At 41.0% G+C, this 288,358-nt stretch overlaps 9 protein-coding genes across 18 annotated transcripts; 6 read left to right on the top strand and 3 right to left on the bottom strand.

The window, feature by feature from the left end:
- The first annotated feature begins 40,282 nt into the window (after positions 1 to 40,282).
- Positions 40,283 to 61,286, top strand: ZNF507 (zinc finger protein 507). 4 transcript variants are annotated; one of them, XM_059481276.1, is made up of 7 exons: positions 40,283 to 40,310; positions 42,942 to 45,073; positions 46,693 to 46,798; positions 51,619 to 51,733; positions 53,982 to 54,086; positions 57,034 to 57,168; positions 57,296 to 61,286. In XM_059481276.1, exons 2-7 carry the CDS (start codon positions 42,947 to 42,949, stop codon positions 57,657 to 57,659), a joined length of 2,952 nt encoding a protein of 983 aa, XP_059337259.1. In that variant the 5' UTR covers positions 40,283 to 40,310; positions 42,942 to 42,946; the 3' UTR covers positions 57,660 to 61,286. The 4 variants fall into 4 exon arrangements, with proteins under 4 accessions (XP_059337259.1, XP_059337258.1, XP_059337257.1 ...); XM_059481275.1 differs by lacking the exon at positions 40,283 to 40,310 and adding an exon at positions 40,956 to 41,194; XM_059481274.1 differs by lacking the exon at positions 40,283 to 40,310 and adding an exon at positions 41,093 to 41,194 and having other exon boundaries at positions 42,921 to 45,073.
- Positions 61,287 to 64,525: 3,239 nt separating this feature from the next.
- DPY19L3 (dpy-19 like C-mannosyltransferase 3) lies at positions 64,526 to 100,221 on the top strand. Of its 5 annotated transcripts, none has more exons than XM_059481488.1 (19): positions 64,526 to 64,598; positions 65,690 to 65,832; positions 67,181 to 67,305; positions 73,119 to 73,209; positions 74,076 to 74,197; positions 74,397 to 74,542; positions 76,239 to 76,362; positions 76,795 to 76,929; positions 78,600 to 78,731; positions 79,706 to 79,807; positions 80,262 to 80,335; positions 80,578 to 80,736; positions 82,309 to 82,431; positions 82,781 to 82,892; positions 83,412 to 83,468; positions 87,698 to 87,780; positions 94,284 to 94,416; positions 96,668 to 96,826; positions 97,411 to 100,221. In XM_059481488.1, the coding sequence occupies exons 2-19, from the start codon at positions 65,730 to 65,732 to the stop codon at positions 97,570 to 97,572; spliced, it is 2,142 nt and encodes a 713-aa protein (XP_059337471.1). In that variant the 5' UTR covers positions 64,526 to 64,598; positions 65,690 to 65,729; the 3' UTR covers positions 97,573 to 100,221. The 5 variants fall into 5 exon arrangements, with proteins under 5 accessions (XP_059337471.1, XP_059337472.1, XP_059337467.1 ...); XM_059481489.1 differs by having other exon boundaries at positions 67,172 to 67,305; positions 74,448 to 74,542; XM_059481484.1 differs by having other exon boundaries at positions 67,172 to 67,305.
- Positions 100,222 to 104,077: 3,856 nt separating this feature from the next.
- Positions 104,078 to 162,559, bottom strand: LOC132079127 (neural-cadherin-like). Its single transcript, XM_059481580.1, has 33 exons — positions 161,551 to 162,559; positions 147,690 to 147,887; positions 146,384 to 146,609; positions 143,727 to 143,931; positions 141,887 to 141,998; positions 140,462 to 140,711; positions 137,613 to 137,755; positions 135,124 to 135,296; positions 133,945 to 134,113; positions 133,010 to 133,180; positions 132,306 to 132,478; positions 131,128 to 131,295; positions 130,684 to 130,933; positions 130,459 to 130,586; positions 129,410 to 129,596; positions 128,533 to 128,676; positions 127,151 to 127,434; positions 125,029 to 126,643; positions 123,865 to 123,958; positions 122,537 to 122,721; positions 122,094 to 122,323; positions 118,969 to 119,240; positions 117,964 to 118,178; positions 116,831 to 116,958; positions 116,196 to 116,323; positions 114,773 to 114,896; positions 114,036 to 114,216; positions 112,993 to 113,159; positions 111,956 to 112,220; positions 110,166 to 110,346; positions 108,989 to 109,233; positions 107,335 to 107,489; positions 104,078 to 104,443 (listed from the first exon to the last, which is right to left on the bottom strand). The coding sequence occupies exons 1-33, from the start codon at positions 162,557 to 162,559 to the stop codon at positions 104,078 to 104,080; spliced, it is 8,541 nt and encodes a 2,846-aa protein (XP_059337563.1).
- A 12,965-nt stretch (positions 162,560 to 175,524) lies between these two features.
- On the top strand, positions 175,525 to 180,320 carry PDCD5 (programmed cell death 5). Its single transcript, XM_059481694.1, has 6 exons — positions 175,525 to 175,621; positions 177,109 to 177,149; positions 178,217 to 178,278; positions 178,715 to 178,806; positions 179,032 to 179,103; positions 179,386 to 180,320. The coding sequence occupies exons 1-6, from the start codon at positions 175,556 to 175,558 to the stop codon at positions 179,431 to 179,433; spliced, it is 381 nt and encodes a 126-aa protein (XP_059337677.1). The 5' UTR covers positions 175,525 to 175,555; the 3' UTR covers positions 179,434 to 180,320.
- A 712-nt stretch (positions 180,321 to 181,032) lies between these two features.
- ANKRD27 (ankyrin repeat domain 27) lies at positions 181,033 to 236,595 on the bottom strand. Of its 2 annotated transcripts, none has more exons than XM_059481168.1 (29): positions 236,296 to 236,595; positions 214,169 to 214,299; positions 213,091 to 213,201; positions 212,287 to 212,443; positions 210,619 to 210,773; positions 210,250 to 210,309; positions 210,103 to 210,156; positions 209,951 to 210,016; positions 209,796 to 209,872; positions 209,314 to 209,435; positions 208,331 to 208,409; positions 207,375 to 207,507; positions 202,712 to 202,804; positions 201,786 to 201,913; positions 201,254 to 201,336; positions 200,407 to 200,522; positions 199,581 to 199,673; positions 199,010 to 199,207; positions 198,640 to 198,699; positions 198,392 to 198,511; positions 194,793 to 194,837; positions 191,748 to 191,870; positions 189,735 to 189,932; positions 188,533 to 188,652; positions 187,904 to 188,065; positions 186,749 to 186,857; positions 185,231 to 185,312; positions 184,627 to 184,699; positions 181,033 to 182,874 (listed from the first exon to the last, which is right to left on the bottom strand). In XM_059481168.1, exons 2-29 carry the CDS (start codon positions 214,268 to 214,270, stop codon positions 182,431 to 182,433), a joined length of 3,363 nt encoding a protein of 1,120 aa, XP_059337151.1. In that variant the 5' UTR covers positions 214,271 to 214,299; positions 236,296 to 236,595; the 3' UTR covers positions 181,033 to 182,430. The 2 variants fall into 2 exon arrangements, with proteins under 2 accessions (XP_059337151.1, XP_059337150.1); XM_059481167.1 differs by lacking the exon at positions 236,296 to 236,595 and adding an exon at positions 215,007 to 215,101.
- RGS9BP (regulator of G protein signaling 9 binding protein) lies at positions 224,590 to 228,870 on the top strand. Its single transcript, XM_059481170.1, has one exon. It carries the CDS (start codon positions 224,920 to 224,922, stop codon positions 225,631 to 225,633), a length of 714 nt encoding a protein of 237 aa, XP_059337153.1. The 5' UTR covers positions 224,590 to 224,919; the 3' UTR covers positions 225,634 to 228,870.
- NUDT19 (nudix hydrolase 19) lies at positions 236,309 to 241,353 on the top strand. The gene is made up of 3 exons (XM_059481169.1): positions 236,309 to 237,144; positions 238,883 to 239,090; positions 240,142 to 241,353. Exons 1-3 carry the CDS (start codon positions 236,323 to 236,325, stop codon positions 240,366 to 240,368), a joined length of 1,257 nt encoding a protein of 418 aa, XP_059337152.1. The 5' UTR covers positions 236,309 to 236,322; the 3' UTR covers positions 240,369 to 241,353.
- A 1,804-nt stretch (positions 241,354 to 243,157) lies between these two features.
- On the top strand, positions 243,158 to 264,959 carry TDRD12 (tudor domain containing 12). Its single transcript, XM_059481512.1, has 32 exons — positions 243,158 to 243,277; positions 244,693 to 244,742; positions 245,589 to 245,747; positions 246,020 to 246,156; positions 247,296 to 247,415; positions 248,023 to 248,078; positions 248,840 to 248,925; positions 249,824 to 250,025; positions 250,205 to 250,281; positions 250,558 to 250,616; positions 251,314 to 251,374; positions 252,036 to 252,140; positions 252,529 to 252,711; positions 253,150 to 253,303; positions 254,259 to 254,386; positions 254,922 to 255,110; positions 255,830 to 255,958; positions 256,773 to 256,890; positions 257,652 to 257,785; positions 257,877 to 258,097; positions 258,300 to 258,399; positions 259,549 to 259,736; positions 260,051 to 260,258; positions 260,787 to 260,879; positions 261,739 to 261,908; positions 262,434 to 262,496; positions 262,582 to 262,691; positions 263,678 to 263,732; positions 263,906 to 264,019; positions 264,100 to 264,253; positions 264,347 to 264,413; positions 264,739 to 264,959. The coding sequence occupies exons 2-32, from the start codon at positions 244,722 to 244,724 to the stop codon at positions 264,822 to 264,824; spliced, it is 3,747 nt and encodes a 1,248-aa protein (XP_059337495.1). The 5' UTR covers positions 243,158 to 243,277; positions 244,693 to 244,721; the 3' UTR covers positions 264,825 to 264,959.
- An 8,790-nt stretch (positions 264,960 to 273,749) lies between these two features.
- CLEC3A (C-type lectin domain family 3 member A) lies at positions 273,750 to 279,739 on the bottom strand. Of its 2 annotated transcripts, XM_059481607.1 has the most exons (3): positions 279,559 to 279,739; positions 277,863 to 277,943; positions 273,750 to 275,213 (listed from the first exon to the last, which is right to left on the bottom strand). In XM_059481607.1, the coding sequence occupies exons 1-3, from the start codon at positions 279,671 to 279,673 to the stop codon at positions 274,822 to 274,824; spliced, it is 588 nt and encodes a 195-aa protein (XP_059337590.1). In that variant the 5' UTR covers positions 279,674 to 279,739; the 3' UTR covers positions 273,750 to 274,821. The 2 variants fall into 2 exon arrangements, with proteins under 2 accessions (XP_059337590.1, XP_059337591.1); XM_059481608.1 differs by lacking the exons at positions 277,863 to 277,943; positions 279,559 to 279,739 and adding an exon at positions 277,674 to 277,813.
- Between the last annotated feature and the right edge of the window lie 8,619 nt (positions 279,740 to 288,358).

The raw sequence follows: 288,358 nt of genomic DNA, 5'->3' as shown, positions 1-288,358 counted from the left end.
GGTTTTTTACATCAGATGAAAGGCATTTGTTAAACAAAGAGCCGAAGAAGTCTGCTATTCAAATGAAACACTGTACTACAAAAACACAGCGAGACAGGCATTATTAGAGGCTTCACAGCAGATGGAAAAGCTACTTCGTCGTAGCCTAAAGATGTAAAACGCAATCGCGGTCCCTAAGTGGCACTGGTACAACTGTGGAAATCATGGAGCCAGATGAAGCACATAAATTTCCCCCATGAACAATTGTTTTCATTTCCCTCCCGCGCCACCGGGCACCGCGGCCGTGCGCGCTCCCGCGGCCGGGCACGCGCGCGGGGCTGCGCGGGGCTCTGCTGCCACCGCCCGGCCGCGCCCGGTACTGCACCCGCGGCAAAACTCCATTTCCCGGGGTCGGCGGCGGCGTCGGAGCTGGAGACGGGCTCGGGGCACCTCAGCACCCCAAAAGGCGCCCGCCCACCCCCGGTACTGGCACCGGCACCTGCTCTGCTGAAGTTTGCTTCAGCAACAGCCGCAGGTGCTGCTCTCAACAAACCCGAACAGCAACTCTCTAAAATAACGCTCTTAAAACTAATAAATGTATTAAATAACTCTGTGCAATCCTAATCCAGTGTTGCCACATAAACAGAAAATGTTTTGGTGACCACAAATCTCTCTAAAGTAACATTCTTAAAACTAATAAATGTATTAAATAACTGTACAGTCCTCCAGTATAGCCATATAAACAGAAAAGTCCTCCAGTATTGCCATATAAACAGAAAAGGTTTTGGTGACCACAAACCCATACAGCAACTCTAAAGTAACATTCTTAAAACTCGTAAATAATTCCGTACAATCCTCATCCAGTATTGCCATGTAAACAGAAAATGTTTTGGTGACCACAAATCCGTACAGCAACTCTCTAAAGTAACATTCTTAAAACTAATAAATGTATTGAATAACTGTACAGTCCTCCAGTATTGCCATATAAACAGAAAAGGTTTTGGTGACCACAAACCCATACAGCAACTCTAAAGTAACTTTCTTAAAACTCGTAAATAATTCTGTACAATCCTCATCCACTATTGCCATATAAACAGAAAAGGTTTTGGTAAAGGTTTATCTCAGCAAGGTTTTGGTAAAGGTTTATCTCAGCAAGGTTTTGGTAAAGGTTTATCTCAGCAAGGTTTTAGGCACCTGCCCAAAATTTCTACTCCTATAACAAATTGCTCAATAGTTTTGTTAACTGTATTAGCAAAAGTGGCATTTGAAAAAAAAAAAAAAAAAAAAAAAGTGTTTTTTTACATCAGATAAAAGGGACTTTGTAAAAATACAGTAAAATTCTGCTATTCAAATGAAGGCCAATGTCATCTTTTGGACAATTAATTTCATGTCATAAATCTAATATTATTCATTTTACAGTAATGCAGTTATTAGTGTGAAACTCCATGAACACTATTTTTTTAATATAAAAAGTTACCCATTACAATTGTGTTTTTTAAGAGGAAAATGCTGTAATAAATTAAAAACCGTGTTGGGTGAAAACCAAAATATGAGCAGAATTTCAGAAATTTGAATATGTCTCCTGGAATGGTTTCATCCTTCCATTTTCTTGTTTAATAAAATACATTACAATTCTCATTCATGCCCAAACAAAACATACACCCTGGAAGTGGTCAAAGGCAGAAACCACAGTGAGGTCCCCTCAGGTAACTGAACAGGTCACAGATGTTTTATTTTCATTTATGCTCTTCATAAGAGCCCTTTTGCAGCTCTTTGTGAGTAGCAAGGCGATGCACTCATTTTTAGTTCATGTGGATGACAAACTCCTCAGCTTTGAATAACCCTTCCTGAGGCAGCAACAGCAATTTCCCTGTGTCTCCAAAATTACACAGGAAGATCATCCTAGACAGTTACAGGAACATAAATGGAGCACAAACACAGAGTGCCATTGTTATACTATTGGGCATTTTTATCTGCTTGGGCAGCTCATGGCACCATCTCTAGGACCTTCTCAAAATTTGCCAACTAGGTCTCAAAAAAACAAAAAACTGCAGATCATGTGTGTGTGTTTCAAAGTTCCCAGACCTGCTTGTATGCCACTTTTTAAAACTTCAGGCTCACAGGATACATTGGATATTTCTGTCAAGGTAGCCAACAAAAGATGGGAGCAATCTTATGCACTCAAAATTCAAACAGAAACAAGAAGAGGAAGGAGTACACAGATCCTTGAAAAGTGATAAAGATCTTCAATTAAGGTCGCATAGCATGAAAAGTGAACGACAACAGCTAAAGTTGTACCACAAAAACCTCAGTGCCCATAACAGCACTGACTGCCTGTGTCCAAATTGCTGCTGCTCCTGGGTTTGATGGACAAAAGCCGGAGCAGCTGTCAGAGCTGTGCTCCCCTCCTCAGAAAGGAACCCAGCAGAGGCAGGAATGGCCCTGCCCTGGCTCTGGGAGTTCTGTTCCACCCCACACAGTCCCTGCAGCCAAGGCTCTGCTCGGGCCTTGCTCCCACCTTCCCTGCTGAGAGAGTTGCATGTAACAGTTAAAGCAGAGAAAATCTAAATGTAAAATTCCAAGAGTTTCATTTTAGAAAAATAACCTAAAAATTACCTAGCTTATCGAAGAAGTAACTCATGTCAGGTCTCATGTTGCATGTTACATAGTGAAGCTGCTCCTTGGCCACGAGTTTTCATTTTGGAATGTGCTTCATCACCTGCACCTCCTTCTCTTCCTCATGACCCAACCTCTTTCCTGTTCCTCCCACAGCCTCCTTGTCTCCCATCCTTTGCTCCCCTGGCCCCACTGCCCAAGCTGGCAGTGCCAGCACAGAGCCCAGCCTGAAAATCCAGAAGCATTTTATCAATTTAGGCTTCAGGCCATACTTCAACATCCCTGGTGTAGCTGGGAACCAGCACCTACAGTCAAACTCCAAACTACAGTGTCAAACTCAAACATTTCAGAATTATAAAATGGATTGACAATTTCAAAGGTATTTATTCTGGAGGCAGGCAAAATTTGAGTGCCAATCTCTGTCCACATTGCTCTAAGACATCTAAGTTACAGAAGCTCCTATTCCCCTAGATCATAGTAATAAAAATGCTTTATTATCCTGCCCATGTTCAGGATGTTTCATCTTCCCACAGTGAGGGTTTCACACAGTTTAGTTCACCAACTCCCCAGCTATTTCAGGTCTACCTACAAAAGGATCTCTATACATGTGAAAAGCTTCACAATTTCACTGCACAGAAAAGCTCCCAGGGAAGCCTTGGTATTACACAAAGAAAGGAAATTTTTTGCAAGATTTTTTTTCTTTTAATGCTGTATGGACACAAATATTTTTTTCTAGACCATATGATAAAAATGGACCCCATGAATAACCAGATATTAAGCAGCATATTATAGATCAGTTTGTACTGGCAAACCTGATACTTATTTTACCAACATCATTTGCTCTTCATTAACACTTCTTTCTTAATTCTTAATATCATTTTGATATCATAAAAAAATCATCCCTACTGACTCTGCCCAAAAGAAATACTAAATACAATGCTAATATGATACAATGGAAAATTGCTAAACAATAACATGGATCTCTAAGAAAATTTGATATAGATTTCCTGTAGTTTCCCTGCACTATTTTCAACCCTTTTCACAAGGGATACAGCAAAATGGCAATGAAAAGTGAATTTCCTGCTGTTACAGCTACTTTGGATGCTCATGCTTCTGTTCCTGTGGAGCCAGCTTGGATCAATTTCAAGAAAATAGCCTTTATCTACACTTTTGCACAGAAAACACATTTCTGTTTTCAGGAGATGCAATATTTGTCTATGGCCAGTATTTCAATCTGCAGCATAACATTGTTGTCACTTGCATATAATTAAAGCATCCCATACTACCAGAGAAAGATTTACAAAGCAATTGAGGAAAATTATTTTTGCATTATATAAAACAGGTAGAGGAGTACCTAGTTCAGAAAATTTAATAAGATTTATGCACTGTACATAGACCTGTATGTACACATAGTATAGTTTTATCTGCTGAAGGAGAAACCGAAAGTTATCTGGAAATTAGTATTGCCACAACAGGGCCTGAAGATGCTTGCACTGATTTTTAGATCAGCCAAACCTCTGAGCTGGTCAGGATTTTGGAGCTGTTGCAGTTATTCCTGACCCAGCTGCCAGGTGTGACAATAGGAGGCTACAGCCCACCCCTTGTCAGCAAGAGGACAATGAAAGAAATCACTTCATTTGTTTTGGGACACAGACACTCAAGCAAATTAATGCCCAAAGCAGCAGCACACACATTTACTTACTCCTCCTTCACTGGAGAGTTGGTAATAACTGAGGGGCTGAAATCCAACAGCAAGAGTGTAAAGGCACATGTACACATTCACACCAGAGTGAATCTCATCACAGCTAGCATTTAAATATCCTTTATAAAAAATAAATAAAATCCCATAGACTTCAAGGGTGCAGGAGCAGACCCATTTCAGTTGGAAAAAACACCAGACAAGAGACCAATGAAATTGGAATCAGCCACCTTTCATCCTGTTCACAGGCAGCCAAATCATGCACCTTTTACTATTGCAGCTTTGTTAGATAAACATGGACAGGCATTCTATAAACTGCAGACTCTAAATAGACATATCTTGTCTATAACTAAACAAATCACTGCACCTCTGCAAGAAGAAATGCTGCACAAGAATCATTAAATCAGACTTTGAGCTCAGACTCTTACACGGCTGCAGTAGAAGCAAGAGTTGATGCAAACAGCCTGGCCAGGTCCTTGCTTCAGTGCAAACTGAAATCTGAGAGGCACCAGGACAGACAGACAAACCCCTCAATTAGAAGCCAGCATTTCCCATCTCTTGTGCTTGGATTCACTCTACCAGAAGCCTTGTTCCCATTTTGATGCCAACTCTCTGGAGCAGCAAAAGTGACTGCACAACGTGAGCACCGTGCTCAACTCCAGAGCTCAGAGTTGTAACACAGATACAGCAAAAAAACAACTGCTGCAACTCATCTTGTACAATTTCACACCAATTTCCAGATATTTAAAAGGAAAAATGGTAGAAAATGTTTGCTTTTATCATTTTTAGAAGGTAGATGTGCCTCTTAATAGGGACTTCAAGTAGCAAGTATAGCAGGTACAGCTTCCTCTCTATACACTCCATAAATCTGCTTCTTCAATATACAATTCAAAAAAGCCCCAAATTGCTATTGCTATCATGATAAACATTGGAAAGTTCTGCTTGACCTTTTATTAACATTTTTCTATACCAATATGGTTCTTGTGCTACAAGCACCCTAAGGAATTATGAAAAATACTTTTTTCTCTAGTTTAGCCCATGTGCACTTAATAGGCTCACAAATATAATACCATTATAAAAAAGAAAAACTGCCAACACTGCTAAAAAAATTGTCATAACACTAAATTATTATATAAATATAAAAGGAGTATGTCTGTAAAATATTCACTCAATGAACATCCCAAGGTGATGATTTTGCTATGTTGTTTTTATTCCTGGGAGATCCATAACACATTTGGATATGCCACATGTCACCACATGAATCAGGCAGTTAATGCATGTGCTTTTTAGAAGCAGAGATGTCTTCCCAATAGAATGTGCTATAAAAAAATGTTGAGATTCTGCTGCTTTGTCTGATAGGCATAATTTAATGTCTTGCTTATAATGCTGCATCTTAAGGAAAAATGTGCACTGTTCCATGTAGTTATTTACAATATATTACTAAATCTATGCAAATATATTTCCCTGAGCTTGGTATTATATAAGAAAGGTCAACAATGTTTGAAATATTTTTAAACACATTCCCAATATATTTTGTATATAGCACTAACGTCCAATATAAAAATATATATCTTAATATATTTTCAGATATTTCTATTCATTTTATCTTGCTGTAGAATTATTACAATAAATATGTGGGAGGTTTTGCCTTAAGACTATAGAAATTGGCCTATCAAGCTATGGCTTTTCATTAAGAGTGCTAATTTATACATTTGTTAAAAATGTAGCATTTAAGTTGCCATATGACTATTTAACAAAATAAATTTTAAAAGTCACTATTCAATACCATTCAATAATAAACAGATACTCATTTAAGAAAAATTAAGGGGAAAGTTTGAGATCTGTTTCCCATGCAAATTTTTTCACTGTTTCTTCCATTTTCCTGTTTTTCCACTCATATTAAACACAAGATCCTCAAATACTGTATTACCTGTCCCATTTGGGGATAAATACTTGTCCCAGGGGACAAGTGGCTTTTGTGAAAACTCTGGACATTTGATCCCATTTACATATCCTCTTGTCATTTCTACCTTTACATCCAGATTAACATTACCAGTTTTTTTTTCTACAAGTGAAACTGTAATGAGTGATGAGCAGGTTATAAAAACTTGTGCAGAAAGCAGGAGTAGGAAGTTAAAGGGAATATGATGATTGTTTTGTTTTTTCTCTCCAATGCACATTAGGGACAGCATGTATTTTATCTGTAGAAGTATGGGGGTTTTTTAAAAATTCAGGACTTACAAGTTGAAATATGAAGTATTGAAGTATTTCATGCAATATCACTGAAATACTGCACTATATTTATTTGCTCTAGCAAGTAAATGACATATTTCTATATTTTACATACTTGTGATTTCAAAATAAAGGTTCTGAAAATTCAACATAGTCAAGATGTATATATTAATGACATTTTTTACATCTTTAAGTGAATTCTGTACCATGTCACCTTAACAGAGAGCCAAATGAGTTCTGACACTCATTAGTGGTCTTGCAGACCACACATCTAAAGAAGCTCCATAGGTTTTCAAGGCCAAAAGGAACCTCCACTTCTACCTTTTCCAATTTACAAGTGCCACAACACTGCACCAAGCCGTTCCCAGGTCAGATGCAGCTGGCTGAGTCACTTCAAGCAGTGAATAAAGCCAGTTAAAATCAGCCATGAAATGCCTTGGCTCAGGAAGTGCCGCAATCAGCCAAAGCCAAGGAGGGAGCCAGGAGCATCCCCCAGCTGCTTGCACACTCGTATCCCATGGGCACATCCCAATCCCATCCCCAAAGAAGGGCCAGGTCAAGCTGAGCTCACAGGGTCAGACCTGTGGGTGGTTTAAATTTGTGTCCAACCCTGGGTGTGAGCCACAGGTAAGGACAGGGCCAGGATGAGAGACTTCCCTCCCACCTTCTCCCAGGTCAGAATTCCCTGGATATCTACATTTCTGCTGAAGCCCTCTACTGCCACTCTGTATCTTTCCCAAGTATTGCTAGGCATCTTATGAAATATTTAAGGCCTGTAATGTCATTACTCTGTTGATGTTTTCATTCTCTGTGTGCAGTGCTGGTTATTATCAGAATTAATATTTTAATTTCTAACATGTTTCAGTCATCTCTCATGGGTTTTTACTCAACTGGTTCACATCAGTTCTCACCTATTTCATTTATTTTAATACTAACCACATTAATATTTCTCCTTTTTGTATTTCAACTAGTGATAAATTCATTTCAAAAATTCATTATATAGTTGATGTTTAATTCTAATTCCACCAAAGTGTAAGAAATGTTATTCTGAAAGTCTATTTAGGGCCATATTTTCCACAGAAATGTCCCAGACTTTTGTAATGGTGACGCAGTTTGCATTTGCAAATCAAATAATACAGTGTGCACATAATTACTTAATCAAAACTACATACACAGCCACGGGGCCTGGTAATGTAATGGAGCTTAATCCTGTTTTCAGCATAGGTATTTCTCACATTGCCTTCCTGTTTTCCCCTTAACATGCTCATGAGTATTTTGTTTTTCCTTTTCCATCCTTAGCGTGGACTACACTGTGTGGATCTCCTACACTTTCATTCATCTGAATTAGACAGTGACACAATCCTTTGAATTGATAATTCACACATGAGGCTGTGCTTGGATCTAGGACAGTCTTGGTCAGAAATTCTGATTCAGTCCCTGCATGTTCAAACAGACCAAAACTGCACAAAACACTGATAGACAAAGTTGATGTTTAATACCATGACAGACACTGTAAATTCAGCAGACTGACAAAAGAAAGCTCTCAGAAGTTAAAACATAAAAAAACCCAAAAAACCAGAAACACTACAGTAGGAACAAGCTATGAATAATGCCTACAACTGGCAGATTTTTTTTTATGAAATTGTTTCTAGGAAAATATTTTGAATTGTGCCCATAATGTTTGCAAGTAAGAACAAGATCTTCATTCAAGACTGGAGTTACTTGCTCAGCATTATCCTTCCCTCACATGTACATCTATACACCACAACGCTCACTGTCTTTATTTATCAAAGGAATTTTGGAATTTTCTCTTGATGCCAGGAAGATCCTCTGCCAACATTGGATCTCTCCACACTGTTCACCCAGTTCCAAGCAACACTTCCAGCTCCTCTGGAACCTCACCATCCATCCCCCTGTCAATGCACACACAACACATGGGAGGGATGTTTGATCCACTGAGATCACCTTCCAGAAAGCACTTGGACCTCAGCTCCTGTACCCCCAGTAAAGCCCTTTTGCCTTGATTCTCCCTGATATTTCCTATTTCAGAAAGGCCACAAAGACACCCTGCTCCTGCCTCCTTCAGTACCAGACCTCCCCCACCTATTCTGACACGTTCACTCTTTCTGTCTGTAAACAATGCACAACATCTGCAAAGGTTCCAGAAGGTTCCCTTCCACAAAGATATTCACCAAACCTAAATTTAGGAATTTCTGCAGAGGGCTTTAGCCAACACCATCAAAAGCAACGCATTGCCTTCACATAGGAAAGTATAATTTTCATAATCTCAGAATATATCTGCCAAATATGAACTTTATGTTGCACCATTTCTTGGTGAAGGTATGGTGACCAGAATCTATTGGTGTATTTAAATAGCAAGTCATTTTGATATTATACTTCAAAAGTAAACTAATTTAGTCAACTAATCTTGTTTATTTCCTAAATATTGTTAGTTTCTATCAGCCCGATGATTTTTCCAGACACTTACATAACAAGCATTAAAAAGATACATTTAGCAGCTACAACTGTTAACATAACAAAGGCTACAGAATCCAGAGGTTATTGCATTCTCCCAAAAGTACTTAAATAATAGCCTAAAATCTGAAGAATTACTTTAATACTTCAATAAAAATAACCCAATTCAAAACATTTTCAAGGAAACATAGCTCCTTGCTCTAGGCTACCGAATAATGGCTGAAAGAAAGTATATAGCTTGTCACTTCTGATTAGAGAACTGTGCCTCTGTGCTTTGAATGAGAGGCATGTCTGGTAATAGGAAGTGCAGATATTAAATTTAATAAAATAACGTGGAATACGATATATATGAAACTTGACCAAGTATAGCACAAAATGTAACATACATTACCCTGCTCAGTCAACTACTGTGGCCTAGCATCTAATGACAGACTTAATTTCTATTTTCCAAGGAGAGTACTACAAAAATATAATTTTCAGATTATACAAATATTTTATCAGACTACACAAAAAATGTAACAAAAAATTGCCTTACATCTCTACATGAATACAGAACAGCAGCAGAAATTTGTTAGACTATGAAACACTCAGCCTAAAAATTCCACAGAAAGGAATTCCACATTAGGTCTAGTAAATAATTAGTTCCAAAGACCCTGATGATAATACATTACAGCATCATATGACCCACAGCATATTTCTTTCTTTCCAGGTTTAAGGATTCACTCAGTTTGGGGTTATTTGTTGGGTCGTCTTTGGTTGTTTTCTTAACACACAATCAGGATACAGCATTAACATACTGCCTAGGGAAAAGGAAAGGCCTTATCTCTGTTTTTGTCTTAATTCTGGCATTCCAATGCAAATCCTAACAGCTTTGCCTTTCAATACATTAACCCTCACCTTGTTTTTTTCACAATTAAATAAGCTCCACACAGTATTTTCCATTTCCTTTCTAAAGCAGAACTATGCTACCTGTGATATGACACATAAGGGATTTTAAAACATTTCCAAGAGCTAATCCCAGTAAACCTAGAATTAAAGTTCTTGTTTTCATATTTCACTTTCAAAATATTTAGAACTTTGACAGATATGACATTATGTTTTCATTAAAACAGTTGATTTCAAAATGCTGCACTGTGCAAAAACACCATAAACAGTTTATGATGAACTGCCACACTCTTAATTAAAACAATAAATCCAGTGCACAATATTTGTGCAGCCTCTGGTTTGACCTTTGCCTCTTGCTATCCACTACCAAAGCTGCTGCCTCATTCTGTGCACCAGATGTAGAAGGTTTTAAACCATGATCTGAAAGGCAGTAAAGATAAAATAAGAGAAAATGTGCCATTACTCTTTGCAGTTATGATTAATTCAGTTCATATTTTACAATCTGGTTATGGAGTAAAACTGCAGACTTTACATCAAGCATTTGCCATTCAATATACCAAATGTATAAAAATGCCTGATACTTTAGAAAATGGCACAAAGCTAATTCACAACCACCACATGAAGGACAGAAATAGGAATAATAAAAAAAGGACAGTAATTAGCTATCCATCTAAAATAATGAAGCTATTTCAGCCACTTGGTCAGTCTTGGCAAGAAATACATCTGTTACAACAAAACAAACTAATGCTCCCTTATCTCTCTTCTCCTTGATTTTAGATTAAAATATCCTTTAAAACAATCAGGTCTGCTCCACAAAGAGAAACCAAAGGTTATTAATTACTATGACATGCTGTAATGATCACAGATTTGTTGTGTTTTCCTGGAAACAAAGTCGAATACAGAAACAACTCCAAAACCCAAGGACAGGAAATGAGCTGGGATCCTGGAGTACAAGCTGGTGCAGGCAGAAATCTTGCAGACAAGAAGATAAATTGAAAAGTCCTCATTCTGAAAACACTTATAGATTTATCAGTTTGTTACTTTAATCCTCTGGCTTTGTGTACAGCAAAGCCTCCAGGAGCAAACATCTGGTTGGTAGAGTCAAACATGAGTATTCACTGCATCCTTAATATTTCCCTTTTCTGTCAAAAGAAATCAATTGACCAACTGAAGCCAATATAGCTCATTCTCTCATTAATGGGAAATTGGCACAAAACATATTTCTGCCTTAGGATGAAAGGGAAAAACACTGCATGTTGCCAAATTAAGAAATTCAGGATTCAAATGCAAGTCCATTCACAGCCTAAGTAATGAAGATTCCCTGTCATAGAATAATTCCCCAGATATCATTCCAGAGAAGGAGAACCTTTTCTTTGCTAGTTCTTTGGTTTGCCCACAGTCAGAAAGAAACCTCTCTGCCCATGGTTTTTTGCCAGAGACAGTCAGGCTGCAGTTAACAAGACACCAGGTGTTTGAGGCGGTAGGGCACTGCTCAGGAGTGCATTTTGAGTATTTCTCTTACACCCCAATTTCATTTACAAATCAAGGCGGAGAAAAAACATAGGAACACACAAAACTTTCTCCAGCCTTGTTTTCTTACACAACAGCCCTTATGCATTCAAAATCCAAGTGCATTGCTGTAGAAAACCATGTATCACTTTTCTGTATCATTCAAAAACAACACAAAAGCTCACATTCAATGCAGGAGTTCTGCAAGAACACAAGAGGAAACACATATATCTACTTTCCTGCCCACTGAGAAATTGGAAAATAAATTTTAAAAGGCAAAACTTATTTTGAAAGGTCCACTGCCTTAAAAACTCTAATATCCGTGTTAGTATTAGTAACTCTTGCTTGGATTAGCTTTTAAGGAGATACACAAAACAATTGCATAATAATCACTCTGAGCAAAAAAACAAACAAGCTCAACCTATTTTTAACTCCACAAACATAGCTTCCAAGCACCTTAGGAAAAGAAAACAAAAAAAAAACCCCATACAGTTAGCACAGATTTCAAAGTTTATGAAGAGGTGTTTTAGTGTGAGAGATTCACTTGTTTTATTTGTATTATCAGAAGTCCCACAGAAGTGAATCTAAAGCATTTGTAGAACCTTAATAACATGAAGAAAAGAGTTTTAACATTTAAAGATTATATCTTAAGTAAATTTTTCTTCTAGCAGCTCTTAGCTAATTTCTGCAAAGGAGAAAACTTTCTTAGAGACTGAGCACGCAACAGGAAAGTTTTAAAGACATCCCTTTGTGAAACACACACTATATGTACTTCTTAAAAATAGCAACCAGAAGGGAAGTGTTTGCACCCTTTTACATTTACCTGAATTCTCCTGCTTAAAATATGCAATCTATTTTAAAGGGCTGCAAATTTGAAAATTCAACTCCATTTTCTTTTGGTTGCTTTATCCAAATACATAACATGTTTTAACAAGGCCTTTCTAGCTAAAGAGCTAACATTTTTGCCAGCTTTTTCCTATAACAGTACTGCATTCTGAAAACAGATCACTCTGCCATAGCTTCCATAGAAGTTCTCAAAGACAACCAAAACCAAAAATATATCAGCAAACAAACACCATTGTATAAAACACTCCTCTCTAAACCTCTCTGCCATAGCTTTCAGATCACTCTGCCATAGCTTCCATAGAAATTTTCAAAGACAAGTAAAAGTCCAACTCATCTAACACACCAAAAAAAACCACCATTGTATAAAACACTCCTCTCTAAACCCGTCTCACAAAATGGATGATTTTTATATTGCCACACATATTCATGAGCTCCATGCACATACCTGTTCTATCAGGAAGGACTGGCTGTTCCCACAGACAGGTAGAGGGACAGGAGCACAAAGAGCTGCCCAGGGCTGAGCCACACCTTTATGAACCCCATCCCAGGTGCGTTGGGGATGGGCACCAGGTGCACCCACTCAGCCTAACGGGGCTCTGCTGCAGCTGTGGGACAGATGGACAGGGGAGAGGAGCTGGGAAGGGGGATTTGGAGTTTGGGAGTTCTTTCTCAGTGTTAAGGTTGCGTGAGGTTGCACCTGGGTTAATTGATTTCACCTGAACCCTTCCTGCTGTGCCCTGCCCCAGCTGGGTCCCATCAGCCAGACTGGCCCTGCAGGTGGAACCCATGGCAGAGCCCCGCAGCTCCTGCAGCCACAGGCAAAAAGGGACCTGGAGAAAACACTGCTGGGACAGCTTCCAAATTGCTAATTAATCCTTAATGCTCTCACAATACTGAACTTGTTCCTATCAGCCACAATGCTTCATGAACAAATATTAAAATTGCAGGAGAGCACTGTCAAGATGTAATTTCAATTTAATGTAGCATTTTCCAAAGCAGAAATCTTGACCCTGACAAACTCATCCCTTGAGTTAGAACTTTCTTATGAACACCTGTAAACATATCATAACGATGATTGGGGTTTTTTAATGTGGTCACCAAAATGCAAAACAAACAAATGTGCCCCTCCTGCTATAGATCTATAGCAAAGAAAGTCAAAGCTTCCAAAGAACAGCTGCAAGAATATTGAACATTAGCCAATAGCACATTTCCTCTAATCTAGTTCTCAAAAACACTTCAGGTAAAAACTAAAACATGTTAGTTGAAACAGTAATTTCATGAACTTTCAAGTTTTTGCCCATAAATATAAGTGATATTTGACAAATTTTCAAGACACTGAAAACCATTTTTTTAAATTGGAAAGGTTGGGCAAACTTAAATTAAGGGTGATGCATATGTTGCTCTAATAATAGTTGTTGCATGCCTACAGCACAGGAGTCCATCCTTTTAGAAGAAAACATTGCTCCACAGAGTACATTGCATAGGGCATAAAATTTAAATCAGCTTTAAATAGGAATTTTGCCTCAAGATCTACTCCACTCCAGCTTCTGGTAGATGTTTTTTTCTGAAGAATATGTTTTTTATTCTGTGCAACAATTAACCTGCTTTCCTTTTCCTTCCTGCAAGAAGGAGTTGGTCAATTGTGGTAAGATTTCTGGTGTGGGCACCTTCACATGAAATGGCTTTACCTTGCCAAATAAAGTTGTGGAGCTCTGATTTGGAGAGAGCACTGAATACACAACAGAAATTAATACTGGCACATCCACATACAGCACACCCATGAACACAGGGAAGTAAAAATCAGCAGCAAAACCCTCTCCATCCTTTTCAACCATGAAATATCTGCATTAGCTTTCTCCTGCTGGATCCCATTAACATCTGCAAAGAGAAATTGTGCCCAGAAGGAGAAAAGAACCAAGGCCAGGCATGAGCAGCCTGGTTTCATGGCAAATACAGAACCAACCATGATTAGTCCAAACTTCCAGCCCAACCACCTGAGGAGCTGAATGAAGTCAGAGGGAATGGAGTCACTACAGGGAATTTCCATCAGGTCAGCTGCCAGTCACCAGCTGCAAAGGATAATTCTTCATTCAGCATGATGCAAGGCCACATTCTTGCAACTCTTTTAATGATCCTGTATAAAGAATGATGAGAGAATGGAAAGAAAAATGCAAATTCGTCTTCTTGTTCAAAATACTCACTTTTCTCCTCAGTATTATCCTCCCTATAGCTCATCACTAACACTTTAATTAAGAGAAACTAAATTTCATTCTAAACCAAATTGTAAGGAATTCACATCCAGCAAAGGAATCAGCGAACTGCCCAAATATTTAAAGTTTCAAATTTTCATAACTGTCCATCTCTTTGGGATTTTACTTCAGTGGAGCTTGCAGATGCTCAGAACCTTAAAACAAACAGGCTCTTTTCTCCATGTTATACTGGAATTAGAGATGGAGACTGGGTTACACAGTGCCTGACTTAGCCTCTAAATCAAGAGACCTAAAATGTAATCACTCACACATCTCTAAATTTAGAATAGTCATGATCCCAGCTGGCTGAATAAAGCAGTTCACAAATGTTACTTCAGTCCATAGATCCTGAAAGATGGCATCTGCTGGTCTTCAGCACAGAAACATTCTGTGCTTTAAAAGGCCAATCTATAGAGTGCACTAATAACACTGACAGAAGCTAATCCATAACAGTAGGTCTAGGTTTTAAATTTCTCATGGAACTAAAAAGATCAGGAATTTTTCTTTAAAATAAAAATTAATTCCTGGGGGCGAGGAACGGACATATTACCATTTATGCAAAATTAATATACAAATATTAAATGTGCTCACTAGCACAACATTTCTGAGTTATGTATTTCCCAAGTTTTTCTATGAGCTGAACTTTCCTATTATCTTCTTTATCCTGACTTGAATAGCAAAGATCTAAAGAACTGGAGAAAAGTAGATTAAGAAAAATAAAATGCATGCTTGAGTCACAATATTCTTTAACCTTCAATCAGACACCTTGCAAGAAAACTGGGCATGTGAAGATCAGCATGTGAAAGATAGCATCCATTAAGGTTTATGCTGCAATGGCTTTAGGGTTCATGAATAACAAAAAATGAGCTCAGTCAGGAAAAGTGGTTGAATAAAACTGAGACTAAATACAGTATCCACACAAGGCCTACAAAATCCACCTTCCTGTGAACTCAGTTAATGCTGTTTTCCTATTACAAAAGTAAGGAATTATTATTTGTTCAATTTTAAAGCAGATAAGTGAGGAAAATCTACATTTTCCAGACTATTATAGTCAGGCAACAAGTATGTCCTTACTGGGAAATGTATTTCAAGCATAGAATGGAAAGAAATAGCAATTAAGCAGTACCTTCAGTGAATTCTAGCTCAGTACACACACAAGGATCTGTAGAGCCAAGAAATTCATATTGCAGCAAAGGAGCGGGGAAAAAAATTGAAAGTTTTACAGCTTATGTAACCAAGTATTTTTTTTTACATTCAGCAGATGAACCCCAACATTCAACGAATGTAAACAGGATAAATATTCTCCAAAGAGTTGGTAATCCAAAATGGCAGGCAGTGAATGAGCAGCATAACCCTCCGTGCCTCCCTGCTCAATTGTCAGCTCTAGGAACACGCTGGGATCAGCTGAAGGTGCTTCCTGAGCACATCTGCATGCCCAGGAAATGTCTGCAGTGCTCCCAAACACCAACCCACGGCACTTTGTCCATGATCACTTGGTAGATGTAGGTGACTGATTTAAAAACACAGCTCTGAGGAAAGTATCTGAATGAAAAATAACCTTGAATTACATCAGGTAACAGCCAAGAGTCTTTGTAAAAGGAAGATATGCTTTTCTGATAATGTCAGAATATAATCTCCCTTTTTAAGACTGCAGGAAAGGACTCCTGTTTGCTAAGACTAAACAAATAATGAATTATTTTCCAGCGCTTTCATACCTTTTGTTTGAAAATGCACACCAGGCACTGAAGCTCCAGCAGTTATAAATATGAAGACAAGAATCTTGCAATAGCCTTGTGACTAAAACTCTCCATGAATGAACAATCTATACCTTTAAAATGCTGACCCAAGAAATCCCAAAAACAACACCTGGAACTACAGAAACCCTTTAATAACTATATTATCTTTGTAGGTAAAAGGAAACATTTTATATAGCTCATGTGAAAGGGGTTGATCCCACTCAAAATTTACATGAGAAACAAATAAGTCATCATAGACAATCACAATGCAGTAAATAAACTCCACTCTGAATCTTTGTGTTTTCTTTTTTAACAGCTCGATTTTTTCAGTCAGATTTGATTTTTTTTTGTGTCAATGTGGAAATGCAGAGCTGCCACCCAAAAGAACTGTAGAGAAACTGTTTAAAACAAATGGGCCTAAGCACTCAATTTCTAAGACACTGAATTATTTGGATTGTGAACCTTAATTTGTACAGCACCACACATAAACACTGCCAAATGTGAACAATTCAAGTCACACTCAGTTTCTGAAAATCTTGAATTCTAGTTTGAATTCTGTGAGCATTATTTAAGAAAACATATCCATATTTCATGAGGAATTCTTCTTGATTTATCCCTGAAAAAAAAATTCTAATCTTGAAAAAAATTATCAGAGGCTTTAAGACACTTTTCCTAAACTAAGTTACCTGAAAAATCAGTGCTACTACACATGAATAAACATTGCTTTTAAAATTCATACAAAATTATCTGTATTTCATCTTTGTAAGTGTGTCTTACTAAGTTCTACCACTGGGACAGTAGAAAAAAATAATAGTGACACATCTCCATCTAGTTTTTTATGTCTTTCTCAGTGTTATTATAGGACTAACATATTCTCCCTCTCAACTTTTTTTTTTTTTTAATTGTGGTAGCACCACTGGGAGCAGGTGCCTTGAAGTGGGGGCACATACCAAGCCTGACCTCCCTATGAACACTCTAAATTCCCTGATCTTGTTATGAATATTTTTTTCTTCAAATGCAAAGCTGCAAAATGCATGAAGGCTAAAGTAATTCAATTAAGTATCTATTCTGAGCTGGAAAGGGCCGTTTTGTTAGAAGCAGTGGAGCACCAGTTTAACCCTGGTGCTCAGAATTCCCAAGCAAGTCAGCACATTAAGCCAGCTCTTCAACTTAAGAACAATTACTGTCATTTATCAGCCTGAATAGCAATAATGCACAAATCGACAGCTTTCAAGAGGCAAAGACCCAGCAGGTGTAATGATATGCAAAGCCACAGCACTCTGCATTTTGAACTGTCTTCAGCCCATCAATACATCTCCAAGCACCTACCATTTATCAATACAAATGTGGTACCCAATGAAGGCAGGACCAAAAAGATAAATATGAACAGGGTGGAATAAAAGGTTCAAGAATGTTTGAATTTTGTAATGATGAAGTGCAGATCACATTCTTACAGCATTTTACATGCAGTGACCTGATCACATCACATTTCCCTCAGTAAGAGGAAACCAGGATAAGAGATAATCTTTCCTTCAGGTAGTTGTAAGCAGCTGCTTTGCTATTTTGCCTTTTTATGTTGATGTTGTTGATGTCTCCTTTCTTTTCTATTCTTTCTTTTTTTCCACTGCCATTTCTATTTCAAATGTGCATCTATGCAGTACTTACACAGACATGGTTACTTCTATTGAAATATATAATTAACATATCATTATTTTATCTCAACAAAGCATAGCTCATACAGAAAGCATCATTTGTGTCTCATTACCTTATAAACTGATTTTAGTAGCAACTGAAGGACTAAAGGAATGGTTGAAATTGTCTAAGCATAGACAGCAAAGAGCATTCAGTGCATGAAAGTCTCAAGCCTATAGAACTGATTTCCTCTGTACCTGATCTAATTGTGTGGAGGTTTTGCTGTTGACTTTTTTGCCTTTTTTAGCATTAGAGCTCCTTTGTGAACAGAACCTTTCAGCAACCAGAGCTATTGCAGTGCTCAGGTATTCAGATTCCCTTTCTCATAGAGGCAGTTATAGGAATTTGGATTATCACATATACAGGGAATAAAAGGATTTCTATGTTTTACCATGACAAAAAAAAAATCAAGACTATAATTATTTCATCTGAAAGTCTGCAATTCTACCAGAAACACCTTGTTTTATAATATTTTTTCATTTTCTAGTCTTCACTTTCTATTACTATATCATGTAAACTGCCATGCATAATCCTACCTTTATTCAAGATATCAAGGTGTTTCCTTGAATTAAACATCTACTTTGGAATGTATTTTCCACAGGGGATATCACCATGCAAGATATTTTTTTCTACACCATTTTCCTCTTCCAAAACTTAATAATTTTATAGAAAGTATTAAGATGTCCAGATGGATAAAGTGAGAGATGAGCAGAACCAAAAGAGATTTTGCCAAAGAGAAAAGTCTTTTTGGTGAAGAACAGAGAGCAGGAGCTCTGGAGTTTATGCTACAAATTTCTCATAGATGAACACATCACAAAAACCTGTTCTTCCCCAGTTTCCCCACAGACAGCTCCTTTCTAACCACAGGTAAAGCCTCTTCAGGGGACGGGTGACATCCATGGAAAGCACAACACCCTGACCTATGGACATCTGTGTGGCTTTCCTGAGCAGAGGGCTGGAACAGCATTGTCTTCAGCCTTCATTAGACAGAATTCACTATATCATAGGGGGATATATAGCTCAAAGTTGAGAGGACTTAACAGGAGCCTTCACATTATTTAAAATACGATTTTAAAAATAAATACAATTTCCTCACAGTTTATTGTCTTTGTAGAACTCATTCATTTTCTGACATTTGTGGGGAGGAGGGTTTATGTTCAAATGCTTTGAGATTTTTTCAAAACCATTTTTTTCTCATAGCAGCTTCTTCCACAAACTTTTACCTTCTTACCAAGGGGGCTCATTCCATGTTCCTGAGCATATTTGTGTTTCAGGCAGCTGCTGCTGGAAGTGTGCAGAGAGGCAGATATCCAACACCTCAAAGTGTGAGATGAACTGAACTTAGGAGATCTTTCCACTGTGACCTTCATTCTACTGCTGATTACAACTGTTCTCCAGTTTGGTAGACTTAGCCATTAATTATATCAGTATTCCTTCAGAAGTAATTCACTGTCAAGAAGAAATAATATGTAGGGCCATCCCATTTCAAGGCAAAACAAAGAGAAACCTGCCACTGATTAAGACAGCACAGTTCAGAGAAGTTCAGAACTGCTGTGTTTGCTCCAGCATTCTGCTTTCAGCTCACTTAGCAATGCATATGGAAGAATCCACCATAATGGAAACATAATGGCATTATTTTCCAAGAAGGTGAATGGGAAACTAAGCAGAACACAATGAATGCTTATTTTGATTTATATCTCTCTCACTTGTTACTGCTTTGGCGACACTTATGATTTTTCACAAGTCTCCTGTTACTTGGTTTTTCTTCTCATCTAACCACTCCTGCAGCTGTATTATTATACTTTAAAAATCTAATTTTCTCTTTTTAAATTATGTTTCTAACATTCAGTAATTATGAGAACACACTGGAAGTTCCAAGCCAAAAGTTTCAGAATACAAAGGGAAACAAAAAGAACAAAAAGTGCATTGTTTTTTAAAAAATGCTTTAAACCAATATAATTTGTTTTTTTATCAGAAATGCAGTGGTCATTGTTCTGGAATATTCCTGTAAGTAGTGGCTGTAAAGCTACAGCCTCAACAGAACTTTCATCCCTTCTCTTTCTAACATGTTTGCTCCCAAACTCTCTACTGTTATCAAGCTCTATTACTCCTGTCTAATAGCAGCATCAAAAATGCAAATTTGCTATAAAAATCCAAGGCACAAACCATTACATTTATAAAAAATAAATAAATTGTTCATAAGAAGAGGAGAACACTCTCAAATATAAGTGTAACCTGAACAACCTGAATACATGTTATTGTGTCAAGTCCCTTTGTTCATTTCTTATGTCTAAACTGACTGAGAGTTTGATCTTCCTTCCTCTGAATTCAAAACAAAACGTCTATCCTTTCTTTGAGAAAGCACAGAAATATCTTCTGGAACAATGATATCTTCTGCTGAAAAAAAATCAGATTTATCTCTTCCTTGGCCCATGTAATAAGCAGAAACAAAATGGTAAGAAAAAAAATAAAATAGAGTTTCAATAACCAATTAACTTATAAACTGCGGCGTACAAACAATAAAATGGGAGTCAAACCCTCTGAAACTGAAGAAAAACTTCTTGATTCTTGTTACTCTTCAAAGTACCATGCAGTAATTTAGAAGACAGGGCAAACTCACAGACTGAAAAGAATAAAAGGCAAATCAGGGCTAATTCAGGGATTCAGGTCCAATGTTGATATATTTGCACATGCTACAACCCAAATAGGAGGGTTTTCTTCAATGTCATCTTATTACTCTGCAAGGGAGGAAAACAGACAGTTCAATCACAAAATCATAATGCTTAAGCAGCATGAAATCATAAAGCTAGCAACAAAACAGGTGAAGCATGCTACATTTATGATTCATATGCTTCCTTTCACCCTAGCACAGCACTGGTTTGCTCACAGCCCTAAATGGGCAGTCCCTGCTGCTCTCCCCAGCACAAGAGGAGTCCTTTTGGGTGCACTTACTGCACTGCACTCCATCAGGCAAAAATAATGCACATGAATACTTGAACTGTTTGGCCAACTGCACACACAGGTTACAAGACACTCGAAATAGGATTGTTGTTTAGACATGTACATGAAGCTGAATGCATACAAATAATCCTTACTGTCACATTTTAGATCCATTGAAATTGGTATACAGCTACAATGTAGTTTGGTAGGTTTAATTTCCTACAGACATTCAAATCTTCTTAAAAATTGATGGGAACCAATATAAAAAATTATTTGTAAAATCACATCTGTAAAAGAAAGTCTAAAAGAAAGTCTAAAGAAAGTCTTTCTTTTCTCATTTATTTTTCTCACAGTTTCTTCAAATATTTTGTGATTTTGAGATGATCAGTGTTGCTATTCTCAAGCACATGAAGGGCAAGTACAGCTTGAAAGAGGCATGTCCTTAAGATGTGTGTAAAAATCCACAGCAGAAACAATTTAGAGAAAACTCTCAACTCTATCTCATGCATCCACATGATGAAATAGGCATTTCCAGCTAAGATATTAAAATTAGAACATCACAAAATAAACTGGGACACATCCTCTCTGTGATAAGGCTGGACTGAACCCAGAGAGGAGGAGGAAAAGAAAGGACAGTTCAGAGCACCTCAGGTGGCCTGGAGGCTTCTTCCCTCTCTGCAGCAGCCCAGAGGGAGTGAGAAACTGACCTGCAGAATTCAATCCACCTTTTATTATCCCACATCTTCCTGACACAAGTCAATTCCTAACAAAGGGATAGCATTTCCTGGAGTGACTAAATAATCTAAAAGAAGGGAACTAGGCTCCCAACTGCCTTTTTATAAATTTCAGCCATGTCTCATACACTGGCATTTGCTCATTACAAGGTAAATACACCTGCTATACTGCCATCTGTTGTCAATCAATAATCCACAGCATCAACAAAATTTCTACATTGTTTTCAGGATAACATCGTTGCTCTCAAAAATTATTTGAACCAGCTTGTCATGTATAACGTGAATGTAATAAAAATGCCTTTTTCAAGATGTGTTAACAATATTCTTTAGCATATGAAACTTGTTGCAGTCAAAAAGAAAAGTTAATGATACAGGAACTAATGGAGTATTTATTTGCTACTGGGATCTGCATTTCATTTTCTGAATGCTAATTCTGAGACACTTTTTAGTATTTTCTACCTCAATCAAAAATTCTTCCATTTCTCATTTCAGCCAGAAGACAGAGTCACTGTGTCCTTATGAAGATCCTCCCCCTACACACTATCCTGCCTAGCTCCTAGAGCTATGGTAGCTTCCAACTAGCTAAATGTTAATAACCATGACAGAAATTGCAAATTATTCAGAATTTTGAGGCCCTGATTCTGCACAGGACCTCATCATTGTCTTAGGTGAAACTCCACTTCAGCAGCTTATGATAAATCTATCTAGAATACATCAGGGTGAGATGTTTATGAATTACTTCTGTCATCTTAGTTAGTGTCTTTCCAGTCACAGACTTCACCTCAGTGAAATTTCCACAAAAGTAGAGCAAACAGAGTTTTCCTTCACAAATAGAGTTTAATGGTCACTTCTGAGAGGAGATTTCACCTTTGTTCATCAGGGAGCTGGCAACTCTGGAATTAGAGCTTGCTTACTAATGCTGCATCTATTGCAAATTAATATCCAAGAGTACAGCACAAGGAAGCAGTGCTAAGAAAAGCAGATAACTCATGGCTACATGTTCTTCACAGACAGGTGACCCCAGGAAATGAACAGATTTCTCTTACACAGCTTCAAAATACAACTCAAGATCAACATGAGCTATAATTAACTCATCAGTTAACAACATACCACTGTACTTACTGAAATGGCTGCACAGGAGTAAAATCCTGGCTCATAAACTACAGATAGCACAAAGAGACAAGCAGAAAGCAAATGAAATAGAGATTACAGGCAAATGAAATACAGATTACAAGTAGCTGACACTCCTGGACTTCTGTGTGTACTCACCACAGTGAGCAAAACCTTCTCTTTTAAAATTCTTCACATGAAAAGCAATTTATCAGCCATCCCTCTAAATCTGACTTCCACAACACTGTAAGGAGATTACAGGTGGTCTAAAATTAATTTTAGTTACATATTTAACTTGCAATTACAGGTAAATGTTTCAGCAGTCACACATTGTGTGACTACACCTGCAGTGACATAACAGAATTCCGTGGCTATCCCCTGCTGGTTTGGGGCCCTGCCTAAAATAGAGAAATCTAAAAATTCAGGGTTATCCTTAACTTCTGGATTAGCTGCAAAGGTGCATTCTAGGGGGTTCTTCTTGATTTAAAGCAAAGAAAGCAAACCACCACCCAGAATTCAAACAAAAGAGTCAGTGAGCACTCGGGAATTCATCAACACGGACACCCAAGTTGTCTGTAAGAGGAAAATATTTTGCAGGTACTCTGTGAATTAGTCTGATCACTGGTAAATTCCAAAAGATAAATGCAAGGGGAATATTATTATATTTCATTTCCACTAAATTTTAATTTAGACAGGTTTGCAGAGCATTTTTGCATAATAAGACACAAATTCCTATAACTGAATAAATTCTGCTCTTTCCACTTTTTCTTAAAACAACAATACAATCTTATTTGTGTAAATACATACACAACAAAACGTATTTTCTCAGTAATCAGATATTTCTTTATAAATTTTTCACTGCTACCTAACAGGTACAAGTTTCATGCACAAAACCTCAATAGTTAACTTCTGAAACTTTGTGTTACTTCCCATGAAAGACATCCACCCACATTTAGGGTTCAAAAGGTTTAAAATGTTGCTGCAGCATTACCAAGGGTCATGATGGTAACAGCAGACAAGGTAGGGAGACTGCACTGCAATTAATTATTACTCACAGTACATAGTGTTAAATTAATTGATCAATAAAAGGTATTGCTATGATTTATCAGAGTATTAAAATCTCATTCACTGGATTTTTATTTTTTTTCCTACTGAACTACTGAATTCAGTATTATAATGCAAGGATTTTACCGTTTCAGTTTAATTAGGTGATCCAGTTTTGGAGCAAATTAAATGGAATTCTTCTGAATATTAGTAAGAAGAAAATAGAAGTTGTGTTATTAGGAAAACAACAATCTAGGGTAGATATATTTAAAATATATTCTTCATCTTAAATTTATACAACTGTAGAAGTGCCCAAAAAAAGAACAAAAAAGATTGTTTAGGAAGTCCAGCATTTGGGAAACTCAAAAAACTCCTGGACAAATGACAAAAAATGTGAAGTCCAGCTTTAACAAAAGGAAAACAACTGGTAACCAGTTGTTTCCCTTTTGTTAAAGTTGGACTTCATTATTTTTTATAGTTTATGAAGAAGTATTAACTGACAATCATCATTATTTTTTGTACTTTATGAAGAAGTATTAACTGACAATGATGTTGCATTTCCATGTCAAAAACCAAGCTTATTTCTGCTCCATCACCACTCTTTTAGAGATTTTTTCCATAAATAAGCCACCTCTATTAAAAAGGAAAAATGTAACTAATATCTGGCAAACCTTTAGACAGCAAAATTCTCAATATTTTTCTACAAAAAAAAATTCCTGAACTATTTTCAATTCCCTATCATTAATACTGGTTTTGGGACTGCTACTTTTGTGCTAAAACTGCAGAAGCAGCCAGTATGGTACTGAGATGTAAAGACCTGAATTACTGAGCTCAGCACTTTTGCCTGCATGTAGAATGCTCACAAATCCATTATGTGTAAGAAAAACAATGTATTATTGCATAACATTCTTAATTGCATCTCTCCCTGCAGGACTCCATCCAAACACGGCGTGTTGTGTCTCTGTAAAAATATTTTGTAGAAGGACTTTGGAAAAGCAGAGAGCTGGTAAACAGATAACCATTGCACATATAGTTACAATGCATAATGTATTTAATAACCTAAATTTTTCAGTTGACAGTGCAGATTTTTAGTGAACCTGAATGGACAGAAACTCCACATGCTTATATGTAGTGCTATCTTTACCTGCTCTTATAAAGATCAGCTGTTAGCACAAATGGCAGATACTATTTCCATGCTCACAAATACTGCCTAAGTATTTCTTCACTTAAAGACATATTTAGGGTTCATTGCTTTCCAGATTTGAATTTATATAAATGTTGGAGAAGAGGAAAGTTTTCTGAACTACATTTCCAGGGGAAGTGGGTGAGTTTGTTCTCCAAAAGCACATTATCAGCCTGGAGGAGAGAAACAAAGGAACATGGAATGTGAATTCCCAATACTGCTGTGGAACAGCACCTCTCATTCTGATAATTTGCTGACAGTTTTTGCTATATAGGTCTATGCTATTTAGAACATTTATAGGTGTGAAGAAAGAGGGAAAAAAAATCTGAATTTTACAGGTAAAGTAGATTCTTGGGACTTGTGTGCAAAATCAGAGAGACAAATTTTTCTATGTCCTAATATCTACCAGAAAAACTGTGAAGCTTTCCTTTAATTTCCATGACAGCAATTGGGAAATAGCCCTTGTTCAACACTACAGGGGGATCCCCTCTGTTTTCCTGTCATTGCTTTCTTCATCACTAGAACGAGGCAAGGACAATCCCAGTAGCACATCTGTGAATCTTTGACTGGTGTGAACAGTTCCTTCAAATGCCACATTATCAAATCCTGTTTAGGTTGGTTTCCCTTCAAAAACTCACGCTTGGGCAGAAGGAAAAGCAAAAGAGGCGGTGAAGAGGAGGCCAGAGATGAGATGCTGGTGGCTGGACTTGTTTTTGTCCTCTCAACATTCCTACTCAGTAGAAGCCTTTCTATGGTACTGTCTAATTATTAATCTGCTGTCTTTAATACAAGATACTATTGAAGCATTTCAGATGGAAAGAGAGGCTCGAAAAGCATCTGATGTTATTTCAAGTCACTGCAGCAAAGTCCTCACTCTCACACTGCTGATCTAGAACAAGGAATGTCAGTCTTGTTAAGAACCTTATAGAATCCTAAAAAAAGTCCCTGCATCCTTGTAGACAGAGCCCCAGCTCATTCATGTCAGCAGCAGTCCTACAGGAATAAAGAAATTAAGAGCTGATTAGTGTAAAGCTGATCAGTGCTCGGTGCCCAGGGGCTGGCACTGCCACCTCCACAGCTGCCCCAGCACAGGGCACAGCTGAGCCCTCAGCACCCCTGGGAACACATCTGGGAAAGGAAAAACTGCCTGGCATGAGGGGAGGGGTGAGGAAAAGCAGGATGGAAAGCAGGAGTGACAACAGAAGAGCAGCCCTGAGAGAGCTGAACCTGGAGGAGCCCCTGGCTGGGGCTGGGGTGGGCAGAGGAGTTTGGGAGGAAGGAAGCTGAGCCTAGGAAGGAGAGGAGGGGAGCAGAGGCAGGGGTTGTTTTTATTTTGTCTCTGTTTCTCACTGTTCAAATCTGTTTCAATTGACAATAAATTAAATTAAATTAATTTTCCCCAAGTCAGGTCTGATCTGGCCAGGACAGTTACAGGTAAGAGATCCCCCAGTCCTTGCTGTGACCCCCAAGGCTGGCTGCAAGGCAAGGTCAATCCCAGGCTGATGAACACCACCCCTGCCTGCCAGCTGAGGGGGAAATACAACAAAAAAAGTTGTTAAACACAAAGAAGAGGGAATACTAGATTTATTTGAACTCTTATCCCTACCTGGGCTATTCTTGACTCTAAGTTCTGCAGTCAGTCCCTGATATATTTGGATATTTTGATCACACATCCATTCTGCCAATATTTATTTCAGTGACACTTTTGGGCCTCTGTACTCACTCAGTTCTATTCTCAGCACACGACCAGAACCCTAAATATAGTCTCAGTCTGTCTGTGGGTATCATGCTGTGCAGCTACAACAAGCATGCTGTAGTGCAGTAACCCTTTCTTCTACCCTTGAATTGAGAAAGCATTTGGAAGGATCTGTATCTAAAAATGCTCCATTTCTTTTATTGTGTCAAATCCTATATCTATCTATTTGTAGGGAAAGATGTGAAAGTGTATGGCTATAAATAAAGAAACATACTTTCTAATAAACATTGTATTAGGGTTATAGGGTTTATATAAAAACAACAAAAAAAAAGAAACTAATAAAATACTTCAAAACCATATTTTCAGGAGATATGTGCTGAATAACCTTATGACACCTCCTGTCATAAGGTTATTCAGCAATAATTAGCCTCCATTCTCACTAAATTTTTTCCAGAATCACACAGGTGGATACAAACTCTGTAAATGCTACCTGCAATGCCAGGCCACCATCCTGCCCAACATATGGGAAAGTGATGGGGTTTTTTCTATTTTCCCTCTTCCCCATTGAGTTCACACTTTCACATCTCCTTTCCTTAGGTAACCACAAAATTCTACCAAGAATGTACAGTAGATTTTTGTCCATTAGCAATGAGACTGGAGCACCAGTCTGATTCTCACACCCTCAGTTTGTGTAGCAGTTGTGATATTGATCTAACAGTCCACAAAACACAGCTCTCAATGGGTACCATAATTGAGCAAAACACGTCCATTCTGAAATTATTAGTACTATCACAGGGAGATTAATTTCCTTTTGATGTTCTTCTATCAGGAACTCTACTTTGATTCATTGATGTCACAGAACAAATTAGTGCAGTGCATAGCCAAGAGTCTGATATTAAAATCGGACATTATTCCGCCGCTGATATCAAACAATAAAGTAGCAGATGGCTGGGTTTTTTTCAGAAATAGCTTTCATGTCAGAGTAAAGGGCTGCACAAACCAAAATTATTTCTTTTTCTGGAAGTTGTTCCTGTTGGTTGCATACCTGGATCAAAATCTTCAATGTCTGAAAGGACTACAATGCATGATCAAAGGTCTAACATTCAATGGTATGGAGAAGACGAGAGGTTTCATAAGCTTCTATAGTTTTTCTCTTTAGCTTCAAAGTGGCAACAGACCATAATATCTGGTGAAAAAACAAACACTGACCAAACTGTGTTTGCTTCTGGACAAAATATTTGCCAAACATTTTAATAACATTGTCTTTTAAATACAAGATTTACTTATATCACATGCTAAACTTGCCTGAAAGAAATTATTCCTTCATAATTAATTGAAAGCGGAGATATTTACTCCAGCATCAAAACTGGATTTGTAAGTGCAAGCACAATTATTCCAATGTTCTTCCTTTCTACACTCAAGCTGAACTTGCTTCTCCAGAGGATTAAAGACAAATGTTAGGACTTGTCATTTGTTTCAAAGGTGGTAAATGTGGTTCAGGGTCCTTCCTCAAGCACATCTTCCCACAATACTCTGGGTGCTGTAAGGACATCTGCACCTCTTTATCCAGCACAGCTGCTCATCAGAACTGAAGGATTTGCCCACCAGGCTTGGGGACAATCCCTGGCTGAGGAACAGCCGAGCTGTGGCTGACACACCTCCTCCTGCTGACTGCCAGAACACACAGGCACTGCCGGGAATCCTTGTCTGGGAGCACCTTCAAATGAATGAATGAAACAAAACATAAAGCACAAAAGTTTCTTTCACCTTGTGTTCAACCCTGAAAATGACAGGTAACAATGCAGGGTTTGTGCAGCTAATCGTGCTCACCAGCAGAAGGAAAGAACATCAGATACAGCAGAATCCTGGAGTTTGAACTGCACAGACAGAATATGTACCACATTTACTGTGTGCTGAGTGGTTACTTCAATAGCTTTGTACAGTACAGTTTCCAGGATCTTAGGAGAATGAACAAAATAGAGCCACTTACTTTGACCTCAGCCCATGGGTCTGGCAAAGAAAGAGCAGAGAAACATACTTACATATTTAGTAAAAACAGAAAAATCAAAATATAGACTCTAAATAAACCTATAGAATCTCTAAAATAGGAATAATACTTCACAACTTTCATTTCAGAACACCTCAACAGAGGAACATGTGTGCTGCTAAGTGGATTAGCAGCAATACAAGTCCTATGGAACAAAACAGGCCTTCTAACAACTTGTAATTTGCATTTCCCCATGGAAGACTGGTGATTAGTTTTACATTAATTGCAGCATCCTCTTAATACTATCCCAGCCAGGTTTCACTGGCAACCAGAAGCACTTTTTTCATTTCCAATTCTTATTAGCTGTTATATGTATCTAATGCTAACATATGAGTTCAGTTGAGTTTTTCCATTATTCCCATTAATATGGGATCTTTTGGAAGCTTGGACTACTCATGGAAGAGACTGGGGGTGGGGGCTGGAGAGGATTAGCCATGGTTTACATTATCTGTCCTAGAGAAAGTATTTGTGCTTGCCTTTTTAAAGTCATGTAAACTCTGGGCCATGATGTCAGCCTTTAATACTCCCACTTGTTAAAAGGTGGACACTTAAATTCATTTAGAAGAGCAAATAAATTACAAGTAAGTTGATAACACTAACCCAGGTATTTTTAGAAAGTTCTTTACAGCCAAGGATTTTCTTTCCTAAGCAAAATGTTTAACAAGTCCATAGCACTTTTCATATATCCATCTCCAATTTTAACAAAATCCTTTGAAAAACTAAATATCCAAACAGGTACAAACACAGGATAAGTGTTCAACTTATTTTTTCTGAGTTATTGTGCCTCTTTCTCTTCCACAGAACAAAACACCTCAAAAGTTGTAATCACCATCATTCACCATCATGTTTAGGCAATATCATGTTCTAAATGTTCAATATAGTGAAAGCTTCTATTAAACTAAATTAACAAATTCTCCAGCTTTCAGGGTTATCAAATTAAATCAAGGACAGAAGACAGTGGGCAGTGAAAATGCATTTTGTACTCACTGTAACTAACACCTGGCTCTGCAGCAGCAGACCAGGTACTGTGTTTTATGCAGAACACAACATGGTTTGCTCAGCTTGGAAACTGTGAAAAGAGCAGAAGCTTTCAAAACACGGAGAAGTAGAACTTAGTGCTCTTTCCCCATAAAGCTGCAGAATGCAGGTCCCTCTCAGCTGTTAAGATTGAAGAATGACTTGGAGTAGAACAATAATGTCAGAAGAACAGTGAAGTGCACACTAGACAGCCATAAGAACTTCATTTGACTTGTATTGGCAATTGATTTAAATGGAATTGCAACCACCCATCAAGGTCAAGAGTGCTTTCTTGACATTAGGGACCTCTGTGTCAACTGTAAATGTACAGTGGTCATCTATTTTTTACAAACATGTTCAAATCATTATAGATCATGTTTTAGAATGATTGTTTTAATGTTCTAGGTAATGGAATTTTGCTGAATGGTAGTATTGCTTGCTGAACAGTTTGCAATTTATTCTTTGCTATACAAATTACTCCACAAAATAATAAAATACCCTTTATCAGATATTGTACAGCTTAACCAAAGAGATGGATCACACCAGGTACCTTCCATTTTAGTTTAACAGTGGTACCATTAAGACAATGGTACAATCACAACAATATTGTGATTTCAGGACAACAAGATCTTGCTTAACATTAGTGCAGAGCATTAGGCAAATGTTACACTAATATTTGAATAAAACCTAAAATATTGGTCCCAGAATATCCCACCACATCTAGAGTAGATTGTTCTCCAACTGGAGTTGAGGGCAATCTGTTTATTTGGACTTTGTATATTTACAAAGAGACCCCACTGTCACAACTATTTTTATATTTCTCCAAGAAAATGTGTTTATATTGGTCTAAAGAAAAATAAAAAGCACATCTCCCTTTTGGGAGACTGATAATCAAGGTCCCTGCCCAACAGAGATAAGGGTTACCCTCTAAACATCCTTTCTATATGATTCTGTGAAATTACTCATTTAATTTATGCTTAACTATGTTAACTATGTTCAGCTCATACATATTTACTGCCTTACTTTTATTTCTGAGGTAAATATATTTTGATGATAAAGAGCCATAAGGTTAAAATCAGGAAGAAAGAAGAAATAGGCTCACAATGAATTCCATTCCTCCCAGGAGTACTGCTGTTATCTCAGTTATTTTGCTTTTTTGGCACTCACTGCATTCACATCTTTAGAAATTTTGAAAAACCAAAATCCCAGAATCGTCTGGGCTGGAAGGGACCTTAATGAAAATCCCATCCAGTGCCACCCCTGCCATGGCAGGGACACCTCCCACTGTCCCAGGTGCTCCAGCCCCAGTGTCCAGCCTGGCCTTGGGCACTGCCAGGGATCCAGGGGCAGCCCCAGCTGCTCTGGGCACCCTGTGCCAGGGCCTGCCCACCCTGCCAGGAACAATTCCTCATTGCCAAGGTCCCACCCAGCCCTGCCCTCTGGCAGTTTAAATCCACTCCCCCTTGTCCTATCACTACATGCCCTTGTAAAAAGTCTCTCTCCATCTTTTTCAGGCACTGGAACTGCAGAAGTTTGTTCAAGAAACAGCGAAGTGTGACAAAGAGAAGATGACAGCACAGAGCAGATCTGTGTTTTAGAGAAGTAACAGGATTTGTATTGGCTCCAGCAACCCTGGCACAGCCCAAGCAACATTTGTGTGTTGAAATCTCTGTTGCCTTGTGGTTTGTGATTCTCTGTTTTTTAAACTTAGTAAAACTCTATTGTAGAACTATAATTCAACTTACATTTTTGTTTACATACTTCTATACTTGTTTATATTTAATACTTTTATTTGCTTAGTTGAAGAAGTTGTCAACAAACAAAACAAGTGGAAAAAAATGAATATAAGGTTAAATAGGTTAAAAGGTCATATCTTAAAACTTCACTTTAATGAACAAGTTAATCTTATTTTTCATTGAATTACATGGAATTATTTTATGTATTACATAAGCAATCTTTAAGCAATTATTGTGACTCCTTTAGCATCTGTTACATAAAGGATTCCTTCACACCACATTTTAACTGATATAAACACACCACTATCATTATTTTTCTGCATTTGTTAGGGAAAAGACTTTTGAGTGTTGCTGCTTCCCCACCATTTCACTGGATAACAGAAATGTTATTTGGATTCTAATCCAGGTTTGGCCTGGTCTTGCAGAGCAGCAGCTCCTGAGCAGCAATGCCCCCACAGCATCCCAACACCCAACAGCTCAACACCCCAACATCTCAACTCCCCAACACCCTGACATCCCAACACCCCAGCTACCTTCCCAGCCCAAAGCTGGCTCACTAGTTTGTCAATTCCTTTTCTTCCAGTGCCTCCTATTTGACTAATTACCTAATCATAATTTGGTAACCTAACAGTAATTGACAGCATGGAAATGCAAAATAACCCTGGCCTGAAAGCTGCCATGAGCAGAGTTATATCACCCAGCACCCTGGCTTTCACACAACTATTTCATTACCTGTAAGCTTCTCAGTAATGAATATGCTATTAAAAGGGTTTTTTAATTTTCATGTTTCTCATGTTGTAATTCTCCAATAAATTTCCCTGACTTCCAACATAAATAAGTTTCATTATTCCTCATTATTAAAAGAAACAAACACATTCTCCTTCACTGAAAGGGTGTCATATAATTAGATGACCTTCCTACACAAACTCATGAATGAAAAAAGACCTGACAAGTTGCAGAAAAATATTTAATCAGACATTAGGACATTAAATATAGTTAGTCAAAACACAAGACATTATTGTACTAACAAATGCTTTCAGAAACAGTCTTTTACAATACAAGAGATCAAAACAGACTTTAGTTTTACTACATCATTAGACAAGTCCCAGATTTTCAACAATTTATCACCAATTTCTTCATTTGGTTGCTTTAAACATGCTTTTAAAACATACTTGATAACTAGTAAAAATTGTATACAATGCAAATGACATTTCAGATAAGTTTTATTGACTTAATGCTCTGGTAATAAAATTATAACAATCAGTATTATTTTGATTTATTGCAACTTTTACTTTCACCTTTAATGGACTTGGTGCATGGCAGAATTGAATGTAATGCTGCTGCCACCTCAAGGTCACTACAGAAAAGTGTGATGGTTCATTTTGGTCTCCTCCTATCTAATAAACAGCAGCAAGATTGAATAACTAAGAATGAACAGGCTCTTTTGTTTTCATAATGTTGTTTGATGCTCACTATGTGCAGACTCCATGTGAATATTTTTAATGAAAAACTGATTTTCTGCCTCTGTGTACATGGAAGTACAGACAGACACACAGACAGGACCTGCATGCATGCACAGCGCTGAGGGTTAAAGGAAAAAACAAACTTTGGATGCCAAGGAATGTTCATAAAGTGAGCCAAACCATGCAGTCCTAATTTTACACCTCAATGAGAATTTAAACTTAGCTAAATTGCAAAGGAATTTCAGTCCATTACCTTTTCAGGGTTTTTGTTTGTTTGTTTGTTTGTTTGTATGTTTGTTTGTTGCTTTTTAAGCTTTCAGATAAAAATCACAATAGGATGAATAACTCCAGTGTGCCACACTTATGTCAATAGCTTGACAGAGATTTTGAAGGGACAAGTGCACAGTAAGTTCTGTAGCCCAAATAGGAAACTTGTGCAAATTTTCCTTTTTAAGATTCTGTAACGCAAATGAATATTTCAATGAAGAACTATGTCTTTACTATAAAATATCTGCAGTACTCTGTGTTTCTATGGATGCTCAGAAATAATATGTTTGTACTCCTAAAAGTTCTACAGAAGCATAGCAAAAGCCTCACACCATCACCCACATGACAAATACGTGGTCAGTTATATAAATTTTGTAAAATTTATCGTGCTTAGGCTAATGGGACTGCTACCCTGAAGTTATCTGAAAAATGTCATACTCAAAAATTACAATCTACTGTTTAAAACCCATCTCAAGCAGCTCTGTGCTTGATTTAAAAACTCTATCTAATCCCATTTGGCAAAACACAGATTGCAATTCAAGTAAAAAAGTCTGCAGGAGATGAACCTGTGGAATTTAAGGAAAGTTGCCAGGACCACTCACTGAAGGACAGAGGACTGGTCCATGATTCCCTTTAATGATATGAGAAGTACCCAAAGGCACTTCTTATTTCTTGATTTAAAATATCTCATTTCCATGCTGAGCAGAAAGTTTTAATACTCTGATTCTGTCCAACATTGGTAATTAATACTGAAATTAAGTCATGGATATACCAGAGTTTCACTCTTGATTAGATTTCCAAATTTTTGGTGCAATTTTATCTTTTGGAAGCTAGCATGTAGTACATACTCTAGATTTCTTGCTTACACCAGAATTTCTTGCTTACACCAGAAATTAGGGTATTTTAGTCCACACTGAGCAATTTAACAAGGAGGGGAAAATAATGCCTTTTAACTACAACTGTAAAAAAAAATCACCAATTGAATCAATTATGGGGCTATAAGCTATATTAGAACTCCAGGGAGTCCAATTCTTTTTAGGGAATCTCCTTTCACAGGTGAAATATTAATTTATGTAATGCATGATCTGATTCCAGGCTCACTGCAGCTTATCACTCACAAATGAATCTCCTGGATGTGTAAATACACACTGAGCACAGCCACTGGGGCATTTCTGAATGGCAAATGTAACAACTGGGATCACTGTGTACCTGCTCTAATGCAACACTTCACATTCTGAGAATTTCTCTTAAAAATGCAAAAGGCACTTCTGTATTTTCTCTGACTATAACAAGACAAAAAGAGTGGTGCTTTGCTGTCATTGCTGTTGGAGTCTTTTGTGCATACGACTCCCCCTGCTCCAAGTGACAGTAATAAATCCCATTCTGCACTCCCTCAGTTGGATTACAGATGTAAAGTAGTGTTTGGAGTAAGAGCTGGCAAAAATATCAGTATCTATGCAAAGTGATATAAAGGGAAAAAATACTGGACATTACAATATCGTACATCATGTGACAAGCCTCTGTGGACTGCCTTGGTATTTTCTCTTTAGATAAATAATATTTGTCCCTATTCTAAGTGGAGTTTCCCCATGGCCAATTCAGCAGTAAAATCCCACACAGAATCTATGATTTTACTAATTTAAAACAGATCTCATACAGGTACACAGACCACACTTTATATTAACCCAGGTGTAAGGGAACTGCCTGTTCTGAGGGCTGTGAGAAGCCCTGAGAGGTGCAGACAGTGGCAAATCTGCAGGTTTATCATTTCCCCCTCCAAGAAGAAGAACAAGGTGGCAGTAAGGTGGAGCAAGGGCTCCCTCACACTCACTGCAGCCCAGGTTTATCCTGCTCTCCACTCAGTGCACACCTTCCAACAAGAGACAGATGTGCCACAGCAGTACTTTGACCAAGTCCATCAAAATCATCTCCCAACATCCTCAGAGCAGTTAGGAATGTGATTTTGGGTGACATTTTTATGTAAGATTGAACACAGAATGCAGTTCTAATTATGTTTTGCCAGCATCACTGGCAGAAATAAGCTTTCACTTCCTTCAGGGATGAAACCAAGAGATACAGAAACTGTGAAAAGCATTGCTGTGCTAGTGTAACTTCTATATAAATGACGAATTATATAAGTTGCTTTTGGTATAGCTGTATTTAAAAAAACTCCTTATTTACCGCAGAGAACATTTTAGTACCTTGCCTTGAGCCAATGTGAAGCTTTCCACAATGCCTCACTCTTTTCAGCTCATCTGGTTGCCTCTTCTGCTCAAGACCAATGAGAAGGGAATATGTTGAAGATAATAACAATATTCTACAAAATAGCATGAGGAGAATTTTGGGGGAAAAAATTACATTCTCTTATTCCTGTAAATATAAGTAAAGAAACAGATGAGAAAGAAATATAGAAATTTTTTTCTGTAAAAAGCAATTCCAAATAAGTGACTTATGGTCAAATAACTAAGATTCAAGGGAATGAGAGTAAGTTTGCAAATAACAGGACAGATGCTGTTAAATCATCTCTAAGTTGCAATTATGTATTTTACGTATACACTTACTCGCACACATAAAATTAGATTTACATAGAGCTTAGAGGTGGCCCTGAATCACAGGGTTTAAATCTGGACTCAATCCTATGTCTACACTCCCATAAAGCTGGGGAAGCAGGGGATTGAATACAGGGATTTTTAGTCTCATTTGCTGTACAAAATCAAGTAGATGTGATTCTAGGAGACAGAATAAGTCATGGAGGAAAGCAGAGGCAAAGTGTTTTCCCTTTAATTCACAGAAAAGTACACCTAAAGTACAGAGTGAAAACATCTCATCATTTGATAACGTGTCATGGAAAAATACAAGGTCTAAAGTAATGAGAGATTCACTGATTTGCAGTGGTAGCAGTACTAAAATAATTAAAAGACAGATCAAGGGGAAACAAAAGACAAAAAGATAAGAAGTTAAAAATGTCATGGTTATTCTCTGAATATATGACATATATCAGATTCACAGCTTTTTAGCAAATACTAATAATTTAGATTTAGTAAACATATTAGTAACCATCTTCTCAAAACTAGGAGATACTAATCTAAATTAAATTAATATAAATCAGCCCCTAGATGTCATTGTTGCAGCTGAAATATCACTTAACACAGAACTTTCCTAATTCACAGCAGAAAAGGCTGTGTAAAACAAAATAAACCATCTAAGTAATATAAATTCTGCTTAGCTTTAATGCCTCACTGCCAAGGCACAAAGAGCTCTGAGGCTGTAACAAAAAGATAACTAAGGCTAACTACACCAAAGAGCTGTGTGTGAGGTTTGGGCAGCAGAGCAGCACAACCAGCCCAAAGGAAATTGCACTCTAAACCTTAGAGCACAAAACATCACACACCTGTCCCAAGGGAAGATCCTTCCTAACTCCCATCAACGCTGGCCTCAATGCTAAAAATGTTATTTCATATAACAATCTAAATATATTGAATAGTACTGAAATGTTATTTCAATATTTACATCTCTGATTCTATCTGGAACACTTTTACGTGTTCTTTAATTATATACAAAAACTTGGTTTTAAATACTCATTTTAATTCTTGCAAAGTTTTGTTTTCCACCATCTATTGTAGCAATAGTTCCAGAGGGTGATTACACTTATACAAGAAAAAAAAGAAATCTAAAACTCCCTGTACCTGTTTTGAAAGTGCAACCATTATTCAACTCCCCTGAATAACTAATTAATCTAATGGCAGAAGAAGTGTATTTAAAGTGCAATTTATTTCCTTTATACTATTTATTATCCATCTATGTCTATCATGGTCTATTGTATTGTCTAAATGCAGAGACACAGTGCTCATTCTTCCCTGCATAATTTCTCTACACCTAACAATTCTCAATCCACCTGCAGGATTTTCTCTCAGAATACAATGTAGTCCTAGTTCTTAACAGCATCATTTTTTCTTATCAATTTTCTTACCACGCTTCTCTCACTCTCTGAATTTTCCTAGATTATGCATCACCTTTGCAAACTTCTGTATTTAAAGGGACAAAATGTCCCTAAGGCTCCATTTCACAATTAGGGTTCCCACAATGCTGGTCTGATAAATCAAAGTATCTGTACAATACTTGTACTCCTATGTGGAAATGTGCAAATTCTTCCAAATTTTCTGAGGAACCAAACATTTCATTTTTCATGTGATAGTGAGTTGTATTTTATGCGCACTAAACTTTTTTTTTTACCCAGAAACAAGACGGCTATGAGCAGACACAAACAATATGAAACACATTCTGTCTGCCAAAAAGAATTTTAAAAACTAAATCCAGGCTTCTGTGCTGTAGTTAGTTTATAAAGATAGCAGAACATTCCCTACTTGCCAATCATATTGTAATGCAATGGCAAATTGCATCTTTTTATGGTGGATCTACCTCACAATAAAGGTCAACTCCAGGCTACCAAGAACTGAAGTTTAGGTGAAATATTAAATTAGAATTCTCCTTCTCCTCATGCCACTCCAAGAGCTCACAGAGCACTCCTGGCAGTGTTCGCCCAGGAAGGGATGCACCAGCCAGAGCCTCCCTTCCCACCAGGGCTTCATGCAAGGTTCACTTCTCTTCTACACAAATCAGTTTATTTAATGCCCACTCAATACAGCCAGGGACTCCAGTTACATAATACATTATAATAATGTGAAAATTACAAAGCTTTTGGAATGGTTTGGGAACTGCCAGGCATGACAATGTGGAAAACTCATGGGCTAAAGTGGATTTTTCATTGACAATTATATAACTCATTGCTGGTACAAATCATTAATGAAAACAAGCCTAATTGTTCATTAGATGACTGAAAAGAGTTTCAAGACTGAGGCCACAAAGAATAAACAGGCCCCTTATAGGAAAGCTCCTACCTGTAGATTTCTGTTATTTTAAAAGTGCACACAAAACCCTGTGCACACTTTGCATGTTTTCACTTCCAGATTGCATCTTTGCTGATGTAGCTCGAAATTCACCTGGTGTTTCTAGGCTATGTGCTACTCTTTTAAATTAAGCTTGTAATGTTTACCATAAAACTCATGCCACCGACATTCTGTACATATTTACAGTACTTAGGAAGCAATTTGGTATAAACTTTTACAAAAACATCAACACTCTGAACATATTATCCTCAAAACAAGAGCTTCATCTCTGCTGCTCAGGGAGAGGTGCCTTATCCAGATTTCATTTGGTTTCATGTCTCCTTCAACTTGAAAGCAATGAAAATGAAAAACAGGAAAATAGCTTTGTGAGTTAAGAAGCCTTTCAAACTAATGTAAAAGTGTAAAATCTAAATCTGTCTTTTGGTACAATCATATCTGCACAGAGAATGAAATCTTTAACTTAGTCCAGGTTTAATTACAACAAAGAAGAATAACAGAGTCTATGGAGATGATTACTCATTACCAACCCAGCATTTTTAATTCAGATCTATCAGACCCTAGCATATTTTGGCTGAAAAAAGGAGAGTGAGAATCCTGTATGTACAAGAGTGATTCAATTCAGGTGACTGATTAATTAACCTGTAACATATACACATGTGGAAACAAAGCTTTTAAAGGAACAGAGTACACGAAAAATAATCATTTTCTATAAAAAGGCTCTACTTAATGTGGCAGAAAAAGCTGAAACAAGTAGCCATGATTATTGTTACTATCTTTGACACTGTGAATACTATACTGCCTAAAATTTTACCTTTATTTTTTAATTAAATGCATTTAATAGGTGTTAAGGAGATAGGTTGTACCCTTGCATTTTCCTGACAGCAATTTATTTTTTATAAACAAGTCTTATCAAAGGCTTACCATTTTTTTAACCAAGTCAGATATTGTAGGATATTAGTTGAATTGTCTTAAACATGATATAATTAAACAGAGCTTCATCATTCAAGGAGTTAAAGGGAAAAAGTAAAATTAGAGATACCTATTGAAAGGATAGTCAAATCCACCTCTTGAATGTCAAATGTCAAACCACCTCGGGTTTGACAGTATTTTTAAAAGATCATCTACTTCAAAAGACCAAATGTCTATGAAACAATATACAATCGTTAACAAAAAGTTCAATCATTGCAAAAAGTTCCTACAATTTTACCAGATCCCTCCAAATCCAAATCTCCACATCAATACACTTCAGTCTCTGTTATGGAAATGAAGATTGCATTTTACTTGCCATTACCCAGCCAGTTTTGAAGTCACTTTTGAAGCTCACCATTCCCCAACTTTTCAGTCTGTATGAAATATCTCACATGTACCATTGCTGGTACTTAGCTGCCAAGGTAGCCCCGACAAGCAGTGTTTATGTAAATCTCTCCATTTCTGCCCACTTCAAACTGCTAAACCTTCTTGACACCTTTATACCCAAAACCTGGAGGTTGTGGAGTTTTTAACTACAGGTGTTTACCATCGAAAACCGTGCTGGGAGAAAAACACCTTTTGTGAGATTCTCCGGGTTTTGGAGCGTGTGGCGCCGCCAGCGTGGCCCTGGTTGTGGGCATGTGGAGGGCGCTGGGCTGGAGCGGCCGGAGCCGTCCCGAGAGCTGCGGGGAGCGCCCGGAGCCCGAGAGAGCCCCAGGGAGCGCCCGGAGCCCGAGAGAGCCCCAGGGAGCGCCTGGAGCCCGAGAGAGCCCCAGGGAACGCCTGGAGCCCGACTGAGCCCTCAGGGAGCGCCCGAAGCCCGACTGAGCCTCAGGGAGCGCCCGGAGCCCTCAGGGAGCGCCCGGAGCCCGACTGAGCCCTCAGGGAGAGCCCGGAGCCCGACTGAGCCCTCAGGGAGCACCCGCAGCCCGAGCGAGCCTCAGCGGCACCGGCCAGCCCGGGGCTCGGGGACAGCAGGGCTGCGACCCTGCCCCGCCGGGACGGGACACACCGTCCTGGCTCACACTGCTGCCCGTGCACGGTGACACGGTCATATTCACACACACTGCTGCCCGTGCACGGTGACACGGTCATATTCACACACACTGTCCTGTCCCCTGTCCCGAGTCCCCCGGCTCTGTCCCTGTCCCACCCCGTCTCCATGGTAACGGGAGGCGGCGCTGACGCGGCGGCAGCGCCCCCCGCCGGTCACCTGACACGGGCCCGCGGGTCACGTGACAGAGGCTCCATCGTCGCCATCTTGAAGCGGCGGCCGCAGGTGAGGCTCCCGGGGCTTTCTCCGTTAGTGCCGGCGAGCGGTGGCGCGGCCCGGCCCGGGGCCCGCGGGCGGCAGCGGCGGTGGTGGGAGGGCAGCGGCGGGTGGCCGGGCGCAAGGCAGGGCGCCAGGCGTGGCGGCGGCGGGCCGGCCCCGGGGCGCCGCGCCGCAGCCCATGTGCAGAGCCGCGGGCGGCAGCGGCTCCCGGCGGAGCTTTCCCGGGCCCGGGGCTGCCTCCGTTCCCTCCTCTCCCGTCCCCTCCTTCCTTCACCCCTGCTGGCTGCCCCGGCGGACCGGCTCCTCGCTGCTCTGGGCCTCTGGGTCGCCGCTGCCCCGCGGCCGGAGCGCTGGCGGAGCGGCGCCTGCGGGCTCGGAGCGGGGCGGGCAGCGCGGCTCGGCCGTCCCGGGGAGGGTGGCGGCCGGCCGGGGACATTCCCTGCCCTCGGGGCCGCGATACCATCGCACCGCGCTCTGCCAGACGGGTTGGGCGAAGCGCGCTCGGCTCTTCCTGCCCTGGAGGCGTTCGCCCTGCTCGGCCCAGGGGTTGGGCTGGGCTGGAATGGGCAGCTCGCAGGCGTTTGCTCGGGGCTGCATCTTCCCTCCCGTCCTCTGGCATCCCCAGACATGGCTGTGTAATTACCGTGTGGGTGCTTGGACAGCGCCCTCGGGCACGTGTGACTCTTGGGGCTGGTGCTGTGCAGGGACAGGAGCTGGACTCGCTGATCCTTGTGGGTCCCTTCTAACTTTGTGATAATTTGTGTACAGCTCTTACCATCCCTCCAAAAACGGAAGTCTGCAACAGTAACAATCAAACTCTAAGCAAAGAGTGACATAACACGCATGTATCTGGGAACAGGGATCAGCTCCAGGCATCCCAGATAATACAGGTGAAAGTCCTCTCTCTGTTTGACTTTTTGATATAGCAACAGTACACGGCAGCATATTTCCTTTATGATCTTCTGTTAGTGATTTTTCACCTTAGTTGTTATGCTGCTTCCAGGTAGAGAAAATATTTGCCTATTTAGCATTACTTAAAAAGTTTTAAAATACCAAGGGTAATTTAAGGTAGCATCAATTTTCCTTAACTCATTTTCAATTTGAAAATATTTCGAGTAGACATTACTGCTTTGAGCATTCATTAAATCTGTGTTCAGGGGAAAAAGCAGGTTTGTTCACTTCTCACAATGGTTTCAAAACATGTTACAGGCAGTTTGAAACAAACACCAAAGTGTTTTCATAGAACTGAATTAGGGTTTTCAAATAATAGCTTTCAACTTGAAGTATTTAACATGAGGTGCAGATGATACTAAAAAATTAACATTGCTTATACTGATGATTACCTGAACTGTAAGCTGAATGGCAGATGAAGGTAATTTATTTAGTTCTGCCCAGAGATTTTCTGTAATAGGAAAGGGGCATCACAGACCCTTCTCTGTGCAATTTAATGCTCTACACTAAATCCACAAGTAGAAATTAGTGGATTTCATGGGTTTTTAGGACCAGTTCTGGAAATTCTTTTTTAGCCTCTGTATCTTTCTTGCAAAAAAAAACCAATCCATATGAATTTACTTGGCATAATTTTTCAAGGATGACTGATAAATATCCCTCATCTCTTTATGTTCTCTGTTTTATATGTAGTATATAAGAACTTTGTATAAAATATATGTGTGTGTGTATTTATAAGCACTTGAATAGGGTATTTCTAGACATTTTTAGAGAAGTAAATTTGAATGTAAGACCTTTTGTCCAGCTCCTTCACCCCTCACCCCACAGCTCTGCCCACATCACAAAGTATGTTTTCATGTACATTTTTGTATATTGGCTTCTAATTTGACCTCAAACACTGCACATTATTGCCTGTGGTTTATGGTTTGATATTTTTAAAGGAGGGGTAATTGGAAATAGTAACTGCCTGTAGCTTTCCCTCAAAACAGAAAAGAAGTGCTCTTTATAACTTCAGTACCATTTGATTTTCCCTGCAATTAAGAAATTGTTGCTGCAATTAGTAAGTTTTCTAGAAAATGACATTTATAATGAGAAGTATGATTTGACATTTGAATGATCTTTAAAATAGTCATAGTGAAATGACTAATGCAAGTAAATGGCAGAATTACCTTCTTTAACATTTCAAGGAAAAAAACTGCTTATTTTTGTAAATTATATTGCTGCAAATTGTCATTTGCTTTAGGAGCATTGATGCATCAAAGTACATTAGGAATATATTTTCATATTCTACTGTGCTTTTAAACATCAATATACCAGTTACTGTCAATTGATATTTTAATGTTTAGCATTCAAATGTGTAGTGCTTGTAAGGAAAAAGAGAATAGCTGTAACACTGTTCTTCAGCTTACACTTGAAAATACTTGTCCTACCCATGTACAACTTGGAGGCAGCCTGTTGGAGGCTCTTTTGGAATTATTCTCTGCAGCTGCATTGAAAAGCATCACTAAATGTCCCCAATATCTTTGGCTACTTCTGTAGCCATTCTGAAAATTTTGATTAGTTTAGTGGAATTGGGCTTCCCTGTTTGGTAGAGAGAGCAATGTAAATAGCACTGGGCTGTGTTTTCATTATTGTGCAGGTATAAATCTTTATTTTTGTAACCCCCAGGTATTTTTGTAACCCTCGTAGGTATTATGGAAGAAGGAAGCAGCATTGCAGTATTGATGCCAAATATTGGGGAGCAGGAGGCTGTGCTGATTTCTGAAACAGTCATTGGCCCAACACTGCAGAGCAGCGAAGAGCAGAGAAAATGTAAAACCGACCCCCTGATCCACGTGATCCAGAAGCTGAGCAAAATAGTTGAAAGTGAGAAGTCACAAAGGTGCCTTTTAATAGGGAAGAAACGTTCCCATGCCGACGCCTCTGTGCAGTCCTTGGACACAGCTGAGCTCTGTGAAATCCCAGCTAAAACCATCGAGCTCTCTGTGATTGCTACTAAAAAGACTGAAGAGTTACAAGCAGATTATATTGTGACTGAATGTCTTCCACCAAGCAAAAAAAAGGTGACATGCTATCAGTGTGGTCTCTGTAATTTTCTGTCACCTTCGCTTTTAACTCTGCAAGAACATATAAAACAACATGGGCAGAAAAATGAAGTGATATTAATGTGCTCAGAATGTCATTTTGCCTCCAAAAGCCAAGAAGAACTTGAATCCCACTTCCAAAATCACCACGAGAACGGTGGTATAAACAGCATCCAGACAAAAGTGCAGCAGTGTGTCAATGTCACCAGCTCATTTCTGCAAGGACCAGTGGAAGGAAATGTCAAATCAGGGACTGATCAGACAGGAAATGTGGAATGTAAGGATGCAGCTCAGTCTGCTCCTGTGCCTGAAATGGGCAGGAGGAAGTGGTACACCTACGAGCAGTATGGCATGTACAGGTGTTTAATCTGCAGGTACACCTGCGGGCAGCAGAGGATGTTGAAAACACACGCTTGGAAACACGCGGGGGAGGTTGATTGCTCCTACCCCATCTTTGAGGAAGAAAATGAAAACACCAGCTTGTCAGAGACAGTTGTAACTCATACACCTCAGAGTGTGGATACAGTTGTCCTCTCTTTGGAAAACAGTGAACTTGATATCCATAGTGAGCCTTCTCTTCAGCTTCAGATTTGCAATTCTGAGCAGCTGTCGTGTAAATCGCCCATAGGAACAAATGTAAAAGAGGAAGAGATATTAAGTGAGTCTATGGTGCATTCTCCTACTACAGAGGTTGTAGAGGAGACTGTATCAGATACAGAACCAGACAATATGATAACTGACAGCCTGCTTTCATCAGCACAGAAAATCATCAGTTGTAGTCCAAATAAAAAGGGTCACGTTAATGTTATAGTAGAGCGTTTGCCAAGTGCTGAAGAAAGTGTTTTACAAAAGCCATTCTTAATGAACACTGACATTGAAACAGAAAAAAAATTTATCTCAGAGGAGTCGTCTGTTACCTGTGAAGAACCTGCTGAAGTTTATCATTCAGATGCGATTCAGGAAGTAATAATAGAGTGGAATAACACTGAGAAGAAAGATAACGAATTAAGCGCTAATAAAAATGTAACAGCTGACGAAAATGTGCCTCCTGCACGAAGGAGGACAAATTCAGAATCTTTGAGACTGCACTCCTTAGCAGCAGAAGCTCTTGTTACAATGCCAATCAGAGCTGCAGAACTGACACGGTCCAGCCTCAGGGCTCTGACTGGAGAAGATGCTGTGGATGCAGGTGCAGGCCAGGGAGGAGCTGATGGCCCATGCGTGGCTCATTCCAAAGTGGTGTCCTCACTTAAGGATCCTTCAGAGGAGTTCAGTGGCTTAAACCAAAGTGAATGTGCAATAGTTGAGATAAAGAAAGACAGAGCAGAGTTGTCAGAAGCACCAATTAAAATGGGCATCAGCATGTCACTGCTCACCGTCATTGAAAAGCTGAAGGAGAGGACAGACCAGAACGCCTCCGACGACGACATCCTGAAGGAGCTGCAGGACAACGCGCAGTGCCAGGGCGGGGGGGCGGCGGCGGGGGCGGGGAGCAGCCTGGTGGAGTTCATCCCCAGCGCCGAGCGGCCGTACCGCTGCCGCCTGTGCCACTACAGCAGCGGCAACAAGGGCTACATCAAGCAGCACCTGCGCGTGCACCGCCAGCGCCAGCCCTACCAGTGCCCCATCTGCGAGCACATCGCCGGCGACAGCAAGGGCCTGGAGAGCCACATGATCAACCACTGCAAGGCCCGCATGTACCAGTGCAAGCAGTGCGACGAGTCCTTCCACTACAAGGTACAGCCTCTCTGCAATCCCTAAATACCCTCTTTCACTGCTTTCTCAATAACTGGTGATCCTTAATGCAACCTTTCTGGAGTTTGGGGTGTCCCCAGCAGGCTGCGCGGGGTCCAGATAGTGCAGTCCTGTTCAGGACAGACCAAGCTCCCAAGCAGTTCTTAGCCACAGGCAACCTCAGCAAGCTTAAGTGATATCAGCTCTTTAGTGATGATCAGCTCACTGTGATTTCAGCTCTTCAGCTTGCTAGGTGCTAGGCAGGCGCACCAGGGAGAGAGAGGAGAAGTCTGTGTGGGGTTCCACAGGAGCATCTTTATTGATTCTTCTGTGGAGGTTCCCAGTGACAGCTCTTCTGCCTGAGCTGGGCAAAAGCAGCTCTTTATATGAGGTACAGAAATTGTCCAGTAGCAAGGACAGTTTAAAGGAAAGTGACCTATAGATTACAGAGAGATAAGCAGGGGTCCAAAGGCAGAAGAGGGGCTCCTAGCCCATTCACCATGACTTGGCATTTCCCATCTTAGGCTTCTGACCACCAGGGAGCCCTTGCAGGCTCAGGGCCTGCTCCAATCCCTCTTTCTAACTTATCTCAGTCTGACATCCTGGCTTTGTTGTAATTACCAGTAGGGATTATTGCCAGCAGCACGTGCTGAATGTACAGTTCAACTGTAATTATTCTGCTTTATCCACTCAACCTTGCTTCTTCCTCACATAACTTTTTTCCTGACATCTGTATTACGGACATAATAATACTGTGTTGTTTTTCTGCCCACACATAGCAACTGCAGGAAGAAATGGAAACATCAAAGAACTTAATAGCTGAAATTTTAAAAGAATGCTCAAACATGCCTTCCTCTTGTGATTGTGGCACTTGGGGTTAACATTGAAGCAGAATTTTTTTTATTTTTTCTGTTTTGTTGCTCTGGATGTTCTGTAGAACTTAGATTTGAAAGATTACAACCAGAGCAGAATAATACATTTCTGCCCTTTTTCTAACTGCTATTTTAAGCATTAGTGAGTGAGTTCCTATGCACTCAGCTCAGTAGTCAGGAATACAGAACAGATTGCATCAGTACCCAGCTGTACAGCTGGACCTCTTGGAAGCACTGGTCATGCAAATTTTCCCATATTTATTGTCATTTAGTCCTAGTTTGAAAAAATACACAGGTAGGGTAGCAAAAGGCTCTCTTTTCTCCTCCTCAAGCAAGTAGAAACAGGACTGGTGTATTCTTAAGTCAGTCAGTAATATGAAAATTGAGGTAATTTTCACACAAGCCTCTAATCTCATACTGCTTTTGGGAGTACAGTAATTTTGGAGGAAGAACTGTGGCCACTTGTCTGTGGCAATGGGGAAAGAAGGAAATCTATTTTCTAAATAAACACAAATCATAGAATCCTCTCAATCACTCTCACCAGTCCTTTATATTACTAATCCATGATATTTAGTTGTTTGTAGTAAAATTACCTAAGGGATAATCTGTATATACATTAACATGCATTTCAGACCAGTTGTCATCAAAGCTTGAGTAACAATGTCACAGATGATTGCAATATCCCAAGTCTGTGTGTTTGTCACTGTATGTTTGTGGTATATTTTTTAACCTTAGGAACTGTTTTTTCAGAGCCAGCTGCGAAACCATGAAAGAGAACAACACAGTCTTCCTGATCTCTTCTCCACAGCCACAGCTAACAAACTCATAGTTTCCAATGAAGCAGATGATAGAGAAGGTACTGTTTATATTTACCCTTGAAATTACAAAAACTTACTCATAACATTACTTGTTTGCTGTATTTGTGTAACTGGTTTTAAGATCTCTTGTGCTGAAATGCTTCCATGCCTGTTCATAACCTTAAATGTGTGTTCTTTCCAGAGGGCAGAATTTACCATAGTCAGTCTTGAGGTGGCATTTATTGTTAGCTGATATATTTTTAGCTCCAGTAATTAAACCTTTCTTGTGACAAACAACTCATATGCAATATTATTCTGGATTTTTAAGAGGAAAATCTTTTTTTCCTTCAGTATTTTCCAAATGACCTAAACAAAAGAAAGGCTTTTTTTTTAATTCACCATGGTAATGTAGTTTACTGTCAGCATATGCATACAATGCCATCCCTTCTGAGTTCAGAAATTTCTGTTGATTATGGTAATGTCCAAAATGAGTCATTTATTTTAGCCCTAGTGAGGCAAATGTAAGACATTGTAAATATGCAACCTGTATCTGTAAGAGTTGCCTGGGTAACAGTAGGTATGCATTTTCATAGAGACATAGAATGGTTTGGGCTGGAAGGGACTTTAAAGCTCCTCTCTTTCCAAGCCCTGCCATGGGCAGGGACAGCTCCCACTAGACCTGGTTGCTTAGAGCCTCATGTTTGTTTAATTGTATATCTGCTTCTAATTTAATAGGGTTTGTTTGCAAAACAGAAACAGAAACCAAAGAACAAAACAAAAACAAGCCAAACAAACCCTTGATGCATTAAGGTAATCAAATAGGGGAAAAAAAATAACCAAATTCTGAAGTTCAGGAGAAAATGTGGCCTTAAAATCCCTTGTGTGTCCTGGAAAGCCACTGTCTATCAAAAATCCCTTGTGTGTCCTGGAAAGCCACTGTCTGTCACTGCAGTGTGAATGCATCCTCTTCTCTGGTGAGTTACAGCTACTGAAAATATTTACAGCATTTTTATTTTGAAGGCAACACTGTAATTATTAGCATTTTGTAATTTTAGAGCATTATGGATACTAGTAATTAGATAGTCTCTGAACAACTGTGAGATGAAGTAGTCCCATTTTGTGCACAAAGCTCTTTTCTGTCCTATCTGTGCTCTCTTGTTTGTTTAGACAGCAAAATGTGCACTCTAATAGTACTTAGGTTGCTGTGGTAATTTCTGGGTTCTACCCTTTCCTCTACAGCTGCTCAGTGAGTGCAAAAGTTGTTGAAATGGATGCAATTTCTTGTGAAAAAAGGCTCTGACCAGCAGGAGCCAGGGTGGATGGGCAATGGTTTGCCCAAAACAACCTGGTACGTGTCAGACCAGAATGATTTCCCAACTTTGCCTTCTGCTCTCTCAGCTCACACTGCCTCCTTTTCTGGCTTTCAGTGTATGAGTTAAAATTAATTACCTTTTCATCCTCAGGTAGAGTGACCCTTCCCAGCTCCTTTTTGCTCTCATCAATGCAGAAGGCATTTAAATTCAGGAAATTGATCTGTAGTGCTCAGTCCATCCCAGGACCTAAGCCTGAGAGAGCCATTGAGAGCCAGGGGGAGACAGGGAAATGGCCAGGGAGGCTCTGCTGGGAGTGGGAACATTTCCCATTTCATACTGGGGGATTTCTGCAAAAGCAGTAGCAGAAGTGTTTCATGACAGTGATAGGAAATAAAACATTGTTCCTTTAGTAAGGTACAAATATCTGCAAGCACAGCTTGGGCTGTTACTTGTGGCAGTGTTTTGTGTGCTGTAAACCAGTGTTCCTAAAGATGTCCTGATACAGGAATAACTACCTTACAATGCCTGAAACCTGTCAGGTTTGGAGAAGTACTGGACTTTTTGAGCTCAACTCCTGGTAATGTGCAAATCAATAGTCCTATCTGCTTTGGAAATTAGTATGTGTAATGAGGTTATTTTACAGTTTATATCCTGATTTTGTACTTTAGCTTCCATGAAAGGGAAGCCCCTGTTCAAGAAATCTGCCTGCTTTCAATTAATTTAGAAATGTTTTATAAATATTTTTTTCTTATTATTACCTTATACAAGTGTTCCAGCTAAGCACTTTAATTGTTTACCCCACATGAAATTTAGTAATGTGGCTTGAATGAAAACAGTTCTCCTTTTAAACTTTTATTAACTCATACTGTGGAATGCTTAAATTATTTCAGAACCAATTTATAATCAAATTGCAGCACCACTGCAGTACAGCAATCTCTTGTCAAACAGATGTCATCCCTATAAAGCCACACAAAACAAAGAAGTTTATGGCACAGCATCTGTTGATGTGAAAGATGCCTGAGCTGGAACAGTTTCATTTCTTGTTTATGAAATGGTTGGTCCTAAAAGTCTCTTTATTCATCACGGTTGTACAATAAATTAAAAGGAGCATTATGACACTGGGTATGATCAGACTGTAAATGTCTAATAATGAAGTAATAGGGTAATAAGCAGCATTAGAGGAGCACCTGTTACTGCTGCTGCAGCAAAGATCTGGCATTTCCATATTCACTTGTAGGAGACCTGATATTCTCCATCCAGAAAGCAAAACAGCCCCCAAACCCACAAGAAATAAGCCAGTTGAGGGATGAGGGACACAAATGCTATTTTGTAACAGCAAGAGAGTATGTGATGTATTATAATTTATGTGCATTTTCTGGAAGGAATAAATATAAAGTAGTGATTGGTATAAATAATTGCTCCTAAGTGTGTGCTGCTGGGTGTGAGCATCTTAGAACTATGCTGTGGCAAATATGTTTGCATAATGCTTTAAAAATCTCATTAGATACTGTTGGTTTTAAACTGCCTGCCCACTGAAGTACCAGATTTGTAACAGAAAATACATTTGGAAGCAGTTCATTCTAAAGCTGCAGAATTTAAGATGGAAAACCCCTTCAAGCAGAGCACAGCCCCTGCTCTCCCATGGATCTGCAGCCCAGTGAGTGTCCTTGATCCATTGAGGTCTTCTACATGAATGTGTTTTCAAAAAGAATAATACAGAAATATAAATTCCAAAGTCTTCAAGTAAATAATTAGGATTGTTCTGATAATTTTTACATTAAATGAAAAACAAATCTAATAAATTTTGAGCATTTTGTAGGAAAAATTCCAGTATATTTTGCTTTAAGGTTGACTTGCAAAGAGTGCCTGCTGTGTATTACTTCCATATTTTTTCTTATAAGAGTGCTAAAGAGTGAGAACTGTGTCATGTTTTAAAATTAAATATAGGAAATGTATTTGTGGTTATCTTGGTACACACAGAAATATCCCAATTTTATTTCCCTATCTTTGCATTCAGACTGCTATTTTATTTTATATGATATACTATATATTCTTCACAATAACCCTCTGGGGTTATCAGCCTTACCTAATTACTTTGCATCTTGAACCAAAAGTGCTAAATTTTGAAGTGAAAGTTTAATTAGTTGCAATTTTTCCTTATATTGAAGCTGTATGAGTGTATTCATCAGAATAATATATCTAGAACCCTTTTTGGCATAATTCAGTGCCTGCCTGTGGGAACAGAAATGTTTCTTTAAAAGAGTTTTACCATCATGACTCTTAATTGTTTTGATAATGAGAAAATTCAGCCTAAAAAATAAGTACATGAGGTACAGCAGGATAGGCTGGAATGGGAAAATTACCTGCATGAAAAATGCCATCCCTCTTCCCAAATGTTAATCTCTTAACCCAAATTCAGTGAGGGAACAGGGCTGTTAAAGTGTTCACACTTATGTCTCAAAAATGTCCCAACTGTGCACTGGTGGGCACACATTTCCCTGTGTAAGGAGTCATTAGCCTTTGTCTCTGCAGCCATTAATTTTTCAAGTCTTTTTCATTCTGGAAGGAAAAAATTACTTTTGTTACAATTGCTTTTTAGTAATTTGGAGAAGTTCCAAATTATTTATTAAGACATCTGGTCAATATCTATTTTTTTTATCATCTCATATCTTTCAGAAAGTGTGAGTTGTATGTTGGATGATAAAGAGGATTTAGAGGCTTTGGGAGGTCTTTTGCTTTTCTTTTCTGTGTTTGCCAGTTTGAAACTCATCTGTCACAGACATCTTTTCATAAAAATCCTTTCTTTAGGATTTTCCCTTCTGGGAAGCTGAGGCCCCAGAAAAAGAATGTAAACAATGGTTATCTGCTGCTGTGGAATGCAACAGGTGCACCTGTGATTGGCCCATCTTGGATGTTTACAATTAATGGCCAATCAAGGACTGAGCTCTCTGAGTCAGAGAGAGCTCCTTTGTTATTCATTCTTTTCTGTTCTTAGCTTAGCCAGCCTTCTGAGAACTTTCCTTCTATTTCCTTTTAGTATAGTCATAATGTAATATTGATATCATAAAATAATAAATCAAGCCTTCTGATCATGGAATCAACATTCTCATCTCTATCATCCTGAAAACCCTTGTGACCACGATCACACTCATCCATTCTCAGTCCCAGTCTTTTCCTTTGATTTGATGCATTCTGCAAATGCATTCTGAAGCTGCTGAGTTCAGCAGTCCCCACATATTATCACCTTTTGCTGTAACACAGGACTTCACCCAACTGCAGGGAGAGGGAAAATGTCCACATTGAGAAAAATAATGTTTTCCTAAAATTTGAATAATTCCTGTAAATGGCAGAACAGAATGGTAAAATGAACCATACCTTTATTACCTCGGTGTGTGCTGTCTTATTTAATACTTTAAAAGTATTAAATATTTCTTTATCGACATTCAAAACTGTTACTTTAAAATGTAAATTCCTGTTTCATAATTCAATTGTGATGAAGTTATAATCTGAGAGTTCCTTACAAGGCTGAGTGCAGCTCTCTAAAGTAATGGCTTTTGCTCCAACAGGAAGCAAGTGTTCCTCCCAGAAGCTGTTCAGGTGTGATGTGTGTGACTACACGAGCACCACGTACGTGGGAGTGCGCAACCACCGCCGCATCCACAGCTCGGACAAGCCGTACAGGTGAGTGCCAGCCTCAGCCTGCCAGGGCACTGCTGCCCTGCCCTGGCAAAGGAGCTGCAGTTACACTGTTGTACTGCAAATTACTGAGGGAGACACACTTGCTGCCTCACTCAAACTATGTAATTAAGATTTGCTAATTTTTCCAGAGTGCATCTTTTGCTGTGGCAGTCTTCTGCCTGTTTTCAGTTTGAAGCATTCACATGTGGAGAGGAAGATAATTCTGTTATAATACTGAACTTTGGCCAACAGTAATAATATATTTCTCAAAACCCTTGCACACCTAACTTAATTTTGGGTTTGCTTTATTGCAAAATGTTCTCTATTGTCATATTACTGCTTTATACATCAGCTGCTACAGAGTGTGGGGAAATCCTGCCCTTGTCACCAAGTGCCTCATCTTTATCACTGGTTTCTAACAATAGTAACATACTCACTTAGGATCATATTTTATAATTTTTCTACCAGGGTATCATATGGATTTATATGGGAACTTGGGTACCTAAAATCACATGTAATACTACTGCTGAGGTCCCCAGCAAAAAAATAAATCCTGCATTTTCCTATTGGTTGCTGTATAAATTTCCCCAGATTCAATCTGTGCTTATACAGTGTGGATCTCTGTCCCTCTCTAGTGGCTAGAAAGTAGATCTGAGTCAATAGATTTTTTGAGCTGATCTTTATGTAAACTCCTGTCTTTAGTGTAAATTCTGGGAACTCAACACCTTGAAAGGCTGAGCCAAGCCAGGAACTTTCTCTTTTAGATGAACAAACCCTTAAGATGTGTTGTATTTTGATTTGTGCATTATAATGATATCCTATAACACCAGCAAAAATTCACAAGATGTTTACTCAGACAGCAAGTGTGGAATACAAATAGATTGTTTTCTCCTCAGAACCTTCACTATTACCATTATTTATTACTTAGTGGGGTTGGAGCAGCAGATACTGTAGAGTGTCTTGTACGTGGTAGTTATCAAATTGGTGTTAGCAGCCTGTTTTGATTTAGGAACCCTTGGAAATTTTCCACTGGTGATACAGACTGCTGCATACTAAATACAAATCAACCCATCTGCCTTGCTTCTCTTATAATTTTTTCATAAACCCCTTAGACAAATCTGAAAACCTGGCAGGATACTTGAGCCACATCTGAACACCATAATGATCCAGTATTTATGGTATTTCTCCTTCTGAAACATGAATTCCTCAAGCCTTCCATAGTGTCAAACAGCAACCTACTGCATTTCTGCCTTTTTGAGAGCTGTAAACATACTTTAGATTTGTTTGACAAAACTTCCTGGAAACTAAGGTGCTGAGCCTTAAAGGATATGTTTCTGTAGATTTGATATGTTCTGGATTTTAATACTGCACAATTAAATCCTTTCAAAAATATAGTGAGTATTCTCAGGCTAAGTATGCAGCAGTCTCAAACTGTTTCACATTATAGAACAGACTTTCTAACTGGACATTTTACCATTTGAAAAAAAAAAAAAAGAAGGACCTAAAGTTCAAACAAATACATAAGAATTTTAGCTGAGCTTGATGGTTTCTGTTTTAATATGGTAGATACAGGAAGGTTGTGTGGCAGTACATTGATATTTATGAATAAGGAATTCGTGTAATACTTTGGGATCTAAATCCATGGATCTGAGTTTAGATCCAGACTGTTCTATGTATTGGTTTTATACAAAGTATAAAAGTAAAGAAGAAGTAAAAAGAAAAAAATTGAATGGCATGATGTGATATGCTTAGGGCACTTAAATTTGAATATGTTGATCTTGTCACTGACTTCTTTTTCAGCAATAAAGCCCTGAAACTTGGTGTTTTATTACTGGTTTGGCTTTTACAATGTCCTGAGAACATTGCTGGTGCATTAAGTAGGGCACACACTCTCCCCTCCAGCTCTGAGGGTCACATTATGCCTTTGGAAGGACTGCACCCAGCCACCTGCACCCTCACCTCCCTTGCTCTTAGTGCTGCTTACCCACATCAGGAGAGGGGCTCGAGGGAGATTTCAGGAAGAAGCACAATCTCTAAGCCTGGTGATGCCTGCTGAAAGGTGCAGGCTGTTTTGGGCTGCAGAAGATTCTCACTGCCCAACAGTGATTAATGTCATACCTTGGAGTTCTGCAAATATGGTTAGTCCTCAGCTGCAGCCTTTCCAGGCACCTTTGCAGTCTGGGAGCTGCTGGGGTTGGGAGCAGTGCCAGCAGGGAATGGTCAGAGCAGTCACTTGTTGTTGTCTCTTCAGATGTCGCGTGTGTGACTTCGCCACCACAAATATGAATAGCTTCAAGTGCCACATGAGGCAGCACCCCCAGGAGCATCAGGCAGTGCAGCTTTTGGAGCAGTTCAAGTATGTAATGGGGCTCTTAAAGCAGTGTTCAGATCCTGTTCCCTTCCCTCCTAGAGTCATTCTTCGGTCCACAGAGTTGTTTGGGGTTTTTTGATGGATTTGCCATGGCATTCCCAGGCTGATTAAACATGTCCATGACTTCCCTCTGGGACCTGTTCAGCTTTTGCTTTCCAGAATGTGGTGGTTGCACACACACTGCCTATTGCAAGTAGTTTCTGGGCCGTGTTAATTACCTGGAGTTGTTTAGGAGACTGTATGAGCCAAAACCATACCATGGCACCTCTAACATTTAACATTATAGATAGGTAAATTCCAGCATCCAGGAACATTCCCTGGCTTTCTTTAGTATCCCAGTCTAGGCACAGCCTTTGCATGTACATGTCAGTTGGAATCCAGGCTGGCATCACCTAGTTAAGATTTATTATGAATAGCCATTAAGGGATGAGTGTCCCTTATAGTCTGTCCATAGATATGGGTAATTTATACATATGTGAGAAAGTTGGTACAAATGTGTGTAATTGTCTACTACTAATTTGTAACAAAAGATAGAAGTTGGGAAGGGAAAGGAAAGAAAATTGGGAATATTCTGAATATTTCTCAGTGGAAGATTTTAAGGGCAATATGAAAAGTCTAAATAAAGCACACTCATATAGATGTTTCTTCTCAAGAAAAGCTGCTTCTACAATTTAAATATACTTCCACTTCATTTTTCTCAAATGTTCCTAGAAGCATTAAGTTGTATTTGCTCAGCTGTCATACTCCCACAGTATTGCTCCTGGTAATACCAGGGATTACTGGAAACCTCCACACTTTGGTCCCTGATCCCCAAGGAATTAGTCTAACCAAAACTGCAAGAGAATTGTTTCCTCAGTGTATCAATGCAGAATACTCCTGAACAGTGAAGTTTAATAATTCAGCATTAATCAAGCAGTAGGGCAGATCATGCTATGGAACTGAAAGGCTTCTACTACTAAACTCAGTGGTGAATAATTTTGTTTCTTTGAGAAAGTTGCATATACTGTAAGTATGTGATCATTAACTGTAGTGCAGCATACTAAAAGCTGTTGGATTTCTGTGTCTGATTTGAACTGTATGCTAAAATAGTCAACAGTATTTGGTTCAAAAGATACTGTTCTCAGCAAAGTAAATTGTATTAGTAAATCACCTGAGTAAATTAGTGAGCTTCAAAAAATGAGAGCATTTAAAAGGGACTAAAAATGGACACTGGGCTGTGGCTTCATTGATTGTGTTCCCAAATCACTGACCAAGCAGTGTTAGTGGCACAGAAAATCAAATGTATGGTGAGACTAGTGGCACATTAAATGAAATTAAGATTATTTGTTGATCTTTGGGTTTTACAAAAAAATATTTTGGCCTAATTTTATCTATAAATTAACTATAAGGTCTGCCTTTTATCTAATGATGTATTTTGTAACAGCCTCATTAGAGATATCAGGATTCCCAATCTGAGAATAGACTCACCTATCTTTGAAAGCATCCATTTTCTTTGTGAGGCACCAAATTAGAAGGAAAAGAGACAAATAGGATCCTAGGGAAGAGTGAGCTAGAAGGACACACCTGTTGTTCCCCAGCAGGACAGAATTACCTTGCTCCACAAGCAAGGTAATGTGCTGTGCTTTCACCTCATTTGGGAGAATTCTGCTGTTCTCTGCAATCTTCTGCTGAGCAGAGGTTGTTTTCTGTGTATGATTATTTGCAGGCCATTTAAGGACTATACTGTCATTAAGAAAAGTCATAAAGCCTTACTGAATTGTAGTGTATAATGTGGTTTTATGTAGGCCTTCTTGTGTTTTCCAGGTTACATTTCTGAAAGGGTCTTCAAAACTACAAAAACTGACTTGCATTGGGGTAATTTTAAGACTCATCATAGTAACACACTGGGATCACATTGCTTGAGCAGAGCTGCATTCCTGGTTATAATTTATTAGCACAAGGTCACCTTCAATTGATTCTGATCTTTTCCATGGGATTTGGGGAACTGAAGCCTTCCCAAGTAGCAGGTAGCTGAGGAAAAGAGCTTTTTTATCCAAAAGACAAAAAGACAGATCCTGCTCTGAAGTGATGTCATGCAGTATCACTCATCTCCTTCATGCTGAGGTGACTAATTTGTCATCTTAAAAAGCACATCAAGAACCTCCTCTGATGTATATTTGTGCATGAAAAGGGTTATACAGGATTTGATCAGCCTTGGGTTATTTCTGTCCATAAATATACACTGCATCTCCCTGTCAATAGGATTTATTCTTCAGGGTTTTGTTCTTTACTGCATAAGATGATGTTTTACAGAGAAATAGAAAATTTAGTCTTGTGGTACCAGAGCTGATGGAGAAAATGATCACGTGTGTGAATCCTGATCTGTGAATCTGTTCAGAATCTGGCACTGCCCTCAGCAGCCTGCTGATCCTGCCTGAGGGGCTGGATTGGACTGTGCACCCTCAAGAGGTTCCTTCCAACTTCAGGAACTCTGTGATCCATAATAAACTAATACCTGCTGTACCAGGAAAGACTTACTTCGTTCAATTGACATAATTAGTGCTAATTACACAGTTCCTGCTTGGTTCAGAGCAGGGGCAGAGAGAGCTCACCACCTCCCTGCCAGATGCCCTGTTTCTGCACTCAGCAGCGGTACTGCATTTCTGCAGTGTTTGAACAGTTTTGTCAGGCCAAACAGATAAGATTTCAATTCAGTTCTTTAGGAAATTTAAAAAAAAAAATTAGAATGTTCTCAGATCCTAAAAATAGTCTTATATTTCAGGATGAAACTTGGCAAACTAACATGACCCAGTTATGAAACTGAAAATGGGACCAAGAACATGGTTCACATGGATCTCTCTGCTTACTCATCCTTGTGGAAGAACTAAACCATTACTAAACTAATAAAATTGACTTTGAAATGTTTCTCTTTTCCTTCTCCATTTTTCCCCAGATGTTCTCTCTGTGGATATGTATGTAGCCATCCTCCATCCCTGAAGTCCCACATGTGGAAACATGCAAGTGACCAAAATTACAACTATGAACAAGTGAACAAAGCTATTAATGATGCAATTTCACAAAGCAGTAGGTATGTCTGATTTACTGTCACACCAATAATCTTTAAAAAAACCCAACCCTGATCCAAAATAAAGTTCCTATCTAAAAGGAACAGCTGTATATTGTAATATTTGTTTTGGTTTTTATTATTATTTCAGGTTTCAAGGACAACTCACTGACAAGACCTTGTTAGAAGGCACAGATGAAAGTACAGTACCTATACTAGGAAGTTCAGACAACCTGGTGTCTTTTACAGAGTCCATTAACCAGACTACAAATGAAACTTCAGGTTCTGATGAAAATGAAAAACCTACCTTGATGAATACCTCATGCAGTTTAGAAAAGAACTCCACTCTACCCCATCTTGGCACAGAATACTGTGTGCTTCTCTTCTGCTGCTGCATTTGTGGTTTTGAGTCTACCAACAAAGAAAATCTGCTGGATCATATGAAAGAACATGAGGGTGAAATCATAAACATCATTCTAAACAAGGACCACAGCACGACTCAGAATACAAACTAGGTGAAGCAGTAAGTTCAGAGAGGATTTCCTAGAGTGAATATTTTCTTTTTTTGCTAATTTTTGCCTGAGAAACTTGCTAAAGAGAAGAATTGCAAGCAAAACTTGATTTCCCATCCTGAGTTCTTGTTTCAGTAGGAGTACAGTGTTTGAACCAGGGACTGATGAATCATTTAGGAGATAAATACAAGGTGTGGAGAATAGAAGGATCCATTTTAACCTGTTACTTCTTTATATGGTGCCAAGAATGTAGGATTGTTGGTTTGTTTCATTTCCTGTCAGATACTAGTCAGTAATAATGCATTAGCACAGTAGTTTAAAACCCAAAGGTGTGAAAGCTTTGAATCACTTGAAAAGCTTTTTTCTTCCTCCCTCTTTGTTGTTTTCCATGTAATTCAGCAAAGAAGGTTTTTACCCTCTTTTTTGAAAGCTGATCTGGCAGCAGATCAGATAGAACTGTTACAGAGTGATCTGGTGAACCCCCCTGCCTGGGAGGTGGGGAGAGGGGAGGTGGCCAGGGCATGTGTGTGTTGTGTTCACACACAAGAGTTCCATTTTCCCCAGTCTATTTTTAAGGCTTTACAAACTCCCAAGTCATTTTCCAACAAATACTGCCATCCTTTCCATTGATTTACAGCAGCAGGAGGTGAAGGGCCTAGAAACATTCTGTTAATAACTATTTGTTTGATTGGATCCTAAGTACAAAACTCCTATCTTTTCAACTCATGGTATGTAACAGATTATTTTTATAACAATAACCTGTTGTTTTTTCTTGACACCATGAAGCTTATAAAAAAAGAAAAGCTTATAATGTCACTTTCCATTTTTGGTGATTGTTTTGCAGTATGGATGAGCAATGTTTTTGATGAGAACATGATATTAACAATAATTGCCACAAAGTGATGTAGATGAAATCTATGTAGATTCCAAAAGATGTAGGTGAGCACAAATTGGGATTTTCAGAAACGCCTACATGCTTTGGCATTCTTTGAAATGCCACTGGCTGGCCAAATTTCCCACTTGTCTGTCAGAGCTGCAACTGTGGAAATAATGAGCTGAACGATAATCTTCCTGTAGAAAATCATATTTAAAAAAAGAAATGGCAAACAATTTCTTAAGCCAAAACTGTATCCAGTCGCTTACTGAATAAATTTTACTAGTGCCTATAGTATGGATTGATAAAGGGAATTAGGGATTACTTTGTTGTCTAAGAAAACATAGAAATCTCACCCTTTCAAAACCTTCAGCTTCTAAAATTAGTGTGGAGTTTTTTTTGGTTTGTTATTTTTACAGTTCCAGCAGTTGGCAGTAGAAGATACTCATCTGTATATCAATGTGGAATAATATTACACTGGCTAGTTTCCTGGCAACTTTGTTGAGGTTATTGATTAATCTGGCTACTTAATTTCTTTGAAAGATTCATTAAGTGTAGTATCCCTTCCAAAGAAGCCCTTTGGCAGCCAGATTTACACTTCCTAGTTCAGGCATGTATTCCTGCTTCTAATGAATGGCAGATGCACAGCAGCTTGCCTGCTGCTGACATGGGCATGCAGTAACCTGATCTTTGGTAGCTCAGTATTTATAAAGTTCCTTACTCTTAGGAAAACAGTGGTTTCTTCCTTTATTTACACCCTTGAAGCAGCAGCAATCAGCTGCAGCTGTAAATGTGAGAGGCTGGCACATGGAGTGTCTGTATTGTGCTAGCACTGCCTGGAAGTGGCAACCAGGAAAATAAAACAGTAACAGAAGTCACAGCTTCATGAAGCAGCACAAAATGCAGAGGCCAGGGTAAAAGCACTAAGACTTCAAGTGTATTTGATACTTGTTTTCAAGAAATTTCCTCAATTTGACTTCTTCCTTTAGGTTAAATAAGTATTATTTTGTTTATGAATTAGATAGCAGAACATACACATTTGACTTGAAGAATTAGTGTGGATATAAGGTCAAAGCATTTTTGTGTTGAATTTTTGAGATACTTTAAATAATATTTGAAGTTAATTATACATTATTTTCAGTTAATAGTTATTTTTCATATTCCTGCAGTTGGATTTTACATTTGAAAAACACATTATTTATTTACATGATCCCAAATTCCAGAGGAGATAATGAACTTTAAATGGGGTATTCATATTGTCTTACTGACACTGCTATTATACCTTGAGTATAGAATTAATGTGAAAATACTACATCATCTGGATTATATCTCAGCTTTCTCACTCAGAAGTCCCATTTGTTTGAAAAATTAAAGGACAGTGAGATCCCTACTAATGCTGAACTACCAGTCAGTATTCACAGAAACAATATTTACCACACTGTTATTTTTGTGTAATTCTCTTAGAGTTGCTCAGCTAGTGAAAGATAAAAAAGGAAAAACTTGCATTCATAAGCTAAAAAGGAGATGGCAATGAACCAAAATTTCAGGAGGCAATAACCTGGAATGCAGAAGAGCAGCCGTGGTGTGTGGAAGGCACACGAGCAGCGTTGTGTGCAGTGCCCCAGGAGTCAGTGCCACACATCCCTCAGCAGGATGTGCCTGCTCACAGTTGTTCTTTGCCATCTCATTGCTCTTTTTGACCATGTGTTCCTGTAAAGCAGAAAGCTACTTGCCTCTATAAACCATTATCAGTCCTGACAAATGCCAACAAAGAATTCTTTCCCATATGCACAGAGATTTACTTTTTTTAGCTGTCTCCATGCTGCTTGCAATTAATTACCCACTCACAATTCAGGGACTTTGTCAGAAGTCCTGCATGTGAAATAATTATAGGCTTGGTTTTTCTGAAAGCAAATTGTTTCTCAGGTTATCTGCTTTCAAAAGTGTATGGCTGCCTGGTTGCATGTTTTGTAAGGGGTTTTAAGCACATTTCAGAGTCACTGACGCTGCAAATTTTCCCTTTCTTTAAGCTTTTAAACTATTTTTGTCTCTTCAGAGACAAAATCAGCTATTCACGTGCTGTTTGTTCAAATTAGATTTTAGTCTGTGATACAAACTGTACCTTGCAGCTTTGTTTGCAATGCCTGTACTTCCACTAAAGAGCAAACTTCATTCACATTTGGCTGTACTGAAAAATGGGTGCATATTTCATCTTCCTGATTTATGCTTGACCTGGAAGAATAGAGTGGGATTGAGTCAGAGTTCTTGTATTTTCCTCTTTCATAAGCACTTATTTAATCATTTGAAGAAATGTACAGTTGGTGCTCAAAGTAACATTTGTTAAGATATATTTAATAGAAATTTACATTTGCATTTGATATTCATGGACATGGGTACATGTATTTTTTTAAGAAAAGGTATTGTAACACTATGGCACTGCTTTTATAGCCAAAGTATAAAAAAATTTAGAAAACTGACATGTAAAGACTGCAGTTAATTCTGATACTGTATCTTATTAAATAGGATGAGTTTTGTTTTATAAAGTTATCCAGCACATTAAGCTGCATGCCTTAAGCTCTCTCTAGGATTGTGTTCCTGATAGGCAACTCTTTGGAAGGATGAAGCAAAGTCTGTAGTACCACTTTAACTACCTTCTGGAATACTGTACAATGGTAGAATAATTTATTTTGCTTTACAGGAGTTTGTCACGTATTGACTTTAATATTGTATTTTGGTAATAAACTTTTTTTGTTAAACTCTTTAGTCACTTTTATTTGGCCTCTATGAAATATGAATATAGAAAATCCAAACACTGAACCAGTGTTTAGAGAGAGGGAAATCTGTTGAGACAAAAAGTATTTGAAATACTTTACTGCCATTTCTTACTGTCGTATGAAATTATTAGTATTAGATGTTATTACTAGTTTAAGTACTGCTAATATAAGTTTTATCAAAGTAACTGTAATGAAGAAATATGAAACTATTAAGTCAAAATATTTGTAAGCCTGCATGCAGTTAGGGTGGCACCATGCTGAAGAACTGCAAATTCAAAATTCATAATGAAACTAGTAGGAATTTTTCCCCTAATTTAAATAAGAGTGAAAGCCTTAATCAGCTTTTTTTCAGGTGATTGACTTCTGCTTTTCCATCACATAAGCTAAAACATATCTTGAAACCTATTTTTAAATATACAGCATATTTCTTGGCCTTGCTGGAGCTTCTCTTCCCATCTTTTTCAGGAAAAAATAAAGTCAGATGGTGTTGCTGGGGAGAAAAGAGTGTGGCCAGGATACCCACCGCCGGTATCAGTTACATAAACAAGCAATCTTTTTCCATTTTCTCATTATTATTATTAAGGCCCTGGACCAAATATGTTGAAATAAAGGCTGGAACTACAAATGGCTTCAGATGCAACACTGCAGAATGCTGTGTTACGCAGCTTTTTCACATTTTCTCTAATGCAAAACCTGGGGGAAAAGCTTTTTGTAGTAGGATGTGCTGTCCAGGTATTATCCTGTTCACTGGGCTAAAACACCTTCCTGGTTCAGCTGAACAAAGCCCAGGAGCCTCCTCAGGAGCTTCTCCCCATAAATAACCTGGCCATGAGTGACCGCAGGTGGGACTGGGCACTGAGGGTCCTGTGAGGGTTGGAACACCCTGGGAACTGGGAGAAAAGGATCCAGAGCCCTGGCACACAGCACTGGGATTCAGCCACTGTCCCAGATCTCTGGCAAGTGTTCAGGGCTGCAATTGCTGCAGAGAGCTGATGCACCACAGGGAGCTTCTGTTCTGCATCCCTTTGAGGCAGGTTTGGAGAAGAGCTGTCACACAAAGGAAGGGACACACCATTAGACCTGACTTAAGATTAGCTGGCTAATGAAATCCACAATTGCTGAAGCCAAGATTTTTTTGCCCAAAAGTTTTAAAAGTTGAGAAAAGTGATAACCCAGAAATTTGGCATGTTTGCCACCTACCCCAAGGCTGCTGAACAGCACTCAAAACACTGCAGGTTTAGACTTAAAATTTACTGGGGCAGAATTTGAGTGCTCCTGCTTTTCCAGTTCATGGTAGCTCTTTCCAGAGTACAATCCAAGAGAAAACACAAATAAACTGAATTTAAAGTTTCTTCCAACCATTTCCTGTTTGTAGATGTTTGGCATTTGCTGGGATTATGGCTAAATTGGTGCCAACATGAACACTCCACTACTGTGATCTAGTTGGAAGAGAATGGGCAAACAGAATATTGTTAAATTTCCTTTTGTTACTTTGGCAAGTAAGAAGCCTGCATTGCAACAGTATTATAACAATACAGTTACGATCTAATCATCAGTATTACTGATTGCAAGCTACAATTTGGTGACTTTTAATTTACATTTTATAATACAAGTTTTAGATATTAATGATATCAATATCCATCTGGAAGCTCTTTAGTTCTTCTGGATTCTCATACTTGAAACATTACAAATCCATTACATCCATGCATGGGGTCATAAAACACAGGAGAATTAAGACGACTCCTCCCTTCTCTGGCATTTCTGAAGCTCTTCACTGATTATGTTTTCTAAACCATTTCAGTAACTGCTTGTTCTTGTAGAATTTACATTGCACTGGCCTCTTTACAAGTAGTGGAGAAGTAGAACTGTTATTCCAGGAAATATCTTCCACAGCATGCCCTTCGTAGAAATATAAGTACATTATCTGCCTTGCACAAAAACCTGCAGGCACTCAAGGTGTTTATCTACACTGTAAAATTTCTTGTACGTATACAATGTGTTCATTTCAACAAACACATGACACCTAGGATGTGGCAGTGACAAAAGGAAGGTAAATCTATTGCCCATGGTAAGGCACATATTTATTTAGATTTCATTCTTATTTTAAGCATTCCCACAAATGTATGACATGCCTTATTGCTCAAAAAAAACCAAAATAAGTATGGCTGTAAATTGACTTACAGTAGAAATGCGTAAATATTTGGAGGACTTGATCAGAGGAAGATAATTCTGTTGGTTCTAAAAAAAACTTACAAAACAAAATAAGCACGCAGAGCAGATACTGAAAAATTTCCTGATTTCTAGTGTCAATGCTTTCAAAGTTCAGAATGACCAGGATGATTACTACATCATTTTCTTGCTGTCTCTGAGCATGTGAATTTCTGTGAATTTCATGGCTCTTCCTGCTCGAAATACTAAGTTTTTCAATGAACCAAGGTTGTGGAATGAGAGAAAAAAAAAAAAAGTAGAAGTACTACTCTACTATAAAATTGTGATAGAAAATCAATAAATGTTGTCGTGAAGAAATGAACTCTCACAGACAATTCCACAGAATTTGTGTGGATTTTTGGGAAATCAGCCTCCTGTGATAGGACCTGGAGCTGGTTTGCTGGTTACAGCTTCATGGGGCATGGCTTTTTCTACAATTACTAAAGACAGTGCAAATAAAACTTACAATCAAGACTTACTGCAGGGGTAGGTTGTTCCCATTAAGTAGAACAAAGTCTGGCATTGCCGTTATCTTCCAGCTACAAAAGGTCTTTTCCCCCTCTAAACGTTTATGGTGCAGTTAAGCAAGAAATACAGGGGAGCGTATAATGCCTTGAACAGAACACTCAGCTCGAACTTCAATTTTAAAATCACACACATAGGGAACTATATCGGGGGGGAGAGGGGCGGTGAGAAACACATTTTAAAAAACGCTACAAATCAATTCTAGGGCGCTATTTGAGCAGAGCATCCTCCGACAGCGCGACGCTGGGGGAGCGGCCCCGCAGCCCCTTTCCCGTGGGGATGCGGCGCTCGGAGCGCGGGCCGTGCCCGCCCGTGCCGGATTTCCGCCGCAGCCCGCCCGGGCCCGTTCGAACGGCAATGGAGCGGCAGCCGGGGCGGGGGCCGGGCCTCTGACGGGCGCCTGTGCCCGCCCCGGCTCTCGGTCTCCGCCCGGCAGGGCCGAGCGCCCGGCGCCGCGCCCGCCCCTTCCCCTTTCCCTTCCCCTTTCCCTTCGCTTTCCCGTCCGTGCCCGCGGCGGGGCCCGGGCGGCTCCCGGAGCAGCGCCGGCAGCAGCGGCCGCAGGTACCGGGGCCGGGCAGCGGGCGGGGGGAGCCGGCGGGGCCGCGCAGGCCGCGGGAGCCCCGGGCCCGGCCCTGCCCTGCCCCGGGCCCGGCTCTCCGCGGCGGCGGGGCCGGCTGCGAGCTGCCCGCCCGGCCGAGCCGAGCCCTGCGGCAGCGGCGTGCGAGCGCGGCGGCACCGCGGGCGGGGCGGGGATGAGCACCTCGCCTTTGTTAATGAATTAATGAACGGTCAGGAGTGCCACAGAGCCGCTCCTCCAGAGCGGGAGCCCGCGCGGCTCCCCGCGTGTTCCCCAGGTGTGCGAGGGGCAGGCGAGGCTCCCCCGCTGCCAGAGCTGCACTCAAAGTTGCGCGGCTGAGGCGCCGCTGCCCTGCGGCGCTGCCCGCGGCGGCCGGCTCGGCTCCGGCACCGGGAGCAGCTGTTGCTGCCGGGATGGAGCGGGCGGTGCCTCGGGGAGGGATGGCGGGATGGCAGTGCCCGCCCGTGCCCGGTGACAGCGGCTCCGTGCAGGCACCGAGAGCCGAGAGCACCTGGCGCTGACAGGGCAGGGACTGCACGAGCTTTCGGGCTTGTGATGGTCTCAGTTCTGGTGTTCTTTTAATGCTGTTTCTAGTTTTTTATAACACAGGTGTTCTCTGGCATCATTTTTGCATCTTTTGACCCCCTTTTTTGGGTGTTTCCTGAAAGTCAAGATTTAAATACTGGCTTCATATTTTTGGCTGTAAAAACTAATTTTTCTTTTAAGGGATTAGGTTATTTAAAAAAGGGGAGCCTGGTGTGCGTTTTGAGTCAAGAGCTAAAAAAGTTAGGGCAGTCAAAATAACAATTCATTCTGAAAACCTATTCGAGAGTATGTAAAATGGTGAACATTAGTCTTTATAATTCTAAAGTAATGTTTTCTGTACTTTCATTTGCCGAGTGGTACAGCTTTAAAGAAAAACCTTGCATTTTGATAAGACAGCCTTTATGTACAGTAGAGTTCTAGAAGTCAAAGTCTGTGATGTCAGTAAATGTGGTTTTATTTTCACATATTTCATACAGTATCAAGTGACTGCTGGGGTAGGAAGATGCATTGCTTGTGTGTGTCCGTTTAGGAGTCAGGCTGAAGAATAATGAATTGAAGTGACTGACACCATGACAACCGTGAGACAGAGAAGGGTTGGAAGAGGCACAGAAGCAGCTGAGGATCAGCCTTCAGAGGAGACAAATGTGAAGCCTGATGGGAAAATTCTGCCTGGTGGGTAACGAAAAACAAAGTGACATTATGGCTTTATAGTGGTGTTTTGGTTTTGATCTGTCCTAAGCACAGCTCAGAGCTAGGCATGTGACAAATGCATTTCCATAATTGAATATCACCAAAACTAATTGCATGAGACAGAGGGTTTCATGCAGATTGCTGCATGTCAATCTTACCTCTGTTTTAAAATCTTAATTTAAATTGGTGAGAACAATTGTTTCAATTTATTTTTGGTGACACACTATCAGCTTGTATGGAGCCATCCAAGGTTCTTCAAAGAATCACAGTCCAAATCACTGGTAACATAAAAGGATTGAAGAGAACTGATGAAATGTACTTATAAATAGGCAGGTTGCATATAAAATTTGAATTTAACTGGTTAGGTAAATTTTTGTATGGAATTAGAGCTTTAGAGCTGACAAAGTTCCTTGTTTTTTTGGGGACATTTTCAGATTAATTTATTTTAAGGGATATTTGGATCTAAATTCTAAATGTTTCTCTGCATTTGGGCAGATGAAAGTTCTGTTGTTGTTTCTGCACAAACTCACTTAGGCTGTGTACAAAAAGAATAAGAGGTCATAGCTCTCCTGCAGCCCAGCCCTCAGTTCCAGGGAATTGCAGTTGGAACCCTTAAGCAGATGTCACACACAGTATGAAATAGCCATTTCAAATGTACAATTCCAGATCACAAATGCATATTAAACCTTACATTAACACTGAAAATACAAAAGCCCCAGGAATGCCAGTGCACAGGGAAGGCCTGGAGGGTCACACATCCTTTCTTTGCCATCACCCCATCCCTGCCCTTGCTCCAGGAGCCCATCTGCAATTCAGAGCATGGCAGCATCATCAAAGGCTGCTTTGGCTGCCCTTCAGTCTCTTTGTGGGTATTTACTGAGGCTTCTGAACCTTCACTGTTGTTTTTTACAAAAACTGATCAAACCGCCCAAAAAGGCAGCTATTTTTAGACCTTTCTTGTGAATTTCTTGCTTTGTCATCAGTCATGCTGTATTGCTTGAATTTAAAAAGTTCTGGAAGATATTTCAATTCAGATTTACAAATTAGTTATGGCATGGAGCTAAACTTGTATAGGATCATGGTGTCCTTAAATTTAAAGTATACCAATTAAGGCACACTTTATTTCACTTTGTATGTAAACAAAATACTCTGATTTTCTATTATGGGAAAATAAAAACAAAAGATGTGTTAAAACCAGGTGTCCTGTAACCTGCAGAATGTAAACTGTGCTAGCATAGGCAATGGATAAATGGCTTCCCAGAATCCCCATAGGTTCAGTAATATGTTTCACACTTACAGACTGAAATATTTTTCTTCCAAGATCCTCCAGGTGGAAAGCTGTGGAGCATACTCTCAGTAACTGTTGGTGGAATTGTTGCCATCTCTCTTGGACTCCTTACTTCTGTTTATGTAGCTACACTGCATGAAAATGACCTGTGGTTTTCCAATATCAAGGTAACAATCATTTTCCTAGTTTCATCCTAGTTTTCTGCAGCATTAATATGAGCATTATGAAATTTCTTTTTTTTGGGTACTTGTCTTGCAACCTGCTCAAGACCAGAATATTTCATTTTTTAAAATTCCATTTAAAAAAAGCTGTGCTTCCCTTCCCACCATACTTCATCAGTTCTATAAATACCTGTCCCCAATTTTTTTCTCTAAAAATACTGCTAGAGAGCTCCTGTTTGAGTTGTAGCTATGGTTCTTCCAAAAATTGATCTTTATCTACAATAGAATTTCAACATTTTGCTATATCTTTTTCTATTATCATCTTACTTTTATCCAAAGCAATCTAAAATTAAAATAAAAACCAGCAGTTAAAAGTATGCAAAATCTTGGCACACAGTTCCTGAATTGTATTTCCACTGTTGTAATATTATTTTGTAATACAGATTAGGGACAAAACTAATGTTATATAATGTCATTCTGAATGTGCAAACCTCAACACATATTTCTGCCATTCACTAATGTCAACCCCATCATTCCCAAGACCCAGGACTGACTAGTTCTTTCATAGAATCACTGCAGAGAAAATAATGCAGCTGTACCCACAGCTAAATTTAACCCGAGAAAAGAACAGGTGAGTCATTTCCCTTTCAAATGCCTAAAATCCATTCTGCCAGGTCTGTGTAGTGTATTGTTCGAAGAGTACATTTATTTAACTGGAATACTTGCCTTGCAATATGTCTTTTCTATGCTACACTTTTTGTGACCCAGAAATATTTATATTCCCCTAATGCAAATAATTTGCATTTCCTGCAACAATTGCTGTTGTATTATACCTATAACACTGTGCTGTGCCCACCCTTATCTTCCCTTGATTATGTAGAGAGGTTGTGCTCAATATATTGAAGGTACACCTTGGGTTTGCCTTTTCCTTCCAAAAGCAAGTAGTGAATAATTTCAAGGTGTTGAATATTTCAAAGTACAAGCAGGCATGGGCTTGTGGCAATGTATGAACATAATGGATGAATCTTTTTTATTCTGTCAGGCTGACCCAGAGGAGCACAGAGTTGACTGAAATAAGCAGCTCTGTAGTTATAATTAAGTTGTTCCCTCAATGTGTGAAACAGTTGTTTTATTTGATGATTACTGTTTTCATTTTAAGTACACTAGACTGCCACTAGATATCAGAACTGAAGTAAACCCCTCTAGTTTTTTGGAGTCTGGATTCTGTTGTCTTTGTAGCTGTTCTTTCACCCCATGGGGGTAGTGGATAGGTGATAACACTGCAACAAGAGCAATTTCAGCCAGTTTGATGGAAAGATAATAAAAGCATCAAGTTTATCTGGCAGCAGGGAAAAAGAGAAAGAGCTGCAGACACTCCCTGGTCTCACAGTGTCCCTTCTTCAGAGGGATGTGATCTCCACCAGAGCATGCATGTGGGGATTGCACAGTGCTCACTTCAAACAAAATTCTGCTTTAGGAGTGGCAGGGGAAGAGAAGAGGGCATAGGAAGAGTCTGAACTTTGCTGCAAAGCTGAGGCAGGAAGGCTCATCCGAATATCTGTAAAACAATTGGCTGTAAATGGGGCAAATTTGAGGATTTATGTTGTTGAAATCTGATACAAAAATTATGTAACATTTATTATTCCCCTGAACTTTGTTCCTTTCATCCAATAAGCTACAATCAGTCAGATGATAAGAATTCATGCCCAAAAGGATCTGTGTAGCAACTTAATTATTACAGAGATGTAATGGGAGACCTGTTTTGTCATCTTTTCTTTAATATGAAAGTTTTCTTCTATTTGAAGAAGATCTGCAGTGTTTTCCTGACACTTCTGCACCAGGCAGATATTTGTACCAACACCTTTTAGGTGCAAAAGGTGGAATTTTTGTTCTGAAGACCCCACTGATACATGAACACCACATCTGCATGTTTAAAAAGTAGGCAGTTGTATTCAACCCTAGAAATGGGAAGTAAAAAGAGTTTATTATGCAAAGTCATGATTCCTAACTCCTAAATAATTGGAGTCAGGACTGGCACACACACTTGCAGTGATTGCCTTTCTGTAATTTTAGTTGCAATTCATCAAAAGCCAGTTCAGATTTGGGTGTCTTCCAGCAATGGTTCACCCAAGTAGAAAAACTGTCTGGTTGTTGTTCAACTGTTGTGCTGTATTTTGAATATTGCTTTCAACAGTGCATTGATTTCAGCTGCTGCTCTGTGTGTGAGCCTTGTTCTTGTTTGCTGCTAAATGTGCCTGCTATTATCCATTAGCCATGGGCACAGGAGATAGATGTACCATTGTTTTCTTAGCAGAAAAACTGAAAAAGCACATCCTGAAGAGTGGTTTATGCAATGAAGGAAATACATAGTTGTTCCTTTTTTTTTAATTTCAAGACCTCCTGAAAGAATGACCAAAATAAAAGAAACAGAAAAGATTCAGCATATCATGATACCTAGTCAGGAGCTGTGTTTGTGTCCCCTTCCAGCAGGAATCACAGGTTACAATCACTTAAATTGATCAACTAATTTTTGAGAAAAAAATTTTGAATCTCTTTTCATATACATTAAACCAACAAACATTTCTGTTTGTGATGGTGGAAGTCAAAACAGATTTCTTATCCAAAAATCCTTTCTCAGTTTTCTGTAAATGTTCTGGCATAACACATCTGAAATGGCTTGTCTATTTTCAGTGATTTTCAGTAGCAGTTTAGTGGCTGCCCCTCCAGTGTAGCATCTTTTGGGAACAGAATCTGCTATGCAAATAGCAAAATGAGGGGCCATTTCTCCTGTCAGCCATTGCTTGTTCAACTGCAAATTCTGAAGACACTTTGAACAGGAATAAGCCAAGGCCATGTAGCAAATTAATAGTGTAAGAAAAACAGATAAACTTCAGAGCATTCATTTCTTCTTCATCCCTTCTGAGTAAGAGTTTAGACACTGATATTGATTTTTCCTTTAATAAAATTGCTGCTTGCAGGAAGTCAGGAATGAAAATGTAAGATTTTAAGTCTTTCAGGATAGGAATGCCAGGATTTAGTCTGTGAACTGCTCATATTTTCCCTTTCTACATTTTGAATGCAAACCAAAGATCATTGCCCAGAGAATCTGTGGCTGCCCCTGGATCCCTGGAAATGTCCAAGGCCAGGTTGGACATTGGGGCTTGGAGCACGTGGGATGGTGCAGGGGGTGGCACTGAATGGGCTTTCAGGTCCCTTCCAGCCCCAGACAAAATGACTGCATGAAGAAAAGCAGGGAAACAGGTGATGAGAACTGCACAAAGTGAGTGCTCAGGCATGAAGGGAAGGAGGGCATGCAGTTCTTTTGGGCAGTTTTTTTGCACAGAGGTGCCTGTCAAGGTGCTAGGGGTGCTTTTACTCTGGATCAGATCTGATCTGGAGCACACCACTCCAAGAGACAGGCTTTAGGTTACCATCCAGGAGGGCTTTCAAAGGATTAAATACATTTGCTGAAGGCTTGTTCTCAACTGGGAACATTGACAGCAGCTGTGTGTTGAGAAAATGTTCAAATCTCCCTGGTCTTAAATTGAAAAACTAATAAATAGTTTCAGTTACACAAATTTTGTTTTAGCAATCTCAAAAAAAGAAAAGTAATCTGAGCTTTATTTATACTCATTATTTTTAGAAAAACTCCATTCAGACTTTGGCTGCTTGCTCAGCATTCTGAAGGACTTGTTTAAGGAGTTTGAGAAATCATAAGCTCTGAAATTTTGCACTGCCCTTGAGAGAAAGTCCTTTGTATTTGGTTGTGAATGCTTAATATTATGAGGATGCAATTGCATAAATTGAAATAATAAGCAGCTCTCTGTGTGTCCCAGAGGAATGTGTTCTTTATTTTTCCCTTGGAACAGTGATAACTTCTTTGTTACCCCCTCACAAAGTGAAGATACAGACAGATAAGCATGTGCTCTCACAGTGTTTACCCATAAGTCTGTATGTTTTTATTGACATGGAAGGCTGGGAAAAGTATAAATTGCTGTAGAACTGGAAAAGTATTTTCAGTGAATCAAACAGATGTTATCTTAGCATGAAACAGATGTAAAACTCACTAGAGTTTGTCTCATAAAGTATAGCATTTGGTTGAATACAGCTGGTACCAGGATTACAAATTAATCATGTTTGAATGCATTTTTGCTAATTAGATCCCCTTCTGTGACTCCTTTCTCCCCCTTAATAAATTCCAAATGTTAGCATTCCCTTTTTTTTTACCTTTATGAGCATTTAAGAGTCAGCCACTTTTTGGTATTAGAAAACTTTCCAGTAGTGAAGAACTTGAAACTAGAGCTTGTTTAAAATCCAGCACTCTCAATTTGCTAAGTGTGGCTTTTGGTGTGATGATGATTTATATGTCACAGGGCAGCTGGAGAGTTTAATTGAGAACTTAGATTAAATCACTTGTGGTTTTATCTACTGACTTTTCTTAGACCAGAACTAATATTGCTTTGTCAACAACTGACTTCAATAAAACACATGCTTTGAGAGAAGGACCTGCACTGGGCAGCAGAGGAGAGAAGAACATGATTTTTTTTGTCAAGCTTTATGTTAGCTCTGAAATAGAATTGATTCTGCTCCAGCATAAGAGTTGGGATTGTATGAGAAAGTTGAAAGTCTTGGGGATCTGTGCAAGGTTGCATTAACAAGATTGGCATTCATAAAAGTCTCTGAAAAAGTAATGTTCTGTTATTTCAGTAACATTCTTTTGTACAGAAAGATGAATTCATGAAGTTATTTTTATAAATCAGACAAGTTTTTTAGTGACTTGCATATACCACATACAGGGATTTCACTGGATTTTCAAACCTCAGTTTAAACTTTTTCTAACTGGATGGAGACCTTTTCTAACTTATTGCTTAGGAGATATATTTGCTGGGATGTTATTATACAAACTACTGAAAAGATCACTAATAATAGAACAATTCTGTATAAGACAATTGTTAGTTCTCATCAGATTGGTTGTTCATGCCATCTTTGTTTTAATGTGGTTGCCCAAAGCTGTGGATTTGTTAAATTTCATTAGGTCTTCACAACTAATGAGGTAACAAAAGGAAATGCATTCCACAGCAAAGAGCTTTCAGATCTTACTAGACCCCATCTGCTGCAATATTGGCTAAGAAAAAGGCATAATTTGAAATGTACCTGCATTGAAGTGTACCTAATAATAATTTGAATGATTTGAACTTTTTAATTAGAAATAAGAATTTCACCTAGCCCTAAAGTAGAGTCCCTTTTCCTTTCAGCTGTAGGTTAGGAATGAGTGATGGCAGCTGGCTTCCTGCAAGAAGCAGTGTTGAACAAGTGGGCAGCAGCATCCCCTGCCAGCTGAAATATCCCTGCCACCTTGGTGCAGCCCTCAGAGCACTGAATTAATTGAGCCTTGAGCTGGCAAAGCCGTGGAGCACAGTGGGATTACTGCATCTGGGAGAAGAGGTTAAATGCTCAAAGCAGGGATGTGCAGCTTTACAGCACAGCTGTGGGCCAATGGGCCAATCTAAGTTTGTCATATTGCAAAAAAATAGTGAAATGCCCACAGTATTTCCAAGCAGCAGATCAGAATCACAAAGAGCTTGTACATTTCCCCAGTTGAAAGAGTCATTTACAGCCCAGCTGTTTGCCTCTCAGCCTAATTTGTCCATGTATGTTCACTTTTGGTTGAACCGAGTTGCTTAGGATGTGAAACCCAAGGACTGAAGCCTCTCTGGAGGTCACTTTCTGTGGTCCTGCAGGAATTGGAGTTGAAGGCAGCTTTGGATGATGGTGAAAAGCAAATGGAAAATTAATTTCCTGTTGAACTTCACTTGCAGGAGGTCGAAAGGGAAATTTCATTCAGAACCGAGTGTGGACTTTATTATTCCTACTACAAACAGATGATTCAGGCTGCTTCCATTCAGCAAGGTATTGTAAACTGTAAAGTAAGTTTTGCAGCTGACTATTTGTAGGTTTGGTTGGGTTTTTTTTTCCAAATATAATTGAGAACAAGGCACACCATAACTATGAAAGATAGTGTAACAATTGTACTGGAGACAGATTTATTCTGTTCCTATGCCAGGGAGCCACTAAGTTATGGACATAATAAATTTCACAGTGATGCATTGATTTCTGTGCCACACCTTCCCATGCTGATGAAGGCAATCACTTTGAGGGACAGCTTTCATATCTGCTCAGGTTTCAGCTTGCTGGTTTATTCAGTTTATACAGTTTATTACTTTCATTTTTATTCTTCTCTTGTTTAATTTGAGGTATGAGCTATTTCTGGGAAGGGGCAATGTTTTTTGCTGTATTTCTGGACAGTAAGTGACACAAGGAGCAGCTTCCAAGGAAATCATACACAGTGATGGGGCTTTCTCAGACAGTCTCATGTTTTCTAGACATTTAGCTGTTGCTCCTTAGCAATTTTGCTTATACTACACGTTTTTCAATAATGACTTCACCTGTGATTAAAGTAGTGCCAAGAACAGTTCTCAGGATCCAGAATGTACCACAGATTCTATGCTGGGGATGGAAGTGTAAAAATAAATGTTTTATACACTACTAAATATATAGTACTTGAATTAGCACTGTGAGTCACATTTGAAGCAGGGAAGCTGAAGACCTCAGAAGGTCATGTTGATTCAGAGGTAATATGTTCTGAATCATTGACTCAAAGTTTGCAGTTTCTGATGAGAGATCCTAAAATACCTTTGAAAAAGTTATTCACTGTTCAAATGAAGATGGAGGGGGAAAATGACAATCTCCTATTTCAATTTCTCTTTATCATTAAGGTTTACATGGTTTAGTATATGACAATAAAACTGAATCTGTGAGGACAATTAACATACTTGAAAGAATGAATGTTTACCAGGAGGTGTTTCTCAGCATTCTGTATAGGATTCTTCCAATTCAGGTAGGCATTTATTTCTGGCTTTAGATTGTAAGTGCATTATGAAGATTGCAGTGAATCCTAGCTCCCCTTTGTGGATATTTTCTAATTAGAAATATTCCTGATACCTTTTTAATTTGTAAAAGCAAAACCTAATTCATACTAAGTATAATCCCCCCCGTGAGTGTTTTAATGTCAACATCAGTATTCTTGTGTTTTACAGCAATACCTAGAGCCTGTTTATTTTTATATCTACACTTTGTTTGGACTTCAGGCAGTTTATGTCATTGCTCTGTATGTAACAAGCTGGCTTCTTAGTGGAACATGGCTTTCAGGGTTGTTGGCAGCTTGCTGGTATATTACAAACAGGTAAGTGAGATGAAACATTTAATCTTTCTAATATTTTACCTAGTTTCAAAGGTAAGGCATTAAAGCTTTAACTGCATGATTAATTGGACAAAACATGAAAGTAAAAGGCCTCTCTCCAGTTAGCCAGAAAATGGAAAGAATTTTTAAATAACAAAAAATAATTAGAAAATAATCAGAAATGAACTGACGTATCAGACTGGGTTTTTAAAGGTTCTGGAAGTTTGAGTAGAAAATTTTGTCTTAAAGTGATCTCTGAAAGTGGAGTACATCTTTCAGATGTGTCTGGAGCTCCAGGTGATGTACCCTGTCTTCTCCAGGCTAGGATCTCTCAGGTGTTAAAGACATCTGCAGGAAAGCCCTTCAGGTGTCTCCCCACTGCCCCACACCTGCCTCAGGGGTTCCTTGCACAGCCTCAGCTCAAGTTCAGCTTCTCTCTCCCCTTATTCCTGTAGCCACCTCCTGCACTAAGCCTCAGAGAAAACCCATGGTAATTGAGCTGTTCTGGTGCTTTATCACTTGAAGAGTTACCAGTTTGGAGATAAAACCTTAAGAACTGGCTTTATGCCAGAATCAAGCTGCTGGCACAAAGCTAAGACTGGTGACATTGGCTGTTACCTGTAAATTACTGAAGAAATTAAAAGTACAGTCTTGGTTCTACCAGAAATGTTTGATATGTTAATGAGCAGCTCTAAAGGAATTTATCTACAAGCACATTCGCTACAGAATAATTACAGGTGTATGGAGGCAGGGTGTTTCTTTCTCCAAATATAAAAGGAATTAAAAGCCACATGCAATGTACAGTATTTTACACATTTCTTTCATGAGGTCATCTCTTCCATTTACAGAATATCTGGAGCAAATTTGTCCATCTTTCTAATAATTGGTGAACAGTGAGAGCTTGTTTACTTTATGCAATATAATAAGTGCATAGAATGGATTTGGATAAAGACTTTCTGTCCAGATTAATTACATCTGAGGCTGCTGAGTAATTCCATTTAGACACGTTCTTCCTCCAGCTAAGCATGTTTCAGATTTGTTGCTTACTTGCTGCTTTAGCAAATATTTTCTCTACACTGGGAGAAAAGAGAATTATTGTTTTAGCAAATATTTTCTCTACACTGGGAAAAAGAGAATTATTCTTTGTTTTTAACTTTTAAATCAGGTTTTGCAAATGACCATTCTTTGGGGAATTCTTCCCTCACATACTTCTTATGTTCAAAAGCTTCAAAAAATGACCCAAAGCTCATAAGCAAACTGTCTTCATGCTCAAGTCATTGGGATCACAGTGAAAATTATATTCTGTTTATATTCTTCTATGAGCATTTGCAAACCAGAAAATGAAGTAACATGACCTGTGGTGTGGAAATCCACAAGCTGGATTTTGTTAGTGCTTTTAGTTTGGGGTGTATTTGTCATTTCTAAATTACCCATACATCAGTAAGATGTAATCCATAGTATATTTTTTTTAGTTAGTGAAGCTGAAGTCCATCATTTGACATGTAGAAACAATGGATAACTTGCAGAACCTTCACAGTGATTTATTTTCAGAGCCAGGTGTGTTAAAGGAACTGGAGTGTAGAGCCTCCATTTTTATAAAAAAGGAGTTAAAATAGCACAAAGATGCCTGAAATTGAAAGCTGTCTGTCACCAAGTATTTGCTTGATTTTAAATTTGTGAAACTGTCTGTTTTGTACAGAGTAGATACCACAAGGGTAGAATTCACCATTCCTTTAAGGGAGAACTGGGCACTGCCATTCTTTGCTGTTCAGATAGCAGCCATCACATACCTGCTGAGAGCTCATTTACAGCCTGCTCAAGAGGTGAGTACATCTGACAAGTGGGACACAGTAAACTCAGGAACAGAGAACTGTCCTCAGGCAAAGGGCTGATACAGTTTCTTTGACCAACAGTTCTTAAGTTACCATTCCTCATTTTGATCAACTAACTGCTATTTATACCATAGTAAAACAGGTATTGCATTTTAATCTGGGGGCTGAAACTATCCAAGATCTCCCTGGCATAAGTCAAGAATAACACAGGCATAAGTCAAGAATTTGTAACTCTAATAAAATATTTGTTATCCTCTAAGCTGTTATTGCAGTTAGAAAATTCAGTGTTTTAAAAGTGGTTTAAAATAAAAGCAGATTAAGATGGGCTTTGGTTTGGTTTGTTTGGGTTGGGGTTTTTTTGCTTGATTTTTTTGTGTTTTAACTAAGAAAACTATAAAATTAAACTTTGTTCCCTCCTTGCAGAGGCTCACACTCATGGCTGTATTCATAGCAACGTTTCTCTTTAGCCTGACTTGGCAATTTAACCAGTTCATGATGCTGATACAAGCATTGGCACTGTTCATACTGGACTGCTTGGACATGATTCCCACAGCAAAGGTAAATTTCTCTTTGGAAAGAACCTACTTTTGTTCCTTTGCCTTCACAAAGCCAACAGTTTTAAGGTGTTTTCCTAACCAGTGGCCTGGATGGCCAGAGTAATACAGATTGTGCTGGGTGCCTTGTGCTTTGAAGCAATCCCAGTGTATAAACCCTGCAAGTCTAACAGTGAATGATGAAAACAACACCATTTCTAGTTTTTGTTCACTTGAACCAGTTCATGTCTATTTAATTTTTCTCTGCTTTTGTTTAGACACTATTTGACACTTCCAAACACCATCCTAACAGTTGATCTGATACCACAGCTTTAGCATGGCCTCTCAAAGTTGCCAGAAGGAAAAAGTACCACAGGGAATCTTTGTGCAAGCTGCAGTCAAAGCAGTGTGTGAATTTTGCCTCAAGCATTGTGCATCCTCGTTTGGGACCAAGCTCTGCACAGGAGGAGGATGCAGAACACCAGCTTGCTGGGGAGAAGCAATTGTTGTCTTGCCTGCATTGACATTCACCACAAAATAACAGCATTGCCTCTGCTGTGTTGCTGAGCTGGATAAGCCAGAAAATAAAACAAGTCTTACTAAGAAGGTCAGGGATCACTGACAGTCAATCTCACAAAACAGAAATGTACTGTAGAAGATGAAAACACTGTCTTTGACATTAACGTAGCTGTGAAATTCTACCAAGATCGTTTTAGGCATGGTGAAAGCTTGCACTGGTTGAAAAAGATTCTAACTTTAGTTAAGGTTACAGGAGAATGAAGAGTAATTCATGTAAATTTATTTTAAATTTGAAGCAGACTTGAACTTTACTGATTGTATTAATTTAACAGAAAATGAGTATGGGGCCTGCATATCAAGATAAATGTGGCTTACTTAAGTTTCTTAACTCTTTATTATATGAGCAGCTGCAAGCTAAAGTCAACATTTAATGTGACTGGTCAGCTGCCTAAAAAGTCAGCAAATTCCCAGCTTCATGCTGAGTTATTCCAACACAGACTCACCACACCACTGTGTCTGTACTCATTTTCAAAAAATAACTACTTAGAACTGATGGAGTTTGTTGGGCTCTCTGATACTGATTTACACCACTGCTGTAACACAAGACTGAACTTGGGATCTTTATGTGAGGTAAAATGTCTGTTTTGGTACCACTGTAGAAAATCAGCTGGGCTTTAGTGCTTACATTGAGCTGAACTCTGATAAGAGTTTAGCATAACCCAAAAGGGATTATACTGAACCATTACTGGAAAGTTTGAGAAGGTAGGTGATTTTTGTTTGCTGAACTGCACTGAGCCATAACTCTTCAGTCATAAAGACATCACAGAGGCTACAGAAACACTTCTTGGACTACAGAAAATAAAACCATCTTCCAAATATTAAGTAATTAATATTTTCCTCACACTGCAATTATAATCATCTATAATCAGCAGTTAAACTGCTTGATTATAGGACCAGGCTTCCTTAAGTATAAAATGGGCATAAAATATTAACCTAAGTAGTTCAGGACATAAATATAAAAAGGATGCAGTAATGGCTTTAAATGTAATGATTCACTGCAAGATGATACATTATTTGCAAAATAATTGATGTTGAAATAAATTATAAAGCATATTGAAAGAAAAGCACCTATGACTGTAAAGTTTTGTAGGCATAAAAATCTCATTATTGTTACAGGTTACATGGCTCTATATCATTCAGATTTCTGGGTTACTGCTGGTCTGTGTCCTACAGTTCTTCAATTCTATGATTCTTGGATCATTACTTATAAGTTTTAATGTTTCTGTCTTAATAGCAAGGACAATCCAGGTAGGTACCAAAATATTTCTGTAGTACTAAATAAAGATTATTTTTATATGTGTGTGTGTGTGTGTGAACGAATAATTTAGATGCATTATAATTTTCATTTAGTAATAATAATTGAAAGGAATTACTATAGCATACAGCAACCCAAACATTGCCTGATCAAATAATGAATTCCATTACACTAACTGCAGCTTAACCAAGCACATCAGACATCATAATTCCATGATTGCTATTAACATTAATGATTGTGCAAGCAGCAGTTTGGATCCTGAAAAAAAATTGCATAAATGGACTTTACACCTGTTTCAGCAGGACTTGGCTTGAATTTATGGATCTGCCTCCAACAGAATAATCTGTAACAACTTGGACAGCTAGGCTCATGTCGAGTTCAGCTTCCTGAAATCCATTGTTTCTTTCAAAGATTAGGGTTTTTTTAATGTAGTTACAGTTCTTTTTTTTTCTGATTCTGGCATTGGTGACAGCCTCTGACTCCATTAAGACATTTACAGGGCCATTCCTGTTTTCTGCACCTATTCCCAGTTAACTGTGAGCAGCTTATCTGGATCTGGAGCTTGAAACTGGAGAATTGCTCAAAATGCTATCAAGTGACAGAGCCAGAAGATCCCTTTGCCATGTTTAGTGGTAATGAGTAGGTATTCAAAAGGCACACAAGATTGTGGAAATTAGGGAATGACTTCTGTAAGTACACCAGGGCTGCTGCCAAAGAAAGGCTGTTTGGCTGCTCCCAAAACTCTGCCACATCAAAGCTTTTATGGCATTATCCTTTCAGTTTTGTGCAAGTTTATCTTTATTCTGGGTACTTGGTTCTGTGTCTATTTTTGCCTAAATTACCCTAATGCAAAGTTGGTGCTGCTCAGGACTAGCAGAGGAGCTGTTGCAAATAGCCTGTGATGCTTTTGTTCCAAATACATTAAAATAAAAAAATGACTGAAATATTAATATTTTTTTCTTTGTAGAAAAACCTAAAAAAGGGTGGCTTGCTTAATAGGCTCGGGAAACTTATCCTCCATGTTCTACTAGTCTTGTGCTTGACTCTCCTAATAAATAAATTCATTAAGGTAAGCAAATAATTTTTAATATAAAAAATTACGCATTGTATTATGTTAAAAGCTATTTGTTAACCATCTTCAGGAATATCATTAAACAAAAACTGCAGTGAGATTTTTCTGCATCTCAGAAACTGCATTTTAGAAATTAAAGATAGTTTTGCTAATCTTTGATATATGAATTTGGAAACTTCATAAATTAACACCAAAAATTGGTGTTAACTTGCAGCTCACCTGTAATTTTATGTCAGCTGTAGATCTATACTGTTGAGCATTTGCAAAGTGTTTCACTGAATTTTCTTTTCAATGCATGCAGTTAAAACTGAATGCTTCTTTGATTGCAAAGCACCCATTTTAGTAAGCCTGTGTTGCTTCACAGTTGCATTTAAATGAAAAAAACTGCTGTTTACTGTGTGACATTTTTGATATTTAAAATATAATTTCCTTTCTCTTCCCCCCTTTGTAGAAAATTCTTAATCTTGAATCAGATGAGCATATATTCAAATTCCTGAAAGCAAAATTTGGATTTGGAGCAACAAGGTATGATTTAGCTGCAGTTTTGCTTTTTTGTTTGACTTCTTTAATTGAAGCCTTCAGGTTGTTCCTGTTTCAAATATGTGCAATAAATCACAGTTTTACCTCATGTTTATGTCATACTTGCTGTAAGAATAATCTGCACAAGTGTGACTTTATAATTTCTTGAGAAGAAAGGAAACTTTGATCCTTTTTGACATCAAGTTATGAAATGCATGATGGACAAAGGTGCTTATTTTTTTTTTTAGAGATTTTGATGCTAACCTGTATCTTTGTGAAGAAGCCTTTGGTTTATTACCTTTAAATACTTTCTCAAGACTCTCCAGTACCTTACTGTTTTACGTCTATGGATTTGTTCTCTTCCTTCTGACAGTAGCAGCTGTAATTGTTGCCTTTCGGAACCTCAGGTAAATACAGTTTTAAGAAAATTCACATTTTTATCAATTTTATTTTCTTCAGCTGGCTGAGGAACTGATAGGTGAACACAGCAGCAAATACAGGATGGCTTTGCACAGCTACTGAGGAGTGGGGTATAGGAGAGAGAAATCAGACAGAATAAGTAACTTCCTGTTGAGGCTAAAAATGTAACCAAAGGAACGTCCTTCCCTAGATTCACTCAAGCTTTTGCTGCTGAAGTTTTGCAGTATGTATAATGTTGGTTGGGTTTTTTGGGATGAGGAGAAGCAGGGGAAGGATGTTTTTATCTAAAACATTGTTAGTTTCTTTAGTTCTTCCCATTTTCTCTGTGCAAAGCACCCCAAATCACAGATTTCCCAGGTGTTGCCCTCAAAACAACCCAGATTTCCCTGGGTGTTACCTGCCCAGAAATGAGCTGGAATAGTCTGTGCTGAGCTCTGTGGTCTGTGAAGGGGCAGGAGCTGTAACTGTGTATACTGCTGGCAGTTCCCAGAGCTAATCTGTGGGATTCTGAGCTATCTACAGAACACAGAAGAAAATCAGACAGAAATGTTATTCAAAAAAAAAAAGGTTCATTATAGAGCTCTCAGTTTTACATGTACAACCTGGGCAAAAGTTAGAAGGGATCATACAAAACTTGATTAAGCAAAAATTCAAGGAGTGTCACGTGATTAGTGTCAGTATCAGAGATTTTAGGGAAGACTGGATAAATAGGAGAGAGCAAGAGAAAGGGAGAGTATCCAAGATGTTCCAAAACTATGGTATGACAATTACATATTACAATAGTAATTGTCCAGTGTCAGTCATCTGTAAATGCTACCAGAAAAGTGGATTTCTCTGTGGGACTTTTCTGCAAAGCTGAAAGAGTTGATGAGAAGCCTGAGGGAATCACAGAATTTTGGTACTATTCAACCAGCCTCCTTAAAAACTTACTGGATCTGTCATTTTTAAAAATAAAGATTCTGCAGCTCTTATTTTCTGCAACCCTAGATGTAATCCCAGACATGTCCCTAATTTTTAATGCATTTATCTCACTGCTCTGAAGAAAATAGGAAAACCCCACAAACTGAAGTAGCTCCATTTTTTGCTTTTTATTGGAAGGGCCCTCCACAAGGCTTGACACCTCAAGCAATAATCACTCCCTTCAGGGCTCATTTTCCCAAACTCTGCTTACAATCTATGGCTATGGTAACATCCAGACAGAGCAGCACAACCCCACAAATCACAGTTAAATTCTAAATTCTTCACTCATCAAAAGCCATCTGAACATGGCAGTAGCTGCTTCCAACAAGAAACTAAGTTTGCCATGCTGTAAAGAATTTTATCTCATTCTAATCCAGCTCATTTAAACCCATTGCATTTCCAGAAATCTGCACATGAAAAGAAATACCTGATGCTGCATCGAGTTGGTGGCATCAGGCTAGATTAGATCATAGAAGGTTGTGGGCTCATAGCAATGGTTGTTGTTTGTGGCCCCAGAAGGATTCTGTACTTTTTAAAATGCAGATAATTATATGAAATATGTTATAGAACTTAATATAACACTTTTTTTCTTCAATTAGTGGTTCAAATCAAGTCCATTTGAAGGACAAAATGGAAGAATACACAGTGACACTGAAGCCTGAGGCTGCCTACAGCTTGGTTCACACAGTTCTTTTTGGATGTCTGGCATTAAGCACAATGAGGTATTTTTTTTTTTATTTTAAGGGCTTGTTCAGATGATTGAGTATATTTTTATGAGAGTGTAAAATATGTTGACCACAAACTGATAGGATCATGAACATTATTTCTCTCCCTGGTGTATTTCTACTTGTAGACTGAGGCATTTCCCAAAATTCTGCCAGAAAGAATGGAAGTTTGGGAACAGAGATGTTCTCAGGAGAGCATAGCAAAGTGCAGTGTCAGTCCTGTACTCAGTTATTTCAGAGCCATGAAAGTCCCAGAAAACTGTTCAGAATTTCTCTAGACATGAACTGCTCTCACAAGCAGCTTTGCAGAGCTCCCAGTGATGATGAAAAGTTTGTGTTCTTCCAGGATGAAGTACCTCTGGACATCCCACATGTGTGTGTTTGCATCCTTTGGCCTGTGCAGTGCAGAGGTTTGGAAGCTCATCCTGAAGTGTCTCCATCTCTACACATCCCAGAGGGTGAGCACTGTACTCAGCCTTTCATCCACTGGGCTTTGGGCTGAACCAAGTCAAGGCTCAGGGCTGAGTATTGCTTGTAGTTCTGTCAAAGCAGGGATCTCTGCTGGATGTGTGTATAAATTTAGTGAGTAAAATGGATTTTCTGGTGGTTTCTATATTAAACAATTCCATTGGAACACACTAGATGGCAATATAGATGTGGCTATGAAAAACAGCCATAATTTTACTAAAAAAATCTCCATATTAAGAAATCATCAGCAGTCTGAGGAGACCTTTGCAGCCAATTATATTGAGTGACAGTGTTTTCCACCTTGTAGAATATAGATTTAAAGATATAAATCCATCTTTTGTGATGAGTCTGTAATTAGGGTTTTACTTGAAGATAAAATCAGAATATGGGCTTAAAATTCAATCTCTTAAATTCCACTACATGTGAAATATTTCAGATATCAATACATTAAAAATTAAGTCTATTAAATGTATCATCAAAATAACCAATTTTTTTTCAATTTCTCACAGACACAGGTGATTAAGTATTCTTTACCAATAATTACATTACTGTACATTTCATTTAAGGTAAGAAATTTTTTTCTCAATGTTTTGGCATATTTTAGTTGCATGAAATTTTTCCTTTCTCCTAGAAGAGTTGTCTTATTAGTAACTACATACAAAAATTGTAACTGAATTTTAAAAATGAGGATAGCTGTGCCTGTGGAATTGTCTGTGAAGGATCAGTTGGGTTAATTTGATCCAAAATAGTTGTTCATAGATACAAATGTTTATCTGATTGTATGTGTAAGTAGCAGGTGTTATTTAAAGGCATAATTTTATGGAGAGTTGTCTCTTTTGGTTTTAACTAAGTTGTGGATAAAATGCAGATTGTCACATTGTGTCATGATTTATTGTAGGAGCAGAAATAATAGTAATCTCTACTGCTGAGCCTCATCTCATTTGTTTTAAAGTACAGAATTATTAAATGGTCAAGTACCTGCTTTGTCTTCCGTCTGTTCCAGAAACAGAATATTATTATTGTCAAACACTTAAATGTAAATGCATCAAACATACCTAAATCAATAACATGTGCAAGATTATCAGTGTGTCATAGCAGTGAGATTTAGAACACTGATTTAATGGGCAAACCATTCTTTTCATCTGTAGTCACAAAGACAAAAAATTCAGAGTCTGCTTTGATGGAGAAGTTGTTTCTGCAATAACTAGTCTGAGATGAAAATACATCTGTTAAATAATTCCCTTCAGAAAAAGGCAAGATTCATTTCATTGTTGCAGTTCAAAAGGCAGTAGTGAGGCAGCTAAGAAAGCTGCTAATAGAGTTCACTCCAGTATTGTGTTCCCCCCTCTAAAACTGAAACAAAAAGTAAAAAAATGCTGATTTCCACTTAAATTGTCTTATTGTTCTGTTAGAGGACTCTTTTTGTCCACTCGTGATGGTTAGGAAGTCATTTGCTATTTTCATCATCTCTGAATATGACACAAAAAATGTCACTTCTTCTGACATGGAGGATACCAGGAGCATGACATTCTGATAGTCTAATGTGACAGATCACTAGGAATAATTTTCCTCCCACTCTTCATGAGCAGATGTAAAGTTCCTAAATTCTGTCAGATTCAATTCTGAAGTCAACAGAAAACACTGATTTCATGGGCTTTAGAGCAGTCATTAGTTGTGCTCAGTCTGCCTGAAAAGCATCATTTTCATGTTTCTTCTAAATAGAGGAAATAATTTTTATTGACATTAAAAATATTATTTTTCAAATTTCACAGTAGGAATGAGAAATTTGTAACCTCTCGGTTGTTTTTTGTCCTGAATCAGTTCTTGCAGTTGAGCTACCAGAGGAGTGGATCTCTCTGTGGGTCTTTTCTGCAAAGCTGAAAGAGTTGATAAGAAACCTGAGGGAATCACAGAATATTCTGAGCTGGAAGGGGCCCACAAGGCTCCTGTCCCAGGTGCCCTGGCGTGGTCAGACAAGAATTCTTACAGAGATCCAGGAAGGACCCATTGCTTCTGTGACAATGTGGTTTTATATTCTCTAACACCTTACAAACAGGCAGTGGAAGGAGATTTTTGGAACAGAGACTCACTTATCTTTCTCTTTTCCAGAGAAGAATTGCTCTGTTGAATCACAGACTGCTCAGATTGCAGGGGCAGTTTCTCTGTACACCACAAAGTTACCTGGCCATCAGGGCTGCTTCTCTTGAATTTGTAGGGAGGCAGTTTGGTGTTTCATTATCTATTACATTTGTCAGAACTGTTCTTCAGTGCAGTTCCTCAAAATAGGACTTTTATGGGATTATTAACCTAATCCTGAATAAGCCAATGAAAGCCTCTTTTGAGGCATGTGGTTACTACAGCATCACTTGAACAATAATTTATTGAGATGCAGATGCAGCTACAATGCTGGATGTCTTTCAGATTTCAGGCACAGGATGTTTTGAGACCTGTAAGACATCTGTATTCCTGTTTTCATGTGATTTTCATTATTACAGTGCAAACATCTTTTAAATAAAGTGAAATGCTGAAGTATTTCCATGCCTACTTTAGCTGTGCTGCAGATAACATAATACATGCATAAAGCAGTACCAAGTAGTATTTATGTTTCACTTTTTACACTTTTTAGGTAGGTTTCACCTTTATCTGTATTTTGTATTTTAACTTCATAATAATGCTCATCAATTTGTGCTTGCATGTCAGTAATTTTGCATAAATTGTTGGTACTTAAGGTGAGTTTCTGAGCTTGAGCATTCTAATTCCAAGGATCGCCAAATAATCTTGATTTCTCTCTAAGAGTAAACACTCTATTCCTGTTACTTCTGCAGCTGCATTTTTATCTTCATCATGGCCAAGTCCTTTTGCTCCAAACATGGACATTTATCACAGCACATACTGCAACAAATACCCATGACCTGAGCAGTCTTTGGTGTATGAACAGCTTCAGTTCAGGGCTAATTTAAGCCACTTGACAACTGGTTTCTTTTCCTGAAGACTTTGGCCCCAGAGACAAGCACTGTTACAAGTTGGAAACCTCTTTCACATTTCCCTCTCTCTTCTGAGCAGTTTGTTACATCCCCTATGTGCTCCATTTGTTCTTTTTATCCTCTCCTGGTGTAACCAGACTTTTTCTCAATCTGACATATACTTGATTTACAAGACAAAGTTCTGTCACTGCTATTGTAAGCATATTTTTATATGCTTTACTTTTTATTTGTCATTATCTTGTATTTGGAACTCCTGAAGTACCTTACTTTTCTCTTGGTTCTACCAATCAAATGTAACACTACCTGGAAATTTTTCAATTCAGTAAGAACAAGCCCCATGACCAAAATTTTCCTCCAGTGGAAACTGCTTGTACTCACTCAAAACTTGCAGTACTGTGAGTTAAAAAACCTTTACAGAGGGAATGCCATGGAACAGCCCCAGCAGTGAGCAGGGAGCTGTGGCACTGGTGGAACAGCCACTGGTTCCCCAGGAGGTTACAGGGCAGGGTGCACTGAAAAGCAAAGCAGGGCCCATTCCTTGTGTCTCCACCCTGAAGGACTCCAAGCTCTCAGAATGTGCAGCTCTCCAGGGCATTTCAGTAATGAAGAGAGGCAGTTTTGATTCATGATGAGACTCCACAATCTCCTTTCACAACAGCTGGAGTTACTAATCTCTGGGAGAGCTTCTGAAGAGCAGAAATGCATCTGTTGCACTGTTGTACTTCCCAGAGCTTCCCCACAGCTGTGATGCTGCCATGGCTCCCCCTGGGAGGTGCCAGGAGCACTTGAACAAGTGTTTTAAGCAAGCAGGTACACTGGTGAGACTCTTAATTGGCCCAGTTACACCTCCTGCCCCCAGGCCTGCCATGGAATTACAGTTTTAGTGAAGGAATGCCTGTGTTTGCTTAGGGGCTCAGCAGCACCACATTCAAATTGCTTCTGAACTCTTGGATGAGCATTAAAATGGGATGATTAATGGCTTTTTAGATAATCAGGTGGGTTTTCTTAGACTTTCTCCTGTAGCATTTCAATTTTCAAACCAGCAGTCCTTCTTATCTAAATAAGCAGGTTTGGAATAGGTTTTTGCATAGCATCCTCTGTAGTAAAGACTGATGCACAGCAGTCTGTCATTAGCATTGTCATTATCTTCCTTAATTGCTCCCTTCTGCCCTGAAATATTCACTGCCTTAAACAATAAACCCTTAAATAAATCATTGTTCCCTTAGCTTTTTGGACAGGAGGGTTAAGCTTTTCAGAATCAGTTTCCATCCTTTTTTCTCTCCTCTGGATTTGATTTATGTATTCTTTGTCTATAGTAAATTTTTAAATGCTTTCCCCTGATGGCCTATTTGTTGTTGTCATTCAGTCACAGTTTTATTTTTGCCTTCAGTAGTTCTCTTTTAATTCAAACTTCTGAAATACTATTAATAGCATCTGCAGCACATCTAATAGTCTTTACTTCTGATACAGATTTCCTACCTTTTAAAATTTAGTTTTATATTTCCTTTCTAAACTTAAGGTTAATTCCTGGGGCCTTTCCTTGTGTTGTCATTATTGATAATGGGAAGTTCTAGTCCTGTTGGTCATCTGGCAGGAGCTGCAGATCTCCAACTCTGAAACTGTGTGTTCATCCTGCAGTGACAGCCCCCTCTCCTTCCTAGGAAGGGCAGATAGATACTCTTGTGTCTTGGAATTTGCCCATGAGCTGGACAAGGTTGTTTGCCAGCTAAGAGGAAATGATACATTTCAGCATCCAAAACTTGTTTGGTTCATTCTGTCTTCATGGTTGTTCTGTTTTGTTTCCATTTTAGTTCTGGCCAGGAATAATGGATGAACTATCAGAGCTGAGAGAATTCTATGACCCAGACACTGTGGAGCTGATGAACTGGATTAAGTAAGAGGATTTTTTCTCTCTTTCAGTTAAATGCTATTTGTGTAGATCTAATGTTCTTAGTTATAGTGTTCTCCTTATTTGTCCCAGCTCAGCAGTGAACTCTGGTGACCCGTGAGGATAGTCAGGGTGAGTGGGTTATCAGGAGGTGAGCAGCTGTGGAGAGCAGCTCATGCTGGGGCTCAGTGTCACTGCTGTGTTCCGTGTGCAGCAGGGCACCAGCTGATCCCTTTGCTCCCATAAGGACACAGTTCTCCCAGCCAAAAGAGGTAAATTTGGAGGTGTCAGGCTTCTCTTATCATATTATAGCTACTTTACATGAATAGACCTCTGCAGTGCAATCATTTTATTCTCCAGCCCCCACCCAACCTGTCCTTCCCAACTCTGTAAATGTTAAAAAGCTTGGAAAATTCGTACTCTGCACTCTGTTTGTTGGACTTGAAAACAATCTAAGTTGTTTCTGCTTGTTAGAATTAATTCCCAGCACGTGTTCCAAAATCTTTTTAATTGAACTTGAACTTGTTACAGCTAAGCATAGGTGCAGTCTGTCAGGAGTGTGAGTTAATCATTCCAGCCCCACCTCATCAGTTCTGCTTTCTCACAGAGCATAGGAAGGTGATTTTTAGGTGGAAACAGTTTGGAATACTTCATGTAGGAGGTGCTGAGATAAAAGGCCAGATAGGATGTTCTCTGGAGGGCTGTGAACTGCAGGGATGTGTTCTCTATTAACATAGAGCAGCCACTAAAATCTTTCAGGTTAAGTTTCTGAACAGGGAGATTCCTGGGACTTGTATTTATTTGCAACTCCAGCAATGATTTTAAAAAAAGAAAATTGGTTTCATGTTATAGAGGAAAACATTTTGAAAGTAAATCTGAATATACAACATTAAATATTGAACTGTTTGAAGTACTTCCTTGGAGTATTTCCTTCATATGCAATGAACTTCAGTGAAACCAGTCACCCAGCCTGTTCTCCCCATAGCAACATATTTACACTCCATAATGTTGTATTTCTTTAATCCATAAACTAGAAGGAGTAATTTAGAAGTAAAATATATTACAAGCCTTCACTGACTTATTTTGAAAGCAGGCCATGATTTTTTCCATCATTTAGAATCTTTGCAGCCTTATTGACATGTTTTTGTGACTAATGTTTACCAGCCAGTTCCATTTAGCACTACTGTTTTATTAAAAGATGGTAAATGTCCGATAGTTCAGGTCTCCTGTGTGCAATACATAGAGTTATATATAGATTTATACATAAAATATGCATGTGGAGTTATTCCCAGCCATGAACTGGATTTGACTGGCTCCAATGAGAATAATTTTTCATGTGTTCTTAATGCTGAGAATGCTAAACTGGTCCTTGTCATCTCTTCATTCCAAGTCATGACAGACAATTACAGAGGGGCATTTTTTTACTTAGAATTTATTGTATTTAGAAATATTATTCCTGTGAAGAAGAGTTAATTATCTGTGCTTTAAATACCAGTCAACAAAATTTATGATAGGTTTCTCAAAGTGGGACAGATTTTGTTAAGTTTGATGTGTAAGAGAACACTTTTACTTTACTAACACTTGATGGTTGTGCTGTAGTTAATGACCTGTCAAGGCTGGTGTCAGGAACTAATCATTCATTATTAAAACTCAGTATGAAAAGCTCTAATTTGTCATGTATATAGCAGTGAATTAGGAATAACTCATCTGTCTTGCAATCTCTCCACAACAAGAAAACCCTTCTGTGTGCATAGTTCTAAATGCATATTAACTTGTCCAAATATACAGTCTGAATAATGGCCAGCTATTAGTCTGTCCCCTGTGAAGTGTCTGCAGATGCATTTCTTACTCTTCCCCTCACTAAAATTGCCATAGCATTTTCAGGAAGATCTACTGCTTTGTATCTGTACAATTGCAGAGAACAAGTTTTTCCATAATGATCTTGCATATCCCAGTCTTCTGCTTTTTTTCCTACCCACCATCTCATATTCTTAGCTTTTTTTCAACAAAAAAGTCAAGAATCCAGTGCTCCAGGGATAGTTCTGTTCCCAGCTGGGAGGTACATTAAGATTCTTAGTTTTGGTCTTTCTCCCTAAGACAACAGGAACAACATGCTCATTTGTGAGATGGGGAAGAATATCAGTAGAATGAGCAAATCAATAGCGTGAACTTCCCTCTCTGTTCACTCCTGGTAAGTGCTAAAGAAGCAATGACTTCTGCCTTTAAAGGGGAAATCTGTCTACAGTTGTGCAATATATCAGTAGCAGTTGCCAAAACTCACAGAAAAAGTTCTATAAAATCTTGGGCAACAGCCAAAACAATAGAAAAGTTAACTGAGACTGAGATTCAGCAGAGCATGGTTGGATGTCAAGCTGTACCTGAACCAGGTGTGGGGACAAGCAGGCAAATTTTTATATTAGTGGAAACCCCACAAATTTCCAAAGAATTCCTAAGGTTATGCAAATGAAACACCCATGTTTCAATGGTGGTTCTTTCTTAGTAATTGATACTAATTTATATTAATGGCTATATTTAATTTCAAGCCAGCTTTAAAGTTTAACTGTTACTTACATTCCTGATTTTCAAGGTAATCACACTTGTGTTCCAGACTTTAAAGGCAATATTACACTTTTTTTTTTTTTTAATTATTGTTCTTAAATTCTTGTGCTTTTGTTGGACAGACATGTGAGTAAATTCCAGGCATGAACCTGAGAGTGCTGAGAAGTAGGTTTATAGCAGCTGTGTAGGTGCTCTCCTTTATGTGAGCATAATCTGCATGCATAAAATTGAAGCTGGGATTCACATCTTGTTGCTCTTTCTTTGTGACTGTCGTGTTCCAATTTTGCAATTTTCAGTCTTTCCAAACCAGAGGGAAAAAAAAGAACCATGACAGTGTGCCTGAATATGCTCTGCTGCCTATCATCTGCAGCTAAATCTATGATGTTTTAATATTGCATTCTGCAAATAAAAAGATTTTCTTTTAAAGAAAAAGAAAAATCTATCATGGCATATTCTTCAGAATCTCCTTTTCTCAAATCCTTTCACTTTGTTGATTCATACCATACTCAGGCACTAGTAAAGGAATAATCTGTGATTTGTTAGATTTTTTGGCTTTGAAAGTCAAAGGGTTCAAGTCTGGAGGATTTCTACTAGGAATAGCCGTTTTATTTCTGATGATGCAACCTGTAATTGCAATGTTGGCCATTTCTTCCTTAGTGCTTCCTAAAACCACCTCACAATAATTCTTTAGTATTTTAAGAGAAAGAATTACTACCACTTTCAGAGTCTGTGCAAGTATTTCCTGTAAAACCCTTTTATTATTAATGAGTTATTCTTTTGTATTTATATAATTCTCTAAATTCTTAATTGTAAGGTAAAGAAAAGGCTCCTACACTATAATATAGTGCTTAGTTTACCCATTAGCTCAGCTGTAATTAACTTGTTGAAAGCTTAGAGCTTCAAAAATAAATGAGATTATTTGTTCAAAATGCCATCAGGTCTGCTTGGAATGGCATTTAAATTATATAATGTAAATCAGTTTGACCTGTAAGTCCTTGTCATTATTTAGTGACATTTCCTAGAGAATAAATTGTTTGCAGGTTGGGCAGTGTGGTATGGAGCTTGGCAGAGAGCTATAAAAACAAATTATCCTTTCATTTTATACATCATTTGCTGAGACGGTTGTAAAAATGGTTTGGTTTTAGAGTAATAGAGAAGTGTCATTCAGGGTTTGCAGCACAGGAGGTGCCCTGGCTGCAGAGCCCTGCAGGAGGCAGGAGCATCCCTGGCTTGCAGGAGCCATGCTGGCCCTGGGAGTGCTCCTCAGGCTCCTGTGTGCCCAGAACTCAGCAGGGGCACCCACAAGAGCTCCTGGGGAGGGAATTGGACAGGGCAGACACTGCCTGGGGCTCTGTGTCACCTCCCAGGGTCACCTCCCAGCTCTCTGCCCAGGGCACTGAAATCCAGCACTGGTGCTCCTGGCACTGCCGCTGCAGCACAGGGAAAGAGGGGTTCCAGTAGCTGATCTGGAACACCTGAGCTGCCCAGTAAAACAGGGACAGTGATGTGTCTGAAGGAGAATCATTTCCTAGGACTTCAAACCTGTAAATCTCAGGGAAACATCTGCCTTTACCTGGAACACCAGATTTTAAACTCCACCGCGACCAAAGCACTTAATGCAGTTGTTTGAAAAGCAAGAAAGGGTCACTTGACTGTCTTCAAGGGATAGGGAGAGCAAAAAGTGCTGGCAAAACTCTTTCTGTCTAGTAAAGATGCAGCTCAGCTGTATTTCACCCCTTCTGGGCAGCAGTGAATGCTCTTGGAAAGGGGAGGAATGGAGCCCTGAATCCTCTGCATGATCCATTTGCTGAGGGGAGATTCACTGGGGGCTGCAGCTCCAATCTCTGCTCCCTGTGACCAGAGCAGGCTCAGGCTGAGATCAGGGCAAGGCTCTGCTTCCCCAGAGGTGCTGGCACTGCCAGGGAATGGGCACAGCCCCGAGGCTGCCAGAGCTCCAGGAGGGTTTGGACACCAGGGATGGACAGGGGGCATTGCTGGGGGTCTGCAGGGACAGGGGTTGCACTGGATGAGCCCTGTGGGTCCCCTCCAACTCAGTGTGTTCTGTGGTTCTACATTTTTGACAAGCATTTTTACCAGTAGGTTATTAATAAAGGGCACTACACCCTTTAGCTTTTGTTTTAAAGAAAAGAGCCTTCTGGGTGGTTTGGCTTTTTTGTTTGATTTTTATCCTGTGGTTTTGCCTCTGGTCCTTGTTGGGAGGGGCTGTGTGAGTGGGTTTAAGAAAGTTTGAGTCTGCTACAGAGCCCATGATAATGCAAATCTGCAATCAGAAGAGCAGGGTTGCCCTGGTAAGGCTAGACAGATTTTAAAATTTGAATTAATCTTGAACAACCACAGAACCTACTTGTCACATTAGAAGTTGCCTGGCCCAGGCATAAACAGAGGAACATGTTGAAGCTGCTTTAAGCATCATCATTTTTATTTGGTGTCTGAGCTCTCCCAGTCCCTCTGTGAGTCCAGCCCGTGTCCTTTGCAGCTTAGTCCTGCACACTTGTGCTTTCCCACAGCTCCAGGGAAATCCTGCCTGACAGCCTGTCAGGGCCATCCCATTTGCATAGTACTAAATTCTAACAGGAATTAATTTATTTTAATGGAACATGTACTTTAGGACACTTGTGGCTTTGAATATTTTAAGTAATAAATAATTTCTTAAGAGATTAAATATTTTCAGACTTTAAAATGAAATTGGTTTTATAAAGTGCTGAAGGACTGGTCTATCAGGAAAGTTAAACTGACCTATTAAAATACTATCCCTGGCTTTTCTAGATGAGATTAATGTACCAGTGCAAGATTTTTTAGGAAGGGTTTGTAATTATTAATTCATTTGCTAAGCATAATCTCTTGAAAGGCGATAATAAAATTTAATCCTTGTCTCAACATTTTCAAGCTGATCATGGAGCTTAAAGCAGACTGAGTGTGTAGCTGCAGTTTCCAAGCTCCCTGAAGTGCACCCCAAAGTGTCAGAGTTACTGGAGTACTTCAGTGTGTGCATGGGGATGTTAGGCACCTATTCACATTCTAATTCCATTTGAGTTGATTAAATGTGTGCTGCTTTCTGTTGGTTTAGTCTTCCCGGACCCTTGCATGGTTATGTGCCTGCTAAGCACTAGAAGACACTTCAGCATACTCTGGCCAGTTCCAATTAGCCTGATTACAGGAGTGTCCATGGCCTGGCATTTTTACTCTTTCTTTTTGCTCTGCCCTTCTGTTGTGTCTTTGCAAATATTTTAGATTGTAAACTTGTTGGGAAGAAGGTAAGCAAAAATAATTATTTTCATTATTGGTACTTGAGTGATCTTGAGATACCAGGGCTGCTATTTGGAATTTCAAAGGTTACAGTAAAAACAGTGACAGCACTGTTCTGGCATCCTCTGCCCCAGCTTTTTGCAACTGGAATGTCCTTTTTCATAGTTTCTCTCCCACAGTTGTCAGAATAGGAAGAGTAATGTCTCATTGAACAAAGTTTTTGTTCTAAGTACATGGTGAATGCCAGGACAAGAACAGAAAGTTTACCATTGAGATAAAATAATTCATTTTATGTAAAGTACTTTATATTTATCAGACTGAAACTTAAGTCACAGTAAGTTTCTTGAAATATTAAAAGAATTAGAATATAGAAACCTACAAATATTCAGAGGCGTTATGAACCTGAGATAGATATGAAATACAGAAATAGTTTGAAATTTTCAGGATCATGTTTTCCTTAGATTTCCTCATAGTGCTTAGTAAATTTTTTATTTGCAGTTGAGTATTATCATAATCTATCCACTTGGCATTTGAAGAAAACACAGTTGCTTGAACAGTTTGCTCCCTGGATAGAGGAGAAGCAGAAAAATACTTTTGCAGTCTTTTTTTTCCTTCTGATCTGTCCCAAGCATTGCAAAAATGCCCCTGCAGAGACTTCCTCAGACTTATCAACATTTGTTTAGGTCAAACACTCCAAACACAGCAGTGTTTGCTGGGAGCATGCAGCTGTTGGCAGGAGTCAAACTGTGCACGGGACGGACCTTAACCAACCACCCCCACTATGAGGATAAGAATCTGAGAGAGAGAACAAAGCAGGTAAGAGATTTCTGATTTTTTATAGTAATCCTTGCCCATGTCACTGACTGCACTCCAGAACACAGTAATGTCCTCATGGCACACTGCAAAAGGCATTGTGTGCTTTACTCATGGATAACTCACTGTCAGGCACAGGCCCAGGATTTACCTGCTTTGGGATCTCCTGAGTCACTTCTGGCAGCTGCTGAGTGTCTGAGCAGCTCTGTGCCCAGCTAGCCCCAAGGGCACTGCTTTGGCTACTGTGGCATCTGTAGATCCTGGTGCCCACTTGGGCTGTTAAACCCACATGGAGCATTCCCTGATACTCCCTTCAGTTCCCAGAGCAGCACACAGCATTTGATACAGAAATCACCCTGAGAAACTGCACATGGAGATGGGAGACTGTTTTCACCTACCCTCTCTGGACTTGAGACATTCTCAAAGCCTGACAGCACCATCCTATGTTGTGTAGCCAGCAGCATCCTCACCATAACACACATCTCCACACGGGGATTTTACTGAATAAAGCATTCATAGGTTGTTTCTATAATATTTAATTCACATGGTTTCTTGTTGCAGACATCTTTTCATGAAAATCCTTTCTTAAGGATTTTTTCCTCCTGAGAAGCTGAGAAGCCTCAGGAACAAATGTAAACAATGGTTATCTGCTGCTGTGGAATGCAACAGGTGCATCTGTGATTGGTCTCATGTGGTTGTTTCTAATTAATGGCCAATCACAGTCAGCTGGCTCGGATAGAGAGTTTGAGACAGCTGCCTTTTTATCATTCTTTCTCTTTCTAAGCTTAGCTAGCCTTCTGAGATGAAACCTTTTCTCTATTCTTTTAGTATAGTTTTAGTGTTATATATATCATAAAATAATAAATCAAGCCTTCTGAAATATGGAGTCAAATCCTCATCTCTTCCCTCATCCTAAGACCCCTGTGACCACCATCACAGTTTGTCAGTGCCAGTTGTTTGTGTGGCTCAAGACAGAGCTCAGAGCAAACAGAGCAGCAGTGAGGGGTGCTGTGTTGTGTGTGCTGTGTTGTGTGTGCTGTGTTGTGTGTGCTGTGTTGTGTGTGCTGTGCTGTGTGTGCTGTGCTGTGTGTGCTGTGCTGTGTGTGCTGTGCTGTGTGTGCTGTGTGTGCTGTGTTGTGTGTGCTGTGCTGTGCTCTGTGTGCTGTGCTCTGTGTGCTGTGCTCTGTGTGCTGTGCTCTGTGTGCTGTGCTCTGTGTGCTGTGCTCTGTGTGCTGTCTGTGCTGTGCTCTGTGTGCTGTGCTCTGTGTGCTGTGCTGTGTGTGCTGTGCTGTGCGTGCTGTGCGTGCTGTGCGTGCTGTGCTGTGCGTGCTGTGCTGTGCTGTGTGTGCTGTGCTGTGTGTGCTGTGCTGTGTGTGCTGTGTGTGCTGTGTGTGCTGTGTGTGCTGTGTGTGCTGTGCTCTGTGTGCTGTGTGTGCTGTGCTCTGTGTGCTGTGTGTGCTGTGCTGTGTGTGCTGTGTGTGCTGTGCTGTGTGTGCTGTGCTGTGTGTGCTGTGCTGTGTGTGCTGTGTGTGCTGTGCTGTGTGTGCTGTGCTGTGTGTGCTGTGCTGTGTGTGCTGTGCTGTGTGTGCTGTGCTGTGTGTGCTGTGTGTGCTGTGCTGTGTGTGCTGTGCTGTGTGTGCTGTGTGTGCTGTGTGTGCTGTGCTGTGTGTGCTGTGTGTGCTGTGCTGTGTGTGCTGTGCTGTGTGTGCTGTGTGTGCTGTGTGTGCTGTGCTGTGTGTGCTGTGCTGTGTGTGCTGTGCTGTGTGTGCTGTGCTGTGCTGTGTGTGCTGTGCTCTGTGTGCTGTGTGTGCTGTGTGTGCTGTGCTGTGTGTGCTGTGCTGTGTGTGCTGTGTGTGCTGTGCTGTGTGTGCTGTGTGTGCTGTGCTGTGTGTGCTGTGCTGTGTGTGCTGTGCTGTGTGTGCTGTGCTGTGCTGTGTGTGCTGTGCTGTGTGTGCTGTGTGTGCTGTGCTGTGTGTGCTGTGCTGTGTGTGCTGTGCTGTGTGTGCTGTGTGTGCTGTGCTGTGTGTGCTGTGTGTGCTGTGCGTGCTGTGCTGTGCGTGCTGTGCTGTGTGTGCTGTGCTGTGTGTGCTGTGTGTGCTGTGCTGTGCGTGCTGTGCTGTGTGTGCTGTGCTGTGTGTGCTGTGTGTGCTGTGCTGTGTGTGCTGTGCTGTGTGTGCTGTGCTGTGTGTGCTGTGCTGTGTGTGCTCTGTGTGCTGTGCTCTGTGTGCTGGAGCTGGGTTCCCCTGTTGTGCAGATCTACCAGATCTATGCCAAGCGCTCTCCGGGGGAGGTGCACGGCATCCTGCGCTCCTTTGGCACGGACTACGTGATCCTGGAGGACAGCATCTGCTACGAGAGGCGCCACAGCCGCGGCTGCCGCCTGCGCGACCTGCTCGACGTCGCCAACGGCCACGTGAGTGTGACGCTCAGAGCGAGGGACACACCAGAGCTTGGCGTGGCTCTGAAACACAGCTCCTGAGAGTGTGCACTGTGGGAAGGAAAACCTGCTGAGGCCTTTAGACATTCTCAAAATGGTCAGATTAATACTGCTTGCTCTTAAGGGTACTTGGGAATAAAAGGGGGAATCTCAGCCTGGGCAGGGTAAGAAGTCACTTCCTGACGAGCTGCAGGTTAGGAGCACACAGCAGAGTAGGCTCCCTTCAGTAAATCACTTCAGAGCTTCAGTTCCCCGAGGTGTGGTTCTGTTACCACTCTGTGTCAGGGGAGTTCTCAGGCATTTCTGGGCTCAGCTGGAGCCAGAGCAGGCTGCACAAGCCCAAGCAGACCTGGACCTCTGACAAAGCAGCTTCATCCATTTAAAGACAATAAGTCTTACTGCTTTAAAGCTGTTTTCTTCCTCCCACTTGTTTCATACTGTGAACAAACCTGGCCAGCCTGACCCAGTGAATATATTGTGAAGGTTTTTATGAACTTGTTATTGCCTGGAACTGTGAGTTGGCTGAAGAAATTTCACCCATCTGTTCCATTTCATTGCAGATCATGGATGGCTTGGGGGAGAATGAACCTGATTTGAAACCTTCGTTGTATCCTCGCTTCTGTGAGGAAATTAGAAAAAACCTTCCTTCTTACACCATGCACTTCACCAGAGTGTTTCAGAACAAAACATTCCACGTCTACAAACTTGCCAAGCATAAATAACATTTCCAACCATGACTTCAAGTTCAGTATTTGACTGCTAGGACCACATTAGGAAATGCAGATGAAGTTTACAAACAGGTTACATTTGTAAGACATTTTTCACCAATGGTTTTTTGTTTAATTACTGTGATTCTTTTTTAAGACAGTTTAATTTTGATAACATTATTGATGTTGCAAACATTTTCATAAATAAATGCTAGCAGGGACCATTTTGATTTAAATTCTGACCCTCAGAATATTTAGGTTGTAACTGTTCCCCAGTTTAACTGATTGGAAGACAAGGGCAGCAGTAGGAGCACTGCTGAGTGCCAGCCTGTCAATCTGCTCAGCAGTTCAGATTTTCCTCTCAAATGGCAGAAATTCAGTGAAAGCAGCACATGCTGCTCCTGCCCTGAGTAAGCATTGCCTTTGTGAATCCTAAACATAGTCACAAAATGAAATTTTGTCTTACAGTCTGATCCTTTTTGACAGATCCCTGTGCTCTTTCAGTGCCTCTTTTTTGAATTCTTTGGGAATGTATGTGGATATGAATTTCCAATTTTGTGAGTGTGATTGCAGAATCAGTGAGTGTGGATTAAGGAAACAATTTTGAAGAAAAATAATCTTTGGTCCAGCATTTTTAGTGATCAGAAACAAACTGGTTTATAACATTAAGTGTTTAATGATGAGAGTGTTATGTATTTTTAGTGAGAAAAAAGGCTGGAGCATGCTTGATACATGTTGCATGTTTGTATCCTTGTAAAATACTCAGAACAAACAAAAATCCAAATTTCTCAGTTTGGATTCTCAGAACACTTTCCTGTATATACTTTCTGAGCTACAGGGGATCCTTTTTCTCCTTGTATGAATCCCACTAGGATAACAAAATTGGACAAAAGAAAAACTCATCTCTAAAGCAGCAGGAAACCAGTATTTCAAATACATTCAGATAGTAGAGCTTTGTTTTGTATTATTTCAGACACAAAGCTCTATATTTTAGCACAAAATCACTGTGTCCTTTTTCTTTAGCCTAAAACAGAGACTACCAGTATTTTAAAATTATGTGGGAGATTAAGTGAAGCCAAACCTCAATGCTGAGAATTTTGTGGTTTGTTTGTACTCTTTGTCTTTTTACCAGCCTGAACTTTGTGCTTTGTATCGGATTTCTAAATGTTCTGAAGGTACCATATAACTTTTGCTGTATTTTTAGCACTGCTTTGGTTTTAGATTGAAATCAAAAATCAAATTTGGAAGCCTCACAGTACTCTCCATCTTGAATTAGACATCCACTAGGCTCATTTGTTTGTTAAGAAAAACAGAATTGTAATAATGAAGTGCCTCTAGGCCCAGGTTGAATTAACATTTGAACACCTATAAGACTGTTTGTGGCCTGTGCAAATAACTCAGTTATAGTAATTACCACTGCAATTAATTTCTAATGATGGGAAACTTAAAGTGCTACAGATAGCACACTCCCCATTTAATCAAGATGTGTAATGAGATTAGCTGTCACAACTGAGCTGGGCTCCAATTCCAGATGATTTAAGTGTTTTCCCTTTCAGCTGTAGCAAGGTAAATTACCAAAGAGATGGAGATGCTTATGTCAGATGCTCAAACAATTTTATATTCAGTAAATACTCATTAAACAATGTTCAACATCCTTCTGCCTTTCTCTGTGGCACAGGAGGCTGTGTTAAATCACATGCTGACAGGAGCTGGGTTGTTACACTGAGCAGCTGAAACTCCTGACTAATTCCTAGCCTGTATCCTTTAATGAGGTTAGAGACCACTGCAGTTTAACATAATACAATAATAAAACATTTTAATCAGTATTAAAACTTTAATTAGGCCTGTAATGATGCATGGTTCTTGCTGCAAGCCTGCGTCAGTGAATCCCTCAGTGAGTGCCTTCAGTGACTGAAAACAAGCCCACAGAAGGTGAAGGATGTCTGGGCTGTAAGGCTTGTTCTGGAATGCAGTTGGATCTCTCTGCAGAGGTGCAGGGACTTCCCTTTGGTGGAGGGAGGGATTCCCAGGCCCAGGGATAGCCTGGTGTCTTCACAATGTACTTCTAGTAACAGCTGAGACTAAGAAATCCTGACTAGAACAGTCATTATTTTTAAACTATTTCAAAAATGCAGTTTCTAATATTGCCAAAGGAGAAATTTAACCTTTTCATGGACACTACCAAGTGCAATCTGGTTTGTTTGGGGTTTTTTATACAGAAAGATGCATTATGAGAGATAATCAGAAAGGTTTGACACTGAGGGTTACTCCAGGGACTGTGGTGCAGCATTCAGACAGTAAATCCAAGAGGGCAGGTCCCAGCTCCTCCCTGCCCTGTTTGAGCCAGGCCTGGGCAGAAGCTGCACCTCCATTCCTGAGGTTCCCCAGGCTGCTCCTGGCTGCTCCTTGGTGGCCACAAGGACTCTGTGCTGCGTGTGGTCAGTGCCATTGTGGTACCAATTACTGGTTTTAGATTGCAGAGACAAAATGCTATCAAGGAGCCAGGACTTTTTTAGGAGAGAAAAGCCTTTGAGATCCGGAAGTGTATTTTAATTTCTTGTTTCAGTGTTCTGCTGGTGGGATCTAACATAGTTATTTTATAATATGTTGTTGTAAAGAGATGTAATGATTATTGTATACTAAATAAAATTGTGTAATTTGAAAGTCACTTTTTTTGCTTGTTTATATGTTGGGATGGGCTGAGTAAGACCTGGTTTGGGAATCAGCTTTGTTTCAGTCCATATGGAGGAAAGCAAAATATTTTTCCCAAGCAAGTTTTGGTTTCTCAAGCTCATTATATTGTGTATAGCACTGACTTCTGGAATCACCTTTGCGTTTTAACAGCTTGCTGGGCTTCCTTTGTTAGAAGCTAAAGTACAGCCATGATTTTTATCAGTCATCACCCCATGCATGTCACCTCCAGTAAGGTCAGTAGACTGAGGCAGTATATCCATGTAAATAAATATTATTTCTTTCTTTATTATGTGTATTATATCACTATAAAATCATATATGAAATGCTTTGACCACCAGGGACCTGCTTGTTTGCACACTGTAGCTCAGGTTTAGTATTTTTAATGAGCAGAAAGGTGCATTCTTTGGGGGTGCAGAGCACATTTCAAGTTCTGTATGTGCAGGAGGATGTCCTGATGTGACTCTTGTGGCAGGAAATGCAGAGCTGGAGATAAAACTGCCCATGTACAGGACTGGTCTAAAGGGGGCTGGGGGAGTTTGTCACCAGCATTAATTAGAGATTAATGTAATTGATGGGATGTGAGTCACACAAGAGGGGATTCTGTGCTCCAGGGAACCTCCTCCTGTAAATCCCCAGGAGATGGCCATGGGTTTTAGCATTCTTGTAATTAAGAAAATGCTCAACTTTCTTCTGCCCACCTAATCCTGCTTCTTTACAGCCCTGTTTCCCTCCTAAACCTGCTGGTCAGTAGGTCAGACCTCAGGGCAATCAGCTTTCCTTGGTCCATGTTATGTACTTGGAATGTTATTTTAACAGGGGAAGAACACCAAGATTAATGTAGCTGACAGGCAGCCAGATTAAATACTAATATCCACATGATTATTTAAATTTCAGACCTTTACAAACATTTTATGCTAAATAAAATGTTCTTACTATATGTTTAAAGTCTGTAAAGAACATGGAAGAAGATTAATAAAAGTACTAGATTACTGCAAATCCCACTACCTAGGGACCCAATGGGGTTTTTTATTCAATATTTTTCCTTCCCCCCTGACCCAGAGCTTTCTGTGAAAGCCAGCTGCTCTCCCTGGGAGCCAGGGCAGTGCTGGGATAAGCCTTCCTGCAGAGGCACTGAAATATTTGTGTCTGCCTGTGCAAATGCAGAACAAACGAGGATATGATTTCAGCAATTGCACAGTAATTAAAAGAGCAGCATGCAAATTAAAACAGATAAATTAAGTGAACTAATTAGTTATCTCTGGAAAGAGGAAGAGTAGGCTTTAATAGGGCATGACAGCTGCAAATGAGTGTGTCCTATTACTGAGATTGCATCGACACGAGCTCCTGGAGGAGTTTGGAAATGTTTCCTGCCCTTTGTTTCAGTCTCTCATGTTCTGTGCAAGGTGGGGCTCACAGTGCACAGGCAGCTCCGGGGCTCTGGGGGTGTTTCCATGTTTGGTTACAGAGCAGGGCAGCAACATCTGGAACAGCACTGAGACACCTGAACATCTCTGTGCTCTGTGTGCCCCATGTTTGTCACCTTTAGGGTTCCTGGGCACCACTTGTGCTTGTTGTCACTCTCACCCAGGGATCAGTTCCTCAGGGGAGGAGGAAGAGCTTTGGTGAGGTCTCCTTCCCCTGGGGAAACCCAGAGTGGTTTTTGGGTGGGTAACTGCATCCTGAGCCCACCAGCAGAAGCTTTTCAGGCAGCACAGCACCCATGACTCACATCTGATCACAACTGAGAGAGAAATAATTCAGCAGAGTCCACCCTTCAGTGATCCTTAAACACAAACAAGGCTCAGACACCCAGGACAGAAGGCTGGTTTATTATTTATATGGTGCCTGAGAGAGGCAGGACACTCCACAGGCAAAGACAGTGTTGGCCCCAAGCAGCTTACAGGCTAAATTGAATTAAAACCAGCCAAAGCACCAGCATGTCCATAGGTATGGGAAGAACACAAGGTATGAAGACAAACTTATTGCTGCTTTAGGAAAGAACAGATTTTTGTGCATATTATATATATTTAGTTCATTTTGCATACCCTGTTTGTGACTGCTGAGATGATGGAATACAGGAGCTGGCAGACTGGCCTGGTGAACACTGCAAGATGTTTCAGCCAAGGTTTCCTCCCAGGTAAATAAATGTGTCAGTAAAACCACAAAATCACAGAGACTGTGCTGTCTGTGAACCAAAACCATTGGGTGTGAGTAAAAACTGGATTTAGGTTTTCCAGAGGACAATGCCCAGCACCTGCAGTGTGTAACAGTGCTTGATGGTGCACTCAGGCTTTTCCAGAGAGTGGCACAAGTGCACATGAGAACAAGGTACTGTGTGAACATTTCTCATTTGGGAAACATGCAAACTGAGCTGGCCTGCACACAGCATTCACCTACTTAGGGGTTTTAATAGATGTATAAAAATAAAAGCCAGACCTCCCAAAACAAGCTACTGAGCAAAGCAGTTTCAGTGTCTGTTACAGTACATTGTTTCATGCTTTGTTTTAATGAAACATTATTAGAAACTAGGATATATTCCTATTATTAGCTCATAATATATAATGTACATATTACATATAGTTTACATATTATAATAGATATAACACACATATGATACATAGAAGAAACAGCACAGCTTAAGATTTAGGGTTTGCTGCATTGTACTCCATTTATCTGTACAAGTGGTCTCAATTAAAAAAATAATAATCAAAATTAATTTAGTGGCACCTTTTCCAAATATTGTCAAGTTTAAGAAAAGTCAGGCATAGCAGCTGGACATTAAATGGTTTCCAAAAGGGACTGATTAATTTAGAGCATAAAATTCCACCCCCTGCTACTGCTGCTAGTTTTTCCCTGTGTTTCTCTGTCCCCAGATATGTCCTGCAATGATCCTATCAAAGGAAATTTAAGGAAACATGAGGGACACAGTTGTAGATGTAAATGGCACAGTTCAGGCTGGTTTAGGCTCAGTTTAGCAGCTCACTAGGAATGAGAGATTGTTATGTACTGTGGTGTTTGCTACTAAATTCCTGACCAGCCCGTTTGAGGCATGTAGCCAGCACACCTGGCCTTTTCCTTAGGAAAATTATGTAGTTGTAAGCAGCTGGGTTCATGTGTTATGCCTAAATCCAGTTTCTGCCTTTGTATGGCAGCATAAAGGGATTTCAGCACAGTATAATGAAGTTCCAGTTATCCTTCTGCTTCTTTCCCTTTCCTGTACCCCTGGACTGGCACCTGCACTGTGATCAGTGAGCAGGGCTGTCACTGGGCACTGTGGGAAACAAAGAGGGATATAATACACCATGGATTTCATTATATGAGAAAAAGACAAGGTGTTTGTTTCTTCAAATAACTTTCAAAGCACCAGAAGCAGCACATCCAGCATGCTTCCCTCAGCTCCAGCTCACCTCAGGCCGTGTGCACTGGATCCCTCAAGAGTCCTGCATTACTTCAGTGATAAAAAAAATCTGTACTTTTTAACCACAGTATGTGAATAACTGCATATCGTAGAGTCTCTCTTTATTCCTCCCAGTAGGCTTATACACCAAAATGCAGATGTCCAGCATGTGCCAAAGTGAGCTCCTGCCCACCTTTGCTGGCCAATGTGCCTCCTTAGTGGGAATCTGAATCCCTGTTGTAACAAGGAAAAAAGGCCAGGTGTGGGAAATACAGAGCAGGAGTATAAAAAAACCAATGTGCCTCCTCAGTGGGAATCTGAATCCGTTGTAACAAGTTAAAAAGGCGGTGTGGGGGTAATACAGAGCAGGAATATAGAAAACCGTGCCTCACCTGTGCCTCCAGACCTGCAAAGAGCAGCCTTGGGGAGCTACAGGTCTCCCGCCTCTCTGTGCGAGTACAGCTCCCTCAGTTTCTCGAACTTGGGTCCCCACTCGTGGATGTCCTCGCCGGCGCCGCCGCCCAGCCCCGCGGAGCTGAGGGAGCTGAGGGAGCTGAGGCTGCCGGCGCTGGAGCCGGCGCCCTCGGTGCAGAAGACGCGCAGGGAATCCTGCGGCGGGCCCGGGGCGCGGCTCTCGGCCTCCCTCAGCAGCGCGGGCAGCGCCCGGCCCAGCGCCGCGCCCCCCGCGGGCCCGCGCCGCGCCCTCACGGCGGCCGGCGGCTCCTTCCTCCTGTGCGCGGAGTACGCTGGGCTGCCTTGCATGGACACCTGCAGCTCTGCCATGTTGTAGGCGTCCTGCGGGGAGAGACGGGGCACAGCGAGTTAATACTATCTGTAGGTCCCACTGGTTCGTGTTCCGGTGGGAATAGAGAAGGAATGATGGCGACTCAGTCTGTCCGCTGTGAGCACCTGAAGGGCTGGGGGTTCTGCCAGCTCTGCCTCCTGCAGTGCACCTGAGGCAGCCTGAGGAACACCTGTGCACCCTGCACTGCTGCGGGCACGCTCAGAATCGAGTCTAATTTCATCCTAAAGCTAAATAAACGTGACAGAAACAACCCAGCTTTTGTTCTGAAATTCACATCCAAAGTGTCTAATCGTGACTGGACACTGATCCCACAAGCGTGGCAGAAGACATAAGAAACAGCATGTTATTCACAAACAGCATGTTGAAGAAATCTTTCTGCAGTAGTAGTTCAAAAATGTACTGTGATTTCTGATAAAATTTTACCAGTCTCTGGAATAATGCCTAATTATGTGGCATGACAGTGGCACAAGTGTGAAAGCCAAAAACTACTTACTCCCAAAAAAGTCACTAATTCCCTCCCAGCTCAGTGCAGTAAATGCTGTCTGGGAATTGTGCCACAGCCTCTGGCACAAAGCTGCCAATGCCAGCAGTTAATGGCATTCAGTGATCAGAATCTTTGTGCCACCTGCAATGAACAAGTCTTGTCCCCAGCATCCTTTGCCTCACTACAACCAAAGGTTGCATCCCTGGACTGATTTACAGGCCAAAGCAGAATGCAGACAGGTGGAGGGAGACAGAATTCATTAGAGCAAACAAAAAATTATTTCTGTTGCTAATACTGTTCATGGTAACAGGAGCCATCAGTGACAGAGGTGTGGAATCAGCACTTCCCCAAAGATTTCTTTAGCTGTCCAGCATGTGGCATTGTGCATAATCATGAGATTAACCGAGGTAATCTCAGTGAGCTTTGCTGAATTTCCCCTGGAGGCTGAGAACAACTTAAATTCCCCTCATCTGCAATCAAGAAGCTGCCTAAGTGGCAGGATGGGGTTTGGGACAGGAGCTGCTTGTTCCCATTCCTCCAGAGACTTAGGAGAGCTGGTGATGAACACCAAGACCTGCAGCCCAGATCCCTGCCTTAGGCATGTCCTTAGTGCAAGCCCCAGTCCAGCCCCACTCTGAGCAGGGGTACCAGGAGAACCCGTGACATGGAGCAGCTTTGCATCGTGCACAAGTAGGAGTTGTTCCAATACAGACTTGAGGATCCTCCCCTCACTGAACTGGGTGATAATAAAAGCATCCTTCACTGCTACTAATTGTTCATTAAAATGACACATTTCTTCTGATAATAAACCCTTCTTGGCTTACAAACCCAACTCAAGCCCTGTCTCTGGGTCCAGAGCTGGCTTTTAACAACATCTGGTGGTCAGCTGAGTTCAGTCTGTAATCAACAATGCACTGACCTCCTGCGATTTTTATGAGCTCCTAATTTCTCTGGGGGAAAACTTTATTTATTTCAGATGCAGAAACTCCTTCATATGACAACCCCTTGTCCTCATAGCCCTACCATCCACAAACATTACAAAAATGGAACTCTCTTATCCAAGCAGGATCCTTTTGTTGAGGTAGCATTAGAACACAACTAAGGTGGTGTAATTCTAGGTATTTTGGGGCTAGTTTGCTTGGGTTTTTTAAATCTAGACAAGCAACTAGGTTTTACCTTAAAAAGTTTCAGCTGCAGTCCCAGCAACTGTTAAATCTGAATAATTTAGGAAGAGTACACAGAACCCAGAGAGGCTTCACTCCAAGCACTGTTTCTTCATGCAGAGTAATAACCTCAGATGGAGATCATCAAGTCACTAATTTGGTTCCAATGCTTAAAATAAGAAGTGCATTTTAAGAACTCCCCAAAAGTAATTAAACATGTCATACAGTAACTGTAGATTTCCTCAAAGAGACCTTCTGGGTGTAAAATTGCAAAATATTGCAGAGGAAGTTAATCTGATTAAGGAAAACAGGCTTTAGAGCTGTCTATGTTATCACATGGGAAATGTCTGTGTTTATTACGTTCCCACTAATTCACCAGGAAAATAAGGATACTCTGCAAGTGAGAATATTTTTAAATCACTGACTTTTTTTGGCTTTCACACTGGTACCATGACTATTATTACCTCTGCAGATTCACACCACCCCCTGAATCCATGAAATGATCAGTTGGCAATGACATTTCCTACCTTTTATAAATATAGAACTCACCTATAGGTCAATAAATAATCTATTAAGAGTACTTGTTTATAATATTCACTGTTTTCCTTCCAAGCTCTGCCTTCACTGACACATGAAAACCTTAGAACAGCCAGCAGGAATGTTAATAATACCTGCTTTGGGCATAATCTGCTCTGCTCTAAGTATAAACAGCTTGTGTTCAGTGGTGTATTTATCTCAAAACACAAAAATGCAGAGAGGTTCTTCCACAACCACCACATGCTCCAGGGCCTCAGAGGAGCCAATGCAGCACCTCCCCTTCCCAACAAGGGAGGTGTGAACACCTGCTGTTGGGAGCAGGGTCTGGAAAAGCCTGGCCATGAGCAACACTGACAACAGGCTCTTCCAAGCCCTTGCAGCTCCAGCAGAAATGAGCCCTGAGAACTTCAGTGTCTCCTGAGCCCCAAAACCAAACCCAGCAGCTGTTCCCTGCTGCTAAACTCACCCTACAGGCTCCCATCAATGTGCACTCAGGATCACTGGCTCTAAGACAAATTAAAAATGGATAGGCACTTATCTCTGCTTAGGAAACATGCACCCTCATCCAAATAATTCATGTGCCCCTTGCAGGGCTGAATCAGCAGAACAAAGACTGAGGACAGAGCACAAAATGCATTTTCCTTAGCACAGTGAGCCACTGGTCCCCTCTTAATTGTAACATAACAGTGATCCTTACTTCATCTTGCTCCCCACCCCCTTCTTCGTTGTAGTTGAGGATGTTTTCCCTGATGTCCTCCAGATCCTCGGGATGAGCAGATCCGTGGTAAACGCCTCCGTGCAGAGCCTTGCGCGTCCTCCAGTGAGCCCAGAGGAAGGCAGCACTGAGCAGAGCTGTGGGGACACAGGAGCAGAGCACAGGTGATGCAGGCACCAGAACCCCCGTGCACAGCAGGGGCTTCCCACCAAATGCCTGGGCTTTGCACTGTCCTGTGTGGTGAATATCAAACACTGAAGGAGAAAAGCCTTTAAAGAGCATTTTGCAGCACCCTTTAAAGCCCAACTCGAAGTTGGTTAAAGACCAAGTGGTGTCTCTGACCTGTCTCTGTCCTGTGTGGAGTTGAACTCTGTCACAGAAAATGCATTACAGAGGGAGACAAACTAAAAATAACATGTTGACAGAAACAGACACAATTATACACAAATGAAACACAAGAAGACACAAGACAGAAGAGGAGATTACTTTTAGATGTTTTACTGGAAAACAAGAACCAGGCACATTTTGCCTTAGCATTCATTAATTTAAACATTTTCCTTAAATGCTGAAGTGCATTTACACAACTGACAAGATTCAACATCAGATACTGAACATTCTGTAAATAGAAATTGTGTATCACTGTGCTACCAACTCTGTAAAAATCAATAAAAGCTCAGAGTAAGACCTCAAAGCATTGAGTACCATAAATTAGCAGTGCAGTGAACTAAAGAAACTAGAATCTCTTATAGAATATCTACATGGCAGCAGTTCTGTGGAGCAGCATCTAAAAGACCTTGGGACTGAAACTGGGGTACACAGAGATCATGCCCTGCTCTCCTGTAAAATAGAGATTTATTATCAGCCTCAGCTATCTGGGATTCCAAGAGCTGCAATACCACTTAGCTTCCCACAAATTTGCTGCTCATGTTTGCATGGCAAACATAGTATCTAGCAGAGCTGGGGAAAACTATGGTATTTCCGTACTCTTACTACAACTTTTGAACAAAACTGCCTCAATGCTAACAGCCAGGAGAAAAATCCTCTGTCTTTACTCAGGCAAACTTCCATAACATTTGAATAAACAAGAAAGACTCCAAGATGTGATCCTTTCTCACGAGTAACATCCTTCTGGTTTTCCTCTTTAGATCCCATACCTAAGCCTGAAAATGGCTGAGGAAGACAAAATCAGCTGTTTAGGAGCTGGGACACAACTGGCAAGATGCAAAGTCTGCTCCTTCCTGACCAGTATATTTCTATCAGACAAGAAGTTTCTCCTAGACTGAACAATCTTTTTCATACTCAGCAGTATTTTAAACAATGCTTATCTGGTCGCAATTTCCACTCTTGCTGTTCAATTGCATTTGCTTCTAATTATGCATCTGAACAGTTCCTCAGCAATGACATGAAAATGTGAAGAAAACAAAACTGCAGAGACCTTCCATAGCTCACAAGTGTTGATTCACCTAGCGATGGATGCACAGAGGGATGAGAAATCAGTGATGGGATGAGGGCAAGGGAACGAAGGCAGAGTTGGGTCTCCTTGAGGAGTTTCAGCAGGAGATGAGGTGATGGCTGCTCAGGACAGGTGGACACGTGTCTCACCACAGGTAGTACAGGACGTAGTTGCCGTAGCTACCTAGGAGTGCCAGGAAGCAGACGCAGATGGCGAAGAGGGAGGTGAAGCTGAGGCCGGTGTCCTTGTGGAAGATGGCCAGCGTGACCTCGCAGTGGCGCCCGCTGTAGCCGTCGGGGCAGTGGCACTGGAAGGTGCTGGGGGACAGGGACACGCAGGTGCCATCGTTGCAGGGCCGCTCGGCGCACGCCGTGTACACGCACTGCCGGCCCGAGGCGTTCTCCAGGATCATGTGTCCTGCAGGGCAGCTGCACACACCGGGGCACAATGGCAGAATGGTAATTGTGAGAGGGAACAGCCGTGACAGGCAGCACTGAGGGTTTAAAACACACTTTTGCACAGTTTCCAAAGCACTACTGGGAGTAAGTTGTGTGAAATCATGACAGGTCATAGCCTGTCCTGAGGCAGCCGTAAGCATGAGCTCCACAACTTCAGACCCTTATATCTGGGCTTTCAGAACTCAGGTATTTCCACTCCTTTCTGAAACATTATTCTTGTTACAGCCAGCTGGGTTGGCCTCTGCAGTTCTGGCTAGGCAGGACAAGCTGTGCTATGTTCTTTGAGTCTCCAGAGTTAGAGAACTCCATTTGTGTGGACAGTGGCAGTCAGGAGAGTGTGCAAACATTAAGGTGTGTTTAAGTAAAGTGTTCATTTGCACACCACAGGAATTAGTGTTGTCCTGACCCCAGGCACAAGCAAAGGAATCTGAGCTCAATAGTGTGGTGTTCCCAAAGCAGCTGGAGGAGCCTGGGAGGGAACAGAGGCAGCAGCCTGGGGCAGGGCAAGAAATCAGACCCTGACAAGAGAAAGCATTGACACTGCACAGCACAAGCTTCACAGCACAGCCAGGGAGCTGTGCCACTCCAGCTCACACACCCTGCTGTCCTAGTTCCAGGGTTTACAGGCATTCTGGATTTGCTGCTGTTCTTTAAATGTTTTCCATTAGATAGGCAGCTGAACTTGCTCCACAATCCCTGGAGCCAGGCTGATTACATCAGCTGTGCTGGTGTCTCTAAGGACACAGTATCCTGCTCGCTGTGCTGGTGTCTAGCCTTGTGTGCCACTGTGGTTTCAGGGATTTGATGAGATTGCCAGTGCCAGCCTTCAAGCTGTACACTTCAACATCCACCCTTTCCCACCTCATTCTGAAGGGTTTTGTACTTCTATTTCCACCAATTACCTGCATTCATGCATCATCCACAAATCAATACAAATAAATTCTTGGTTGCAAGGGTTATTCCTACAGGCCTCTGAAGAACAGCCTTCTTTGATGCCTTGGGCACTCAGTACTGACACCAGCTCCTTCCCATGAGTGTCCAGAGGGATTCTGTAGTTGTTAAATCTGACATCCTTCATACATCCTACAGCAAGGCACAAAGAGACAGTTTTAAAAACCATTCAGCAGGCTGTAAGAACCATTTGAAGCAGCTGTAAGATTTGGCAGTTTATGCTTAACAAAGGACACCGGCTATCCAAGTTTAAATCCAGGACTGAATTCACTTAAACTCTCATAGCACTGTCCTTCAATTTTGGACTGAATTTGCTGAAGTTTTAGATCAAGATTCCCAGTGTTTTCCATGAGAATCAAGTGCTGCTGCAGGTCTGTGCTGGTTTTGGCTGTGACAGGCTTAATTCTCCTTACAGGGGCTGGTGTGGGGCTGTGTTTGGGACTGTGCTGAACACAGGGTTGACAAATAATGGTGAGAGAGTCTTCAATCAGGGATAGAAAATTTGTACTGAAGCTGTGTGACATTCACTTTGTATGCACGAGATGCCTCAGCATGAAAACATACACTTTGATTAATTAAGTACATTTTATGACTTTGAAGTCCTTAAAGTTTCAGCTACTTAACAGCAACATTAATAATCCTAATTAAAATTATCTTCCTGCAACCATTTGACTTCTTTATTTACTTCAAAACAAACACTATTACTCCCATAAATAAAAAATTCAAAATATGCTCCCTACTTCATATCATAAACTTTATTTATTGGAATACTTCTAGTAAAGCAATAGAAAACAATCTTTTTCTAAATAATTTGTGATACTTTTAAGTTGTCAATTATTACTCTATTTAATTTCTCTCCAGGCACTTTTGTATTACTCATTGAAGTACTTTTGTGTGGTGAAAAGATGACCAGCTTGCTTTGAATGGATTTACTAGGTTAAAGAGGTGAAGGGCATGGGAGAGAGGTGACCTATAGACACCAGACAGGTTTAACCAGCAGTGATATGTGTTCCTTGGCAATAAAAGCTGATTTGCTTCACTTGCACTGTGGGTTTAAGCAAAGGCCAAACTTCCAGCTGAGCTCAGAGCAAGAGCTGCCATGGATATCCCAAACTTCCAGTTCTTTATATTTCTCCTTTGTGGAATTACTCAGTTTCCAGGCCAGAAACTGATTTGCTTTTAACACACACTGTGACCTTATCCACTCAGTTGCTAAAAATTCAGATTTTTAGCTCTAATTCAATAAACTATTTCTAATTTTAGTTAATGGTTTGACTGAGTGTAAAATCCAGTAATACCGAGGTAATAAACCAGGGTTTGGTGGGTGCTATGCAATGCACATATAAGATGGAAAAATTCCTTTTAGCATAGGAACCAATGTGTTTGGGAGGGAAGGAGAGTTGGCAAATGGACCAGACAGAACCATGCACTGAACCAGCTCTGCCTATCCAAGGCAGGGAGCCATGCACAGTCTGTCTGGGAGAAGCTTCTGCATCTCCGGGTACCAACTCTGCAGCCAAGGCAGGAGGTGACCATCATTGTTCCAGGTCCAGTAGCCAGGTGTATTTGCAGGCAATTCCCTGCTGTACCTTCTGGTCAGAAGAGCTTATGCATCCCTGTTCCAAAGTGACATGCAGGAAATCTGTGTACTTTGGGCTCTCCATAAACAAGAAAGTTTCCTGCACTATTTTTTTTATTTTTACAAGTCCATATTATGAACAGTGAGATTGAGAATTCCTACCTTGAAAACTCCTGTTTTGACTGAATGGGTACGTGTTTCCAAGGACCAAGCTGCTGGGGTCAATGACAATCTCTTTGTATATTCCTGCTGCTTTAGTAATCTCTCTCTTGCCACCTCCTTCATAAAGGCGAAGAGTAAATTCATTTTCATTTCTCTCCAGCGTGATGTGATGCCATTCACCATTATCAATGTGGTAGGAGGGAAGGCTTACAGAATAGTTTCCATCACCCAGATTGTATGAGACCACTAAGAGTCCCTGAACAACCTTGTGGATAATTCACAAATAGCAAGAAAGAAAAGTCAAGTCATTGCCTGGCATTTTGTATTGACCTGTAACTTCAATCTTAAAGTATTTGCTTAAATTTAGGGTATGTTTACACTGCACATTTAGGTGTAATACAGAAATACCAATACCACTACACATTTAGGTGTAATACAGAAATACCAATACCACTACACATTTAGGTGTAATACAGAAATACCAATACTACTGAATTAGACAACCTAAATGTGGTAGCAATATACTCACAGTTGTATCTAAGTCACCTTAGGAGTAATTTTACCCTGATCTCTCTTGCACAAATTTGTGGGGTTCTTCTAATAGTTGAGAGTCTGGTGTATCACAGTTACAGTGACAGCTCAAACCAACACGGCTGAAGAGGTGACTTGTTCAGTGGTGTGTATAAAATGAGAAGGCTGTCCCTCTGAGAGCCTGACATCATTAACACTGCCACAGGCACCTTACTTGGCAGAGTCTGAACTATGCAGAAGTGGTCACATGGTTCACAAGGACAGCAGGTACACACCCCATTCATCCTGTTCTGTACAGAACCTGTATTGATGTGGGCATTGAAACCCAACGGGACACCACAGCTGAGTGGTCAGTATCTCGAGTAAAGGATCCATAAAACCCATCCCAGACTCTGGTGCTCAGCATAAGGCCTTTGTCCTGTTTCCACCTGTTGAGCGAGTGTATCTCCGAGCTGTGTGAGGCTCTGGTGCCACTGTCACTGTCACTGTGTGGGTGGTGGCCTCACCTGCAGGGTGATGTGCTCGTCCCTGGCGCGGGACAGCACGGAGGCGATGACGCCGTCGCGCTGCCGCGTGCGCACCAGGGCCTGCAGCAGCGTCCTGCGCGCAGACACGCTGACAGGCAGCTGGTAGCGGATGTGGCTGCCCGCCTCAAACCTGTACTCCTGGGCCACTGCAAGGGAGAGAAACCTTTAAACCAGCTCCTGGGGAGAGGGAAACATTGCTGTTGCCCTTTAATGTCATAATGAGAGTTGAAAGAAACAATTGCGATGCACAATTGCAATGCACAGTGTGGATGTGTGAGACATTTGTCCTCTGAGACACGCTCCTGTATTTATTTCCACAGCTTCTCCAGTCACTCTCACACTTCATTTTCCTCTGTAAAGAGGTGTTCTCCCACCCAACTAGATCCTGCTAATGCTCCTCCTTACAATGCTCACATGGGGTGACAGCAGGGAAGCAGCACCTCTGACCAAGAGAAGAGCCTACAGACCAAGTACCACAATCAAATTTCACAACCTGCTATTTTATAATTGTCTTTCTGCTGCAAACTTTGGCTCTATGAGAGCTAAAAATCCTACTATTCCCAAAGCATAGATCCTTGGGCCAGCAGAGTCTCTTCCTGACAGCAAAGGAGCAGTGATTTCTAATTCCAGTTGCATGGTTCTTATTCTGCACAGAAAGTGGTACTGGCACACTCATATTTTTTAGGTTATTAGATATTTCTGAAAGTGTAAACAGATGCAAATCAAACAATTGTAGCAAAATAAAATACTTTTTTCACAATTTTTTTGTCATGCAGCCATGTCATTATACAGTCATTGCACAAACACCCTCAGGTTTAAAGAAATGATTCTGTACTGAGAAAGCAATTTCTCAAAAGGAATTAGAAAAGAAATTATCAACAATCACAGGCAACTACACTGCAACATGGCTTTACAGCATGTAATGTAAAGCCACCTCAACAATCATTACCTGCAAATATTTGAAGTTTCCTGTACTGTAAGATTTAGCAGCCTACACTAATGAAGCAGAAAAGCAGGTTCACCTTTATCACAGCGATAGCCGTGGTAGCCTGGCAAACAGTGACACGCAAAGGAGCCCCAGTCCCCAAGGCACCTCCCATGGGCACCACAGGAGGAAGATCCCATGGTCTCACAGCTCCCATCCGTCAGGGAGCAGCCAGGGAAGCTGTTCAGGGACTCTGCAGGAGACTGAAGGTCGTATACCTTCAAGAGACAATTCATGACACAAAATTATTATTTGAGAAACATATTTCATTTTTAAACAGAAATAGCTGCACCACTTCACTGTGTGCTCCTCATCTGCATTGCTTAAGTTGCTAAGTTTGCTTTTTGACATTCAGACTTCAGCTGATTTTATCAGGAACATATTTTGCCTTTGAATAAACTCAACTGACTACAAAAACAAAAAATCCCTAATACTTCCTAACAAAGCAGACAGCTGGCATAAATATACCATTATACAATTGCCATTCAGAAGTTCCCTGAATGCACAAAGAAGCTTGGAAAACAGCTGCATGAAACAGGGGATAAACAAACACAGTTCCTGCCTCACTAATACATCTCCTTCTATTGAGAAATAACTTTTCAAGGTACTTATTCTAATTATCACAGAAAAAACCAGAATTTTCTTGTATTTTACACTGATGCATGTGGGCATCGAATACATTGATGGAAGCAGAAGTTTCATGTGAAATATGAATCTCCCAAAAGTTGAATAAAATTTTCTTCTCCGCTAAAGCAAACATTACTCTGCTCTTACCTGAGTATCCAAGATGAAATTGCGCAAGCAACCAGAAAAATGTTTGTGTAGCAGTTGTGGGTAGGAGTATGGGATGGACTCCTTCACACCACCCAGCTGGAGAACATGGTTCACATTCAAATACCTTTAAAAATCATATCAATAATGAAAATAGATGTGCATCTACCTTCAAACATAGGCAGATAAATAAATAAATACATGGCTTTTCCAAATAACAAAGGCTCTATAACATAACAGTAGAATGCATATCTTGCAAATACTTTATCTTGTCTCTCTGAAATAAAGCCCTTTAAAATAAAGGGTATTTTTTTAAACATGACAGTGAAACCTGCTGGAAGTTTAACTGTGGGACACTATTACATTTTGGGTATGTTTGCATTCAAGTCAGAAACAGCTGTGATATTCTAGACACCATATTCTCCTTCAAGTGCTCTGTGTGTACACAGATATCCTATGCTGTAGGAATCCTACAACAAAGGCTGTTCTGTGTATGACAAAACTCAGAAGTCTAAAAGTTGGGTCCATGTGGTCTAAAAGGCATGGTGAACATGTCCAAGCTCTGCACTGTCTCCCAGTCATCTCTCCAAGCCAAACAACTCCATGCATTTTAGTCCACATACTTTCTTTTTCCCAGAGTTATCAAGTCATTTCTTTTGTTTTCATTTATCCTTATATTTCTCCCTTTCTTTGTGCTCCTTTCATGGCCAGGAGAGCTCCATGCAGCTGTGGACAATGCTTAATCCCAATGCTCATCAGAATGCTTGCTTGGACTATCTATTCCACAGCTGAAATGACTTTGTTAGTACAAAGGTTTCCCTAAAATATAACCTGAATATTCCTGACTGTAACTTTAGGCCCTGCACAGAAGAGATTGTCTAAATCCTCTTTGTACCATTCTTTTATACACACTGAGACTTATCATATCTCTCCTTAGTTCTCCCTTCTTTCTGTTAACTGACCTCAATTCCTTCATTCTTGATTCTTACTCTCAGGGTGAGCTGATCAGTCATTGTTCTTCTCTGGACTGTACCCCCTGCTACTTGTCCACCCTGCACTGTGGGACACCAACTGCACCCAGGACTCTGATGTCAACTGGCCTAAATTTGTGAGGTTTTGAAGAGCAGGCTCACAGTGACTTGATAAACAGACAGAAATCCTGTGGGTGGAGGGTGGTGCACAGGACCCACGAAAGTTCCACTAACAGCCACAGAGTTTTGGGGCTGTCACGTAGTCCTGCAACACTACTCAGTGGAAACTTAAAATTTGTTTAGTTCTTTGAGGTCCAGGCTTGGTCTAGAAGGCCTGAGAAAAGAGGAAATGCTTTTTGTGCTCCTAGCCATCAATAATTCAGCTTCAGTCTAACAGGTCAAATGTTCACAGGCCTTAGAACAAAGTGCCTGCCAGGGAAGCTGCAGGAATGTACCTTGCTGTCCGTGGAACAGAGCCCAGGATTTCACAGTCCGTGCGATCCTCGGTGGAGAGCCAGCGGCCAACGCCTTCGATCTCGGAGAGCACGGCGGCGCTGCAGCGATCCAGAGTGAACCTGACAGCCTGCACAACACACACTGAGCTGGCCCTGCTGCACCCAGCCTCAGCTTCCTGCACACTGTCATCCAAAAAGGGCTGGGGGGTTCCCTGTTCTGTTCATCTTGCAATAACCAGTAAAGCCAAAATGGAACCATTTAGCAAAGTAGGAACTTCTCAACTTTATTTGTGCTTCTGAGTATTTTAACCACTTACACAAGACCTGTAACTGCATTTGCAAGTAAAAAAATATCTGCTTTTTGTTCCTAAGTAATGGATTCAAGTGGCCACATTCCACATGTGCTGCAGCAGAGCTTAGAAAAGGTAAAAATCCAGAATATGGATTACAACATCAATGGATGAGGAACAATGAGGTTGTCCCAAAATTTCTATTACTCATCAAACCTACAAGCAGTTAGGACAATATCTATTTTCTGTTCTTTATTGAACAGACAATATGCCCTCCTGCATCTGCACAGGGAAATATTTTTAGAAATGTTAATATATGTGAAAATAAACAATCCAATAACTGACCTGACCATTAGTTCTGACTTCCAGTCGATGCCACTTCTTGTCTGCTACATTCAGATGACTTGGAAACTGCAGCACCACAGAACCTGAGCCATAGCTCATCTTCAGCACAGGAACACCACTAGAGAGTTCTAATACAACATGAACAAGAAATTAAATTCAGCTACAAAATGTCACTTCTGGTATCTCAGCAGTTAGTGACTGTACTGATTTACTGGTTATTGCTAGTCACATACAGGGGGGTCACTACAGAAATAACTAGAATTACACCCTATGTCTTCTATTAAGCAGAAGTACTCATTCAGTATATTGTTTACTTATACACTTCAGATTATTCCACTTCTCTGTCAAAACACTGAAACTAATTCCTGAGAAGCAATCTGCAATTTTATGATGCTCTAAAGCAATTAATATATGCAGGTTTCTTCTTTCCCATCTTCCACTCAAATTTACAAGTAACTGCAAAGCAAGGCAAAAAAAAAAAGGGGGGGGTAAATTATTAACTATTCAACCACATTACCTTCAATTAATCAGGAGAATATAAAATGCCAGCCATACTGTTCATCTTGGGTGTTAATTCACAAAAAATAAGCAGCAGTAACCTTTTAAATGTGTCAACATAAAGCACTGAGTTCTACTTGTAGATGAATCTTCCCACAATGGCAGGTGGGGCTGGATTCACCCATCACATCATTGCCAGTTTAAAAAAATCTGCAAAATTGCCCCAAGACCAAAGGGAGTTTAAGTGGATTTCTTTTCTCACCAAACTAGATAAGAATGACATGCAGCTAAGACTGCACTACTCATGTAATACCTATCTTCAAAGCACCTAAATTCCTTTACAACACTACAGGTTTTCTAGGCAGGTTCTTTTTTTTTATATATATATCAATCTGTTTTGCTTTTCCCTTCATTTCTACAACTCTGTGATGAGCCCAAAGCCAGAGGTGCAGGCTACAAAAATAGACATCAAAGGAGAAAGACTTGTTAGGAAATGCTTCAAAATATTTTTACACCACAAAATAAATTACCTCATTAAGTGGAAAGACAGAATCCATAGTCTAATTGTTACACTGGTCACAAACAATCCATTCCCAAAAGACATTTAATTTTCCCACATCCTTTTGCAGAAGTACCTATTGCAATGAAGTTTTCTGTGCTCCCAGGTTCTGGATTTGATAAAGGGCCACTATATAGTAAAAGTCCATCTGGAACCACAGTAATAAACTCTAGAGAGAGTGAGCTTTCAAAACAAGGTCTGATGGGACGAAACCATGCATAACCATTTCCATGGAAACTGTGCTTTGTCTGCTGGCAGTCTGGTCCATGAAAGGAAGCAGGACAAAGACATCTGAAAGACCATAAAGAAAAGAAATAGTCAAAATTCCCCCGTGTTCAGCTTTTTTTGGGTTTTACATGCAGCAAATGCAGAACTTAAATCACATTTAAAAAATCAGCAAAACAAAGATTTTAGCGGAATATTAGGTTTGTTTGGCAATTATTAAAATGCTCTAAGAGTACAAAGTATTTTTGTTCCTTATACTAACCCCCTCAAACAAAAAGTATTTTTGAGGCCAAGTTTTTGAGAACAACAAACTTTTTTTCCTAAATAACACAGAACATCAAACATCAATTTATTACAGAGTAACCTTGGGGAGGTTAATTCCTAGCTGGAATTCATTTCACTAAGGGAATACTGCTGCATGCCAGGTGATGCTATAATAAAGCAAATTTCCAATCTAATGCTTTTTAGGCTCCTTATTACCCATTGTTTGAACTATATTTCACTCCTACATCCCTGCTGTTGCCATTGATACTCACTTCTATTATTACTCTGCTGGAAAAGAGAAAAAAAACAGGGCACACATGCCTTCATCCTGAATTAGGTGCTCTTAACAAATGACAAGTGTTAATTCTGTGTTCCCCAGGGTTTTCTTTGTTCCTCATGCACTTTTTGGGACCACAGCCCCATGGGGGCCATCATGAAGCCCCTGCTGCTGTTAGGTTTACACCCCAATGCATGTGTGGGGTTTTTCTCTTTCTTCTCCAGTCAGACATATCTTTATGGTTATTTGAGGCAGGTACCACTCAACACCTTAAAACCAGTGGGCAGAAATGATGTGCAGAGCAGGCTGGCTCACCTGTAGCCGTTCAGAGTGTCGACACAAAGGCCCCCGTTGAGGCAGGGGCTGCGGGGGTACGAGGAGCAGGGCTGGTGCAGGCGCTCGCGGGCGGAGCAGGAGCACAGCCCGTGGCTGGAGGTGCTCAGGGACACAAAGGACACACTCCCTGTGTCCAGCACTGTGGGAATGTCACTCACACTCAGGTGGTTTGTACAGCCCTCACTGCAGTTGGCGCTCCTGCACTCGTCAACGTCGATCTGGGAAATGTTCAGTTGCAGAGCTGACTGCATCTGAGAGAAAAGACAGCACCACTGTTATCCTAATGAAGGCTTTTGCCTCAATTCTGAAAAATGAGAGCCACCAGAGACTTAATGCAGTGTTAAGTTTCTTGAGCATTACTTACTAACATCCCTGATTATACAGGGAAGAAAAATAATTTGAAAAATTCAGGAAACATTTCATTAAAAAATTACAGCAGTGGCATTTCCTAAAAACTTGATCACTGATATGATTAAGTGTGAACATGTACTGGTCTAACAACATTATTTCCAAGACCATTATTAGACATTATTAGACCATCTGTACTGGTCTAATAACATTATTTCCAAAGCTCTGAGAGCAGTGAAAGTCCACCTTCTGAGCTGCAGCATCTGCATCACACCTCTCTGCACTTCAACAGCAGCAACAGGAGTGTTTCAGCTCAAGCCAGGATAAATCCTTCCTCAGCAGTAACACTCAGATATCATTCCTAACATTCCCTCACACAAAAGGATACAGACACAGCAAACAGCTGAGCTGCTTTCAATAATCATGTCCACAAACAGTGACCTGACAAGACAACTGTGTAGCAACTTGGATTTAGTCTAATGATTTGTGTCCCATAAATTTACATTTCATGTCAAGCTGTCTGCAACAAAACACAGTTCAGCATACTGGATACCGTATTCTATGCTACATTCACCTTTGTTGGTTCACTGTTTTTATTGTTCATTTGGCTTGCACCTGAAAGCCCAAGTACCAAATAAAAAGAGCCTCTGTGTAACCACAGCTCTGGTAATGTAGGAATAGTGACTGAGAGCACAACTTCCATTCTAAATGGAGCAAGGAAGCACTGCGAGGGAGGGAGGGAAGGGAGCTCACAGTGTGAGGCCAGAACAGAGCTGTCATCAGTCCTGGCTTTTTGTCCTTCAGCCTGCACCCCTAAATTATCACAGTTTGTTCCTTCCACTTATTTGGGAATTTTGCACAGGTGTCTGTTATAAAGCTTCAGAATTTCATCTGTATTTGATGATTCAAATACACTGAAATGTGTACCCAAAACCTGAGTTTGGGTTAGTGAGGTAAAAGACCTCACTACTCTGACAGTGGTACACAAATGAACAAGGTATAAAAATGTAAAACTAACAACACTGGAGCTGGAATGTGGAGGGTTTTTTTCTCAAATGGTAAAACATATGACAAATATCTTAAAAATAAGCTTTGAAAAGATCAAAACAAATACATAAATACGCAAGTGCTTCTATTTTTTTCTCATTTGTGTAGACATCTCAGTTCACCACTGCAAGAACTTTGATCTTTATAATGCTTTGTCTCTATATTCTCAAATATCATAACATGTGTTGATGCCCTGCCCCAAAGGCACAGAGTATACTTTGTAATGACATGATGCATCCTGTCAATGCAGGTCTGTGTCTGCTGCCCACGCTTATCACCATCACTGGAGAGTCTGTAATGCACATTTAGACATCTATGTAATACTGTTATTAAAAAACTGTATAAAAACAACTTTGGCTCCTTTAAAGTATTAGGATGGATTATTTTTTTGCTAAATAAAAATTGCTGTTGTAAAAGTATACCCCCAGGAGGTAATGCAAACATATTATTTATGTAGAAATTCAATGAATAATTCCAGTGCTAATTACTTATTTTCTATATTTATAGTTATACACACAGAAAAACTACTGGATGAATTCTCCAGCTATGATTGGTTTTCTGTAAACTATTGGTGATTACTCACTAGAACTATTCATTAAATATTGAAAGGTGGTATATAATTAACAAAAACATATTTTTTCATTAAAATACGTGAAGCAATCCCCTTGTTACCACTTTGATGAATTCAGGTGTCATGTATTATGGCAGATAATATTTGAAATCTATAGGATTTTCTGTCTTATTGTAGCAGTAATTCAATAAATATGCAAAAGAAGCAGTCATTACCCTTAATGAATACTCTCTGTCTCTGGCATTTCCTATTTGGTCACTCTGAAGACTCTCATAATCCACAGAGCCATTCAAGATACACCAAGGAGGAGGCAGGTAGTAAGTTAAGACAGCCCTGTTTGGTTTCCAGACTCAGGCAGACCCCACCATACTCACACAGATGGAAAGTGCTGTTTTCTCTTTGGAAAAATCATCCATATGATGTACCATGTATAAAACCCAAATATGGCCAGGGCAAATGAAAAGCTGAGCAGAGTCACTTTGCCTTTGTGCAGGGCTACAGAAAAATCCAGCCATGGCCAAGACAGACTGTGTCTGTAACTGAGTCAGAGAGCAGGACAGCTGGAGAACACCAAGAAGGGGAGGAAAACATCTTCCATTCAAAAATATTTTCCTTGAAAACAGTAAAAGAAGTTGGGGGACAGTGTCACTTTGTATTTGAAGCTGTCCTTTGGTGAGATAGATGCAACCACAGGATTGGTTGTCTCCATCTCACTTACCTGTTGCAAGTGTTTCCTAAGGCACACATTCCTTCCAGCAGGACTTTTCCTCTGAAGTGTCACCTCTTTGTACTGCAGAATTTCTGTTAGGGTGACATCAAGCCTCCATTCTAAGTGTCCAAACACAAGTTGATGTGGGGATTTGGGGATGACACAATGGAACACTGGAGAAAACACACTATCTGCCCCATGGCAGCATTGCAGACCCAGTGACTATTCATTGAACCAGAAGTTAGTACAACCACACCATACCGGTATGTATGGCACTAAAAAGGGAGAAATCCTGAATTAAACACTTGTTTTTGTCCTGAGTGAAGCAATAAAACCCTTATCTGCAGATGCAGTGTAGTTTTCACTGAGGTTTGGGATGTACACCCTGCAATCTCAGCGTTTGGCCGAGTTGCACAGGTGAGAACCAACCTCAGTTCTGAACGCTGCCATCTCCGCATGCAGCTTCTCAGGTGTGTAATAGGCTGAGCCAGCACGGACTGCAAACCTCACATCTGTCTGTTGTCCATCCCTGCCCATCACACTGAACACAATCACATCACTCAGCTTGGCAGGCAACAGCTTTGCAAGGAACTCCTTGAACTCTCCATGTCTCGTTTTGCCATGTTCATCTCTCCTTATGAACTCCTCTGCTGTGACACCTGGTCAGGGGATTCAAAAATAGACAAACCTGAACACCTGGGAGCTCATGGGTTAATTTCTCAATTTATTTCTTACTTAACAATATGGAAACATACCAGAAAGTAGCCTACAGTGATAAGCAAATCAAGTATTGATGTAATAATGCCTACACCACATAAACATTCAGTTAGAGAAGCAGCTGATCTAAAGCCTCACCAGAAAATAAAACCAACCTGAGAAACGCACAGTGGCTGAGTTTTGTATGGCTTCATTTTCCAGGTCTCTGACATGGATTTGTACTGTAGATATAACATCAGGGCAAATTCCATCAGAAACTCTAACTTTTAAGTTGTATATTCCCTGAGGAGTGTTATCCACCATCAGCAAAGACCCAGTCCTCTGATTTAATCTGAAAGATCTAGACAGAAACCTTCAGTTAGGAAATCTTAACAAATCAAAGTTGAGAACTCACTTTATTCATTAACACCATTCAGAAGGCCTTAAATGTTACTGTGAAGGTTATAGGGCCAAAACTTATGGGAATTAGCCAACAACCTCAGAAAGGCAGCTCAGCCACCTTAACTGAGAAATGACAATCTGCAGATCTTATAAAGAGATGTTCCTGCCACTCAGCTTTCCCAGATTTGAACACAAGCAGTGTGCAGTTGAACCAGGTGGTTCAGCACAGTCATCATGGGCAAGCCTCTGAGGTCACTCTGATCATTCCATGTTCTCACATCTCTATCTGGAACAGGGTAAGTCTGTATAAAATCTCTCACAGCATCTTCACTGGACACCTCAAAGGACCAGTAACCAGCAGTTATGGAAATATTCCATGACCATTATTATGGAACAGTGACCTCTTAGCATGGAAACAGGCCAGGGGCTGCTGATGGACAGAAAGTGTTTAATTCTGGGCTGCATAAAGCTTTAAACTTTTAGTCACAGCACAGACTAAAATTCACTTCACATCCATTTTTTCCCTTTCAGACAACATACAGTTATACCATAAACCATCTCACTTTATGATATGAACAAATAATATCTAAGTAGGAATTAAGGGTCCAATTCAACATTTCAATTAACAGAAAAAAACCTCCACTAATCTGAGTCATGGTTTTCACATGCAATTGTAAATTTAGCCATCAAAGGAGAGCACCAAATTCCCTTCCACTTTTGATGAAATTACTCCATTCTTTGCTTTTAAATTCAGGATTTGTATTCCAACAACCCTAACATCTGAAAGCAAGCATTAGGACTCTGTCTATTTTTAAATTGGAGCTTACAGAACATGCATTTTAAAGTAAATTAACTATGACATCTGACTAAAAATCAACATCATGGTGTGATCTTGCATTGTCTTGGAAAAAATATTTAATGCAAAAATTTCTCAATACCTAGTAACTCAAGTGAAAAAGAAAAAGAATATTCAAAAGGTACATCCCTTACTACACTCAATAACCCTGGCTTCATGCACATCCTGAACACAGAGAAATACATGGTGAGAAAATAATTACAGAAGCATAAATATTACTCATTTTGACAGAAATACAATCCTCACTTGAGCAGTTTTCCTTCAGAGAGAAATGTTTTATTGTCCCAGTCATCCTGATCTGGTGCAAACACTTCCCCAAGCACTGTTGTTGACCATTTTCCTGTTGAGATAAATTATAATAAATCTGCATTTAATTTTTGCTTTTCAGTGCACTTTATATTCTGTGACATTCATTACTGCATTTATTATTTTCAGACTCCTGCTCGATTTAGTGATGGTTATGATCCAAGATTCTTAAAACAATGCATAGCCTGTCATATGATTTCTGCCAGTTCTGGCAATGTGAGCACACTGGAGATGCCACATGAAAGAAGAAAAGCTGGAAACAGCACAAAACAGCACTAGAATCATACATAAATACAACTCTCTAAAAACTCTCAGACAAAAGAAAAATTAAAAATCACCACATAAGGAGTTAATTCCAAATGTTTCATGCTACTCTCTTATTTTGAAGAGCACACAAGTGGAACCCAGCAAAAAAGGGAGAGCATCTTATGGGGGTACAGCTGGGAGAGAAGGACATGATTGGGTAAAGGAAAAGGGCAGGAAGACACCAAGCTGGGCCAGGTCTTGGTGATTTTTCCAGGCCCTTGGAGGCTGGCACAGAAGTGGAATTTACAACTATTTTTTCTAAAACAGCAAGAGGAACAAATCCAGGGAAAGAGACTTTTGAAATCCATAATCCATGTTCAGCAACATGGGAGATTTTTAAGGTTCAAATCTGGAGCCAAGCCAACCTGGATGCTTCCTTCTCTCATTTCTACAGTATGATCTGGTCACATCTTTTTTGTAATTTAGGCATACTAAACTCAGAAAATGTAACTGCAAAATACCTTCTGGAGGTGAACACTCACTAATGGAAAATAGATCTTATGGGTTTATAAAAACACTGCTTTTACTGCAAGCTCAATATATACCTGTTTGCAGCTAACAGTTCTTTGGTAGATAATCTTCTGCACACTAAGGTCTAAGTTTAACAAGTGGACTAAGTGAAATACAGTTCATTTACTCCACCTTACTTAGTAGTTTACAGAACAGCAGCTGCAGTTATGAAGTATGCAAACCATTAAAGAAACAAATTAACAGACTGTAAGAAAGAAATTTAGTGTAAAACTCCACTATTTCATGAATCTAATCTAATATCCAGAATCACATCCAGCTAGCCCTTACCTTTGTAGCTGTACACATAGACCTCCTTGTGGCCAGACTCATGGCAGTTGTCATTCTCATCACCAATTGTTATAGTCAGGGTGGTTGTGGAGCTCATGGCTGGAATCCCACTATCTGTTATAATTATTGGCAGGTGAAACACCTTCTGCTTTTCTCTGTCAAAGGACCTCAAAGCTGTTATAGTTGCTGTGTTATTTCTGTTGTCAGTAAGAGAAAAGTCCAATGAATTCTGATATTCTGGTGGCAATGAAAAGGTAAATGGTGGCCCATTTTCCTCAGCATCCGGATCAAAGGCATGAAGCAGCTTTGAGGTGTGGTTCATATGCACTACCTCAGGCTTCAGTGTATTTTCCCAAACTACAGGCATGTATGGTGCTTCAAACCTTGGTCCATTGTCATTAATGTCAAGCAAGTTAATTAACACTGTGACACTTCCAGTGCGGGCAGGCGTCCCCTGATCTGCAGCTTGGACAATCAAAGCGTATTTCTGAATGGCCTCACGATCAAGTGCGCTTGCCACAACCACGTGACCAAACTGGTCGACCACAAACTGTCTCAAAGGGTCTGAGTCTGACTTTATAGAATAGATAATCTTCCCATTCAAATCAGAGTCCTTGTCTGTAGCCCTCACTGTGGTTACTGTAGTACCTACAGGCACATCTTCAAACACAGGGTTTGTCTGAATAAACTGAGAAGGGAAAGCTGGGCTGTGGTCATTTGAGTCTTCAACTTCAATCAGGCACACTGCAACACTAGAAAAATCCAGATCTTCCACAGTAACAGTAAGATTAAACTGTCTTTCACGGGGATTCTCAAAATCCAACTTTTTTTTCAGTCGAATAGTGCCACATTGCCATTCTTTGTCATTCTCAATGTAGAACTTCTCATCTGGGTCTCCCCCGATGATACTGAACATTAAATCTGCATTTTCCCCAATGTCTGCATCTGTAGCACACACCTGCAGGACTTCTGAGTCAATGGCACTGTTCTCAGGAATTGCTGCCTGCCACAGTTTCTTTGTGAATTTGGGGACATTATCATTGACATCTGCAACCCAGACAGTGGCAGTGCCAGTTCCTGTTAGCCCTCCCCCATCTCTTGCTTCAACAGTAAGGAAGTAACTTTCAGTCCTCTCCCTGTCTAGCAGCCCCCCTGCCACGTGGATGGTCCCAGTACTGGGATTGATGTTAAACATGTCAGTACCAAACTCGTTCTTCACATTCTCTGTTATCCTGTAGGTCAGGACAGCGTTCACACCAACATTTGGGTCATCACGATCCACTGCAGCCATCTCCATGACCAAGGTGTCTGCAGGAGAGTTTTCAAAGACATTCCCATTGCAGTCATCAGGCATGCACGAGAACGTGGGTGCATTGTCATTTATATCCCACACGTTGATGATCACATCAGCAAAGCCTGTGAGTCCTCCTCCACCTTCATCAGTGGCCAGCACAATGAACCTCCACAGGGCTCTCTCTTCCCGGTCCAGCCTCTTGTGGGAGTAAATGCTGCCTGTTTTCTCATCTATTGTGAAAATGTCACCTGCACCATACCCATGCAAGGAATATCTCAAATCTCCTCCATCAACACCACTATCAGGATCACTGGCCATAACCTACAGTAGTTTTGAAAAAGAAACAAACATAGAAAGTGTGAAATATGCAGTGACTGCATCACATCCTATATGCTGCTCCAGTCTAAAGGAGTTCAAGCAAAAGCATATGACTTGGTAATAACATGTGCATGCCAGGAAATAGCAAATCCAGGGACAATTCAGGGCAGGGAAATATGCATTTTTAACAATGTTAACAAGTTTAGTACTAAAATAATATTATATTCTTCATACTCATATATGTAATTTAAATATTACATTCTGATAGCTACTTTAAGTTGTCCATTATTTGCTTTTCAGGATTAACAAATGATCTATCCTGTTTATCCCACTTATAATCCCCATTTTTTTTCCTCCCACAAAAGTCCATTTCTTCTCTTCAGTGACAAAACCTTAGTCAAAATAAACTTCATTAATATCTATGTGCTGAGTTATTTTTAACATAATTGTACCATAGTAATCAGTGCTTTCTCATTGAAATATTATAATCTGTGGAACTGCATACACTACCTGAAGAACGAAGACAGGCAGCGAATCCAGTTCCTCAATTATACTTCCATAGTATTCATTGATAGAAAAAACTGGAGCCTCATCATTCTTATTCATGATGTTGATGATGATAACTGCATAATCCTCCCATTTCCCATCAGAGGCCAACAAGTGGATCTCATACATTTTTGTTTCTTCATAGTCCAGTGGCTGGGCAATGACAATGGCTCCTGTTTCTGGATCTACATCCAGCACCCCTCCTGTGTTTCCAGCTGTGATCTGATACCGTAGTTTAGCATTTGTTCCTGTCAATTACCAACAGTGTCAGAAAACACACATGTCTTGAAGTAGGCTGATGGTGAGATGAAGTACAAATCACACAATAACTGATTAGTGGTATTATTTTTATTTTATCATTTTTGTGGTCTTTTAAAACATGCAGATGTCAGATTACTAAGCAGCATTTTCAGTTCTGGTGTGTCTAACTGGAGTTTGTCTCTACAAAATGTGTCTATGCAATGAAGTAATAATTCTGTTTTAACTTTATTTAGAGGGCAGAAATTAAGTGCCATATATCCATCACATCAGGCCCCCTGTCCAACACTACAGAGCAGATTCACAGGCAGCCTAAGTCCCAAACTAAAAGTTCCTTGAGTAGTAAATCCTTCTGCAGCACATCTTCACCACATTTGCCTCAGCCTCCTACAGAGTGGGAGGAATCCAATGCAGTCAGGATTTCCTTGCATTTTACAGACACACAGAGAACAGTCCTTGGGACTTGTGCAACAACAAAAAAAAAGCAGTGTTTCTCCATACAGTGAAGCTGAATTAGCAGTGCTCCAGGGTCAAAAGATGGAGGCATTTACTGATCTGTCTCTCTTTTATAAGCACTGGCTATGTACTTTTACATGATTAGTGGCTGAATTTCTGGCTGATTTGTGGATAAAACAGTGTAGCTAAAATTCATCATATGCATTTAGGAAGTCTAGATTAAAATACAACAAACAAACAAAGCAAACACAAACTATACTGTCCATCATTGAGGAAGCAAATGAATCTCACTGAAATGAAGTCTGACTTATTGTAGCTAACCAGGACATTTTTATTGGCACTTATTTGTAAGAAAATTATCTGATCTATAAAAAATTTGTATCTGTGGGCACAGAAATTATCTCCTATCATCTCACATTAGTGCATGTCTCCTGAAATAAGAGATCGTGCCTCACAGCTCACAGTTATGAACTAATGTTCATGCCTGAGCAGGGCACACTTAAAGAAGTTTTAAAATCTGGGGACAGAAGGACAATGCCTTTTCTCACACCACCAACTACGCCTTGGAGTGCTGAGATGAATGAAACTGATCCATATTTTGGAGAGAGCTGTGGGGGATTGCAGTGCTTTACCTTCATCCTCATCGTTGGCAGTGACTGTGAGGATGGTGGAGCCCACATCCTGGTCCTCGTCCACGCTCAGCTCGTAGACGCTCTGCGCGAACACGGGCTGGTTGTCGTTGACGTCGCTGACGGACACACGCACGTACGCCGTGTCTGCAGGGACAAGAGCCACACACACAACCCCAGCTGTGCCACTGCTGTCACCTGCAATCCCTTCACCTTCAATGGGACAAATGTGCAGGCAGCACAGAAACAATCCCTTAGGGCTGTGGGCTGCCTGTATACCAACAGTACTCAAAAGCACGGGGTATCAAATAAATGTCACATCCAATTTGTTCAAACACATGCTACATGAATAATTGAGTCATTGATGCCTAATATGACAGTTGTACAGTGTTTAGTCATAATTTTTTTTGTCCTGAAGCCACAAAATTTTAACTTTTTATTTAAGCAGGGCGATCAGTTGAAAAAAGGATTTTCTATCTTGCATATTCCTGCTCCATAATTACTTTTAACTAAGTACCATACATATGCAGTGCTTTGAGAAACACTTGCCCTGCCCAAAGATTTGCATCCTACAGATAATGGCACACCTTTGCCAGCTAGAAAACACTCTCTAAACTCTAAATATGAAGGTCTATAGGGTTTTGTTTTTTTAATTTCAGAACAAAAAAGCTTGCTTGACCATCATGCAAAGCTTATCTTCCACCTCTGACACAACTGTTGCACAGCTAAACAGTAAAAAAGCCACCACGAAATCAGAACAGGCACTCTTCCACAAGACATGAAAAAAAAGGAAATTACCATTTAATCTTGTATTCCAGAGCTTCTGTTTTCAGACACAATCCAAGTAATATCACACTTACCACAGCCATCTGTCCCTTACCAGAGTTTGGCTTCCCATGCTTTCCAGGTCGAGCTGATTCAGAGCCATCCACTGACTTGACTTCCAGGAGGTAGGAGCCCTTCTCCTCTCTGTCAAACACTGAGGTGGTGTAAATGGAGCCTGTCTGGGGGTCCAAGCGAAAACAGGTGTAGTCTCTGCCACTGTCATGTAACAGGGAGTAAGTTATCTACAGGATTGAAAAGAAGTTGTTAATATATACTTTCCTGTTGATGAATAGGTCACAACTAGAACAGTACTTAAAGAGAGGAAGAACTGTCCCATGTCCAAGTATTTGATCAGGCCAAGGAAGCTGGGTAAAATTGCAGCTTCAGCAATCTGGTCTAAAGCCAATTAACTTCCTTGACTGCTGATCTGTAAAGGAAAATAATTTGTCTAACCAGCTCCTGATTTCACCAGCATGTGTTTGTACAGTGCTTGTGCTGCAGCACTCAAACTCAGCTAAAGATCCCAAGTATTTCTACAACACCCACAGGTGAGCTGCATTTGAACCTGCACAGGATCACAGACCACGTTCTACCCTCTATTATCTGCATGGTTTTGTGACTTGACTTCAGTTTGCACTCTTGTTCTGAGGATGTATCTATTTTCAATTTGTTTATTCACCAAGGAATACATCCTCTTTGGGTGTTAACTTCCCATATTTTGTAAGGACTCAGTTTGCAGTATTGCCAATGATTTCCAGCTCACAAAAGCTTTTAACACAGCTTTTCTTCCATCCATTTATCCAATCTCATTGTAGGTCTGTGTAGAATTTTCCACACAAGGGAATTCTACAGCAAGCATTTCAACTAAGCTACAGGCTGTGTAAATATTTCCTCTTTGTTTTCTGCCTCACACCTACTAGTTTTAGTTGCATTTTTCACCTGGCAACACAGAGAAGTATGTAATTATCTACTTTATTTCATTCTACATTTCCCTATTAGTCATCCCTTTTCTAGGCTGAAGATTTCTAGAGTATTTAGCCATTGCTCCTGCTGAAGTCATTCCACAGCTTTCATCAGGGGAGAGAAAGGTGCCCACTTTCTTACCTCCCCATGCTGACCAAGGTCGAGGTCGGTGGCAGACACCTGAGTGACAAACGTCCCCACCTCAGCTCCCTCTGTTACTGAGGCTTCATAAATGGATGAAGTGAAGAATGGGACATTGTCATTGACATCTAGAATATCAAAAAGAGCACACAGAGAGAAAACTATAAAACTTTAAAGGCAAACAGTGCAGGATTATACTGTGGCACCACTGAGCAGCTCACACACCTGTGACATTGACATGGACCGTGGTGAATGCTGCCAGAGGAACTGCAGCCACGTTCTGAGCTCGCACCCGCAGCTGGAAGCTCTTTGTTGTTTCATAATCCAGGGGCTCAGCTACCAGGATGGAAGCAGAGCCATCGTGTCTGTTTGGAGTCAGGTAGAAACGCACTGGCATGTTGGTCTCTGGGACAAGCCCCTCTTCCAGGTTGTAAGTGACACGGGGATCTCCAAGGGGAGAAGTTGCTTTGATTGTCTGCACAGTTCAAAAAGTGTGGGTAATCAACCCTTCTGCAAGTACAGCAACATTTCTAAAAGCTTTTGTGCTTTCATTCTCCCAGATATTCAGCTACAAAACACAAAATTCCTATAAAAGCTCACTATTTAAGCAAATAAACAATGTTCAGTTACTCTGCATCCTGAGAGCTACAGACAGACAAACAACCTTACCAAAATTGAGGCATCCCGTGTTGTGTTCTCTGGAATAACAACTTCATAGTTGTCTCTTTCCCACTGTGGAGGTTGGTTTTTTGCACTGGTTACAGTTACAGCAAGTTCAACTTTACTGCTCCTGTTGCCTCCATCTGTAGCAGTAATCTCTCGAATTATAGATGACTTCTGAACAGTAAAAAAGGTTTCATTACAGAAGGTTTTCAGCAGGCCTCCAAAATAAATTAATACACACAATTAAAGGTACACTTAAAAATAACCTTCACAGAAGAAAAAGATCTGAAGATGGACTAGGTGTAAATTTGATGAAAAATTCTATTTACTTTACTTAGGAGGGTTGGAAGATTTTGCTATGTGCCTCAATGAAACGAAGCAAATGTGACACAAAATTTAAAACCAAACAAAACCCAAAAATCTCCTTGTGAAGGACCTGTTGCAAACTGTTAAACTTGCCTATTAACAGTTCTTGTTATTAGGTCTGTAGGGTTCTTAGATTCATTAAAGAAAATACAATAAAAAGGATACACCTTCACCAAACTTTTGTGTGTCAGTTATTTAGAAGTTCAATTTCAGTAGTAAAAGTATCTATTTAAACACTGACATCTACAACAACAGTTCAGTTTCAAAACAAATTACTTTAAAACCTGAAAATTTCAAACTGCTTGTGTATGTATTTAGAAATAGCTGAAACTGATCAGTTTTAGATAACTACATGAATGATGCTTTCACCTTCCTGAGGGACAGCTATGCTTAATGCACCACAATTGACATATGTCAATTTGGGAATCTATATCAGGACCAACATTTCACACTTCTTCCCATTCAGGTTTGTGTCTAGACTTAATGCCTGTAAACACAACAAAGTGCTACACCTGGGTCCTTGCTCCTCTGCTTCTGACCTCAGCCCTCCAGCCCTTGGAATCAGCATGCCAGAGCCAGGGAAATGGGAAGAGCAAGTCTCAGAGGCAGTGCTGGGGCTGCTGCTTCCCAGATGAAAGCAGGGCTTGCTCATATCCAATTCACAGCCCATGAACTCAGCAGCTAAAAGCCTTAGGCTCATGTTTAATTTAAACAGATATATTGATCCTTTAACCTGAGGGGTAACCCAAACTCATGACCTCAGTCCCTCCTATGATATATTGAAATATTCAGCTTAAAAAGGAAAGAAAGCATCATACCTGAGATATGGGTTGGTTCACAAACACCCAGCCTGTGGTAGGGTTAATCTGTAAATAATTTGGTTCATCACTTGCTATGGAATACGTGATAGCAGCATTTGAGCTGTAGTCATCATCACGGGCTGCAACACGCAGGAAGCTGGTCCCAACTCTTGTGTCCTCTCTAAGGAAATCTGATGGAAGGGAAGGATATTTCAAATTGATCATCAATTTGCTAAACTACCATGGACATTTTAGTAAGTCATTAAGAAATAAATGCCATACATTATTAGTCTAGTATAATTTTCTCTTCCTTGTAACAATAGCCACATATACTGAGTATTTTAAAGAGCTGCTATCACTCCAGAGCTACAGATCATATCTAAACTTCATATTACCCCATTCATAACCTGGAATTCTTATTTCTTATCAGATACTTCTTTTAACTGTATTTTAACCCAGAGAATAATTGCTCTGTATGAATGACATGGCTGTTGTTTCAAGGAACTTTCCCATAATGCAGGCCTATGAGCCAAGGCTCTATATGTTACATAACACATATTACAGTGAGTAGCAGCTCTGCAATAAATAAGCAAAGTGCATCTCTGGATGCATCAAATTTGTCACATGTTCTACTGCCAGGACAGGCAAAAACCCAAAAATCAGAGACATGGGGTACGCTCACACTCAGGGCACTGAAACTCTATCCAATGACTCTCAATTACATTCATAGTGGGTGTTTTCAAATCTGGGGTCATTGTCATTTTGGTCCAGGATGACAATATTGATCTGACATATCCCAATGAGTGGCTCCGCTGCCTGATCTGTTGCTGTCACAGTGATGGAATATTCCCTCTGCTTTTCTCGATCAAATACCTGAACAGTTGTCAGAACTCCTGAAAACAAATTAAATATCAAAGAGTTAAAATTCTGTGCTTCTGGCAACATTCTTCAAGCAGATGTTTTATTTCTGTCAATACATTGGGATACAATGCAGTAGGTTATGTACACCTATAACATCAGGTGCAAGGATCCAACCCTGAGATTTAACAATTGCAACAGCTGACATTTTACTGCTCAGACAAACTCAAACTTTAGTTACATTTGCATCCACACATGAAGGGAATTTGAATTAGAATGGAAGTGTAATTTAAGTTTAGAAAATGGAGGTAAGTACAAACTAAGAGAATGAGTTTCTCAAAAAATTAGTAAGTACAGGGTAAAGGAATGTTTCGTATCTTTTATCCTCCAGAAATTCAGCCTGAACTTAGTTTTGGCCTTCTAAGATTTAATTCCTTTCCTGTTTGTAAGACTGCTGTCATTTGGATAAATCACTTATATGCCATTAGCAATGTTGCAAGATAATGTAACATAAAATAGGTTTGTTTGAGTTTTTAAATCCAGTTACAAAAGCACACAAGTAACTTCACAAAGCAGAACTGCCACATTTCAAGGAAAACATCAGCTTTAGTTCAGTACTGGACATCTATGAAACTTAGTTTCATGGAAGACTTGTTCATGCAGTTAATACAGTTTGTATTTGGTCTGCAGTCAAAACACTAAATGAAAAACATGAAGTCTAATTTTATCTAAGGCTTTTCCCCAACAGTGTCACCAGCTGGTTTCTCTGTGCCATTATCAGCACTGACATTTGCTTTACCTGTGTCAGGGTGGATGCTAAATGCTGGTAGGACACCATCTCTGTGCATCAAGCCATATTTCACTATTCCATTGACCCCTTCATCAGCATCAGTGGCTTCAACCTGCAGAACAACAGTCCCTGCAGGCTGATTTTCCAGGACAGAAGCATGTTCCCGATAATACTGGCACTAAGAGAGGGGGGGAAAAGAAAGAAAGAACAATTTTTAAAAGAGAAAAATCCAGGACTTCCCTTGCCATTTGATTCAAAGGTATACTAGCAGAGGAAAAAATAATTATTTAGCTACACTTGCACTGCCATGCTCAGCTGTTAAAGCTTTATCTTACCACAACTAATTTAAATTTCTCTTGCTATTTTGTAGTTATAAAAACAACACAAAACATGAGACCACTGAGCATCTCCAGCTAATGCAAATATTTGGAGAAAAAGTTAAAGTTGCTTCCAAATGCAAATATTTTTCTATATTAGCAAAGGTCTAATTTAAAAAGAGGGCATACACTTGCCCAAACCACAGAATTGTTTTGCTCAAAAAGGGATTTCTACACAAATTAATTTTGTCAAGGAGAGGCTACTGAGAATTTCTAAGACTGACATGAATAGTTGCTGACTTTTCAAAATATGCAACATTGCTCATCAACATCTGAGCCATCAGTACCACACCTGAATATAGAAAACAGATCTTTAATATGAATTAACATTCATATTAAACCAAATTCAAGCATTGATTTTGCACAATTAAGCTAATTGATTTTTCACTCTTTAAGCTAAAATTCTCATTCTTCTCTCTTTCTTTAGTTGCAGACACACAATCAGCAAAGGAAGCCTGTGTAATTTAGAGAGCTGTTCTGGAGTATTGTGGAACAAGCCCACTGCACAGACAGCTATCCCTGTGGACTCCTGCTCACATGGGATCTCCAGAAATGTTTCACCTGGCCTCACCCTCTGAAATGCCAGGGATGAGCTTTGGCTCAGGGAACAGACAGGAGCTCATAGAAGCTGTTCTGCCACAAGAGCAGAACAGACCCTGAAAGCCTTAGGGGGGGATGGAAAAGAAGAAGACAGGGCCCAGAGGGAAGGAGAGCACCTCCTGAGCAGCTCATCAGCTGCACACCTGCAGTGCCAACAGTGCTAAAACATTTAGCACAGTCCAGTTCAAATGCCAGAGGCTCATATATTTACCTTCTGAAAGACAGGTTTGTTGTTGTTGACATCATCAATTTTCACAACAACCTGGGCAGTACTTGTGAGAGGATGGGGCCCTCCAGAGGCATTATCATCAGTAGCTGTGACATTCAGCACATATTCTGTCCCCTGCAGCTCAGGAAATGGGCTTGCACGAAGTCTAACCAGCCCTGTAAAAACAACAGGTTGTGGGTTTTGCTGCATTAACCCATTCCCATTATCCTCACTAGTGAACATGACAACAAAGCATTCTGAATTTCCTATTCACCAACAAAGCATAAGGCTGTGCTGTTTAATTTAACTACAGTGTTTTTACTGCAGTCCCACATTAAAACAAAATAAAGACATCACAAAGGGTTTGTCTGCAGGTTTGCCTACAGAGCAAACTGAGCCCACAGCTCAGCTGCCCTGCACATAATGGCTTTCATCAATCTGCAGCTGCCATGGACAGCTCAGCTGAGACTCCTTCAAGTTTACCTTCCTGCAGCTCAGTCACAGCAGCACTGAGCTACAGAGGCACAGGCTGAGAAACCTCTGAATTCCCCCAGGACACAGCCTGCTGGGTGGGACACACAGGCACTGCCACAAAGAGGTGCTACATTGCAGAAGGGACCACAGCAGCCTGAGATCCTGCAGAGAGGGGCTGCCATTCTTTTGCTCCACCATCCATCACATCTGTTATTCATCAGGAATAATCACAATTGTCATCACAGCAGAGTATTTTCACAGCATCAATGTCACTAAATTTGCTTGAAAATGTATTGTTTTAGTTGCAGCACTTATCTTTGACACTTCTCCACTGTACCTCCATATTTCTACAAGAGGGTACAGACTATTCCCCTGACATCATTCCTGAAAAGAAACTGCTGTAAGCCACTCTATAAACCTTTACTGGTTTATTCAGCAACAACAGCCTAAAAGTGTTTTGGAAAAAATGCTAATGTTCCTAAAGTTAAGTTTCAAATACTATAGAATTAATTGGCAAAAAAGTACTTATACATGATTTTCTATATTAAAACTGTGGAGCTAATCCCAAGAGATGCTATCAATCAAATATTGAAATGCTTTGACCAAAAAAATCTATTTCTCACAAAAAAGGGTCTTCAGAAGTGTCATGTATATTAATGCTGTAGCTTTTAGACATTTTCAAAACCTTTGTTCCTCTACAGATGCCAAAGCATCTGTAGAAATTTAACTCTTGGAACCTGCAACTCTATTTTTAAGTCAGAAAGGAAGTGAAGGAGCTCATAGTAAACTCAAGAGTCATGATTCAATGTTTGCAAGTTACCTGCAGATTGTATTTTTGGGAATGTTTCAGAATCTAACATTAATATTGCAAAAACCATGATTGCATTGAAATTAAAATTTCATGTTAAGTGAACTCTATGAAGTAAAGTGAAGGAATAACTAAGGGCAGCTTGCTCCTTCCTATGTATTCAATGCTTCTGCTTTAGAAAATCTAAGTTCAGATTTTGATTGCAGTTCAAAATACAAAGTAGTTTAACTGAAGTTAATTAAGTTACTTCAATCCTTCAATGGGATTTCAATTTGTTTGCCTGTTTCAATCTCAAAACATCCTCTTCTGTTTTTTCAAGCAATCAACAGTAAATAAATCCTATTAATTTAAAGGGATATGCCAACCTACTCAGATGTTGGTGTTTGTGCACTTATTTTATTTACTTTTTTTTTCTAATGAGGACACCAATGTGATGGGAACCTTTTTTCTTCTCTTGTTTTGAAAATATGTGACTATTGAAAAGAAGTAAAAAGATGTAAATATTGGCATTTCAGAACAAGTGCCTTAAACTGCAAAGTATTTCTCCACACATCTTTTTTTCTCATGCATGCAGTGTTCTTGGCTAAACAACACTGGTCATGTGAATGATTAATGTTAAATGAAAAATATACTTGGTTAGTTCAGATTTTATATAAATAAAACAGTGGTAATCTCATTCCACCTACAGACACTTCATTCCACCTACAAACACTTCATTTTGTGTCAGCACAACGTAGATAAGTTCAGCCAAGAAATGTTTGCTCTCACCAGCATAATCAGGACATTGACACAAGCATGGGGTGGGAAAAGCCTCATTTAAAATCCCAGATGACCAGTTTCTTATATTAAATTCTATTCAGATACTTGTCTGGCATTTTGGAATGTCATCCTGTTATCAATAATAACATTCTCTATTAATTTACTGTTTCTTAAGTGACCTGTTATCTATAATAATGCCCTCTATTAAGTTACTGACTGAAAGCAAACACTGAACAGGTAAGAGAGGCCAATTATACACAGATTTGAATAAATTATACAATTTTTTATCATTATAAGAGAGTATATGCATTCTTCCCTTGCCCTTTTTAAAATTAAGCTTCAAAGATAGCATATGGTATTCAATTTATTCAGATAATAAGACCAAATTCAAGGTGCATCACAACAGAACCAACATTATGACCACAGCAGCAAAGAGCTAACACACAATTACCTTTCTTAGGGTCAATAACAAAGTTCCCTCTCTCATTCCCAGACAGAATATCATATGTCACACCATCTCCATCAGGATCAACAGCATTAACTGTGGCAATCAGTGTGTTTGGGCCTGCATCTTCAGAAACAAAGCTCCTGTAGCTGTTAAAAAACCCAGACAACAGCACATTCATGAATTTAACCAGGATATAATACGTACAGAACTAAGCTTTACAACACCTACTAACTAGCTGTTCAAAGGAATTTGTAACTTTCTAATACAATTATACTGACATGATGCTTTTTTGTTAAGCAGTGAAATGATAGCATTGATGATCTATCCAGCCATCCACATCCTTCTGTTGTTACCCCCATATTTCCCTCCAAACTTGCAACAGCCTTGAAGATGAGCTGTGCAACAAGACTTGTGCTAAATGAAGAATGCACTTGGGTTTTATTAATTTTAAAAAATGAGCTTCCTGATGCACAGACTCCAAGCTAATATTTGCTAAGTTAAAGCAGTTCCCATCACAGCACTTTCTGACAGAAGCCCTCAAAAGACTGAGAGTGAGATGTAGAGGATATGTGCATAATGTCAGTTTTACAAAAATCTCTGCTCAAGTCCAGACACATCACTGACATTGTAAGCTCTTAAGAGGCATTATCAGCCTAAGCTTAATGCTCCCTGGAGTAGAAAAGCCCCTGCTTTAGCAAAGTCCCAAATATTTATTATTTTATCTGCCTGCATTGAGCAGTGGCAGACTAAGCAGCCACCAGGGCTGTCCACAGGAGATATCCCACAACTCAGCTGTAAGAGGAACTGCAGCTGACTGGATCCACCAGAACACAGATGCACCACTGGGTTAGTGCTCATGGACACACTGGCCAGATGCTGAGCACAGAAAAAATTGAAAGGAAAAGGAAATGGATGCACAGAAAACCTTTTCCTTCACTTTTGTTGTAGAGATTTGTGTGTTTTCTATGAAACCTCCATAGAAACAGCTTCTTTTCTTCCCCCAGTTTTATATGCAATGGAGTAAGAGAAGTAAATCATTCTGGTGTAGCTCAGTCACAAACCTCAAGACACTGTCTTAACTGTGCATCTCAATAGCAAATGAACAATAATACTGATAATTTTTTACATGAAATACAGGGAGAGTGGAGTTCAGAAGAGATCTCTTAAAAAAGAGAAAGTAAAAACTGACAGCATGAAAGAGAGTGGTAGCCTTAAGCATTTCCTAAGTGAGCTAAAGAATAACTGTGATGAAAGAGAGCCCATGGCAAGGAATCATGGGTTTATACTGGGCTGTAAATCTGTTTGAACAAAGGGCTAGAAGGACAACATCATCACCTAGATTTGTATTAGTCTGCCACAGAGCACAGCATTAACTGCAAACAGTCTCTCAACAGGCCCCAATTTACATTTGTTCACAATGATTCCAATTCATGGAAAATTTCAACTAAATTCTGTTTGAAATTTACCTCTGGGTTGAGGATTTTTTTCATAACAGGAAAGATAAAGCAAAATCAAAGCCCAGTTAACCAAAACCTTGAGATAATTTGTATTCCAGGAGATGAATTCAATTCCAATGCCTATCTACACATACACACAACAGTAGTTTCCCTGCTATTGCACAGAGAACAAAAAAGCTTCTTGTGAAGGTTTGGTAATTTCAAATAATATTAATTTTAATCATATTCTTCAGTAAACTTTAAGTACAAGAGCTGGCAGGGATTTTTTTTAAACTTTGTTTTCTGTTTCCAGTTTGTTAGAGATGTTTACAGCATTTTAAACAGTATCACTGGCTTCTGATTAAAATATTAGGAACAGATGCAGATAAATATTCAATATCTCTGAAAAGTAAAATAAATTAAATGAAAAATAGGAAGAGTGAGAAACATAACCTGGTTTATTTGAAAATATAGATAAATCCAAAAATAAATTCCAGAAGATCAAATTTTCCAAGTCATATCTCTTCAGCAATGTTTAGAAAGGAAAGAAAGGAGCAAGATTTTGAAGCCAGAGGTTATCTGCACGTAAAACAAGGCCTGTCAGAAAGCTTTGATGTTTTGTTCAGCTAAACCCCAAGCTTAACATCACTGAAATCTTTGCTTTGGTTTTGTTCTGGGCAACTTCTACTTTTAAGAGTAGAAGTTGGTGCAGAAACTGACTGGAAATTCCATTACTAAGCCTCAGTGCAAGTCTTTAGCACTTCTGGCATTGCTTTGGATGCTGCTGAGTCCCAGCTATGGAAGAAAAGTGCTCACATGTATTTAGAAGAAAAAATATAAACATACAATTTGTAGGGGATGGAAAGTGAAATTAAGTGAACTCCACTTAATGGCACTTATCTTGTGGGTTTTGTAATTCAGTTGCCATTTAGGATTGTGTCATCTTAGCATTTTTCTTTGGCAGCTGTAAACCAAGGATGCAGACTGCTGACTCTAAGTTTAAACTGCCTAATTAAAGGGCAGAATTCCCCCATGCCTCTAGATGAGGGCTGATGGCAACAACTCTGTTGCCTGTTTTTTCTGCCTGATTTCCTTTGGTGGTGGAGGGGTGCTCCTGAACGGTATAATCTGAAATTATTGCACCATATCTTTCAGTACACACTGGAAAAAATAAAAGTGCATTAAAGAGATATAATAAATAATAATAAATAAATAAAATGTAATAAGATATATTGTTTATATACTGCCTTTTTTTTGTTGCAAAGTTTCAGAGTCATAATATCACCCCACAATTGTGAGACCAGCTCTCAGCTTGGATTGAACCAAAGCCAATTGCCATTCTGTGGTCAGCCATGCAACCAAAAAACACAAAAAGCAACAGTAAAAGATAACAGAGTCTGAGGAATATGTATTTACATAGTCTGAGAAAACTCAGGTGCTTCATCATTCACATTGGAGACATGGATCCTAACAGTTGCTGTGCCAGTCCTGGGCTCTTCCCCCTGATCCACAGCCATAATGATGAACTCATAGAGGTGGTTGGGGCGCTCATAGTCCAACCTTGTGGCTGGGAAAACAGTGCCATGAGAGGTAATGCTGAAATCTTGGCTCAGAGTGTAATACAGCAGCTGGGCATTCTCCTTGGAGTCACAGTCAGTGGCTGTCACTGGCAGAAGAGGAGAGAAAGACATTGTGTACATCCAAGTTAGTGAATTGGAATGGTAATTGCATTTACTGCTACTGTGACAGGATTTGCCTTGGCATGTGGTGTTTGAAATCAGTGAAGAACTCTGCTGTCCCTTTTTAGTGAACTAACCCTTACTCAAAAATAGGTAATTTAAAAAACCAAAAGTTAAGTCCCTGGGAGAATTTAGATGCTAGATCTTGACTTTGTTGAAGAGTCCTGTGCCATCAAGAATGCATTCTCACATAGAGAAGTATATTCTCATGTCCACCTGACCTTCACTGCTGACTGAAAATCACTCAGATCATACACTGGGAAATTAAAGATGGGATATTTACATATATTATTCAACTGATGCCCATTATATGTTTGTCAGATCCTATTTATAACCTAAAAACACATTTACCAGACCAGTAACAAATAAAATACCATTAGTACAGGATAAATCACTAAGCAGAACAATAGGAGGTTATAAAAGCCTGTTTACTAGGGAAAAGCAGTTTTCCAGCAGTTTAATTTCCTTTCCCCACCCCCCTCAAGATTTAGAGAAACTTTATGTAAGGGTTAAAAACTAATACAAGGCCTTTGTACATCTTAACAGACACAAATTTGTTTCCTTGCCACACTTTACAGAGCACCACTACTGGAAGCTCAAGTTCTTGGTCTCCCTGGGAAGAAGCAAAGTCTTCTTGTCAAGCATCCAAACAAAAGCTCACACAGAACAGTTAAAGTGTGCAAGAAGCTGTTAGTGCAGGAGAGCAGAACTCCTACAGCAAGCTCACACAGGACTCTCAGAGACAGGCAGAGAAGGAGAGCTGAGGTGTCCATAAATTCTGATCCAGGATCACTCTCTTCCTTCAAGAAATGTGGCAAGACTGCTACTATGAGCCTGCTGCTGTAATACCAGCCACAACAAAGTTCTGATACTTCAAAATTCCACAAAGAAAATCCGTTTCCTTTGCATTCCGGTCCCCCAGAATTGTTTGGGCTGTGGCACCAGTAAATAACTCTGACATGAATCTACAAGGTGTCATTTGCCTTCAGAGAGCTGCAACAACCCATGCTGGGACAAGTAATTTTGCTTTCTGAACTGAATTCTAAGTGGTGCAAGGGAGAAAAACACAGTGAACATAATAAATGGCTCCAGGAGCACTAACCTTGGAGAAGGGCAGTTGTCATAGGAACTGTTTCAGGAACACCAACTTTGCTGTAAATCGACTGATGAAATTCGGGGGCACAGTCATTCACATCTGTGATTACAACCAAAACCTAAATGGGGAAGAGGGGAATGTTAAACAGCAAAGTGAATCAAGGGAACAACCTCACTGCTCTGGAAATACCACAGGGAAGGATTTCCCAAAAACATCCTTGAAATACCACATGGAAGAATTTCCCCAAAACATCCTTGAAGTCTTCAGCAGCTATAGGATGAGACATTTTTCTTAGATTGCTCTTTTTCTGCTGAGTGCCACTGAAATATTACATTCCAAGATACTAGCAATTGCCAAGTCCCTGACCCTGCAGCAGTGTTTTCCACTCACCCTTCATCTCCATTGATTATTCCTTATTACTAGTTTAAAAGAAAATGCACCATCTGCTTGCCAAGCGCCCTTTTTCCATTATCTTATCTTGTAACACTTCCGTGATTTGTAACACTAAAAACTCTACTGCCAAGCATATTACATTTTAGCATTATAAATCTCTAAGGCCAAGTTCTGAATTTAATTACAGCAGCACAAATCAGATATAAGTGGAACTGATCTCCAGGGAAGTGATCACAGCCCCAAGCCTGACAGGGCTCAAGGAGTGCTTGGACAATGCTCTGAGGCACAGGGTGGGATTGTTGGGGTGTCTGTGCAGGGCCAGGAGCTGGACTCAATCCTTGTGGGTCCCTTCCAACTCTGGATATTCTATGGTTCTGGAAAACCAAGTAAGAGATACAATTTTGCCTCTAACATCTTTACAAATAGTTTCTTATTCCTGGGTCAAATATTAGTCCACAGTTTACACTCCCAACAGTAAGGGGTGTGTAAAGGAGCTTTTCTAGTGGTTCATGCTGCACTTTATGCAGTCATTGGAGGCATTCTGCACTAAAGAGCATCAAGCAGAGCTGTATTCCATGAGCCTTGCAGAGCTATGCATGAACTAGAGCTGCTCTCTCAACTATTGAGGTTGTATCAGTGTAAAGCAGGTACAAGTTAAAGTACCTCTAGGCTAAACATATTGTAAAATCATCTCATAATACTCTTTTGAGTCATATTTTACCATTCTTCATCTTGTAGTACACAAGGGTCAACTGAAACTATCAGGCTCTGGTGTGCTAGAGCCAGTGTTTGTTACACTGGCACACTGCTTCCTGCCTCTCTGTGTCCTCACACTTGATCCTAATAATTCTGTCTCCAGCTCCCTCTCTTATTTCCTGAAGCAGGAACAAACTCATACAGTATGCCTTTCCTAGCTCAGTGAATCTCTGAATTATTACAATAACTGTAATAACTATATTAAGAAATATTTTTGCTGTCAAACAGCTTTCTAAAATACCACAAACGCTCAGCTTTTAGTATCTGTGAATTGCTATTACTTTCTTGTTTTACGAGTTCATTTTGTGTTCTTGATACAAAACAAGTAATTCTTTGATTTGCCTTTGTTTCAGAGTGGAATAATCTCAAATGTACCTCATACTTGATGAAAGTAGAGTAAGACAAAACCTCATGTCTGGCTTGGCCACACCCATCTCCATGTGTTACCAGATAAAACTTGAGGTCTATGATGGGATGGCATACTGATCCCTCAGAAACAGCCTTTAGAGCATCTGCAAGAGTGAAATCCAACAGCATCTAAACCACTCCTCAACATCTCCCCAGAGACAGAAAGACTTTTGAAATGGACCGCAGAACAGCCAGCATGGGGAAATGGGAGCTCCTGGTGAATCTGCCCAGATTCCAGAGGATGAAGGAAAGTGGAACTGCAGCGAGGCTGCTGGAGGGGAACACCTACCTCAGCAGCAGTGCTGAACTGCTCCTCACTCTCCTCTGCCCTGACCAAAAGGAGGAACTGGTGGGGGTCTCCTTCATAATCCACACTCCGAGTTAGACTGAGCTCTCCTGTGGCCCCATCAATGCTGAACAGACCCCCAGGATTAGTGAGCAAACTGTAGTTCAGGGATTTCTTTTGATAGGACACAGCAGTGACTGTAAGAAAGCTGCATTAAAAGAAATAAAAAGAGAGGACTCAAGGACATAACATGACATTCTGAAAAATATGACAAAAGCAATGCATATCAGTAGTGATGGTGCAACCCTGCAGGTTTGCTCAGAGGTTTCATCAATGAAGGCAGTGACAGCTGTATCTAAACACCAAATTCAAGCATTTTGTTACACAGAGCTTCTATCACCTTGGGGTTAAACAGATAAAGATTCTTGGAAGCAGAACACAGTAAGGATTAAAAATGCAGGAACAGAGGATTTAAATTTTGCTGCAACTGAATTTGCCTACTTCAACTTCCTTCTGTGGTAGTGATGGTTTTCAGGCAGGAAACTAAAAGATAAAGCAAGATGAAAAAGATTTGTTTTAATAACAGCACAGTAAGTTTGCTGCAGTCATACCATCCTAAAGTTCCAATAGATAACAGCAAAAGGATAAAAGCCAGGCCCTAGCAGCAGTGTGTGTTACAGCTTACACTGGACATATATTTTTAGCTCATCTGACACTATCTTTTTTCCACTGAAGTGCAATGAATTTAAAGCCTTCAAGTGGAAACACCCACAATAAGAACTAAAAGAAGAAATTTAAAACTAAATATTTTTAAAATATTTAAACCAGAAAATTAACTCCTCAAGTTCTTTTGCTTTAACATGAAAGTTTCTTAGGAAAAACAATTCCATCTCCCAGGAGAACACACACACCAACATGATCCTGTGGTAATTACAGTCAAAAACACACAAACTCATTTTGTGTAAACTCCTTTCCCCCCCCTGCACTGCCATGCTGCTGTGCCTCACTTCCCTCTGGTGCACTACTGAACCAATGGACAGCACTGCTGTGGGTCATCATCTCTCTTCAGTTTTCTCCCCTATTTTCCTGTGCTGAGGTCTCACAGGCAGTTTCAGCTGGTGCATGACTGCATTCCTGCCCACAGGAATTATTTTGCTCTCCTTCCAGCTCCCTGCCCTGGCTGCATGTTCAAGCCACCTCTCCTCTCCTGCCAGCACTGAAAATCTCAAGGCCATGCTGGGAGCACATTTAACAACCCAACTGAAAACTTTTTTATCTTTGTACCTGCTCATCTCAGGCTGCCTGTGCAGCTGTAACTCATTGGTGCGACAGGCAGACCAAAGGAAGGGAAAGATTTGGTAATGATCCTCTGCTCAGCAGCAGCCTTAAATCAGGCTCTAATTAGGAAATCCTAAACCCAGAAGTTCAGTACACAACAGCAACTCTGCTCTGGTTTGGCAAACTAAAACCACTACACCTTCATACTTGAGTAATTGGCCCAATTTAAATAAGAGAATTTTAGGATTCCAGATGGATTTTCATGGCTATTTCTGGACAACATATTACAGAAACAACTTTCACACTTTCATTGTATATATTCAAACCTTTGTAGATGCAATAACCACACAAAATACTTCATTCTTTTTGGATATTGCCAAGTCATTTGATTGGCTGACTAATCTACTATCATCTAAGGTGTGCAAACCTATTTGTAATAGTGATAAAAAAGTTATGAATAATTTTATTGTTAATTCTAAACATTATTGAACCCAATACAACAGGTACCAGTTGGACATTATAGTATTTTGCAGTTATTCCATTTCTTTTATGCCTGTGCAATTTAATTTTATTGCAGCTTTAAAAAAAAAAAAACCTTGTTATCTACTAAGATTTTGTTTTAAATCTTAACAGTCCTTGGTTATTTGGACACTGTAAAACTGAATGCTCCAGACTGAACATTAGCACCACAGATAATATAATATTAATAATATTTGAACTGCCACAGAGGAAACACATTGAGTGGACAAAAGTATTCTCTATATTCTCTATTCAAGTGGAAGAGAAAATGTTTGTTGTAAGGAAAAAAAAAACAGTTTGGAAAAGAAGGGACTGAGCATTCAGATGGACTTATGTTACTAACATTTTCTGTGATATTTCAATTGACATGGAGATACAAAGGATGGAGAAATAAAATAGGAGGTTCTGTGGCATCTTCATTTTAGCTCAGTTTGTCATTGTGATGAAGACAGGAAAAAGAATCTTGGTTTTTCCAATTTTCTCTTGGGAGTGAAGGCACTTCTCCAAATTTGACATGTAAAGTTAATGTATTCTTTCACACAGGATATCTTTCTTCATGATGTAACAGTACTAATTTCTATTCTGCATTTTGTTTGAAAGTTAAGAAACAATCAACTTCTAATCCTTTCCATATCATTTCAAAAAGTAAGAAAGCACAACTATTCAATAGCACCTGTCCCTGTAAAAGGGTGACTAAAACAATACAGCACCAAACTGTGCTGGGATCACTTCTATTAAGAGACCTGAATTGCTTCTCACAGTATTTATTTATGACTCACAAACAATACCAAGGCTCTGGGGAGATCAGAGAGAAGTCCAAAGCAGGGCAGAACCTCCCTGCCCTGCTGTGAGCTGTTACTTACGCTTCTCCTGGCAGGGTGCTCTCAGGAACGTACACACAGTACGAGATGTTGGTGAACTGTGGCGGCCGGAACCCAGCAATCACAGACACAGAGGCTGGGGACCCTCTGCTGCCAAGCTTGTCTGCTGCTAGCACAGTCAGCAAATACTCCTTGTCCCTCACCAGTGGCAAACCTGTGGTTTTAATCCAGCCAGTGTCCTTCTCAACTTCAAATCTGTCTTCACCCCCTGAAAGGAACATGTCCACAAATTGTCATCTATTAGAATATTTTTATTTGATTAAAATTAGGAGAATACAGTGCTAATTCCCAAGTTGACTTTGGCTTAGGATCAGCATTCACACTAACCTTGAAAAGTTTGTTTGGAACTTACAAATCAGTCATTACATTCATCATTCATGACTGCATTTCAAAATTCTATTTCACTCTCTGGACAATTATCACTCTTCTTTATCACTGAACTATAAAATAGTCTGGATTGGGAGGGACCTGAAAGTCCATCTCATTCTACCCCCCACCATGGGCAGGGGCACCTCCTGCAAGACCAGCCTGCTCCAAGCCCTGTCCAACCTGGCCTTGGACACTTCCAGGGATCCAGGGGCAGCCACAGCTTCTGTGGCTGGGCATCCCCACCCTCACAGGGAGGAATTTCTTCCCAGTATTCCACCCAAACCTATTCTCTGTCAGTTTAAGCCATTCCTCCTTGTCCTGTCACTCCAGGCTCTTCTGAATAGTCTCTCTCCATCTTTTATCCTCCAAAACTTTGCTGTTGCTTGACCCCAAGTATCCCTTACCAGAAAATACTCCACTGGAGAGGTATTGTTGCTCCTCATCTGCTCAGACATTTTTGAATTATTACTGAAGTTTCTTAAAAGGAGACACACAAAATACTATCACTGAGTTTGTACAAGATTTGCACAACCCAGACCTTTACAAGTTCTTTACAAATGAACCAGAAGCATGACTCCTACAAGGGATAGGAACATTAACCCTCCTCTCTACCCAACAAACTACTCCTCCACAGACTGTCTCATAAATACAGTCCCCATTGTTACCCCTTGCCAAAGCCTTGGCATAAACTGGCTGCTCCTGTCCCCATTATACCCAGGGATATATATGGGCAAGAATTCAACTTTGCAAAGAAATATATCCATACAAAGAAATATATCCATCCAAAAAGTTTATTTTTCTCACACACAGAGGTGAAGGTTTATGAACTTTTTGCAGGAGGAAGGGAAAATAAAACTGAAGCTAAAAAAGTCATAATAGTGAGACATAATACTCAGGCAATGGGAGGGTTAAAATTTACCTTCCAAGAGAAAATATTCCACAGTTCCATGGATCCCTTCATCTGCATCCACAGCAAGCAGCTTGTACACCTCAGTGCCTCCTGCAGCCTCGGGGGAAACCACAGCCAGGAAGGGGAAAGGCTCCATGGCCCACTCAGGGACATTGTCATTCACGTCTGTCACAGTAAGTGACACGTGCACCAGGTACCAGTCCTTCCCTAAAGGGCACAGCAAAAGGAGAAATCATTAGACAGCTCCTTCATGGCACTGAGAGTAACAGGAACCTCTCAGGACCCGAGTGTGCAGCTCCTGCAATGCTGCTGGCACACAGTCCAGAAACACCTGCAGTCTGAAGTTCTTCTGGAATGAACAGCACCCAGGCAGGAACAATGTGGGGAAGAAATAACCAGCACAAGCACTGCAAGACTGGAGCCACCCATATCACATTCTTCTGAGATCCCTTCCTAGGAAACGTCATACATTCTTACATTTTCAAACTTTAAATACCTTTTTTCTAAAAAGTGTTTTCTCTTTCTGAAGAAGGAAAAAAAAGCATCAAGTGTTTTGTTCATGCAAAGTTACAGCAACTATGAATTTTGAAAGTTAAATACTTGTTGCCAAAAAATTCTAATCTACTCTAACCAATGATTTGCCCTTCTGCAAAGTTCACTGAAATCCTAATATAGTTTTCACTCTTATTTAAGTTGAAATATTATTAAATACCAATCAAAATCCAGAAGAACAAATCACCACAAAATGGAAATTTAAAATTTTCCAAAAATCAACACCATAAGATCCTTAAAAATTTGGAAAAAATATTTATTATACTTTTACCATTATTAAATTAAATAACGAAATAGCAAAGCTCCTAACAGAACTGCACTGGCACTGCAGTGTGCTCCAGCCTTGAACATGGCCCAGGCCAAAGCTGCCATCTACACTGACAGCATCACTTAGCCACAAGCTTAATAATGGATGTGAAGAGTTTCTAAAGTTGATGGTGTTAATACTTGATTTCAGTGTTGATTTATTATTTATACATACATGAAAACATACAGACAAGCATTTATTTTCAAAACAGCTCTATGGGAATTGAAACAACGTGCTAAAAGGAACATCTAAAACTACCAGTTTTAATTTAAAGCTGATTAATAATACAAAGACCTTAGTATTTAAGTATATATTGAAGTAGAAGGTGCTGCCAAAATATCTAATATTGCAGACAGGCTAAGGAAGCCTGTTCTCCCAGGAAGTTCACTTAGGCTGAACTGCTGTACTCATTCTCCCTCTCTACTGCAGTGTGACATCCTTCTACGAAAACCATCCCTATTCCAACTAAATTCTGTCGCTTTGTGTGAGGTACAGACATTCTCCCTTCACTCCCCCAGAAGCACCTCCTGCAGCCTCAGCTTTCCACACTCAGGAGTTCCTGTCTGCTGGCACGTGGCAAGTTCAGCACAGCACACCAGGGCCTGCCATCTGTGAACAAGCAGCTCGTGGGCTGTTGTAAAGAAAACTCCTTGGTGTTGTGACTGGCAAAGTCAGACAGAAGTTTCTTAGTTTAGATTCCTGAGACTTAATCCATCATGACCTTTGAGTACATCTATTTTTACCCAGAAAATTCTCTTAACAGAAAAAATCAGCAGTCACCCAGGATAATCACTGAGGCTGTCTTGAGTTCACCTTGTAAAATTGTATTAATTCATCTGTATTTCAAACCTGTGAGTGAGTACATGGCCTTTTTTTGTTTCTCTTAAGAGCAACAAAATGTATATTGACAGTAACTTGTTAAAGCCAAATTAATTCCTATAGAATTATATCCTGTACCCAGAATCTAATGTTCTAGGGAATATAATATAAGTTTTACAGTAGCACATATAAAAAACAGTGCCTACAGCAAAACCCAATATCTAATTTATCAAACAGCAAATTACAAAGTGAACAGTTTCCTGAAAGAGAAGCTCTATTGGGTTTGCCCATTAAACATGCACCACTGTAGAACATGGATACATGCAACATGTGTTCTGACATTTTCATGGCAAAATTCCCAGTTTCCATGTACATCCAAGTCTTACAAAGCCTTCCTGACTGTGGGACCCCCTGTGTGTTAGGTATCTGTACCTCTGCAGACAGAAGTGTTGGGAGGCCCAGTGAGAGGATGCTCAATTCAGCTTCTGTAGGCAGATGTTCTTTAAAACAGTGCCTGTGAACCAAAGTTTCCAAAGACAAACTCAAACTGCCTCACCACAAAACACAGCTGGCACTGAGGTGAGAGCACAGTTGCCCACTCTGGTGTTGCACTTCCCTTGCAGTCACCCAGGTGTAATTCCCTTCAGCATTCAGACAGACTCTGAAAGCTGCTGCTTTGCTTTCTCCTGGGTGTAGCACAAAAAAAGCCACGAGAAGCTGAAAAACCTTTAAAAACCCTCAAATATGTCAAAAGCAGCAGCATGTATATTACTTCTCACTACCATACTAAATAGTACCAGATGTGTTTTAAATATTTGTGTTCTCATGTCAGATTGTGTGCCCCAAAAGTCCCAGGTCAGCCAGTCCAAGACACCTGAAGAAAATGCAGAGGAGGGAACATGCTGGACATTGATCCAAAGCTAAAATACGCCACAGCAGCACACAGCAGGGTGAGCTCTACATGAGAAGTGCCAAATGCAATCAATGACTGCTTGAACTCCTAATATTTTAATTAAAAGGTGTCCAAACAGAGAAGCTGCAAAAGAGAGAAGTTAATGTCAAAGTTGCCTGTCTCTTCTCCAAAGAACAGCTCTGGTGGAAGCTGCCCCAAGTTTGTAAATACCCACATTAGCCTCGTTTGCCTGGGCACACTGTGGGCTTAAAGTAGCAGCACTAAATTAGAAGCTGGGTTAAGAACCTCTGAAAATCTGCCCCTATAATAGCAAGACCTACTGAGGATTTGAATGCTACCTTGGTAACCCTGCTAGGAGTAGAAAGGTTACTGATGTTTGTCTCTCTGCTGTCTGGAAATCATTCTCCTAATCAGCCCCTGAACTCACTCGGGTTCAAGTCCTGCTAGAGTTCCTAACATGCATGTATTATGTATTCCTCTGTCCAAAAGCAAGTCCCAATTTAAGAATAATTCATTTTTATTGAAGAAGCAGTAATAAATTTGGTTACAAATCCCACTTTCATCACTTAACCAATGCCAATTCACTGAAAATCAACATGCTGATACTTAGAACATATTTATAACTGAGAAACAGTTGTAAGAAAACTGTACAGAAGTGCATAAGCACCAAGCTTAATCCTCACATGCTCTAGCAAACTTTATTATTCAAAAACTCAAAGGACTTGGGCACATTCCTCCAGCTACTTGTATTTTAGCATTTAGGAGACCTTAGTGTTGTTCTGACATCTTGGCAAGACCAAAGCTTTCAGCAATATGTTGGTTACTTCTGAAACATGTGAATAACCTAAAGAATGTTGTTGGGACAATCAGGACAGTCAGCAGGAACTGCAGTGCAGGTAAAGGAAGAGACATTTAAGTGCCTCTCTTGACCAGCATCCATTTCCACTGCATATGCCTCCACAGTTCTTACTGGTATATTATCCTCCTCCATCAACCCCAGACAATCTGATTCATAAGAAAAAATGCTGAATAAATCATCATGATTTCCCAGATAAAGGCAGTCTGGGGGAAAATGACTGCAAGTGAGTTTTCCCTTGACTGCATACCATATACCAAAGGAAAAACTGCAGCAGAAACACCGACCAGGACTGGACCTCTCTGCAGAGACCTCCAAATGTGACCTGACAACTTGTGGAAACAACATCAGGGTGCCCAGCGAAGCATGATGGGACAAGGGCTTGCCAGGGCACAGCCAATGTGATGAAGAGACTGACAGCAACAATAATGTCTGGGTAACATGTGGATGTCCAGCAGGACAATGCATTAAGGATTTATTTTCAAAGTACATTATTTTTTTAAGCATAACTCCACATTCTAATTAGCACAGCAAGTATTTCCAGGTTTTTGCTTGACTGTAATTACCATGGCACACACAAAAGGCAGTCTCTTGTGTTTTGTAACTGACACAGCTGCTTGCCTGCAGAACAGGCCTTAAACCAGATTTTCAACTTATTTTGAATAAGGTAGATAAAATTAATTTTCTCCCTTACTTATGAAAATTTTTCGTGCTTTAAGACAGTGAATGGATAGAAATTTTAGAAATACATACCTCCTTATAGTTCAGGTGTCTCAATGCCTCTGTCCATCAAAACATCCCCATATGCACCTTACAGATACATTAATTAAATATGTACATCAGTACATAAAAGTAACAGTACATGAACATGAATCTGCATTCATATACTATGGTTAATGTAGTTTATTAGTACTATATGTGCAGCAATATTGCTACATTATAGAAGAATATAATATGTTACAATTCCACTCAAATCTTAGCAGAAACAGCTTAAAACTGATAATCCTCTGTGGATTTGGGTTAAGTCCTACAAACACACAGAGAGGTTCCACTGAAATTATCTGTTCCCAATACCAGGCCCTGGCAAGCAGTGGAGATATCTGCCACTACATCCAGCAGTGCAAGTCAGCCACTACTGAGATCCTAAGTCAGAAATCTGACCCAGGCTTCATTTTCCCAAAAAGAATTTTCAAACTCTTGTGTAACACAATAGCAATTACAGCTGTCTCAATATTAAATGCTAGATGTTTGACTTTCAAGCCAGGCACACCATAGATACTTACACAATGTCATCCATTCAAAAGAAATCCTACTCAAAGAATGGTTCTGCTAATTAGACTGTTGGCATACACAGATTTTGCATTTGACAGATTTTCTTCCCTAGCTTCAAACAACAGAAAAATTTAAATTGCTTTCTCACAGATACTGAGCAAGAGGAGATAAAACACAAAATGGCCCTTGCTGCTCATGAACATGACAGGAACATAACACTGGAATATCTTATGTCAAAAATGAGTATTTTTAAAAGTCATAGAGAAAATAATGCTTCCTATTCAAAAGGGTAAAATCATCTTTTTATTTAATCAGAAAGTATATTTCCTCTTATTTTTCTTCAGCATGGAAAATAGCAAAAACAGGTTCTATAAGCAGATTGCTTTTCCCACATATTTGCAAACACCATTTATTTGCCCTTTGCAGTATCAAATCCAAGCCCCCTCCACAGCTCTCTTTTCAATTTATACAGGAAACTAAAACTAAAATTATAAACTCTAGTCCAGAGGTTTTTCCTACTTTAGCTGCTTAATTCCCTATTAGAGTCAATTCGTGTATCATCAAAAATCCTTCTTAGGGCAGCTCATCCTGAAGTCTGCTTTTTTCCTCTCTGATATTCCCTCCAGTTGGAATTACTTCCTTTTAACTTCATATTACAGACAAAAGCTGTAGCACTGAAATTCATTCCCTATCACCAAAATCAATCTTCATAATCCACTGCTGAAACTTCATCATAGGTATCTATCTGTAATTGCTTATTTTTCATGCCTATCTGTGGTTGAAAACTGATAAACAGAAGGATTTATTATACTGCCTTGCTCTGAAATCCAACCACATTAGGTGAGGTAATACACTATAGCTGGCCACCTTTCTGCTCACAGGAAATATATTATAGATCATCAGTCATCATTTTCATCCCTTGGAGAAAAAAGAAAAACAAACAAAAAATTAAATAACTTGCTGGGAAGTTTAATCATAGTAAAAATGGAAATAAATGGTGATGAGTCAGTAAAAAACAGGGAAAGTCTCTAAAATATTTAAACTGCAATAACAACAACCAAACAAAACAGGGAAAAGCCTTAATACTCATACACTATGAAGACTGGGTTACACTTCCCACATCAAATTTAAGACATACAGAGGAACTAAGAAAGGGAAAGCCCTCTCAAAATCATGAACTTTTTGGGACAGTTCAACTTAAAGACTTGTCAGAATGGAAGCACATACTGAAAATTACAAAAACCAAACGGGTATCTTGATGGGATAATGGTTCTCTTCTGCTTTAGGTTTTTACAGCTTTACTGAATCCAGGCTTATTTAAAAAAATCTCTTCTGTGATGTTCACCATTAGTTTTCTGGGAGGGGATTTTAACATAAAGTAACACAAACCAGTTGCTCCAACCTGCTGTTGCAGCTGGTTATAAAGGCTCCTTGGATTGCAGAGAGATATTGCAAACTGATACATCCTGTCATTTCAGACAGCAACTGGAAAAAATATTCCCCCACCTACCAATGAAGTTACACCAAAGGTGGCAGGAAGAAGGCAAAGGATTTAATACTTAATCATTCAGTTAACAGCAACTTCTCTGGGCTTTTCTGGTTAAACCAAGCCCTGAAAATCAAGCCTGCTGAAGCTGACTGCATTTCAAACACTGTAGGTCAGAGTTGCCTCTAAACCCATCTCTTTTCACCATGTCATTTTAAAAGATGCTGTCAATCTGTGAAATCCTATGTATTCTCAGACTTCTGATTGCATTAGGATTATATGACTGTCTTTTCTCTCAAAAATCCAATGGATAATTCTACAAGATGAGACTTGGAAATAAAATCCTTATATTCATGCAAAATGTAGGCTTCTCTGCATCAGTGTAATTGATAAAACTGACAATGCCAGACATTCTGATTTCTAAAAATCTGACAATAGAGAATATGTAGTTGACTGAACATGTCTCTGCAATTGTGGACAAACATTATACATTCCTTGAATGTTCTGAGGGAAGAGGTATTATATTATCATGATTAAACCACAATGGGTGAGAAGCTAGGCTGCTCCTGGCATTTTCAGGTCATTACAATTTACTTTTAAAAGAAGATTATGAGAGTGTTAAAAGTCTTGCAAGCCTTGAGGTTACTACTGCTATTACATACTACCCTAAATCCATCAGCAAATTAAGTATTCAAGCTGGTATTTTTCTTTATGGCTTGTGGGTTTTTTTAGGTTGCTCCCACTTTTTACCCTAAATAGGCAAATGTTTTTAAAAAACTTCGGGGTTTTATTTGGGTTACTCCAAGTTAAATGTTTGGAGTTGGTTGAGGGATACTGAGGTTTTGAAGACCCTCAGCAAATATCATATTGTGTTATTTTAAAACCTTACTCTATAATATGTCTTCATTTAAAATACCTACTGAGTATAGAGTTTGGGAAGACACATCTTCAGAAAAAAATCTTAATGCCCTAAGCCTCTAGCTGCAATCAGGAGAAATCTCTTTTCCCATTTTCATACCATAACATGAGATAAAAGCTACTGGTTATTTTACCAGTCCTACTGTATATCCTTCAAAAAATAGGACAATTATGCACAAACATTTCTCTACTGTCATTTCTGAAAATTCCTGAGGTATATGATGGGCTACTTTTAAGTACAGTAGTTTGCTCATTCATAAAACATAAACCTTCTAAAGAGATAACTTTGATGGGCTCAAGCTGGGGACAGCCCATGTTCTCTCCTAATATGCCTCATCTTTTTTGCAGACAGAATAATGACAGCCTGGCATGTCTCTGCTCCTTACCATCATACAGCTTTTAAAATAGAAGTTAAAGCAAACCAGAAAACAAAAGTAAAGAAAGCACCAGAGGAGCTCAATGATCAGGCAGAAAGGATATTAGCATAAATAATCAATTAAAAGACATTAAGGTGATGACCATGTTATCAGGGACTGCCAGTGTGGCATCAATCTTCTGAGGGTGGCAGTCGGGGAAACCAAGCGTGCCCAGATGTGAAATAATGACTGCAAATTAATAATCACAAGAGACATCCTTAAATAACAAAACATGTGTCTTAATGAATTACTATTGATTGCAAAAAGCATTATCATAAATAGAGGACTTGGCTAAAGCAGGAGCAGCCTCTGTGCCACTGTGAGATGGCAAGTTCTGATGAAATCTTCCTAAGAGTTTCTTGGGGAAAATCCAGCTTGTTTTTCCATAGTCTTTCATGGGCAAGGAGAAAAAAGTTTGAAAAAGGGAAAAAAAATGGTAAAAATGCCACCACAATCAGTAGCTTCACCAACAGAGCCTGCTGTACCTCCTTGGATCACTGTGGAATCCCAGAATGATTTGGGTTGGAAAGGACCTTAGAGCTCATCTCCTTCCAACCTCCTGCCATGGGCAGGGACACCTCACCCTAAACCAAGCTGCTCCAGGCCCCATCCACCCTGGCCTGGATGTTCTATAATTTATTTGTTCTATCAAATTGTCAAATTTGTGCTGAAATTTAGTTGGATTTTGAGAAAAAAGGAAGTTCATTTCCTTTGTAGAAACTGAATGTTTGAGATGATAAACAGCCAGAAGATATAAACAGCTTTGGTGTTCAAGTCACAGCAGTCTCAGAAAGATATTTTTAATCTGACTGCTTGGAATAAAAAGCAGGAAATTTCAAAATATTCAGACTGATCAAACACCAAGATGGTGCTCCACAGCTTCCTCAGACATTCCTTTCTGCCACAGATCAGTAACACTCCAAGTCTGTAAACACCCAGAGCTGTCCTGAATGCTCACAGAACACAGTTCTTTTTAGCTTAAGTGCATGAAACCCACTGCTGTTTAATGAAACCCATCTGCTGGATAATAGATGATGATTTCAACTTAAGCTCAGCTTGAAGTGTAACTGTTGACAGCTGTAATTCATGAAACAGGTAATAAGAAATGTAAAAAAAAAACATCACCCAGAAGCTACTTAATTCTTAGGGATGATCCCCCCAGAATCAATACAGCTAGTAGGGGAATAAGGCCTCAGATAAAATTAAAACAGATGATCCTTGACTTCCAAGCACAAAATCCTTCAAGGTGGAAATATTACCAAAATTGGGATCTCCACTCTCTATGTTGATTTAAACAGGATAAATATATTTAACATACAAGAGATGCTGTGAACTGTTGGAAGGCATGTCAAACATCACCCTCAGTGAATCCCCTGATGAGAAAAAATGAATGACAGGAGATTACAAAGCTAAAGCTCATGGATCAAGTAAGGTCAAGGGAGCTTGAGACAGCAGGATTAGAGAGGTGGGATCTTTAATGCACTTCCCCCAAGCACTAATGGAATAATAATGGCTCCTTCTCAAATTAAATGCTACCCCATGTTGAAATATTAATGTGTATGACAGTCTAAGAAATTTTACCTTCTGCTCACTGGGTAGAAACTTAAAATAGCATTATGCATTTGCAAAGAGTAAATCATGTCCCAATAAACTGAACGGCATAAAATCCTGAAATACCACCAAAAAACCATGAGCCTAACCATCAGTCCTTCCAGGCAAGGTTAACTGAAGAATTTAACCCAGGGCTGAGTGATCAGTGGGGTCACCAGAGGAAACTCCTCCTCCTCAAGGACCATGTGCCAAAAAACACTTTAAGCCCTGAAATTCTGCCGTTCTCTTTAGCATTTCATGGCACAAACTAATGCATTGGGTGTTCCTGGTGTTTCCCTTTGGTTTGAGATTGTAAAGTTTGTGTTTTGGTTTATTTTCTTTTGGATGAAATGTTTGCTAATTACAAAAAAACCATAAATATTGCCAGGCCATTCTTCAATTTCAAGTGTTTTCAGCTCTTGAGATTGATTTTTCTGTCTGATGCCAAGGCAGAACCTCACAGCACCTTCCAGTATCTTAAGGACTCTGCAGGGAAGCCAGAGGGACACCCTTTGTCAGGAAGTGCAGTGACAAAAAAAGGAGTCATGGGTACAAATTGGAAGAGAGGAAATTTAGGTTAGGATGTTAGGAAGAAATCTTTTACTGTGAGACTGGTGAGAGACTTGAAGAGGTGTCTCAGGGAGGTTGTGGATGATCCCAGCCTGGCTCTGTTCAAGTTTAGGTTGGGTAAGAGCTCACTTGAAGCTGAAATACCAACCAAGGCACTATGTCCTCTCTTGTCCAGGCCCTGAAACTCCTCCACAGGCACAGGAGAACCCATTCCATTAAAAAAAACCAAAACAAAACAAACCCACAACAAACAAAAAAACCTCAAACAAAAAACAGAAACCAAACAAAACCCATCCATTAAAAAGTCCAGATTTTTCTGTTGCTACTTTTAGTGACTAATTGCTGCCTTCAGAAAACAAAAAGTATGATAAAACTAAATCTACAATGTATCAAAAAAAGAGAGAATTAATCACACAATGAATAAGCAGAACTAGTAACATAGTATTTCCTCTACAGATTGCCGTTAATTTTACTGTAGCAGTAAAACAGACTAAATTGTTATTTCAAAGAATAAACAAAGGATTGTTTTCAGGCATCTACATTAAAATAAAACCATTACATTGATAAACAAAATATGTCTGGTCACAAAGCAACCTCAGCATGTAATGCACTGGTAATGATAATAATTATGGTAGTGATTTGTGCACATCACTAACAAAAACCTTAGAGCTCAACTGCAGCTTTGCCAAAAAACCTCTACCCTGGATGCTGAAAAGTTCTTCAGACTGCAAAACCCCCTTAAATCTACCCCTGACATGGGTGAACATACACCAGCACAAAGCCTGTGGTCTACCAAGAGATACCCAGGCAGTGATGAGTGAGTGTGTTACCCTGGTAGCTATCTGCCAGGCCAAGTACAGTGAGCTCCCTTAGCTCATACCTTCAACAAAATGCAACTCAGGGAAAGAAAACCCCTCCTTGTCATCAACATGTGGGAGAAATCTGGATATTGAGATACTAAAGGTCTGGCTGCATCTGGAACCCCAGCCCTGCACACACTGCTGTGCTGATTATCCAGGACAGAATTGAGAGGAAGTAAACAGAAAAACATTCCAAATTCTCTTTTAGCTAAAGGGGGAAAATAAACAAACATACAGCCTGTTACATGCCACTTGAAGAAAACTGAATTCAGGCAAAGGACATCTACACAGTCCCATTTATGAGCTAAAGAGTGGGGGCTGTCACAAACTAGGAATAAACTGCTCAATGTTGCTTTATTACCATATACCCATCTTCTTGCTACTAATTTGAGAATGGTCCATCAGCCAAAAAAGAAAAAAACAAACCAAAACCACAGTTGTGCCCAGAGATACATTAGGATCACTTGTGGCACAATGCTTTTAAGCACTTTTTACTGCTGTAAGTCATGAAGTGCACATTACATATGAATCTCAATAAACTACACTGAAAAGATAAAGCAAAAGAGGGTAGACTTTATATGCTAAAGTATTTAAACATCTTGTCTTATCCCCAACATCATTGCCTGGGTTAAAGAAGAGAGTAATGACAGAATTAATTATTGGTTCATTTCAGTTCACAGTTACCAGGCAGCAAGAAGAGTGGAAAGTAAAAAAAAATTTGAAGAAATTAATACAACTTTATACCACTTGACAATAAATAGACACCTGATATCATAAACTCTAATGCTAGAAACCCACAGCTACTGAAATGTTTATGGTTATGTGTACTTTATGGTATTTTAGCACAAATGCTAAAAGCGAAGTAAATAAACTGGAGAAAGAACCTGAACATGCACTTTTATTCACAACAAAATTCAGTGTAGCCATCTCCACACTTTAATTCATCCTGAAAGTTCACTTCTGTAAATACTTAAAAACTTGTGTTTTCTCCTGGAGCTTTTGCAATATTTTGCACCTGTTTTAGACTAAGAAAAACACATAGTTATGGTAGGCATCTTTTCTCCTATTCCTTCCTTTTGGTTTTCTTTCTACAGATTACTGCAGTTTGGACTGTGAGCAAGCAGAGAGACAGAACTTTCTAAATCTGTTTCAAAGATTACGTTAAATGTGCTTTAACGTGGTATGAAAGGAGTATGAAAGCATTCTGCAACTTGAAAGAATTTTGAAAGTACCAAGTTTTTATTAACCTTTAACTGATTAAAACAGTAGTATTAAATGTATTTTGAATTTGGTCTCCTTTAAACCAAGAAACTTAAAATCATCACTACCTAAAGTATGGCATTTGTCTGTCCACAATTAATTGCTGTCTAACTAATCTGAGTCAGAACTTAGTCCTACATATTTCTTAGAGATTTATTCTCTTACTACTACATACTACCAGCACTAATACATTAGGCTAGTGGAAAATGCTCCAAAGTACTTAGTGAAAGTACATGATGGTTAAAAAAAAAAGTCCCTGAAATTAAGTTAAAACTTGCTTCAGACTTTTTTAAACTCCATTAGCAAGCCTTGCCCTGGAAGTGAAATCTCAGGCATGACAGAATGACAAGCTCTGTTCCAGGCAATCTCAGACTTCTATATTCAGACTAGGTAGGGGAAAAACCGATCACAAAGGTGAGACCAGCAGTAACCCGGGGCAAGGTTAGCTACCACTGCTCCAACAACATCTTCTTGATCCTGACAGAGGGAACTGACACCAGCAAAGGGCTGGAACTTGAGCTCCATGACAGAGTGGTGAACAGCCCAGCAGCAGGCTCGGATTGACCCGATGGGTTCTGTCACTGCCTCGGAGCAATGACATTCCCCTCGGCAGGCGGCCTTGCTCAAGAGTGACTAGCAGGGGTAGGACACACAAAGTGCTGCGGTTTGGAAATTGGTCTGTCAAGCTCTTGGTCTGCAGCCAAAGCTCAGGCTGGAACACAGCACAAAGCCGGTGCGAGTGACTGACACCAACACGCGACAGCGACAGGCGCCACAAAACCCCAGGGAGGAGGCGAGGAGGATCTGAGAGCTGCTCCTCAGACCCGAGCGAAAGGAGCTGCCGGGGTAGCCTCGCTTCACAGGGGGAAGGATCCGTGTCACCGAAACTGCCGGCGCTAATTAGAGCCCTGCAGGCATCCTCAGGGATTGCCAGGCACCGAGGAATAAACTGCCTCACTCCTATGGGCTGCCCCTCAGCCAAAGGCAGCGAGATAAGGGACAGCAATCGCGTGGGAAGCTTTTCATCTCTCCCGCCCGCGCTGCTCTGTGGCTGAGGGAAATCACCCTGAGCAGCTGCACTGCCGAGCACTTCATCGTTCTCACAAGCACTAAAAGTCCCATCGAGCCAAACCCTTCCTGGACCCCTCCAAGATAAAATCAGGCCAACCAACTCATGTCTTCTGATAAGATTTTCTCCAGAATACTCGTTCTGGGCAATCTCTGCAATATTGTTACAATCGCAAGAAACATAAAAATTAAAAAAGCGACATGGTGAATGGGCAGAGATATCCACCATTCATAAATTAAAAATATGCTTAAACTAATCGGTATTTTCATAGGTGAAAAATATTAGCCAACATCACAATTTAAAAGGAAAAGAGAATTTTAAAAAGCAATATATGTAATCAGCAAATGAAATTAGCTATACCATTTAATTTGAGTAAGGGCTTGTGAAAAATGACAGTATAAGTCACAGACATGCCATTTTAATGGTGTACATTGAACTCCTGAGGTATTTTTTAAAAGAACAGCTACCTAAACACAAGGACTCCAGTCCTGCAAAACCCCACACCATGCTTGTGAGTCAAACACGCTCAACTTTAATAATGACTCAAAACTCAATGGCTTCAGCTGCATGCTGCAAATTAGGCACTTACAGGATGAGCGCTATAGAGAATATTTTAATAACAAACCCCTGTACTGTGTCTTGACCACTAACTAACAACTAAGAATTCTAACCCGTGAAACACTTAAATTCTGCTAAATACCTTACTGCTCCAAGCATTTTCACACAGCTGTACAGTCCACTTTTCCTAAGCTACACAGTGCCTCTTGTCACTTCTAGTGTTTTTAATGATAATAGTTTACAGATTTAAAAGACCAAAAGTACATTCCCCAACACTGCATATGACACCTGATGCTAAACCACCGTTAGGTGCTTAGTCTGCAGTCACCTGGAGACAAACTGTTGTCACCTGCAGACAAGCTGTCCTCAGCCTCCCCGATGGGACCAGACCACTACTCCGTCTAAGACTTTGCCTAACACGCACCTCGGCGCTCCTGGACGCGGACGACGAGTTCCCAGGCGGCCACCGCCTCCCTGTCCAGGGCGGCGCGCAGCGTCACCTCGCCGCTCTCTCGCTCCACGCTCACCGGCGACTCCTCGACGGGCGGCGACAGCAGCTCGAACCAGGCGGAGGCGAAGCGCGCCGGGGCCAGGGTGGCCAAGCGGGTGCCCGGCCGGGCGTCCTCGGGCAGGGCAAGGGCCAGGGGCGCGGCGGGCGGCAGCGCGGCCCGGCGGCGGCGGGGCGGCGGCGGCGGGAGGCGCTTGGGCTGCGGCAGCACCTCCAGCTCCAGGGGCTCGCTGAGCAGCGCGGGCCGGCCGCGGTCCCGCGCGTAGACGCGCAGCGGGATGGGAGCGCGCAGGTGGAGCAGGGAGCTCACCAGCACCACGCGGCCGCTGCGCGGCACCACGAAGAAGTGCGCGCTGCGCGGGAGGGCGAAGTAGCGCAGCTCCGCGTTGACGCCCGCGTCCGCGTCCTCGGCCCGCGCCTGCCACACCTGGGACTTAAGCGCCAGCGTCTCCTCCACGCGGAGCTGCGCGGAGCCGGGCCCCACGAAGCGCGGCGCGTTGTCGTTGTCGTCCAGGACGCGCACGGTGAGCGCGGCCAGCTCGGCGGGCGCGGCGCCCTGGGGCGCGCAGCGCTTGCAGCACAGCCCCAGGCGGAGCGAGTAGAGCGCCCGCGCCTCGCGGTCCAGCGGGCGGCGGGTGCGCAGCCACACGCGGGCCGTGCGCGCGTCCAGCGACACCTGGAAGTGCGAGTGTCCCTCGCCCAGCAGCTGCAGGTGCCAGCGGCGCCCCTGCACCTTGGCGCACCAGGGCTCGGGCCCCAGCCGCGTCAGGGGGATGCTGAGCCCGCGCACCCGCGTGCCCGCCGGCCGGTTCTCCGCGACGTGCCCGTCGAACGAGGGTGTCCTGCGCGGGGCGGCGCGGGCGGCGGCCAGAGCCCAGCAGAGCAGCAGGCAGCCGGCGGCGCGCCGCGCTCCGCGGGGGCCCATGCCGGCTGCGAGCGGCGGCGGCTGCGGGCGGGCGGGTGCGCGGCGCTCCCCGCGCTGCCCGGCCCCGCTGCCGCTCCCCGCAGTGGGCGGGCGGGGAGGGGCCGGGGCACACGGGGCCGCTCCCGCCCCCGCCCTGCCTTCCCCCGCTCCGGGAGCGCTCGGAGCGCAGCGTCCCGTGCGCCGGCCGCAGGATGTCCCCGCCGGGCACTGCTCGAACGACGCCGCTGATGGAACGCGCCGCCGCTCGCTTCTCCTCCTCCGGCGGCCGGGCTCTCCCTCCATGCGCCGCGGGCAGCAGCGCACAGGTGATGTCCTGCAGTCTCTCACATGTCAAGCAAGCCCTCCTAGCACCCCGGTGCCCCCTGAAAACATTTAATTGCTGATTTCTAGACAGCTACCTATTGTAGGTATGCCAGTTTTGCTTTCAGCTTGTACTTGAGGGCTGTCACTGACCTGAAGTCACATCTTTGGTCACAATTAATCAGCTCCCTTATATCTCCGGATTTGTGAAGGTAAACAAATTCTTGATGAAATGTAGCTTGACTAAAGAATGATACTGGTGATAACCAGAGAGAAATATAACCCAACATTTATTTGCCTGTTTGGATTTTTAGAGTAAAACTAAAAACGCAATAAAAGTAAATTTCGCCATGTTATGACTACATAAATCAGGGATGTTGTAGAAAAAGTCACTAGATTATGCAATTCCTCTTCAAAACAGATCAGTGCTTTCAAGAATAAAGTCCAAAACAATACAAAATGGGTATTGGCTGTGTTTATGTACTACATGAATCATTTAAGATTAAGAATCATTCTGAGATTAAAGAACAGCAAAATAATAAAAGATACTCTGTATTGGTCACATCACTCAAATTTCATGAGTATGAATAATGTTTACATTTCTCATAAAACAGTGCATTTCCCTTATGTATACCACTCAAGACTGTGAAAAAGTTCACGGACACAAAATTGTGCTTTCCTGTAAGCCTTTTGGAGAAACTGGTTGTCTTTTTGGGGAATTGGCAGTCCAGGATCAAGTAGGAACCTATGGGAGACTCAGAATGAAAAATCCAAGTGCTCAACAGGGAGTGACCTTCTCCATTTCGTCCTGCAAGCAATTAGGGAGAAACAAATCATCAGCTTCACACAATCTCTCCATTTATGCCTCACATTGAAATGTCTCTATAAAAGCACCTCCTATATGGGATGTTATCTTCAGTGCTTTTGTGGGGGCTATTTTTTGGCCTTAAAATAGAAAATTTTACACTTGTGGATGTGTACAGAGAAAAGGGCAATAAAGAATGGAATGGGATGGGATAGGAAGAACCCATAATTTGGTGACAAAGATTTATGTGGCTTCAAGATGAAAGGATTTTCCCAAGAGTTTCCTTGGTAGTAGGATACTACAAGGAATCTACAATTACTATTTCATCAAATTTTGATCAAAACATTTTGTGAGAGCATTTTAGTGAGTTCTGTTTTCTACATCCACTAGGATTTACCTCTGTAAAAACATACAGGAACAGTGCTATATTTTGCAAGGTCTTTCACTTCTGCATCAGAAGTTCCACAGAGAAGTAATTTAAACACATATGTGGTTTCAACAGACTAAAGATGAGCCTCATTCGTGATTTCAAATGCAGAACTCAAACTATGTTATCCTAATCAGCATGTTTACCATTGTTTATTAAAAAATAAAAGTATGTTGTTTTATAGTTCACTGCCCTATGGTAATCATAGAGAAATACTTGAGACTCTCTAATCCTATTACCAACTCTGCAAATCAGTGGGAATGTGAATTGGTGCCCTGGATGTTGAATAGTCAGAGTCCTTCTGACTTCAGCCCACCTCCAGAACTCCTGACCACGGTGCCTTTACAGCACAAGCTCCTCAGGTCTTCTACTTCACAAGTCTGTTGAGATCTAGAATACATCATTCACATATCATTTGCTTCCTTTCCCTGACTGCTGAACAGCACTCTCTGCAGTCCCATCAGGTTCTCTCAATGTTCCAGACCATCCTCCCATTTACAAAATCTTTTATTTCTGTTATTTCTAAATTTGGATTTGTCAAAATGCACCAGTTTTTGCATTAAAGCAAGAAATGTTTTGGTCCTGCCTTGAATTACCTGTGTGCATCTTTTATTACAGTAACTTGAAGTTTCCCTCTTTTCTCTCTGTAAAATTCAGGATTTACAACCCTCAGGGTACACCTACATACCTGAGAGTAAACCTCCTGCCCAGGCTCAGGGGCTGCAGATTCTTGCAAGCCTGGAGTGCAGGTGAGCATCATTTCCAGAGATTTCACATGACCACAGATCTCTCCTGGTCACACACAGCATCAGGCAAAACCAACCTGCTGCTTACTGAGGTTCATCTATGTGACCAGGTGATGGCAAAGCCAAGACAAAATCATAAACTCTGTCAATGTTATGAATTCGTGTTAGTGATTTATATATAAACATAATTTTTTTACAGAAACATCATGACAAGCATTTGATGGAGAATTTGCAGTTTACAAATCAAAATTCCTCTGAAATATGAGCAGGAAACATTCTGAGGAAAACCTTGCCTTAACCTTCTGGGACTGCAGTGTCAATATTGAGGCAGGAGAGAAGAACAAGACATTCTCCCTGGGTTACATATACCTTGTAGCTGAAGAGCTGGATGGCTTTGGGAAAAGTGGGACAATCAACTTTGCTTTTGATCAAAAGGAGAATATGCCTGAAGCAGTGAGTGCTCTTGACTGCCACATACTCAATAGCTGGCTTTCCTGGAGAAGAAAGGGGCTGGAAGTCCCCTAAGATCTTTTACTATAAATAACTGTAAATATATAATCCTAACAGAATTAATTGACCCCTCTGGAGCAAGATGTTGTGTGTGGCACCAGGTGCACCTGCCATATATTCCTCTCAAGCACAAGTTTAAACCCTCAGGAAGGGCTCTGCTCTGCTGCATAGCAGCCAAAGGAAGCTCTTCCTGCACTATTTACTCCCCAGGCAGGATTCCACAAGTGTCCTGGCAAGCAGGTCTGCAGGAGCCAGCCCAGAGTGACACAACAGCCCCTGTGCAATTTGAGATGCTTTGTACATTGCCACTTTTCATAGCAACACTTGTAGCTCCATTTTCCCAAATGCAAGTACAAGCCCTAATCCTTTCCTATATAATTTTGCAAATTAAACCTAAATTATTCAGAAGTGCAGCTGTTGTTGTGTAATCCTTGCTAGTTCTTTATGCAGCTTTCTGTCTATAAGTCACGAATTTTTCTTGCAATCTAGTGCTGAAATAAGTGCAAGAAACACCTTCTGTCATGCTAAAAGCAGAATTCTTCCTCCAAAAGGGAAAAGCTAGTGACTTTTTCAGTATCTTTCATTATTTTATAACAATTACTTTCCAGTTTATTTCAACCAGCTGGAAGACCCTTTCTGCTGTTAGCATGGTGTGCTATGTACAAGTCCAAGGTTAGAGCAAATGTTTTAATTACAATAGCATACATATACAGCTGGAAACACCTCCTACATGACTTATAATGACATTAAATCAGCTGTACCACCACAGCAAGAAGGGAAACCTGAGGTGTGTTGAAATCTGACAAGACAGCCACAATCAATTGTCACTCTAATCACACTCTAAAGGTATTCTCTGCTTTCCCTGGCTGGTGCCTTTCTGCTTACCAGTAGAAGCACATCATTAATAATGTCCCTAAACAGTTTGAAAACCTTTACAGAAAAGCTTTTCTTAAGCCCCTAAGTCTGCACATGATAAAGTTTTTTTGACTTGTGACTAACACAGAAAAAATATTTTAAAACATTTTTAAAAATAATGATTTTTGCATGACTTTATCCTATTCTCTAAATGCTCATTTTTCTCAAGACTCTGTTCCATCCCCATACTGCCTTAACAAAATGTCTGTGAGAAGCAGACTGCTGTTTTCACATTCAACACATAAAATACAACAAATGCATATGCCAAACACTAAATTTTAGTAAATCTTGTTCTGATTTTTTTCAATTATTTGTATCTTGCAATAACCATAAAGAACCCATTCATTCTTGCTTCTCTTTCTTATTCACAAGTGTAATTCTCCACTACTTCACTATCTTTTGTTTTGGTCATCATGTTTCTCTATGTGTGAAACCCAAATTATTTTTGACTCAGCAAAACATATCAGAAGAACAAATTACATGGTCAGAATGTGCAGATTTGGCAAAGAAAATGCATCTGATTCCATTCTGCCCAGCTTTCAGCAGAAGCCAGGCAGGCTTATTGTGAGCTGCTCAGCATCTGGCCTAAAGGGCTGCTGAGAACCTGGCATTCCAGATTGCCCAGTTCTGGGAGGACATCACTGGACTGCAGCCCTGTGGGATGTGAAGGCTCCCAGGGTCTGGAGCAGATAACTGCTGCAAAATCAGAGAGCCCACATCTGCCAAGGGCAGCAGCTCTGAAAGCCACAGATGGACTGACCCAGATCCAGTGTCCAGTGCAACCCTCCTCCACAGAGACTGCCTGGGCTTGAGAGGGGTTTGGTCCCCGGCAGGAGGAAGCAAACTGTAAAGTATTACACATCAGCACATTTAACAGAAAGGTACATACAAGAGGTTTCTGTAAACAATCCTTTGAAAATAACATTTGTATACATAACTCCAAACACTGTGACAGTACAATGTCCTGGTGTCTGGTTCATTTGAGGTATCTTATACAGTACATCACAATTACAAGGGTGGCAATCAGAACAGTTATTGTAAGAAATATTCTGGTTTACTCAGTGATAAAGACTAATATATTACCAACAAGGGGAGAAACCACCTTTCAAGTAATTATCTCACCTTCATCTTTGAAAATTCAAGAAGTGCAACAGTGACACAAACCTAAGCAAATGTTCTGATTTATCTAATGTCTATTTTGTGCACTTACATGTTAAAAATACTCAAGCATATTAATGCTGAAAATTTAGGAGCTAAAGCTTATGGCTGCTGTAAAGGGGATACAGAGAAAATATTGTTTGTACAGCCAAGGAATCAGTGAGGCATGATGCCTCTGTGAAAGCTTCCTCACTCTTGTGGTCTAGGACTGTTAAAACAAGAAAGCCATGGAGGAAGATCTTTTGGCTGTTCTGTGCTCCCCTTGGGATGCCTTTTGCAGCTGCAGTGTGCCTGGAGCTCTGGGCTTTGTGGTTTACAAAACCTTAACCCTAGGTGTAACCCTAGGCAGTAAACGCTGCCTTAGGCTAAGGCTAAGCCAAAAATGTCCTAAGAAGCCTTCAAGAATCCCCTATATATCCTTGAAGCTGTAGAAAAATCCTGAAAAAAACCTGCCCAGCCTCCACACCCCACCTGTTTCTCTCACCCTCTGATGTCTTCCCTACCTTTTTGCAATGGATCTTGATGTGCTCTGAGAGTTTTGTCATTGTCCTGGTGTGAGGGTTGCTGTCCTGTCTCATTGGGTGGGTTCCAGTCTGGTGTCACTGTCAGGGTTGCTGTGTTGTGCTGCTGTTGGTGAAAAGGCTGTTCTTAGGGGGGCTGGCTGGGCTGGGGGGTGCTGCACCTGTACCCTAGCCTGCCTCCTAAGCTGTACCCTGTAGCCCTGATCTCCAGTGCACTGCCCAGCCCTCAAGCCCTCCCTCTGCCCCCCAGCTCTCAGGCTCTGTCACCCTCAAGCCCCCCCTGTGCCCCTCAAGGCCCGTCTCAGCTCCTGTGTGTCACCCTTAGTCCCTCTCCTTTGTCCCTCAGCCCCAGCTTCTCAGTGTCACTCTTCAGCTGCCCCTGCCACCCTCAGCAGCTCTGTGTGTCACGCACTGTCCCCTCTCCCTGCTCCTCCCTCAGCTCCCAGCCTCTGCCCCCCTCAAGCCCCCACAATGCTCCTCAAACTGTCCCTCAGTCTCTGTCACACCCTGAAAGGACCCTAAAAAAGCCCTCATTTTCAAAGTGTCCTAAACACCCCACAAAAACCTAAAAATAGCCTCAGAATACACTAAAAATACCCTGCTTTTTAAAAGCCCCTAAAACACCCCCCAAAATCCCCAAAGCACCTTTAAAAATCTCTAAATAGTCCTAAAAGAGCTCTGAGAATACCCCTAAAACCTTTCAAATGCCCTGATAAGACCCTAAAAAAGCTTAAAAATTCCCTCAAAAATCCTAGAAATACCCTAGTCCTAAAAAAGGACTCAATAGTCCTCAAAAAGCCCTAAAAACTTTTAAGTTGTCCTAAAAAAGCCCCAAGAACACCCTAACAATTCCAATTAGTAGTAAGACAGCCCTTAAACACCCTAAAAGTTATTTTAAAAGCCCTGAAAAAGCCCTAAAGGGATCCTAAACATTCCCAGAGAATTCCTAAAAAATTCCTGCAAAAAACCCCTTAAAATATACTTTAAAATCCCTGAAAAAACCTAAAAAAAAAAAACCTAAAAAACTGCTCAACCCTTACCTGTAACTCTGTGGCCTCTAAACATCATTCCTACCTATTAATTGGCATAACTGCTGGGAGGGTTCTGGGGCAGTCCCACCATTAGGGTGGCACCTGTACCCTAACCCTACTGGTACCCAGTATCCATTGCACCCCTAACATTCAGTGTCAGCTCTCCACCTGTAAGTGCCCCCCATCTTTGCCCCTCAGCCTGCAATGTCTGTGTGTCACCCCAAAGCCCCTGTTTGGGCACCCACATGCAGCTGCAGGGAGTCATTGGTGGGGGTGAGGAAAGAGAGGGATGGGGCAGGGGTGACCTGGATTGCAGAACCCCAGCAGACAGCCAGGCACTTAGCAGCACAGGAAACTGAACACAAACTCCAGCCTCTTTCCCAGCCAAACAAAACTCACCAGTCCAGGTTCCTAATGGCAGGTTGCAGGAGCCACTTGGCACTGACAAACCAGCCCGAGTTGCCATTGGTGCAAGCTTGTGAGGCATCCTGTGCCATGCGGGACTTCAGGGGCCAGACGGCCACTCCGGGCCACAGGCCCCCCTCCACCAACTCCAGGAGGCAAACAAAACTCACAAGGCCAAGTTCCTAATGGCAGATTGCAGGAGCCACTTGGCACTGTGAAACCAGCCCGAGCTGGCACTGGTGCCAGCTTGGCTCTGGGAGGCACCTGCACAATGCAGAATTTCAGGTGCCAGCCGGCCACTCATTTGAAGGCTCAGTTCCAATCAAAACGCTGTGGTGGAAGCCATGTTGTGTCAGGTTTTTGTTCCCCATGAGATGCCTTTTTCAGCTGCAGTGTGCCTGGGGCTCTGGGCTTTGTGGTTTTCATAACTAACCCTAACCCTAGGCAGAGCAGTAAAAGCAGCCTTTGATATGAATGTGTACTGATAAAAGTTGAAGGCTGCCATTCTACCTCTTGTTTAGTGCTGTTGGAAATAAGTGCAGCTGAAGCAGGGCTCAGGCAACAGATCCTTGCTTTTCTCACAACACACTCAGGATATTCCATTCTGTCTGACTCCACTCCTCTCTCCCATAACAGCTCTCAGCACTGTGGAACAGCCAAAGCTCTGCAAGGTCAGCTGAGGCCTTCTCAGCACACCTTGACTTCAGCAAAGGCAAATGACAAAAGAAAACAAGAGCAAACACTTCTTTTTACCCCAGTCTCACATTTTCTCTCCCTGTTCTAGTCTTTCAATCACCCCCCTCTAGCTTTCTGTGCAATCTGCCCTCCATTTATTCCTCTCTCTTTTTATCTCATTGAAACAGCAGCTAAAAGGAGAAAGAGTGAAATAAAGTGGGAAATTTCAATATCAATGTGCTTCTTTTATTCCATGGTCTCCTAAATAAATAATTGAAACCAATAGTGTTTCAGACCTTTTAAAGCAGGCATTTTTCCATAAGCTACAGCAAAATTTCATAGCTGGAATGCAATAAATACTTAACAGTGAAAAAAATTATCTAGTGCATCTCATACCTGTGTCATTTCCAAAAATAAGTAAAAGCCAGCACTAGTTCATGTCTGTTACTACCAGGAGAGAACTGCTGGCTTAGTGCATCTCTTTTTTACACAGTAATCTCTTTTAATAGAGCCATGCTTCAAATTAATGTAGTTTACAGAATATGGAAGGGTTAATTTCAGATTGTTTTGATTTTTTTTTTAAGCAAAAGTAATTCTCTTGGACAACAAGGGTAAACTTCCACATCTATATGTAGGGACAGTTCTAAAACTACTAAATGAACACTTCTTTAAAACTGAGAGTATCTAATTGTACTAGATATCTATGTACTAGATCTATGTGTATCTATGTACTACTAGTGTATCTATGTACTACTAGATCTGTGTACTAGATCAAATAAAATAATACTACTGGAAACAGCAACAGCTCTCCTTTAAACTTAGAGGGATATTTCTAAATTGTCTACTCCCTGTAATCCATAGTTCAAATTTTTTGGGGAGCTGGGAAACGTGTTTCAGAACAAGCAATGTCCAGCTGCAAGGAGAGCTAAGGAAAAAAGACAATTCTGATCTCTTATAGGCAGTGCTGAACCTGCTCAGCTGAATCAATGGTTCTAAACTGTTAATACAGTTACAGTTGGCCCATTCAAGTTAATTCCTACTCTGAACTGAAATATGGGAAAAACGTCTTTAAGAAGGGACAGTAAAGCAATACAGTCAACATTCCTCATTAACCAAACGAACAAACAAGTGACTAAGTGCTTAATCCTATAGAAATTTAGCAATACAGTAAATATTTTCAGAGGAAAATATCACAATTCCAAAAGAAAACCAGGAACTGGTTTAAGCCACAGCCCATTCTCACTTCATGTATGTGCTGATAATGCAGAGTTCCTGTTTCATTTGCTTTGCTGTGCTCCAGCTCATTACACACAGCTGCTTCCCATGGGACAAGTACAATGCACAAAAGGAGAATTAACAACCTGAAGTATAAGATTTTAGCCAAAAAATTCAAAGGCTTTCATGTTCTACTTCTTATTAATGCAACAAAAACCTCAAACCAGATGTTTCTGAAAAATTAGGATGTCAGAGCATATATCTATATAGCAATAAAAATCCCATTAATGGCTTCAGCCAAGTTAAAATAACTATGGACACCTTTGTAGCAGAGCAAATCCATGAGTGATGGCAAACTAATATATATATATATATATGTATATGTATGTATATGTATGTATATGTATATATATGTATATATATATAGTTATTTCAGTGGACTAAAAATCACACATGAACTCAAGTAGTTTGCAGGTTGAACTTAGACCCCAATTCAGTTCCTGCTAAAATCTGTAAGATACAATCACAGCTTCTGTATCCCACTTTAAATATATATATATATATATATATATATATATATATATATATATAATATATATAATATATATATATAGCATAAGGAAACACCTGAATGTGCTCCTCACATCTGATGGCAATATATGGATTATGTTCCTACAAAACATTTGCTATTTATTCTTTGAAAATAAATGTAACTGTAAAGAGTAATATTTTTCCTTTTCTCACTCCTTTCTTCTACAATCTGACATCTCTTCACACATGGACATCATTCCATTTCCAAATCCATTCTACTGTATTTTGCTATTATTGCATACAACACTTTGTAAAACCATGATCCAGCCTGGGCACAATGATTCTCAGGACAAATTTATTTATTTATTAGAGCCCAGTGCTGAGGCATAATTCAGAGTGTTGCAATGTAAATAATCTTTGTCTGCACTGGTGTGTTTGTTTATGGGACAATGGAAATTAAAGGGGAAATCTTCTATGGCTTCAGTAGGATTTGGAACAGGCACAGTGTTATTGTATAATTACTAATTAGATGCTTTAAAACCACTGTTAATTATTGAAGATTGTAGTTTCTACTCTTGCTGTGAATTTTTCTTAATCTCTTTCTCATCAAATACAATTCAATTTTCTTTTTTTTTAATATTACTTTTCTTATAGTATCTTCAGCTTCTGTAAGGTGGAAAAATCTTGCTATGTTTTTTTTTTTGAAGACATTGCAATGTCTGCCAATTTTTATAGCAATGTTTCTGTTAATAATTTTAAAATTTTAATTTAGGCCAGAGATGACTAAGCAAGGATTTCATCAAGCAAGGATTTCCAGTGTATCTTCCAAGCAGAAGTGCCAAACCCAGAGTTTGCAGAGTGCTGTCACAACCATCAAGATTTTGCTTTATTTACAATTGCTTGAGGAATGAGACATTTTGTTCATGAGTTTTTCAAGCATTCTGTTATGACTCTAATATGGTGTCATTCCAAGGGTGATAACGAGGTCAATGTGAGCATTACTTAAATAAAGACATCATTTATAGTGATTAAAACCTGGGGGAAAATCAGCAGCTTTTCTTGATCCCTCTAGTGTTTGAAATTGAGTCTCAAAGGACTTGTGAAGGATCCTGCTTATTGAAAGTGATCTCCTGGAGATTTTTACATATCTCAAGTAGTCCTGAGAACTCTGCTGAATTACTAACCTACACATAGGGCATTATTACTTGCAAACCAATACATACTGAGCATTTTTGACAGCTGACATTCCTAAATAATACAGAGTATAAGTTTAAAAAGTAGAAAAAACAGTCTTTTTAAAGCATCTCTTTTCTGTTTATCATCCTTCATCAATATAAATGACACACAGAATTCTGTGGATATATCAAAAATGTTGAGAATTTTCAGGAATCCACTATTTCTGCATTACAACTAAAGGTCCTGAACAGAATAAATGGTTCAACTGACTCTGAAAAGCCTTGGTCCATCCTTCCATGCTTTTGCAGTTAGAGCTGCCCTGTTTGCAGAGGAAATGATCTGTACCTGGGAACAGCTGAAAAACAAACCAGGCATCTGAGGAGCCAAAAACAACACACAACTTAAAGCACTGTTGCCTCCAGATTTCTTTAATGAACCACAAACTCTTTTGCTCCCTGAGCCTCACATCGTAATTGGCAATAACTACGACACCTTCTCAAAACACAAAAACTCATCAGCTGCCAGCTCCCTGCTAATAAACTCACCCAGAACAACTTATTAAGACATAACCTTTAAGTGTGTGAGCAAACAATATGCAGTGAAAGCCGCAACACAAATGTCTATAAAGCGAGATGAAGTATTAGGATTACTGCAGCTTTCTCTGAGCGAGGCCAAGCATATGGTGGCATAATGGAGCATGAATTTACAGCAGCAGAGATGTACGATATAGATTAAAGCTTCATCTGGGAGAACATACTGCTCGGCAAAACAAACAAACAAACAAAACAAAAAAAACCAAAACAGAACAAAAAACACCTAACAAAAAACCCCAAAAAATAACCCAAACAATTTTTTGTTTTGTTTTCTGGTTTAACGATGAGCACCGCTGCTGTTGTGTAGAACAAGGGCTCCCTCTGCTGCCCACGGGGAAGGACAAACCAAATCCTACCTTCTGAACCGCTAAATACGTGAGCCCGAAATAGCCCAGATTTTCAATCGCTCTGAACACGCTTCTCAGAACACGAGGGTGGATGCGAGGCTTTCAGGCAGGACGGATGGGCTCCTGTGCGACATAGAAAAATCCAAAATAAATTAACTCCACTCCGCTATTTTTTTCTGCATTCGCTGCCAAAGTTGTTAAAGAAGTAAGCACTTGACACATTTTGTTACTGTTTAAAACTAGACCAGAAATATTTGGTAAAAAAATATTTATTTTCCCTGTGATAAGGGAGCTGTGGCTTATTCATCTTTACAGAGCAGCTTTTGGGGTTTTTCTTCAGGTAAATTAAATCTTAAAGTACGAATGGAAAACCTACAGCCTGTAATAAGAGTGTGACCAATCAACAACAAAGGCTGAAATTTGAGGTGTGGAAGTTCCTTTTTTAACGTGATTGAAGCTATTAAATGAGAGTGCCAGTAATAGTTGCATGGCTGTTTTGACGCTTAAAGTGTCTTTGTACCTAGTCTGATGAAGGCCAGTACCTTTGTCAGCTTTTTGGGGGAGTGCGGGTTGTTTTTTTTTTCTATTTGATTCCAGAGACAGGGCCGTGGCTGCAGGTCAAGATTTAGTCCCCATTGCAGACTGTGGACCGAGCTGCGGAGCGGGGGGCTCAGCACAACGAGGCGCTTTTGGGGAGCCCCGAAACGCAGAGGAGAGCTGGGGGCAGCGCCATTCCCTGCTGCTCCACCGAATCGCGTCCCCAGGGCTGCTTTTTAGGGGAAATCGGAGGGCCCGTGGCAGACTCAGACCCCGGGCCACCAGACCATGGTGACATTTGTAGCAGTCACTGGCACAAGGGGACACGGCAGAGCCTCGGTGTTCCAGCAGCCCAGCGGGACCGTGCCCGTCCCGCTGTTCCCTCACACACTCCGGGATGGCGCCGTCCTGCTGTGCCCTCACACTCAGCGCACTCCGGACCCGTCCCGCTGTGCCCTCACACACGGCGCACTCCAGACCCGTCCCGCTGTGCCCTCACACACAGCACACTCCAGACTGGTCCCGCTGTGCCCTCACACACGGCGCACTCCGGGCCGGTCCCGCTGTGCCCTCACACACGGCGCACTCCGGACCGGTCCCGCTGTGCCCTCACACACAGCGCACTCCGTGCTGGCCCCGTCCCGCTCCCGCCGGCAACTCAGGAAAGGCAAGGAGCTGCTGGAGAGGGTCCAGCAGAGACCATAAAGATGAGGAAGAGTCTGGAGCATCTTTGTGATGAGGAGGGACTGTGACACGTGAGCGTGGGGAAGAGTGAGAGGGATCTCATCAGTCCATACGACATGGGGCCAGGCTCTGTTCAGTGGAGGCCAGCAATACGGTGATCTAAAACACAGATCCCACATCAATATGAGGAAAAGCTTTTTACACTGCGGATGGCAAAGCTGCCACAGAGGTGTGGAGTCCCCCTCTCTGGACACATCCCAAACACACCCGGACGTGTCCCTGCGTCCCCTGTTCAGTAACCCCGTCCTGCTCTGGGGGCTCGGGCATAGGCGGTGGATTGGCCTCGCCTGGCGAGGGCGCGGCAGGGCGGGACAGCGTTCGGCGGTGGATTGGCAGCGCCTGGAGCGGGCGGCCTCAGCCATGGCTGACGAGGAGCTGGAGGCGCTGCGGCAGCGGCGGCTGGGCGAGATCAGGGCCGAGCACGGGGTGAGGGGACGGGCGAGATCGGGGCCGAGCACGGGGTGAGGGGACGGGCGAGATCGGGGCCGAGCACGGGGTGAGGAGACGGGCGAGATCGGGGCCGAGCACGGGGTGAGGGGACGGGCGAGATCGGGGCCGAGCACGGGGTGAGGGGACGGGGGCATCGGGGCAGGGCCCGGCACGGGCTGAGGCAGCGCCTGCCCCTCCGCCCGCAGCGCTTTCGGCGCCTCTCGGGGGCCGGAGGGGAAGAGCAGGGGCGGGTGCGTGGCCGGGGGAAGCGGGAGGAGGCCCGGCCGTGCCCGAGCTTTGGCTGCAAGCGGCGCCGAGCTCAGCCCCGGCCCCGCCGCCTCCCTCCGCTCCTGCCCCGGGAGGTTCGGCATAGGAACGTTCCTGCCCCCGACCACTCACTGTTCCATGGATTGCCTTCCCAGCCATGTCAGTTTTCAGAGCTGAATCACAGAATCACAGAATTGTTCGGGCTGTAAGGAACTTCTGGAAATCATCCAGTCCAGCTCTCAGCAGGGCAGGGTCACCTGGCGCAGCTGACACAGGAGTGTGTCCGGGTGGGTTTGGAATGTCTCCAGGGACGAGACTCCACTCCCTCCCTGGGGAGCTGCTCCAGTGCTCTGCCACCCTCCCTGGAAAGAAGTTCTTCCTCGTGTTGAAGTGAAACTTGTGTTTTAGTTTCTGGCCATTGCTCCTTGTCCTCTGCTGGGCACCACTGGAAGGAGCTGGACACCATCCTCTGATACAATCCATGTATGGATTTATATGAATGTCAATTTTGTTGTTCCTGTGAAGGAACTCTACCTCCAGCCATCCCCATTTCCTGTCTGTGCAGTTTTCCATCCTGCATTCACACTTTAATTGTTACCTGTAATATCTGAGGTGTTGATTCCATATAAAGTTCAGGGTTTTTTGTTACTTGTTTCTAAATAGTCACCAGTAATAGTGACTTGGAAATTTGCCCCACTTTGTTTTTCATATGTATTAGTGTTTAATGCAGGAACCAACTCCTGTAGAACACCCCTCATTAACTTTTCATTGGTTTCAGGAGTTAGACTTGATGATCCTTGTGGGTTCTTCCAGCTCAGAATGTTCCATGATTCTGTGATTCTGGGATTTCAGCTGCCAAGCTGAGAATGTGTTCTGTTTCATTTTACCTATCCTTAGCTTACTCCAATGGCTCTGTAATGCTTCTGTCCCTTTCCTGGGCTCTGGGGCAGCCTGTTACCCTGGAGCATGGGAGGGCTCTCCCTGCCCCCAGCCCCAGGAGCAGCTCACCCACTGCTGCCAGGACTGGCTGTGAGGAGAGCAGAGGGTGGCACATTTATGTGCTAGGGCAGCAGATTCCCATTTCCAGGATCTCATCCATGGGCAGGCAGGTTTAGCAGGCAGCTTTATCTTCCATCAACACTGCTGGAATATTTGAACTTTCTGTCCTGTGTGGAGTGATTCTGGGTTGTGATATTTGCTCTGATCTCCTCCTTCAGGATCCTTCTGCTGATCCATCACAACAGGAAGCAAAGCAGAGGTATAAATGAGACCGTTGAATGTTGGTCTTGCATCTCATCATCTTTAACCATTTGTTTTGTTGCTGGGAAAACCACCCCCAAAGGAACTGAAATGGATCAAAGATCTGCTGCAGGTGTGGCTCCCATGCCATGCCCACAGTGCCTGAGCCCTGCTGGGGTGGGAGTGATGAGGAAGCAGCAGCAGCTCATGTCCCTTGGCCCTTGTGTGACTTCAGTGACCTCCTGAGCTGCAGGGATGCATCACCCCTGCCACTGTCACCTTGGCTCCTCAGGGCTGGTAGGAGTTTATCATCCAAGTCCTGCAGGCTGCCAGAACTCCTCCCAAACTTGTGCTTTTGGCCAGTGCTGAGTTTGGGTTGGGTTTGGCTGGTATTGCAGGGGGAAGAGCCTTTCCCAGTTGATTTGATTTTTCTGGGATACTATTCCACTTAAAAAGCTGAAGCAAAATTATTTTTCTGGAAGCTCAGTGGGGGAACAGTTCAGTGTTTGTACTAAGGGGAAAATTGTAAACAAGTGTGTGAAGAGCTGACTTTGCACAGTCCAAGCCTGTATTAACTAAAGTTTCATAAACTAAAGCTGCAGTTTTGCAGATACTTCTATCAAATATTGTAAATACGTGGAGACTTAGTGAAGTCTCCATGTGAAAGTTCTAAATACACAAATGAGCTTTGGGTTGGATTTGGAATTGCATGGACAATTCCTTGTGCCTGTTCTACCACGGAGTGAATTCCACATGGATAAATGCAGGCTCTAAAGGGTAGCACAGCTTTTGTCTCTTAAAATGTAATCATGAGCAGTGAGGAGGTGTAAGGATGAAACTCCACCTTGATTTCTTGGAAGCTGTTGCCAGCTGTGTAATTCAGTGATGGGAAATGGGAAATGTCCATAAGAAAAGGACATTCCCAGGACAGGAAATGCTGTAAAAGCTGTCATGTAAATGGGAGGTTTGAAGTGACCTCAAGAAGCACTTCCAGGAATCAAAAATCTTCTGTGCTTTGCTGTTCTGTGCACATTATTTCAGTGTTTGAAATCCCACTTTCAATGTGTGCCTCACTCTCCCTTACAGAGAAGCAGAGATAAGGAATACTATTTTAGCTCAAGTTCTTGATCAAGCAGCTCGTGCAAGATGTGAGTATCCAAGTAACTTCCTCATAAAAAATACTCAGCTAAGTGACTCCTCAGAAGTGTGTTGTACAGAGGCCAGACTAGAAAAATACTGCTTTTGCTGAGAAGATAAAACTTGCAGCTTTTCAGTTGGTTAATCAGTGATTAGCAGGGAGAGGCTGATGAGTATCTGAATTATGTTAATGTTTTGGGTTTTATTTAAATTAGTAGAAGGAATTATATGGAGAGTCAAAGTTGTTTAATGAGGAGCAAATATTTAAAAGTAAGAAATGTAACTGTCTTGTACCTGGCATAAATGAAAATGGCTTTTTCAAAATTTATTTCATGACCCTGGCATGAAGAAGATTGTTTCCTAGGGACATGTGTCACTTTTTTGTTACTAGTGAAGGTACTGGAGAATGTTCTAACCCCAAATGAACAGAGCCTGTTTTTGTTGCAGTAAGCAATTTAGCACTTGTGAAACCAGACAAAGCAAAAGCAGTAGAGAATTATCTTATACAGATGGCAAGATTTGGACAGCTAGCTGGAAAGGTGAGTATGTTTCCTAATTCTTTCTCACATACATTTATTTTTAAACCCAATTAACTCTACAAAAATGTTTATAATAGATACAAGTTAAATTAACTGTAAATAGCTCCTATTATAATTCCATCAAAGACTATATAATTCCATCAAAAATCTTTTGTAGGAAGGAAATGGCAATTCAGTTTGATACTCTCAGAGTGTGTTTATCCACATTTTGTTTGATTTTCCTAGGTATCAGAACAAGGTTTGATAGAAATTCTTGAAAAAGTGAGTCAGCAAACAGAAAAGAAAACAACAGTGAAGGTGAGTTTTGTTTCCTAAGTGTAATGCTGTATAAAGTAGAGCAGCAGAATTGCACGGTGGGACAGTTCAGGGTGCAGGTTTGTGTTTGCACCTCCTGCCCTGCCCTGCTGGGTTCCATCAGAGCAGTCTGGGGCCAGCCTGGTGTGTGCCAGCCTGGCCAGCTCTGTCCTGTGCCCTGGGCCAGGCAGGGCCTTCCTTGCCACGTGCATGGACTGGGAAAGGCTTGTGCCAGCCTGCATCCACCATCACCCTTCAATTCTCACTTTATCTATTTCATTCTAGTTCAACAGAAGGAAAGTGTTGGATTCTGATGAAGAGGATGACTATTAATAGGCTGCCAAACAATAGCCTGGAAAATGCTGTTAGCAGGCAGAATGCAAGATCTGAAAATGTTTACGCTTCTTGACTTTTTTTTTTATTATTATAAAAGGCCAACAAATAACTTGTAAAATAAATCTGAGCAGGGGGATTTTATAACTTCAAGTTTTGTAGTATAAGAGGCCTGAGCAGTGTGGGGTTCCCCATGGCTTCATTGGCATGAGTGTTTTGTTGCCCCTTCCTCACTGTAAGCTCTGCTTTCAGCCACTGCACACACTTAACTTGCTGTTACTGGAGAGTGCAAACACAGGAGCCAGGTGAGACAGGGCACAGGCACTCAGAGTTAAAGTGTGTCCAGACTCTGGCACAGAAGTGTTGGAAAGGAGATCCCCTGAAGGATGCCTGCCCAGCCAGCCACTGGCTCTCAAGGCCTTACTGGAAATTTAAAAATGAAAGCATCCAAATAGTGTTTGGGTCAGGCACTCCTGTCAGGCAGCCTGTGTAAAGAAACGTTCCCAGCAAACAGCAGAACTGTTCCCTGTCAGTTCCTGGGCTTTCACACAAAGCAAGTTAACTGTGTCACACACAGCACTGTTCACACACCTGCTATCGTGTATTCTTACAACTACCTCCACTTTTATCAGATGGCTGGAGACTTTCTTACCTGGAAAAAAAGACAGACCATTTTCCTAAACTCTGCAACTCCTGCATGCTTAAAGTGAAACTGAACTTGTGCTGTACTTTTATTCAAGACTATGGTTATGGAAATCAGTAGGATAAATACTGTAATGTGCTGATAAACTCTCCCACCACTACCCCCTTATCTGACATAATTTAACAGGATCGTGTATGATTCCAACTGCACTGTTTTTGGAACAGAATAAACTGGTTTCAAGTGAGCACTAGTGGGTGTGTTTTTCATCTTGTCTGAATGTGGTTAAAAATATGAAACATTTGTTACTTTTGTTTCAGACTCTGCATTTTGCTTCTCTGTGTTTGTAATTAGGATGCCTTAGCTTTAGTGATACCCTGAGTGTGCCAAATTTCTTCAGGCTTACAACCCTTACTGAGTGAAGTCAAAGTTTGGTGAACTGATTTTTCTTATCTATATGGTTGAGAAATCTGAAGAATAATTCATTTAGTTAAATGCATGCTACAATAAAAGACAAGCAAAATTCTCACTCTGTAATTTGGAAATCAGATTTATAATAGTCTACTAGATTATAGTAGATTATTCTTGCTACAGGTAAGGACCAATGACTTACTCTGAGTCATCTTTATAGTGTCACAAGAAGGAAAAACCTGTTTTACTTCTTTCCTTTTGTGGCTTTTGACTTGTAATAGCTGAACATTCTTTTTTTTTTTTTTAATTTGAACATAGAGCTAGAAAAGGAGGTTATGTGAAAATGCAGAGTTTCACTAACAGTTCTATTTTGTACACCTCTGTGCATAAATCTAAAATCACACAACCTGATAAAATTATCTGTAAATGTAGGAGGAAGGAGAGTCCAGGAGTAAACACAAGGTAAAGTCTTCAAATGCCTACAAAACCAAGCAAGAAAATCTGTGATAGACTCAATGCTTGGACAAAAGCACTCAAAGGAAACAGCATTTTCAAGAGTTCTTTTACTAGTTTTTCTTTCCATCATTTGGCACAAATCCAAGGCACATCAGAAAATCAGATGAACTCATAAATTATTAGAAAAATAAACACATTACCCTCAAATTCAAATGTCATTTGACATTTTACCTCTTAGATTAAAAAGTTATCTGAAAAACCCAGCACTCTATCTTCCAGCTTTGTATTTTGCCAGGTAATTTACTAATACCACAGTTAAAAGAAAGAGAATTATGTATACAAATAGTTCATGAAATAAAATGCAAGCTGGATGTGATGAGCCAAGAATAAAAAAATCCTGCACTGCAAAACCTGGCTTGTGCTATTTACAGATTGGCCTCCCATAACTGAACAGTAGAAAATGAACTTCGGATCTAAAAGCAGCCCCTTGGTGGTTCCCTCAGCTTCCAGTTCCTCAGTGATCCCCCTGGGAATGGGGCAGGATTTGGCCTATTGCAGCCAGTGCTCACTGGGGGAGAAGTACCTTTCACAATGGCAATTTCACCTCTTTAATAGCAGCCCAGAGCAGGCTCTGGAGCAGTTTTGTCTGTGGATGTTGCCCAGGATCAGAATCATGAGTAATTGTGCATTTTTGCATTACTTCCTTTAGAGGAGGGGAAAAGCAACTTAAATGCATGCTACAATAAAACACAAGCAGCACCTTGTGCTTGCTTCTGCTTTTTTATTATGCTGTGAACAGCAGGCCCAAAGTTGAGCTTTGTCAAGGGCCCTCCACTTTTCCCCAGTATCTTGGCTCCTCTGTAAGAACTTGATCTTGCAGCTCCAGTACCGGGGAGCATTGCTGAGATATTAGCAAGGATTACATCCCTTCACATTAGTAATGCAGATGTTATGGACTGTTGTTTGCCCAGCTACTGAAATATACAGAAATATACACTATAATGGTTGTAACATTACAATAAAAATAGAGACTTTCAATTACCTCTGGCAATAAATACCTTGTTATCCAATATATCTTTATATATATATAAATATATTTATATTTAATTCTGAATGTAGTGATAAAAACTGAAAATGCAAAAATTATTCAAACACTTTTAAAACAAAGCATGTGGCTGAAAAATACAATACAGTGTTTCATTTGGTTTACTGTTACATAGAACTTTTTAATAATGATAGGAAAGTAATTTTGCTGTCTTTACCCCGTTCCATCCCTGTTAGTGAGATCAGCAATGATCTGGCTGTGTGGTCACCTCCAACGCAAACAGAGGAGCCAGGCCCCAGGTGCCAGAACATTCCAGCTGTGCTGCAGAGCCTGTGCCTGCTCCGAGCTGGGGGTGTGAATGTCACCGACAGTAACACGCAGTGAAGGGCCACGGAAATTCACAGCACAACTTCCTCAGCTCCGGGCTTCAGCTCCGCGCTTCCCTTCAGTGCTTTGAACCCGAGCCCTGCCAGTGCGGGGACTGCGGCACCGCTGGGGCCGCCGGGCTGCAGGAGCCGCCGGGGCTGCGGCAGGAGCTGCTGGGGCTGTGGCAGGAGCCGCTGGGGCTGTGGCAGGAGCCGCCGGGGCTGTGGCAGGAGCCGCCGGGGCTGTGGCAGGAGCCGCCGGGGCTGTGGCAGGAGCCGCTGGGGCTGTGGCAGGAGCCGCCGGGGCTGTGGCAGGAGCCGCTGTCGCTGTCGCTGCCCTCTGCCGGCAGTGGCACAGTGACCGTGTGTCTGCGCTGCAGTAATTTACTCCGGGGAGGAGCTGCCGTGTCATCATCATCCTCCACAAACTCACCGCTGCACCCCGAGTCCGTCACCTGACCTGTGCTCTGCTCCAGCATTCCAACAGATTTTAATTTGCTTTTATCAAAGCTTTTAATAGCCATCTGTGAGGAGAGAGAAATGGTACCTTAAAGCATCTGCTTTCTTAAGAAGGAACATTAATATACTGTTTCTTGAACATTATTATCACATGAATTTCATGACACTGAGAACACAGCCAAGGTTAAAATAGCATACTTTGTAAGAGAGTAATTCTATTTGGGCTACATATGAGAAACAAGAGGCCAGCCTGACCCAGGCTACACACACATCAGTACCAGACCTGGAAACAGACATTCCAAAACTTATTTTCACCTCACTATCCCAACAGCATCCCAGCTCTTCTAAACACCATTTGTAATGCAAGTCTCAATGCACTTGAAATTCACAGCCATTTCTTTTACTATTAAGAAAAGTGGCAGTAGTAACAGACAGGGTGACCCAGGTACTGCTGAAGGCAAAGGCAGTTCTAGTTTTCCCTGCTTCCAGAGGTCACCTGTCAGAGAAGCAACATCCACCCTCCCCATCCCCTTAGTGCCTCTTTCTGGTCATTCCAGCTATTCATATCTTCCATTTCCACACCTGCTCCTGTTTCTGCTGTACGGGTGGATGGCTGGTCTGGATTACTGGCCACTCTGCAAATGTTAAAATTACCAGAAGAAATAAAGAGAATGCAAGCATGCTAATGACAGATCTTCTAAGACACGAACGAAAGGAAAAAGTAACTTTTTTACTCAAATAATGGCAACAGTCTTGAAAAAGCTGCAGACAGAGGTTATTTAAATCCACAAACATTTAAATCCACTAACAATTCAGAGCTGTAGGGACTCATGAATTAGTTCAGCCACAGCTGTATGAACTCACAAGCACAGAACAGGGCTGGAGTGCTCTGTATCAGGGTCACATATTAGTTTTCTGACACCTGTGTACTGAAATGACATACTGCCTTCAGTGATCCGCAGTTATAAAATGTAAATACCAGGTTAAGTAGTGGAATATTATCATTTAGAAAGAATTAATAAAATATTACAGCTTTATAGAATTAATTTAGTGTTCTCAAGGCTTTTGGCAAATACTCAGCCTTTTAAGGGCTGTAAAAAAAGGAAGAGAATTCCATTTTCCAGAAGGACATGAGGTGCAGAGTCTGCATTTCCAAGCTGTGTCAGTCTAACGATGGGCAGCTGCTGGACTAACCTGGTAAAAACTGTTTTGTTTTGGACAGGTCCTTTTTCTGTTGATTTAGTGTTCTGAAATGGCCTAGCAGAAGATGCAAGGAGAGTCACAGCCAGTGCCAAGGAGGAGGAAGAGCACAAGCTCTGGGGAAGGCAGCATCCAGCAGCTGGTGTGGGTGTCACTGCACCCCAAGCAAAGCTGAATCTATCACACACATTTGTGTCACAGCTGCCAATGCAAATGCAGTTTGCTGTCACCTTGCAAACAGTCTCCTCTTACAAAGCAAACCCCAATTTCAATCTACTGAAAAATGTCTCTCTTGCCAAAGCAAGATACAGTTCCAAGAAGCTGCAGAGCTTTTCAGTTCTAGGTTTTGGTGGACAGGACACAGAAAAGAAGACAGAGTTGAAACCTGCAGTAAGAGGTTTAAGAGATTGAAAAGAAAGAAGTGTTCAAGAGGTGTCATAGAAGCACCACTGAAGTTTGAACAATGATGAAACGAGCAATTTGGCAAACAGGTCAAAACCTCTGTGATTCAATGATCACCACTAGTAAACTTTCTTTTACATGTACCCAGAGTGACAGCAGAGCAAACAAACATTTGCTGTAATAGAAGAATAATCTGAGCAAGTATTTCCACTTACCTGGTGCAGTAAGTGATAGTCAAAATTAGGGACACTTTTATCTCTTGTTATTGTTCTCCGTAAATGTTTTTCTCTAAAGAAGATTTTAAAGAAATCAAAGAAATTAAATGTCTTTGCATAAGCCTTCCATAAAAGCCTTTCTCTCAGAAGCTCCACAAGGTGGAACTGTCTCACCAGAGACGGCCATCTCTCTGACAACACCTTCCCAGAACTACAGCCTGCTCGTATTCCCTGTATTTTACTATGCAATACACATTAGGGCTTAAAAAGATACTGAGCAAAACCCAACCAAGGAGCGAACACCACTACAGTATTTTTAAGCAGTCTGGCTCTCAAATGCTTAACTGATGTACACCAAGTATTAGTGCAATCCCAATTTTAGATACATTTCCAAGCCTTCCCTCTCCACCCCAGTGAGCTTGTCATGCCCAGAACATCTGCCTGGGGATGTGACTGTGCCAGCCCTGCAGGATTAACACCCACTGGCACACCACCATGCCAGGTGTAACCAGCCCTGACCCACTCTGGGCCTTTGTTAGCAGCTGCACTTCTCCTCTGCTTATGGGAAACAACAAACCCACTCTGAGCAAGCTTCTGTGCTTACTTGTTAAATCTGTTAATTGATTGGAGCAGTTGGAGCTGTCTGCTTATGGGATCATCGGCTTCCTCACAGGGCTTAGGATGCACTGGGGGTTTAAAAGAATAGGCAGCTAAAATTACAACTCAGTCTCACTTAGGAATTAAAAAAACAGTTATGATTTTAAATTTAACATAAAACTATAACAGTGCTAACTTGAATAAAAGTGGTGATTTATCTTTGGAAATTTTTAAAAATTTAAGTTGCAGATATAACCATTCTTCCTCAGATAAAACTGGCCAAGCTTCTGAAGAGACTGTAATTCTGGACATTGAGGCCCTGAATTCTAGTTTTTACCAATCTGAATTAACACACAGATGCTAAACCACCTCTTCATTAGTGTTACTCATATCTTCTATTGCTCTTTTAGAACTATTCAAAATATTTGAAAGAACTGTTCTCAATTTTAGGTGTCAGCACACTGTGATTGTGATTTTCTATTAAGCAGACATTCACAATCTTTCTGAGGGAAGGAAGCAAGAGTTACTTTGAAAACTCATGGGTGCTGAAATGGGCAATCATGCTCCTCATCTACCCTGATTCCTGCTTTGCAGCCTCCCTGTTTTCTTTCTACAGCCCTGGTGGCATCAGGTCCTTTGCTGAGCTGTCCAGCTCAGGGGGCACAGCTTTTCTTACATCCCCAGGGCAGTGAACTTGAAAATTCACCTGAAAAACTTCTGAGGCAGCATAATGGGAGCAGTGGATGAGGCAGATCAGAAGCTGGGGGTGAGAGGTGAGGAGGGAGAATCTTAAGCTCCATCTCAGAGGCTGCTTAGGCACATTAAGATAGAGCCATGAGTCAAATCTTCTAAGGAGTGAAATAACTTTGCATCATTGAATATAACTTATAATGTTATTGCTATTTAAAAAGGGGAAGGTCAGAGTTTACACTGCAAGATAAAAGGTATCAAAGGGATGGTAACTCATCCTTCCCAAGGCACCAGGGCCCTGCTGCAGCCCAGCTGTGCTGTCACTGCACCTCGTGGCCACACTGTGCCACCTCCTGCCACTTGCTCAAAGCCCTCTGCAAACTGTGCTGGAAGGTTCACAATCACCTCTGGAGCTCTCATTTCTGTCCCAAAACATGAGAATAATGAAGAGTCACTCCCTGACCTGTTTTAGGGCAATATAAATGACACCCAACAGTCACTTAAATCTGTTTTGCTTTGCACTGAAATGCACAGTTCCTACATGGCTAGTTATATAATCTCAAATATGGTGTGTTTTCACCTTGAAATGTTTTTGTAGGTAAAATTCACACACGTACCCCAAAGTAGGTGAAAACTAAGTTTAAAGCAATGTCATGAGTAGAATACAAAGTCTGCTGCATTTAGTTACAGTGTATAGGTATGTATTACCTATCATAAATATGAAAAATAATTGTTCTATTATTGTATGTATAGCAATTACATCAAATATTTGATATAGTCACCTGTGAATTCCTAAATCCCTTTTTATTCACACCAGTGGAAATATCATAGGTACCTTTTTTCCTTATCTTGCCAGTAACGTGCTGCTCAGTCTCCTTCTCTCCCTCTGCTGATGTGGGGGGACAGCTTGGTGCTGCTTCTAGCAACTTCATGATGTTTGAATTCTTCATTTTAAAAGTTTCCATTTTCACATTATTAAAGAAAAAGAAAAACAACAGTACATTTTAGTATTTCAGTCTGTGCAGAGTGTGTTAATTAATGCTTCTATGAATCAATAGAACACATATAAAAGAACTCATTATAAAAACAAACTTATATCACTCTGAGTAGGGCAAAAACAGTGTTCCACAAGTTACACTGTAATGCAGTGATGATGTTGGAGTCCTGACCTCTTATTTTAAGCTGTATTACTTATGGTTAAGCCAATTTCAGTTTAAATGGTAACATACATACCAAAATTGATTCAGTACAGAATTTTGTGGTCATTAAGCTACATCTCAGAGGCCATTTAAGCACATTAAGGAGTCCTTTAAACAGTGAAATAATTCTGTATCATTTATTATTACATATAATGTTATTGCTATTAATAAAGGGGAAGGTCAGAGTGATCTATTGCAAGATGAAAGAAATCAAAAGCCTTGAAGGGCAGAAGATAATGGGTGGGAAAAGGAACACTGCTGCCAGCACTACTGATTAGTGCAAGGTGCTCATTTGCCTACATCCAATTTCTTCTCTCTCTGCCATTACAGAGATGTTAATGTTCATTTTATTTAGGTCTGTGCTTCTTCTCTTTCTGGACCCATCCTTTCAGTCTAGGATAACTTATTCTAGAAACCCAACCGGCTTCACAGGCCGCCGGCAGCATCGCCAGGCAGCACAAGGAGCAGCATGTCAGTGTTTATACCCCCAAGAGCTGGTGCAGCTCAGTGTGTGCAGCCCTGCAGTGCCAGCACAGGGCCCTTTCCCCTGGCAGCCCTGCAGCACTCATGGGCAGCATGTCAGTGTTTATACCCCCAAGAGCTGGTGCAGCTCAGTGTGTGCAGCCCTGCAGTGCCAGCACAGGGCCCTTTCCCCTGCCCTGCAGCCCTGCAGCACTCATGGGCAGCATGTCAGTGTTTATACCCCCAAGAGCTGGTGCAGCTCAGTGTGTGCAGCCCTGCAGTGCCAGCACAGGGCCCTTTCCCCTGCCCTGCAGCCCTGCAGCACTCACGGGCTCGGCGCAGTCGGCAGCGGTGCAGCCACGCTCGTCGCGCAGGTGCCGCAGGGCCCCGTGCCGCAGCAGCAACGCCACCAGCGCCTCGCTGCCGCCCGCCGCGGCCTCGTGCAGAGCCGTGCTGCCCCTGCTGCCGGAGAGGTTCACCGAGGCTCCGTGCTGCACAGCAAAGGGAGAGCGGGTTAGAAAGGAGCAGCAGCCCCAGAACTGCACAGGGCCCAGGGCAGCTGCACCAAGAGCCGCAAGAACCCACCTGGCCACGTTACTGCCCCAGCCACGGTTTCATGGATCAGCTCATTCTGGTTTTGCATATCTCTATTACATACTCCAAGCTTTAGAGATACTTTAGAAACCCCCAACCCTATGTGACAGAATCCCTGCCACCTGCCACATAAAAGTTCCATAAAAACAGCTACCTGTACAATAGCAAGGTAATATTTATCTAATAGCAAGGTAATATTCATCTAAAATTTATCTAACATCTCTGAAGGGATGGGATTAAAACTCTTATTTCTTTCCCTAGATATTTTTGACAGAGAAATGCATAACTAAAAATACTGATCCTGAGTATTGGTAAGCACAGATATCACATGAGAAATACCAGCAGAACACTGCAGTGATCTCACCTGCAGCAACAGGGCAGTAGTCTCATAGTGGCCATTCAAGCATGCATAAATTAAGGGAGTATTTCCATATATATCCTTTTTATTTTGTTTTGCATTGTAATCCATCAGACACTTTACCACCTATTGAAAGAAATAACAACTTCAGTCTTACTGAGTAGGAGTACTGAGTAACTGAGTATGAAACTAATTTGCATTTTTTAACACCCACTTTTAAAAAGAAAAATGTAAGGAACTACAAGAAAGGCCAGAAAATAAAACTCAAGGTGGGTGAAAAAGAAATATAACCAGTAACTTAACAAAACATCAAAATCAAACCACCAGAGCAGCAGCACCCTTTTCCAAACTCATCACAACACTTGGAAGGAGTTCTTTATACTGTAATTACCCCATGAACTAATCTACAACTATCCCATGAATTAGCTTACAACTCTGAGTTGTATTCTTGATTTTTCTTGCTTCCCTAGTACTTTGTCTTCCTGTCACTTCCAACAACCTTTTCTTTTCCCTCCTGCAGCCTTCAGCTCCTTATTTTTAAATAATTTTCCGCTTTTCTAATTTTCCTAATTTTCTGCTTTTCTTCATCTTTCCATTTGCCTTTTTCCCCCTGCTTTTTCAAACTGTTTGTTATTTTCCTGTCTCATTTACTCTCTCTCCTGTAATGACACCCACCCCCCATGGGCTCATACTTCTCCTTCACTGCTTTTGCTTCCCTGACTTGAAGTGAGGGATGAATTATCTGCTGCCTCAAAGCTGCACTTGCCTCATGATCTAAGTGAGGAGTTGAATCTACAGCAACAGTTGAATCCACAGTATTTAGTACTGTGGCTACTGAAGATACCAAGACACAAACATAACCCAGAGAAGAAAGTACAGAGGAACATACACAGAAGATTCAGCTGCACAAGGGATGTTTAAAGCATTTGAAATACAACAGAAGGTTTTTGCACCCCTTGCATTAAACCAGTATTTTAAGTCATGTATGCTTATATATATAAGTCATATGCTTTCATAAAGAAAAGGTGTCTTCTGAAACGATTTCAGCTCAAAGTTCCCCTTTCCATCTGGAGATTTTAGACGCTGAAAACAAAAACCAGAACCGCCAAACTCATTTTCTCTGCTCCTGGCTCAGTGTGGTCGCTCATTTCCCCAGGCAGCTTTCCATGGTGCCAGGTGCCAGGGAGCTCAGTGGCAGGCAGGGTTACCTGGGAGTGTCCCCTCTGGCAGGCCAGGTGCAGGGGAGATGCCAGCTGTGCGTTCCTGGCGCTGGCACTGGCACCGTGGCGCAGCAGCAGCGATGCCAGCTCGCTGTGCCCGTGCAGAGCAGCCATGTGCAGGGGGGTGAAACCATCCTGGTTGGAAACATTCACCCCCAGCCCGTTGGCACAGATCTTGGAAAACTTCTGTTGAGGAAAACACACAATAAAACTATAATCATGCTTTGTTTTAATCAATGAAATAGCCAAATACCTGCTAAGTTCACATAAAATAGGCAGATGGGCATTACAAGAAATTCTGCTGGAGCCTAATTTGAGGCCTTCAGAAAAAGTCAGTGAAGAAGAGCAGCTTGGCAGTATTTTTCAACAGAAAATTACTTTTATTGTTATCTCTTTTCTTTCAACATGATAACTTCATGAAGAGCAATTCTAGACAAAGTATTCACAGTATTAAAAAGAGGCTAAAGCAGCACAGTTTGAGAGAGAGGTAAAACTGAAAGTTTTTATACAGCTGCTAGGATGCTCATACTGGATATGAGGCAGTGTTAATGAGTTATTTTGATTTATACAGATATTTATGCTCTTTGAAACAGACAATAAACACCTCAATGCTACATGAAGCTTGGGGTAATAAGGATACAAACTAAAATTAAGTTAATTCACCTGGAAGCAAGAGTGGCCCAGAGAACAGACTCCCCTGGGGAGCCAGGATAAGGAAAGCACCTGGAGGACAGTTTACCCAGCTGTACAGAACATCCTCTTTCACTCCTCTTGCAAACTGTGCCTGCCTGACATTTACAGTGGTGCACAGCCTTCCATCCTGTGCTTTATACGTGTGCCTGCCTAGCACAGGGTCAGGATTAATTAACAAGTTCCTTCTTCTTCTCACTCAGTAGACGAGTAAATTCCACAGCAGATGCCATTCCCCTCCCTGTCAGCAATAAAATGAGCTTTATGGACCCAGCTCTGGCATCTTCAGCACTTGATCCCTGTCCTGAGGGCACAGGGACAGCCTTACCAGAGAACAAAGCACGGTGTGAATGTGAAGCCTTCGAGGACAACAGAACACTCTAAGACTGCACAAAATAAGTGTGGTGGCAGTGGGGAATTCAGAAGTTAAGCCATCTCACAGTGCTGTTAGCCCCAAAGCAGCCAATCAACTGAAAATTTGTATTTAGGTTTATTTTGAAATGATTCATCCAGTCATGTACCCCTTCAGACACCTCCTGGAAGGCAAGTTATGGAATTTCTATTTCCAAAAAGCTGGGATTGTTCCTTATGAAAAACAACAACAACAAAAAAAAAAAACCAAACAAGAACCACGTACACACACACACAAAAAAAAAAAAAAAAACACCAAAAAACCCAAGCAAAAAACAACAAACCAAAAAAAACCCACAGAAAGAGTGTATTGTAAAGCCTCATTCTATTCTACAGAGTGTGGTAATTTAGGGGGAAGAAAATCTTTGCAACTGAAAAGAAAGTCTTTGTAATTATTTCAGATCTCTGAAGAGGCTTTAGATCCGGCATGTAGAAAAGATGCCATGCAATTAAAAAAAGACTTTATCAGCATTACATGGATTCTGGGATTAGCAGATATTCCTTGCTGAACTGATTACTAACAGGTAAGTAGATATGCTGGGCCAGTAGCAGTGTAAACTGAGGAGAATCAGAGGCTTAGAAAAGAATGAATGTTTATTCAAAGTGGCCCAAACCTTCCTGAAAGCACTCCACATATCCCAAAAACAAACTCTGAAGCTTTCTCAATCCATTATATATTGTGCAAGTCATGAACACTGTTTCTGTATCCAAAATTTTCAACAATTCCATTAAAAAAAGAACAATTTCATACCATCAGATGAAGTCTGAAAATCTGTATATAGTTAATTTCTTTTTAGAAGAGAGACAGAGGTGCTGGGCAATATGAATGTTATTTCCCTGAAGCAAAAACTTACATTACAAGAATATAAATTATTCTTTTTACAGAATAAATATTCCAACCTTTTGGGCTGGCCCACATTTTGAGCACTGGCATAACGGATGGCAGAATTCTGGTTTTGATGTACTGGCTGTGTCATCCTCATCTTCCAAGTCTTCTTCCACCCATTCCAAGAGATAACGGACCTGGCATAAAAAGCAAATCCTTCTTTAGAGTCCCAAAGTTCCATGTCCTACCAGGTCTGCACATGTGGACAAGTCAGATTTGACAAACCCACACTTGTGACTCTCTCAGGGAGAGCACACAGCCACCTCCTGCCATCAGCTGCCCACAGGCCAAGTTAAAAACTCAAGTGTTATTGTTGACAAAGCAGCTAGGAAGTTCTCCAAGTACAGTGAAGTGAATTATAAATGACTTCCTGCAGCCTAATCACAACTGCAGTGCTCACCCACTCTCAAACACTCCACATCCTTGCAGCTCAGATGATTTGTGCCAGCTCATATCAATGTGAATTTTGTTTCATCTTTTGCTTTAAAGAACATAAGGAATGACAAGGATGACAACATTTAATGATACCCAAAACTTTGCAGGGGCACTGACTTTCCTTAGGTCTGTCACTTAGGACTTGGACAGTTTCACTTTTCTTTAATGTGCAGTGCCTCATTTTTGAGAGAGAGGCCCTTCAGTAAAGCCTTAGGGCTCAGGGCATTCATGTGCAATCTGCAAACAGTGATGCTTGGGGCATTTAAATTTTACATTACATTTCATTCAATTAAAAAAAAATGTTTAAGCAGTACATTTTTACCTTGAAATTCATTAATCTAATTTCACTAAAGACATTTTAGAATTAGCAATGAGTGTATTAAGTCTCCATTACTACTGGACCAAGCCAAGAGCTCTGCAGCTGCTAGTCCAAGGGAATGGGGACAGTGGGATTTCTGAGACATTCCTCCCACTCTGTTTACTCTCACACTTGTCACAGGTTCTGCTCCTCACCACTGAGCTCTGGGAAAACAACACATCCATGTCTCAGCCACTTAAACACATGCAGCTACAACAAATCCTGGGAAGCCAGGAAGGGCCCTGTACCTGATTCTGAATGATGACATAATAGAGCCTGAAAAGGAATATTCTGGTTTTTACAGACTATTGCTTTCCCTGCAAACACCATGTTGTTCTCTGGAACAAAGGAAATACTCTCTCAAGCCTGCCTGTTTATGGAAGGCCAGCTCAGCAAAGCTTTACTACTTGCTCCATTTGTACATGTCTAAATTAAGCAGAACTGTCACTTCACTCTCCCCTTTCCCTGCAGACTCACCAAGACTCTCACAATTGATTTCCTCCTCCTCCTGGGACAGCCCAATACTGCTGCTCTCATTATCCAGTGCACAGCTCCAAATATATTGATACCAATGCCTCCCAAAAACCTGAACACACTCCTGTGTCCATTTCTTTATAATTACAGTGCAGTGGCCATTCTTCTCGGGTTAAAGGCATTTTTGGTCAAAATATTAACTGTGCTTTCAGGCAGACACACAGTGAACCACCTCAGGAGATTGCCCAGTCCCATTCACAAGGTAACTTGTCATCTGAAAGGTTCTTTACACTGCTGGGTTACTTTGGAATATTCAGCTGAGCACTCTGGGTCTCTGTACCCTCATTCCAACATTTCAGCTGCTCCACAGCACTTATTGCAGACAAGAGATTTGGTTTTTTCCATGGTAGATTTGCACATATCCTTCCCACTGGACAGACTGGGTAGGAGAGCACCAAATCCACTAGCTGTGCTGAGACAACACCAATCATATAATAATGTGTATTTTTTTTAAATCTTCCAGTTTCACAGCATTTTTAATGCCTCCTCTTGCAAAGCTCAGTTGGCTGTCACAGCAAACACCTACAGCAGCCCCAATACCTGGCTGCTGTGGCTGCTCCTATGCAGACAGACTTCAGGCTGTCAGAACAAGGTGAGAGTTTTTAAATACTTGTGTTTTTTTAATAGATATACAATCTATAACATTTGTCATCCAGCTGGATGATTCTCCTTTTCTGAGCAGCTTCACATGAACTTCAGTAATGAGGAAAGTAAAGCCATATAAGAGAAGGTGATTCTGTCATCTGAATGCACAGACTGGATTTCTATATGATTTTTTTCTATTTGATTTTTTTCTATATGCATTTCATTGCTGATATCTATTGAGCAGTGCTAGATACTAATTTCCCAGCAAGTTATAGCACTGTATTTAATTTTCTTGATGAAGTTTAGATTTTCAAAAGTGGGTGAAAAGTGAACTGTAATACATGCACATTTACCACTGGCCAGGAAAATGGCAAATACCAGCATTGCACATATTACTGCTTCTTGAAATGACTAAAGGGCTGGCTTGGAAATAATTACTTATATTAAGTCAGATTGTAAACTAGGATAATGAAATTTACTCAACAACTGAATGGTTCTTTGCTCTATCAGCAGATAAATTATTTCCATCATCTCAGTGGAATAAAACATAAGAGAAACAGTATTAACATGGCACATATTTTGTAACATGAGTTTTCTCTTTTCTGATGGCTCTATGAGGCTTCATTGGCATTTGCTACTCCTGGTACAAACCAAACCCAAACAGGTTGCTCAGAACATGCACCCAGCAGAGTAAACTTGCATTCTCACACAGCTTTATGGTTTTTTCTGTGAACTACAAGAAAATCAAGAAATCTACAGCCTTACACACATTTCCAAAAGCAAAACTCCTCAAGATTCCTGTGTCATCTTCAATTATTCAGTAGAATGACATTGGAAGTATCTAATTTTTTAAGGCATAAAGGCAACAATAAATAAAAGAATAGTCAAGACAGGTGGTACCACAAATTACAGAACATCACATCTGAAACTGGTATTATTATATCATCAGCTATCCATTTGAAGTGAAATCCAAACTCTACATTGTTGTGTGCCCCACAAATAGCATCTCTGTGTCACCTGAATTTCCTCTTTACATGAGATTATTACCCAAAGCATTCTCCACTTGATACTATTTACAAGTAACTTCCTCAATTTGAATGAGATAAACTGGAATTCAATGATATTCAACAGCCACATTAACACTCACCATTTCCAGATCTCCATCAGCAACTGCTCTCAGGAGTTTTTCCACCTATATATGAAGAAAATTATTTATTTGCTTTGCTGGTATGGGTATTAAGCAGAACACAGAAAATCCTGTGTCCTTTGCTAACCTCCTAAGCTCATGCAGTAGGATTACTGCTGGCCCATTTCATATTTATTGATAAAGTTTTAAAGGAAAAACCTTCCTCCTTTATGAAATAGAGAATCTGTACAAGCCCTGTGGCCATTTGATGATTTCTGACCTGCTCAGTTAAACAGTACTTATCTAAATTGAGGATATGTGGCCCACCCATAAACAAAGCCATGTAAGCTGATATATCTGATGATGCTGCTCCAGCAGCAGCTGCCCTGTGCATTTCTGTGTGAATCTAATGTTAAAAATGCCTGCTCAAGGCAAATTCCTACCCTAATATACACCAACACTGGCTGCACTCTTGCTGAGCTGCTCTGTGCTTCTCTCATTATCCAGCACACAGCTCCCAAAATATTGTACCAGTGCCTCCCAAAAACCTGAACACACTACTCCTGTGCCCATCTCTATAATTAGAGTGAACAGTGTAATTACAGGAACACAAAGCTATTTGAGAAACAACAGTTTAAGATGAAAGAGATGCTTTCCAATTGTTACCTTTACAGCTAAAGATAACTGGTTTAATCCTGCACTAAAACCAAATATTTACAAATCCAACTTGACTGTAAATATGAAATTTGTTTTCTTACTTAAAATCTGAAAAAAATAAATATTAAAGGGTATACATTGGGACCAGCATTAGCCCATTTTAGTGTAAGGTGAGGCCAGGGCCCCAGTGCTGGGAAGGAAGGTGCCTGCCTGTCCACAGCTCTGCAGGGGAACAGACACGTGAGGGAAGAAGAGGTGGAAGGAGCTCTGCAGAGCACTGGTGCCATTCCCCTGAGCCCTCAGGCTGCTTGTGAAAGCAGGAGAAGGAGATTAACTTGTCTCTTCTCTTCTCTAAGTCTCTACTCTCACATGAAGGAGTTGAGATCCAACCTGACAGAATGGGAAAGGTGCCAGTAAAAGGGCAGGGAGAGTCCATCAGTCCTCTCACAATTCCCCTGGCTCTGCAGAGTGTCAAGAATCATTTAATAAGCTTTGGGCAAGTCTGTTTTGGTATCATAGCAAATTATTCCAGCACGGTGCTACAATCACTGAAGATGCTAATGGATCAACACACTTGTTTCTATAGTGAGGAACACCTTGCAAGCTGTCATGGAGTGACAGCTTCAGTCACATTTCAGTCTTCATATGGAAATCACCACCTTGCTGAGTGTGACAGTGATGTTTGGCAAGGCAAACAAAGAAGAGTAAGACTGAAATTTGTGTTCTATTGTTCTGATCTCTTTCTTCAGGGTTTTAGATGAAGAACAGGACACAAACAGCTGAAAGACCAGAGGCCAGATTAAATCTCTCCATTTTTATCTCTTAGGAACACTGCTAAGTTTGGGTTTATTACCACCTTTCTAATACAGGATCAAGGCCCTTGGAGTCATAAATTGGTCATTCTGGGCAGAATCTATGATTCTTTGATTTTTTTTTCTCCTAACTTTCAATGTCTGAAAGTCAGCTGTCTAAACCTCAGACAGGCATTTATTTTTAAACTTCCTCTCTGGTAACTACAGAACAGACTACAGTCAACAAATAACACCTGAGTGCAACTCAGGTCAAACTAAGCATGTCTGAGATTATTTCCTCTCTGAAGTGAATTTCCCCCCACTGACTGAGGAGGGGCAATAGATGTCAGAAGTGAAGACAACTTCTTCCAGAACTTGGCTGAATCCCAATCTCTCCACATATACAGCTAAAATGGACTATATACACTAGGGAGGTCTGTGCCTCCCCTGAACTTCCACTGATCATACAGGATAATGCCACTGGAGAATGCAGAGGTCTTCAGGATTTTTCAGGAGTCACCTTCTGCCATACAAGATGCCTCACAGTAACAGCAGTGACCCACAAGCTCTGAATTTCTTTCCAAAAATAACAACTTTCTTAAAGTACTAAAAGCTGTCTCAGGCCCCAGCAGTGCTACATTTGTTATGCAGCTTATAGATAATTTATGAAGAGTACTTAGGGCAAAATGTCTGCTACATGCATTTCCCCATCTTTCCAGTTTGTTTTCTCACTCTTGCATGGAACAGAACCTTCCTTTAAATGTAAAAATAGAAGAAACAAATATATTACAATTCACCTGCATGGCCAGTTTTTCAGCTGCTGAACAGAAAATGTGCAGGTCCCAAATTTACAATCCTGGCTCTTTCTCTTTTCTAAGTCACAATAAACAAGCCACTATGACTGGCTCATTTAAGAGTTTAATTCAGTATTGATTAATCAAGATCTGACTGGATCCCCTTAATCCAAGGTGCAAACCCTGAAATCTGGAAAACTGACTGTATCAGTTTCCCATTACTTCCAGTGGTGTTTCCTTCATGGAGCTCTCTCAGCATCAGGCTCTTGCCCCTTTGAGCAGGGAGGCCAGGTGAAACCTGGCAAACAGAAATCAGCTAAAGCTGGATTACAGAGAAGGTCATTAACCCTAAGGACCTCAGGTGTAAGCAGTTTGTAATCTTTTTCCCTGGCTTGAACTACAGTCTTAGCACTCGGGTGTGATAAATTTGTTGCTTCAAAGAAAAATAAATTCTCAATCTACAAGGAGAACTTATTTAGAGTGCTTGACTCCGTACAAACAGGGAGGTCCAGCCCTACACTGAGCCTCTCACAGAGCAAATCAAGTGTGAAATCATATTGACAGTCAAAATTTGCATCTTTGTGTTTCTTCAATATTCTTAGAGAACTGAAACTTCTGGCAAGAAAAGAAGCTTTTAATACCAGGAAAAGGAAGAAGTTGAATGTAGTGGTGATATTGAGAGAAACAAACATACTTAGGAGGTCAGTTTGGAAAAAAATAATGAAAAGACAGACTAGGAAAAATAAAAAGAAGCATCAGAATGAGTGGTGATATGACAGACTTGGGAAAGGGTAACAAGTGTGGATCTGAAATCCCACGGGAACAAATTCAGAGGATGCCATCTGGTGTGGACAGAGCAAAATCAGCAAACACATACATGCAAGATATTTAATATATAGACTGCACTTCTTCACTTGTTATAAATTGACTCCCATGCCTATTTGAAAGCATGTCTTATGTCTTAACATTCCAGTTTGTTGTTGGCCAGCATGGCTGTACAAGTCTCTTTTCTCTGACAGATTTTCTCAGCTAACAGTAGCACTTAATCCCTGGATGGGACAGCCAGGGCCTTGGGGCACTGACTGCCACTGTACTTTGGTAAACCTCAACAAATTCTAAATTACATAGTTAACTTCAATAAATATGAACAACTACTTCAGAGATGGTGTCAATTTTCCCCCAGAAATAACCAACAGAGCAGTTGAAGCCATACAAAAATAAGCACTGAGATGACAAAGCCCCTGAGGACAGCAGTTATCATTTTCCAAACCAGACAGGAGGCTAGTCCTGAAGAAGCAGTTTAAAACACTGTGGCAAATTATCACTCTTCTAGCTTCCTTCACTTTGCTTACTGTCAAAACCTATACCTCAGTCTTACCTCTTTATAACTGTTTTTTGCTTCTTCTTGCCTAATATCAGTTGATGCTGATGACAGGCTTGAAACAGATGATCCTCTGCTGAAAGTTTCTGTTGAGTGCTGAGGAGACCTAAGTGGTGACTTACAGTTGGAAAAAAAACAAATAAAAAATCAATAAATCAAACAACCAACCAACCAGAAAAGGTGAAATATCAAATAAAGGTGGTTAAGCATAGACAAGAAACAATTTAGCTTGCATGGGCTGTTACCTCAGAAGCACTCTGTCCTCTTTCAAATGTTAGGTAGTTTGCTTCCATCAATGACAAAATCTGTACAAAAATATTAAAAAGAACCAATGTAACTCCATTCACAGAGGAATCTACTGACTGAAACACAAATGAACTGACAACCTAATAATTAGGAACAGAATATGATTGAGCAGATTAGAAGTACCCATTGACAAGTTCATGTTCTATCCCACAGAGTGTATTCCCACTGCTGGGGTTAAAATGGGACCCTTTTTCCTAAGAGTGAAACACACATTTTCTCTTTAATAGTGAAACCCTCTTAGCAGTGAACATCTCCACCTCTGTGGTGTTGCATCAGAAAGACATCAGGCTGGAAGATGAAGAGGAATACCTTGGAATTCAATGCACACTGCAGGCAAGTCTCTTTCATCCTGTTCTGAATTTCTGGGTTTGCCCCATTTTGCAAGAGCACCTCAATGATGCCCTGGTAGCCCCAGCGAGCAGCAATGTGCAGAGGAGTGTCTCCCTTCTCATTGCCAATATCCAGCCTGCAGGAGTGCACATCATAGTACACCAAAGCCTTGACACACTGGGAAAAAAAGGAAAGCTATCAATAAATTATAGTGTTGTGTCTCAGCTCAGACAACAGGCACAATCCTGAAAGGTCTGTTTTTATTGCTGCTTATGTAAGCCATTACCTAAAGAGAAGGCTTTAGTGGTTCAGTGTCATTAAATAAAGAGTTAAACAATTAGATTTGCAAAGCACTGCTATCTTTAATGTGAAGTCACATTAAAAATTGCTACGAACTACCAAATAAAGTCCTCATTTAGAGCATCGAACAATTTAGCCTTCAAATATTTTTATTTACTATTTAAAATATATAAGTTTAGTGCTAATTTGCATCAGTTTAATTCCATTGCATTAGAATGCCCATTTGGTTTGATACAAAACAATTACTTACATCCTCATGACCGTAAGTGCAGGCTAAATGAAGTGGAGTATTTCCATTATTGTCCTGAACATCAGTACTTGCCTTGTAGTGCAATAAGAGCAGCTTAAAAGAAAAGCAAAAGTAGACATTTAAGTAGCTAAAAAATTAATGTACAAACAATTATTGCTCTGCAGATTCCTTTAGGGTTCTGGCATGATGAAGCACTTCATGAGACACTAGCTCTGCCTCCTGTTTCAGACACCACCCTCTTGGCACTGCAGCACTGTTTGTGCCCTACCCTGAGAATACAAAGTCTCTTCTTACATATTCAGAATTTTAACTGAAAAAAATGAAATCTCTACTGCAGCAAACACTGCAATATATTCACTACATCATCTACCTCACATTTCAAGAGCCTAGGCAAGTGAAGACAACTTTATTTCAACAATGCTAATTGAAGAATATCACATACATTAAATTCAAGTAGACAATAATTACTGTAGTTACACAGTCTATCCTAAACACAGTGTGAAGCATTTAATTCAGCCCAATGGCTGCAATGGTTGTTCTGTCCCAAGCAAGAGCAGAGTTGCTCTCCATCTGTATTATGTATTGGACATTTTGTTAATAAAGTGGATGAATTGTGCAGAGCTGCCAGCTGGTTATTACCAATGGCTGAAAACCTTGCAGTAGGAGAAAAAATAAAATATCTTGCAAACTCCAATGATGGAAGATCCTCCATTCTGACAGCTTACACAGCTCTGGTAAAAGCTCCCCAGAAGATCTAAATGGCAGTAACAGCAGCAGACTTAGTAAGATGCATGTATTTATTATTTAGGTTAGGTGTTGTGCTTACTGTAACATTCTGATATCCCTTCTGACAGGCGAGGTGAAGGGGAGCTGAACCGTGGTAATCTGTGGCATTGACAATGGCTCCTTTGGCTACCAGTAAATCCACTAAGGAAGTTTGACCTTGGAAAATAAGCATTCAAAGAAAGGTGTAAACTTTGTACAAGAACACTGCTACTTATCAAATTCAAACAGTGACTGTAAACCAAGAGACCCTGCATTTCTTCATCCTATGTTTCCATATACTGCATATTCACTGCCCTGGTATTTGGTTTTTTTTTCAATGTTAAAGCCCCATAAAAGAACCTCCAGCTTAAAGCAAGCTATATTTGTATCCTACAAGTAACAAAGGAAAATATTTGGATTCATATAATAAGAAAGGAAATTACAGATAACAAACCACCCACTAAGAAAATAATACAGCTTCTAATAAAAGGAAAATCAATTACATAATGAACATTATAATACAGGTGTTACAGCTCTACAATGCATAGCCAGCTACAGGAAAGAGAAAAGTTGTTTCTCAATCTGCCAGTCCTTTAAAACAAGACTGATTTCTGAGGACAATCTTTATTTTTTTCAAAGCTGAAGAAATACCACTGTGGTAACCACTATGGCAAAAATAGAGTCAAACCCCAAAGATTAACTCAGCCATAAGAAACTGAGCTTAAAAGAATATACAACAACTTCAGTCTGTGCTCAGATAGAAACAGCAAAGTTTCAATAGCAAAGAAGCAAAAAAAAAACTTAATGCAGAATTCCAAGTTTAATACAAAGGTGGGAAACAGACTGACATAAAGACACAAAAGCAAAAGGAGGAGGAAACACTGGTGAAGAACAGCAAGCCCACTCACCACAAATAGCAGCTATATGAAGTGGAGTGTACCCCCGGTCATCTCGGGAAAAGGGGGTGATAATGGAAGGGTCGTTCAGTTTCCTTTAAAACACAATGGTTTGAAAGCAGCTTAATTACCCAGGTGGTGGCAGGAAGGAGGAGAGAAAGGGAAAAGCTGCCAAGGATGGCAAAAAAAAAAATTTTGGAACTTTTTATCCTTTTACATTGACAAATTATTCCACAGAGAACTTTACATTTTGTTAAGAGAAGTGGGTTAGTCCCAGATCTGTAAGTTTGATTCAACAGAAGAAACACCACGTTTACCAAAGCCCACACAGGCTCCATCACAGAATGGGTGGGTTCCAAAGGATTCTGTACGTTCCCAATATTTCTTCTGTTTTTTCAAGCCACACACACCCACATGCCCTCCACTACATCCTCAAGTGCTCCCAAATTCCTCTATAACCAAAAGCAGCATATTTCCTGAGGGAAATCTTAGATAAAGGCTTCTACACAGCTTTCTGTGCATCTGTGGGGTGAAGGGTGCTCACCCAGAAACCAGCTTCTCGCATTTGTCACAGTAACACAGCGGGTGACACATTTTCTGTACAGTGTCCTTATCACTGTCACCTTGACTGAGCAGCCGCTCCACCTCCTCCTGATCACCTGAAGCAATGTGCTACAAAAAACAAGAGAAGAGAGAATGAGAAACCAATATAAAAGGCCTCCTTTTAAGACAAAAAAGCCAAGAGTAATTTACTGAAGCACAAAATGAAAGGACTCGGTTATGAAAGACGTATTCAAGCATTAGAAAGCAGAAATGAACAATGTCACAGCACAAAACCCCCTAATGGGCATTCACTATTAAAAAGAAACTGTTCTTGGCTTACTTCACTTTCTATAAAAAAATTAAAACAATTCCTATTGTCCCCTTTAGACTCAATCATGAAATTGAGCTCCCTCTGTGCAAAAACATGTCTATAAAATTACTAAGTCTCCAGCCATAAGCTGTGAACATATAATTAGAAGCTCTGCTTTGTGTCCTTGTATAAGCAAAATTCTTTTAGAATGACAGTATGAGATTAACAGATAATATGAAGTAGCTGTCAGGTGACTACATCTAAATTATTTCAGAAAGCTCTTCCAATTTCAAGCACTAAAAGCTGTGAGACACAAGTAGTGTCACATCTGTGATTTAAATGGGCCACACAATACAAACAGCAGCAGCATTTCATCCTCATTTTCTTCTATATTTCATATAACATGTACTGAAATCCATAAGATTATATTATGTTAGCAAGGCTTTGGCACAGAGACGTACTTGATTCAAAAGACACTTTTAGCATTTTAGCATAAAAGACATTTCACAGTACTAATGTAATTAACCCTCCATTACATTCCAGACAACTGCAGAAAGGGAGGGATATAAACATGAAATGTGCAAATACATACATATTCTGCCATAAAAGTTATTAACCTTAAATAAGCAGTCTATTGGTGCAGCAGACATCTGGGACAACAAGTTCATCCTTTGTCTTAAGAGCAGTTTGTCACACAGACTCTCAGATTCCTGAAAATAAAACAGATAGACTGATTATTTATACAGTCATCTACAGGCAAAAGTGCAGAACCATAACAGGGAAATAACTTTTAAAAATATTAAACACTTATTTACTATGTATGAATTATCAGATACATGGGAAATCTGAATCAATTTCACTTTTAAGATTTTGAGACATAAAAGACTGGGCACCCACAGAAATAATAAGTAGATGTTCACCAGAATATTTCTTTACTGAAATCCACTGTGAATTAACATTAATGAAATTATGGCAGTGCCATCTAGAAAAGAACATAGCAAAACTAAGAAATACATATCAAAGAAAGCAGGAACTGTAAGAGGTACAACACAGCTTTCTCAAGAGGAGAAATAAGGGAAATTCACATGAAACATGTCTACTGATGGCTACTAAAAAAGATGACCCAGATACAACTCTGACTCAAAGAATTCTGAACTCTCTGCTGCTGGCTGAAAAATACAAGATTGCAGTAGGCAAAGCATTGCTCTGCAGCAGATCCATCTGTGCAGAGATTTCCTACTTGGTCTGAGCCAGGCAGATACAGCTGCAACCCTTGCATCAGTCCTTGGAGACAGCTGAAGATACACTTCAGGATGCACTAAAGAATGTAAATGCCTCCAAAGCCAGGTGAAAATTACTAAGTGGAGTTAGATTTTGAGGTGGCAGCACTGACCCTCCCATGAAATAAAACAACCACCTAAGGAAAACACTTCCTAAGAATGCAGATGGAAACTTTTGCATGTGGCTGGTTCTCAGCCACAGCTGCTTGTGGTTGGCAGTGGTGCTGTTGCAGGATAATGGCTCTACAGAAATGGAAAGACTTCAGCCTCCATAAAACAGAAAACCACTGCATTTAAGACACACACCCATGTACCAGGCAAACTTCAATGGATCTGGGCTATGGCTTTTGCAATTAAAGTCTATCAAGACCAGATGTAAATAAGTAAAACTAGTCTGACTCCACTCTTACATTAGCAAGTCAGCATGAAATTTGAGACTCATAAACTGCAAATAAACAACATAAGTTGATTCAGACTTTCTAGAAATTAGGGCTATTCATGTTTCAAAATCAACACAGATGCCTCTCATAAAGCTGTCCCAAGAACCCTTAAGAGTTCAGCAAATAATGTCATTAAAAACATGTTTGTGAGGTCTGGAGATGAAAGTTTTTCTCTGTACTTCACAGAAGTTGTTTGTATTTAGATACAGGAAGGTGACAAATATTCACCAATCTTTTCAAATCTCTATACTTTAGTTAAGGATACCCAAGCATATCTTCTCAGAATTGCAAGGCACATAACACTAGTCTCCTTAGATTCTTCACTAGGAAGAGGAATAACTTCCCTAAGAAATATTTGATCAAAAGTTTAACTGCTGGTACAAGTTCCTAATGTCTAACCAGAATTTCTAGCGTGGATGCTCACAGACAGCTTTAGAGAATCTAAGTAACCACTAGCAAGAACTACTGCAGTTTTAGAACTGCTCCTTCCACAGTGTGTGTCTTCAAGGGAAGCATTCCCCAAGTGGAATCATTATTTTAAGAGTCACATGAGACAGAAACCCTAATGTAGCAGTATTACATATTTATTATATAAACCAGAATAAAAAGAGTCCAGGTGAAACCACATATCTTCAATAGTGAAATATGGAATGACAAGAATCAGATATTCACTGAAGGATTAAGCAAGTTTAGGCCTTCAAAGCGAGAATCCACTTGTACCAGCTTTACTTACAGCCCAGGAATTTGTATTTCTTTTAAAAAGAGACTGGTTGGAGTGGGACTTTCAGGTATTTTAAGGGTATGTTGTCTAGAAAATACACACCCAAACATTATTGACCTTTTGAATCTAATACTAAAATGTGTAGAAAAAGAAAGTATTTGTACCTATAAGAGTGTACCTTTGTAATCCCTATGAGAGTGTTCCTTTGTAATCATCTATCCCAAGTCATCCCCCTGATTACAACTGATAACTAGGAGAAAATACTGGTGGCAGAAGCTAGAAAAGGAACTCTTGAGCACAAACTATGGGTAATGAAGTATTTGGTGGGGAGGGGGAGTAGGGATCATTTCCCATCTGAAGCTCTTCCCACACATGAAACAAAATGCTGTCTATTCCCTCATGGCTGGCTCTGACTCCCTATTTTTTTATACCTCACTTGAACCCTCTGAACTTGAGGGTCTTACCACACATTAGCCGTGCAAAGGAATGAGCTGGTATCCAACACTTATTAACAGGAATTCTAATTGAATAATGTTGACAATTCTGAAAATAAAATTGACTCTCTCAGGCTTTACAGGCTCCTCTCTTCCCCACAAAGTAAGTGTCTCACAAGGACTTGCATGACCTTGGGTGGAGGGATTTGGCAAGAACGTCCTGAGTGCATTTCACTTACTGACAGGAGGGTGAGAATGCGCCCATTATCCCTCAGGGTACATTAGTCCCCTGCTGAGTTTCTTTCTGCACTAATCTTCATTAGGGATTGGACAGCAGCATTACTCAGCTGCCAGCAGCTCCATCTGAAGCCAGCTATAAAATTAAGCATAACTACATAAAGGGCTGTAATGAAGCCCCAGGGCACAGCAATGCTCCTGCTCACTTCAATCCCACACCCCCTTCCAGCACAATCTGGAGAAGGAAATCATAGGGCAGCAAGATGACAGCTGCTGCTTCAAAGTTCATCCCCTTTACCAGAGAGAAAAGGACATATCTCAACTGGGAACTTCATGAAGGGAGAGCAATGCTCCTCCAACTCCTCCCTACTCTTTTTCCATTTCCACCCCAGTCTCTTTTCATTGTGTGCCACCCTCTCCTGCCCAGGAGCAAAGGGTGCTCTGGCTGTTGCCTTTCCAGCTATCCCTCATTTCATCCTCAGGGCTCTGCTGCCTTCCAGCCACGCTGACTCCAAGGAAAGGCAATGCAAGAGGACTTGGTGCTGCACATTCACCCTGAAGTGATAAAGTTCTCTATAGGTCTGGAGCTGATCTAGCTGAAGTATGGGCAGAAACACCAATGGCTTGCTCTTCCAATGGTGCAGACACTGAATTCTGCATTTAGATTCTCAAATACACAGTTTGTCTTTCAAGACAGGTGCCTCCCAAACTACAGTACCTTAATGGAAGTGGCACTTAAGGTACAACATTTGAGTGCAATCCCAGTATAAAAACTGCTATCCTCAACTACACCAAAAGGAATAGGATCAGGCATTTATTAGGAAACAGTCTTTATTCTAGAAATTTAAGACCTTCATACTCTATCTTAGTTTGCTGGCATTGTTGTGGAAGATAATTCTGCTTTGGTTTCAGTTTCCTTTCAGAGCACCAGCTTTGCTCTTTGTATATTGATTGTGAATGACAGCCAAGTGACTGCAGGAAGTAAAATCATATAGCAGGTTGTTTCTTTTAAACTAACATTTTTATTTTTTTGGATATAATTCAATTACAGACAAGAAATACCACTCTCTTTGCACAATATGGAAGTGTTGATTTGTTTTTTGGTTTTTTTTTTTTTTTTTTGAGTGTACAAAACAAACTTGCACAAGTTCATGGAAAAATCCCAGAAAAGGACAAAACCAGAAATAAAGAGGCCAAAATGTTACATTAAGTGCTTCTTAAGACTGTGCCCCAGGTTGTCCCATCCCAAGCCCTGCACACTGAACCATTGTTCTGGCCCCTGCAGTTAGACTCCAGTGCTTTGCAGTTGGGCAGACTGAGACACACTGAATTCACTCTGGTCCCACGTTCACTCCTTTTGATGTCCACATCAGCTCAGGAAAACCTAGTTTTACAACAGTAGAAAATTTTACAGGAGTGGTAAGACTGGATTCCTTGACTAAATAATCCAAAAAGTTCTTATATTATAGAAGTCTCTAAAGTCACATCAGCATCACCCTTGACTGGCCTGCAGGGATGTGACCAGATGGACAGCAGGTCTAGGTGCCCAGTAGGAAATCTCATGCATCCACAGATTTCCTGCCCCTGCTAGGTCAGAGATCCCAAGAGCCAAATTTGACCTTCAAACAGCACCTTATCACAGCCCTGCACCCCCTAAGCCATCAGCTCAGAGCAGCATTGGAACCCACACTGCAAACACATGGAATTCTCCCAGTATGAAGATTTACTGAATAATTCTAAATTACACTGCTATCTCCATTCTGCTGGCACAGCTAAGCTTTTTTAAATTACACAAAAATTTAAGCTGTGCCTGTTCCCAAGTACTGCATTTTCATAACCATGGTAGAATACAGGAGATAAACATACTGGAGACTCATCTGTAGAAAACAGTGCTGCCATTTCTCCTCTAACCATATAAAGAGGCAGACTTGACATTTTAGTACTTCCTCAAGAAGTATGCAATGAACAAAAGTATTGGTACATAGTTAGGACTTCATTATAATCATTTAGGTAAATTTAGCATTTGCTTCAGATAGTCACCTCTACTCATTTTTTAAGCAAAAGAAGGAAATTCTTGAGTTAGTTATTTGTATCCCCTGGCAGGACTAACACCCACAATGGCACTACAGTGTATCAAGCAGGCATTTGACAGACTTTGAGTAGCTTACTGTGGGTCTGTCCGAGAGGTTGCCCTGGCGGATGTACTCGATGGCAGCCTCGATGGAGGTCAGGCAGTACCCCAGCTCATCCTTCACTGAGCTGCACAGCCTGAAGTTCTTTATGTAACTCAGGTTGGCCATCCTGAAAAGGAAAAAGTTAAAGCTGTGAATCACTGAATTTGAGATACTAGCATGGCATATTGCAGCTCATCTGAGGCAATCCAGGCAGACAATGAGGTGAGTTGGGAAAAAACTTCTACAAAGCTTGTTAGGCCAGCAAGATGGCTGTTCTGAGCTTGGAGAGTGACTCTACTGATCTCTTAAATATTCAATGAAGAGTTATCAACTGGATGGAAGGAATGGAAGGATAAGGGCAATAATGGGAGATGAACATCTTTGAAGTGAGTGAAGCAATGCTTCCAGCACCATAAGCACCACAGTGATAGCTACAAGTTAAAGGCCAAATGCTGATCTCAGAGATCCAGGACAGAACAGCACAGAGAATCAGTTCAGGTACAGCTGGAAGGTTTAGATACACTTTTACTGAAAATGAGGAGACACAATGGCACAAGCTAGCAGGAAGTAATTAAACATTCACATCTAGTTTCTCTGTGAGAAATGCACCCAATCTTGACAAGCATAAAGGTGTCACAGCTCCCAACACAGATCAAAGAACCACTCTGTGAAGGCTGTATTGACACACAGATTTGGTTGAGAGATGGCCTCCCACTACAACTTTTTTCTAGGCTGAGAATCAAAACAGAGGCACATCCCTGATTGCTCTTTCATTTAGTTACACATATAACACATCTCTGCTATTTATCCTGTAAAACATTTTCTGCATTTCAACAGGACCTCTTACACTTTCAGTAAGTTGGTACTGTGTGTTCAGAAACATTTGTCTCTACAGCAGCACTACACAAGATAGTAGGAAGGAGTTCTATATAGCTAAAACAGTTACATACCAGTTTGGGATTTCTGTTTTTACAAGCAAATACAGCAAAACAGAGAGAAGATCATCTGCACACATGGTTTCCATGTTAACTAAACAAAAAAAAAAAATCACATTTGGTATTACTCATGTCATGGTTCAAATCAAGAGCAATAACTCTAAAGTTCTGCTTAAGACTAAGGGTCAGCTCAACTAGTAGAGAATGCATGGAGAGCCCAGGGCAGGCCTCCAAATGTTCTCAAATCTCTCACTGAAACAGCCTGCCAGGAGCCAACACACAGATGCAGTTTGTGCAGTACACACTGCAGTATCTGACCAGCATCCCTCCCTTCCCACACAGCAAGGGCCAGAGCATTAGCTCAAGACTTCTGAAATTCTTGAGGGCAAAGACTATGCTCACAGCTGATACATTTTTCCATAACCCAGCAGTCTTCCTAGAGAAAAGAAGAGATGAAGTAGGGAAAGCATGAGTTCACTGTGCTACTCTATTTGCTTTGTAGATTTGCTTTGTAGAAGTACCTTCTCTTTTCAAGCTAGATAAAGTGCCAGGTTAAGAGGACTGTGCTTTTGTATCTCAGAATCATGTCTGCAATCCACAGCAGCACATTTGTTTGGCCCCAAACAACAGTGCATTTTGCAAAAGATGCATCTCAAGAGTCTCAATTTCAAGATGACAAGGGGAGCATGGACAAATACACAAGAATGATCCAGCAGCAATCTCCAGTGTTTCAAATGGATCACCTCAGTGTCCTGGCAGATATGAGCTTCCTACATGTCCAAGGTAAAACACACACAAGATAACCCAGTACCCCAGCCCACAGGAACCAGTGCTGACACACCTGCCTCACTTCCCTTCCCTTCTGCTCTGTTCAGAGACCTTAGAGACTCCAGCTCAGCTGTGTTTGACCCCCAAGAGTTACCCACACAGTTGTTTATATACTGAAGTGCTTGTGTGTGCTGGTTAAGTTCAAAATTATGAATTGACTAATTACTGACCTCTTTGGCTTGGAGACTGCATAATAATTTGTACAACTTTACGCAGACAAAGCAGCTTCTGTTGAGGGGAAGTGCATTTGTTCAACTGGCCCAGCTCCCTCTTTGCACGTGGTATATTAAAACTACAAAATAATTAGAAAGTAATTATTAGCATACAGAGTTCCTCTGCAGGATGTCCAAAGCCCAAGTTTTAACCTATACAAAGGTGAGTTAAAGAATGGTTCCAAAATATGCCCACTTCTACTCCAAGTGCACCTGCATTTCTGTATCCTCTAGATGGCTTAAAAATATAAAAGTAAAGGAGTCAACAATCAATGCACAGACTGTCCTCATATGACACTTGCAAAGCTTTGATTCTACATCTCAAATGAAAGTATAAAAAAACTTGCTAGTGTCTGAAGGAAAACACTTTTTGGCTGGCATGATTCTATTTAAGACAGGATCTCAGTGACTCTTCAAGAATCCACAGTCATCTCTCTCACCCGAACTCAGGCTTCACTCCAATGTCTTTTTGCTGCAGGTCTTGAAGGCTCCTCGTGATTTTATTAAAATCAGCATCCTAATTAATAGAAAGGCAACAGGTTTTTTAAATGCCTTAGATGAGTATCAGTAGTATGGAGCAATCAAAGAAACTTACCTCACTTGCCTCAATGGTTCCCACATATTTGAAGATTAGGTCGTAAATAGCATGATGGATATACATCTGTAGGAAAAAAACCAGTATTTTAGGCATGAAAGGGAGAATTAAAAACAGCTTGCTAATTATTTTCCTTCATTTCAGATGCTTACTTCAACTGCTTGTTTGATCAGATTCATCTGCTCTTCTTGCTTTGCAAGCATCTTCTAGAAAAGCAAAGCCATAAACAGCAAGAGAAAGTCAGATAATTTATTGCCTAAGTAACACTGGACTATGCATTTAGGGGAGTAAGTCTTTACCAAGTGCGAATCTCTCAAAAGATGCTGCAGACATTTGGTATAAAGTGCATTGACAGAATCCTAGGAGAGAGAAAAGATAAAAGCCATCAGGTTCAGGTTAATGGGACTTGAAGGAGCAAAGCCTAAATAAGTAATGTAAGTCTTCCCTGTCTCAGAAGCATACAGCATGGTAAGAATTTCAGCAATAATAGTAGCATTTACAAACAGTCCAGATAGTGAAATTCTTAAATGTAAATTACCACTTCTCCCTCCTCCCCTTTCACAACTCTAGGCTGCTCTGACACAGAAAAGCTCAGTAAGGCAAAGATAACAGCACCAGTGCAGCTAATTATATTTAGCAAATTAGACATCAGGCAGGAAGATACTGACTATGTAGTGGCGCAGGCTTTTCCTCTCGTGCTCTTTAAATGTTCTATAGAAAGATGCTATGTATTTATCAAATCTCTCACAGTGCCTTCCCAAGAACTCTCTAACATCTTCAATGTTCTTAAGAGAATAGGAGTTTGATGAAGCTGTAGATTCACCTAAAATAAAAGCCAAGAATTAATACACACGTTTAATATATGTATGCATTTTGTCCCTACATATACAGCCAGCTTGTGTACACTGAAACATGAACTCAGCTGACTGCACCTTTAACTAGAGGTATTGCCTTTAATCAAAGAATTTAAGAAGTCACATTTGAGCAGGCTCCCCTGCTTTCTATGTCAAGTGTTTATTTGGAATACCTAACACAGACTTCCCTTATTTTTTATTTTTTTTTTCACACTGGGATCATTTCTTACTACATGCATTCAGCTTATGAGTTGTGTAAGTCAAGCTTGGAAGTAGAAGAAAAGCACATTACAGTGTTGACAGAGTGACCGTGCAGGAAGTCAGGGTGCTTTAAGTGAGCTGCAAAAATCCCATCGTGGACTTTTACATAAGCTATTCTTTATTTAGACATGCTTTCTCTGAATGGGAGAGCAAAGTCACATGAAGCAACATTAAAGCAAATCCACTTTTTTTCCTGACTAAAACAACTAAATCCCTCACTTAGAAATTATGCTGTTTTTCCAAAAAGTATTTCTAGGCCAATCTTTCATCTTCAATCAAAGGCAGCCAGCTAATAAGAGGCTTAAATCATTATTTTCAAATTACTTTTGAAATTAGAAACTCATTCACTTCTGAAACACTGTGATATGACTATATTACATAATGGCTATAAAGAGTATCACATGAATAATTTTTGAGATATACAGTAACACATACAGAATTTAAGGCTATAAGAATTGGCAGTGGGGTTGTTTTGTTTTTCTAAAGCCTTCCATACTTCCCTCACAATACTACTTTCACACTACCCTAGTACTACTTCTCTTTGCATTCACATGTTTTAAATATTTTTATTTATTTAGGAAGACTAATGTTTTTACTTCAGAAAAAGCTGAAGCTTCTAAGCTTCTTAAGGAGCTTCTGTTGTTAATTAGTAAACATGGACTGTTATACAAGTTCACAAGGACATGCTGTTAACATTCACAGTATTGACTGCAGTCTTGAAAAGAGTCACAGCCTTCAGGAGCACTTTCAGTGCAGGACAAAAATTGAGACATTCCACTTAATAAATTGGGCCACCATCAGGAGACTGCTACCTAACTCTGCCAGACAACCTCTATCCCCCTGCAAAGTAATCATGAAAGAATTTACCTCTCCAGTTATTTGTGCATCCACCTTGCATCTCAAGACACACATTTAGGATTAAATCCCTTTTTTAAGCAGTCAGCAATAAATTGAGCACAGCTAAGAAAAATCTTGCTGGATTAAGTATTCCACAGATAATTCTTAATTCTACAGGATTTATGCCCCAGTCTCAGCACTAGTTTTGCTGGGAGCAACTTGGCATTTCTCTGCAGCAGCACACCAAAATCTGGCCCGGCAAGCTCATAAAGGCCAAGGGCTTTTAACCAAGCCAACACTTTCCAGAATGAACATATTTATTAAACACAAACACTAATTGGCTCACTGTGCCAAGGCAGCCACCAAACTGACACCAATACATACTTGAGCTTTCTGTTTTTTCCAGTGGATGAGCTATGCACAATATACTAAAGCTTTCTTCTTTTTCATTGTAAAAGGTTTCCTCAAAGAGAACAGGTACTGAGAGAGTGTAATTAAAACCAGCTCCTGGAATGATGAGGTTGCCTTGAATGAAGATCTCCTGAAACAAGACAAAGCAGAACAAGTGTGAAACTACCAGAAAAAAAGGTGCTCTTTGGCTTCTGCCTTGCACAGTCACATTTCAAAGGGGGAGAAGAGAAATTTGCAAGGTGAGAAAGCTCCAAATTGGAGAAATTTCACATTTTCATGCTGTGTTGACACTGAAACAAAGGCTCCTTCATTGGGCAGTGGCTGGCTGAACCTTGCTTACAGAAATTTCTTTTACAAGTCTACTGCTGGAGGAGGTTTCAGACAATCACCAAGGTCTTGTTTGCAGATTTCAGAGCACTTTTAGCAGAAAGAAAATTTAAAAACCCCAGCAGCTTAACAACAGGCCTTAATCCCAGCCTCAGAAAAATAACTCACACCTTGTGTGCATTTCTCACACCTGGCTTTCCTTTCCCAGCAGCTCCAGTGAGGGCAGGAACAGGAGAATCCTGACGGCAGCCTGCAAACTATCTCTAGTGCAAGCTGTATGCCCAAGTTCTCAGCCTGTACTGCAAAATTAGAAATGAAAACCCTGGATCCTATGCAGTGTCAGCCCTGCTGGCCTTGTCTGTAGCTATCAGTTCACACAATCACTCACAGCAGCAGTGAATCACTTCCTGGAGTGTCCCCAAGCCACATTCAGATATCAAACAGAAATACCTTTCCATTTAAGGTTTGAAAATTTTCTTCCAGAGGCTTCAGCACATAAGATTCAAACTGGCAGGTAGAAAGACTGTTGCTTGAAAGGCTTCCTTTGCATGGAACTAGCACCTAAAAGAAGTTAAATCATGTTTAAGAGGGAAATGCTGTGTATTCCCAGCTATTTATCAATATCTTTTGTCCTTACAAGGCAAGCAATTAAATCAGGCTTTTAAATATTGACAGTAACATACAGTAACTATAGTGCTTTTATTTAAAAAAAAAGGAGAGGTTATCACTAGACACACAGCCTGATAATTAACCCAGAAATCTCACTAATCTCACTTAGTAACTTATCTGGAAAAGGCTGACATGCAACTGAAGCAAATAATACTAAGGGAAGTAAATGAAATCTTTAGTTACTTAGCACCAGTCACAAATAATTTAAAATAACAACAGATGACTTAAAATTAAGCAGCTAATAAAAAAGTGAAGTATATTTTCAAACTCAAATAAAAATCCATCAGAAAAAGGTCTAGGATAAATATCTTGCGTTTAGGCCAGCAGATTAGGGCAAATTGCTAATTAGAAAGAAACAAATTTTATCAAAAGGTGACAATAACTTCCATGTTTAATGGAGTCTCTACACACTTAATGGCAAATGAAAATTAATTGCAAAACACTCAGATTAGTAAATATTAAGGACTGAAGTTTTTATTCCAGGTCAGTTTAATAGCTTTATTTTGCTATGTAAAATGCTGTCAAATGAGTAACTGCTTGTACACCAGGCATCTCAAAAGGTCAATCTCATTTAAGTTATAAAGTTGTGGGAGAATATGTAACTTCAGTTCATAGAAAAGAAAATAAGGTTCCTGTAGAGTTCAGAAACAACACCAACCTTAGCTTTTTACTACCTTGCAATATATCAAGAGGTCCATATTAGTAAATAACATGCAGCTTAAACTAAAAATGGTTCTGCTTCATTTCTAAGTTTTGTAGGCTTCAAATAATCTTTACATGTTTCATAGCAGACTTATAATATAAATTCAAATAGCTACTATTCACCAAGTAGCTTTTAAATATACTTTTTCATACTTACAATACCATGGAGTTCTGCAACTTTGCTGCATAGATCAGGACGTCGCTTCTGAATGGCCAAATAAAAGGGATTTTTCAAGATATCTTCATCATACATAGCCATATGTACTTCAGATACTCCAAGGAGATGTTCTAGAATACATATGGAGAATGGCTGTGTATCATACATGGTATCTGTTAAAACATAATATTTGGGAATACCTAGGGGCAGTTTGATTCTCCTTGTACAAAAGGGAAAAGCAGTTTCAGGCCTTGATGTAAGCAGCCAATGGCATTGCTAAACTATGATAAGAAGTTATTCAGACAGAATATTTTTCATGATTATACATTTCCAATCACACAGTTATCCTCAATGTCTCCTTAGGCCTTCCAGGTATTGGAGTCTAACTGTGAATATCAGAGAAGAGAAGTTAAGATCAAAATTATTACCACTTTGATATACAAACTAACTTCTCCTGCTGAGATCTAAAGCCAAGAGACAAATTAACAGCCTTTTCACAGCAGATTCTACTGCACCACAGGACATTGATGCTTTTGCTCTGTGCTCATGTAAGTCTTAAAATTCACCAGTATAAGGATTGCTCACACACACCAATGAGACACCCAGACAGTGTAACAGAAACCCTCATGTAAGGCAATCCTCAACTTTCCAGGCAAAGTTAGAGGCACACCAAGGAGATACAAATATCCATCCCATAATTAAAAAGCCACCGTGAAATTTATCATAATTTGTGGTCATCTCTACTCCCATGAAAAGACTCTCAGTGATTTGAGGTCAGGTTGCTGAGTAACATTTGGCTAAACAGAGCAAAAAAGCAACGGGAGAGTGAAAATCCAACCTGTAAACATTGGAAATGCTGTCACTAGGTGTCACAGTGCCCTGGAGAAGATGATCCCTAAGGAATCAGACCTTCACCTCCTTGCTTTCTCAATTCCAATTCTCTGTAACATATCATACACAAGGGCAGGAAAAACCCTAACAGGTCCCTCCTAGAGTAACTTCAGAATTTATTTTTTTAACAAGAATTGAGATTAACAGGCATGCAAATGCTTAAATAACATGCCTATTCTATCTTTCCCCTCATGTAGGTTTCCTTAGTAATCAACAGAAGCTGAATTTCCTCATGCAATTTCAGCTGTATCTAGCAAGAAAGGGTGAGCACAGCTAGAGACTTGAATTTGAGCACACCACCCTTACACAATCAGTACATCCAAAGCAGAATTATTCTTAGCAAATCATTTCCTCAGTGTGAGCTCACTGTTCAAGGGGGTGGAAAAATATACACCCAATTCCCATGGATTCCAGACAGCCTCTGAGTTTCAGCCATGCTATCAGCTGATCTGCAGCCTGCTAACTGAGCTGGGCTCTTGTCCCTCCCCTGACCAGGCACAAGCAGAGTCCCCTTAAAGAGTTAAACACAAACACCACCAGTTAAAGTAGAAGTCATTTCCACGATAAATTTATCACCAGTTACCTACAGCTTGGACAACCTCAGCCTGAACCACTGAAGTCTGGCAGTGGCAGGTAAGTGCCTCAAGCAGCTTTCCTGCACAATTCCAGACAAAATGGTCCCTCTGCTTTCAAAGCATACAGTAACACAAAGAGCTTCCATGAAAGACTTCTTATTCAGGGCTCCCATATCAGCACAGCCATACAGTTTGCTAATACAGTGAGGAAGAAAATGTTTGCTCATTAACATCTTCAGAACACCAACCAAGTTGAGTAATTAAAGACTGTGAACCTAGAAAAAGTCCAGCTTATTATGGGCTCAACACAAGCAATCTGCACTTGAAGCCCCAAAACCACCCATGTCCTGGGCTCATGCCCCTGCATGGGCAGCAGGTCAGGGGAGGGGAATCTGTCCCCGTGCCCTGCTCAGTGAGACCCCTCCTGCAGAGCTGCCTCCAGGCCTGGGCTCCCAGCACATGGACATGGAGCTGCTGCAGCAAGTCCAGAGGAGGGGCACAAAGATGCTCCAAGGGCTTGAGCCCCTCTGCTCTGGAGATAGGCTGAGAGAGGTGGGGGGCTCTGCCTGGAGAAGAGAAGGCTCCAGGGTGACCTTGCTGCACACCAGTACCTAAACTGGCTGTAGAGAGACTTCTGACAAGGAACTTAAGTGACAGGACAAGGGCAAGAGCCTCCCACTAAAAGAGGGTGATTTGTGTTAAATGCACAGAAGAAATTCTTCCCTGTGAGGGTGCTGAGGCCCTGGCACAGAAGGTGTGGCTGCCCCATCCCTGGAGTGTCCAAGGCCAGGCTAGACAGCTCTGGTAAAGGTGTCCCTGCCCACAGCCAGGGCTGGAACAAGATGGGCTTTAAGGTCCCTTCCAACCCAGACCAACCAATTCTATAATCCCTGATCTGTCCTACCACAGCATCTGGGTAAACAGGATGATCACCAGTAATTCCACCACATGATTACTATGAAGGTTTCTTGGCATTTAGCTGCAATCCAAGTCCAAGCTGTGGCTCCTTCCTCAGCCAGCGCAGAGGGAAGAGAAGAGGCAGCACAAGCCCTGTCCAGGTCTGCTGCAGGAACGCAGACTGCTGATCCACACAACAGCAGGGCTGAGACTTCATGGGTAGGACAGTTAGCAACAGAAAACCTGTCTGCTGAACATCTGGCTAGGCCACAACTCCAACTAAGTCTGAATGACTGCAGCTTGCAGTCCAAACATGACTCAGTGACAAATTAGTGTATATAACTGAAAACAATTCAGTGTAAGTCAAGCACCAAGCAGGGCTGTATGTACACACCTGTGCAACCTGCAAAATAGATTGCAACAGTAAGACTTGAGAGTCCTACATGCTTTTTTTTTGGCATGGTTTTGGATGTTCCTGTCCTCATCACAGTAGATAAACTGACTGGAGCAGAGCCTGAAGTAAGAAAGGCAAAGGAGCCCTGTTGACAGAATGCCATCCATGGAAGGCAGTGATGCTTATAACTAGAAGTGCACGAAGCAGGTAAGGACTTTTTTCCCCCACAGGTGGATCAAGCTTTCAGTGAAGGGCATTTTTTCCCATGTCTAAGAAGTAAGCCTTAACTGAAGAAAACAGGCTCAGGTTACAGATCAGGAACACCTTCCAAAAGGGAAGGTAAGCACACGGTTTAGATCACTTGGCAAAGCTATCAAGTCTCTCATGTTGTAAATCTCCAAGAATGTGTCACACAAACCTCTACTAGAGGTGATAGTGGACATAACAAAGCTGGGAGGGTGGATGATTTGGCCTTTTGAGACACTTTCCAAACCAAGCTTTCATTAATGCAGCTGTCCTACTGAGGCAGTTTCATCTGCCTTTAGTTTGGTGAATTTGTGTATCTGTCCAAGCAGCAGATGATGAGACTGCTGAGATCCTCCCCAAGACAGCAATGAAGAAGCTGTTAACACACCACACACTGCCAGGGGAAAAGGCATATTGACACACGGAGGCAACCAAGCATCAGACTGCCGTGCTAAAACTGCAGAGCACAAATGTCTCCAACAGCTTTATTGCCAGTCTTTCAGCCTAACAAATCTTCAAGTCCAAAGACTTCTTCCCATAACAGGAGAGGAAGAGAAGACATACCATAAATTCTCATCATCATCAAAAAAAAACCCCAACCAAAATGTCAAGTAACACTTCATTCCCAGGCATAAAAGGTATAAGAAACTGATGTGAGGAGAAGCTCCCACAGAAAGCCTGACCTCATTAAGCTTGCTGTCTGTCTGACCTCTTAAAACACTATCTGTGCGTGAAAAAAATATAGAACATGAGCAACTGGAGTGCTTTAAGAATCATTAAAGATGGACCATCATAGGAAGAGCTTGAAGATTATAATCTTCAATTTCCAGTTCATCAGTTACACACCACAAGCAACTTAGTGATGTGCAGCCACAGATTGTTAGCTGCAGCCACAGATTCTTTTACTACAAAACTACTGACAGGGCTGAATCACACTTGGAACTCCAGCAAGGAGTGAAAAGAAACTGCATTCAAACATTGAATTCTGGCATTTCAGTAACTGTAAAGCCCCTAAGGTGCCATAGATGTGCTCCACCCCAGGAAGGAAGGTAAATTTCTAGTTTGTCACCCTCCTTGAGCAGAGCAGATGGGAGCTCTGCACTGCTCCTCACATGCATGTTCTGCACAGCAGGAAACAACCCCCACTGGCCACACTGGTACTGTTTTGAGAATCACAACTTTAATTTCCTTCCCTTTTCCTCTCCCTTACCCCTGCAGCTGTTCAGTGTCTCGTTAGGGGTTAGGTATCACATCAGATTGAAATGTGGCTATGAACAACAACAGGTGGCATGCTTATTACCTAAAACAGTTTAGTTACTGTATTCACTTAGCCCTCCATCACCTTCCCACAGCATTCTCCAGAGACACAGAAGTGTGGATGTAGAAGCAATTTAAGTCATCAAGAAAAACCATACCAAAGGAATTTAGTCTACAGATTCAAGAGAGTACATTAAAGCTTCCCCAAAGCTCAGGCATTTTTTTGAGATTAAGCCAATTTCTTTCCACCCCAAAAGTTAAATGCATCTGAAAATACTGGCTAATGCATTGCTATAATTCTAGGAACACATTAGAATTCTCCATTAAGAGTTTGTTGGCAGAACACAACACCCAGCTTCAACCTAATTTAACGTGGGGGTGATACAGATTTACTATTGTAGCCGCACCTTGGACAGCTTTAGCTTTACAGTAAAAACAGAAAATGCACAAAGCCTTATATACATTACCAGAAGTGATTAATGCTTAACAGAATGCTCATTAAAAACTATCATCAGCTATATGCACTACGAAGTTTACCAAATTCCATCATGCTGAGCAGTAAAGCAATACTCAAGCATTAATGTTATATAAAAGGTTTAAACAGAATCACTTCAGTGTATGGCTTCATGCCTGTAAACAGAGAAATAGCTCAAATTGCTGGAAGAACAGAAGCTAGCTGGATCAGACAATCTAATAAGCATTATGTTACAGTTTAAAAAAGAACTATAATCATAATCTTACAACAGACTGATCCTTTCTAGATCAAAAGCAGAGTGATAATTCTAACAATAACTATGGTACAAAGGAGATCTCAAGTGAAAAACATGGAACCTAAGCATGCCACTGTTTTCTTTAAAACACTGGAAATGAGGCCTAATTACCTTTGGTAGTGAAAACAGTGAATAGGAATAAATTCTGACAGTTCATTTTCTCATTGATGGTGTTTTTCCTTAGAGATGGACAAGTGAGGAACCTCTACCAGAGCTTGCAAGTTTCAGTTCCTTTTAAGAAGTACTTTGAAATTTAGACAAAGTACCATCAAAGTGGATGATGTCATTGTATTTGCATTGTTACTTAGCAGTTACCTCCTGTCCACATTCAACTTGTACAACTACTTACCCACACCTTAGCCTCGTCATCTTCTGCTACATCCCTACTAAAGACTCAACAGAACGTTCTGCAGGGAAAACATCTTTCATAACAGCATGAGGAATGGTGTATACAAACACTACATAGTCAATGCTGAGCAGCACAATATTCTGTGTTTTCACCATGGCATTTTAATAATAATTTAGCAAAACAAAGTAAAAACAGCTACTAAAATCAGTAAAAATTCTTAGCCAAGTTCAGTAACCTCAGTTGTCTCCAGGACAGCAAGATGGGATGCTGCACTGGGACACTAACACCAAGTACCTCAGTGTCCTCTCCACACACATCCAGCTTCAAGGGAGCAGAATGCCAAGTTCTCCAAAGCCTTCAAAACCAGATCCAATAGCATGGCAAGAAGCATAAATTCACTCAATTTTATTGTATCAATATTGTCAAGTTTCATATGATAACATCAATTTCACCTAAGCTCCTTGTTCCCAACAGGAACAACTAATTCAGTAACCTGATATTTACTGAAGTGCTCAAAATAATGAGTAAATGAGGACCAATTCATTACTCAACTACAAATTTTTTATCTCAGAATAGCAGATAAATATACATACAAACTTTATCAGGAATGTATCATTCTAGCAAATGACACAGCTCCACAAAAAACCCCACAAAATCCACAAAACCACAAGAATAGAAGGAAGCAATTGCTCCTCAGTTGTAACTTAAGGGATTTTTTTTTAACAGAAGCATTCCCCCACACACCTTAAGAGCACCACTTGGTAGAAGGAACACCCAAAGGTAAGCATGTCTTATAGCTCTTGACAAGCAAACAGGAATCTAACAGTGGAATTTAAATAGACTCAGTCCAAAAACTCAAGTTACCACTGCAGTTCCTGTTTTACAGCATTATTACTCCTTGGTTACTCTGCTTCTGGGCAAAAGTTACCATGTGAACTTTAGCCCTACATCAGCATTCACCTCAAAGTAAAAACAGAAGATAATTTCTTTTTCTGAGCATTTGAAAACTCTAAAGGATGAGTGTTGAGCATCCTGTGAAAAACACCTGACACATTCCAGTATGCCTTGGTCACCATGAGGGAATAAATAAGTAAATCTATTCCTACCCCTTCTAGATTCAGGTTCAGCTTGCACTGATTTCTGTGAAACAGAAGTATGCAATAGTAGCACCTTCACATGATCAGATCATAGAGTGGTGAACTCACATCAGTCAGCTCAAGGCTTACTAGCAACCAGTGAAAAACTAAGTTTTGTTATCCCAGAACATCAGCCTGACAGCAATGGAACAGAGTGTGGAAAGGTGGGGTCACAAGCACTCCAGGAAAATGCGGGAGTGCAGCATCTCAGCATTTCCCTTCCAGGCACACATTTCTTCCACTGCAGGGTTAAGAGCTGGCACAGGATCTCATGGCTTGGGTTTTGCCTCTACCCAAGAGCTCCCAAGCCTTTTGTAAGCCTGGCAGCTCTGGCCCTGCTACCACTGCTCCACATCCTTGGACATGCCTGAGCACACAGGGTTGTACCAGATCCTTGTGCAGCTTCTCATGAGCCCCATCTCCAACTCCAGAACTGAGTTCTCACTTGTGAGAAGTGGTGAAAGGGGTCACCCTTTATATTTTAGCAGTGCATTTGCACTATTGTTTGACATGGGCACATCCTTACTTATCCCAGACTTGGGGGCTTGAGTCTCCCCCATCACTTGTTCCTTTTCTCCAGAGGAAGCACATTTCAATGTGTGTGGATCCTTCAACAGCCAAGCTTCCCAATTCCACCCAGTTACTCCAACACATTCAAACGCACCTTGCTTGTCATTAGCCAAGCATCAGGAAGCAGCTGCATCCTCTTTTCACAAGAGGGCAGACCCTAAATTCCCAATTCTCACAGCTTTAGAAGTCCACCAGAGTGGCTGCAAAGAAGTTTCACTCCTTGACTCCACTGCTGAGCTACATTTCATTCTCTGATGGGCAGCCCTGAGCTGCTCCAAGGAAGCCCCAGAACAAAGTGCAAGTGCTGTTCAATGAACCACCAACAGTTACAACGAACATTAGAGGGAGAACATTAACAGCAAACACAAAGTTCCCACAACAGCTTCTCAAACAAGGATGCTTCCTTCAAACACCAGTGAGCTGTATTAATGTCACCTCCTCCTCAGGCTCTCAGAGGTTTCAGTACTTTGGTCCTTCCCTCCCCTTCTTTGGTGGGGGGCAGGGGGTAAATTCTTATGGAGTTGAAATACACAGAGGTTTACTTAAGCCAAATGTTTTATTTATTTAGGCACCAGTGCAAGGGTTAGAAGGCTGGAAAACAACTCAGCAGGTAAGCTCTAACAAGCAAAATAAATTATTTTAACCACTACTGGTGTTCTAAATACTACACAATGCAACATGTAACAGCCTAAGCTAATTAAGAGCTTCCTGAAAGTAAACATCATGATACAGAAGTATCAGTCTATCATTCCCCCAAAACATAAATTAAGATTCTTCATATGGATCAAATCCTCTAGCCTCTGCAAGCAAAAAGCAAACAACAGAATTCAAAGAATTCACAATTTATCAGTGATCAGGGAGAGAAAAGTGGTTGATATCACACTTTATTTTCACTGTATTTCATCCTTACTTTCCTTCTTCATCTCATAGTGGCTTCAAACTTTGCCAAGCCATAGCAGTCTACAGACCCAACTTAGTATATGAGCTTACTTTAAAAGCAAGTCCCTCAGACAAGGCTTACCAACCATTAAAGCAAAATAAATCTACATTTACCTAAAATTCTACTTTTAAGTATTAAAATGAGACTATAGCATTTAATTAGTGATGTTCAAGATGCATCACAGAATACTTTGCAAACAGCTTTAAGAGTTCTGCACAGGAAGAATATGATCATTAACATCTAGTGCAAGAAAGCCTTGCCACAGAACCAGGAAATACATTTCTTCTACTACTCATTATGCTGCTTCCTAAGTCAGTTCTAAGGATTTTTACCTCCATCCTAATAGTTTTCCCAGGACAGTATTTTTGCTAGTCAGCATCTTGTTTGAAAGCAGTATCAAGATTTGGATTTTCAGAACATCATGCCTGACTGATAAACAACTGAATTTTAAGAGTTCCCACAATCTAAGCAAGTTGTATAACTGCATGCAGCTGAACTTAAATTAGAAGTAATCTAAATAACAGGCTCTTCCCACATGACACACCTAAAGATGTACATAGGTATTACTTGATACAGATTATGACTGCTGCTACCTTCAGATTTAAATAGTCACATGTTTCTGAACCCATCTTCCCTCTCTCCCCTTCCCAGACACATCTGCAGAAGTGGCTTCCAGATTCTCACATTACTTTAGTGCTTTGTGGCAGACTTTAAAAATAGCCAAAACAGACACACAAATATGCATAATTTAGTCAGCAATAAGCTTAACACTTATGTCACATAGGACTCCAGCTTCAAACCCAGACCTAATCCTTTTTCCACCTGACAATGATTAGGCAATTACAAGACTTCACTTACAATCAGATCAAAATCATCCTGTGTTTCTTTATTCCTACAAAGAACAGGCATGACTGATTTGCTTCTTCTAGGCTATCAACATGCAAATTGGCAGAGCTACTCAGTTTACTTGGTAGTAACTAGATAATCTACACAAAGTCAAGAGGCATTTCTTCCACAGGTAGTAAGTAACCTGCAGCAGAAGCTACATAGGTTTTGGAACTAGGGCCAAAATTAAAGCAAGAAAAAAAAAAAAAACAAAAACCCCCCAGCCAGTGGAGTCCAAGTTACCAAAATCCAGAAAGAAGAACACAAGCTAGACAAGACTCTTCAAGCTGGGCTCAGCAGCACAAAGCCAGTCTGCCTGGACTCTGTTCCTCTCAGCAAATTATCTTGCTCACAACACACACTGCCCTGCAAAGGCAGTGATAAAAGATAAGGGATTGGGTCATGCTCCCTTCTTGTGAGACTCTTGTGGCTTCACAGCTTTTTCAGGCCACTGTAGCATCACAAAACCACTCAGCTCCCCACAAACGCTGGGGCATATGTGGTAGCACATGTTGTGGCAAGCAAGCTCTCCAGAAGCCCACTTGAGCAGACACATCAGGTGCCAGGCACAGCAGAGCTCAGGTCACCGAGCAGCGCTCACATCACCTCCATGCTGCCGGCTGCACACGGAGCACGGCCTAGCGCCCATCGGGGCTCACCGCGCCGTACCCAGCACACTGCCGAGGGCAGCCGGCGGAGCATCGCTGCTGACAGTGACAACTGCTGTGCGTCCCGAGATCCCTGACGTGCTGTGGCCTGACTTGAGCTAACTGCAGGTGCCCCGGACCGCACACCGGCCCTTCCTGCGGATGACAACAGCAGCGAGCTCCTTGCCCGGCCGGGTCCCGGCGGGTCTGCGACACACGGGACACCGGGGGGCCGGGCAAGGCCGACCCGCCGTGCACAGCGGGGCTCAACGCGGCAAGGACCGACCCTGCCGCGGCAGTCACTGACCAGGCCATGTGTCCGCACGGCCCGACCCCGCCGCACTCCGGCCCGGGCAAAGGCCGAGCACGGCCCCGCCACCGCCCAGGCCGCGGCCGAGCAGCCCCCGGGACACGGCACGGCAAGGCACGGCGGGCCGGGAGCGCTCCCTGCTCCCATCCCGGCGGGACGGTCCCGGCGGGAGCCGCAGGCTGCCCGGGGCGGGAGCGCTACTCACACCGACGCCGTCGCCTCCCAGCTCCCCGGCCGCAGAGCCGCTGCCGCCCGCCTCCCCCGCCGCACCGCGCCCCGTCCAAGCCCTACCGGGGTCCAGGGCGGGCCCGGCACGGCCGCACGAAGCCAATGGCTGGGCAGAGGCGGGAGGGAGCGGGCGAAGAGCCGGGAGCACGGCAAGATCGCTGCCTGCGGAGGCGGAGCCTGCGAGGGCTTATAGGGCCGGGCCGGGCGCTCCCCCCATGTGACGGCGCGGGCGCCCAGCTGGGGCGAGTTAAGTGGCGGCGGCGGGGACCGCCGGCTGCCCGGCTGCCGCTCCCCAGAGCTTTAGCCTTGGCTTTTTTGATTTCTTATTTTTTTCTCCTCCATCCTCGGCGTTGGGCACTTTTCAAACAGCAGCGCCCCGCTGAGCGCGGCGCGGACCGAGCCGCCCCGGCGGCGCTGCAGGCGGCGGGGGCGCGGGGAGCGATGCTGCCTGCCCGCCCGGGCTCCCCGCCGCCCGCCCGGGCTCCCGAAGCCGCCTGACCAGCGGGGAAGGGGGCGCTGGATGCAGGCGCGACCCGGAGGCAGCGCTTGCCATGTGTGCTGGTAGCGCCCGGCTGTGGCAGCGCCCGGGGCCTGGCACCGGGTAAGGCAGGGCGGCACCGGGCAGGGCGGCACCGGGCACGGCCCCCGCCGCCACCATGGTGAAGGAGGAGTGCAAGGCGCTGCTGGACGCGCTCAACAAGGTGACCGCCTGCTACCGGCACATGGTGCTGACCATCGGCGGCACCTCGGACTCCCAGAACCTGCGGGAGGAGCTCAAGAAAACCCGGCAGAAAGCTCAGGAGCTGGCGGTGGCCAACAGGAACAAGCTCACCACGGTCCTGAAGGACAAAAGCGTGAGTAAGGAAGATAAAGCCGAGTTCGAGAGGCTATGGGTGATTTTCTCCACGTGCCTAGAGATCCTGGAGATCGATATGAGGAGAGCCCTGGAGCTGGGCCACGAGTTCCCTCTGAACGTCCCCAAAAAACACCTGATCCAGACGGGCATGAGCGGGGGAACCTCCGGCGTGGCCGCCCGCGCCATGAGCGTCCAAAACATGAAATACGAGGCTGAGCACAACATAGACGTGGTGGATTTGAAAGACCTCGAGAACGAGATCAACCAGGTAGGAGAGATGATGTACGAGATGGAGATGAAGGTTAATGTCCCCCAGTGGACAGTAGAGGCTAAGCAAGACCCAGGGGCTGAACTGAAATCCACCATCAGCGTGGGCGCTTCCTCTATTGGCATGATCTCTGTGGAGGAAAATAAATCCTTCTGCGATATCAGCAAGGTTCTAGCTGGGATTATTTTTACTGCTGTGCTCATTATCGCTATTGTCCTGGCAGTGTGTGTGGTAAAACTGTCTTAGGGTGGTGCAAGCTCTGACACGAGCGACCGACCCCTTTCCAGCCTGTCTCTGGAGTGTTTCATGCCTCACCTTCACTTCCAAAGTGTGTTACTTGGATCAACTCAGAATTGTAAACGAGCACTTGAAAGAACAAAGCAGAACTTTTGCCTCTGGATAGCCTAAAATGCACTATTTGTTTCTCCTATGCTTTTTGAAGAAAAGGGATGCAAATCAGCCTGCAGAATAGAATGTCTTCGTTTACTGGACTTGGAACAGTTAAGCGAAGTACCAGGGTATTATCACTACTGGCTGTAACAGGGATTTGCCTGCTATTAATAGGTCACTATTCTCAGAAGCCTGTGGTTTTTGTTCTTCACTAGGCTCTGGTGTTTGCTGCTGGTCACTGTTTACAGTATTGGAGGGTAACACAAATTTGATGGCTAACATAGGTGTTTTGTCTGACCAAGTGAATAGAATTCATCAAATACAAAATGTATTTCTTGAGCAGAGGAAAGGGCTAAGGATGAAAACCCCAATACAAGAATGTAACCAAGCTCTATTTTAAATAAGTTAATGGTTGGGGAGGGGGGAGAAAACAGAACGATGTTTGATACCAAGTACTGTTTGTTGATTTCGACTGGAGTGTACGGAACCCAGTTGCATGAATTGGCACAGCACATGTCAATGACTAATCGCTTTCCAAATCCAGAAAGAAAAAAAGGAGAGTTGCATATTCAGAAAAATACTAGCAAGCTTCATGGTTTTCATTCACATTTACCATGATTTTAGCTTTCCCTGCAGGAAGACTGATTCTTGCTTCTGATTTTAATTTTTCTTTCTGAAGCAGCAATTTGTAGTCTGTGATTAATTATGAAAACAGGAGCAATGAATCTACCCACAGCAGATGCAGTAACATGGGAAAATAGATTTTAGCAAAAAGAAATGATGTTAAGTTAAAGCAGACTTTCCCAATGGGATCCCCTCTCCTATTGACAGGGAGGGACTGATGCTTGTATGTGTACAGCCACATTTCTGCAAGCTCTCAAACAGCAGAAATCCAGACAAAGCTAAAAATGTGTCTCAGTTTCATATCTCAGTCATTTCTGGTTAATCATCTGGGAAACAGGAAGCCTGTAGGATTGGTCCCATTTGATAACACTACAATTCTGGAAGGGAAATGCAACAGCATAAAACTTTCTAGTTCTTCCCTGTGGAATTGTCAACATTTAAACATAAAACTGTGGGAATATACACTTACTTAGCAGAGAAGCTGTACAATATTTTATAAAAAGGATTTATGTGTTATGGTATTTATTATTTACTTCTGGAAATACCTTCTAGTGCTGTGAACACACTGTCTGTTCAGGAATGCTTGGTACATGTGCTACAGTGCCATAGGTGTATGGGGCACTCCACAGCCAAATATAAAGACCCCAAAATACTGGGGGTTTAAGAAGTTATTTTTCTTTATTGATTATTACAGGAACATTATCAAAAATGATCAGTAATAATCAGACATGTTTTGTGAACAGTCTTCATTCTTGTTAAATAAAATTGACAACATGCATATTTTTAAATATTTTTTTGTTAAGAACTAAACATACTTCAAGAAACTGCAGCAAACAGTTTAATCTTTAAAACTTAACTGGATTGATGGGGGGGGGGGAAGTGTATTTGAATCTGGGGACTTGTAGGTGAGGAAAAAATAGAAGGCAGAGGCCTGAATTCAAAGCTATAGATTATCCTTATATTGAAGGATAATGTGAGCTCTGCACATTGGTCCAGTCTAACTCCATTCTCTCAGTAATTCAGTGTTCCAAGACAACTCCACATTCCTTTCTGTTGTGTCTCACTCATACCATAGAATATGGTTTATATGTAGTTCATCTCTGTCTGTAGAGATCCCTGACAGCTTTCTAACAAAGCCAGGTCTGTATTTATCGGTGCTACAGTTCCAGCCTGCGTAGACAAGCTGTAATTGCTGACTGTTCATTTAAATTGGATGATCTCCTTCACAACCACAATAAGTAAAAACATTTAAGGAAAATACAGTAAAAGCTGCAGAAGAATGTACCTATTGGATTGCCACCTCTTGTCATTAAGGACCTGTGGATGTTTTCGCTTTTTGCACTCTCAGTTCACAGGAAGGTAGAGAAGCCATTGGGCTCTCCTCTGTGCTGCCTGAAAACTCCACAAACCTTGTGCAATCAGACCATTTAACCACATGTTCTCAAACCCCCAAGTCATGAATGCAAGTCTGTTTTCTGGTAGCTAAGTAAATGGTAACAAAGACAACATTCATTATCTTTTATCTCGGTATCTTCCACACACCTAACCGTAGATAAACTGTTTATCCATGCTTAGTTGTGTAGAAGAATTTTTAAGACTAGATCATCTTTGAAAGCAAGCCTCAGTGGGTTGGTAAACGGTTATGTTTTCAGTCTATTGCAATTTTGGTTTTTTTACTTTCATTTTTAATATAGGACTCAAAGAATTCATATAAATAGCCTATAAGTATGAAGTCTTGCATTATTATGAATATGCACACAATTACTACTTAAAGGATTGGCCTTGGAAAAAGAATTTTCAAATCTTAAGACAAAGCTGGCTGCAAATTAATTCATCATTAGTATGTTACTAAAAATCTGTATCATATATTTAGCCTATCTATCTGAAATTAATAGATTAGGTAGAATTCTAACAGAGGATTGGCACTGTCTACATGGATAAAGTGCTGCCACTCATCTCCTACACATGTTTGTTCCACGTGACAGAGTTTGGCACGACTGCACAAAACCAAAACTAAATGAAACCTCCATTGTCCAAAAATTCCTTTAAATTAAGAAACAGAGGTATAGATTTGCAGTCTTCATTTTTTCCCCCTACTGGAATGCAACTGGAAGGAGACTGGAAATGCTGCTTTGTAAGTGAAAAATGGGAATTCATACTTTAAAATACTCTATATTGAAACAGCACGATAAAAAAGCACATACTCTCATGTTGATTGGTGAGAATGTAATTATAGTACAAGAAAAGATGGTCATTGCTTAATTAATATCGGTGTTGATCTACTTCAGCTCTTTTGTCTTTATTCACAGAATACACATATTAAATTTGCTGTATAGTAAAATCTTACTCCTGACTTGAATTACACTGGTTTTGCCTGTGCATGGGTGGTATTTTCTACACTTTGAATAATGCAAACCTGTTACTGTCACTATTTATTTAACTTAAAATAAAGTACTTCCTTATAACTTACTGGTTTGCTTGCAGTAGTAATTCAAATAAAACAAAATCTGTCAGAGCAGGTCCAGAGGAGGCCACAAAGGTATCACAGGGATAAAGCACCTCTGCTGTGAGGAAAGGCTGAGAGAATTGGGATTGTTCAGCCTGCAGAAGACAAACTTTGGGGTGACCTAATTGTGGCCTTTCAGTGCCTGAAGGAGATGGAGAGAGCCTGTTCACAAGGGAGAACGGCTTCATGCTGACAGAGCTGGTTCAGATGAGATGCTGGGAATAAAATGTTCCCTGGGAGGGCAGTGAGGCCCTGGCACAGGGTGCCCACAGAAGCTGTGGCTGCCCCATCCCTGGAAACGTTCCAGGCCAGGCTGGACAGGGCTTGACACAACCTGGTCTGCTGGAAGGTGTCCCTGCCCATGGCAGGGGTAGAAACCAGATGATCTTTAAGGTCTCTTCCAACTCAAACTATTCTATGATTCTTTGAAAAGCTGGAATATTAATATAGCTTATCTGTAGTAAGCTCTTCAAAAGCTCCTGTTTCAACTACAGTAATAAAAGTAACATGCTAAGCCCTCTCATTAGTTTTGTAAACATCAACACAGCCTTCTCAAGCTCCCAAAGCTGAATTGTGATGCAGCTTACACTGCCAGGGAAGCAGCAGTCTGAGATCAGGAAATCCCTGCCCTAGGAAACAGCTACAATAACATTTAGGCTAACATGATTCTGCCTTCAGTGCTGGATGTCCAGAGTTAAGTACAGAACCATTGGCTTGGACAACCTGAAAACCAGACTGGGCTGGACTGACAATTGGAATCTCCTTGTGTTAGGATCCAAACTCTGTCTCTTTCAGCCAGCAAAGCTGGCATTTACTTTAGCAAGAGATTCACACAACCTAAGGAGTGTGAAACTTGGTCCTGTGCTATTGGTAGCAACAATGATCAACAGTTGTATCAAACCATCAGAACTGAGTCTGTTAAATGCAGCAATTTGAAATTTCATTCCAGGATTTCCAGTCTATCACCATAAAAACCCATTACCCTTTTTTCTAGTTTAGGAATACAGGACCATAATTGAAGTTTCTCTTGATGTTGCAAACAATGTAACATCATATTTCAGCATTGTGAATATAAAATAAAATTAGTTTTCAAAATTCTTCATGTAAGTATGAAATATTTTTTACAGTAATGCAATTATTTAAAACTGGACTAAATGACTGATGTAATTAGCTTTCAGATTAAAAATTAAACATGTGCTTATTGTTCATAGAGGGGATTGGTTACAGGCTTGCTTTTCCTTCTCTGGAAGGTTTGTGTTGTTTATGTTTGCTTTCCAGAAATACCTTCTATTTAAGTGCTAATGGAACTCCTAGTCAACATATTTACCCTTCACAGATTTTCATTATGTAAAAAGTCATCCAGTAAGACCAGTGGATTACAGATCTCTAAGTGCTTTCTCTCAATACGATTATATAAGTCTTTTAATACAGGAAGAGATCTGGACAAAATAGTTCACACGTGAGCAGCATTTGCTACAGTGAGTGTACAATAAAAGTGGGATTAGAAAATAATGTCTTTCATATGAAATTATCCACATGTGTTTAGGGAACAACAAAAAAAGGAAAGGATGTATGATGGATGTATGTAGTAAATACCAAAGTTTGCTTTTTGTTATGTACAGCAGCATCCCAATGTTAAACTACAGCAAAGGAATATCTTATGCCCAGTGGGACAGAGGATATAAAATATCCCTGAGTGGAACTGACTCCATTCTCTTATTATGTCTCAGAGAGTAAAACTATTTTAATGTGCTACATGCTGTTATCCATTTTACAGAAGACAATCCTTGTCTCCCCCAGTTCCACACTACAATGGCTTTCTCCTGGAGGAAGGCAGTCCCACATGGCTGGATTCCATCCCCATCCTCACAGCTCACTGCTGTGGTACAGGGTGCAGCTGGGATGTGGCTTTAGCAGCTGCCACTGCAGAACCTGGGCAAAGGTGAAAAATCCCAGGGCACTGAGCCAGCACCAGGGCTCTGGTGGATCCTCCCAGGCAGCCAAGCACGAGTGCTCCATGCTGGAAGCAATGTGACTGCAGACACAAATCCAATCACAACCCCTCTGAAACCGCCACCCACAGAGGCCACTTAGCAAAGGCAATTCTGTTTATTTCTCAGTTCCAGCCATTTGTGAGAATATCTACTGTGATTTACCAGAGAGACAGAAACTGACTTCTTAGCCCTCCACAGGGTCAGATGAGTTTTTGTTTTGTTCTCTTTCCTCGAATTGTATGTTTTATTTACACTGCATTGCATGGCATTATTTATCATATACTTAAATCTCCACCAAATTAAACAAACTCACAAATAATCTCAGAGCTAGGTATAATTCAGCTGCACAGAAATGAAGTCACAGCTGTGGTATAAATGTGCTCTGTTGTTTTGATCATTTCCACTGTGCATGAAATTATCACTGCAGTCTCTGATCAGTCAGGTCTGTCTCACACACAAATAAATGTTCAAGTAACACACACAGTTGAACTCACTGATGTGTCACAGCATTAAGAAACCACACAGCCAAACAACTGACTTTAAAAATCATGGGGCTTTTGAAAGAATAATAAACCTCCTACCTTACAGTCATCTACAATTGTCTTGGGAAAAAAAATTAAATGCAATTTCTTTGTGTGATCCAGAAAAATCGATACAAAAATAGCATAAACTTTGGGGAGGAAAAAAACCACAAGAAAGGGGAAATAGGAAATAAAAGACAAAAGAAAATACTTAACTATTTATACCATATAAAATGACTGAGGACTGCCAGAGACAGCAAACATGATACTCCCTTAGCAACTTAATCCAATATGCCAACTGCAGGTGTAATTTAAGATATACACATTTGAATTCTGGGTCCTGGAAGGTGTGCTCCAAATGATTCCTCAAACAAGACACCAGTACTCAGTCTGGCAAGAAATTACATGTGTGAAAACCATTCACATAACTAAAAGCTGCAGAATTAGAACCATAATTTCCATTTCCATAAAATGTGTAATCCATGTGGTGCCTGTTGGAGATGATTAAATGATGGAAGTAGAACGGTTCCAGTTGTTAATATTATCTGCAACCTAGTTTTCCCATCTGCCTAATTTGTTGGAATATCATATTTTGTACAAGGTTAGCTGGGTTTTTTTCTATTTTTCTTTTTACTCTATATAATGGTGTTATAATCATAAACCTGCATTTCCTACATGTGACATTTATTCACAATATGGAAACAATACAGTGAATAATCGATTTACTTTTCATATTAATTATTAAGTCTGCCTATCTGTTGATATTATATGAGCTAAACCATCTAAAAGCTTTAGCATATCATTTTGAAGTGACCTGGAGGTATCTGAAATACCATTTGAAATAGCTGGAGGCAATTAAAAGATGTGTAGATGGGGCACTTGGGGACATGGTTTAGTGCTGGACTTGGCAGTGCTGGGTTTAGTGGTTGGACTCAATGATCTTGGGGTTTTTTTTCCAACATAAATTACTCTGTGATTCTACAATACTGTAAAATAAGCCAGTGTAAGAAGCAGTAGACAAACCTAGTGAAATGTCTGCATTTTTTTATAGTTGAAGTTATCACAACTCATTATTGTAGACACTGCATCTGCATGGGGACAAAGATGCATCTGAACTAAACTGAACCTGACTCAGTGTAATCATCTCCAACTCACAGGATAGCATGGAAACTAAACTAAATGATGAAATGTTGATGGACCTTGTTTTTCATCTGAAATTAATTATTACAGTGGTGAAATCTGCACTGACCTGTCTGGGCAAAATAATTTATGCAATGATGTAACAGAAGGAATGAAGTCATTTGATTGCTAAGTAGTGTAATCACATAGGAAAAAAAACCCAGAAAATTAATTTGAGATTCATTTCCATATATCTAGTGACCTAAACCTTTTTTTTTAACTTTTTCTTGTAAGCAGTAACTGAACTGCAGAGAAAAATGTTGAAATAACCCCTGCATTGCTGAAACATGATGCCACAAAGAATTATTATCAGTGCAATACATTTATGGTATTTTATTTGATGTAATTTTTGCATCACTCAGAAGGGTTTCTTTTTCAATACAACACAATCTGGTTTTGAAAGCAACCTGAAATACAAAATTATTTGGGGTCCAGTAAGTACACAGTTTTATATTCTGGCATAAAAGAAACTAGAAAGACAGCTGAATTCTTTACTTTCTAGCAAAAACACCTTTTTTTTTTAATAATTTCATTTGGAGGGGACCTCTGACTCTTTCTCTACTCTCACACATGTATCTAGCTAACTCTTGCTATGGGGAGAGCTCTCTTCACACTGAAGTGCCCTGGATTCCCAGCACACACTGGCCCCTGAAGCATCATGTCCTTGTGCTGGAATCCTTCCACACAGCAATGTCACAAACTGGTGTGCTTGGTTTAGGATTAGTGATAGATTTTCTCAGATTTTGTCTTTTTTTTCCTGAAATCACTCATAAAGCTATAGAATATTTAAGTAAAAGTGAGGTAAGCTCTGCATTCTAGCAGAATATATTGAAGAAAAACTCATCTAAGTTGGAGATGAAGAAACATGCTCTGTAGATAACCTTACACCTAATTTGCCTTTAAGAGTTATTCTATATTTATGTGAGCTACCTCCAGCAGGTCAGCTACAGCTTTGAGGGGCAGATACACACTCCAAGAGCTGATCTTTTGCCTTGGCAAGAAACTGGAAGGAGGCAGAACTTCCTTTTGCATCCTTTATCTTTGCTCACAGAGTTTCTGAGTGCTCAGAACCCCCAGCAACCTCCAGCCCTGATAACTGGGTCAGGTAGAGACAAACTCTCCTGGAATTTCACATGAGATGACTTCAGCTTTGCAGTGAATGGATACTGAAATAATCTTCCTAAGACAATTCTGAAAGAAGCCAAAAAACCTGCCAGCAATAGGGTGAATCTGCTGACCCTCAGGTAAGGAATGGCACCTTCTTTACAGGTGATTTATACTGCAGAACTGTGTGGGAAAAGACAGCAAATGGAGCAGGGAAGAAAGTTTACCTTAGCTTGTACCTGGCTGTGTTTGGGCCCAAGGAACTGCTCAGGATGCTGAGCTCAGTCCTGAACAGAGCTGTAAGCCCAGCCCTGGCATTCTCTGGGGTCTGAGGCCACAGCACCGTGCCAGCCACACATCCCATTGGCACTGCCCTGCAGGAATGCCTTGGGAACCAGATCCATGAGGTTTAACACCAGGGGGTGCCAATGAAAGCAGGGGAGTTTTGATCAGGGGGATAAAGCACCTCTGCTAGGAGGAAAGGCTGAGAGAATTGGGATTGTTCAGCCTGCAAATGTGATAGCTTTGGGGTGACCTAACTGTGCCCTTCCTGTGCCTGAAGGGAGCCTGCAAGAAAGGTGAAGAGAAACAATTAACAAAGGCCTGAAGTGACAAGGGGGAATGGCTTCACACTGACTGAGAGTGGAATATTGGGAAGAAATCATTCCCTGTGAGGGCAGTGAGGCACTGGAACAGGTTGCCCAGAGCAGCTGTGGCTGCCCCTGGATCCCTGGAAGTGTCCTAGGCCAGGTCTGATGGGGTTTGGCACAACCTGGGATAGTGGAAGGTGCCCCTGCCCATGGCAGAGGGGGAACCAGGTGATCTTTAAGGTCTCTTCCAACCCAGACCATTTTATGATCCTGTGCCTCATTTGCCAGGGTATCCTTTACATACATACCAGTACTTGTGAGCCTTTAGACTGTGCAAGACAAAAAAACACAAACCAATATTCCAGTTAGAAACTTAACACTATAATCACTGCTATTCTCGAGTCTCAGATTTTCCTAGATATGTTCTTAAATTATGTTCCAGATATCAGATATCACATTTCTGTCATACAAAGACAGTTTTGTATTTGTGTGGGTATTATATCTGATTTGAAAGTGACACCATTCATTATTGGTACATGAGTACTTTCTACTTAAAATGTCTTTATGCTGAAATGATCTGACATAATGGACCCTAAATCTTTTTGATCTGCCATCAAGCTCATTGGATGTTAAATCTTAAAAAACCTCAGTAGTTTATTAATATTTCATCAGTAAAACAGCTTTTAGGCAAAGCAAATTCCTAACAAGATGTATGCTTAACACAGTGAAATAGTTAAATACACAAAGAGTGCAAAAGGCAAACAAATATCAAGATGAATGTCATGATTTTAGATTCAAAGTACCTTAATAGAAAACAACAAATTAATGAACCTTGTGCTTCAACTGCCTAACATGGTAATTACTGGTGAGCAAAAAGGATTAAACTAGTGAGGAAAGGGCTGCTCAGGTTAACAGGTATCATTGGTTTTGCTTGTATATTCAGTGATAAGTAAGGGAGGCAGGCTTGTCTGTTGTCTGGCCATTCATTTCAGCTGCCTCAGCTGCCTTGGCTGACCTGCCCTGCCCACTGCAGCCAGGCACCAGGGTGAGCTCATGGCCCAGCTGTGTCTGGCCACACCACAAGGTCATCTTTGGATTTGTCAATTGACATGATCCAGCACCCCACTGCTTCAGCTGCTTCTAAACTCCACTGCAGTTCCAGTGACACACTCTCAGGCATCAAGTACAAGCTCAAATACAAAATCAAATAGAGAGGTTGTCAGAAGCATGTATAGGTACGTGGGTATTTGCCAAATGCAATCTGGCAAGAGAAGGATTACGGATGGGAGAAGGATTTTCCATGTTACATGTAAATACCATTCCTCTCAAAACTTCTCAACCTGTGTCATCACCTTTTTGCTGCTTAGATTTCTTACAAATTAAAGAAAATTGAGGAATCAAAATCAATTAACAAAATAAAATGTTTCCTAAAGCTTCAAAGAACCTTTCAACGTTTTGCTACCTTGCTGAATATTTGTTTTTCAGCTAACAAGGTACTTAAACACCTCAAAACAGGAAGAGCTCTGTAATGATAAGCTGAAACTCTTACATACTCTTCCCGTCTGGAATGCACTAGAACAAATTCACACAACCTGGCAAACGTCACGTTTAACTACAGACCTAAAATGACTTTTGCTGTCAGCGTGGTTGGCTGTGGCATTGAGATAAGGAGATTTCTGCGGGGCCAGCTGGCGGGTCAGCAGCAGCACTGCCACACAAATCCGAGTCCTTGGCTGCCGACCCCGCGCTGACTCCCGGGGCTGCCACCAGACCCTTCCCCGCCTCAGGGCGGCTCTGGGCTCCCGGGCAGCTCCGGCACATTTACACCTTGCGGCGCTGTGAATGCACTCCTTGCTCCGAGCCCTCAGCAAGGGCGAGCCAGCCCAAGCCACAGCTTCCCAAGCCACTTAAAGCCTTTGCCTCGTTTCTCCCGGCCATCGCTGCCTTAAACCCGTTGTATTTCCTTAAGCCCTCGCCCCCCGAGGACACCCGCTACTTACCGGCTTAGGGCTGAGGGGGGCCGAGGCATGCCAGCGCTGTCCCGCCTCCCGCGGGCCTCCCCCGGCGCAGGCCCGCCCCGCGGCTGCAGTGGCTCCTCCAGGGGCGCAGGCGGCGGTGCCGGCCCGCCCCGCCGCGGGAGCCCCGCCGCCCTCCGCCTGGCCAAGATGAACCCGCGGCTGCGGCACTGGCGGGAGGCGGCCACGCTGCTGCTGGCGGCGGGCACGCCGGGCCGGCCGCCGCGCTCGCCGCTCGGCCCCTTCGACTACGAGCTGCTGCTGCTGCGCCGGAGCTCCCGCAGCGGCTTCATGCCCGGCGCCCACGTGTTCCCGGGCGGGCTGGCGGAACCGGCGGATTTCTCCGCCGAGTGGCTGGGGCTGCTGCCCGCCTCGCCGCACTGCGGGCTGGGCGCCGTGAAGCCGCCGCCGCCCGGCTGCAGCCGCGCCCCGATCTTCGCCACCGACCGGGAGAGCTTGGGCTCGCAGCTGCCGGGGGAAGTCGCCTTCCGCATCTGCGCTCTCAGGGAGACCTTCGAGGAGGCGGGGATCCTGCTGCTGGTGCCGGGGCGCGGGCCGGCCCCGCCGCTGCCCGCCGAGCGCCTGCCGCCCGCCGCCGAGCTCGGGGAGTGGCGGCGCCGGGTGCGGGAGGACGCGTCCTGCTTCCTGCGGCTGTGCCGGCACCTGGGCTGCGCGCCCAACATCTGGGCGCTGCACGAGTGGAGCAACTGGCTGACGCCCGTGGGCAGGGCCGGCGCCGGCGGCCGCCGCTATGACACGGCTTTCTACCTGTGCTGCCTGCAGCAGCGGCCGCCACACGTCTCGCAGGACGACCAGGAGGTGACAGCCGTCCTGGTAAGAGGGGCCGGGGTGCCCGGGAAGCAGCACAGCCCGGCCCGGCTGGTGTTGCGATGGGAGCGGCCGCTCCTGCCCGAGCCCTTCTCCCACCGCCCCGGGCTCCGCCGAGACTGTGCCCTTATACTTCCAACAGGCGTAGAATCATAGAATGGTAGGGGTTGGAACAGACCTTAAAGCCCATCGTGTCCCACCCCCGCCATGGGCAGGACACCCTCCACCAGAACAGGTTGCTCCAAGCCCCAATGTCCAGCCTGGCTTTGCACATTTCCAGGGATCCAGGGGCAGCCACAGCTTCTCTGGGTACCCTTTGCAGGGTCCCACCACCCTTACAGTAAAATACCTGCCTTCTAATATCTAAAGTCTAAGTCTAATATCTAATCTAAAAGTCCTCTCTTTCGATTTGTACCCATTGTACTCCTTGTCCTGGCACTACAGTTCCTGACAGAGTCCCTTTCCAGCTTCCCTGCAGTCCCCTCAGATACTGGAAGGTGCTGTGAGGTCTCCACACAACTGTCTCTTCTCCAGATTAGTCCAAGCCCTCCTGATAAAGCTCCTTGAGGAAAGGGAAGGGAGTTTTACCTGCACCCTCTCCCCTGGACTCCTGGAGCTGCCACCATCACCAGAGGGTTTTTCGTGAGGTTGTTGACATGATCCGTGTCACATCAGGTCCCTTTCACCGTGAATTACTGTCTCTTTCCAAGGCAGTTGACAAATACAATTTTTTTTACATTCATTCCTGCAATATAGCAGGGTTGTCACACCTCCTCAGGATTCTGGGAGAGATCCATGTAGTATATCCAGGTATATTCCAGCACTGCATGAGATGCTAGCAATTTTTGTCTTTTGGAGTTACTTGGAATATTTTAAGTAATATGCAAACTTGTTGAAATAGTCCAGTAAAAATTTTGACTTCTTATTTTTTTAACCTTTCTTTTTTAATTGAGTGTGTAAAAGTAACAAACTTCATGAAGAAGCTCTAATGTCAGGTACATGAGGGTCCTTAAGTTTTTCTAGGATTCTGGAAAGTTTGATTACAAGTTAGAAGTAGATGAGAAACCAGACAGTTCTGTAAAAGCCTACTTAAAATTTTGGTATTTCTGATGTTCCTGTATTTATTTGTTTAACAAATTCTGCTACAGAAATTTAAAAGTACCTGAAACCTTACTTTCAAGAGCTCATGTTGTAATTTTGTTAATAATAGCATAAATCTACTGCAAACAATTATGCATCTATTATTAAATTCACCATGTGAGATGAAATCAAGATTACCAGTAGTTTTAAACATGCAGAATTATGATGAATAGCTGGGTGTTCATGTTCTGAAAACAATGCTTCTAAGGAGCAGATGTTTAGAGGTACTTTTAAATCTCAAAGCATCAGTGGCAACTTCTGGCAAGAGCAAGTTTAATGTTTTCTGTTGGTTTCAGTAAACTTTCAGTCATGCCCCTAAAACAAATGTCAGTTTTTAAATCTGGCATGTCTGTGTGTAAAATAAAAAATTACTTTTATTGGGAAAAAATAAGTAGTTTTTATCGATTGTTTGTTTTTCAGTTTTAAGAATGTCTTTGTTGTTACTTTGGTGTAGTTTATACATGTTTTTTTATTATATTCAGAAATATGGTCCATTGCAAGCTTCTTTGCTGTATGGACTTCCTTGCTAAATGACTTTTCAGTTTATTCAGACTTTCTATCTGCTGCTGACACTATTATTTCAAGACTTGTTTTCATCTTCCAGTGGTCGTCACCTGCAGAAGCCATCAAACGCTTTAAGTCTCAGGAGATCTGGTTTCCTCCACCTCAGTTTTATGAATTCTGCAGGCTGTGCAACTTCTCTTCCCTCGAGGAGCTGCAGCAGTTCAGCTCTGCACGGGCTCTGGAGGGCTGTGAGCGCTGGATGCCCGTGATGCTGAGTGCTGCAGATGGAGCCATCCAGCTGCTGCCGGGTAAGGACACAATGGAGGCTTCTCCTGAGTGCACAGCATCTTCTGAATGCTTGTGCTGAAGCCACATGGCATAATCCATCCTTAACTGAAGGAAAATACTCTTTAAGTCAAGTTACTGCATGCTGTTTCCAGCTTGTTTGCTATAGTTGTGACGGTGGCTGCAGTCAGAGACAAGCCAGGGCATCAGACAGCACAGTTATTTCTCAGTTACTCATAATCTCATTGTCTCACCATTGTCATCATATGTGTATTTGTGAAGAAATTCCAGCATTTCAGCTTTGTGTAATCTGAAGGATGTTTAAAAACTCCTTCCTTCAGTCCTTTTCAGTGGGAATTCTCCTTTACTTCAGGTATCACTTTGTGAGGAGATGGGAATCCAGCACAGCTGCATTATCACACCTCCCAGCTGCAGTGATAAGGCACTGGACTAAAACCATGCACTCAGCCATCTTCCTCCTGCCCTTTCTCCTGCTTAAGTCTCTCTCATTTCATAATCATGTACATGCAGCATTAAGAAAAGCTGTATACTATTTATTCTTTTCTGCTTTTCTTAGTTTGTTTTTCATTATGCTTTCCTTTTTTTTTTTTCTTTTGATCACAATTGACCTCTAGGATTTCTGTATTTGGGGTTCATTGTCAGTCTTGCACAAGAGTATAATGCCTTGATATGGCAAATCAATTATTTACATTAACAAAATAGAACAAAATACATTTCTGTTCTTAGTTCTATCTTTATACCCATGAAGAAGTGCTTGTCCTGTGCTCCACCTATTATATACACTCCTGTCTGCCCAGGCTGTCATTACAGCATATTAATAGCATATTATCAGGAGCTCTGGAACATGCAACATGCACTGCAGTGTCACTGACATACTTCAGAAATGTATGATTCTGTCTTTAAATCTGAAGATGTTTAGAGGCAACTTACTTTGCATTGTGAAATAAATTTCCACTGATTTACATATACTGATAAATCCTAAAAAAATTGCCTGTGAAAAGGCTGAAAAATAAGGTTGGCTATCTATAACTAAATCTTTTTTTCTACCCCCAGGAGATGAGTTATATCCGGAGGATCCAGATTATACTGGAGAAAAGAAAATTACTATGTCAACAGATAAGAAGGTTGAAGATCTCATGAGAGAGGGTGGGGTATTTCACAGGATGGTAATGAAAGACATCAACAATCTTGCTATTTATGTTAATATTCAAGCAAAATATAAGCATATAAATCCACTGATGATAAAGTGTGATAATTCAGATTGCAATAGCAGATTATAATGTCTTGGGTTTAAATCTAGAATATTTTTAATTGCATATATGCTCACTGTGGTTTTGGTGCTTTTTAACTGTTGCCAAATAGTCATGAAAATATTTCTCTGTCCTGCCAAAGCATTATATCTGTATGTCTGTGCAGTCACATCTATGTGTATCTAATTTCTTGAGTCTTTAAAAACAGAGCAGTTGTGCCACTGTTGAGTCACAAAGGTCTTCTTCTCATTGAAAATTTATATATATATATATATATTATGATTAGAACAAGCAGAGAAGAGTTGAAGGATTCTTTTATTATGCTTCCCAAAGTTATCCACTAGATAACTGTAATGTTAGAAATGGATAAAATCTCCCATTCCATATTTGTTAACATTTCCCATTTTATTCTTTCTTTCATTTTGGGGACAAGCAATGTGTGTATAGATATAGATATATACATAAATTAACTATAATGCACTTTTAAAAAGAATATTATAAAGTTAATTTTTATATTTTATATACTTAAATTCTTTCTACTAATGGTAATAATTCAAAACTACAATTTTCAAAGGTAGACTTAGCTTAAAGGAAGTCATCTATGGAATTGAGTGCATTCTTTTTATCAATATATTTTTTTATCTTCAAGCTGTAAGCAATTTAAAAAATAAAAAGTGTAATTTTTTAGCTCCAAAAACATATCAACAACTTAAGGGAATAATGTTCCTCCTTGATATACCCACATCCATATTCCAACATCCCACATTTTGCTTCTTAACTACTTTACTAATATAACTGAGATTTAAGAACTTCAGAGGAAAGATTGCTGCTTAATGTTTGGTTTGATTTTGTCTTTTCTTTTGTTCAATAAGTGGAGTCAATGGAGCAGTTTTGTAAATTATCTGGAAGGATAATGAACGATGACTTCAGATTAGTCAGTAAAGTTGTTCAGAAAGCTTTGTTCCAGGTTTTGTTCTCTGTTTCAATTAAAACCGGTTGCTACAATTAGATTAAATTGGTTTGTAGCATTTATTTGGATTAAAAAAATACTGAAAAAAAGGTGTGTCTTTCTCTTCTCCCTCAGAACATACCCAGGCTGGTGCTGGTTTTGCAGACCTTGTTGAGGTTTGTAAACCTGTGCTAAACAATGACCACAAAAGCAGAGCACTGTGTGTTGTGCATTAGAACACCTGAATATTCTGGCTGGGTGTGACATTCCCTTTCCTCCTGTCACTGGAGACTTCACCTGCCTGCCCTGACTTCTCCAATGGAATGGAGAGTGTCCCAGGACCCACCCTTGCTAGCTCCCCCAGAACCCCTTGATGCGTCTCATCAAGTCCCCAAGCACTTGTCTATGTTCAGGCTTCTCAGATGGCCTTGAACTTGGTTTTCTCCTACAACAAAAAGCACTCAATTTCCTCACCTTGAAGTTCAAGGACATGGGAAATATGGGCAGCATGACTGCAGCAAAAACTGAGCCATAAAATCAAATGTCAAAGAAACCCTGTCAGCCCTCTCTATGTGCATTATTACTGAAGTATTGGGGGTAGGGATATACATTTGTTTAAGTAGTTTTTTCTTCAGATCCCTTGCCACATTCAGCTCCAGTTGTGCCTTAGTTCTCGTGATCCCACTCCTATATCCCCAAGCACCATTCCTATATTCTCCCCTATGGATATGTATCCCTGCTTCCAGTGCCAGTGCATTTCTTTCTTGCACTCCAGTCAGACCAGAAGGGTCTTACTCTGCTTCTTTGGTCTCCTGCCTGATTTCTTACACATGAGAATCAAAGAGTTTTTGTGCTTCAAGGAAAAGATGCTTAAAGAGCTGCCAGCTCTCTTCTCTCCTGCTCCTTTATCCCCAAGGGCAGTCAGTTTCCAGGAGTTCTCATCCAGTAATGCCTTCAACAAGTGACAGTGTGCTCTCCTAGAACCTTCACTTTATTACTGTATTCATCTAGACCATATCCCTTGAGATGACAAATTGAAATACACAAAGGATTTCTTTTATTCTTCTGCCTCTTATGGTTATTCTACCAGTTTACTTTTATGGTAGAAAGTAAGTATTACGAGAAATTTTTTTTGATAAATTATTTAGCACCTGAGCACAGCAGGAGTGTGGATATGGGAATGAGGGCAGGAGAGGTGTGCAGGGGTGATGCCAGATGTGTAAAAAAATGCAGTTTTGGCACTTGTGTTAGGTGAGGGCTCTCCCTGTCTGGCTGGGGTTATGTCTTCCTGCAGACCTAAGAACTACACCAAGGACTTACACTAAGTTATTTCACCACTTCCAGAGGGGCAGATCCCTGTGAACTCTTTTCAGTTGTCCATTTTCTTGGTGCTACACCTGTTTTGTGTTTTCCTTTTTTCCTGTGGTTGTTGTCCCTGCATTAGTTAAGAACTGCCAGTGTTTCCAAAGAACTACCGCTATTTCCACCACTGCCTCTGCTACAGAGACTTTAAGCCTGAAATAAATTCCAAATCCCAAAGGTTCATTGTAATAATTTCCCTCAAATCCTAGTAGAATATTCTTGATTTCAAGTGGCTTTCATTCTTCCGCTATGAGTTTGGTTCCCATTTTATACAAAAACCAAGACGACGGACTTCCCTGCGCTTTGTGAGATTTCCCGCAGCGTTTGAGGTGTTTTTTGCAGCCGGGAATAGCTGCCAGTGCCATTGGCCACAACCCGGGCCTGAGGAGCCGGGGATGGGCGGTTCTGGGCTCTGACCCGCCCCGGGGCGGTTCTGGAGGCGGGAGCGCTGCGGGTTCTGGAAGGTTCCGCGGGCAGCAGAGCGGCTTGTGGAGCCGGGGATGGGCTGTCCTGGGCTCCGACCCGCCCCGGGGCGGCTCTGGAGGCGGGAGCGCTGCGGGTTCTGGAAAGTTCCGCGGGGAGCGGGCGGCTGTGCGGCTTGCGGAGCCGGGGAGCGCTGGAGGACGAGGTGAGTGGGCTCGTTCCTACGGGAAAGAGCGTGGAACTATGGCAGAATAGGGGGAAATGGGGACTGGGAATTGGGAGTAAAGCGAAGAAGGTGTTTCTGAAGGCGCTGTTTCTCGCTCCGCGCCTCCCGGGTGAGCAGGGGTTCGGTGGAGCTCGGCTGGCAGAGGGATAACGGGCTGTGTGTCCGGGGGTGTCTGCACACCCCGGGATGGCTGCAGAGATTCCTTCTGCCTTCCCTAGATCTGTGTTAGTGCAGCAGGTGGGGCGAGGGTTTTAATGATATACAGCATTTTTACAGGTTAAATACTGTCTAGTGGTAGGTGTGGGATTTTAGCAAGCGTTTGTTTCCCTACTCCGTTCTTAACAAAGCGGGAAGGTTACTTGGAGTGGGTTGGGAGAACTGGTCCTGTTGATGTGCTTCATCCCTGCCACGTTGATGGGCCATTTAGTGGGTTTGCACTAATTAACCTGACACTTCAGCTGAATTTACTTACGGCTTTCGCGTGTTATTGCTGAAAGAAAAGTCTACATTAAATATCTAAGGCAGCACTGATAATCTCTTGGTGCAGGGTAAGAAAGGAGTGCGTGACTCAGGAGCTTTGTTTGTGTTAAGCGGTCTTGGGCGAAGCTTCTGCAATCGTTTCAGCTGTTCCTTTGTCATGTTCAATGGGAATGGTCACTGCTGTCGCTTACCGCTTGTCGCTGTGTGTCACCTCAGGGTAGCGCTGTTGCTGCTGGATTCTGGCTTGTTCAGCAGTAGTTTTGGAAATGGAAGGACAGTGTATTCACTTTCCTTTTCTGAAATATTTAACTAGGCATCTACTTTAATTGTAAATTCTTGTAAGTTGTAAACTAGACTCTGCGGTGATGATACCACGATGTGATTCCACGATGTTTTGGTTTGTGCCAAAATGAATTGCCAGTTATTTGCTGGAAGTTTCATTATTCTGTTGTAACTCCTCGGTCTGGTATGTACCACTGCAGACAGATGTAGTGTGAAATGCTAATAAAAATCTGTGATATTAAACTTGTTTGCTAAGTTTTGGATTCCTGTTTTGTATTAGGCTGAGGGATTTTTTTTAAAGTTGTAAATTTTCTCTTCTGGTGTTCTTGTTCATTTGATCATGTAGTAGGTTGTAACAGCACTTGACTGTGATCAGGCTATTTCTGCTGGCCTTTGAATGGAAGAAATGCAGTATGGATGGTAAATCCTAATTAGGCTTTAACATAGTCCCTCGCTAAGAAAGCTGGTTGAATGCTTTGAAGCATGTAAATTATAAAAATAAGTTGCTTAAACTAGTACTTCTGACATGAGTAGTAAAAATTTATAGGTTTGCTTTAGGTGTATGATCTTCAAATAGGCTTTAAAAAAAAGGTGGGGATCAGAATGGTTCATCAAATGTTTTTCTTTCACAGTAGTGATAAGGGAGACACAGGAGGTAAACATGGAAGTCTCAGTATTAAAGGTATGCTGTTTGTTTTTTTTTAATCTAAAGGATTGAGGTCTGTTTCCATGTGAATTTCTTGAGGTCACATTTACAAAAAAGATGTTGCCTGTGTATTTCCATTCACCAGCATTTCTTTGCACTTGTGGAGTCATATTTGGGGTTGTTTTAGGTTTTATTTTATTGTTTTTGTTGTAAAATGTGTGAGTTGGAGTGTGAATTAACACGGGCAGGCAGCCAGAAAAACCACAGCTGAAATAAAGAGTAAATTTATTTAACCGGAGGATCTGGGGCACACCCAGGTGGACACTGGCGGCTCAGCCCATCCCAGCAGGATTCATCAGGAACCCTGTGAGCTCCCCTGTGCTTTTTATGATCCCTGAGCTTTGATCTTTCTCCCTACATGGAGCCCAGCATGTCCATGAGAGTGCCTCCAAGCCTCTCCAAACACCTCTATTACCTCTACACAGAAATTCTGCTTCTCAAAACAGACAATTAACAGCAATAGGCATAATAGATGGGATTTCCCACTCTGATATTCTCCAGGCCTGAGGACTTCATATGGAAGTAAAAACCTTTGTCCTTGCACTTTCTCCATTGTTTGGTTTAACCAACTTTTTAGATAATGCTGCTCCCTTGTAGACCCCCCCATGGTGTTTGTTGCAGTGCTAAAGAAACTTGGAAGCTGAGAAGCCATTTCATGAACTAATGCTGTGAAGGTGAAAGATGTTTCACGTATTAACATTCTGTGTCTCAGTGTCAGTCACCACAACTTTGAAGATGCCGTGTGAAAATCAAGTTTTATTTTAACATCTGCTCAGATACTCTTAAAAGTCAGTAGTATTTATTCTCCTCTTCTTGGCCCAGGCTGGGGATCCAAGTTGCTTTTGGATTGCTGTGAAAGAACCTGTGCCTGGTGTAGTTGGTGAAACTGTGTATGAAAACCTGAATGCTGAAATGGAGCAGTTTTATACCTCTTACAAAGATACAGATGAAGTAAAACAAGAGGAGATAAAAAAAGGCCAGGTAAGATCCTTGCTCTACATAGAAATCTATTATTTGAATCTATTTGGTGGTGAAGAATCAAGTATATGTTGTTTTTAATTTTACACACAAAAACAGATATAGTGTCTCTGTGAGTTGCGTTTTCTCATCTGTAAGCCTTCTAACTGTGAGCTATAAGGTTTGCATTTTGCTAAGAAAATGGAACGCTGTGTAATAAATACTGTTTCCTTGCCTTTGAGTGTAACTGGGGCTATGTGAAAGAAGCTGCTGTCTTGTTCTTTGTCTCTGCTCAGGTTTATGTGGTTTTCAGTGAGGAGCTGAAGTGCTGGTGCAGGGCTCTGGTGCAGTCAGTGTGGTGCCAGGCAGATGGTTACCAGCTCAGCTGTTTCCTCGTGGATTATGCCAAGTACTGCTATGTTCCATCAAAGAGGTATGTGTTTTTGTTATTTTCATGTATTTGTTAATACATCGCATGTAATAAATTTGTTAGTGGATACAGCTGCTGTTAATATTTTTTAGTTAATAACATTTGTTACTTGTGTTTGTTAATGCATTACATGTAATAAATCTGTTAGTAGATACAGCTGCTGTTAATATTTATTTAGTTAAGTGAGGTGTAGGTTGTGTCCACAAGAAGCTGCTCACCAAATGATACACTAAGTGCAAACCAGTCCTTATTTTGTGATAAAGATGCATTCCATTTTAGGTTTTGCTTTTTTAAAGATTTAGAATAGAAGTGTCAGTCTGTTGTGATTGAGATGTGTGATTGCTAGTTAAAATTTACCTTTATATTCTCATTTAATAATTTGGTATATACAAAAAAAATATTGTGGCCAATGAAGTTTAGGCATAAAAACCATCTACAGAAGCAGGGTTTCACTTGGAACAGCTTGTTTACTAAGAGCTGACAGTTTGTGTTGCCGTGGTGTCAAAAAAGGTGAGTTTTTCACAGGTTCTGAGCTCTTGATGAAATGAGTGTAAAACCTTGTGTTTTTAACATCTTGAAAAATATATTCTTGTGTTTCAGAGCAAGCTAGTCCAGCTCTTAAAGTTTGTCTATTAAAATATGCAACTTGGAGCACAAGAAACTTCACCAAATTGGTTTTGGTAGTATTCCACAAAATTAGATCTTACTTAAAGTATTTTAAAATAAATAATGTCTTAAGTTGACTGTTGATTTGTTGAAAAACAACTGTTGCTTTGTTGGAAAACAACTTGATAATGGGTTAAGTACCACGAAGATATCTTGATAATGGGTAAAATGCCATGAAGATACTTAGACGATGAGTAGCAAGAAGACTTGCTGCAGTGGCAAAGGATCAGATCAGAAAGATTCCAGGTAACTAGAATATGTATTAATAATGAATAGAACAGCAATCCCATTGACCTGTTGGTCCTGATGGCACCTCTTAGAGTAAGTAGTTTCAAAGAGGGAGCCAGTGGGATCCAAACTCCTGGAAGAACTGTGTTGTGAAATTCAGGGTAACAGGAGGTGGTTTGTGAGACCAGTGATTTCTGGAGAACAAATTCTGCCCTGTAAAATGAGATAATTTCCACTTTGTTTTGCAGCATTCGAGTTTTACCAGGAGCATTTGCAAAGATCCCACATAGAGCAAAGAAGTGTCGGCTGCACTGCACGAAACCACTGACACTGCATATTGACTACTGTGAAAACACTGCCAAAATAGGGTAAGGAGAGCGAGGAAATACCTTCTGTTTGTGCATTTCTGAAGTGGGAGGGTTCAGTGTAGAAGTTTTTAGGAGGGATTATATTTCAAGGGGAAACCTGCAGTATTCTCACAGTAAGTGTAGAACACGGAACTGTACCAGCTACTAAGAGGAAAATCAACTCTCTTCCAGCTGAGAGAACAATGCTCTCCAGGGAACTGGTGGAGTCACCAACCCTGGAGGGATTTAAAAGGTGTATAGATGTGGCACTAAGGGGCATTGTTGAGTGGTGGCCTTGGTAGTGCTGATTCAGTGGATGGACTCAATGATCCTGGGGGATTTTTCCAACCTAAATGATTCTGTGATTTCTTCATATCTTATATTTGGTGCAAGCCATGATACCTTGCCAAAAATCTTTTAATTTTGATCAATTCATAATACTGGTGAACTGGAACAATATTACCAAACTAAAGTGATGTGCTGAGTAATCAGATTCTGCTGATTTGTGTAGCTGTGCACTTCATAAGAATTTTCATGATTTAGAGCTTTGTGCTTGTATAGAATTTTTTTTTAATTACTGTTTTCATGTTTGATAATCTGGAAAAACTGGTTGTGTTTATTTTCCTAGACCAGCCAAAAGATGGGATACTGCTGCCATTCAGCATTTCCGAAAGCTTCTTGAAGGTAAATAACACTTCAGTTTTGGGAAAAATCAATTGTTAGAGAAATGTAGTACTTGTGTACAAGTTGATTATAGTTGAGTATGCTTGATTATATTTATAAATGCTGTAAGTTAAAATGAGAAAGGAGCTGCCTAAGTATGACATGACTAAGGCACAAGTACTTGGAGCTGTGTTTTGGGAACTCTGGGCTTCCATGCTGCATAAATTTTGGTAGTTAAATTGTGTTTAGGCTAGATTAGGCTGACTGAGAGAGCATTCATGTCACATTTGTTTTGAACATTGGACCCATTCTGTGTATTCAGCATGAGACTGAATGTGCATCACAGCTGTCCTGCATGTACAGAGGTGCTTCAGGACTTGGATTAGCTGTGTTTGCCCAAATGAAGTGTAACAAAGCTGTACAGATGTGCAAATACAACTTCTTTCAAGAAAAGGAAATGTCTCACTTGAAAAGCACGTGCTGGTGCCCCAGACTGTCAGAGTCTAAGAGCAAACCAAGGCTTTCAGTGTAGAACTAAGAGTGGTTTGTCTGAAGAGATCATTAATCTGGTCATTAATCAAACCTCCTCCAAAGACTAAGGATGAGTTCCTTTTTGGAGCTTTTAAGTTTTTATTGCTAAATTCCTCATTTCACTTGGTGCAATAGCAAGTGTTACACGTTTTTAATTGTGATGCCTGATTTTGTCTGTCTCAGTGCAGGTAAAGAATGCTGACAGTGTGATGGGGTCTAATCTTTTTTCTTGTGTTCATTACTGCATTTAGAGGCTACCGAGGTTAAAGCCACAATACAGACAGTAGAAGATAAAGTGTTAGAGGTGTTCCTTTTTGTGACTATAAAAGATGAAAAGGTAAGATAGTTTCATATTTCCAGCTCTATTAGTGTACTTTGCTATTAGTTTAAGATTGGAAAGCATGGCTTTCAAGTTTTTTTCAGATACAGTAGAAGCTAAATCATTAACTTATTAGAGGTTTTTATTACATGATGTTCATTGTAAGCCTCTGGAGAAATTCCAAGAGGCAGAACTTGTATTTTTCTCTGCATTAACCTTCTTTCTTTTTCATCATTGACAAGCAAGTGAAGTCCAGCCAGTATTTAAGTGGATAACTGTGTGCATTATTTGGTGTACGTCGTGTAGTATCATGTTTGAAGATGTTTCAGTAAGGCAGCTGCATCATACTGTAAAAATAACTAAAATTTCACACTCTTGCATACAGATGAGTTCTCCAGGAGCTGGAAAAATACCAAGTCTAGTTCCACTTGCCAAAATGTGTAACTTGTGTCAAATCTCTGCTGTAGCTACTGCCAGACTTACACAGCTGTATAGTAGATAGAAGTTGTTTTAGGCCTAATACTGCCTTTTTTTTCTGCCAGATTTTGATGTGTGCTGAATCTAAAAGAAATAGAGGCTTCACTGGATCAGAAGGTTCTTTCAGGGCTCATAGAAAGAGTTAATTCAGTACAGAATTTTGGCCAGAAACCTGGAACTCAGTAATTAACACCTGTTGAAAGAACATACATGAAAATAGGACTTTGCTTTTTTTAGAACTAGTATTTGACAGAAAGCATTCATTGGTATTTCTTATGTCTGGGGTTCTGTTTAGTTGGATTTTGTTTGGGGTTTTTATCATATTTAAAAGTACTGCTTTTGTTTAAATCTTCACATAAATTTTAAACAGATATGTGTTGGTGTAGCTTATTGCTTGTTGACACTGAATAAAAAAGATCTTGTTTGGGTTTTTTTATAGATCTGTGTTAATGATGATCTGGTTGCAAAGCACTTTGCTCATTACAAGGAAGATGAAGGGACTGTAGGGAGTTCCTCAGATGTTTCTGATGATGAAGTGTCCTTAAATGCTGAGGGTGTTCCAGTGGAGTTTGTTGGTCCTACGTTTCTTGCCAGGCCAAAACTGCCCTTTGGGGAGGAGGTGTCACCACATCTTGGGCCAGGTGGGACCCACAGCTGGGGGGACAGTCCTGCATGCAGCACTTGGTGTGTTTAGTTGGATGTGGGGAATGGGAATGTCCTGTCTTGGATCACAGTGACTGGGGCACATGGTGTCCATCTCTGGCTTTTTGTGTGTTCAGATAATCAGAAATGGCTGTCTCCATTTTATTTACCTTTTTAGGTCTTGCTGGTTGTAATTCTGTTCCTAAAAAGCCATCCCAAAGGTCACACACAGATCTAAATTACAATACAGTGCCTGTAAGTACTACATTTTGTAATGAATTGTGAAATGTAAGCTAACATAAACATACATAGGCCAGATTAGGAGTGCTGTAGTCACCCAGCTTGTTGTTTTTAGACAGTTTCCTGAAGCTTGTTTCATCAAAATTGTTGCCTTAGTCAAAGCAACTTCAAATTTGGAAAAGAATGCTGCAGAATATTTGGAGAATCCCACATGAGAAAAACACGTTCAACTTTGTGTTTTAAATACTACTTTTGAACAGTATTATAGTGCTTAAAATGTTTCCTTCCTAGGTGGTCAGCACGGTGCCAGATTTGCCTTCCAAGGAAGATAAAGCAGTTCAAACAGAGAGGTGTGGTGCAGTTTGTTAAATACTCAGAATGATTCTGTCATCAGACAGCTGGGAGCTGTAGTGTGTTTGCAGTTACTGTTCTTGGGCCTCTAAAGGGCAGAGGGGAAGGGAAGCTCCATACACATGCTTTTGGGGAAGGAGTTACCCTGGAAAAATAACCAGTTATTTCTAAACAGTAGCTTGACAACAGGCATGTGGTGGGGAGGTATTTTTCTGCATACTAAGTGTGTTAATTTGCTTTATTTCATTTTTGGTGTGATTTATAAAGTTTCTGGATTTAATGAAATATGAGTGGATCATTTTGTGCAGTGCTTTCACTGTGCTGCAGGTCAGTTGATGCAGATGAAGTAAACTGCAGGAGTGTTTCTTCTGTCAGTTTCTAGCTGATGCAAAGATGAGTTGTTCGATGTTTTGGAACTTTAAGAAGCCTTTTTTTTCTACAGTCCAATCTATTTTTCTTCTAATGTCAGGGAACTTAATTTTGAAAAAGATTCTGAAAGATTATTTTCACTAAATTTTGCTCTCCAGATGATGTGTTTTGATTTCTGCTTTTGTACTGAGGATTTTTCTCATTGGCATAGATAAGTCAGAAATACTTGAAGTGAATTGCTTCATGACACTTGGGAAGTACTGGTGGTATTTATAAATGATGTTTTTCTTTTGAATTTATGTTGTTTTTAATATCTCTGTTTCTCAGGATTCCACAGTTCCTAAATTCCAGTTCCTTTCAGACACACACAGCTGAAGATGACCAACAGGTATTTCAAACATTAACTTTTATTTAACTTGTCTTGTGCTGCAGACATTTTGGTTTTGGTAGCATTGGGTCTTTGTGGAAGGAGGTCAGGGGCTGACTGCTCCTGCATTGGCCTCTGCAGGCCAGAGCTGAGCTGGCCGAGTTGGGGATGCCTCCCTGAATTCAAGAAAGGGTAAAACACAGGGAAGGGAACAAAAAATTGTGAGAAACAGTCAATGCCAGGGTCAGAGGAGTAGAAGGAGCTCCATGCAGGTGTTTCTGAAGGGATTGCAGTCTGTGGAGGACCTGCATTAGAGCAGAGAATAGAGAAGGAGCAGTGGAGAGAAGCTGCCATCTGCACTGTGGCTGCTCTCCCTGCCTCATGCTGCTCCGTGTGGGAAGAGTGCCAGCTGTACACAGAGTGTCCACTGCATCTCTTGAGAGGTTTAAGACAGTTAAGACCATCTTTCTTCCTTTAAAATAGCAATAACAAATTCTCATCTCACCCTTGGTCTGTGTAACCTGTCAGTATGTACAAAGCGTGTTTAAATTGAATTTAGAATTTGATTCATTTACATCAAAATGCCTTTTTTTTAAATACAGTGAGTGCTTCTGAGTTTTGTGTAAGCTAAACCCCTTTTGGTAAGTATTGCCATTATCATCTATTTGTCTCGTGGTTTCAGAGTTTACAAGATGTTGGGAAAGAAAAAAACTTTGTGTTCCTGAGCAAGAAAATTGAACCATCTTCAGTTTTGGAAACAGCACCACTTTCTGATGGTTTGAAAAAGGTAGAGGTGATGATACTACATTGATTATCTTTTTAAGACAATTTTCATACCTCAAATTACCATAGTAAATATTACAGTAATACCTTACTTTGATTGAGAAATGTGCAAGGTTGTTCATATGGTTGAATAAATGAAGCTTTGGAGAAATGCTGTAACAATTTTACACATTTTTTTCTGGTATATTAGCCACTGCTACAAGTGGATTTGAATTTTAAAACAGTAATGTAACAGCTGAGCCCAGAAGATGGTTTTTCATATTATCTGTTAAGGACATTTATTATGTAATGGGTCAAAAGCTTTTAAACCACTTGTTGTTACCCTTTGTCTTGTCTTGTTGGTGTTTAAGTACACTGATTTAGTGGGAAATTCTTAATTTCTGTTTCTGTAGGAACTTGCTTTGAACAAGTTTTCAGGCCCTTCCTTCACCCAGTCCTACTGTTGGCCACCAGTAGCTGGGGGCCGTGATGTCGTTGCCATCTCCCATCAGGGAAATGATCCCTTGTTATATATTCCACCAGTTCTTACACTGCTGCAGGAAAGTCACTACCAAGCCTTGCCAAACATGAGTGGGGTATGTATATGTTGGACCAGAGAACCTGTTAGTCATCTGAATGTTTGGCATGTATACATTAGTGTCATCTCGGTGTATCTTCATGATGCCTGCCAGTTTCTGTGAGGCCTCTGCTTAGAGGCCTTGGGTGGACTCTGTGAATGGGGCAAGTCCCAAACTTACTTTTAAAGCAATCCCCACCAAGTGGTTCATGCCCTGGCACTTAAATACACAGTGGAGCTTTGTTTCTGCATGAGTAGTATGTACTTATTAAACTAAAATTGGTATTAGCTGTTTCAAATACTACAACGCATTTTCTAGCTTCTGTTAGATCATAGAATTACTGAGGTTGTAAGGGACCTCTGAAAATGGCCCAGTACAACCCTAGTAAGACAAGATTCTTAAGATTCTTTACTTCTGTCTAACAAGTGTTGTCAATTTTTGTACCTGTGTATGTAGCCACTAGCACTGATTTTATGTCCTGGATGGAAAAGGGCACAGCTTGTTTTTGACCTGCTGAAAACATACAGGAAGGGCTGCAGACACCTTCATCCCATGCTGATAACCCTCGGGCAGAACAAGGAAGCAGCCAGCCAAATGGAAATCCGAGGCTGTAAGAACACTTTGTCATCATCTTTGTTATGCCTGAAGGCAGTGTGGGCTGCCTTAATTGCAGGAGCCTGTGAAAGAACAATTTCTCCTTCTCAGGTTCTCGATTTACTTGTTTAAATGGTGATTTACAATTTGCTGTTACACAAAGTACTGAGCATTTATTGTTTCTAACTCACTAGCATGCTCAGGGTGCCCCACAGAGAAGTAGCATAGAAATAATGAAAAAGCTGTTGGGAAACTTGCCCTGCTTAGATATATTGTACTTAGATATATATACTTAAAATATTTAGGTGTGTTCTGGTTTGGTGCCTTTGTTTAATACCTGCATTTTCAAAAGTGGCTTTTGTTGTGCCAAGAGAATAAGAACTATGGATAGAACTATGAAGAATTGTATAAAATCCCATTTCAGTAGTTGGTATTTTTTCATCCATTGTTCAACTTTGAGCCTGGTGGGTGAATTCAGGCTTGTAAGCAGCAGAGCTGTTAGTGTATTTGCACTAGTGAAGATTGATGTAGTTTTATTTCCATGTGTAGATACACATGCGCACACATCTGTGTAAGTTCCTAAGCTACAATGTTTGCTTTATTCTACTGTTGAAACTGAACTTTCCTGAAATTGCTCTTGCATCTATTTATAAATACTTCCTTTCTGGCTGTTTGGTTCTGAAGTTATTACCTCTACTTCCAGTACCTTACTGGAAAATGAGATGACATCCTGCTTTGTAAACTTGCTACCCTTCAGACATTTCACTGGATTTCAAAATATCAGAGCCTCACACTCTCGTGTCTTGGATAACTTGCAGGAGTAGAAAAACACAGACTCCCCAGTTTTGAGATGATGAATCTGAAATACAAATGTGACCATTTTTAAATAAAGCTACCATGTCCTTTGTTGTCACAGTAATACTCTTTCAAGTAGTAAGTTAATAGTAACAGTCTTGCCCTCCACCTTGTAGGTGAAGTAGTAGTGACTACACCGTACAACCTCCTGAGACTGCTGGAACATAACCCTGGCCTCTTGTGTAGGCTTTGCCATCTTGTTCTTGATGAGATCGAGGTGCTGTTCTCTGACACTTCTGAACAGGTAAATGCCTTACACAGCCACTTGGCAAAATGCTGTTCCAGTTGTGCATGAGTCTGGAACAGTGGCACACACTGAGGAAAAAAACCCTAGAAGTGGGTTTATTGTGAACCCCTTTTTTAAATCTACTTTTTATTTTTTTTGTATTTACGAATTACTGTGTTGGCCGGTTGGGCTTGTCTTGTAGTTACCACCTAGTTTTTGCTGAATGTCTCTGCCCTCTCCAGTCTTTGTGGAGGCTTTTTATACTGCAAATTTCAACACATCATCTTCTTGAGATTTCCATCTTCTCTGGACAGAATCCTGCATGCACATGGATATGCTGTTCTGTTGCTTTCTTTTGCTTCAGAAGTCATGCAGAGAATAGGATAAAAGTGTACATACCAAGCTGTTCTTTTGGGGGATGAGACTTGCAGTTTGCTGTGGTAGTGGCTTTGTGAGTGGAGAAAGCAGTGCCCTCAGACTCTGTTTTTTTCTGGGCTGTCATGTGCTTGCTGGAATATGATGAGAGGAGAGAAAAAAAATCTTTCCTTCCTAGGTGTTTACCCTACTGGATTGTTACAAGAAGGCCACTGCTCGGCCACGGGGGAATCTACCACATCAGATCATTGCTGTGGGAACTCAGTGGAATAAACACATCACACCCTTGATAAAGGAGTTCATGAATGAGCCTCACATTGTGATAACTGTTATTGAAGAGGCTGCCATCTTTGGAAATGTGCAACAGGTAAAACTTAGGAAAATGTGTTACTGCTTGGATATGTGGCTGCTGCTGGTTTATTGGAAGCAGGGGGTGCTGCAGTGCTGCCTCCCAGTGTGAGCTGAAGTTAGAAATCATGTGCAGGTGAGTCACTGAACAAGTTGGAGGTCTCTTAATGCTTTTATAGGACTGAAATGAAGACAGTCCCTTAACTATTTTGTGGTTAGTGCAAATGAGTCTACATTTGAGATGTATTTGCAAACAGTACAGTTCTTGACCAGAATGTTTTTGCAGTTGTTAGCTGTGGCTGGCAGAACTACAAGGTAAGGTGTGCCAAGGCAGATCAAGTAAAGCATTTGGTTTGCTGCTTTCACACAATACCAAACTGTTGACCTCAAATTTCTAGAAGGCCTATTACATATTGTTAGGTATCTTTTCACTTAGTTTCCAGTCAATGTGGTATAGCCCTGAGGAATAACACAAAATGGTTTAAGTTTGATTTGAATTACAGCATGTCTCAGCATGGCATCATTTGTGGATTGTAAGTGTTGGGAAATCTCCAAAAGTAGATACCCATGGCATGTAAGGAAACTGAAAACCCAGTTTTTGTGAGAAGCCTTAATGACTGAGCAGAACTGAAAGGGTCAATGTGTGCATTCATCAAGGTTAGGATTAGGAAGAATTATATAGTAAAATATGTATGGGTTATATGAATTAGCACCTCTCAGTTTTGTATTTGCTTTTAGGTGGTGCAGCCCTGCATAAGCAGCAACAGAACTGCTGAGTTACTTAAAATCTTGGATTTTACCCAGAGGAATCTTCAGAAAGTGCTGGTCTTCACTGACTCAGTAACTGAAGTAGAGATGATTCATAAGGTAAGAAAGCATTTAAACTTAAATAAGCAGGGGTTTTTTTAAGTTGATAACAAATTAAAATATCTTGGCTTATGAGAATAAAGGTGGGATGTGAATTTTGAAGTTAATCATGCCTGCTAAAAGTAACCCCAGACTGATTATCAGCAAATAGCTGACATAGATCATGTGATACTTAAAGGATTAATTTCTGATGTAAATATTAGTGCATCGGGAATGTTTATTCTTTGGTGATTGTTAATGGAAGCAAATCTTGTTTGGGATTGTGACTTTCTAACGCATTTCCCTTGAATATTTGAGGGTTCAAGTGTTTCAAAACCACCCCTGCCACCACTTAAAAAAAAGTGCTTGTTGATGTTAAAGTAGGATTGAATCTGTTCATAGTAATTCTTGTTGGGCAAGAATTCTTTGAAAACCAACTTCAAATCTTTTAAATGGCCTATGAAAATATTTCAAGGTTTCACGTGATGAAGAATGCTTGTTCTGAGAGACTGAAACATGAATCTGCATGTTGTTAGATCATGGAATCAGAGAGAACACACTAATGAGGAGAAAAGCTTGAGATTTTTATTTTCTTAAATGTCCGTCTAATGTATTATGACAACATGAGCTTGTGGTTTTATTTTTATACAGGAAATTAATGAACCTTTTCTTCATTAATACATTATTTTTTCATATAAGCAACCTAAATTTCATTAGCTCTTTCATTATCTCTCTACAGCAAGCTAAATTCTAGTAAGAGATGCTGCCTCTTAGATTTGATTGAGCAAGTACTGCAGCATTGCAGGAATGTGTAACTTTTTACTTTGCCATGCAGGCACTGAAGAGCAACTCAATAGTTTCCTTGAAAAAGCATAAAGAGAGCAAGTGTAATGCTGTGTGTGTCTTGGAGAGGTGGAGAAAAATGCACAGTTCTGGCACTCCTGTTGTGTTAGGTGAGGATTCTCTGTCTGGTTGGGATTTTATCTTAATGCAGAGCTGAGATCTGCACCAAGCACTTACACTGGGTTATCTCACACTTCACAGGGGCAGATCCCTATGAACTCTTGCCAGTTCTCTGTTTTCTTCTTAATGCTACAGGGCTTTGGGGTTTTTTGTTTTGGTTTTTTTTTTTTTTTTTCTAATTTTCTCCTGTTATTATTTTCCCTGCTTATTTTAAAGAACTATGAATGTATTCAAAGATTTTCCATCATTTTACAATTTTCTCTGCTACAGAGGAGATACAAAGTCTGAAATAATTTCCAAACTACAAAGATTTATTGTAATAATTTTCTGTAAGTTCCGTTAGGGTTATTTTTCAGTTTTTTTGCACTAACGAAGGCCTTTATCCATTTTCAAACTCAGTTTGTTCTTTATGTTATATATAAAAACAAGAAGGTGGACTTAGCTCTGCACAGAGCTATGAGAACTCCTGCACTGTTTCAGCTGTCTCCTTTGAATTACTGAGTGGTGCTCAATTCTCTGCATTCTGTGGTGCTGACAGGAAATGGAGAGTGCTGTGAGCTTGGCATGAAATGCTGTGTCTGCCATATGCTGATGAGATTTATTGATTGGAGAAATAAAAACCCTTGTAGGAATGTATTGGGGAAAAATCCATCTTGCAGTTGGGAGAAGGAAATCAGCTGTGGTGTGGTGATGTGATGCTTCCCATGTTTGAGTTATTACAGTTACACATCCGTGTGAAACTTGTGCTTAGTTTTAACAGATGACTGCCTGCCCTCCTTGGGAATCACAGATGCAGCTTGGGTGATCCATTTCAGTTTCCCATCTCCAGCAGTCTTTGGGCAGCGCCTGCAAAGCATGAGTGACAACTTCTGCCCTGGCATAAAGGTTTGGGTGAACCTTGACTGGGTGGTGCTACACTGGGTCATTACTGATGGATACATAAACATTTTCTCAAAATATTTCTCATTATTTCTAGGATTCTGCTGTAGATCAGGAAGAGACGAAGGCACAGTCAGTCATTCTGCTGACAGAGAACAGTTCCTGTCATGCACCTGAGATTTTCTACTACTTAAAGCATGCAGAAGCTGAAATTCCAGAAGAACTCTATTATTGGACTGCCATGGTGCAGGAATCTGAGGAAGACAAGAAATTTTCAAGACCCCTGTGTGCTTCTCTGAAAACATTTGGGATTTGCAGGTAAGGAAGTGTCAGCATTTTGTGCCCTCAGTGATGATTGCTGCTGATTCCTTGGTGAATTTTCCTGTTTGATACTTTTATGTAAAACAGGTTTTGCTCATGATATTTTTTTTCTGTTGCCTGTTGCAAGTCACTTAACAGGAGTTTACAACTGAAAGCAAAGAACTTTTTCCTAAACTTGTTGTGGTTTTTTTAAATGTAGGAACAGAACAGAGTGTCCAGATCGTCATCAAATTAATTTATCAGTAGACATGGCCCAGAGTATTGCAGCTGAAATGATAGAAACACCTGAACGTGTGACAGTAAGTTACAGTTTTCCTTGGGCTTGGGTACCAAGAGAAACAGGTCTTAAACAGCTACTTAGCATGTTACTTTTTTTTTTAATTGCATTAACCCTACTGCAGTAGGATTAATGTACTCTCCCTTGCATAAATCAGTGTGCCAGATGTTCTTTGTGTTGTGTTTTGTAGGCAATTCTGAGTTTACCTCAGGTTTTTTTCCTGTTTTGAAGGTTGACATTTTGTGGGAAGATGACTTGTGTTCTGTGTATTCATTCCTTTTATAATTTGAGACTCTATATCAAAATTAACAAAGATGGAGGCTTATAGAAACTTCATTTCTTGTAGAGGAAACACAGAGTAATCTGTGGGAGTGAGGGGAAGTTGAAGTGGAAGGATATTTTTCTTAGCTGATGTGTTTGTGCAAACTTACTGAAAGCTGAGCATTTTCTGGCCTTGGGATTAGAGAATGTATTTTCATTTATTGTATGCCCAAGAAATGGGGAGCTGCTCTCTTGTAGGTAGAACATTTGAGTTATTTCCTTCAAAAATATCAGTGCTTTGCAAGATTTTTGCTCTAGGGTGCTGGTTTAGTTAGACTTCTTTTTCAGTAGTTGCACATCCATGAAACCTTCATGACTACAGGGTTGACTGCTACAGTGATTCTTCCTATCCCAGTAAGAGTTTGTGTCTCCAAGTCCCTGTGAGAGTTGGGCTTTATCTGAGGTGCTCTCAAAGCAGCCTTTTACACATTGGTGTGCACAGCTGTGTGTTTGTAGGCTTTTATTTAAGTCCTTTTGGTGCAAAAAAAGCAGTCAGTTCTCCCTGTAAGGCTGGGGAGTGTTCAGAGTAGAGCTGGAGTGGTGCAGAACGTGTGAGTGGTTAATAGCCTGGCAGACAATTGTGAGAACTCACTGGTGTTCACTGAGGTGGAATATCATCACCTGACACCAACAGCTCCTGTTCCATACATTGCTGTCCTGCTGACTGAGCTATGGCCAGTTAGGATTGAGAATAATAACAACAACTCACTGTTTTCTGAACTATGTGTGTACAACATCTGTCACCTTTTGGGGCTGGAAAAGGTATGTTTACCATATAGAAAGACCTAAATTTCATTGGTTTGAGAAATCACCCACTCCTCCTTTCTGTGGATGTGTTTTATCCTTTCAGATCCTGCCTCTCTTCATTGTACATGCAACAAAGTACTTTGGTCGAATAGTCAGGAAACAAAAGGACCAGTATACAGCTCTTGCTAAAGAAATGAATGATTACTTCAGGGTACCAGGACACAGGATTTCTGTGACTGCTGTGGAGAAGTCAGTGTTGTATGGGTTACGTGAGGGAGCCATTTGCCACAGGTAGAATTTTGTTGGCTTTTTACTTGATTCATGTGCATGTCTTTATGCAAAGATTTTAAAAAACTTGACTGTTGGGTAAAGAAAAAGTCCTCAAAAGCAGCAAAAAAACCACTGCTATGGCAATAATGCTTTTAAAAAGCTCTTGCCTGCTCGGAGCTCATGAATGGCAAACAAGATGGTTCCCCACACATGCACTTGGTTACAGAGTGGGCTTGGAGGAATATCAGTTTTAAAATGAGAGCAGTATTAAAAAATGTCGTGCACACCTGGTTACATGAATAATAATTCTGTGTTTCTTTTCCTGTTATATGAAGGGTTCAGGTGGTAGAGACTCCAGCAAAAGATGAAGAAAATGCCTGTAAGGTCACAATTAAATACATAGATGAAGGCAGGACAAGTCAAGTGAATAGTGATCAGCTGCTTCACTTGCCTGTCAAGTTTCAGGATCTGCCACCTCAGGCTGTGGAAATTATAGTTTGTAGGGTAAAACCCATAGATAATGAAGTTGAATGGAATCCAAAGGTAATAAGCTGGTTTTGCATGCTATTTCCTTTACATTCTTTACGCTCTCTTTCTGTTTTCTATGGGAAAACAGTTATAAACTGTAAGCTTAGGTACCAAACTGCATTGCTTACTAGTATTGACACTAAATACCTGCAGTTGGGGCAGGTTCTAAGAAGGCAAATTTTCTTTTTTTATTTTTCTATGAAATAATACGGGGGACTTAATGGGATTTTTTTTTTCTTCTGTTTTAAATGTCTTTCTTTTAGACTAGGTTCTCACTACTTTGGATTCTGGGGGAGGAACACGGGATGTGTAGCTTCTCTGAATTGATCTGTGTTTGAGTGATCTTTCATTATCCTTGAAGGCTTGTACTGTTCTAACTTAACTTTAAGTTAAAGTGTGCCACTGGTTTACTCAAAACTGTATTTGTTCAATACCCTTTTCATTGTTAAGCTCAGAAGATGTTGTTCCATTGTAGTTAAAGTGACTGTAAAGCTGTGTTGGTATCCATACATCTCAAGTGCTGTGATAACTTGTTTTTCTTAGGTGACTGATCGCATCAATCACAAAATTAAAGGAAAAGTTCATCATGCAAAAGTGGTGCAAACCTTGGGAAGGACAGTTTGGGTTGACCCAATGGTAGGTACAGAATGGCAGCACTGGGAAGTCGTAGTATATCTGCACATGGTCCAGGACTGTTCCACAAAGGTAGTAAAAAAAGTGTATTTGGGAGGTGCTGGTCTTCAGTAGTTTGTCTTGTGAAATCAGTTCTGCAGTTTGTTACATTCCACTGGAAGAATGAAACTTGGATCCTCCAAGATGGTTTGCTAATATCCAACAACTCTTGAAGTAGACTTAATTTATTTTGTTTACAAATCCTTAATTCTACTCTTGCAGCCCTTACACTACTTTGTAGTTGGTTTTAATCTACATTTTTCTGCAAATAAAAAAAGGTCAAAACTTGATCATGACAGGAAAAATGGCTGCTCTTGTTCTTGGAGTTTTCTTGTCTTCAGTTTCACATACATTAGCATCAGCAGACTCCTTGGTTTTGTGGAGTGAGTCAAGTGAAAATTGGATTGGAAAGAGAAAATTATCTGGAAGTCATTCTTTTCAGTTCCCATATGGTGTAGCTCAACCTTTCAGCAGTTTCTAGGCTTTGGGGTTTTTATTGTGTCCCCCACCCCCTCAGCTGTTCTCAGGATGCATGGGACTCAGTTCTGTACTGCATGAGGTTTGTTATGGCTGTCACATGGTCAGGGCTGGCACTGTTTACCTAATTGCCATCCTGTTCTGTTGTGGCACACAGCCAGTTACCGGAGCCATTATCACCTATTGAACACGGGGAGGTTCCTGTCTGAAAATCAGGGAAACCAAATTGCCTGTAGGCATGAAGTCAGTAGGGCTATGTTTGAAGTCTGACTAAAAGAGCAGCTCTGAGTTGGAGGGAGACCATTGAAGAGCTGTGCTTTCCCTTTATTTTGTCGTGTAATTCAAGGTTGGGGTTACCCATCTCCCCACGATGAGGATGTGGGTCAATGAGTACAACATTCGGTCTGAGATTCTGTCAATGGGTTTGGGAACTGACAATCCTGAACATGTAGGAGAAATTCAGAAGCTGTGCACACAGACACCAGCTGTGGATCATGGACGGAGCTTGGAGCCTTTGTAAGTGTTAGCAACTTTTTTTTCAGCTTATATTTTATTAAGAGAAAAACTGCATTTAAGTGAATATGAATAATACTACTGATAGTGATGTTCATTTAAATGCAGGAACACTTGTGTTTGTAATGTGTCTACTTCCCATTAACTACTCCTTAGCCCCATAACAGCAAGGAAAAGAAAATTCTAATTCTAGGAAATACTAACCTGGAATTTGATGCAGACAGACAAGTTAGTAACTTTCCTAACTCTGTAGCTCTTAACTTACTAACTCTATAGCTAGTACAGAGTCTGAATTCAGATTCTATTCCAATTTATGATGCTCAGTAGCTGGTTTGGGTGCTTACCAGTCAGTCAGTATCTGGTATCTCAGGCACAACCTGTTTGTATTTATTCCTTTCTCTTGGGAAAGGAACTTTAGGATCCTCCATGTCATTGCCAAAGCATTTAATGCTAGGGACCAGACAACTTTACTGTGATGCTGTGTGCTGAAATATATGTAATGCAACTGCTTGGATCATTTTTTTACAGACCTGCTGAGCCTGAGACTACTGTTGAAAAATTGGGAACTGCAGTGCAGGCTTTGTTAATAAGGTACAGATTAAAGTAGGGGAAGGCAAAGTAAGGTGAAGCTGTCAGTTGTGGGTTTTCTTTTAAAACTGCTTTGTCCTGTGTTCAGAAGCACAGAAGAGGACACAGCTGATCTAGAGGAGGTACCCAGTCCACAGGATCCACTGATACAGGAAAATTCTGCTGAAAGCTGTAACAGTCCTGTGACTCCTCCAAGCAGTAAGTCTTCAGTGCTTTCCACAAGTTTTCAAATGTGAATTCAAGTTAGGTGCTTGATGCCAACCTAACAGTCACCCTGGCAGCTGCAGACTGCTCTGGGTACACAGAGCAGCACCATGTGGCTGCTGTTTGCAGTCAGCCAGACCTGCCTTCTGTGAGCAGGCAGGAGATGCTGAGAGTGACTCTTGCTACTCTCTGTGGCTGTCTGGGGGATGCTCTGTCCTTGAGAGCTTGGAATTCTTTGGCTGTGAGTGGAACATGTGAGCAGGACATCTCTGCTGTAAAGGGGTCAAGAGCTCTGCTGTCCAAGGCCTCAGGATTGAAGGGAGTTGAAATCTGTTGAAATAAAGTTGTTCTTGGGGTAATTTTTTTCCCAAGACTGAGAATGGCAGAAAATGGTGCTCCCCCTCATTTCTTTTTCATCTAATCTCAAGGATGTGTTTACTGTTCTGTCAGTGGAGGCTTAGAAATGTTTAGGCATAGCAGGGGGACAGGATTACCTGCTAGCAGCTGACACATGAGTGGAAGGTAAGGAAGTTCTAGCAGATAAAAAGGCTGGAGTGCTTACTGCAGAAGGTTTGTTTCCCCTGTTAGTAGTCACACTTATGCCATGTTTTGAGCTGTGATGTTGACACCACCATTAATCATTTCATTCCTGAAACTCCCCACTAATTCCCTGAATTGTTTCAGGTGTCAAATAATGTTTTGAAACTGGAGAAAACCTTTACCTGACCTGGAAAATATCATGTTTGGTTAGGTTTTTTTAAATCTTGTAACACTAACTAGAGTATTTTTGATAATTAAAATTTTCAGTTGAATTGTTAACTTCATGAAATCGTTCAGGATAGGAAGTATACAATATAAAAGACAAAGACAGTAATTTGGTTACTACCAAGTTATTTTTGTGATAGTATAGGGAAATTCTGGAAATACCTGGTTTCTGTAGTATAAGGAAGTATAAAAGATGTTTTTTGATGTCTTTTTAGATTATGTAATTCAAACAAAGGAAGCAGAAGACTCTACTGTGCATCAGCAGAAGGGGTAGGAATATAGTGATTCATTCCCATGTTGTGCTGGTGTCAGGTCTGCATGGCCCAGGCCCCTTGACTGAGTTGTGACTTCATAGACAAATTCTGGCTCTGTGTGAGACAGCTTGGCTAAACCTCTGTGCTTTTCTGCTTTGGAAAACACCTATTAAATGAACTTTCTTTCAGCTGTCATCCACTAATCAAGTGGTTTCAAGATGATGTGAGTGTGACACTGAAGGTACAAATACCGAGAGCAACTGAGAGTAGATGTGAGTTCTGTAGAGAAAAGGTGACTTTCAGGTAGGTTTAAGAAGCTTTGGTATAATCAGAAAAATGTCTTTGTTGGGATTTAGTGTTTTTAAACTTACTGTATATTGCAGTGCTTATTCAGAAGGGAAACATTACGTGGCTGACCTGGAGCTGTATCAGTCAGTAATTGCAGAGAAGTCCACATGTGTGGTTAAGGATACAGAGGCTGTGATTTTATTGGTAAAAGAGAAGAAAGGAACATGGTGCAAGTTACTGAAGAACAAGGTGAAGTGAAAATTAATTTGAGAGTTACTGAATGTTCTGAACATGTTTGCTGTGCATCAGAGCAGGTATTTCAAACTCTGGTTTTGTCAACAGAATGTTCATGTGTCCTTGGATTTTGAATGCTGGCAAGAGTCTGAAGATGAAAGGCCTTTTACAGTTGGTAAGGATTGTATGAATCTGAGTTGATAACATAAAATGATCAGCATTCTCTCTTTGTATTGCCTTCATCTGAAATACTAATTTTTTCCAGCAGGTTGCTCAGATTCTTTGAAAAGAGCTGAGGGGACCTCTAGAGCAAACTAGAGGCAGCAGGGCACTGTTCTGTCAGCACAGACTAAGGGCAGATAAAATTGGTTCTGAGTGTTTTGGTCCAGTTTGTAGTCAAAAGCACTTGGGGCTTGCTGGGCTGGGTCATTGGATAGTATTTATTCTGGAGCTCATTTTTTCCTGATTTATAAAAGTTACACCTTGTTAATCACTTGCAGGTTCTGGAAAACTGAACTACCCTCCTGCAGGATCTGAGGAGTGGTTTGAGTCCTCAGAAGACAGTGATACAGAAAGTGATGAGTAACTTAGAGGAGAAATTCCTTTTCCCTCTGATAAGGACTATATTATTGTGAATTAAACAGTAGATGTAATTGTTGATAGTTGATGTAATTGTGGCTTGTTCATGTAATTGTTAATTAAAAATGTTAGTTGCAGTCAGGTTCTAAAGGCACTGTGCTTAATTACAATCTTCACCTGAGAAGAGGTACTGGCGAAGCAGTATCTGGAGTAAAAACACTTAAGAGCGGATGTAATCTATTTTTGGTCTTGCTCTGCATCCTGATGACAACAGAAATTACCTACTTGAAAAAACCAGCTGTGTAGCAGATGTTTGCCTTCTCTTGGTTCTGTTCTTCTTTGACATGTTTAATACTGAACTACAATGTAAGGTGGGGATTTTTTTGGGGGGGCTGGTAGGTCAGTCTCTAGTGGGTTATTTAAGAGGTGTAAGTTACCTCTAGTTTTTGTTCAAAAAAACAAGGCCTCTTCTGTGAAGTAGAAGCAAAAAGTGGGTTTAGCCATACATGTACATGCATGCAAAGGGCACCCTGATGTCAGTGGGAGGGAGTGAGAGGGTGGAGGAGCAGGTGAGGAAAGGGGTGTCATGCAGAGTCTGTCAGAAAAGGAAGGTTGTAGCCCCAAAATGCCTGACAGTTCATAGGAGGGAGAGGTGAAAAAAACTAAGGTTTCTCATTTTTATTATAAATTGATTTTAAAATAGCCCTTTATTCATTATTATATATGAGGGTTTAAAATAGTCAACACTTCTTAGGTCGATCGGGTTTGAAAGTTCAAATACAACTTTTGTACATATACATTAACAAAAAATCTGCTTGAAATTGCAAGAAGAAAAGATCCCTCTGTGGTAATGAAAGAACCTTGGCAGCGCTTTGGCGGAGTTAACGGCCTAGGCGTCGGGCGCCTCAAAGCGCGTGCTGCCGCCCTGTGGTGCTGTCCGGTACTGCAGCGGCGCCCGCAGCGTTGCTGCTGCCGGGCGGGGTTCCGGGCCCGGGAGCACGGCCCGCTTCGGGGGTGCCGGCCTTGGAGCACCGCCGGGCTGAGGGGTGCCGGCCCCGGAGCACGGCCCGCTTCGGGGGTGCCGGCCTTGGAGCACCGCCGGGCTGAGGGGTGCCGGCCCCGGAGCACGGCTCGCTTCGGGGGTGCTGGTCCTGGGGCGGAGCTTTCGCGGCTCCGGGCGCCGCACAGTCCTCGGGCGGGGACCTCAGTCACCGCCGGGGCTCCCTGAGCCTCCCTTGTTCCAGCCCCGCGTCCTGAGCCGCCCCAGCCCTGTCGCGACAGCGGCATGTCGCCACTCGCACAGAGCTGCTGACCCCCAAGCTTACCAAGCACGGAGAATTTATTTGCCTGCAAGGTCCCGTGGCACACTTTCATGTCATTGATAGCACACGCCTCTCCTAGTGTCTGCAATTATTTGGATGGGTATTACGGGCGTTAAAGTCTTTGAAATGGGTCTTAATGTCTCCACTGACCTTGGGCAGTGTTTTTTTTTATCGCGCCCTGGCAGTTTGGCTCGTGAGGTAGAAAAGGGGGCCTGAACTTTGGGGTAGAATAGTGGTTTCAAGCGAGAATATGGGGTAGGCACTTGAAGAAGGCTGCACCTTCCTAGTACCTCAACCAGTGGGGAAAGGAAGAGAGCAGCAGGTGGCTGGGAGTTTGGGATAAAGGAAGGCACTGTACTTCAGAACTGGACAGAGGAAACGTCTTGGGCATGTGGCCTGATAGACTTTTTTCCTTTATTGGAAAAAAGTTGAAGAAAAAAGTCAATTTCCTTTTTGGATGTAAACTTCTGGTGTTTGTGGATTTTCCTGACATCACCAAGCCCCAACCTTTTCAACCAGTTCCCTGTTTGGTACATCCTGGTCCTCTAAGAGCTCTCTCCTCCCCCACAGCTGTCCCTGTGCTCCCACTAAGCTGTGCCCAACATTGCCAGGGTCCCTGCCAGCACGCACAAGGCCTCCTGTCCCGACACAGCCCACAGGAGCCTGGGCTGGCCCTTGAAACACCGGCATTGTGCCAGGAGTGGGGAACTGCCTCAGGGTGGGCATTTACCAGAGGCAGAACCCTCAGAGCCACTTGCTCTACGGTGCAAGAGACAAGCCGCGACAGGGACCAGGCAGAGGAGAAAGGAGAAGGCTGTCTTGAAATTCCACAAGGAAGGGTTTACTCCAGGTGTAGAGAGCAGGATAAAAAGCACTGAGCACTATTGTGCGAGGGCTTTTGTGCAGATACAGTTTTACAAAGGGGGCAGACACAAAAGGCAAACCAATAGGGAATCCTCAGGGGAGGAGTGAGGGGATTACATCAAGTGTCTGGGGCCACTTGGGGTAGTGGCTGAAGAGGATGGCTCACATGGGCCAATGGGGTCTCCAGGAACGGGAATTCTAAAGGGGTATTGCAATCAGGGATTGGCCTGAGGTTAAAGTGGCAAAGAAGGTTTGGGAACAAAAGGGGCTGGGTTGCCTTGACAGGCAGGGAAAGAGCTGGAACAAGGGATGGGGAATGGCATGAGGGACAGCATTGAGGGAGGGTAAAACCCAGGGGTGAGCCAGCTCAGGGAGGACATGGGGGTACAAACAGAACAAACCACTTAACAAGGAATCGATAAATTCAAACTGGAGCTGTCACAGACTGGGGGCACTGTGTGCACACAGATGGGCAGTGGCCATGTCACAGCAGCCACTGTGACGTCATTACCCAAGGCAGTATTGGAAGGATGCTGGGTGTCACTGTGACCTGCACAGGTGACGGGGGCTGCTGAGGAAGGCGCTTGCCCGGGGCTGTGAGGGAGGAGGGCGTTGCAGGGCTCTGAGGCCTCGCCCGTGTCCTGCTGCTCCCTCTGGCTGGGCAGAGACTCTCCAGGCTCTCACCACCGCCCTGGCCACCGGCAATGGTGCGGCAGGACCCTGCCTGGGGCCGCTCCCCTTGCGCCAGGGCCGTGAGGAGGGAGAGCTGCTCCCACTTCGGGCCCATCCGGACCCGGCACGTCCTGCGGCAGGAGCGGCGGGACAGGAAGCCCTACAGCCGCCCCAAAATCCACCCCCGGAGCAGCCGTGTGCAGGCCCTGGGGCTGGGCCCCTGTCTCCCAGCTCAGTAAAGTCTTCTCATCTGCACTGGGTGACCCCACTGTCATTTGTCAGCCATCCTCCTCTGCCTTTCTCGAGGTCAATATTAGGGCCTGGCACCAGCGGATTCTCTCCCTCCCTGGGACTGACAGTGCCTTCCCTGTCCTGGCTGGGCTGGGAGCCTCTGGACACACAGCCTCAGCCGTGAGTTTGAGTTCACTACCCACTGACAACACAAAACCCTGTCAAGTCTCAGGCTGGAGCAGTTTTGAGACATGGCACAGCCTCAGCCTGCTGGGCAGTGCTGCCAGCTTTGTGGTACTCCCTGCCCTGGGGGAAGGTGCCTGGTTCAGTGATGCCTTGTGGTTCCTCCTGGATGTGCAGGACTGTTGGTGGGTTTAAGATGTGTCCCTGGGCTTGGGGGTGGTTGTGGGTTTGGAGGTGTTTTGAGGATGTGCCTGAGTGTGGTGGGTGCTGCCAATTAGGGGGGAACTTCAGGATTTGGGGGTGTTTCTGTGTGTGTCAGATGTGTGCTGCTGGGTTTGGGGAGTGCTGCTGGGTGTGGGGTGTGTCTGGTTTTGGGGTTTGTTCCCAGATTTGGGTGATTCAGCCAAGGTCTAGGGGTAATTTCTGGTTTGGGGTGCTGCTGGGCTGGAAGCTGTTAGAAGCAGGCTGTGCCCCAGGAGAAGCAAAGCCTGTCCCTGCAGGAGCAGCAGCCAGTGCACCCTGTGAGGTGCTGGGCATGCTGTGCTCCCTGGATGGGGTTCCAGCAGCTCAGCTCCCCAGCCATCCCTGAGGAGAGCTGGGCTGCTGCCCCTGGGGGCTCTGAACTCAGCTGCTCTGAGGTGAAATAGTGAAAGTAGATAGTGGAAATCTTTCACTCCTGGAGGACCGTGGGCTAGTGCCCGCCTCACTGTCTGCTCTGCCTCAGCAGATAGTGGGGTGTTTCTGACCAGAGTTCAATGCCCTTAGACCCTTTGGAGTCTCAGTGGATCTCTCAGAAGCCACAGCCCTGACTTTCCATCCTGCTGCTGCTTGGCTTTTCCAAGTGCCCCCGAAGCTCAGGAGATTTTCTGCAGTGGAGTTCCTGTAGCACCAGGCAAAGTCTCAGACATTTCCTGGGTTCACTTCAGTTCACCTTTCACTGTCAGCAAGCACTGAATTGACACAGCCTGGGCTCTTGGATCCTCTTGTAGCTTGTTTGTAATTATTTTTTTTTTTAACACTTTAGACACTTTGGAAACCCTCCTGCAGGAGTTATCTCATACATGGCAAAATTGTTTTGAGAATGTGGATCCCGAGGACTAGAAGCAGTCTGACAGCTCCCTGTCTCTGCCCTTTGTATTTCAATTCTTTAACAAACCATTTTTATCCATTTTGATTTTCAAAATCCCTTCAGCAGGTGCCCAGCCTACAGTGCAGAATGCTTTCCTTTATGACACATTTCTCTTTGAAGATGGTAGTTTACATATGAAAATATTCTGGGAAAAAAACATACAACTTAATTTAGAAAGCCACCAAGTAATAAAGAAATCACAATAGAGAAATGTCATAATATTTGTTGTATATTATCAGAATTTCTCCCCTCCTCTGAAAGACCTTAATGCACTTAGGGTTACCAATTAACACAACCAGACTTAAGATCACTACAAGTTTTCATGTAACCATTTAGAAGAGCTGTCAGGGTTTATCTGACACCATTTCTGCTTGCTGTCTGCTTTCAAGAGTGCAGCTTGCAGTTGGGTGTCACAGCAGCCTCAGCTGTGTGTTCAGAGTTTGGCTTCACTACCCACTGACAACACAAAACCCTGTCAAGTCTCAGTTTGGAGCAGTTTGAGACAAAATCAGGTAACATAGCATGGGATGTGCTTGTCAGCTCCATATCCTGGTAAATTGGTAGCATCCTAGTGATTTTTCTTTACTATTACAAAGAAAAACAATATTTCTGTTAAATTCTGCAAAAACACTTCAGTGGAGCTTTTATTTTTCCACAGGCTAGCAGCAGCATTAGGTCAAGGAAAACAAGACTTAGAGAAGTTAGTGCAGTATGGACTGCAGTAAACTTATTTTAAAATACTCTGAAAAATCTTGACCTGATTCTGATTTTGCTATTAACAACTGACATAGTGACATTTCACTTGTGAGGGATTTGAATCGACCTTGTATTTTCAAATCATTTAAGTAATGCATTTGCATAAAAAATTACCATAGGTCATTCTACACCCCCTCTTGTTTCCCTTTGGATCACTGTGCACAATTATCTGTTGATCTTGCTTTTCTTTCCATCTTTCTCTGAATCTCTGTGGTGCCAGTAAAACACATCACATCTGCTTTGCAGTCATAATTTTGTTTCCTTGGTAAGACTGTGGGAATTCTTCCCCTATGCATGTTGCTAACAATTCAGTAGACTATTTCATGGACCTCCAGCTAATTCTTGTTCTGCCTGAAAATCAGTTTGAATTCAGTAAAAGGCTACCATTACAGTAATTTACATTCCTGATATCTACTGATCCTGTAATTCAGTAATAAAAAAAAAAACCAGTCACAATTGCCTAATCTACTAACTTAATTTAGAGATGATCTAAAAAGAAAAAAAAAGAAGCATTTGTGGAAGTGCAAATTAATGGCTGCATTGGATTTCATTTCAGCTGGTAGACAGTGACCTGGAAAACACAGTGCATTGGTATGGCTCTATCAGAGAGAAAAGTTTCCAATGCCTAGAATACCATGTTGGCACCAGGTAGCTGGACTTTTAAAAGGGCTCAAATATTGAGTGTTGAACACTGTTGGACCTTGGATCTTGGGTCAGAATATACTCCTTAAAACCTGGTCATGAGCTCCCTTGAAAGTCTTGCTTTGACTGCACACGATATTTGATTTAAGGTGTTGACCTTTCCTTATGAGAATATATATATATATATTCTCTGGGTTTGAAGAGGGACCAAAGGGAGAGTTACTTCCAAAAATAATCTGTGCTTGTGCAGCCTTTAAAAATGAAAAATATATCTTTTAAGAGTAATGATTAACAATGTGCTCTCATTACTCACTTCTAAATTGCTTTTCTTGGCACAAGCATTTCTATGTGGACCCCTATTCCATTGCTAGAGAGAATCCAGCCTTTTAACTCTTTGATCAAACTGATAAAACTCTTGACAATTATTCTGTCTTTGATGGTAACAAGAAACTCCCAAAGTATGTTAATAAATATCTCCAAGCACACACTTTTGTAGCCCTAAACTACACACAATCATCTAATGGGGATCCTCTGCTACAATATTCAGGGACTAGTTGGAATACTCAAATGTACCATGTAAGAGTGTTAAAAAGCAGATCTCAGCTAAAGATCATATTCCTGAATGTTTCTCACATGATTCATTAGCTCTTAGCATCAAGTGTCACCCCTTTGGGAGAAGAGCTCGGTAACACACTATTTAATTTTTCCTCAATAAAAGTCAGCTGTGTCTTGATCTGACAGAAGAATGAGGACCCTGCCCTGTTTCCTGACACAAGAGGGAAGCAGAGGTGCCTGTGGCTGTAAATACTCTGCCAAGCAGGGGGGTGGCAAGAAGCACAGGTAAGAGAAGAAGGGGTTCTTCACTGAAGTGAAGTTTGTTGTATCATGACAAAAAAAGGTATGAAAATCACCTTTTAATACTATCCAGTTGACATGGAAGCTAAGGGAGACTTATGGTCAGTTTTATTTTCTTTTTGTTTGACCACAAAACCAGACAACCCATTCTTCACCTAGCTCTGCTAATGAGCTTCTTTCTCCAAGATTTTTTTGTACCCTGCATAATGAAGAACATCTGTACCTCGAGTAAAGCTTGACATTTCCCTGCCCATTCACCAAAGGCCTTTTTCTCTTCTTTCAATGCAACACTACAAACTCAGCGCCTGGGAAAGAAACCTGGCGGAGTCTCCAGAACATTCTATTCTGATCACCTTCCCTCAATATTTCAGCAGAATTACCCAATTCATATGGTAATCATTTCCTTCTAATCAGTGTTTCCTGTGTAACCTTGTTTATTCACTCCTACTTATTCCCACTTGCCAAGAAAGCCAAATGAGGCTATTGGGGGCATCTGTCTTTCAAGACACTAAGAACAGATTAATCATGCTGACAGCATGCTAACAAAAGGATGGTTTTCATTAATTAGCACTTATAAATAATTTGTTAAAGGTTACAGAGTGCTTAATGTATTCCTTAGTAAATAGTTATTACATGGACCAGCCAACCAATAAATTGCTTATAGCTAGAAAAAGCTGTTTTCTGTTGGGCTTAGAGTACTTCTCAACCTTTCTGAAAACCAAGGACCACCTACTATCCTGAGCAAAATGCTGATTGCCTGGTCTTGTGGAAATGGAGTATTTTGTACCTCATTGCCATAATGTGTTTCATATGAGTTTATTATATTTTTTATTACTCATAGTAACAGATCTCTCTTTATTTTGCCTTGATTGTTTGGTAGTGTGGATGGGATTGATTTTTGTGAAAGGGGAGAGACCATTTTGCAGCCTGCTTGGTGGTGTCTGGCAAACCATCAGAATTCAGGTTGAGGTACAGTGATTTATGGTATGCACTGCTCAGGTGGTGTGGTGCTATTAGCAACTTCTTCATTAACCCTTCCTAGAAGTGCCCTCATGGACTTAGGCTGTAGTCATTAACATTACTGAACATACACACGTGGGAGCGGGTACAGTTCTGACATTTAGAACTGTCTGATTTTATTTTAACACTACCAGAATTTCAAGTTTCATAGGGCATCTAATGAAGACTAGAAAATCTGGGCTTAAAATTTTGACAAAAGGCAGCAAAGCTTGTCTCTGGTGGGCAAGGCTACATCAAGTCTCCCAACACCCCATGTATGTTAGCAAAATCCAGTGGGTGCCACTCAATTACCATATATTGGCAAATATATTTAATATTTTTTAATATCTAAAAATATAATGCTGTGCAGGTAAAATTCCGAGAAGGTTTATATGCTTATAAAATTTCTATGAGCCCATTGTCTTCTGTTTATCCCAGTGTTTCTACAGCAGAGCATAGAAAGGGAAGCTGAAGATGTTTTCTTCATTACCTGTCTCTGATCTCAAGAGCTCCATGTGCATTCCAGGATTCTGCAATGTAATCAGGGCTGATCCCAGGAACTCAGCTGGATTCTCCACAAGCACCATCCACTGTCACAGGGTTGTTTTTATTGCCAGTCTCAACATGAGAAATGTTTTCTTACTGGATCAACCAGAAAGTATTTTTTAAAAATGAGATTTTTATGTGATAATTTTATACCTTGTGGAGGAACTCCATGTAGTGGCTCATGTTCTTTAGAATGGGCACACCAGCAAAACAGCCCACGAAAATGTAGTCCTGTGCCAATTACACAAGGTGTAGAATTTGTGGTAAATTTTCACTTTGACTGTAGCTGTAGGGATATGCTGAGATACTGACTTACTTCAGACACATCAGAGGTTAAGAAGCCATACCGACTTTTAATCATGTACAAAATTTTTTACCCCAACCCTAGCAAAAACTGGTAGATTTTAAAAGAAAATTGCATATATTTGGGCCCTTTTTGCTGCTCTATTTCAACTCAGGAGTAAATGAGAGAATTCAGCATCAGATTATTTTACAAATACATTAAGTGATGGAAAATGAATTTAAACACAACACATTGCAGAGGCCTTGAGTAGATAGATCTTATAGAGCTTTTGGGCTGTATTATACAGCAAGGATCCAAATTTTATCCTGTGAGTACAATAGTAGAAAAAAATACATTTTTGAATCCTCAAGAAAAGTTCTAAGAAAGAATGGCCTTCACAGGGGTGCATAAGCTGTCAAAAATATCACAACAATTAAATAATGGTAATTGCAGATTTATTGCATAATTTAAGAAAATCTTGCAGGTTTAATAGGTAAGAAATAGGAATTATCCTCCAAGCAGCAATATATTTAAATATTTAAACAAAATGAGAGAAACTGCTATTTATAACATGCAAGCAAATCTCTGTTGTGAAGTTCTGACCAGCCAAAAGCAGCCAGCACATTTTACTTCATTTTCAAATGCCAGGTGTTAAACTGGAAGATTTGCATGTGGTCTGGCCACACTCTGCTGTGTCCCTGGGCTGTGCTGTCCTTCCCATGGGAGAGGAGGGAATGCTGTGCCAGAAAGGAGCTCCTGTCTCACTCCTGGAGCTTTCTGGAGCTCCCTGTGAATGGCAGAGCCTGTCTGAACCTGCAGGAGACAAGGCTTAGCGAGGCTCCACACAGCAGAGCATGATCTAGTCCCAGGCTGGTTTCTTCTGTGGGAATGTTCCAAATGACATCTAATATTTAACCATAATTGAGACGTTTAGAGGCAAACATGTCTAGACTAACTGATGTTTTAAAACAGCTACTCCCCCTTTTCCAGCAGTGTATCACTGTGAACTGCATGTAGTGAAACAATTAACACCAGATTTTTCTGTTTCATTCAGTATTCTTAACCATAGGTAAAACTCTTGGCCACAGATTATTCCAATTATACTTTGTAAAGGATGATCTTTGTTTATCACAGGAGCTCACATAATCCCAAAGCCCCTCTTAAACTTTATAATAGAGAGAATCCCTTCTGCTCATACTGGAAAGGGTTACCATGCAGCAGTATTTTCTAATTAAAGTGCAGAAATAGGAGGTGAAGGAGCCCAAACATCAGGCTGAAGTAATATGCCAAAATATGATACAATGTAGGCCAAAACATAATATATATCCCTGTACATAATGAGAGTACTCACTAAACATTTTTAGCATATGAATAGAAAATAAATTAACAGAGAAAACTTGTGTTTCAGGAAAGAGTGAGTTCAAGGCAGGAGAGGGATAGTTTTAACTCCCCACTGTCAAAGCAGGAAGGGTTACTAAGCAAAAATGTGTGTTGATAACCCAAAACATGGCCTGGTTTGTGATTATGGGATCAGGAATTCACAAACGTATCTCTTGGCAGTGCGGCACACCTCATCCACCCACTTGCCCTGGGCTGCCTGAGACAGGAAGACACAGTTTTCCCTCTTGCCCCCGTTGGGCTGGGCACGGTCCCAGTTGGAGTAGAGCAGAGCCATGCCATTGACATCCACAAACCTCCCCTCGTGGGCCATGTCGGTGACGCCCAGCCAGAACTCGGACGTGCCGGGTGCGCTTTTCCTGCCGTAATCGCGAAGGATGTTCGTTTCCTCGTTGTTCCTGGGGATGGCCAGCATCCCCCCCTTGGCTATGCAGTCCTCATTGGCCTCGTGGAAGTGCTTGGGGCCTTCTGACATGAGGTAGCACTTCTTGTGGGCCTTGGTCCCACGGAGGCACACTGTGAACAGACAGCGGTTTGCACGGTCAGTACCAGGCTGGGCCTCAGCTTTCAGTAATGGTTCTCCAAATGATAAATTTCCAAAAGCACCTTGGAACTTGAGCAGACAAATCCTTCAGCAAGTGAAAAGCTGTTGACTCCACAGAGTGGGCCCTAAATTTGGAGTAAGGTCAGGCTTACCTGCTGGTGCGCCAGTTCATGTAGGACCCTGTGTGCAGCCAGCACATCAGCGTGCCCTTGGGAACAGACTGCTGAAATATAACCCAGGCCTGTTCTCAGTGCCCCTTTTACCAAAGAGTGCTGCTTTCACACATTTTCTACCTTATTTCAGCAGTCCTGAGACTGATGGAATGGATGAGGCTTGTTTTGTTGCCAGATAATTTGGTTATTGGGAAATCTGTACTTGACTTTATAGCAGAGACAGATCTAGATATCTTTTAATATTGGTGATATTTAAGTAAAGTAAATTTTCACATCTTATCTAAGCTCAATTTCCAGCAAGCAAAGGCAGGACAGAAATGTGCTGTATTAATTGTGTCCTGCTCTCCAGGAAAATACTGATTTGAAATTCATAATACAAATCTCCGAGTGATTACTAAAAGTGTAATTCTACCTGTAGAAGATTGCATATTCACCTCCCTTGGAATTTATTTATTTTCTTTCCAGCAAAGTCTCCCCATTCAAACTCTAAATCCAAATGCAGTAAAGTGACTTAAATCTATAAATGCATTAAAAAAGCGCACACTTATTACTGAGTTTACACAACAATCTGGACTCAATCTTCTAAGATTTGAATTTATAAATCTGTTTGCTTTTACTTCTGCTGGGGAAGTCTTGATGTAAAGTCTTCATGGACCAGAGGTTAATCTGGCAGCTGCTCTGTCACTGGAGTTGCCTTGCAGAGCTGCTGCTGGGGTTGTTCCAGCCCGAGGTCTGTGGGGGCAGGAACACAGGAGGGAATCCTTAAACTTTGCCTTCCTGCTCTCCTAATGCAGATTTGTGAAAAACTAATTCTCCCAAGAAAAATAATGATGGCAAGGTGAACCCTCCTTGGTGGAATGTTTCTTCTGAGCTGAGGAAGGTACCAAAGGCCTGGAATAGACTCCTGTAACAATTAGTATTAGAATCCTGCATCTTATTCCTTGCAGATTATTTCATGTATTGCTTAAGATCACCTTGTACTTATGTACATCTTCTGTCCTGATATTTCTATAATCTGTTTTTAATTCCTGTCATCTCTTCTTGTAAAAAAATAATTATGTGTCTGATCAATAGGATATGGAAGTCACTTTGGACCACATCCTATGTCTCAAGTTTTTAGTATTTCCAGTTGTAGTATTCACTGTATTCCTTAGCTGCATTTTCAGAGTCATAACTTTCTGTTAGGGTTTAACCTTCAAATTTTAACCCTTCCAATGGCCTGAGTAACAAACCTATTTATTAAATGTGGAACTCTTTAACAAATTTATATTTATGGGAAAGATCAGAGAGACTTCAGCAATGATAAGAACTGGATGTCTTTAGGGAGGGAAGATGTGCTGCAAAATGGTGTGTGGCAGCATTTCACATTTCACTCTGTGTAGAATGGAGGCCCAGAAAGTTCAAGCAAAAGAAGAAATCGGATTTTTATGCTGTGTCTTGGAAATGTTCATAACCTAAAAATGGAGCTCCTTTTTTCAGTTGTTACAAGGACATTAACAAAGACAGTCAGATCTAGGGGGGTGATAGGTGTCTTTTTGCCAGATTTGGATTCCAGTTGCACAGTGTGGGTTATAAATTTAGAATAAAGCTCAAAATAAGTTTTGAGGAGAGAAAGTCTCCCAGTTCTGGTTTCATTTCTAAGCCACTGCATGCTTCCTCTCAAGCTCCTTCTGGAAGCAACACAAGAATTACTTTTAAACAAGAGTTACTTGTCTAGAACAGGCTCCCTCTTTTAAGAAACTTCTAAAGCCTTCTTATAAGACATTTGAAATAAAAATATTTTGTAAAGCCCCAAAAGCTCTATGTAACCCAAGACATAAAACGGAACAACCCAGATATTACCAACCCCAAGGAAAATACATTCTGTTTCATGAGAATGATGTAATTTCCTCTTGTACATGTTTAAATGCCAGGTTTTATGTCAACAGCTGTGAAAAAGCACAACTGTCTAGTAGGTACATGTGTATTTACCCTTCTTATTTTGTTTGGAAATTTCCATCTGGTTATTGAAATACTTAAAGGACTCTGCACATTGGTCCTGAATATTTCTGGACTCACAGTGGATATAACTTTGAAGTTTTATGGCAACATTCACATTTGAATATATGTTCCTATCAAAGCTGGGCACTTAACTCACCGACCACCTGAACTCTCAGACCCAGGAACTCTCACTGTGCTGCCTTTGATGACACAAAATTCAGAGCTTCAAGTTGTGCATAGCAAAGACAAAAGTAGTTCTTACTCTCTGTGAAGACTCACCACTCATTTCCCAGTAGCTGAGACCTGATTTTACTTGAATGCTTCTTCCACACTTGTCTAGTAAAGCTATGGCACACCATGGTTTTATGGAGCTGCACTCCTCACTCATAAAATCTCCTTAAAGAGAGGGGTGGGGGTGAGAGGCAGTGAGAACTTTTGGATGCCACTGACCAGCATGAGCTGCTTTACCTGACTGGAGTGCTTGTATTTCCTTCAGAGCATTTACTTCTCGCCACAATTTGTCAATCTGAGTCTTCAGGTCATCTTTTTCTTAGACAAAAAGAATATATAGAGATTAACAAATATGCACACACTAAAAAAGAATTAAAATTACATGTTAAAAGTTGTTTCAAAAGGTCATGCTGGTATTGCTGCATTGCTAAAATGCTTTTTGATTATTTTTAAAGATTTGTCCTTAATGAAAACATTCCTCTAGGATTTCTATAAAAAACATGAGGAACCCACCTTTACCTTTCCTTCTCATATTTTATCATGGATGTTGCCCTAAAAACTGTTTGAAAATCATGGATTATTGCAGCTAATCATTATTTAGTGAGCTGGTATCTAATTTACAGAAAATGTCCCTTTTTCTTTTGAAATTGTACACTCTTATGTATGGATATGACATACAAAAAATAGCAGGACACAAGTTGTGTTTCTTCAGAGCAATGTTATTTATATGAGCATGAAAGTTTCACACAACTCTTGTTTTAGCACATGGAGGAACAACAAATAAAGCCCAACCTGACAGTCTGAATGTTGCAGGTGTGCTTGCTGAGCTGCAGTCTCTACTTCCCAGGGTTAGCCTTTGTCCCTCAGAACAGAGGGGGCCTGGGGACTTCAGTCACACAAAATCACTCTGAATCAGAATTTTGTAGCACTTAAAAAAGCACCAAGAATATGATGGCACAAGAAAAGAAGATAATTTGCCCCTAACTCCATTTTCACGTCCTCTTTCCCATTTTTTTTAAATCATCATAATATCTTTCAGGGCTCCCTGCTTCCCCAAGGCAGAATTCTCTGTTCTCCAATCAGTGCTAGCACAAAAAATGTATAATCAGCCTGTCCTTAGGATCCCTAAACTTAAAACCCTAGAGATCCCAAAGGAGAAGGAAGTTCTTAAACTGTGTGGCTCCAGAGGGGCTCAATCTTCTTGTATAATGGCTTTATCAAAGCCACATTTTTTTAATTAAATAGGAGTTCAAATACTTGCCATCAGTGAGCCTCCATCATACTGCTTTTATTTTTAAATTAAATACACAGACATTTCTAAACAACATTCTGTGTTTTTTTATTTACTCTTAAGCTTTGCTGTGGTTACTGATGCTTTATCTTCTGCTAATTCATTGATGTTGACCTGCTAATTAGTTTGACTTGCCATTTCACAGTGCTTTTCATACAAGTGGAGTAATTTTCCACAAAGAGTAGACAGACATTCTGTTAACATTAGGAAATGGTGCAAAAATCTGAAGAATAATCCTTGGAGCCTGAAATACTTCTGCTTGTTTCTCCCATATACATGAATTTCCATTTTTCTGATCTTAGTAAATATAGCTACATAACTAAGAATGATCAGCCAGAGTCCTCTCTCAGCTGTACCTGTGAGTTCTAAATAATGTTGACAGAGGTGAACAGCCAGAACAGAGCAATATATTTGCAGCTGTTATACAGCTCTATTTTCATAATTCATTCTGGCACCTTATTTGTGGCTTTGCTAGCTCACGTAAAAATATTTAAAAGACAGATAGGATATAGACTCAAGTGTTCTTTATAAACAAATATTAGTGTAATGTTAGTTTCTGGTTCATGCAGTGCTGTTTAAAGTACACAGTAAATTTGCATAGTCTATAAGGTTCAATCCCTCCTCCCAGTTCAGACCCAGTACCTTTCACTCTACGTTTGCTGTGCTTCCTGGCTTTGAATTTGGAAGCCTGGCTGATGGTCTGGTCCAGCAGTAGTAAGCTTATGAGTAGAAAAATCCAAAGTCCAGTTTGTGCCATGTCTCTTTGAAAGACCCTAGGAAGGATCTTGAGGAGATTCCCTTCAGCAGCTCTGAGAGAGGCCACCCAGAGCCATCTCAGCAGGGACTGCCTGGGCTCAGCTTTATAAGGTGTGCTGGCAGCCTGGGCTGCACTCCGTGCTTATGAAATGTGTTTGATGCTTGAGCTGGCCCTAGCACAAGACACCCCCTTGTTCTGCCATCCCATCTGAAAGTGCTGTTTCCATTCTGAGCTCAGCTGTCCCAACCCTGAACACTGCCCTGATTGCCTCACCGTGAGCATAACAGCAGAGCCAGGAGCTGGGGAGGAGCAGACGGTGCCTGAGCTCTGCCAGCCTCCAGGAGGATTCCCACAAGTGCCAGGGGCTGGCCCAGCACGGCTCTGCCCCAGCCTGGTTAAATCAGGACATGGCCACCACCTTCCACTGAAGCACTGCCAGGATGCTGCTCCCTCACTGCAACTACAGACCCACACAGAGGATAAATACATTAAAATCACATCATGTGGGGAGTGCATTTGTTGATTTATGAGGAGTTAATTAATGCCTGATAGATATGACTGCATTTCTGGTTGAGAACAGCAATCAGCAGGGTTTAGTAAGGGGAACAAAAGGTAGCAGCGATCTCCCAAGTGTTCCCAAGTTCTGATTGTAGAGTCAGAGGAAAGCACAAGGTACTTGAAGCAGCACAGTGTCTCCCTGGAGTCTGGAGAACTCTCTGAGTTTGAATCTCTTTCATTTGCCCTTGGGCTTTGTGGACTTCTATGGGGCTGCCTTTAACTGGGATTGCTATATGAAGTAGAACTTCTCCCTGATTTTGGTGAACAAAAGAAATTGTCACAAAAATATTCCCATCCATCCCACTTTTTTCCTTTTTCCCCCATTAAAAGAGGGTTTGATTAAAATGTGGACACCAGAGCCATTGCAGGGTGCTGGCTGGTGCAGTTCATGTCCTTCAGAGCTGTTCTTCCTGACATCCCTTTGCCATCCCTCTCTGCCTTGATTACATTCTGCTCACAGTGCTGACATTTTTCTTAAATCAGGACAGTAAGATCAAGGGATTTACTGCTTTATTTTCAAAAAGCTGGGATTTAGGAACATGCTGGTGTACTGCATGAACACTTGTTGGCTTTTTCCAACCCCCACCGAGGCACTTCAGTACTTTCAGTGCGAACCACACCTGCCCTGTCTGTGCTGGACACCTTTAAACAACTCCCTGTATTCTCATAGTCAGCAATTAGCAAACATTTCTTACCCATTAGCTAAGAAACTTTCCATAAATGCATCCTGATATGATCAAAATTAGTTCCAGTGGTCCTGCTCCAAAATATTGAAGTATTAACACAGATTGTGTAGGGAAACTTCTGGATCAACATTGCTCAGCCCTCAGAGCTGTTTTGGAGCACAGCACATCAGAGATGGCTGTTGTGGATCTCACCCACCCAGAACTGCCCCAAACATCTCACACAGCTGCAAACTTCAGTCCATGGTAAATGTGGAGAGGGCTGGCAATCCTACTAGCACCCAGAACTGAAATGTGAGCTGGCAGAGAGGAAAATCAGGAGCTTTGCAAGGGTTTAGTTCAAGATTTAATCTGTCCTTTAGAACAAGCCCTAAGTTCAGGCTTGATCCATACTTTATCCCATTGGTATTGGGGCATCAATATAAGTTAATTAAGGGCAGATGGCTGAATCAATAACTGCCTCCAGTTAGTTTTCACTTGGTGCCTGCTCAGATCTTGTGGCATTGCACATGAAGCTGATCCTGAACCACTGCTGCTTTCAACCTGACAAATTAAACTGTGCTAATTTCAGGTTGCCTGATAAGGGAGCTGCAAACCCCTGGAGCTGTTTCGTGTGGAGATAAACTGCCCCAGGCTTTGGGAGGGGCTGGAGCAGTAGCTGGGTCAAGAGGCCCTTTAGTGTGTGTGCTTAGGGTCTCAGCACCAGGATGGATCTGTTCCTGCCCCAAGGAACCTGAGCTTGCTAACACAGGCTCCTTTTCTTCCTGTGAAACGGGGCTGACAGAGAAAGATCTGTACTCTGCTGGGGCAGCACACAAGTCACCAGAAACAGAGGGATAAAGAAAACATAGATTTGGTATTCTGACAGTTCTTGGCCAAGAGTCTGGGTGAAAAATTGCTTTTTGGAGTACACCATGTAATGTCCTTGCAAAAACAGAGTTGAAATTCTGTTTTGAAAGCTTAATCCCTCTTATTCAGTATTTTCTCCGAGCATTTTTCCAGTCTGCAAGTAGCTCAGCTGGACTTCACTCCCAAAAAGTGAATCACAAAGCTGCCCTTGCAGCTGCTGGGATAGGCCACAAGGATACAGGGGCTAGGTTTCCTCTGGAGTACCCAAGAATAGTTTCCACATTTATGACTAACCTGTAGCAGCTGGGGAAGCAGGTTTAACTTCCTGGGTATAGTGTGTGAGCAGGAGAGCCGGAGAAAAGCCAAAATATGTTGCTGAGAAGATGTAACCTCGCAGGGCTGCTGTGAGGAAGCAGGAAATGGAGGCACACAGAGTGACACACTCCCTGAAGTGAGTACCTGGGCTGTGAACGGGCTTGAAATCAGCATTATAATGTCATTTAGAAGTGGAATTTTCCTTTTACTGGCACTGTTACAGTAATATAATATAGCCCAAGGAGTGAACACAATTATACACTGATAGAAGTAATTTTTCCTGAAACAAATGATTCCACTTTCCTTAACAGAATATACTATATAAATATAAATATTCTCATTGCTTTAGAGCTGCATCCAGACTAGGATGGGACTGTGTTTTTTTATATTTACACCACTACAGTAGAACTTGTGCATGCAGACAGAATTGTGGTGTCTCTTGAAGTGCTTAACTCACATTGAGGCCCTCTCAAAGTGCTCTGTCTGATAAGGAACATCTTGCAAAAGCCAGAGTTGCTGTGCTGCAGTGGCACTGGGGTTTTGGCTTCCATCTCCCCACCTCATTCCATTTGCTTTCAGACAATCAGACCATTCAGAGCATAAACATCCTTTGGTAAAAGGCTTTTTTCAGTTTCTCCACAGAAACTCTTCAAGGTAAAACTCTGTTTCCTTCAGAGACAGTTCTACCTTTATATGCTCCTCTAAACTGGCTCAGGAAAAGCCTTCATGCAGCTATTTTTTCCTCTCCATTCTCGGCCACGCTGGGTTTATGGAAAGAACATGCAATGGGGCACAGAGTATGAGAAGCCAGTGTGGGATGAGGACTGGATGCTGAGCTCCTGAAATAGGTCTGGCTGCAGATGTACAAGAGCACTTGTAGAAAATAGCTTTAAAAAAGATTTAGTGCTGCAGTCTGTTGGGAAGTGAACTGCTCACACACTGTCAGTAGTTTGTCTGTGTTTTACTGAGACCTACAATCCCCTTGTGCTCCAGAGCTAACTGTGCTGTGGGATGTTTCACCAAATGGGAAATGGATGGGCTCTGTCTGCTCCTGGAATCAGAGCAAACTGTTCTTCTTGCAGCATTTCAGTTCTAGAAAATTCAGCTCAGCTTTAGGAAAATGAAGCCATTTATTTGGTGAGTAGGTGAGTAATTACTTGCCCCTTCTACTGAGAGTATAAAGAGAAAATGAAAACATCAGAGCTGTTGCCAGACTGAGGAATTGCAACTGAGGCAATCTGAAGAGCCAGGATGGTCAATAAAAGTAGGTAACAGAAAGGTCAGTAAAAAGTTTAACACAAAGGTTAGTAAAAGGCTTATCACCTCCAATACATCAGGTTTTATGACTGTCTTGGGTAAATGGGACCCACTGCTTGATTTTTATTTGTTTCAATTTAAGGTAGTAAATTTTGCAAACTCTCCTAGTCAAGCATTATGTAGTGCTTGGAAAATTACTGTATGCTTGGTTTCTCTGGCCTTGAAAAGTCCTGCAAAGCCTTTCTTAAGGATTTGATCTCAGTCCTGAGAGGCATGAGGCAGATCATGGCTGACATCCCAACACCAAAGTTATTTTGGGGAAATTTGTACACACAAACAGTGTTTAGAGAAGTGAAGGGCTAGCCTTATGGTATGTGAGGTTTTGAAACTTACTAAAGACATTTTGGGGTTTTACCATCGATTCGAGTTTTTTTCTGTCATGCTAATTTGGTGTTTTGAAAGGAAATTTGCTGGGTACAAGTGATTTGCTCTAACAGAATTAACGGTGATTCCAGGTTTATTGCAGGACCAGGCTGCCCACCAGTGACCTGCACTGAGTGCCAGTGAGCTTTGAAATGAGGACAGTCTTGTCCTCTTTAGAGATGTGATTCTGCTCTCCCAATCTCATGCCTCACTTTGGCTCTGTGGTCTGTTCCTTATTGATCAATAAATCTGCTTCTCAATGTGGTATTTGAGCTGTTACTGCCTACAGGTCCAGTGCTTTTTAATTGCCATGCTGTAAATACAAGTTAAAAAAAACCTGAGGTATAATAGTGTATGTAAACTGAAAAGATGAATCAGGGCAGTATTTTGAGCTTCTGGAGTAAATGCTTTTTGTATCTCTTATTGTGGGGTCTTTGTCACAAAGCATCTCACAGCTGGTCTCAGCAAGCAGAGAGGAGGGGAAATGGTTTGTGAAATGCAGCAGAAAGGCTTGTTTTACATCTACCACACAAATAAGATAAATAGCATCAGCTTGTCTATGTGACCAAATCATCTCACCTGTATTCCTGTCATTCCCTTGCAATGGCACTGGATGTGAATTTACAGCAGAGAAAAACACAGCTGATCCAGGCCAGAGAGGTCAGAATGCAGAAGAGATTCACCAAACATGCACAAAGCAAGGAGGGAAAAGCCACTGAGCTCTTCCTTAGGTTTCCTGTCCAATGCACTCTGCACTGGCACAGGTCCTTTCTGATGGTGTTCAGGTACCACAAAGGAATGACAGAGCTGACAAATCTTTTTTCCTTCAGGCCTTTAGCTGCAAAGATAAGAAGGTGCACAGTGTTTCTCTGCCTGTCATTGCCTGGTTTTTGAATCAGGAAGGATCCCAAAGAAATAGGTGCTTATTTAGAGATAAATGTTTTGCTGGATATGTGAAATGTGCACAGAGAGCAAACCACAATCCCTCCCAAAAAAGGGACCTTTTACAGATCAGCTGGCTCCGGCATCTCTAAAGATAAGGGAGTCTAGGAGAAAATTTAAATCAGTTTCTTTGCAGTCCAGGTGCAAATAGAAGAGTTGAATGGTGTCTTTTAAAATGCTACTCCTGTGGACTTGGCAGAGTTTCCATGCTGGAAATTCCTGGCAGCAGCTCAACTCTTTTAGCCCTCAGGATATGTGTGAGAATGTATCTCTTTTTCTTTTGTAAACATGAATTACCTGTTGTGCTATTTTTTTCTCCTGTAATGTGTGCTGCCTTTTTACCTTCCTGGAAATGATCTGAAGACATCCTGGGCATTTAATTTCTCCCTTGAAATAGTTTGGCTTTGATCATCATAGCTGCCCTAATATGAGGCTTTCCAGCCTCACATGAACATGATCTCAGCAGGTTCTGCTCACCCTTATGTGTGCCAGACAAACTGATTTGGACAAAGCCTTGGTTTGGGCCCTGTGAAACTCTCCAGACAGCCCTGCCAGGAGGGCTGGGCAGAGCAGGGATTATATTTTGGGGTGTGTAGATGTTTGTTGGATTTTCCTCATCAGGATGGAAATTCAGACTTGTCAGGAGTGTGCTCATGTCTGCCTTTGGTGGCTGCACCTCACCAAGGACTTGGAGGTTCTGCTCAAGGGCTGGGGTTTTCTGCCTTGCCAAAGCAAAGCTTGAGTCACAGGATCTGCAAGCAGCTGACCCTGCTTCACTGTGGTTTAGGAGCAGCACTGTCCCCATCCATGCACAGGCATAATCAGCTCCTGTGCCAGGCCCCAGGCTTGGAAAGCTTGGGGTGTAGCCCAAATAAAGCACCATTCTCTAAAATGGAAACATTTACAGAATATAAATGGTCACAAAATGCACAACTGGTCAGGGGGTCTGTCACTGTGATCAGTTCTGCTCCATTTGCACCTTGCAGTTCATTGCCCCATTCCAGCCTTAGCCCATGCAGTCCCATCCTGCTTGTTTTTCTCTCTCCAGCCCATGGTGTTTGTGCTTTTGGGCCTGAGATTTGGATCATTTGTCCTTGGTCCTCAGCTGGAGCAGGAATTGTTTTGTCTCCCTGCTCTGTGCAGAGAGCTCACCATCCCCTGATATGAAACTCAGAACTACACAGTAAAGCAGCACAGAGTCTGAAAAATGTAAAATCTAAAACCTGAGGCATCACTTTCAAAAGAACCTGGAGTCACAACAGGATTTGTATGAAATTGGTTTGGAATCAAGATTTGTTTGTAAAGATGGAAAGAGATTTGTGAGCTGTTCTGTATCCAGCTACAAACAACTTACAGCTATTTAAAGCTGGAAACAACTTACATCCATTTAAAGCTGGACCCCAGTGCCAGCACCTGATGCCACTTATTGTCCCTGTATGACTGTGGCACAACCTCATACATCAGGGATGAAGGGAATTCAGAGACTGCATTCAGACTTGCAGGTTTTAGAAACTGAAATGTTGTTCCTCAGTGGCAACAAGAACAGCAGAAATGAACAGGCTATTTATTCAAATATGTTCACATAATACTTTCAATTGGAAAATATTGTAGCATTTGCTGAACAATTTAGGCACTGTGTAAATACAAACTTCTCAGAAGTGTTCCTTATTCGTTCTGTCGTGCACATTCTTACTGCAGTTTATTCCCATTTCCAGCAGGTGTCTTCAGTGCCCTAGGAATGATCAGGACAGCTCTGATTTTATATTGCTTATCCAAAAAGAGAAAAGAACAGGCTCTCCTCTGCCTGTTCAATGCTCAGGGTAGATCCCCTTTGCTCTACAGCCTCATACCAGTGTTACCCAGTAAATCATCAGGCTCAGGCTGATTTTACCTTTTCTAGGTGTTTCTACTATTGGAAGAGCAGCTGCAGACAGACAGACACCCATCAGGTCACTCATGTCTGTACAGCTGGGGTTTCAATGCTGGAGCAATGTACTAAGGAATTGGGAATAGTTTGTCCTGCTTTTGTCAATAGTGCTTTATATAACAATACTATGGGCTCTGCATGGAATAAATAGAACATGTAACAAAGTGACAAGGTACATCCCCAGCACAGGGGATGTACATGCTCTTGGTCCATCCCAGAGCACAGATCCACAGCTGAGGTCCTCTGACAGTGAGGATTTTACATTTCAGATCATTTACTTGCCCCAGTGGCTCAAAACCACCAAGTATAAACCAATACTGCATCCTCAAGCAAGATAATTGGGTTTAGCAATGTATATTTTAACATGGAGAGTTGAGCAAGGATTTAAAAAAGAATCCTGTGGGTTTTCCCCCAACCAAATAAGCTACAGCAGGGACATAAATATTGCTTGCCAAATTTTTAATGCTGTAGCTATGAGTGGATTAATTTAGAGGACTAATCAGCTCGATGCTGTCCCTATCAAAGCCAGGGGCATGACACCTGTGAGATTCCAGCCTGAGCTGAGCTTGCCTTCATAATGAAAATAAGGAAGGAAGCTTGCAACAATTACCCTTTTATTTTCCTGTTTTGCTGGTTGGTTAGTGAACAGAACCCTGTAATGACTTTATCCACAGCTGATATGTTGAACAAAACACAGATCTAAGATCTCACATGAACCATATTATGTATGTTCTATGCAGTTAAACCACAACCTCAGGGAATGTGCTGGAAGAAATGCAGCATTGAAATTGGGACATTTGGTGTGTGGCAAGAGCAAGTGTGGTGCAGGACAGCCAGTGGCCCCCAGCAGGTTTGGGTGAGGGGCTCCAGATCAATCATTGAAGTGAGACCTTAAAGACAATTCCCTGTGTAAATCTGCTGCCCTGAGCCTGGCACTGCCCTCTCCAGTGCCCCCCTGCCAAACACCCCCTGCTCTGTGCATTCAGCATCCCTTGGCAATCAGATTTCAGCAGGTTTTCCAGCCCTCTCTGCAATACCATTTCCCAGCTGATCCTCAGATGGAGCAAACTCAGCTCTACTCACCAGGGAGGATCAGCCAGAGGGGCTGGAGCTGCAGCCTCCTCTGAATCCAGGCACTTGCTGGGTTTGGGGGTCTCCCTTTCCCTGGGATGCCCTCACCAGAGGCATCCTGATGAGCATGGAGAGAATGATCCAGAAACTGGCAGAAAATTCATAATGGCCACATTCAGTGCTCTGAGTTATCTGATGGGAAAGCAAGGAAAATTTAGATTATTTTCTCTCAAGCCCCTATATTTTTATAGAGCTTTCCTGGCTGGGCCCTAGCAGAGGGCATTCAGAACATGATTCTGTGCACTTTCATTGCTTTGGAGCAGGTATGACTTGAGACACAGCTGTGAGCCATGCAGGCAAAGCTTCCAAAATTAGGGTTCCTTTCATAAATGGAGAATAAAATGCCAAAGAACCATAAATCCTTAAACCAAATGGCAGTATTATGGCCTTGGACAAATAATTTTATGTTTCCTTTCTACAGCAGAAATGGTTCAGAAACTCAAAGGGATGGTTTTGTACAAGCAAAGAGATATATGGCAAGTTGCAGGAGACTTCATTTTTTTTTTACAGTGGGAAAATATTTCTAATATGAAATGCAGACACTAGGAGGAAAAAACCAGCAGCTGAGAAACAGAAAAATAATCTGCCAAATCAAACTGA

This window comes from Ammospiza nelsoni, chromosome 13 (genome assembly GCF_027579445.1).
Source record: "Ammospiza nelsoni isolate bAmmNel1 chromosome 13, bAmmNel1.pri, whole genome shotgun sequence".
In the NCBI taxonomy this organism is placed as follows: Eukaryota; Metazoa; Chordata; class Aves; order Passeriformes; family Passerellidae; genus Ammospiza; species Ammospiza nelsoni.
The sequence above is the reverse complement of the archived record's forward strand: the minus strand, read 5'-3'. Positions and strand labels throughout refer to the sequence as shown.

What these genes read in the sequence shown, in the direction of transcription:
- ZNF507 (XM_059481276.1), top strand. Translation starts at nt 42,947, where the DNA reads ATGGAAGAAGGAAGCAGCATTGCAGTATTGATGCCAAATATTGGGGAG. An exon ending in TGAAGCAGATGATAGAGAAG is followed by an intron (nt 46,799 to 51,618) that starts GTACTGTTTATA and finishes TTGCTCCAACAG; the next exon opens with GAAGCAAGTGTTCCTCCCAG. An exon ending in GCAATTTCACAAAGCAGTAG is followed by an intron (nt 57,169 to 57,295) that starts GTATGTCTGATT and finishes TTATTATTTCAG; the next exon opens with GTTTCAAGGACAACTCACTG.
- DPY19L3 (XM_059481484.1), top strand. Translation starts at nt 65,730, where the DNA reads ATGACAACCGTGAGACAGAGAAGGGTTGGAAGAGGCACAGAAGCAGCT. An exon ending in TAATAAATAAATTCATTAAG is followed by an intron (nt 79,808 to 80,261) that starts GTAAGCAAATAA and finishes CCCCCTTTGTAG; the next exon opens with AAAATTCTTAATCTTGAATC. An exon ending in CTGGCATTAAGCACAATGAG is followed by an intron (nt 82,432 to 82,780) that starts GTATTTTTTTTT and finishes GTGTTCTTCCAG; the next exon opens with GATGAAGTACCTCTGGACAT.
- LOC132079127 (XM_059481580.1), bottom strand. Translation starts at nt 162,559, where the DNA reads ATGGGCCCCCGCGGAGCGCGGCGCGCCGCCGGCTGCCTGCTGCTCTGC. An exon ending in TGTTATTGACCCTAAGAAAG is followed by an intron (nt 135,297 to 137,612) that starts GTAATTGTGTGT and finishes TTGTTTTTACAG; the next exon opens with GGCTGGTTAGACTTCGTGCA. An exon ending in TAGCATCCACCCTGACACAG is followed by an intron (nt 133,181 to 133,944) that starts GTAAAGCAAATG and finishes ATTTGTTTTCAG; the next exon opens with GAGTTCTGACAACTGTTCAG.
- PDCD5 (XM_059481694.1), top strand. Translation starts at nt 175,556, where the DNA reads ATGGCTGACGAGGAGCTGGAGGCGCTGCGGCAGCGGCGGCTGGGCGAG. An exon ending in TCAAGCAGCTCGTGCAAGAT is followed by an intron (nt 178,279 to 178,714) that starts GTGAGTATCCAA and finishes TTTTTGTTGCAG; the next exon opens with TAAGCAATTTAGCACTTGTG. An exon ending in TTGGACAGCTAGCTGGAAAG is followed by an intron (nt 178,807 to 179,031) that starts GTGAGTATGTTT and finishes TGATTTTCCTAG; the next exon opens with GTATCAGAACAAGGTTTGAT.
- ANKRD27 (XM_059481167.1), bottom strand. An exon ending in CTACTGCCCTGTTGCTGCAG is followed by an intron (nt 188,066 to 188,532) that starts GTGAGATCACTG and finishes TTTGCTGTGCAG; the next exon opens with CACGGAGCCTCGGTGAACCT. An exon ending in TGGCAAGATAAGGAAAAAAG is followed by an intron (nt 185,313 to 186,748) that starts GTACCTATGATA and finishes TTAAACCCCCAG; the next exon opens with TGCATCCTAAGCCCTGTGAG.
- RGS9BP (XM_059481170.1), top strand. Translation starts at nt 224,920, where the DNA reads ATGGTGAAGGAGGAGTGCAAGGCGCTGCTGGACGCGCTCAACAAGGTG.
- NUDT19 (XM_059481169.1), top strand. Translation starts at nt 236,323, where the DNA reads ATGCCAGCGCTGTCCCGCCTCCCGCGGGCCTCCCCCGGCGCAGGCCCG. An exon ending in AGGAGGTGACAGCCGTCCTG is followed by an intron (nt 237,145 to 238,882) that starts GTAAGAGGGGCC and finishes TTCATCTTCCAG; the next exon opens with TGGTCGTCACCTGCAGAAGC. An exon ending in AGCCATCCAGCTGCTGCCGG is followed by an intron (nt 239,091 to 240,141) that starts GTAAGGACACAA and finishes TTCTACCCCCAG; the next exon opens with GAGATGAGTTATATCCGGAG.
- TDRD12 (XM_059481512.1), top strand. Translation starts at nt 244,722, where the DNA reads ATGGAAGTCTCAGTATTAAAG. An exon ending in CCTTGCCAAACATGAGTGGG is followed by an intron (nt 252,712 to 253,149) that starts GTATGTATATGT and finishes CTGTGTATGTAG; the next exon opens with CCACTAGCACTGATTTTATG. An exon ending in AAGTAGAGATGATTCATAAG is followed by an intron (nt 255,959 to 256,772) that starts GTAAGAAAGCAT and finishes TTTGCCATGCAG; the next exon opens with GCACTGAAGAGCAACTCAAT.
- CLEC3A (XM_059481607.1), bottom strand. Translation starts at nt 279,673, where the DNA reads ATGGCACAAACTGGACTTTGGATTTTTCTACTCATAAGCTTACTACTG. An exon ending in CAGCAAACGTAGAGTGAAAG is followed by an intron (nt 277,944 to 279,558) that starts GTACTGGGTCTG and finishes TTTTTGTCTAAG; the next exon opens with AAAAAGATGACCTGAAGACT. An exon ending in AATACAAGCACTCCAGTCAG is followed by an intron (nt 275,214 to 277,862) that starts GTAAAGCAGCTC and finishes GTCTGTTCACAG; the next exon opens with TGTGCCTCCGTGGGACCAAG.